The following is a 288,358-nucleotide window of genomic DNA, read 5'->3' on the forward strand; positions in this document are numbered from 1 at the left end:
AGTTCCAAAAATTGAACATAAGGGTAAAAATATTCCAGAGGAGCATAGGATTGATGTGTTCATAGGGTCTTTAAAGGATAATATCCAACATGATGTTCGCCTTTGGGAACCTGATTCATTAGAGAAGGCATTCAGGTTAGCAAGAAAAATGGAAAGCAAAATTATGGCAACCAGGAAGCATACCACTCACAACTATAAAGATGGAAGTGTTTTTGCTGCTAGTCTTCCACAACCTATAAGGTTGACACCACAACAATTGGAAGAAAAAAGAGCAAAAGGGCTTTGTTACAGTTGTGATAGCAAATACACTAAAGGTCATAAGTGTGCTGAGAAGAAATTATTCTACATAGATTGTGAAGAGGAAGAAGAAAAGGAGCAAGAAAGGTCAAAAGAAGAGGATATACTCCAGGAACAAAGCCTAGATGAAGAAAAAATGAATCCGACCATATCTTGTAATGCATTGGTGGGAATTACCACTCCTCAAACCATCAAGATAGAAGGACAAATCAAGAAGAAAAAGGTAATAGTGTTGATTGATTCAGGAAGTACCCACAATTTTATTCATTGTAAGGTAGCAAAAGAATTGAATTGCTTCCTATATCCAGCACCAGAGTGTCAAGTGATGGTTGCAAATGGAGGAACAATAAATTGCTCTGGAAAGTGCCATAATATCAAGCTATCCATGGGAGAATATGTATTGACTAGCCCAATGCTTTCCATTCCAATGGGAGGTGCTGATGTTGTACTAGGAGTCCAATGGCTACAATCCTTGGGTACAATAGCTTTTAATTTTCAAGAACTTTTCATGAAATTTTCTGTGGAAGGAAAGGAAGTTGAATTAAGGGGTATTGCAGGGAAACCAGGAAAGATAATCAGCTCTAATGGTATGACAAAGCTTCTAAAAAAGGAACAAAAGGTGTAATTGCACAATTATGTTCGCTAGATGTTTCCACATTGGAATCATCTATTTCTCCAGATCTCCAAAAAGTCTTGGACAATCATTCCAAGGTATTTGAGACTCCCAAAGGTCTCCCACCTATTTGTGATCATGATCATGCTATTCATCTGATTCCAGGAAGTGTTCCTCCAAACATCAGGCCGTACAGATATCCCTATGCCCAAAAGAGTGAAATTGAACGTATGGTTGCAGAAATGCTAGAGGCTGGTATAATTCAACCGAGTCAAAGTTCTTTCTCTGCTCCAGTAGTATTGGTGCACAAGAAGGATGGATCATGGCGCATGTGTCCGATTATAGGGAGCTCAACAAGCTCACTATTAAAGATAAGTTTCCCATTCCTGTCATTGATGAATTACTGGATGAATTGCATGGATCAATTTACTTCACCAAGTTGGATCTTCGTTCAGGATATCATCAAATCAGAATGAAGATTGAAGACATTCCGAAAACAGCATTTAGAACTCATGAGGGTCATTATGAATTTTTGGTCATGCCTTTTGGCCTTACCAATGCACCTTCAACATTTCAAGGTTTGATGAATTCAATTTTCAAACCATTCCTTAGAAAATTTGTGTTAGTATTTTTTGATGATATACTAATCTACAACAAGTCTTGGAAGGATCATGTTGAACATGTTGACAGGGTGCTACAACTATTGGAGGAGAAACAATTATATGCAAAAAGATCCAAATGTTTCTTTGGAGTACAAGAGGTGGAATATCTGGGTCATATTGTATCTCATGAAGGAGTTAAGGTAGACCCTAGCAAAATTAAAGCCATTAAGGAATGGAAAATCCCCACATCCATAAAGCATCTGCGAGGATTTCTTGGGTTGACAGGGTATTATCGCAAGTTTGTTAAGAATTATGGGAGAATAGCAGCACCTCTAACAACATTATTGAAGAAAGATGCATTTTCATGGACTCCGGAAGCAACAAAGGCCTTCGAACATCTTAAAGAGGCAATGTGCCAAGCACCGGTCTTAGCTACACCGGACTTCACAAAAACCTTTATTGTGGAATGTGATGCTTCAGGAAATGGAATTGGTGCTGTTTTAATGCAAGATGAAAGACCCATTGCTTTTGAAAGTCGTCCAATCAAGGGAAAGTTTTTACACAAAGCTATTTATGAGAAGGAAATGTTGGCAATACTCCATGCACTTAAGAAATGGCGACCCTACCTAATGGGAAGACACTTCAAGGTAAAAACGGATCATGATAGCCTTAAATACTTTTTAGAACAAAGATTATCCTCTGAAGAGCAACAAAAGTGGGTCACAAAGATGTTGGGTTATGACTTTGAAATCATCTACAAAAAAGGGAAGCAAAATGTGGTGGCAGATGCACTCTCAAGAAAGGATGAGGATGTGGAAGCATTGTTGTGCGCCATTTCTATTATCCAACCAGATTGGATAAACGAAGCAAGGGAGGAATGGAAGAATGACGAAGAAGTGTGGGCACTTATTCGAAAGTTACAACAAGATTCCAGTACGTCTGATACATTTAGCTGGAAAAATGATTCGTTATGGTACAAAGATCGCTTATACCTCTGTAAGAATTCCCAGCTAAAACAAAAGATTCTTATGGAATTGCACACTTCTCCCTTAGGAGGGCACTCAGGATTTTTAAAAACTTACCACAGGGTTAAGAAGGAATTTTTTTGGGATGGCCTTAAATCAGATATTCAAAAGTTTGTGGCGGAATGTTTGGTTTGCCAACAAAATAAAGTTGAAACAATTAAGACACCGGGTCTATTACAACCTTTATCCATTCCAAGCCAACGTTGGGAGGAGGTTTCAATGGATTTTATCACAGGTTTACCCAAGTCTGAGGGAAAGAGTGTCATCATGGTGGTAGTTGACAGACTTACCAAGTATGCACACTTTTGTGCATTATCACATCCATTTAAAGCCAGTACAGTTTCTACTGCATTTATGGAAACAATTCAAAAGCTACATGGAAACCCAAAGATTATTGTAAGTGACAGAGATCCCATTTTCACTGGAAATTTTTGGACAGAATTATTTTCTTGTCTTGGTACTCAGTTAGCTCATAGCTCATCTTATCATCCTCAATCTGATGGGCAAACTGAGATAGTAAACAAATGTTTGGAAGGATATCTTCGTTGCTTTGTATCTGATAAACAGACACAATGGGTCAAATGGTTGCCTCTGGCTGAATGGTGGTATAACACTTCCTTCCATACAACAACAAAAATGACCCCATTTATGGCACTTTATGGGTATCAACCACCATCCATCACATCATATTTAAGAGAAAATTCTAAGGTTCAAGCAGTGGAACATCACATCGAACATCAACAACAAGTCCTCCAACTCTTAAAGGATAACCTCGTGTTGGCACAGAATAGAATGAAACAACAGGCAGATCAACATCGCAACGAAAGAAGTTTTGATGTAGGTGATTGGGTATTCCTACGGCTACAACCATATAAGCAAATGTCCCTCAAGCAAGCTAAGAAGGATAATAAATTATCACCAAAGTATTATGGTCCATACAAGGTGTTGCAAAAGATTGGTACTATGGCATACAAATTGGAGCTTCCTGCAGCTTCTCGATTGCACCCAGTTTTCCATGTTTCATGTTTAAAGAAGGTTATAGCCGACAAGCTCCCAGTTCAAACAATATTTCCAGAACTTGACGAGGAAGGAAAAATTATATTGGAACCAGAAGAAGTCATAGAAATAAGAACTTGACAGCTACAAAATCGATCAATTTCAGAGTATCTTATCAAGTGGAAGAACTTATCTGCTGAAGATTCCACATGGGAGGATGAGAATTTTATATAGAAGAATCCAGAACTACTCAAGCGTTGAGGACAACACTTTTTTGAAGGTGTTAGCTACCTATACCAATAGGTTTCATTTTTCATGATTGGCATGGGAAGTGCCAAATATGATCTACTTTGGTGATGCAAAGATCTCATATTTTGATGGAAGACACACATTTACATTTGGCTTGGTGCTGCCCTACTTCTCCATGGGTGATCCAACAGCCCAAGCTGGGTCATGCCATGTTTCAATTTTTGTTGTAGATTAGAGAAAGAAGTCTGTCCAAACAGTTCAATCTTGGCAGATAAAGTAGTTAGGTAGAGAATGAAGGTTCCCAACTATTTAATCTGGGACCTTGGAAGCAATAAGGTTAGCCTTAGATAGAAAATCAAAAGAAAAGCCAAAGGAAAAGAAAAGGCACCCAAGGGTTTGCAAGTCCAAGTGCACCCTCCTTGAAGTAACAAAAAATGCTAGGCAATAGGCAGGGTAGGCAGTTGAAGGTTGCAGAAAGCAAAATCCAAGAACATCACTTGGAGTAAATCAAAGTGGCCATCAGCAGGAAAGGCAAGAGCAGTGGCCTAAGTGGTAAAGTGCTAAATTATCACTAACTTCCCTCATCCCCTTCAAAGTTTCTTACTAACCTCCCATGAGCACTACAAGATCTGCCTGGTCAGTCCTCCTTATACTCTTCATTTGTACAAATTTTATGTCATAGATGACTTCTTTCTTTGAAAAGAAGCCACATTTCTGGTGTAAAAATTCTTTTCATTTTGATCTACTTCCTAACTAAGTTTGATTCCTAAAAAGCTTAGTAACCACCATTTCCCATTCTCATTCCCCCCCCCCCCCTAGTACTAACTACTGACTGTATCTAACTAAATCCCTTATGTTTCCCTTTCCCCTACTATTATAACACCATGGTGTATAAACCCCTAACATGTATAAATATTCCCCCTTTAGCATTATAGCTAAGTAGTATTTCTATGGGAGACTTTAGTCCACCAGGGACTGTAGTCAACCCTTGTGTTGGGGATTACTCTAACCCCTGGTTAGACTAATAGCCCACCCTTAACCCTCATATACCCTATTTTTCTAAAAAAAACCCCTGCAAGCCCTTTCCCCCTCTCAAAACCCAATATCCCTATGTTTTCCGATAGATTAACCAAAGAAACCCAAAAAAACCCCTTATCCAAAGTCCAAAACCCCGAATTATTAAAACGGATATTTTAATATGCCGGCGGGTCCCCCCCAACATGCACGACGGGTCGGGGCGCCCGCCAGCCGTCCATCTCCCGCCCCCCTTCATCCAACGGTGGGCGGGCATTGTGAGATTTGAAGCCGCCGCCCTTTAACGTCCGGGGAACGGCGGTTTTCCTCCCCGTACACGGGACGCGTGGCAAGCGGCGGGGTTGTTCGGAGCCCCTCTCCCCGATACCGCCTTTGCCCAAAAGCGGTGCGGGGAGACCGCTTACCACTCTCCCCGATACCGCCCCTCCACTGTTACGTCGGCCCCCACGACACCATGACGTCATGCCACTCCGCCCGCCCTCGCGCCTCGTGGCCCTCCACGTAGCCCTACCACCCTTCTCCGCCCCCCACCGTGTCCAGCCACGCTGGCCTCCAGCTCAGCGTCCACGTCATCCTCTGTACCCCGGGCCCGCCATGACGTCATGCTGATGTCATCGGTGGAAAAGCGCCAATAACCCATTTTTGACAAATTTGTTGTTAAAACGCGCGTTTTTGGTCGTTTTATGTCATTTTCACGCGAAAAAGACAGAGAGCCGTTGTGAGCTGTTCAGTGCGAAATTCACCTCCAAGCCGCCAAATTCAGAGCTGCAGACACCGCCGATCTCCAATTCACCTGCATTATTCACCCACTATTGGCCCGAAGGCTCTCGGCATCATTTGTCCAGGTATTTGTCCGCAATTCACCTGTTTCATCCATGTTTCTACCATTTCTCGACAAATTCTCCATTGAACGCCTGTTAAATCCCAAATTGAAGACTGTCTCCTAGTTAAATTTGGACTAAAGCAACCTACATTGCCCCCTATTCTAAAAATTTGAGATTGAAACGATAATTCACGGTCCAAATTTACAAATTCGCCCTCATACTGCCCGGCATTGTTCCCTTTTGCCGAGTGCAGGCTTGAATAGCTGCATTTCAGCAATTTTATCCTGCCCACCCTCTGCATTTTATCTCCAGTATTCACAATTCCTGTGAATTTACCAAAAAACAGCAGAGAAAAGTCTGCCAAGCCTACTTATTCCACTTTGAAGAAAATTTCAAGCATTATCCACAGTGACCCTATCACTTGAGCTTTGAGGAACCTTGCAAACCATTGCACTTACCTGGTTCCATTCACAAACTACATAATGGTTGCTCCTGCACCCACAGCCCTCAGTGTTGCTCCCATCAATCCACCAAATAAAGACCTGGAGTCCTTGCCTCTTGCTGACAGGGACTACCTCATCCAACACTTTGTAGGTAACAAGGATCATTTGCAGACCTTCAGGCAATTGAGAGATGACTACCTGAATGGCAAGGATACATATGGGATATGGGAGTCAAATATGCCACACTACTGTCTCCCCTCTGTCAACATTTTTCCAGAGGTTATCTGCCTATGTGCTGAAAATTATGATGTACAGCACAGAGATGTTAAGTCTCCGTCTGGGAGCATCCGCTTTCACATTAATTCTGAATCCATCAATATGATGCTCAACTTTGATCAAACTGAGCTGCTGTACCCTTTCTCCATGAACTCTCTGCTAGACACAGGTGCCAAGATGTCTAGTGAAGACATTCAGAAAATCACCAAGAGATTTATGAGGCCTGACTGCCAGCCCACCGGGCCACCTCCCTACTTGGATGTCTATTTTACTGATGTAGGCAGGCTTCTGTTGGACATGATTGCTTATGTGCTGGGATACAGAACCAGTGAGCATGTGGATGAAACAATGCTGGTATTTTTAGCTGCTTATAGCACAGGCCAACCCCCTGCCCGCAAATATAATTTTGCAAAGTTCATAGCTAACAAGATTCATGATCAGCTATGCAGAGTAGATAGAGAGGGCATATTCAAGTATTCATCTTATATCTACCACCTTTTCATGTACTATCAGTCTGACGCTTTTCCATGATACATCAAAAAGCTGGACTCTAAAGGGGAAAGAATATCTATTATCTTCTGGACATCTGTCTTCCATCAGGTGCAAAGGTCACCATATTCATACTGTGAATTCATTGATCAGTTTTTTTATCCAGTCTCTTGTTTATTAATGAGGTCACCTACTCCCAGAATATCACTGGAAATACACAAAATCCTGCAGCTCTCCAAGAATTACAAAATAGGTGATTGGTACCTTTATGAGGATCATACAGTCATCAGAGTCTATGGCTGTGAGCTCTGTCCATACAGGCTCCCAAAATATGTGCCCATGAGGCTATTTGACTTGGAGTATTATAGGCAGTTAATTCACTCTGACCTCACTCACTTTCACAACTGCAAAAAGAAAGCCCATCTCAAGTTCAGGCACCACTTGGGCCCCTTCATCATGAATAAAAAAGAAGGATGGGAAGAAGCTGACCTAATCCTCAAAGACAAATACAAGCTATCACACAGCTTCCGGTGGGTCCCATATGACCCCGAAGGCTTCATCACTGCTAGAAGAGTCAAGTACAGGCTACTAGGTTATAAGCATTGCCAATATCCACACATTAAAAAATATGCCAACCAGCAAGAATGGTTGCAGTACACCTTAATTGAAAAATTAACTGAAGAAGAGATAATGCAAAAGAATGTCAAGGAGTTGGAAAAAACTCTTGACTTGTATTCTGTGCAGCAGGTGGTCTTCAACCCATCACATCCAGTAGGAGAAGGGACCTCGGCCACAACCACTGCACCAACCACACAGGCACCTTCTACAGCAGCACCAGGTACAGACAAAGGGAAAGGAATAATGGGTGCTGAAGAAGAAACAGTGAAAGAAAAGCTTGCCCCTTCAAGTGAGCAGCAACCAGAGCAGCAACAAGAGCAGACTCCCCCTCCATAAACTGAGCCACCAACAGCTCCAATTTTGCGGACCCCAGCACATGAGGAGAGGGGTATGAAAAGAGACAGAGAAGAGTCCACTCCTGCTAGTGGATCCTCCCAACAACCGGAGACCAAAAGGCAAAGGGTTGACTCCCCAGAGGTAGAAGACATCACTGAAGAAGTGCTTGACAGTTCAAGGAATGACAGGGAGGGCAGCCAACATACAGGTACAAGCTCCTTTCAGCAGGAGCAAGGATTACAACTTGGTTTGGAGGTGTCCTCCTCCTCTAAGCAGAGCAAGAAGCCCAAAAGCACTAAGGCTTCTTTCAAGCAAATAAAAGCACAGAATGACTTGCTGAGAATAGAGGTGTATAAACAGTTCCTAAATGCAACACCATCTCAGCAAGAAAGGCTAATGTCTGTATATGACATTAAGGAGGAAAAAATTATTATTAGTCATTTTAAGTCTACAGTACCGCAGCCTAAGTCAGCTGCAGATTTTGTGAGGACAAGGGTGGAGGTCATGGAAAAAGACATTCACCCCATGGACCAAATTGAACTCCACAAGCAAACTGGAGAAATGGTCTATGCAACCTTGGTGGACAGTGCAACCATGGCCCATGAATTAAAGGAGTCACTGAAAAATACCAATATTCAGTTGGATTTTGAAAGAATGTCCTCCCTAGCCAAAGACAACAGAATAAAATCACTGGAGGACATCATTATCGACCTAGGACATGATCCTAAGGATCCAAAGGGTGTAAGGGCCCTCCTGAAGAAAAACGAAGATGACCTCAATGCACTGAAGAAGAGGTTGAGACTGCTGCCCACAGAGCACCCTCAAACACTAGAACTACAACAAGAAAAGCAGGCTGATGAGCAGCTTGACCTTATAATGAAGCTCAACCAGAAGGTCATCGATTTGGAGAAGGAGCTTGAAGGAGCATTACAAGATAAGTAGGGAGAATCCACATCCCAAGCTCCTCCAAATACTTCAACCACTGCAACAACTACAGAGGCAGCAGTGGCCCCACAACAGAAGCAACAACAGCAACAACAGCTCCAGATTCCAGCACAAGCGTGGAAGAACTGACTAAGGCCATTAAAGAAATGGAGCTCCAGGCAAATGAGATAAAACAAGCCAAGGAAAAGTTGGCAGAACTAGATGCCAAATATGATAAATCAAAAATGATTGTGGCAGAACAAGGCAGAGAAATAAAGGCCCTGAAAGAAAAGATAAAAGCCTTGGAGAAAGAGCTAAATCTAGAAAGTACCATGGCTGAAATAAAAAGAATCCTGTGGGCCAAAATTGGCCAATCCATTACTAAACAATGGAAGTCAATTAAAACTATACATGAGCAAATGGATTTAATTGGCCAAGCACAGACAGAGATTCAGAGGGCCAAAACAGCGCTGGGAAACAGGCCTGAGCAGGCCAATAGAATGATAGATTTTTTGAACAGGAAAGAAAAGGAGGAACTGGCAGCCATCGGCATTGTCAATAGAACAGAGGCTGTCCTCACAGCCAAAAAGGTACTCACTCTCAGGAATTATGTACAGACTGTGGAGAGGAAATGCTATGAAATACAGGCTGAGGTGGATGAGTACAAACTCAAAATGGCAGCACTGCAAGCAAAAGGACTGCCCAACCTACTAAACGGTGCAGGAAGACTGATCTCCCGAGAGCAATATACCAACAGGATGGCAACTTATATTGAAAATCAAATCACTGCATCTGGCAGTACTTCTGAGGAAACATGGCCTTCAACAGGACAGAGCCTATACAATAAACTTGAAGGCCTGTTTTTTATTGAAAATGAGGTAAAACACCTTTTTGAAATTCCTCCAAATTTTTACAGATATACAGAGGCCGATGAAACTTTAGTAAAAATTCGAAGACATCAATTGCCCAAGGAGGATTGGTGGCAGGCAATGCTTCAAATCTTGCCACGATAGCCTCAGCTGCTCGGTCATTGCCAGCTCCACCTCACTAGAAGACAAGCAGCAAAATAAAATCATCATTTAAGGCAGCTGAAAGGTGACTCAGCACATGGACAACGACAAAAAGCACAAAGGATAAGAAAATACACCAATTTATGACAGCGTAGCCTCATCCGACTCCAACAGCCATTAGGTCAACAGTTTCTGACTATTTTGGACAGCTAAAGCACTGAAACGTTACTACAACATTAACTTTCTCAGCTACCATGCTCCAGGAGTTGGCATAACATTAATGAGCCATTAACTCATTTCCTTGATATTTTCTCATGTAAATTTTTTTATATATACCCCCCTTGGCAACGCATTAGGGGTTGGTGATTTTCATTCTGAGGCAGATGTATTGTAAATTTCAAATCATCTAATACAAAGGGCTGGAACAACTCAGTGATTTCCTAAATGTTTGATGTCTTGCTGATGCTATGTGTACTGATGGAGAATTCCCGTCCTGTCTGATGAAATAATAAGTTTTTCTCAATCTTTGTTTTGTCTTCTTATGTTTATTAAATCATACTCATGTTTCATTGATCTAGCAGTAGAGAAAAGGAATAGTGCAGGATATGTTTGGTTACACCTTGTGCTCAATCTTTACTGTTGTAAATGTTTTCTTCAGAATTAACCATGGACATGAATTCTTAATTGCTCATGTTTTCATTAATTCTATCAATATGAATGTTATCTATAAATTCTTCACTGCTTCTAGAATAATATTCTCACTGTTCCTCCATATAAGTTTATTGAAAGATTCTTAATTGCCTTTCATAGCCTGGGTACATCACACTTAATCACAATTTCAAAACATTATTTCTCAGACACTAATCTGGCTCTGCAGCATCACTACTGTATCGACACAGCATATCAGACAACTAAAGGACCACTGACTCCATGCCCAATGAACTAGTACACTCTGATAAGTACATACATATCCTGACTGAAGTTATCATCCAACAAATTCCAAAAAAAAAAACCTTGAACATCATAGCTAGCCTAAAATTCTATTCAAACAAAGTTAAAACATAAAGAGAGAGCCCTCTCTGGTCATAGGTAGGCTAGAACCTGTGCCCCAAAGATTGGTTAGTGGTTAACCCGGCCGTATTCCCTTGGGAGTCAAAGGGAACAACCTGGGTGTTAACATAAATGGCGACTCCGATGGGGAACTCCTCAGGGTTTTCTAATTGTTGTATATTTCCTAAAGCTACAGATGAAGCCTGAATGTCAGCCAGGAAGCCCTCAAAACTGTTTCTGTTTTACATTAACAGGTTCTGATAAAAGCCGCTTCAGTCAATCTTCATGCTAGTTTTAAGATATACACAGCCATTCCAAAATCTTGTCTGGTCCTTGCAGATACAAGAAAATTCCAAAAAATACTCAAAAAACAAGTTTAGAAGCTGGCTCCCAAGAAGAATCCACCGTATACAAGGTCAAATCCTGACCCCAACCCACCAACTATTTTTGAAAACCCTAACACAATCCCTAAAATCATTAGGAACCAGCAAGGGCAGGAAAATCTTGCTGATTTGAGTCCAGAAACAGTTCACCCTAACCCCGTTCCTACTCCAATCAAGGTTCTTTTCCGGTCTACCCCTGATACCCCTAGTTCACCATCTACATCTCAAAGCCCTCCGTTCACACATTCATCCACTGCACATATTCCCTTGACCAACACTCTAGTTTCTACCGTTCCTATTACCCCTGTTGTACCAGTCGTTCATGTTATCCCAGTTATCCCTGTCAACCCTATAAATCCTGCAAATATGGCCAATAGATATGCACCCGTGCAGTTGCCTGCTAATGTTGCAGCTCTACCTCAGGACTACGAATCCAAAATCTCATATTTTGACTCCACTAGCCCTTTCACAGCTATTCAGCATGCTAAAAGGATGCAAGATCATTTTGAGAACTATGAAATAGATGATGATAGTGTGAGAATGAGAATCTTTGTTCAGAGCCTGACAGGTGACGTAAGAACTTGGTTTAGATCACTTGCTGTAAATACCATAACAACTCCTGATGAGCTTTATCAAGCATTTACCAACAGATGGGAGAAAAAGAAAGATCCCTTGCACATACTTGGTGAATATGATACAATCAAACGAGGTCCTCAAGAGACCGTTTTGGAGTATTGTGCAAGATTCAACAATGTATATAACGCAATACCACAAAATTTAAGGCCTCCCCCTGATTTGGCCCTGTACAAATTTCCTGATGGTTTTGACCCTGACATGGCATATCAGCTAAAGGCAAGAGCCCCTGAAACCCTTGAAGATGCCCAAAAGGTTGCTGTCACAGTAGAGGCTAACCTGATTGCCAAAAGAAACAGGGCAAGATTGGAAAAGAGAACCACCTTCAAAGAAGAACCCTTAGCCTTTGATCAGAAACTGGATGCAATACTCACTGGCATGAAGATATTGGGAGATAGAGTAGAATCAGTTGAGAGAAAGTCATCATGGGAAGCACCACAAAATAACCCTATCAGGAATCCCAATTTTAGGAGAAATCAAAACCCAAACGTTGGCAAGGCCAGTTCTGATCCAGAGATAAGACCTCCGTTCCAGGAAAACTATACTGAAGCATCCACTTCAAATGAGAAAGTAGATGACACCCACATTAACCTGATGGACCTAAATGATGACCAGCAAGTTTTTTTGAGTCAAGAAGATCATAAGGACGACAACATTAAGCAATTCCAAACCAGTTCAGTTGAGTCATTTGACTTTAAACAAGGCTATGACACAGCTGTTTATGAATTTCATAAGTAATACAAGCTAAGAAGCAGAACTGTAAATGTAACACAGCCTGAAAAAACAAAGGATAACCAGCAGCCCAAAAGAGCCATAGTCACAGAGCCAAATGACACAACTGATTCAGTTACAAGTGAAGTAACCGTTGAAGAAGTCACTGAACAATTTCCCTCAAAACAACAGCCAATGGCCGCATCATCTTTGCAGCCTAATCCAAGTAACACTCCTCAAGAGATAAGTAAAAAGGACAAGCCTCAAGATCAAGATAAGAATCAAGAAGAAAACTTAATGAACAAGGAAAAGGCTGTCACCCACAACACCAAGATCCAATCTGAAAGACCCTTTGACTTAGAAGCTGAAATTGGCAAATTGAAGGTAGCCATTCCTCTTTCAGAACTAGCCAAGCATGACATTTATAAACAACAAATCAAGAAGTCCCTTCAACTTACTCGTAATAAAGATAATGTCAATGTGTTGGATGACACCCCAGAATTGTTGTTCGGTTCAGAGGTTGATGGAAAGACAGCAGTTATAGGGATCTTACCTTTCTATGTCAGCTTGCATGTTCATGATAAAATACTACATAATGCAATGTTTGATTCAGGTGCCTCTCATAACCTGATGCCTAAATCAGTCATGGAAAGATTGATTTTAGATATTACACGACCATATAAGGACCTATTTTCATTTGACTCCAGCCAAGTTAAATGTTTAGGCTTAATAAAAGATCCATGTGTGTCACTTGTCCAATATCCAAACAAAACAATCTTAATGTATGTTGTAGTTGCTGATATCCCACCCAAATATGGAATGTTGTTATCAAGATCATGGGGGGCTAAACTCTAGGGTTCCCTACAATTAGACATTTCATATGCCACCATCTCAGTCTTTGGTCAACCCAAGAGACTATATAGAGAGTCACTTATGAAATACATGGTCAGCAGTGAAGAAAAACCTCAAAACTTTCCCATATATGATGTCCATTCTGACATAGACTCCTATATTCTCTTCAATGATAAAACAGGTCGCACAAATGATGAAGAAACCCAGACACTCAAACAAGATCAACATATAAATGAAGAAACTGTTGTTCCAGAAACAATGGTTGAGAAATCAACAAACAAAATTGTTCAAGATCTTAAGTTGTTTTTTCCAACTCCCACAATACTTGACAATTCTTCCCTTAATCAAGAAGTCCTCTGGTTTCTTGAATTTGATGGCTCAGTCAAAAAATTAGGGGCAGGAGCAGGGGTTTGGATACATAACAAACAAAACAGTCATGCAGAGGGCCGAGCTTATAGGTTAAATTTTAGGTGCACAAACAATATGGCAGAATATGAAGCTCATTTACTAGGCCTCAAGCTAGTAAAATCCTTACAAGCCACAATAGTCTCAATCCTAGGAGACTCAGACCTAATTATTCAACAAGTAAAGGGAAATTTTGTCACCAATGACAAAATACTGAGATATTATAGGTCTGCTGCTGCTGAAATACTAAATTCCTTCACTGAATTTCAAATTACCAAAATTCCTAGAACCCATAATCTTCATGCTCATAGTTTGGCTACATTTGCAAGCACTTGTAAACTACCTTTTGAACCCAAGCATCGTTTTACAGCTGAGATAAAACACAGACCTTTTGTCCCAAACAATGTCAAGGATTGGCAAGTGTTTGAGGATGATGCAGAAATAAATCAATTTTTGACTTTGCAGCAAGAATTCTCAGGACTAAACATTGATATGGAGGCTGCAAGTGATTCACAAATACAAGGTGAACAGCACCAAACAAATATTTCACCCAAAACAGCCAACCAAATGCTACATCCAACAATTTTTAACAAAGAAAACATATAAGAACTTAAACAAATCAGTTGTAAGGAGATAGCTGAGGATGAAGTTGAAATTATACAGTTGAAAGATAACTTTCTCCCAAGAGGCCTCACTCCTTTGGAAGACATTTTTGACTCAAATGACATTTTTCAGGAAGCCAAAAATGCAGCCCCTCAATGCTGCCATAAAAGAATGTAACATTGGAACTACTAAACAACCCAAGATAATTAAATTGTCTGCATCTTTACCACCTGATCAGAAACCCAAATACATTGACCTCTTTAAAGAATTCCAAGATGTCTTTGCATGGAGTTATGAGGATTTAAAATCCTATGACACCTCTGTCATTCAACATACTATCCCCCTCAAACCGAATCAAAAGCCATTCAAACAAAAATTGAGGAGAATCAATCCTATACTTCTCCCAGCAATGGAAAAAGAGGTACAAAAAATGTTTAAGGCCGACATCATAGCACCAATCAGATTTTCCGATTGGATTTCAAATTTGGTTCCTACAAGAAAGAAAACTGGTGAAATTAGGCTTTGTGTTGATCTAAGGAACTTGAATCAAGTGTCCTTAAAAGATAATTACCCCTTACCCAAGATGGATCACATCTTGCAAAGAGTAGTGGGGGCCTCAAGAATTTCTTTACTTGATGGATTCTCAGGTTTCAACCAGATCCTAGTTCACCCTGATGATCAAGACAAAACAGCATTCACAACCCCATGGGGAACCTTCAAATATGTCAAAATGCCTTTTGGGTTGAAAAATGTAGGAGCTACCTTTCAAAGAGCAATGGATATTGCTTTTGCCAAAGAGATTCATGATTTCCTTGTGGTCTACCTAGATGACCTCACACCATTTTCAAAATCTGATCCTGAACACTTGAAACACCTAAGGCAAATATTCATAACTTGTAGGAAATATGGAATTTCCTTAACTCCCAAGAAATCCCTGTTTGGTTTGGAAGAGGGTAAGCTGTTAGGTCATATCATTTCAAAGGATGGAATTAGAATTGACCCAGCCAGAATATAGGCCATATTACAAATGCCTCATACAAGAAATGTAAAAGAATTACAGGCCTTTTTGGGTAAGATCAACTTCTTAAGGAGATTTATCCCAAATTTGGCAGAATTGAGCAGATTACTAAATAACATGCTAAAAAAGGATTCAAAAGTAAAATGGACTGTAGAAGCAAATCAAGCTTTTGAAGGTATCAAACTAGCCCTTACTCAAACCCCAGTCCTAACCAACCCTCAATTTGATAGAGATTTCATCATATTTTCCTTTGCTTCCCAACACACAATTGTTGTTGTCTTATTACAAAAGGATGATCAAGGGAATGAAAAACCTATTGCTTTCTTTAGTAGAGCTCTCAGAGATGCACCCCTGAAATATCAGATCATGGAAAAGCAATCATATGCCTTGGTCAAAGCCATCAAAGACTTTAGGATTTACATCCTATACTCCCATGTCATAGCTTATGTTCCAAGTCCTATTGTAAAAGACATACTTACTCAAGAGAACTTAGAGGGAAGAAGAGGAAAATGGATTGCCAACATTTTAGAATTTGACATTGAAATAAAACCTACAAAATTGATAAAAGGGCAAGGTTTGGCCAAATTAATGTCTGAAACAAATTTCCAAGCCTTGGATATCAACCAACTGGACAGTGAACCGGAGCTGGCGACTCCAAAGATCAATGTAGCCTTTGAACAATCCCCTTGGTATTCTGATATATGTTATGTGTTACAAAACCTGTGTGCTCCCCCAGGATTGTCCAGAACTAAATGTAGGTTCCTAAAAATGAAAGCTGCAAGATTTTGTGTCATGGAGGGAAATTTGCTTTGGAAAAACCATGAGGGTATATTGTTAAACTGCTTAATTGAGAATGAGACTAACAAAATCATGGAAGAATTTCATGCAGGTGATTGTGGTGGACACTTGTATTGGAAGTCCACTGTGGATAAAATACTGAGGGCTGGTTACTATTGGCCCACCTTGTTCTCTGATGTTAAAAAATTCTCTACCTCATGCCACAAGTGTCAAATATTTGAGGGAAAGAGAAAGTTACTGCCACTCCCTTTGAGGCCTATTGCAACAGAGAGACCTTTTCAGCAATGGGGCTTGGATTTCATTGGGGAAATTCATCCCTCATCTTCAGGCCAACATAGATGGATCCTCACAGCCACGGACTACTTCACCAAATGGATTGAGGCCATCCCATGTAGACAGGAAAATGATTCAACAATCATTCAGTTTTTGGAGAATAACATATTGTCTAGATTTGGTTGCCCCAACAAGATAATAACAGAAAATGCTGCTGCTTTTAGATCCAAGAAGATGGTGAACTTCTGCCACAAATTTCATATTACTTTGGGCCATTCCACTGCATACTACCCTCAAGGGAACGGCCTAGCTGAATCATCAAATAAAAGCCTTGTAAACATCATAAAGAAGGTGTTGGAAGAAAATAAGAAGAATTGGCATAAGAAACTTGTGAATGCCTTATGGGCAGATAGACTAACAACCAAGAGATCCATTGGGGTCAGCCCATACGAGTTAGTCTATGGATTAGAAGCCAAATTTCCTTCATCACTAGGGGTCCCTGTCATGAAGCTACTCCAAGAAAGTCAAGCTGAACCAAATGACATGCAAAGAAGAGTAAACCAAATTATATGTCTGCAGCAAACCAGAGATCAAGTGTATAACAAAGTTCAAATCCTACAAGAGAAGCTGAAGAAAGCCTTTGACAGAAGAACCAAGGCTGAAGATTTCTTCATTGGGGACCAAGTGCTTAAGTGGGATTCAAGAAGAGAAGACAAGGGTAAGCATGGAAAATTTGACTCCCTTTGGAGAGGGCCTTTTGTCATTCAAGCACTACAGGGAAATAACACTTATTTTTTGGAAAATTTGGATGGCACTGACTTAGGTGAAGATCCTATAAATGGCAGGATGCTGAAGGACTATTTCGACTACTTTCCATGTATATAACAGGGTCTCTCCTTCGGTACATAATCAGTTGTCTATATTTTCTTTCAGCATATAAATAGTTCAGTCTAAGAAGTTACTGTAAATAAGCAGAAAAGGGATTTATATTCCAGAAATTCCACAGAGGTAATAGCCTCCAATTTTGAAGTACAAAGAGAGAATTTTCAAATTTTGGTAGAACAGATCAAGGGCCAAGGCATTCTGACCTGCTGTTCTTGGTCTTTCAAGAAGAAAAACCATCCCCAAGTGGAGCCACTGTTAGCTACCTATACCAATAGGTTTCATTTTTCATGATTGGCATGGGAAGTGCCAAATATGATCTACTTTGGTGATGCAAAGATCTCATATTCTGATGGAAGACACACAGTTACATTTGGCTTGGTGCTGCCCTACTTCTCCATGGGTGATCCAACAGCCCAAGCTGGGTCATGCCATGTTTCAATTTTTGTTGTAGATTAGAGAAAGAAGTCTGTCCAAACAGTTCAATCTTGGCAGATAAAGTAGTTATGTAGAGAATGAAGGTTCCCAACTATTTAATCTGGGGCCTTGGAAGCAATAAGGTTAGCCTTAGATAGAAAATCAAAAGAAAAGCCAAAGGAAAAGAAAAGGCACCCAAGGGTTTGCAAGTCCAAGTGCACCCTCCTTGAAGTAACAAAAAATGCTAGGCAATAGGCAGGGTAGGCAGTTGAAGGTTGCAGAAAGCAAAATCCAAGAACATCACTTGGAGTAAATCAAAGTGGCCATCAACAGGAAAGGCAAGAGCAGTGGCCTAAGTGGCAAAGTGCTAAATTATCACTAACTTCCCTCATCCCCTTCAAAGTTTCTTACTAACCTCCCATGAGCACTGCAGGATCTGCCTGGTCAGTCCTCCTTATACTCTTCATTTGTACAAATTTTATGTCATAGATGACTTCTTTCTTTGAAAAGAAGCCACATTTCTGGTGTAAAAATTCTTTTCATTTTGATCTACTTCCTAACTAGGTTTGATTCCTAAAAAGCTTAGTAACCACCATTTCCCATTCTCATTCCCGCCCCCCCAGTACTAACTACTGACTGTATCTAACTAAATCCCTTATGTTTCCCTTTCCCCTACTATTATAACACCATGGTGTATAAACCCCTAACATGTATAAATATTCCCCCTTTAGCATTATAGCTAAGTAGTATTTCTATGGGAGACTTTAGTCCACCAGGGACTGTAGTCGACCCTTGTGTTGGGGATTACTCTAACCCCTGGTTAGACTAATAACCCACCCTTAACCCTCATATACCCTATTTTTCTAAAAAAACCCCTGCAAGCCCTTTCCCCCTCTCAAAACCCAATATCCCTATGTTTTCCAACAGATTAACCAAAAAAACCCGTAAAAACCCCTTATCCAAAGTCCAAAACCCGAATTATTAAAACGGATATTTTAAATACGTCGGCGGGTCCCTCCCCAACATGCACGATGGGTCGGGGCGCCCGCCAACCGTCCATCTCTTGCCCCCCTTCATCCAACGGTGGGCGGGCATTGTGAGATTTGAAGCCGCCACCCTTTAACGTCCGGGGAACGACGGTTTTCCCCCCCGTACACGGGACGCGTGGCAAGCGGCGGAGTTGTTTGGAGCCCCTCTCCCTGATACCGCCTTTGCCCAAAAGCGGTGCGGGGAGACCGCTTACCACTCTCCCCGATACCGCCCCTCCACTGTTACGTCGGCCCCCACGACACCATGACGTCATGCCACTCCACCCGCCCTCGTGCCTCGTGGCCCTCCACGTAGCCCTGCCACCCTTCTCCGCCCGCCACTGTGGCCAGCCACGCTGGCCTCCAGCTCAGCGTCCACGTCACCCTCTGTACCCCGGGCCCGCCATGACGTCATCGGCGGAAAACCGCCAATAACCCATTTTTGCCAAATTTGTTGTTAAAACGCGTGTTTTTGGCCGTTTTATGTCATTTTCACGCGAAAAAGATAGAGAGCCGTTGTGAGCTGTTCAGTGTGAAATTCACCTCCAAGCCGCCAAATTCAGAGCTGCAGACGCCGCCGATCTCCAATTCACCTGCATTATTCACCCACTGTTGGCCCGAAGGCTCTCGGCATCATTTGTCCAGGTATTTGTCCACAATTCACCTGTTTCATCCGTGTTTCTACCATTTCTCTGCAAATTCTCCATTGAACACCTGTTCAATCCCAAATTGAAGACTGTCTCCTTGTTAAATTTGGACTAAAGCAACCTACATTGCCCCCTGTTCTAAAAATTTGAGATTGAAACGATAATTCACGGTCCAAATTTACAAATTCGCCCTCATACTGCCCGACATTGTTCTCTTTTGCCGAGTGCAGGCTTGAATAGCTGCATTTCACCAATTTTATCTTGCCCACCCTCTGCATTTTATCTCCAGTATTCACCATTCCTGTGAATCTACCAAAACATAGCAGAGACAATTCTGCCAAGCCTGCTTGTTCCACTTTGAAGAAAATTTCAAGCATTATCCATAGTGACCCTGTCACTTGAGCTTTGAGGAACCTTGCAAACCATTGCACTTACCTGGTTCCATTCACAAACTACATAATGGCTGCTCCTGCACCCACAGCCCTCAGTTTTGCTCCCATCAATCCGCCAAATAAAGACCTAGAGTCCTTGCCTCTTGCTGACAGGGACTACCTCATCCAACACTTTGTAGGTAACAGGGACCATTTGCAGACCTTCAGGCAACTGAGAGATGACTACCTGAATGGCAAGGATACATATGGGATATGGGAGTCAAATCTGCCACACTACTGTCTCCCCTCTGTCAACATTTTTCCAGAGGTTATCCGCCTATGTGCCGAAAATTATGATGTACAGCACAGAGCTGTTAAGTCTCCGTCTGGGAGCATCCTCTTTCACATTAATGCTGAATCCATCAATAAGATGCTCAACTTTGATCAAACTGAGCTGCTGTACCCTTTCTCCATGAACTCTCTGCTGGACACAGGTGCCAAGATGTCTAGTGAAGACATTCAGAAAATCACCAAGAGATTTATGAGGCCTGACTGCCAGCCCACAGGGCCACCTCCCTACTTGGATATCTATTTTACTGATGTAGGCAGGCTTCTGTTGGACATGATTGCTTATGTGCTGGGATACAGAACCAGTGAGCATGTGGATGAAACAATGCTGGTATTTTTAGCTACTTATAGCCCAGGCCAACCCCCTGTCTGCAAATATAATTTTGCAAAGTTCATAGCTAACAAGATTCCTGATCAGCTATGCAGAGTAGATAGAGAGAGAATCTTCAAGTATTCATCTTATATCTACAACTTTTTCATGTACGATCAGTCCGAGGCTTTTCCATGCTACATCAAAAAGCTGGACTCTAAAGGGGAAAGAAGATTTGTTATCTTCTGGACATCTATCTTCCATCAGGTGCAATGGTCACCATATTCATACTGTGAATTCATTGATCAGTTTGTTTATCCAGTCTCTTGTTTATTAATGAGGTCCCCTCCTCCCAGAATATCACTGGAAATACACAAAATCCTGCAGCTCTCCAAGAATTACAAAATAGGTGATTGGTACCTTTATGAGGATCATACAATCATCAGAGTCTATGGCTGTGAGCTCTGTCCATACAGGCTCCCAAAATATGTGCCGATGAGGCTATTTGCCTTGGAGTGTTATAGGCAGTTAATTCACTCTGACCTCACTCACTTTCACAGCTCCAAAAAGAAAGCCCATCTCAAGTTCAGGCACCACTTGGGCCCCTTCATCATGAATAAAAAAGAAGGATGGGAAGAAGCTGACCTAATCCTCAAAGACAAATACAAGCTATCACACAGCTTCCGGTGGGTCCCATATGACCCTGAAGGCTTCATCACTGCTAGAAGAGTCAAGTACAGGATACTAGGTTATAAGCATTGCAAATATCCACACATTGAAAAATATGCCAACCGGCAAGAATGGCTGCAGGACACCTTAATTGAAAAATTAACTGAAGAAGAGATAATGCAAAAGAATGTCAAGGATTTGGAAAAAACTCTTGACTTGGATTCTGCGCAGCAGGTGGTCTTCAAGCCATCGCATCCCGCAGGAGAAGGGACCTCAGCCACAACCACTGCACCAACCACACAGGAACCTTCTACAGCAGCACCAGGTACAGACAAAGGGAAAGGAATAATGGGTGCTGAAGAAGAAATAGTGAATGAAAACCCTGCCCCTTCAAGTGAGCAGCAACCAGAGCAGCAACAAGAGGAGCAACAAGAGCAGACTCCCCCTCCACAAACTGAGCCACCAACAACTCCAATTTTGCAGACCCCAGCACATGAGGAGAGGGGTATGAAAAGAGACAGAGAAGAGTCCACTCCTGCTAGTGGATCCTCCCAGCAACCGGAGACCAAAAGGCAAAGGGTTGACTCCCCAAAGGTAGAAGACATCACTGAAGAAGTCCTTGACAGTTCAAGGAAAGACAGGGAGGGCAGCCAACATACAGGTACAAGCTCCTTTCAGCAGGAGCAAGGATTACAACTTAGTTTGGAGGTGTCCTCCTCCTCTCAGCAGAGCAAGAAGCCCAAAAGCACTAAGGCTTCTTTCAAGCAAATAAAAGAACAAAATGACTTGCTGAGAATAGAGGTGCATAAATAGTTCCTAAATGCAACGCCAGCTCAGCAAGAAAGGCTAATGTCCGTATATGACATTAAGGAGGAAAAAATGATCCTCAGTCATTTTAAGCCTACAGTACCGCAGCCTAAGTCAGCTGCAGATTTTGTGAAGACAAGGGTGGAGGTCATGGCAAAAGGCATTCACCCCATGGACCAAATTGAACTCCACAAGCAAACTGGAGAAATGGTCTATGCAACCTTGGTGGACAGGGAAACCATGGCCCATGAATTAAAGGAGTCACTGAAAAATACCAATATTCAGTTGGATTTTGAAAGAATGTCCTCCCTAGCCAAAGATAACAGAATAAAATCACTGGAGGACATCATTATCGACCTAGGACATGATCCTAAGGATCCAAAGGGTGTAAGGGCCCTCCTGAAGAAAAAAGAAGATGACCTCAATGCACTGAAGAATAGGTTGAGACTGCTGCCCACAGAGCACCCTCAAACACTAGAACTACAGCAAGAAAAGCAGGCCGATGAGCATCTTGACCTTATAATGCAGCTCAACCAGAAGGTCATCGGTTGGAGAAGGAGCTTGAAGGAGCATTACAAGATAAGCAGGGAGAATCCACATCCCAAGCTCCTCCAACTACTTCAACCACTACAACAACTACAGAGGCAGCAGTGGCCCCCACAACAGAAGCAACAACAACAACAACAGCTCCAGATTCCAGCACAAGCATGGAAGAACTGACTAAGGCCATTAAAGAAATGGAGCTCCAGGCAAATGAGATAAAACAGGCCAAGGAAAAGTTGGCAGAACTAGATGCCAAATATGATAAATCAAAAATGACTGTGGCAGAACAAGGTAGAGAAATAAAGGCCCTGAAAGAAAAGATAAAAGCCTTGTAGAAAGAGCTAAATCTAGAAAGTACCATGGCTGAAATAAAAAGAATCCTATGGGCCAAAATTGACCAATCCATTACTAAACAATGGAAGTCAATTAAAACTATACATGAGCAAATGGATTTAATTGGCCAAGCACAGACAGAGATTCAGAGGGCCAAAACAGCGTTGGGAAATAGGCCTGAGCAGGCCAATAGAATGATAGATTTTTTGAACAGGCAAGAAAAGGAGGAATTGGCAGCCATCGGAATTGTCAATAGAACAGAGGCTGTCCTCACAACCAAAAAGGTACTCACTCTCAGGAATTATGTACAGACTGTGGAGAGGAAATGCTATGAAATACAGGCTGAGGTGGATGAGTACAAACTCAAAATGGCAACACTGCAAGCAAAAGGACTGCCCAGCCTACTAAACGGTGCAGGAAGACTGATCTCCCGAGAGCAATATACCAACAGGATGGCAACTTATATTGAAAATCAAATCACTGCATCTGGCAGTACTTCTGAGGAAACAGGGCCTCCAACAGGACAGAGCCTATACAATAAACTTGAAGGCCTGTTTTTTATTGAAAATGAGGTAAAACACCTTTTTGAAATTCCTCCAAATTTTTACAGATATACAGAGGCCGATGAAAATTTAGTAAAAATTCGAAGACATCAATTGCCCAAGGAGGATTGGTGGCAGGCAATGCTTCAAATCTTGCCACGATAGCCTCAGCTGCTCGGTCATTGCCAGCTCCACCTCACTAGAAGACAAGCAGCAAAATAAAATCATCATTTAAGGCAGCTGAAAGGTGACTTAGCACATGGAAAACGACAGAAAGCACAAAGGATAAGAAAATACGCCAATTTTTGACAGCGTAGCCTCATCCGACTCCAACAGCCATCAGGTCAACAGTTTATGACTATTTCTGACAGCTAAAGCACTGAAGAGTTACTACAGCATTAACTTTCTCAGCTACCATGCTCCAGGAGTTGGCATAACATTAATGAGCCATTAACTCATTTCCTTGATATTTTCTCATGTAAATTTTTGTATATATACCCCCCTTGGAAACGCATTAGGGGTTGGTGATTTTCATTCTGAGGCAGATGTATTGTAAATTTCAAATCATCTAATACAAAGGGCTGGAACAGCTCAGTGATTTCTGTTATAGACATTTTTGTGCCTTGCAACAGTGAGCATGAAATGTCCATAAGATAAGGGATCCAAAGTCCCTAAACATGTTGTTCCTACCCCTTAAGGAACAAAGCTAGAAAACTACAGCAATTCACAAAAGTTCTCCACTGAAAAACACTCAGAACAAGCCAATTCTGGATCATGTCAACTGCTCCACTGAGCATCTGCGCTGAATGTCAAGTGCTCCACTGTGTACCTGCGTTGAATGTCAACTCCAACAAAGGCTACCTGCGCTGAGCGTACTTGGACAAGTGGCAGGATCGTTTTTCAATGAGTCAATGCACAGGAAGCTTCCAAAATGACACTTGCATCAAGGAATTCGACTGGTGATGAGTAAGAGGCTCCAATTCTCCAAGTGGAAGCAAGAACCTCCAAGTGGACTCAAGAACTGAAGTGGGAGAGGACACAAGTCAGCTTCACACCAGCCTGCAGCTGACTCATCCTTTCTCCAAATCTCCTATATATAGAACTCTCTCATGAGGTCTAGGGAGGCTGGAATGTTGTAATTGCAAAGAATTGCTGCTAGTTTGTGATCAGAATCATTGCATGTTTATGCTTTGAAAGGGGGTGAAGATAGGAATTTCATTTGCTGGGAAGAGGCGCTGGATTGGAGCCCTCTGGGTTGTAACTCTTCTCAAACCCTTGTTACTCATCAATAAAGTTATCTTATTTGCTCCTATATGCTGGTGTTTATATGATGTATGTTTACATTGGTGTATTTGATTTATCTAATCCTGAATCATTTGTGAATATGAACATGTATCTTTGAGCTGTGTTCTTGTAGTTTTTCTCTTGTGATCTCGCAGGTATCAAGTAGCTGTTCTCTTGAAGCTGGGCAAGCCAGAAGATAAGGAGCTGCAGACACCCAAAGAGGAAGAGGATTTTTTATCGAGGGACAAACGCAAGACATCGGTAGGCCCCTCAATCTCCCTCTCTTTCATTTCACAAAGGAAGCAAAATCTAGATAACTGTCTTTGTTTTTTGCTAAAGTACTATCACACTTTAGGTGGATAGGATCTTCCTAAATAGGCATTTTTCCCCACAACAAAAAATGGCGACTCTACTGGGGAAGAACTTGTTTTAGTCAGCTTCATTTCTTTCTCCATTATTTGTTTATTTTATAGACTCAATAGCTACTTTCGAACTGCATCTGTTTCACGGATTGCAAAGTAGATAGTGCTGCTTTGATCCAGTATTTGGATGAGTCTATAATCTGAACAATAGACTCACAAATGAGTTGATGATCCTTGTGATAGATCTTAGTACACCCTTTCAAAGTATTCCTTTGATGTTGCCCTGCTTGTGTTTTTGATTTGGCCTGAAACAATGCATTTTTGAGCAAACTGTGACCCAGAACTTGAGGGAAACGAGAGTTTCTCCTCTCAGCGCAGGCACTGTGAAGCCAGTCTGCATTTCAACACATGTCCCGAAGGGAGTACCTGCGCTGAATGTCAAACTGACAGTGCTGCACCTGCGTTGATCCAGTTTGGCCTAGTCCTACTGGGGTTCTCTGCCTTCTGTTGCCTTGTTTTGCTCTCTGTTTTTGCAGCCATTAACCAGCATTGGTACTGATATGAAAACTCCTTTTCTTGCTTGCATTCCACCTCATTTTTGTACAAAAAAGCTTTGAATGTCTTTAAGTGTTTTTACGTCATTCGAAGTTTTCCTTTGCAAAAGTAAAGTAATCATCCTGTAGCCCTTGATTCAGATCTGATTGTGATCTTAGGAGAGAGTCCATTGGCTGTTTGCAGTTTGATTATCCATATTTGCTTTTGTTAATGGTTTGAATTTGTCTCTTTTGAATGTCAAAACATGTATTTGTTTCAAAGAAATCGTTAAGTGATTGTAATCTCTTCTACCCTTGCTGATTTCGGGAAAAAGTAATCTTGTTTGTATTGAGCATTTAAAAGCAAATTCAAAATTGTGCAAAAAGCTTTCTTTGTAGGCATCAATACTAAGAAAGTTGAAAAGAAACACTTGCATTGTGCATTTTGCATTTGATAAAGTTTGCATGACTGATTTAGGAAAAGTGCATTAGAGTGTGCTGATTGCTCATTGTGAAAAGATGATGTCTTTCTTTTCCCTTGTAGTTAGGATTTTCATCTGTTGAAAAGATTACAAAGCTTGCTTATCATCTTTAGACTACATTTAGGAATTTGTATCTATACATCTCGTGGTGATCCATAAAGGAAAACTGCTAAACAAGATCAACCTTAAAATAAACGGAATTTACTTAACAACGCTTTGAAACATAACGCAAACATAGAAGGTCTAGGCTAGAGACGTGTTCCGGCGTCGTAAAACCTGGTATCTTATCGTTGAGTGGTTGGGTGATTCCTCCACGGTGAAGCGGTGAGTATCAATACGGACATGTGCTCCCACGTACCGTCGCGTATATATTGGGAGATCCCTATAGGAATAAAGCCTTTATCCATAGGAAGCCGTGTCGGCCGCCCTACGATTCGCAATGCATTGAACACAGCATTCACGAAGATCGACCACCCGTACCGTAAAAAGTATTCTGTGGTTTTGCGAAGAGTTTGGCACACCCTCTACCTAGAACTCCAGAGCAGTTCCTTTTGGCCTTTTTCAGACTCTATAACAGAAAAAGTCCATCCGAGAATTTGTCACTTCGGGCTCGTTAAAACATCGAAGGAGACTAGAGTCATCTTTAGCTTTTTCTCGACTCTTTAAAACTGAAAAAGCAAGTTGTGTCTAAAGCGTCGCTAATAAAATTTATTTTAAATGGAACATAATCACCTCCTATTCCTGCGTTGATCTTTCGGTTGAAAAATGGAGCACACCAACCAAGGAGTTCCCCTTGGTGGAAATCCTAGTCCCTTCTCCTCTTGGGGAGATGTTGGTGCGCCCCACATGGCCACATTGTCGCTTCCAGGACTGACAATTGGCCTACCTGTATGGCCTTTTTTCAACTAATGTAGTTCAGACCACCACAAATCCTGAACAGTCGAATCGACAGCTAGATGAGCCTAGAGTTAACCTCCAGCCTTCCACCTCTTCTAACTCTTCCTCTCCCCCTTCTTCTTCACTTGAAGGAACTGGTAAAGATGAAAACCAGGTTCCTAAGGAGAAGAAGGAGAAGAAGAAGAAAGAGAAGAAGAAGAAAGAGCCAAAGGTGACTGGAGGCAAACGTGAATCATCTAGAAAAAATCCACACACTGCACAGACCGGGCCTAAATCGCCATGTGTCATATGCAAAGGAGACCACTTCCATCATGATTGTCCCTGTATTCCCCGGATACTAAGGGACTGGTCCCCCAGATTGCACGATCCTGTAGCATCAACCTCTGGTAGCCATGTTGAATGCATTCTGTCAACTAGCGAGAGTGAAGGACAAAGAGGGAGAGAAAGATCTCCCTGCAGACTGTGTGAAGGCGGTCACGCCATCCACCGTTGTCCATTATTAGACAAGGCGAAGAGAGTTTTGGAAGATCATCCGGTGTCACCGTTACGACTTCCTCCTGGATACAAAAAACTCGTGCCAAGTCCCTCGGTAGTTGAAAATCCAGCTGGCCCGCTCAAGTGGTCAGCTGAAGCGCCGGTCATTGAAAATGAACTTACTGAACCCGTACCTGACGAAAGTCAAAAGGTTGAAACGGCAGTTGACCCGGTTTCATCTTCAGAAGATTCATCTTCGAATGACTCCCTCACAGAAGAGAAGAAGGATGACACCATCCAGATTCTTTTCATCAACACAGACTCAGATGAACAAGGGGGCAATGCTCCCATTCCTTTATCGCAGGAAGGAAGCTCATCAGAGTCATATCCGGCCGTGTATTCGGTCCCACCACCAAGCAACCTGGTTGTGTCCTTTGACTGGAACCAACTAGGCAGACCCCGGTTGCCAGCAAGCATTCCATTTCGAATTATAGTTCAAATCTATAGAATGGTAATGGCTGGCACTATTATTGATGAGGGGGCATCTGTGAGTATCCTTTCCTCTATTGCTTGGAAAGCGCTTGGTTCGCCAGCGCTTTTACCTGAGATGAGAAATCTATCAGGTTTTGATAAGGGAACCAGTCGCCCTTTAGGGATTCTCCCCAATGTGCCCATTACATTGAGGAAGAAGACAGTTCAAATGAACGTCATAGTCATTCAAGGACCCTTGGATTATAACCTACTCCTTGGATGAGACTATATATATTGCATGGGAGCAATAGTCTCCTCACTCTTTAGAGTAATGTGTTTTCCACACGAAGGAAGAATGGTCAAGCTCGTAGACCAACTTTCATTTCTGGGATCACGCATTGCAAATAGTCAAATACCAACCCTGAATGGTCTATTCACTCAAGAAATGCCTCCACCCCCAGTTCTTCTTCCAGATGAGTGCGAGTGATTCGGAAAGATGTAACTGGAACCCAGGGGGCATGCACCCTGGCCTGCCTTGGGCAGAGAAAACCTTGGGTATAGAGTAAATTTCCGCGGGAGAATATAACTAGTCCGTATCCCGTCCGAAAAGGAAGAGAGGGTTGTTCTAGAATAAGATTCTTTTGTCAAAGTTATGTGTTTGATGGTTTCAAGTCATTCACCTTTGTCCTATCTGAAAAAGATTAGTTGACATTGCCGAGGAAGTGTTTCATTTGCGGCAGCAAATAAAACAATCTTTGGGTAACCTGAAAGAAGCAAGCCTCACTCTTTAAAACAAATGTTTTAAAGGATAAGTAGGGGCAGCCTTGAAATTTTACTTTATACCTGGGGGCATGCAAACCTTTTGGAGTGTAAGCAAAGAGCGGTCATTTATCTATTTTTTGGATTGGTCATTTCCTAACTTGCATAAAGAAAGGATGTGGGGCAAAGGTCAAAATTTGCCAAATTAGGAGCATAGCTTTGGAGGCGAAGCTCCATAAAAAATAGAATCTCTGAGAGGCGTTTCTTATCTTATGACTGGTATAATCGAGCAGTTTTAGCACATAGTTCATGCTCGTTAAAAAATAAACGCAAGATCCGAGCAGTTTTAGCGCATAGTTCATGCTCGTTAAAAAATAAACATAAGTTTGAGCAGGGTTTGGTCGCATTCAAGCTCGTTAAAAAATGAATCCATCCCGGTAAATAACTATGGTAAATGTAACCTTATCAGCCATAAAAAAGCCTTGGTCGTGTTTGTGCACCGTCACCTCCACTTTTCATTTGGCCGATCGTTCACCTCCATATGATTATTTACCCATTTTGAGGAACAGCTGCGAAGAGTGATTTCACTAAGCCATCCTTGTGACACTGCCGTGATTAGAATATTCCAAACTGTACCTGGAATCTGCTGCTGCCCTGTTCATCACTCGTTCCTCAAAAGACGAGTCTTCTTTAAGCTCTTTTCAACTGACTCGTAAAATATGAAAAGATTGCCGAGTTTTGGCCTACCAGCTCGTTAAACGACCGGAAGAGCTATCCCTCCTCTAGATTTTAATCTTTTTGGACCTGAGGGATTATTGCACAAAAAGATCGAGCGCTTGTTTAGTTCGGCTCGTTAAAACTATCGAAAATTCATCCCTTCTGTATTGTTTAATACTTTTTCGGACTTAAGGGATTAGATGACGAAAAAGGAATTTTGGAGTTAACTTTATGTACCTTTTCAGACTCTCTAAAAATGAAAAGGACCGAGTTATCCTTTTCGTTAGACTCGTTAAATGCATTAAATAGCGAAAAACTTGTCTTTAGACGAGAACGAGTTTCCCTATCGCTAGGCTCGTTAAAACATAGCGATGGGCTTCCCCGAAGGGCAGGTTATAGAACAAGCATATGTTATCCTCCTCAAGCTTGACAAAAATAAAGAGGTACTGGTCAGAAATGACTGGGGAAAAATTGGGAGAAAACAAGAAAACTTTGATGGTAGCAAGTCGCTCTTGAACATGACACTTTTCCTCCGTACATCGGGTTGGGTTGTCTCATTCACCGGTCACATCCATGGTCCTCGCCAAACCATCCACATTTGGGGTAATGCTACCAATCCATCGCATCAGTGTCGTTATATGTTCAAGAGAAGTCGTTTGAAAAGTGTCAACCGGGTCCCATCCACTACCATACATTATCCTTCATCCATTCATGACCGCCACCCTGAATCATATTTCACAGTTTGTTTTCACCTCATCAAAATCATTAGCTTCATTCCGTGTCACTGATGTGGGATTCATTAAGGCCCTCCTGTGACGGATCGCTCCTTGTCTACATCAGCTCATTATCCAAGGAGTTGATCTAGGAACAACCCCTTCAGTACTTTGAAGCTTGCATGCCTCAATGGCAAGTTTCTCACTTCCGGCGACAGGTATACATCAATGACCTTCGACCAGAAGATTTTGCGTGGTGTTCGACGCCAAGTCCTTTATTCACACCATGTGAATTGTACTGTAGTACCTTGAGGGTCATCATCCTTATCGGTGATTCCTCTCGCGCTTGTTAACGGTTTACATCATTGACCGGTAATCAAGCGATGTCTTTCCATGTTCGACTTCAGGAAATTCTCACATGGATCGACTTGTACATCGAGTGAAGATTGGAAGAGATTGAAGACCCCGGATCTAGTTTCATCCATCCAGGCTGCGATATATATTCAGGAAATAAAGACATTGACATGTACAACCTTGCAACAGATAATCATCCTACAGAAAAGGATGATGATTTCAGCAAATCATCGGTCTACCATCAGACGATTGTCTGTTCTATGTACAGAAAAATGAATTTATAAAGCTGAGCATGGGAATGCCCGACTCGGCTAGATCATGAAAACAGAATGAAAAATAATGTATTGTATTGTATTGTATTACAGGTCTCCTACCAGCAATGAATGAACTTCGGATCCCCCTTGATAAAGCATTTCATTCGATAAACAAACTCATACTTTAGGGGGCAACTGTTATAGACATTTTTGTGCCTTGCAACAGTGAGCATGAAATGTCCATAAGATAAGGGATCCAAAGTCCCTAAACATGTTGTTCCTACCCCTAAAGGAACAAAGCTAGAAAACTACATCAATTCACAAAAGTTCTCCACTGAAAAACACTCAGAACAAGCCAATTCTGGATCATGTCAACTACTCCACTGAGCATCTGCGCTGAATGTCAAGTGCTCCACTGTGTACCTACGTTGAATGTCAACTCCAACAAAGGCTACCTGCGCTGAGCGTACTTGGACAAGTGGCAGGCTCGTTTTTCAATGAGTCAATGCACAGGAAGCTTCCAAAATGACACTTGCATCAAGGAATTCGACTGGTGATGAGTAAGAGGCTCCAATTCTCCAAGTGGAAGCAAGAACCTCCAAGTGGACTCAAGAACTGAAGTGGGAGAGGACACAAGTCAGCTTCACACCAGCCTGCAGCTGACTCATCCTTTCTCCAAATCTCCTATATATAGAACTCTCTCATGAGGTCTAGGGAGGCTGGAATGTTGTAATTGCAAAGAATTGCTGCTAGTTTGTGATCAGAATCATTGGATGTTTATGCTTTGAAAGGGGGTGAAGGTAGGAATTTCATTTGCTAGGAAGAGGCGCTGGATTGGAGCCCTCTGGGTTGTAACTCTTCTCAAACCCTTGTTACTTATCAATAAAGTTATCTTATTTGCTCCTATATGCTGGTGTTTATATGATGTATGTTTACATTGGTGTATTTGATTTATCTAATCCTGAATCATTTGTGAATATGAACATGTATCTTTGAGCTGTGTTCTTGTAGCTGTTCTCTTGTGATCTCGCAGGTATCAAGTAGTTGTTCTCTTGAAGCTGGGCAAGCGAGAAGATAAGGAGCTGTAGACACCCAAAGAGGAAGAGGATTTATGATCGAGGGACAAACGCAAGACATCGGTAGGCCCCTCAATCTCCCTCTCTTTCATTTCACAAAGGAAGCAAAATCTAGATAACTGTCTTTGTTTGTTGCTAAAGTACTATCACACTTTAGGTGGATAGGATCGTCCTAAATAGGCATTTTTCCCCACAACAATTTCTTAAATGTTTGATGTCTTCCTGATGCTATGCATCCTGATGCAGAATTCCCGTCCTGTCTGATGAAATAATAAGTTTTTCTCAATCTCTGTTTTGTCTTCTTATGTTTATTAAATCATACTCATGTTTCATTGATCTAGCAGTAGAGAAAAGGAATAGTGCAGGATATGTTTGGTTACACCTTGTGCTCAATCTTTACTGCTGTAAATGTTTTCTTCAGAATTAACCATGGACATGAATTCTTAATTTCTCATGTTTTCATTAATTCTATCAATATGAATGTTATCTAGAAATTCTTCACTGCTTCTAGAATAATATTCTCACTGTTCCTCCATATCAGTTTATTGAAAGATTCTTAATTGCCTTTCATAGCCTGGGTACATCACACTTAATCACAATTTCAAAACAGTATTTCTCAGACACTAATCTGGCTCTGCAGCATCACTTCTGTATCAACACATCATATCAGACAACTAAAGGACCACTGACTCCATGCCCAATGAACTAGTACACTCTGATAAGTACATACATATCCTGACTGAAGTTATCATCCAACAAATTCCAAAAAACTAAACCTTGAACATCATAGCTAGCCTAAAATTCTATTCAAACAAAGTTAAAACATAAAGAGAGAGCCCTCTCTGGCCATAGGTAGGCTAGAACCTGTGCCCCAAAGATTGGTTAGTGGTTACCTCGGCCGTATTCCCTTGGGAGTCAAAGGGAACAACCTGGGTGTTAACAGAAGGAGAGGGGCATGTTGGGTCCCTATAATACTAGTGATTACCCCATTACTATTGTAGTTGTACCCCTTATTAATATTGTTGTGCCCTATTGTCCCCATATTTTTATTACTGTGCCCCATAGAATCCCTCTATTGTTATTTTTGTGGCTTTATATTATTATTGTTACGCCGGCTGGGTTATATTCTGACTCCTTAGACTCCTATATATAGAAAGGAGGTTTTGTCATTTGAATCATCCAAGAATTGTTCATTTATGTAATGTAAAGGAGGTTGCCCCCTCGAAGAGGCTGAATTTTAAGGCGTTGATCTATGTTTTCTATATTTTTCTTGAGCTGGTTTCATAACAAACCCACTATTTAGGAATACTTTCCAAGGAAGGAATATAATTTCTCATTAATATTCTTGCGTCCAAACTTACACCTTTATTGGCGAGATCATCTGTAGCATAATTATTGATTGTCAACACATGAAAGAAGCTAAATACCCCCCATGATTTCAAAGATAAATACCTCCCATGGTTTCCTTAAGACTCATTAGTCAAGTAATGCATCTTCCTATAACATTACTCTTTCATGGCTTTGAAAATACATGCTTGGATTGTAGATGTATTCCTTTATGTATCTTTCTCAATTTGCTATAATGGGTCATTGTTTAGACATGTGATGTTATTGTTTCATCCTCTTCTTGAACCAAACTATCTCCAAACACTTGTTTGTATAATTGTACAAAATCAAATCCATTCCAATCTAGATAGCTTTGCATATTTCTACATCTACATCTCCCATCTAAATACCTCCCATGATTTTCCTAAGACTCATCGATCAAGTAATGTATATTCCCACAACATTTCTCGTCCCTATAAATGGAAGCATGTGTTTGTTGGGCTAAACTTACATCTTTAGTTGGAGATACAAAATAGAGATTTTCATCCAATTTTAGGATTGTGTCTTCAAGTGTTTCTAATGAATCCAAACTATGTTTCAAGTCATCCAAGTTGATATCATTCTACAAAATAATGGCTTGGGAATATGATTATCTTCCTCAAAGAAGTGTTTGTTGGAATTTTACCATTTCCTCTTCTCTAGATTTTGGACTTGTGAAAATTAACCCTATCTCATTTCAAATTTCTATTATAAGGATAAAGACAAATCCAAATTATATGTAGATATTCCATACAATTGAAACTATTTATCTCTTTAAGAGATTCATATAGGGCTCAGGGAACTACAAATGTTGCCCTTGTTACAATTTGTGATTGAAACTTTAGTGTGCAAATCATTTTAGTAGCTAGAAAAGAGTGAAATAGGTCAAGAAAAATATAAGTTTCCCTACCAAAACAATTCATTTTTTTGTTTCATAGTTGGGATTCCTTGAACTATAAAATTTCTCTCTTAATTATCAAAGGCTGTTGAATGGAAAAAAACCTAATTAACTTAGTAAACTTTCCAAGATTGTTAACTCAAGTCATCAATAATTCACTGCCCTAATAGTTCATTTTTCTTATGCATTAACTAAAGAGTGCCAAAAGTATGAATACCGACCTTGGTCAGAGAAATCAATCCATTCAAAAAACTATGTTAACTTAAATTATAGTACAAATTTATTTTATGAATGAGCCAAATGAAGAATTAGATGTGGAGATAGAGTTTTTAAGACCTTCTCTACACATTAAGAGGCAAAAGGCCACATGGGAGGACTGAAAAGAATGTATTAAAGGGTGCATGTTAATTAAAAATCAAGAAGAGGTTTTAGAAAAAACATGATGATAATAAAGGATAAGAATTGGCTTTGTTTTATGTTGAGGTTTGTGCCCCGAGGGATGGAAACATATGTCCTTTGAGGTACAATTGTTTCATGTTCATTTTCTTGGATTGCTTCATGTATTTGGTTGGATAGGATTGAAGCATATGTTATTATAATTTAATATTTTAGATTCGTCTTTTAGGTTGAAGGTTTTCAAGGGATAAATACAGGGAACCTTGAATTTGAGGTGAAATTTTTGAATTTGTTTCAAGTAATGATTTTAAAATTTCCAAGAATCAAAATTGAAATAGAGATTGTCCAATCCATTATATAGAGATTTGGTAGGTATGTTATTACGAGCAATTACCCCAATGAATGTAAAGTAATATTGTAAAAAATGCACTTAAATATTGTGAAATCTTCAAATATGACATAAGCTGCAACAAAAACATTTTCTTTATAAAATAAGGTGTTTTGGAGTGTTTGCGATAGCTTGAAATAAATATTTTAGCATTTGAAATGGAGATGAAGATGACATGGGTAGAAGGTAGTATCTATGACTACACCAAAGTCATTGCATTTAATGTTGCTTATTTGAAGAATGTTATGACATCTTTTAAACCCATGTGTGTTTGAATTTTGTAGTCTATATATTCCTTTTAAAAGGAATTGTGGTTGAATTTCAATTGATGAGAGAGATTTGTAATATACAAAAATGGAAAAAACTACTTAATATAGATATTTGTTTTAGTGGATATTTTTATGACTATGAAAATACAGGAGAAGTAAATGTAAAAATAATTGGCATTGAAGTTCAATGGATGAAAGAGCTTTGTGATAGATGGAAGAAAAAACAACTATTTGTTGGGTAATTTAACTCTGCTTTAAATTACTTTACATTAAATTATTAATCCAAGTAAGTAAACTTGTGAAGTACACGACACAATATGTGCTAGGAGTTTAGATTTCAAACTTAGTTCTAAAGGAAAGAATTTGATGCTATGAATAACAAGGAATGAGAACTTAATCTATGAAAATAGGCAAAATCTATTCTATGGAAGCATGGAATATTAGACTATGAAAAGCAATGGAAGATCTAATTTATGAAAGCAAGAGATTTCAATTTTAGGAAAACATTTGGAATTTATATTAAGGGAAGCACACACAATTTTTACTTATGAAATCAAGAAATTATACTCTCTAGGAAAGTATGTAAATCTAAGCTAAGAAAGTAGGAAACTTATCCTAGAAAAACACTGAAATATTAATCTAGGAAAGCATTGATATATTAATCTAAAAAAATATTGAAAGTATACACTAAGAAAGCAAGAAAATCTATAATATGAAAGCAACAATTTTATTCTATCAAAGCAAAGGAAAAGGAAATTAGTTTAAGAAAGCATTTAAACTTTAATCTAGTGATGGTAAAGATAACTAACCTAATGAAAGCAAAAACAACTATTCTATAAAAGCAATAAAATTTAATCTATGAAAATAGTGAAGCTAGTTCTATAAAAGAAGTTAAAATTCTTAATATAAAGAAGACTCGAAAAGAGTAATCTCTTAAAAAAAATAGATAAAAAACATTGAAAAGGCGTGTGGTCAATACCTAGAAATTCTTTTGTATAAATCCTTTTTGTATGATGCAAGTCTAAATTGTTGTGCAAATCATTGTAGAATGGAATGGTGTGGCAAAAATTCTTAAGCTATGAATTTGTACAAATTAATGCTCAAACAATGAACAAAATAATCATGTGCATATACTTGGAAGTTGGAAATTAACTGAGGGTAATGTTAATGAGCATACTTCTCATAGGTCTAGCTATTGTCTGCCTTTTTATCAGAAGAAATTACAATATTTATATATTTTTTGAAGGCAGTAACTAATTCAGAGTTAAATTGCTATAATTCAAAGCATGAAATCCTTGGAGATGAGATGATATTGGATCAAGGTATAGTCCAACATCTAATTATCCATCCTCTAGTTTTCTAAAGAATGACTTGTGGCAATCTCTTTGCTGACTTGGTGTTGAATGACACATTTGCAAATTGTTTATTCACACAATCTAGAAAAATAGCATTCAAAGAACTAATAAAATCTCTTATATGCTTTGGATTTGGAGGAAAGTGTTTTCTTGGATCCTAAAATGGGTCATTCTACAACAAACAAACAAACAAACAAGAAATCTTATGTTTTCATTTTCAAAATATGTTTTCATTTCCTCATAAAATACATATGAGTTTGATTGCATAAAAATACTACTTTTTTTCTTTTATGAAATGTTGCAGGTTCACACATGTGATATGGGTGAGATTTGACTAAGAAAAATCCATATTGGTGTTTTAGAAACAAAACCCACATGCCCAATTTCCTTCTAGAATGGTACTAATAGCTTAATCAAGGAGATGACTGTTGAAACTAGGTTCAAGAAAACTTGTCAATTGTCATTAATAAAACTGAGCATAATCGTAATTAATTCATTAAAATGAAGGAAATATATGATAATTCACCACTGCATTGGAAATTATCATAATGTTTTTTTGAGAAATCGTGAAAAATATGGTAATCAATAGATGAAGGGAAGACACAAATTATTAAAAGGATGACTATAAATAATGGTGAAATGATGACAAATCAATGACCCAACATCCCTCCCACAAAGATATATTTTCATGTCCTCATGCAAATGAAGTAAAATAACAAAATTGATAACGCATCCACTACAAAATGAGTTATCTTTGGGAATGAGTTATCCTTCTTATGTCATTTCCTAGCAAACTTGAACAATTGTCTAGTATGTTATGTCACTTGGACCTGTTGCGTACTCTACCACTAGCTCACCCCATTAACCAAGGCATTCACCGCGCTATTAGAGTGACACAAGTTCTCTTTTGGTGTACTAAATGGGTGGATATCCTTATCCAATCTTTTTACTAAATTTTACATCTTCTGATTTTTCTAGGCCAGTGTTGGAAGTTCATCAACTTGTGATTTCACTACATAATTTGGGGGCAACTACAAAAAATTTAAAACTATGCAAATTAACAAATTTTAACTTGTTCAATGACTAAACACACAAAAATGATAGAAATATGGACATTTACCTTAGAATTCCAACTCGTGTAACCTTGTTTCTCATGTAACGCTTGTATGCACAAATGATAGTGTTAATGATATGAAAGGATGGATGGTCTAAATTCAAAAAAAAAGGATCAAAACTAAGTTAACAAGGTGACAAAACAATTGAATTCTTCAACCTTATAACATGCTTGCTATTCAAGATACAAAATGGAATATCATGAGATATAATAGGTTTTAATGGGCTATTATAGATTTGGGAGATCATAAAACATGAGTGAGATATATTCTTAATGTCCATATATTCTATGTTCTATATTTTACTTCAAATAAAAAAATAAAATGTTACCTTTATACCTTTGATATAATTTGAAAATCACACTTTACAAACTAGTCTTTGATTTAAGTTTCCTTGATGTGGTTGATCACCATGTTGTAAAAGATTTTTGGTACTCATTATCAAATACACAACTTGATGTTCAAGTGTATAAATGTGTCTCTTGCCAAGAACCTAAAACTATTCCAACACTTCATTCTCAAAGGTAAATGCAAAAATTACCATGTGTAGTGGCCAATCTAGGGTGCTAGATTAGACTAGATTTATTATCAACCAAGGTAGGTAAACGTAGAGGCACGTGTCTAAAGTCTATAGACATAAAAGGATTCCTAACTAAGGGTCTACTATGACAGGCTACAATACTCCTTTATAGGAGGTTGAAATATGTTTCCTCTCACCTTAACACTCAGATCACCTAATTTATCTAACTTTCCTAAAGATACACCGTATTGCTAGACTGAGTTTTCAACCCTCTTACAAGGATGTTATGCAAAAAAGCTCTTTCTAGCTAACACTTAAGCATTCATGAAAAATCAAAAGCACACTGAATTTTAAATGCATGAAAACAGAGTCTATGGAGATGCTTTAAAATCTAACGATTGATCAAATATTTTACAAGATATGGTTCAATGGTCTAATAATCAAATATTCAAGCTATCACCATGAATACCATTTGCAAGAATTTCTAATCAAATCGATAAACTCATAGACATGGAAATAACATTAAACACTATGCACACTATTCAAATTCAAAATGCTATGGAAATGAAATTAAAAATATACCAATCCACGTAGGGCCCGTCCACGTTTCAATGGCACACTGAAGAAACCTCAAGCAACGAGAATGTTAACGCATAAGCACTGTTGGAGTAAAACGGTGACTATAGTTAAGTTCTGAAGATTGAAATCATATGCAAGAGCTCTGTTCTGGAACAATACACAGAGATAATACTAATAATCATTTGGACAATACCATACGCAGTCTTTATCTACTAGTCTCCTATCTAAATCGAATGTTCATAGATTAAGCAGATGTTTATGCTTTTACAAAAGTGTGATTTCCATCTTTTCTAATCTAAACCGATTTCCAAAAGCAAAATGAAATTAGTTTTGGAAACCATGGCTTTTTGTTGCCTTTGTGACCAAAAAGGCTGGGTTTGACCAGCATTGACCGCATATCCAGGAGCGTTAGATTTGTTGTTGAATCGATTTTTCACCATGCATGTACATTCTAGATCACGTTCCTATCCATTGCTTTGACTTGCCTACCATGCCACGTGTCACATCATAAACCATTTACAGGAAGTCATGATATCGTGTAATATTTTTGTTGAAAATTCCTAATTTTTAACATAAAAATTCACAAATTAACTTTAATGTAAACTAACAACTATAATGGTATTGATTAATCAATTTCGATGGATATGAGGGGTCTATGGGAGAAAAAGATAGACAAATGATGGTGTTTCTAGAAGAAAAGGATGGCAATGAAATGGTACCAACATCTCCCCCAAGCTCAATGATTTAGCATGTCCTCATGCTAATCCTGATGTGCTTCCTTTATACTCTGTTCCTGCATGTGCCTCTACTGCTTGTAACAATGCATCTATGTTCTTCTGATCTTGGGCATCCTTCTGAGTGTGGAGCTCATGTTTCAACTTCTTGTATTTCTCCTTGAGAGCTTTCTTTTGAGTATACCATTTGGTTGCCCACTTGTAAATGTGGGTTTGTTCAGCCTTGAGTTCTTTGATTTGCTTCTTTAGCTTCTCATTTTTCTGCTGAGTTTTCTTACTCTGAGCTCTGAACATTTCATTCTCCCTCTTGATGACTTTATCCAGCATGTTTGCCTCCATCTGTTCTTATTTTAACTTTTCAATTTGTTTTTCTAACCTCCTTTATTTCTTGTTTGCGGGTGGTGACTCTTTTCCTTGCTTGTTGTTGCTCTCAACTTCCATTTCGGCTTCTGGTCCAGGCTGTGGATGAGAACTGCTCTCAATGTCCATCGGTGCATGTGCATTTGACTCTGGTTGATCTTCTTGTGTCTGGGTCTTTTGTATTCTCCTGGATCTTCTTGTATACGTAGTGAGAATCTTGTCTTGTTCAATTTTCTGGGTAGCTTCTTGCTTCATCTTTCTCATCCTTACACTACTGCTGTGTGGAGGGACATTGCTTGACTTGCGCACAGGGATTTCTTCATCAATGTCAAGCATAAATCCTGAGTTCTTGTTGTTCTTGTTCATCTTCTCCATCTTTGATTTGATTAGCAACCAGAAATTCATTCCATGTTTTTCCCCTTCTCTGCACATCAAATTCAATTAGAATTTTAATTAACCCAAAATGATACAAGCTTTTGTCCTCATTACCCTTTTGCTTTTGAATAGTTTTTGACATCTTAGTCAAGCTCTGTAAGAGGAAATAGGGTAAACTAATGGTGCATTGCCCTTTTAAGCACAACAGGAGTTTGATGTGATACAAATAGACTATGCTGTAACTACCCCCACACGTAACAAATTTCTGAATAATATACACCATTTCATCCCATGGGTGCATCAGCGAGCTCATAGGGACACCCTTTTTCCAGTTAACAAATGAAACCCTCGACCTAGACATGAATTGGGTCCATGATTTTTCCTTGAATTGTTTTGTTTTGAAATATTTTTCTCCTTCTCGGCTAATCCCCAAGGTTTGTGCTATGGTGTCTTCTGAAATCCTAAAAGAGAAGTTGCCTATCAATGCTTTCTCTCCATTAAATGTAAATGCAAAATGCTTAGTTACTTCTTCATTGTTCCCATTAAACTTCTCCAGGAAGGGTAACCATTTCTTTTCCCTTAAAATTGTAATACAGTCATCATGATACTGGGAACTATCAAATGTATTAGGCTCTGCCCTATTAGTCATTTTGACAAAGAAACTCCTCTTCTAACCCTCTTCGTTTATCCTTAATAATTCAACAAGGGTCTCTTGATTTGTTACCTATGTTTTTTGCTCCACTCAACCGACCTGGTAGTGCCCTGTATTCTCGGGGTCTCCTTCTTCAATGGCTTAGGCAGCGACCGAATGAATGTCCTCGGATTATGGCGGAGGTGGAAACTTGTCAGCCCAATTACTATGCTCTCCCTTCGTAGCACCTACTATTCTCAGCCTTCTTTGAAATCACAGCGTTTGAATTACTAGTATGGAATGCCCTTTTTACAAACTGAGAATGAAATGAAACTTTAACAACCGACTTGACCCAATTCACTATAATGATAATAACAGAGCGTATTCATATTACAAAGATAGAGGAGTAGTTGTACTGGGTTGTATAGATACCATCATGAGAACGCCGTAAGCATATATGGAGTGTTGGAGTGATGATAACGGATAGTTGTTTGCATGAGTTGACTTGGATCAAACGATCATGTTATAACTTGGCCGATTCAAAAAAAAAACAATGAATGAAATCGTTTAACACTTGGCTCTCCAATGATTCACCACATGTCCCTTGCTCATTGGTACTTGGCCGATTAGGAGAATGTTGGATCGATAATAAGGTTGGATGGCCGATTCAAGGATAAGGAGTTAATAACAAGGCTTGAAGGGTGGTGTAGGAGAAGATTTAGAAATCGTAGGAGGAGAATGGGGATAGGCTAGAGTGTGTTGAGAAATGATAGTAATTAGGAATGTTACAAGGGTGATGCGTATAGGGGTGTTTTTGAAATTGATTATAAGCAATCATAGTCATCACATTTAACACTAAAATAATCCAAGAGTTTAAATGTTAAAAATAAAAATTACAACAATACATTACACTTTATTGGTTGATCAAGAGTTGAGTTGGCATGCATAGGTAGGACTGATCTTTATTGTCTAGATATGACTAATCTTCACTATCCATAACAGCTCCCTCCTGAGATGAATTTGGATACAACAGGTCCCTCTGAGATCTGGAGAGTGTTTTTGTAGCTTCTTTGAAATCTGAAAAAGAACTATGTGTATGCAGCTTCCTTTATCTTTGGTGTTGATGGAGCCTTGGTGATAAGAAACCTTTGAAATTCTGTTGAAACCTTGTTGAAGCTTTGCTGAGCTGAAGTAGCTTGAGATAGCAGTCTTTAACAGGTCCCTTTGATGTTTGTTGAATAGGTCCCTCTAATGTTGGTGCTGGTAACATAGTCTTCGGAACAGGTCCCACTGCATATTGCTTGAATAGGTCCCTCTGATTAGAACAAAGACAAAAACAACTTCTTTATTGAAACACTGAAGTGCTGAAACAAACTCTTTGAGAATTTACAATGAGGAGATGAGATAAGGAAAACAAAAATGTTGATTCTTCTGCCCCACTAAAGCTTTGACTTGTCCTCAAGTCATTATTGAATCGATGAATCAAACAGGAAACAAAAAGAACAAGGGATTCTTACCAGCAAAAGAATTGGTTTTCAAGTAAGAATTTTGGGTTAGAGTGTGCCAGAGTTTGGTTTTCACATCTAAACCATTATTATTATTTTGTTTTTTATTTTTTTTTATATGTATATATCTATATATATATATATATATATCTATATATATATATATATATATATATATATATATATATATATATATATATATATATATATATATATATTAAATTGAAATGAAATGAACTAAGGTAGAGATATCATAGTTGAAGGCTGCAATATCTCAACCTTCCTTTGCTGAGATACATTTTGAAGAAAATATTCTTTGGTGATGGGCCAATGATAGAGTTTCAACCTATGGCCATTGACAAGAAAGGGGTGACCTTCTCCATCAATGGTAGTAAGCTTGACTGACCCATTCTCATAAACTTGAACTATTTCATATGGGCCCATCCAATGTGTGGTAAATTTGGCTTTATGATCTCTGAATTTAGAGTCAAAGAGTAAAGCCCAGTCTCCTTCTTTGAACTATTTCTTTTTGATATGTGCATCATGCCACTGCTTCCTTTGTTTCTGCATTAGGAGTGTTGTCTCCTCTGCTTGCTGCCTCATTTCATCCAGCTGGTTCAATTGCTGAATTCTTTCTTGTTGGGCTTCATTAAGATCAATTCCTAAATCTGCAACCATCTTATAAGTATGTATTTGAAATTTAATAGGAAGCATTACCTCTTTGCCATACACCAACTGATATGGTGTAAATCCTGTAGTGTTCTTCCACGTGATTCTATAAGCCCAGAGTGCATCTTTGAGCTTCTCTTCCCAATTCTTTCTGTTCATTGCTACGGTCTTAGTGATAATTCCTTCCAATGTTTTATTTGTGGATTCCACCTGGCCATTGGCCTGTGGATGGTAAGGTGTACTTCTTATGTGCTTAATTTGATATTTTTCTGTGATGTCTTTAACTAGCTTTGAAGTAAACTGAGTACCTTGATCTGTAACTATCTCCCTTGGTACTCCATACCTTACAAAAATTTCTTCAAAAATGAAGTTTACCACTATTTGTTCAGTTGCCCGGACTAGTGCTTTGGCTTCAGCCCATTTGGTCACATAATCAGTACATACTAGGATGTACTTCTTACCTTTGGAAGTCGGGTAATGGGTTCTATGAAATCTAGAGCCCATTTTTCAAATGGCTCTAAGTGTACTTGAGGCTGAAGTGGCATTTCATCTCTAGCTGTTGGCCTACCCATTCTTTGACAGGTATCACAACTGTTCACATACTTCTTGGAATCCTTAAAAATAGATGGCCAGTAGTATCCAAGACTAAGAATCTTCAATGTTGTTCTTTTAGCTGCAAAATGCCCGCCACACAGTTCATCATGGCAAGGTTTTAAAATATCAATTATTTCATCATTTGTTACACATCGTCTAATAATCATATCATAACCAGTGTAAAATAAATCTCCATTAACCCATGAGTATCGAGAACTTTGTTTGATTAGCCTCTTCTTTTCCTTTGGAGTAAAATATGGAGGTGTTCTTCCTGTGGACAAATAATTGGCCAAGTCAGCATACCAAGGATTCACTATTGAAATTGCAAATAAATTTTCATCTAGAAAACAATCTTGAACCGGAACAACCTCACCTTGATTTTTGCAGTCTAGAAAGAAAATCTACCACCTGATTCTCCTTAGTTGGTCTATCTAACACTGTGATGTTAAATTCCTGTAATAATAACAACCATTTGGTAACTCTGCCACTAGTTACTGGTTTATTCATTAAATGATTAATGGCAGAATGGTCACTATGTACAAAAACCTCATAACCAGTTATGTAATGTCAGAATTTATTCACAGCATGTATGATTGCAAGCATTTCTTTTTCAGTGACTGTGTAGTTTAATTCTGTAGGTGTTAGATTTTTACTAATGAAATAGATCGCATAATGATAAGACTCCTCTTTTTGGCCTAATGAGGCACCTACTGCAGTATCAGATGCTTCTGTAAAGATGTGAAATGGTGGGTTCCATTTAGGTCCTTTTAAGACTGGTGTGGCTGACAACTTTTCTTTGAGTGTTTCGAATGCTTGCTGACAATTATCATTCCAGTTGAAAGGTGCATCTCTGGCTAGAAGCTTAAATAACGGCAAAGCTATTTTACTAAGATGTTCAATAAACCTTCTGTAATAGCTTGCATACCCAAGAAAACTTCTTACCTATTTCTGAGTCTTCAGAATTGACAAATTGACAATGATCTGGATTTTTGATGGATCAACTTTAATGCCTTGAGAAGAAATATAGTGCCCTAATACTATCCCTTCATTTAACATCATAAAACACTTTTCTTTGCTCAGGGACAGATTAGCTTCAATACATCTCTTCAAAACTTTTTCAAGATTCTCTAATGCATGCTCAAATGAATTACCATACACTGAAAAATCATCCATGTAAACTTCAACACAATCATGAACTAAATCAGCAAAAATAGCTAATACAGCTCTCTGAAATGTAGCTGGAGCATTGCAAAGTCCAAATGGTAAAACATTATGCATAAGTGCCCCAAGGACAAGTAAAAGTGGTTTTGTCCTGGTCTTCTAAGGTTATCCTGATCTGGTTGTAGCTACTGAAACCATCAAGAAAAGAGAATGATGATTTCCCAGCTAATGCGTCGAGCACTTGGTCAATAAATGGTAGTGGGAAATAATCCTTGAGGGTTGCTTTGTTCAGTTGTCTGTAATCAACACAAATCCTCCACTTACCATTTTTCTTGGGCACTACTACCAATGGGGATACCCACTGACTGTCAGAGATAGGATAGATAAAATTGACTTTCAACAGTTTTTGTAATTCCTCTCTAACAATATCCTGAAGTATGGGATTCATTCGTCTCTGCGGTTGTCTCACTGGTTTGATATTACTATCTGTATAAATATTGTGAGTGCATGTTTCAGGGTGAATTCCGTGCATATCGGTGTAGTCCCAAGCAAATGCTTTCTGGTATTTTCTCAATAATTGAATCAATTTCTCTTCCTGACATAGGTGGGTGCCCATATTCAAAGTTTTTCCTAGACTAATCTCTATGGTCTTGCTCTGTGTGTTTGTGATAGATTGGATAGGAAAAATGTTGTGAAATGTTGTTTGCAAAGAATGAATGGTGCACGTTTCCTGAAAATTTTGTGCCCAAAGTTCATCTGCAGCATGGTATTGGTCATTTCTCAATTCTTCGGAAACATCAGGTTGAGAAAGGAACAATTCTACCAAATCATCATTATTATGTTCTTGAAAATCATAGATTTGGTTGGTGTTGAAAACAGATTGAACTTCTGCCTTATCATTGTATTTATCATCAAGCCATAAATTGTGTGCTACTGCTGGTGATTGTGCTGATGGGTAAAGAGTGAGTTGTTTACTTTCAGTTCCCTGTGAAATGATCATATTACCTGATCTACATCCTATGAATGCATCAACAGTTGCTAACCATGGTCTACCAAGGATGACAGGGTGTCCTCCTAAATTGGATTTGGTCTGAAGAACTAAAAAGTCCACTGGATACTCCCAAGAGTCTAGTGAAACAATTATGTCCTCCAAAATCCCTTCAGGAATCACTTTAGACCTATCAGCGAGTTCTAGAACAATTTTTGTGTGCTGCAAGTTTGTGAGCTAGAGTGTTTTCATGGTTTCAAGAGTCATCACATTTATTGCGGCCCCAAGGTCAATTAAGGTGTTTGGAATATGTATGTTGTTAATGATTGTAGTGACTCTGGGAATACTAGGATCAACATACTTTTCCATTGAAATGGTGTTTGTGATAAGGCCAGCTAAATGTCCAATAACATGAATGGTTTGTGGATCAACTCTTTTCCTAGTAGGCCTTTTAAGGCATAGTTCTTTGATGGCTTTAGTATATATGGGAATGTATTTTATGGCTTGTAATAACAGAATTTTTATATAGACATTCTTTAGCTCATCTAAAACATCAAACTGTAGTATAGACATGGGAAGTTTTTTTGGACCAATCTGTCTGGAAAAGGTGGTGGATGCAGCGGTTGCATTTGTATATTTTTGATGTCATCATTTTGTTTCCTTTGAATTGGAGTTTCATTTTCATTTTCTTTGTTTTCTTCTTGTTTATCAGCTACTGGAGATTCTTTGTGAAGTACCTTACCAGACCTCAAATTGATATTTTGCAAGGGTAATGTGGGATATGAGGGTCCCTCATCTACATTGTAAGCTGGTCTCTCTGCTTAGTTATTTGGCTTTGGTACAGGTTGAGCAGGGATTTGATTAGGTCTAGGAGGTTGTGGGTTAGATGGAAGTTGCAATTGTGGTGGATTTATTGGTGGAGGAGCATGCAATGCTTGTTTAGTGGGTTGGGGTTGATGTGGGTAAACAACTTGCTGCTTAGGATATTGCTGATATGGTTGAGGATATGGCAAATATGGCTGATGATATTGTTGATATGGCTGCAAATATGGTTGGTATGGTTGAGGATATGGTTGATATTGTTGAGAGTATTGCTGAGATGGTCTCCATTGGTGTTGTGGGTAATTTTGGTGCTGCCATGGCATGGGTACATTCCACGAATTTTGAGCATACATCTGATCATGTGCAGGAAATTGTAAATTCCGGTTTGGGAACATACCTTGAGGTGGAGGTCTTGGCTGCCAAGGTCTCTTTGCGCCCATAAAATACACATTCTCCATATCTGTATTAGCTGCCACATTACAATTTTGCAAAACCTTGACTTTAGAGCAATGAAATATATCATGATTTTCAGTGCAAAAGGCACAAACTTGAATGTTTTATAATGGGCAATCTTTTAAGGCATGTTTTTTCTGGCATTTTGGACAGCAAACAACCATCATTTGATCTTCCTCTTCTTGTATTTTCTTAGCTTTAAGAGTGTCAATTTGAGTTCCTAAGGTACTCAATAGATCTATTTTGAATTCCTTTAACAAATTTCCTATTTTAGCTTGTGTGACACTTGCGGAAGCAGATTTTTTGGCTTTGGATGATATGGTTCTCTTTCCAATTTTGGCTTTGCTCCTAGAATACTTTTCACATAAATCAACAATTTCTTCAAAAGGTAAGGTGGAAATATCACCTTTGCCCATCAAATTAAGATCATCTAAGTATTCCTCTTGAATGCCCTTCAAAAATATTGTTCGAATGAGATCAAGAGTCATGGATCGATGTTTTGATTTTTGTAAATTGTAAGCAAATCATTCCAAGTACTCCTCTAGATTTTCATCCAATTGTTGATTCATCCTAAAGATATCATCTTTAGAATCCTCCGATCTACAATAAGGTTGGTATTTCTTTAGGAATATTCTTCTCATGCCATCACAATCAGTTATTGCATGCTCACCAAGTCCCATGAACCATCTTAGTGCTGATTCCTTTAATGTTGTTGGGAAGAGTCTAAGCCTATGGGCATCATCTGTGTAACCATATGTTCGACATACAATGTCAAACTCAAACAAGAATGAATCTGGGTCTTTTGAAGCCATGCCATAAAAGTTTGGTAACACAGAAGGAGGTATGTTTTTCATTTTTATTTCCTCATCATGATTGTCTTCTGGTTCGTGAATAGGAAATTTAAAGGTTGACTCTTCCTCCTCTCTTTGATCTTGTTGTTGTTCAGGAGTGGGTCTTCTTGCTGATCCTCCTCCTTCCTCAGCCATTTTTATAGATTCCTCTGGTGATTTAATTGCTTGTTCAGTGTCACTCGTTCCAAAGAGTTGTTCTAGAGATTGTTGAGTTATTTTTCTACTTTCTCTCTTTGTAGAAGATTCAGGGAGATGTTTCTTCTGTGATTCGTGTGCCAATAGGATTTGTCTCTCAATAAGTGTAAGTCTTTGGCCTGATTTGTGTTTATCCTCTAATTTTTGTATGGTGATTTCCTCAGCTGGTGTTGTGTGTTCAATTTTTCCCAAAGGGTCTGCTCCTGATGGTAGGTTAGTTTTTGGATGGGGGGTTTTTATGAATCTACCTTTATTATCTCTAGATCTAGGCATAAGCAAACATGACTTCTAAAATGACAATTAAAATCAAATCTATGTTGTGTTTTTGTTTGTTTTTGTTTATTTTTTTTTTTTTTTTTTTTTTTTTTTTCGAAATCCTCTAACTGCACCTCCCCGACAAGGGCGCCAAAATGTAGTGGCCAATCTAGGGTGCTAGATTAGACTAGATTTATTATCAACCAAGTTAAGTAAACTTAGAGGCACGTGTATAAATTCTATAATCATAAAAGGGTTCCTAAATAAGGGTCTACTGTGACAGGCTACAACACTCCTTTACAGGAGGTTGAAATATGTTTCCTCTCACCTTAACACAAAGATCACCTAATTTATCTAACTGTCCTAAAGATACGGCGTATTGCTAGACTGAGTTTTCAACCCTCTTACAAGGATGTTATACACAAAAGCTCTTTCTAGATAACACTTAAGCATTCATGAAAAATCAAAAGCACACTGAATTTTAAATGCATGAAAACAGAGTATATGGAGATGCTTTAAAATCTAACGATCAATCAAATCTTTTGCAAGATATGGTTAAATGATCTAACAATCAAATCTTCAAGCTATCACCATGAATACCATTTGCAATAATTTCTAATCAAATCGATAAACTCACAGACATGGAAATAACATTAAACACTATGCACACTATTCAAATTCAAAACGCTATGGAAATGAAATTAAAAGTATACCAATCCATGTAGGGCCCGTCCACATTTCAATGGCACACTGAAGAAACCTCAAGCAATGAGAATGTTAATGCATAAGCACTGTTGGAGTAAAACAATGACTGTAATTAAGTTTTGAAGATTGAAATCACATGCAAGAGCTCTATTTTGGAACAATACACAGAGATAATAATAATAATCGTTTGGACAATACCATACGCAGTCTTTATCTGCTTGTCTCCTATCTAAATCGAATGTTCATACATTAAGCAGATGTTTCTTCTTTTACAAAAGAGTGATTTTCTTCCTTTCTAATATAAACCGATTTCCAAAAGCAAAACGAAATCAGTTTGGGAAACCATGGCTTTTTGCTGCCTTTGTGACCAAAAAGGCTGGGTTTGACTAGCATTGACCACATATCCAGGAGCGTTAGATTTGCTGTTGAATCAATTTTTCACCATGCATGTACATTCCAGATCACGTTCCTATCCATTGCTTTGACTTGCCTGAAATGCCACGTGTCACATCATAAACCATTTACAGGAAGTCATGACATCCTATAATCTTTTTGTTGAAAATTCCTAATTTTTAACATAAAAATTCACAAATTAACTTTAATGTAAACTAGCAACTATAATGTTATTGATTAATCAATTTCGATGGATATGAGGGGTCTATGGGAGAAAAACATAGAAAAATGATGGTGTTTCTAGAAGAAAAGGATGGCAATGAAATGGTACCAACACCATGCTAACATCTTAATGATTGACATGAAAATGTTTCATAATTCTAACAAATAATGAAATATGTAGTACACTTGAATTATATACCCATGAAATGATCTAATGATATCGATCCAATATAAATCATATCCCTCTAATGAAGCACAATATTCAACCACCCCTTTATCTTCTAAATATGCCATACCTTCAGCCTTCAAAGTAATGAGATGATTTAAATAAAAACTTGGTTCTCAAGAGTTGTTGCTTAATTGCATTCATTTTCTTGAGTGAGTATCTTGATGTTGGCATATTTTCTAACTTTTGACTTCCATATTTTCTATTACCAACTTTTCCTTTTACAAAAAAAAATCTTCAACGTAATGAGATGATTTAAATAAAAACTTGGTCCTCAAGAGTTGTTGTGATGGGACCAGCCCAACACTGTTCGGACTTTAGGCAATTAAAATGATTGTTTGGTGATTATATGATTGGGTAAATATTTGGTTGTGATTACATGTGTGAGGTATACACCATCGAATATTTTGGAATTGTGTCAGGTGGCATTCAATTACACAATTAAGTCTGAGTACTTGCCTAGGGTCGTGTTTTCCCGCTCCTTGTTATGCCAAAACTCTTCGTTCGTCATTCATTTGGTCATTTATCGTTGGGCTTGCCAACGGTTTGTTCTGCTGTGCTCTGCGAGTTTGAGTATGCAGCTTTTCTACAAGTTCTGGGCGCACCTCTTGGTGACTTCTGTACTGGTTCCTTTATGCATGCGTGGTTGTTCTCTGTCCTGGTTCTTTGGGCAGGTGCAGTTTTTCCTATCATCGCTTGGGTAAGTGGTTCTCTGTTATTGTTTGTTTTCCTGCTATTGGCTCAACAGACCATCATGTTCTGAGTTACGTGTTGGTATTTAATGTTCTTGTTGGAAACTCAGTGGTTGGCTTGCATCCAGACTTGAATCGATGGCGTCCTTCCGTCCTTGGCTTCAAATGGAGGTAGCCCTCTTTCCTTGATTCAATTTGTGGTTTTCTTTCCTCAACTTCTAACCTTTTTTGCTCCTTCATCTCCACAGTTGGTAAAAACTTGTGGGTGGAAAGTTTGTCCTCGGTTCTCACTGCAATTCCTCAAGTAAGTTGAATACAATTTTTTGTTGCTTGTTTTCTCCAAGAAATGTAATTCCGCTGCTATGGTAATGCGACTCTAACACCTGTATTTCGATTTCTTTGCAAGTATTGAGTGTTTGCGGTTGGTGGTCTCTCAATGAAAGTTTCGGTCTTGTCCGGTAGGCTCTATCTCATGAATTTCTTTCAGTCCTCGTTCTGTTTTTAAATTAGGCCTTCTGGTTGTGAGGGTTTGTCATCCTCGGTGCTTGTCAATTGGCTCTCGCTGTGAGTAATGTCCTGTCGTATTGGTGGTCTGGGATTCCACTATCGGTGATTTTTTTACTGTAATTTCCTATGTATGAACAATTTTTCTTTCAAAACCCTCACATATAGTTTGTCGTTCATGGGCTTATGTGTCTATGGTTATGTATGAAACGGTTTTTCAAAACCCTCACCTAGGGTTTGTCATCCACTGGCTTTACGCTTGTCTGGGATTTGTCTTGCAATGCTACTATGTATTGTTGTATACTTGTTTTTGCAACTGAAAAAGAAAAACTTCAGGAAAGAAAATTGGTTTGGTTACTTGAATTTCATTTATGTAATTATGCTTTCGCTCTTTTGGTTTAGTTCGGATTCTCTGCCTGTACTGTAATTATTATTTTTTGGTTTTCTTGTGATGTTTCATACGATCATGCGAGAACGTTGTAGATGTTCTGGTAACTTGTTGGACAGTCAATTTAAAAATATAATAGGAAATTTTGTCTGGCTTATGGATGTTTGGCCTATACTAGAATTTGTTTCACTCTTTGTCTGTCTTCGCTGTTTGCTTCAAAGGAAATGTAAGCCCTCGTCTAGCATCTACTCTTCTGTCTCGTTATTAGGACTGGTTCTTTTTCTCATGAAAAACAAAAATAATTAAACTCAATTATCTGTGTATAGTAGGTTGTCTGTTCAGATGCTCATTAATTAGAAAGCACAATAAAAATATAGTAGGACATACAGATGGACTGAATTGGTTTCTCTGTTATTGATATTATTCGAGTGCAAGAAATGTTGAACCTTTTACATGACTTTCGCTGTTACATTTATATGTTTCTTTTTCACAGTTAATGAAACTATACAATTTCTTTTCAGTTGTATACTTTACAGTTACATGGTTATTAGTCATTTGGTTCTCTCCTTATGACAAGATTTTCCTTTTAGACACATTTGTCTTTTCCTCTTAAAATTACAGGACAATTATTAGTCCATGGTTAATTAGTAACAGACAAGTAAATAACCCTAACCGATCAAGCTACCTTTGACTAATTTAGAGATTAAGATAAAAATAAAAATCTGACCTCCTATTCTAACAAACTAACATAAAAGACAAATAAAATGTTAACTCAAATTTTCAACCTGGCAGAGACTGACACCCAGTCATGGTTCCTGAGCTGGATGCTCCTACATCAGGTTCCCGGGAAAAAGAAAATCATGACTCTGGTCAATGAGCTCCTCGACTGAAAAACCTGTCTGCTCAATCTGCTGCGCATCAAGCCACAAACTGTTCTCAATAGGACAGTTCTTCCACTTGACTAGGTATTGCAGATACTCCTTTCTCCGAGTTCGTTTGGCCACCTGAGTGTCAAGAATGCGCTCGATCTTGGGAGGCTGAACGTAAGGTATCTGTCTCATCCAAGCTTCTCCTTCATCCTAGGTATTACATGTAGGCTGCATGGTTCCATCTTCTTCCTTTTCTTCTGGGTCAGTCGTGTAAGGGAACAGGTCTACTACATTAAAGATAGGTGAAATGCCTATTCCAGGTGGCAACTATATCTCATAGGCGTTCGCCGAAATTTTCTGAAGGACTTTTGAGGGTCCTATCTTCTTGTACTTTAACTTATTGTATGTACCCCTACGGAAGTGTTCTTTGCACAAATGCGTGAGGACTTCATCTCTCACGTTAAATTGTACTTCCCTTCTCTTCAAATCTACTTGCTTTTTATACTTTAGGCTTCTGTCCTGCAATTTAATTTTTACCTTCTCATGGAAATCTCTCATTGCATTAGCGAAATCTTCTCCATCTGCGCTTCGCCTTTCTTGCAGTCCAAGATCCCACAAATGATGCACTCCGCGAGGATGCATGTCGTACAGGATCTGAAATGGACTGAAGCCTGTGTTGCGGTTAGGCGAGCCATTATAAGCGAACTCTACCTGTGTAAGCACTCGATCCCACATCTACGAATTCTTTCCAACCAAGCTTCATAGAAGGTCTCCCAGACTCCTGTCTACCACCTCTATTTTTCTATCGGTTTGCGAGTGATAAGCAGAACTGTAACTTAGTTGTCTCCATTTCCTTCCACAGGGTATACCAGAAGTGTCTTGTAAACTTCACATCCCTATCCGAAAGAATAGACTTAGGCAACCCATGTAACCTGACAATCTCTGTGAAAAACAAGTGGACCACGTGAGTGGCATCACTGGTTTTTCTGCAAGGGATGAAATGCGCCGTCTTCGAGAATCTATCCACCACTACCACCACTGAATCATAACCTCGTTATGTTTTAGGTAGACCCAAGACAAAGTCTAAGCTAACTGAGTCCCACGGTCTGCCTGGAACAGGTAAAGGTGTGTACAGTCTCGTGTTTTGACTATCACCCTTCGCCAAATGGCACACTTTATATCTGGTCGCAAATCGTTGTACATCCCTCCGCATCTTTGGCCAAAAGTAGAAATGACTGAGCTGCTCGAGTGTCTTTTCCATGCCAAAATGTCTGGCCAGACCTCCACTATGCTTCTCCCGAATAATATTCTCTCTCATCGAGCAGTCAAGAATGCATAGCTGTCCTCCCTTAAACAACAATTTTTCTTGTAAATTGTATTCCAACCATGGACTGTTATCTCTCACCAAGGGATTCTGACATGCCTCAAAGGCCTCCATAAAATCTATATCAGTATGGTATAAATCACTTAAGTCCTCAAAACCGAGCACTTGCACAGTACTCTCTTGCAGAAGTAAAGCTCTTCTACTCAATGTATCTGCCACCTTGTTGGCCTACCCGTTGATATGTTTCAACACGAAGTTGAAACTCTTTAGATAATCCACCCATTTGGCATGTTTGTGGTTCAACTTGTGCTGTTGCATAACATACTGTAGTGCAGAATTATCTGAAAACATCACAAATTCGTTTCCCAATAGATAATGCCTCCAGTGTTTTAATGCCTTTATAATAACATAGAACTCCTTGTCATAAGATGAATATTTCTGTCTGCTTTCATTTACCTTCTCGCTGAAGAACGCCATAGGCTTATCCTCCTGGCTGAGTATAACTCCAATAGCTGTAGCACTAGCATCACAGCGAACCTGAAAAATCTTCTTAAAGTCTGGCAATCTCAGGATCATCCTCTCAGTGATCTTTCTCTTTAATAGCTGGAAACTTCTCTCCACTTCATCTGTCCATCAAAAAAGTTGACTGGCCTTTTTAATGGTGTCCAACATAGGTGCACAAATTTCACTAAAATTCCTTATGAATTTCTGGTAAAAACTCGCTAGTCCATGAAAGCTACGTACCTCAAATAATTTTTTTAGAGATGGCCAATTAACTATTGCCGCAACCTACTCTGGATCCATCTTCAGTTCGTTTTCTGCTATTACAAAGCCCAAATAAATCAATTCCTTCTGCAAAAGAGTACATTTCTTCAAATTTATTAGCAGTTTATTCTGCTGTAATTTTTCCAGCACTTTCCGAATGTGTTGAAGGTGATCCTCCCTTGTCTTGCTGAAAAATAGTATGTCGTCCAGGCACACTATCACAAACTTTCTGATGTACTCCTTCATCATCTCATTCATCAACCTCATAAATGTATTGGGCACATTCCTCATTCCAAATGGCGTGACCAACCATTCATACAGTCCCTCATTCGTCTTAAAGGTTTTCTTCCATTTGTCCCCCTCTTGTATCCAGATCTGATGATACCGGCTCTTCAAGTCTATCTTATAGAAATATGCTGCCCCACTTAAACAATCCATCATGTCATCCATCCATGGCAGTGGACACCTGTACCAGATGGTAATTTTGTTGATGGCCCTCGAGTCTGTGCACATCTGCCACTCTCCTCCCTTTTTAGGAGCGAGAACTATTGGAACTGCACAAGGGCTCAAACTCCCCCTTATCAATCCCTTGTCTAGCAGTTCTTGCACTTGCTTCCTAATCTCCTCATTGTCGTTGGGGCTCATTTGGTATGCCGCTTTGTTCAGAAAACTGGCTCCGGGTATGAAGTCAATGTGATGAATTATGCTTCTTTTGGGGGGTAATTTATCTGGCAAGTCATCCACCACTATATCCGTAAATTCCTGCAACATTTGTTGGATTTCTGTAGGTAAATCTGATACCTCTGTATGCAACAACACTATTTTTTCTTTCTTTACAACTGCATAGCCCATCTCACTATCCTCAACTTGTTTCAGAATTTTTTTTCCACTAACCAACAATGATATTTGTTCATTTTTCCCTACTGTCCCTTCCTCTATGATGGGCACAAGCGTATGCTTGATTCCATCCTTGACAAACTTATAACAGTTCGTCAATCCATCATGTACCACCTTCCTGTCATACTGCCAAGGCCTGCCTAACAGTATGTGTTACAGGGAAAAGTGTCTATATAGAACTGCTCTATCCCACTAAGGTGTGACAGCTGCCTTAGAAACAAACAGAGTAAAGCTACTTTCATTTTTCCTTTATGAATTATAAATAGAGAGGAACAAGAAGACCAACCTCTGTCTTGCGCTAATCTCCTGGTTTGATTCCTCTCTTCTTTGATAGTCTTTCGATACCTGCTCCCTTGCACGCCCAGCTTCACAAAGTACCTGTAAGATCACAGTAGCATAGCACTATACAAAGACATGGACCTATAATCATAAACAATCTAGGATCAGATGTAAATTGACCATACAAATGCAACAAATATCAGTGACACAAGAGTATGGAGGAAAACTAGAATAGATTTTATTGATAAAGAAGAAAGAGCCAAGAGGAGTTACAACCAGTTGTTCTGACCCAACATCAACCTCTCGTCAAAGAAGCCCCTCTTCACCTCATACAAAGCTTAGATCACTCAACAATCTGATGTTTGTCTCAAGAAACCAACAACAATTCCTTACAATATGCAAAATTTCAGCCCCCTGGATCTCTGGGATGAGGGATCCATATATCGATATCTGTAATGGAGGTGAGTCAGCTTATGATTTGATTAGTTTCTTCCCTCTGATAGTTCTTGCTTCCACTTGGAGATTAATGATCTCCTACTCATCCTTGGTCGAATTCAGAGAGGCAAGTGTCACAGGAGAAGTTTCTGGAAGCTTCCATTGCCTCTCCACCTCGCGCAATGACACTGCCATTTGTCATTTCTTGCCCATCGCACCCCATAGAAGGGATTTTTGAAATGCAACGAACCCACACAGTGTATTTAGTTGAGATGCAATGCACCTGGCCAGTGGAGCATCTGAAATGATCCTGTTTTGACCAATTCTGAGCAGTTTTTCATGGAGAACTTCTGGGAAGAGCTGTAATCTATTGACCTTGTTCCTTTAGGGGTTAGAACAACACTTTTAGGGACTTAGGAGCCCTTGGTTTATGGACATTTCATGCTTGGGGTTGTAGTGCCCAAAAATGTCTATAACAGTTGCCCCCTAAAGCATGAGGTCGTTAATCTTTTGATGTCGGGGGAAATGCTTTATTATGAGGATCTGAAGTTCTTTCAATGCTGGGAGGAGACCTGTAATAAGATACAATACAATACATTATCTTCATAATATTTTCATGATCTTGCTGAGGTGGGCATTCCCATGCTCAGCTTTATAAATTCATTTTCATGTACATAGGACAGACAATCGTCTGAGTGAGGATTGATGATTCTGATAGAGCCATCATCCCTTTGATTGAATGATTATTTGTGCAGCCATGATGTACATTTGATGTTTTTATTTTCCTGAATGTATATCGCAGCCCAGATGGATGAAACTAGATCCAGGTTCTTCAATCTCGTTCGATCTTCACTCGACGTACAAGCCTATCCATGTGAGAAATGTTCTGAAGTCGAACATGGAAAGACATCGCTTGATTACCAGCCAATGATGTAAGTTGTTAACAAGCACGAGAGGAATCACCGATAATGATAATGACCCTCAAGGTACTGCAGTACAATTCACGTGGTGTGAATAAAGGACTTGGCGTCGAACACCACGAAAAATCTTTCGGTCGAAGGTCATTGATGTAAACCTGTCGTCGGAGGTGAGAAACTTGCCATTGAGGCATGCAAGCTTCAAAGTACTGAATGGGGTGTTCCTAGACCAACTTCTTGGATAATGAGCTGATGTCGACAAGAAGTGATCTGTCATAGGAGGGCCTTAATGAATCCCACATCAATGACACGGAACAGAGAAAATGATTTTAATGGAGGTGAAAACGATCTGGTGATATAAGGTTCAGGGTGGCGGTCATGAAAGAATGGAGTATAAATGTATGGTAGTGGGTGAGACACAGGTGAATTCACTGAATGACTTCTCTTGAACATATCGGCGACACTGATGTGATGGATTGGTAGCATTAACCCCAAATGTGGATGGTATGATGGTACCATGGTGATGTGACTAGTGAATGAAAAACCCAACCCGACTCGGACGCGGAGTGGAAGTGTCATGTTTAAGAGCGACTTGCTACCAACAAAGTTTCTTCAAGTTTTCTTCCCAATTTTCCCCAGTCATTGCTGACCAGTACCTCTTTATTTTTATCAAGCTTGAGGAGGATAACATATGCTTGTTCTATAATTTTCCCTTCGGGCAAACCCATCGCTATGTTTTAATGAGCCTAGCGATAATGAAACTCATTCTTGTCTATAGACAAGTTTGTCGCTATTAAAATTTTAACGAGTTTAATGACAAAGATAACTCGGTCCTTTTCAATTTTAGAGAGTTTGAAAAGGAACGTAAAGGAAACTCCAAAATTCCTTTTTTGTCATCTAATCCCTTAAGCCCGAAAAAGTATAAAACAAACTAGAAGGGATTAATTTTCGATACTTTTAACGAGCTGAACAAAACAAGCGCTCGATCATTTTGTGTAATAATCTCTCAGGTCCAAAAAGATTAAAATTTACAGGAGAGATAGCACTTCCGGTCACTTTAACGAGCTGGAGAGGACAATGGCTCGGCAATCTTTTCATATTTTACGAGTCAGTTGAAAAGAGCTTAAAGGAGACTCGTCTTTTGAGGAACGAGTGATAAAATGGGTAGCAACTAATTCCAGGTAAGGTTTGAAATTTTCCAATCACGGCAGTGTTACAAGGATGGCTAGTGAGATCACTCTTCGCAGCTATTCCTCAGAAAGGGCAAACAATCAAATGGAGGTGAATGATCGACCAATAAAAAAGTGGAGGTGATGGTGCAAACACGACCAAGGCTTTAAAGGTTGAAGTGCTACATTCACGATGGTTATTTATCGGGGAATAGTTCATTTTTTAATGAGCTTAAATGCAGGGGGAAACATTTTCTCATGTCTTATGTTTATTTTTTAACGAGCTTGAACTATGTGCTAAAACTGCTCGATGCGGGTTTATTTTTTAACGAGCTTGAACCCTGCAGTAACACTTCTCGTGATAAGTTTGCATGCCCCCAACACAAATAATCGAGGTGCATGCCCCCCAAGCTTCATTGCATTCATCTTGGTGGTTGGAATGAAGGTTTACCTTCGAGATCTTCGAAAGACTCGAATTTGATTTTACGAGATCATAATCAAAGACTCGATTTGGAAAGGGAGTCATTTCATTTTTTAATGAGGTTGACACAGTAAAAGAACTATCCTCATGACTTCCTGTTTCATTTTTTAACGAGGTCGACACGAGATAAGAACAATCCTCGAAATCCACCATATTTACAGTATTTGATAGAGAATCAAAAACTGAAGGATGATTAAGGTTGCTGGAATAATCTTCGTGGTAATTTGGAAGATGAGAGCGATGGTGGTAATCTTCCCATGGTGCCTCTCCTATCAATGAATGAATGATTCCTTCGTCTATTGAATGTACATGCGACGAAGGATTTGAAGAGGTGCCATATTCCTTTAGACCTCTCTATCCAAACACTCGATGAGCGTTGATTTGGGTTTTCCCCCCAGGCCAAGAAAATTGATTGCTACAATATTTCTAAACTGGCAATGATCCATGCTGACAAAATGTTTACGAATCTTTTGAATCCATTAGATATAGAAGATTTCATATTCCACTGTGGCCACTTCCACAAGATTACTCGGAGGTGGTAGGGCAAAAGTACCCATTAAGACAGGGTCTTTTAGGAGACCTACTCTGATATTTTGGAGCGGATGATTCCTTCCATGGATCATTGGAATGCTTCCCGTAACTTGTGAACTGTTGGGGAGAAATGTTTGTTGGTCGACGATTGTAATTCCTCCTTGGAAGGGAAATTCAATCTTCTTGAAGTAGGTCAACACAACTGCGGCCATGGCATATATCCAGGGCCTTCCCAGTAGGATGTTGTAATCGAGGTTTGCGTCGATTACTTCAACATCAATTTCTATTGTTCTACCCCCCAGTTCAACTTGCAAGTTACTTAAAATCCCGTATGGAGTGTATGATTGTCCATCAAATGCTTTTAACATTGTTGACGATCGCGACAAGGGTGGTGAGCCTAAATTTTTCCAGCAGCTCATCGACATAATACATGTGGATGCCCCCTCATCAATAATTGTTCGATGAACAGTTTTGTTGAGGGCTTTATCTTGAATAAGGAAAGCTAGTTGAGCTGGTAACTGAGGGTCATATCCTCTATGATCAAAGGCCACAAGATTGGAATCCATTGGGTCAATCCCACCTATTGCTGATAATAAAGCTTGCCCTTGGGAGAGGCAATTTTGCGGTACCTCAAGTGTCGACATAGCGGACGACGATTGGGCCAGGTCCTCTATTATATTAGAATTATGTTCTATTTTGCACGAGGATTAAATGTCTATTTGTGTACTACTCCCTTTGGCGACTTTATCATTTGTTCAGGAATGATGGGTGGCACAACTTTGGTCAAACTCGTTGTCGAACTACTAGGTTGTTCATTAGCCTTGTTATTCGACAGCTGTGGATTCCCATAATCTTTATTCCTTGTGAAAGCATCATTTTGCTGCTTTGAGATAGACAACATAAGCACTTGGGATCGGGAAGAATTTTGATTAGCAACCAGTTTGGTTCCCAGGTTTGGAAACAGATCAGTCAATACTGCTGAGGTTTTTGAACTCTTAAAGAGTTTCTTAACTTCAGCTTTATGTGGACAATCTCTCATCCAATGATCCTCATCGCATATATGACACCCCGCAAGGGGTTTCCTTTGCCCAGAAGGGTTTGGAGAAGGTTTTTCAGGTGATGACTCGTCCTGCTTCTTTTTTCTCCCTTTCTTTTTCTTCTTGCCCCCTGGTTGCTTCAGTTGTTTTCCCTTGTCGGTCGACACAGCATTTACTTCCGAGGCAAGAAGTTCCTCATTTGCATTATGACTAGAAATCTTACAGGCCTTTTTATATGTAGCCTTTGTCGATTTCGTGTCTATTGCGCCAATCACGCCATCGCCGGCATGAGAGTCATTGTTTGATTTAGGAGAAGGAGGGACTGAGAATTCCGGTCTAGGAGCGCCAGGTATTTTATCGTAGAGCGTGTCAGACTGAGTGTAAATGAATTCCAAATATTGCGCACGAGCGATAACTTGATCTTCGGTGACGACTCCCCCTTTTGCCACATCTTCCATGATGGAAGGCAATAATGACTTAATAAACCATTCAGCTAAAAGCTGATTGGGAACATACGTTTTCACCATTCTACAACGACGTCGCCACTCATGTATGTGATCAGATATGTGAGTGGCCATTGTTTGTTTGAAATTGGTAAGAAGTTCCGTTCCCGTTTCGTACCTTATCGGTAATTGAAAATGGGTTAAAAAGGTTGTGGCTAGGGTACTGAAGTTGTCGAATGAAGCTCTAGGAAATTCAATATACCATTTTTCTGCCGGGCCAATTAACGTCCTCTGAAAAAGGCGAACCCTAATCGAATCATCGTTTAGGGTGTTTGATGAACACCACAGATGAAAGGTCATCACATGATTCGACGGATATTCACCCGGATTTCCATTAAATTTAGGAATATCTGATGGAAGTTTATGCGGAATCGCTGGCCACCAAGGGGCATAAGCAATTGGATCATTCGTTAGCCAGTTTAGATTTGGTAATTCTAGAGTTTCTATAAAGGGCAACTGTTGATTCAGGTTAGGCGAAGCATACCCAGGATAAGATGGAATCGCCTGAGCAATGGGTCTTTGCATACCAACATAATGTATTTGATGCTAGCAACTTTGACAAGGTTGATGGGCATAACCATTATAATATGGTTGTTGATAACCGCTTTGGAAATGAGGTTGCCCATTACTTACAAAGACTTGTTGCTCAGGTCCTTGATATGATTGCTGGAAATGCGGTTGTTGAGATTGAACCAGCCCTGGTTGTTGGACCATTTGTTGTTTCCCAATACTGGATGATTGACCAAGATGAGAAGTCATAGTACTTGTTTGAGCCTGAGTCACTCCGGACAAGGAGGCACTAACCTGAGGTTGTGATTGAGTCGTTGAGACAAGAGGTTGTTGTATTGTAACCTGAGAAACTTGGGGTTGACATACAAAAGGTAGCGCTTGTACTTTTGATGCAGTCACCATAGCAGGTATAGTGGGAATATTCGACACAGGGTGGACTGGTTGAATTGAATGTACAACCCTTGGTTGCTGAGGCAGTATTGGTACCCAACCGCTGGATGTAATTCCAGTTTGACCTGAACTTTGTTGTAAACTCCCATGTGGTTGTTCTCCGGGGGGGAGCAATGAAAAGGCATATTGTCCTCCATATGGTGGCAATCCAGTACTTAAAGGGTAGATTGGCCTTTGAAGACACATTGGATCAATTTGTTGAGTTTCAACATAAGAAATACCTGATGATAATCCAGATGAAGAAATAGGAACAGACCATGTCGTCGAAACAGTCCCTGATTGGACTCCGCCTTGTTGTTGATAGCTTGCCGGGACAGATGGTATACCGACGAACATTGTTGGAGTAGTAGCAGGAGGTTCTGCTGCTGCTGTGTCGGATGACACAGTCCTAGATGTCGACGCTTGTTCAGACATATCTAGTCTATCAAAAAGATTACCCAGCGATTCTACACGAGCTTCCGCTAGCAGTAGACTAACTTCTGATGAAGAAGGATACAGAGTGATCCCGACTCCAAATTGCGATGGAGTACTAGTTGGAGGATCTTCCACAATCTCTTCTATGGCAATCAAACCAGGTGTAAGGGGTAGACCGTCAGGTCCGTAGAATATTTCCGGTGCCGAAGAAGGTATGGAATCGGCAGCAACAAATGTTTGAGGAGCAAGACTCTCCGAACCGGTTGTAAATGGAACTGGTTCGGTAACACAAGTGTTTACCCTCAGACTAGGATCAACTACTGTCCTTCTGTGGCTGCTGAACTTCTTCTGTAGAGGCAGGGATTCCAGAAATGTTTGGAGTAACCGGAGTCTCTGATGTTGTTGAAACACTTGTTCTAACTTTAACAGGATATTTGGAACCGGTTAAATGAGTTCGCTTTGTCCGTACTAGCTTCGATTCTAGAGACAAAGACGGTTGACTCATAAGCCTCCGCGAACGACGGGGTTTCAATTGACTTTCTTCCACGATTGCAGATTACTCGATCGACTAAAAATAAAGGGGAAGTATGTTTCCAAATTAAATGAATTTTAGACTCTTTGACACAACTTGTTTTTTTCAATTTTTAAGAGTCGAGAAAAAACAAAAGATGACTCTAGTCTCCTTCGATTTTTAATGAGCCTGAAGTGACAAGTTCTCAGATGGACCTTTTCTATTAAAGAGTCTGAAAAGGAATGAAAGGGACTGCTCTGGAAATCTAGGTAGAGGGATTACCAAACCAATCGCAAAACTGCAGAATATTTTTTACGGTACGGCAGTCAATCTTCCCGAATGCTGTGTTCAGTGCATTGTGATCGATAGGGCAGCAGACACGGCTTCCTATGGATAAAGGATTAAGCCTATTGGGGTCTCCCAAATATACTCGATGGTATGTGGGAGCACAAGTCCGTACTGGCACTTATCGTCTCAAAGTGGAGGAATCACCCAACCATCAGTGAGAACAACAGTTACTAGGCTTTACGATGCCGGAATATGTCTCTAGCCTAGACTTCTAAATGTTGTGTGTTACGTTCCAAAGCGTTGTTAGATTCATTGAATTTATTTTATAGTTGATCTTGTTTATGAAGTTTTCCTTTCAGGTTCACTGCGAGATGTAGATGTAATTCCTAAAATGCAATCTAAGATGATAAACAATCTTTTTATCTTCTTTGTGCAATGAAAATCCTAACTACTAAGGAAAGAAAGAAAGAATCTTTTCACAAAGAGCAAAGAGCACACTCTAAATGCACTTTCCTAAATCAAACCAATCAGATTGTCTATATGCAAATGCACATGCATGTATTTGTTTTCGACTTTCTTAGTATACGAATGATAAGAAGAAAGTTGATGCACAAATCTGAATTTCTTTTCAAGCGACAAATATCAACAAGTTTCTTTTCGAAATCAAAAATGGAGACGATCACAACACCTTACGATTTTGAAATGAATACTTGTTCTTGACACTAGAAAATTATGAATTCAGACCAAAAACAATAGTAACAGGATAATCGACCATCAACAACAATCAAACTCTTTCCTACGATTGAAATCGACACTTGCTACAGTTTCCAATCAAAGGACGACAGTACGATTATGCTACTTTTGTAAAGGAGAACTGAAAATGACTCAACAAACACAAAAAAAACATTTACAGTTCTTTTGTACAAAGGAGGCGGAATAACAGCAAGGAAAATCTTTTTCAAACAGACATATACTGATCACAGGCAGCAAAATTCAGGAATAGAACTGGAAAGAATGAATCACAGAAACCAACACTGCACAAAGCCTAGTCTGATCAGCGCACCTGCAACACAGAGAATTTGAAATGCAGCACACCTTCTCCACTCGGGAAGTGCGCTGAAGTTCAGATTCTCTGAACAGTACCTGCGCTGGGCCAGAAACGAGACTCTGTTTGGGTTTCGGGTTACAGTTTGCAGTTCAGTTCATGGGTTTTGGCCGAGCAAAAGGTAATCAGTAATGCAACAATCAGGGGTAGATCTAAGGAGGATCTAAGAGCTATCACAAGGGCAATCAGAGAGTTTGTGAATCAGTTGTTTAAATCATAAACAGATCTAGTAGATGGGCTGAAGTAGCATTTATCTACTTTTCATTTGTTATGGAAAATGCAGTTCGAATGCTACCTGTAAGTTTATGAAATAGACAACAAGGAATGATAAACAAACAAACTAATTTGTCCCCAGCGGAGTCGCCATTTTGTTACAAGGAAAAGTGTCTATATAGAACTGCTCTATCCCAATAAGGTGTGACAGCTGCCTTAGAAACAAACAGAGTAAAGCTACTTTCATTTTTCCTTTATGAATTATAAATAGAGAGGAACAAGAAGACGAACCTCTGTCTTGCGCTAATTTCCTGATTTGATTCCTCTCTTCTTTGATAGTCTTTCGCTACCTGCTCCCTTGCACGCCCAGCTTCACAAAGTACCTATAAGATCACAGTAGCATAGCACTATACAAAGACATGGATCTATAATCATAAACAATCTAGGATCAGATGTAAATTGACCATACAAATGCAACAAATATCAGTGGCACAAGAGTATGGAGGAAAACTGGAATAGCTTTTATTGATAAACAAGAAAGAGCCAAGAGGAGTTACAACTAGTTGTTCTGACCCAGCATGAACCTCTCAGCAAAGAATCCCCTCTTCACCTCATACAAAGCTTAGATCACCCAACAATTTGATGTTTGTCTCAAGAAACCAACAACAATTCCTTACAATATGCAAAATTCCAGCCCCCTGGATCTCTGGGATGAGGGATCCATATATAGATATCTGTAATGGAGATGAGTCAGCTTGTGATTTGATTAGTGTCTTCCCTCTGATATTTCTTGCTTCCACTTGGAGATTTATGATCTCTTACTCATCCTTGGTCGAATTCAGAGAGGCAAGTGTCACAGGAGAAGTTTCTGGAAGCTTCCATTGCCTCTCCACCTCGCGGAATGACACTGCCATTTGTCATTTCTCGCCCATCGCACCCCATAGAAGGGATTTTTGAAATGCAATGCACCCACACAGTGTATTTAGGTGAGATGCAATGCACCTAGCTAGTGGAGCAGCTGAAATGATCCTGTTTTGACCAATTCTTAGCAGTTTTTCATGGAGAACTTCTGGGAGAAGCTGTAATCTGTTGACCTTGTTCCTTTAGGGGTTAGAACAACACTTTTAGGGACTTAGGAGCCCTTGCTTTATGGAAATTTCATGCTTGGGGTTGTAGTGCCCAAAAAGGTCTATAACAGTATGTGACATACATCCATTGGCATGATGTCACAAACAACTTTATCCTTATATCTACCTATTTGAAACTCCACCTCACACTATTCATCCACTGGACCACTAGCAACTGATGGCCTTTTTGCAGCCATGAGACTTTTTGTTACACAAAAATATCATCACCATGATTATTTGTAGTCAGTATGGGTCTATCATCACTTGTACTGTCTTCCTAAGCAAGACTAAGACCTCAGCTCTTCAAATCAAGCTTTGGAAGTGGGAGAAAGACATTAAAAATCAGTGTAACTCTGGTTCCGCACTTTCTCTAATGGTCACCTGCGGTCCCGCACCTTCTGTGTACAAAAGCTGCGTACCTACCCACTCTGTTCCTAACGGTGTAGGTGCGGACCCCTGTGAAAGTCAAAAGGCGCAAGTTTTATCTTAAAAGACTCACTTTGGGTTAATTCTAGAGTTTTCTAGAAGGAATTTTGACGTGGATTGTTCTCTCTCAGGTGGTTCATGTATCCCAAAAGAGAAGGAGCCAATCCCTTGACTAAAGGAGCTATCCCTTTGAAGGAGGGCTTTATCCCTTTGAAGGAGGACCTAGTAACTTCCCTCCATTGCACTATAAATACAGGCATTGGGGTGAGGACTAGGGGGGTTAGAAGCTGAACATTTTGAGGGTAAATGCTGGTGAAATTAAGACTCTTTGGTTGAGCTTGAGAGGAGAGATCACATACCTCTTGGTTCCATTGGAGAGTGAGTGAAACTTGTCAAAGTAGAGGAGACATCTTGTTGGACCCTGGGAGGAGCTTGTACAACGTCAAGGCAAAGGTTGTAAAGTTCTTCTTCTTTTGAATTAATACAATCAAACTCATTTTTCTCAACAAGTATCTTATGTTATTTGTTTCATGGACTCCTTGAATTTCATGTTAAATATGTTTTATGCAATTGGTTTTTCAGGTGCTATTTAATTTGTTTGCCTTGTTTGTGTTTGTAGATTCGCGAAAAGGAGCTCATTTGGATCAAAGGAGTGAGGGCATCCACAAGCTTGTGTTGGACCAAAGGTAGGCCCTAAAAACACCTGTTTGCTATTGTTAATCAAAGCATATTTATAGAAAGATATTGTCTGGTTGGTTTGCTTATCATTAGGTCTTCTTTAGATTCTAGGAAGGTCTATCTTGTCCGCAAGATCGACTCATTCCGCGTGGCAAAATGGCGACTCCATTGGGGACTTGATTGTTTTCCTTGTTTTTACTTTGACCTGAGAAACTGTATTTTTCGTTTCTGTTTTTGACTTGATGGCTGTGGGATTGGGTGAATTTAGTTAATTTTGAGTTAGTTTTTATTTTTCACAGTTTTGGGAGAGGTACGCACCCTCTGAGTTAAGCACAGTGCGTACCTGTACGCACTTTTTCTTTGTGCACAGAGCATGAACGCACCTGTGTAAACAGGCTGCCTGCGTACCCTGTCAAAAATTTGAGAAATTTTAAATTTTTCTCTTTTTTATCAGTTTAGAATTTGTTTATAGGTTTTTAGCCACTGCCCGGACCTACTTGTTACTTGTCAGAAACTTTCCTTGGTTAATTCCATTGGCATTCCTGCTTTAAGCTTTTATCAATTGGGTGTTTTGAGCCTCTTTTTTGAGAAATTCTTAATTTGATTTCCTTTGGTCATTAGTTGGAGGTTTGTCTCAGTCTTTTCACAATTTTGCATCTTTTTGCTTTTTTTTTGCAAAAAAATTTCCCCCTCATTCGCTGGGGGGGGGCTAAATTGTGTATGAGTGTTAATCGCCTTTGAGTGTTTTTATTTTTGATCTTTGGAACTCTCACCCAATTTTCTTGACTTGCACTTGATTGGTTCTTAGATTACATTAGAATCATCTTGTGTTTGAGAATTCTCTTGCATAGATCACATTTGCATAATTAGAATTCTCATTTTCAGAATATGAATGAAAAATGTGCATAGATTACATTTGCATACTTTCAAGTGAATTGTGCATAGATTACAATTGCATAGTTTACATTCTGAAAAATCATTCGTAGATTTAGATCAGCTTTCTTTGATTTGAATTTACATATTTTTATGCTTGTTTTTAACATACAAAAAAAATAAAATTTCTTGATGAAATTAGTGCATTAGAGAATTTGTTATATTTTCTCTTAGTAATCAATTTTTTGCATTGTTGGAAGTGAATGGAAACTCTCTCCTTACTTTAGTTAGGATTCATTGAATTGAAAAGATTACATTATCATATTCGATTTTCATTCAGTTTTGAGTGGGGTCATAACACCATTGGTTTCGTATCCATTTACCCTTTTTAGTAATAACGGCCTAAATAACACAACGTTTAATTAAAATTCATCTAGTAATATTTTTATTCTAGGGCTCTGATACACCAACATAGCTTAGGCTAGTGTCTTGGAGTAGGAGAGTAATTAACTCTCCAAGACAGTAAAACAAACAAGTAGTTGTATCTGCTGGTAGGGAAGAAATCCAATTGTTGCATTTATGCTCTGGGAAAGCTCCTCTTAAAGGAGAAGCACGAGATCGTGTCCGAACCAGTGTGGGAATCAATCCTTCCTCATTGGGAACAACGCTAGATATTCACGTATTAAAAATAGTAAACCTCGGATTAACCATTGTCGAGGAGCCTGGGGTCACTTGTTCGTAAACCATGGATTATGTCAAGGAGCCTTCAAGGGGATTGAGCTTGTTACTCTGCACTTGCGTGCGTATCGGATCGTAGACTGTTCCCCCAGGTATATTTGTTTCAGTTGGTAACCTTAGTGACCATATTCTTTAGGATTCTTCCTAAGGTGACAGTGGTGGGAAGATCCCACTGTACCTGGAGCAGAGGTCGGCTAGACTCACTTGGATTTTCTGGGGGGTTCTCTTCACTCGAGACGGTTAAGTGGAGGAACTTGTGCCAGTCTATTCTTTAAGCAGGTTTCCGGGGTAACTGTTCCAACCGCCATTTCTATATTGAACTCTGCGACGTTGGATTTCATCACCAACTAGTGTTTTCAGTACGGAAAGTTACTGTTTGTGTGTGGTTTGACTCCTAGATTTGATAGCGCGTGTTAATTTGTTTGTTTTTACTTTTAGAGACCATAGGTGTGAATTGTGAATTGTTAATTTTAGTTTTAAATTCACTGAAGTTGAATATAATGGCAACTGTTCCGGAATTTACCGACCAAGGAACGCCTCTTAACGAGAATCCTAGTACCTTTCCTTATTTTGGAAATGTTGGTCCTCCTTACATGGCTACTTTGTCATTACCTGGATTTACAATAGGTTTACCGATATGGTTATTTTCAACTTCGTTGGCCCAAAATACTCCAATTGTTCCACCTCAACCGAATGCTTCACCTCAACAGAGTTCACCATCTCAACATCACTAACCTTCTGTTGACCCTTTACCTTCTTCACCTAATTTTTCTTCCTCTTCGCTTGGTAAAAGCCTTGACGCTAGTAACCAGGTGTCTAAGAAGAAGAAGAAAGGGAAGAAGAAGAAGAAGAAGCAAGATAAGAAAGAAGTCAACCAACCAATCGTGGCTGTAAGTGTTAGTTGTGTTGAGGAAAACTCCGACATGCATCGTAAACCCAAATACCCTTGCAGGCTTTGTAAGGGTGACCACTTCCTTGTCAATTGTCCTGGTATTCCAAAGGTCTTGGAAGTATGGTCAGAAAAATCTCATCAACTTTCCATTGACCCATCAACCAGTGATAGTCAGGTTCCTGGGAAAAAGGGTAAAGTTAGGTTTCCTTGTAAGTTATGCAAAGGGAGTCATCAAACTCACATTTGCTCTCACATGGATGAAGCCTCAAAATTGTTGGAAAACCTTACTGTTCCATAGCAAGAATTTCCAACTGGTTACCGTAAACTTTCTCCCAACCTACTGTCAACTGACGGAGTGATTGATCTAATTTCAAGTACAGTCGATCACACTCTTCCATTGGAGAGTGAAACTCATGTCACTCAAGTTGATGATCCATTAGTTGATCAGGTGGTCGATTCAATTTCACATTCGGTCGATCCCACTTTCCCTTTAGAGAGTGAATTTCATACCACTCAGGTTCTTTTTGTTACATCAGATTATTCTACGCTGGGGGGAATTCCACCTGTTTCTACAGAACCCCCTCCAAGTACTGAGGTCTTTTCCTTTGATTGGAATAGATTGATAGAGCCTCGTCTTCCTTCCTCCATCCCTTTCCAAATCATTGTCAAGGCTGATGGTAGGGACATGCATCACACACAGGTAGATGAAGGTGCTTTTGTTAGTATTTTATCCTCAACTACTTGGAAAGCTTTGGGTTCCCCTCAGCTTGCGCCTATTACGCAGAATCTGAAAGATTTTAACAGAACCATTAGTGAACCTTTAGGGATCCTTCCTAAGTTTTCTATTACCTTGGAAGGTAAAACTGTCTGTATTGATCTTATGGTAGTTCGAGGTCGCCTGGATTTCAATTTACTCCTTGGGCGAGACTATGTTTATGCAATGAAAGCCGTCGTATCGACACTCTTTCGTGTGATGTCTTTCCCTCACAATGGCAATATTGTGACTGTAGACCACCTTTCGTTCCCTAGTATTGTTTCAACTACCAATAATATGAAAACCCTAAATGTTCCTGATTCTAAAGTGGTATCTACCCCGCCACAGGTTAATTATGAGGCAACTGGTCCCATGTTTTCAGTTACCAATGTAAGTGAGCCTCTCACTATTTGCTCATCTTCCTTTGATTTAGATCTGGTAATTGACATGGAAAACTCTATGGGATTACTTGAACACGATGTTCTTATCCCTTTTGAGTCCCTTTACATGTGTTCCTTCCAGAGAACTATTCTTCCTTCTGATGAAGACCTCTTGGAAGCCATGATCAAGGTGTGTCCATTGACATGTCTTTCTTCCAGTTGGAAGCCATGATCAGTGAGTGTGAGGATAGTTTTTTCCTGTCTCACCCTCGTTAAAAAATGAAACTAGATGTCGTGAGGATAGTTTTTTCCTGTATCAACCTCATTAAAAAATGAAACAGGCTGCCATGAGGACAGTTCTTTTCCTGTGTCAACCTCGTTAAAAAATGAATGAGGTATGAGCATAGTTCCTTGTCTTGTGTCAAGCTCGTTAAAAAATGAATCAAGGATTTTAGAGAATAGTTCCTTGTCTTGTGTCAAGCCCGTTAAAAAATGAATCAAGGTTTTTAGAGTATAGTTCCTTGTTAGGTAGATTGTAGAGAGTAGTCATGAGCATAGTTCCTTATCTTGTGTCAAGCTCGTTTAAAAAAAGAAACAAGGGTTTTGAGGATAGTTCTTTTCCTGTGTCAACCTCACTAAAAAATGAAACAACTCCAACGAGTCTTTCCAAGATTTCGAAAGTAAACCTTCATTTCATCCACCGGGTTGAATGCAATGAAGCTTGGGGGGCATGTACCTTGATTTGCGTCATTATGCTGGGGGCATGTGAAAATATAACAAGCATAGTTTTTCGTTTCAAGCTTGCGTAAACATGAAACCGAATCCGAGCATAGTTCTTTTCCTGTGTCAAGCTCGTTAAAAAATGAAACAAATCCTCCTCTATTTCAGTCGAGAGTTTGACTAGATCTCATAAATGTTAAGTTGTATATTTAGGTTAGTTATTTCAGTTTTTTGCATAATTTTCTTACAATTTTAGGTCGAGTCTTTTCAAATGATCTCATAATTGAACCTTCATTCCATCCAGCTATTAATTAATGTACTTAGTTGAATGAAATGAAGCTGGGGGGCATGCGCTCTAGCAGTTATGCTTAGGGGGCATCAAGCACAATTTTCTCTCTGTTTCAAGCTTGTGTAAAAATGAAACTACTTTGAAGCATAGTTTTTCTCTGTTTCAAGATTTTGTAAAAATGAAACCTAAAATGAGTCAATTTTAGTTATTTTCAAGACTCGTTAAACTCATGAAAATCCCGAGATTATTTTGCTATCTTTCATTCTCATAAAACAAATGAAAATGCCGAGTTCTTTCCGTCTTTTCCTGCTCATAAATTAAATTGAAAGACGGCCATATGAGTACATTTTTATCATTTTTTCGAACTCATTAAAATTTACGAAAAAGTGAAAACCATGAGTACATTTTTATCATCTTTTCGAACTCGTTAAAACTTAAGAAAAAATGAAACCTTAGAGCCACCTTTAAGCTCTTTTCTGACTCATAAAACATGAAAAGATTTCCGAGTTTTTCTTTTTAAACTCGTTAAAACGGAACTAAAAATACGGTACACTTACAGCTCTTTTCCGACCGTAAAAACATGAAAATATTGCCCGATTTTTGTCGTTTCAAATTCGATACTGGTTATAAAACGACGTGTCATTGATCGTTTTTTTACTTTTTCGGGTCAAAGGCACTAATGACGAAAAGTACTCCTTGGTCGTAAAAGATCAAGCGGTTCTCTCAAGTATTATTTTATACTTTTTCCGGCTTGGGAGACACAAATTTACGAAAAAGGTCAACACTGGAGTCTTCTTAAGTTTTTTCAGACTCTCTAAAATTGAAAAACGCCGAGTTTCTCCTATACTGGACTCGTTAAAATTTCATAGTAAAGGACCTGTTCAATTACAAACAGGAACGAACCACTCCTTCTTAGGGTTCGAATTTAAACTAAGTTGGACTCATCCGAAGGATGAGCTTATAATCAAGCAAATTTTGTCCTCCTCAAGCTTGTCAAAAATAAAGAGGTACTTGCCAGAAATGGTGGGGGAAAAGAGAGAAAAATGGGCATGTTTGTCATACTTTGTAACCACTCTTGAACACGACATTTTCATTCACCTGGGTTGGGAAATCCTTTGCCTAATAGTTGATCAAACCACATTGAAAGTCTTCAGCCGGTTTCTGGGTATTAACTTTGGGTCAATTAGCACCAAGCCATCTGTCGTGTCGTTATGTGTTCAAGAAGTCACTGCCAATAAGTCATTCATCTGCAAAATATCTGTCATCCATCTTGACCATCCCTGAGTCAGTTCTTGCAACTAAATTTCTTCAACTTGATTTATGATTTCGTGTTGTGGGCTTGCCTACGAAGAATCGCTTTCTATCGACATTAGCTCATTATCTAGAAAGATGATCTAGGAATCGTCAGTACCTTGAGATCTACATGCATCAATGGCAGGTTTTTCACCTTTGACGACAGTTTACATCATTGACTTTCGATCAAAGGATTCTGTGACATGCTCGACATCAACACATTTATTCGCATCTCATGGATTGTACTGGGTACTTTGAGAGCCATTGGCATTACTGGTGGTTTCTCTCACACTTGTTAACAGTTTACATCATTGACTGGTAATCAAGTGGTTTCTACCATGTTCGACATCAAATGCGCTCTAGCAGTTATGCTTAGGGGGCATCAAGCACAATTCTCTCTGTTTCAAGCTTGTGTAAAAATGAAACTACTTTGAAGCATAGTTTTTCTCTGTTTCAAGCTTTTGTAAAAATGAAACCTATCTCGAGTCAATTTCAGTTATTTTCAAGACTCGTTAAACTCATGAAAATCCCGAGATTATTTTGCTATCTTTCATTCTCGTAAAACAAATGAAAATGACGAGTTCTTTCCGTCTTTTCCTGCTCGTAAATTAAATTGAAAGACGGCCATATGAGTACATTTTTATCATTTTTTCGAACTCATTAAAATTTACGAAAAAGTGAAAACCATGAGTACATTTTTATCATTTTTTCGAACTCACTAAAATTTACGAAAAAGTGAAAACCATGAGTTCATTTTTATCATTTTTTCGAACTCATTAAAACTTACGAAAAAATGAAACCTTAGAGTCACCTTTAAGCTCTTTTCTGACTCCTAAAACATGAAAAGATTGCTGATTTTTTCTTTTTAAACTCGTTAAAACGGAACTAAAAAGACGGTCCACTTACAACTCTTTTCCGACCGTAAAAACATGAAAAGATTGCCGGATTTTTTTCGTTTCAAATTCGATACTGGTTATAAAACGATGTGTCATTGATCGTTTTTTTTACTTTTTCGGGTCAAAGGCACTAATGGCGAAAAGTACTCCTTGGTCGTAAAAGATCAAGCGGTTCTCTTAAGTATTATTTTATACTTTTTCGGGCTTGGGAGACACAAATTTACGAAAAAGGTCAACATTGGAGTCTTCTTAAGTTTTTTCAGACTCTCTAAAATCGAAAAACACCGAGTTTCTCCTATACTGGACTCGTTAAAATTTGACAGTAAAGGACCTTTTCAATTAAAAACGGGAACGAACCACTCCTTCTTAGGGTTCGAATTTAAACTAAGTTGGACTCATCCGAAGGATGAGCTTATAATCAAGAAAATGTTATCCTCCTCAAGCTTGTCAAAAATAAAGAGGTACTTGCCAGAAATGGTGGGGGAAAAGAGAGAAAAATGAGCCTGTTTGTCATACTTTGTAACCACTCTTGAACACGACATTTTCATTCACCTGGGTTGGGAAATCCTTTGCCTAACAGTTGATCAAACCACATTGAAAGTCTTCAGCCGGTTTCTGGGTATTAACTTTGGTTCAATTGTCACCAAGCCATCTGTCGTGTCGTTATGTGTTCAAGAAGTCACTGCCAATAAGCCATTCATCTGCAAAATATTTGTCATCCATCTTGACCATCCCTGAGTCAGTTCTTGCAACTAAATTTCTTCAACTTGATCTATGATTTCGTGTTGTGGGCTTGCCTACGACAAATCGCTTTCTATCGACATCAGCTCATTATCTAGAAAGATGATCTAGGAATCGTCAGTACCTTGAGCTCTGCATGCATCAATGGCAGGTTTTTCACCTTTGACGACAGTTTACATCATTGACTTTCGATCAAAGGATTCTGTGACATGCTCGACATCAACACATTTATTCGCATCTCATGGATTGTACTGGGTACTTTGAGAGCCATTGACATTACTGGTGGTTTCTCTCACACTTGTTAACAGTTTACATCATTGACTGGTAATCAAGTGGTTTCTACCATGTTCGACATCAACACATTCATTCGCATGGATAGAATCGTACTGTTTCGGGAAGTAGAAATGAAGATCGTGGATCTAGTTTCCACAATCCAAACTGCGAGGAATTTTGTATTCATTATATGATGGACTATTCATAAACAGATGGTTGCGTCCATACTGTGTCCACCTGAGTCTATACTTGTGATGTTTTACAAGATCATTCCTGTATCAGAGCAGTAGTTAGTTTTTCTAGTCAACGTTGATCTGAGTATGGGAGTGCCTACCTCAGCAATGATATGATCTCATATATATATTTTTCATTGAATGTTTTTACAGGTTCCAACCGGGATCTCCACAAGATGATCCTCGAAATGATAAAGTACTTCACTCTTCCTATATGATAAATGAAATCCTCATCTACTACAGACTTCGCACTTTAGGGGGCAATCTGTTACACAAAAATATCATCACCATGATTATTTGTAGTGAGTATGGGTCTATCATCACTTGTACTGTCTTCCTAAGCAAGTCTAAGACCTCAGCTCTTCAAATCAAGCTTTGGAAGTGGGAGAAAGACATTAAAAATCACTGTAACTCTGGTTCTGCACTTTCTCTAATGGTCACCTGCAGTCCCGCACCTTCTGTGTACAAAAGCTGCGTACCTGCCCTCTCTGTTGCTAACGGTGTAGGTGCGGACCCCTTTGAAAGTCAAAAGGCGCAAGTTTTATCTTAAAAAACTCACTTTGGGTTAATTCTATAGTTTTCTAGAAGGAATTTTGACGTGGATTGTTCGCTCTGAGGTGGTTCATGCATCCCAAAAGAGAAGGAGCTAATCCCTTGACTAAAGGAGCTATCCCTTTGAAGGAGGGCTTTATCCCTTCGAAGGAGGACCTAGTAACTTCCCTCCACTGCACTATAAATACAGGAATTGGGGTGAGGACTAGGGGGGTTAGAAGCTGAACATTTTGAGGGTAAATGCTGGTGAAATTAAGACTCTTTAGTTGAGCTTGAGAGGAGAGATCACATACCTCTTGGTTCCATTGGAGAGTGAGTGAAACTTGTCAAAGTAGAGGAGACATCTTGTTGGACCCTGGGAGGAGCTTGTACAACGTCAAGGCAAAGGTTGTAAAGTTCTTCTTCTTTTGAATTAATACAATCAAACTCATTTTTCTCAACAATTATCTTATGTTATTTGTTTCATGGACTCCTTGACTTTCATGTTAAATATGTTTTATGCAATTGGTTTTTCAGGTGCTATTTAATTTATTTGCCTTGTTTGTGTTTGCAGATTCGCGAAAAGGAGCTCATTTGGATCAAAGGAGCCAGGGCATCCACAAGCTTGCGTTGGACCAAAGGTAGGCCCTGAAAACACCTGTTTGCTATTGTTAATCAAATCATATTTAGAGAAAGATAGTTTCTGGTTGGTTTGCTTTTCATTAGGTCTTCTTTAGATTCTAGGAAGGTCTATCTTGTCCGCAAGATCGACTCATTCCGCGTGACACTTTGTAAGGGGTGGTATGTTTCAAGTGCTTCAATTCCAACTTTTCCACCATCTCTGTGGACACCAAGTTATCGGTACTATCACTGTCAATAATTAACTTACAACACTTACCATGTGACTTACAAACTGTTCTAAACAAAGCCTTCTGTTGTGTCTGTTCAGCGACCTCCTTGGCTGGTTTTAACAACACCTTGTTCAGCACCAGGGCTTCCCCTGTCTCTGGAGCATTTTTTGCTTCTTGAGGAGGTGTCGCTGCTTCCTCTGTTTGCGCAATATATGCACCCCTCTGTCCAGCTTGATCTACCTCTAGACATTCAAATAATCTGTCCCCCCATTTATGACACCTGTAACATTGATAACCAGCCCCTCTTCCTCGGCCATTTCCCCTGCCTTGCTGGGATGACCTACCGCCTCTCGCATTATCACCTTTTTCCGTTGATCCGGAAGCTATGGAACTGCTGCCTTCCTCATTACTACTAGCGGTCCGCCCTCTGCCATATGACTGGCCTTTTCCCCTGCTGGCTCCTCGTCCTCTCCAGGAATTCTACCTTCTAGTAATTTTCTCTTCAGCTTTCATCTCACTCTGATATGCTTCTTTAGTGTTCTTCAGATATAAAATACTAATTTCATCTAAAATTTATAGTCTTAAACCATTTACATACCTGGTTGTCCTTTATGCAGTATCCTTTGTATATCTGGCTCTTAAGTTCACTCGATAGAACTCCTCTGTGTACTCCCTTACTGTCATTCCTTTCTGTTTCAGATTCTACACTTGCCTGTGTAGTGTAATATGATAGTCTTTTTGCAGAAATCTGCCCTTCAACTTGGCCACCATCCTTGACCAGGTTTTAATTGGAAACTTGTTCAATCTCTTTCTCTCCGTCTAGACATTATCCCACCATAGGGCTGCATGTCCCTTCAATTTCATCGCAGCGAACCTAACTTTGCGGTCTTTGCTGACTTCCTCACACTAGAAATACTTATTCATCTCGCTGATCCAATCCAATAAAACCTCTATGGGCAAACTGTCGTCATAGGTTGGGAGTTGTGGTTTGGGTTTACTGCTTGCCACTAAAACAGACCTCAACAATCTCACTTCTGGGGTTTCACCTTCCGGTCCATATGTTGCTGCTTCAGCTTCCTCTTCACTGTCATCGCCTACCTCCGGGTCTCTTCTTCTCCCTGCCTCTACTGCCTCCAAACGGGCAGTAAGAATTTTGATCTCCTCTCTCAATCCTTCCTCTGTTATTCTTAGAGAACCTTTGCCACAACCTCACCTTCCTCTCTCCATTTTTTCAATCGATTTCACCTGCTCTGATACCACTATGATGGGATCAGCCCAACACTGTTCGGACTTTAGGCAATTAAAATGATTGTTTGGTGATTATATGATTGGGTAAACATTTGGTTGTGATTATGTGTGTGACGTATACACCATCGTATATTTTGGAATTGCGTTAGGTGGCATTCAATTACACAATTAAGTCTGAGTATTTGCCTCGGGTCGCGTTTTCCCGCTTCTTTCTATGCCAAAACTCTTTGTTCGTCATTCACTTAGTCATTTGTCATTGGGCTTGCCGAGGGTTTGTTCTACTGTGCTCTGCGAGTTTGAGTATGCAGCTTTGCTACAAGTTCTGGGCACGCCTCTTGGTGACTTCTGTATTGGTTCCTTTATGCATGCATGGTTTTTCTCTGTCTTGGTTCGTTGGGTAGTTGTGGTTTTTCCTGTCATCGCCTGGGTAAGTGGTTCTCTGTTATCGTTTGTTTTCCTGTTGTTGGCTCAATAGGCCATCGCATTGTGAGTTATGTGTTGGTATTTCATGTTCTTGTTGGCAACTCAGTGTTTGGTTTGCATCTAGGCTCGAATCGATGGTGTCGTTTCATCCTCGGCTTCAAACGCAGGTAGCCCTCTTTCCTTGATTCAATTTGTGGTTTTCTTTCCTTAGCTTTTGACCTTTTTTTCTCCTTCATCTCCAGAGTTGGTCGAAACCTATGGGTGGAAAGTTTGTCCTTGATTCTCACTGCAATTCCTCAGGTAAGTTGAATACAATTTTTTGTTGCTTGTTTTCTCCAAGCACTGTAATTCTGCTACTATGGAAATGCGAATCTAACACCTGTATTTTGATTTCTTTGCAGGTATTGAGGGTTTGTGGTTGGAGGTCTCGCAATGAAATTTTTGGTCTTGTCCGGTAGGCCCTGTCTCATGAATTTCTTTCAGTCCTCGTTCTATATTTAAATTAGGCCTTCTGGTCGTGAGGGTTTTTCATCCTCGGTGCTTGTTAATTGGCTCTCTCTATGAGTAATGTCCTGTCATATTGGTGGTCTGGGCTTCCACTATCGGTGATTTTTCTAACTGTAATTTCCTATGTATGAACGATTTTTTTTTCAAAACCCTCACCTAGGGTTTGTCGTCCACTAGCTTTACGCTTGTCTAGGCTTTATCTTACAGTGCTACTATGTATTGTTGTATACTTGTTTTTGCAACTGAAAGAGAAAAACTTTAGGAAAGAAAATTGGTTCGGTTACCTGAATGTCATTTATGTAATTATGTTGTCGTTCTTTTGGTTTACTCCAGATTCTCTGCCTGGACTGCAATTATTTTTTTTCGGTTTTCTTGTGATGTTTCATACAATCATGTGAGAACATTGTAGATGTTCTGGTAACTTGTTGGATAGTCAATTTAAGAGAATAATAGGAAATTTTGTCTAGCCTGTTGGATGTTTGGCCTGTACTGGAATTTGTTTCACTCTTTTTCTGTCTTCATTGTTTGCTTCAAAGGAAATGTAAGCCCTCGTCTGGCATCTGCTCTTCTATCTCGCTATTAGGACTGGTTCTTTTTCTCAGGAAAAAAAAAGGATTAAACTCAATGATCTGTGTATAGTAGGTTGTCTGTTCAGATGCTCATTAATTAGAAAGCACAATAAAAATACAGTAGGACATACACATGGACTGAATTGGTTTCTCTATTATTGATATTATTCGAGTGCAAGAAATGTTTAACCTTTTACATGACTTTCCCTGTTACATCTATATGTTTCTTGTTCACAGTTAATGAAACTGTACAGTTTCTTTTCAGTTGTAGACTTTACAGTTACATGGTTATTAGTCATTCGGTTCTGTCCTTATGATAAGATTTTCCTTTTAGACACATTTGTCTTTTCCTTTTAAAATAATAGGACAATTATTAATCCATGGTTTATTAGTAACAGACAAGTAAATAACCCTAACCGATCAAACTACCTTTGACTAATTTAGAGATTAAGATAAAAATAAAAATTCGACCTCCTATTCTGACAAACTAACATAAAAGACAAATAAAATGTTAACTCAACATTTCAACCTGGCAGAGACCGACACCCAGTCATGGTGCCTGAGCTGGATGCTCTTGCATCATGTTGCTTAATTGCATTCAATTGCTTGAGTGAGTATCTTGATGTTGGCATATTTTCTAACTTTTGACTTCCATCTTTTCTATTTCCAACTTTTCCTTTGACAAAAAAAAAATGTGACAACTTGTCTTCTTTCAACCTCAATAATTGTTAATGCCTCATGAACAAAAATTCAAATTCACTTGAATAATTTCAAATCCTCTTCCATGAATCCCACAAAACCATAAGTTATAAGCCACTGTATTATGTTCCATAGTCATGATTTCACTAGCCTCATTGATTCCATAATCGATTTCTTGAGAGAAAAACTTGCCAAGCTTCTTCTTAAAATTGTCTTCATTTCCTATCTTTTGAATTCATCTATTGCAGCCTTGTATGTTGAGTTTTTATTATTGCCATAAAGATTCATTTTTTAATAAAGTATAAGTTTATAAGGAAAATACAATAAAAATGAGTAAAAGTGAAAGGGATGGTTGATAGTATGAGGTCATCTATAAAATGAAAGAGATGACGGAAAAATGAAATTATGGAAAAGGGATGTCACTTATAGTGGTTGCTTATCATAATTTCCTAAAATTTTAACAATTTAAAAATTTTCATAAATGGTTTTACCTCATATTTACCATTTTGAGTTGGTGGAGAAGCGAACATGACATGATGGTTGATTTGGTGGTGATTTGGCTTAGGTACTCTACTGCTTCATTATAATTTCCTAAAATTTTAACAAATTAAAAATTTTCATAAGTGGTTTTACCTCATATTTACCATTTTGAGTTGGTGGAGAAGCAAACATGACATGATGGTTGATTTGGTGGTGATTTGGCTTAGGTAATCTACTGCTTCATTACGTGTTGGCCAACACTTTGAACTTCCTCCACAAAATGTGTCCACTTATTGTAGTAGACTTGTTTAGCCAATATCTCTCCAATGATAAATTGGTTTTTCATGAATTTTTTTGAGGTTGTTACCATCACGGTTATGCATTTTCTCATAAAAAAATCTCAACTAATGGATGTAAGAATGTACGAATCTCGAGAAAAATGAGAAATGGGTGTAGATTAAAAGGCCAAATTCTTTGAAAATATAAATTGGAATTTCTTCAATTTTTTTATTTATTTATACCCAAACATAATGCATTTTCCCAAAAAAATTAGAGACTAGTGGATGCATGGTTTGCAAGATATGGTCAAATCAATTTATGCCTTTTTCACCTTTCACGTTATCCAATGTTTCACAAAACTGTATGCCACAAACTCATTTTAAGGCGAAAATGAGTGCTTAAAACGGAGATGGCATATTTTTACCTCTCTTTTTTTCCAGATGTAACAAAAATAAAAATGTAATTGCTCATTAACTCATGAAAAATTACATTTTGTTGATGCATATTAATGCATTTAATATATATATGTTAGAGCTATAGAGACTAGAGAAAAAATAGTCTTGTGAAAAGCCCTTAAGTTACAAAACATTGTTCATGGCATGATTCCTAGAGTCATCAAAATCAAATATTACACATTAGCACATTATGTGGCAATTCTCACCATATAAATACATCTAAAACATCAATCAAAAAATATGTGTCTGAGAAGGCTATTTATGTCAATCATGTGCATTATGGATACCATCTATAAATGGTTGGTGATAGAATTCTTGTGTTATATCTCATTTGTTCAATGATTTTCCAAATTCCATGATCTTGTTGAGAGCTTGATTTAGATAAGGTATCAGCTATTGTGCTCCAGTCCTTGTAAATATGGAAACAAGATATTTGATGAAAATATTGTTTAAATAGAAAAATATCTTCAACAATGGCCTGCAAGGTATAAAAATTACATCTGGTTGAACCAATTAACAACATTCATAGAATATCCAAATATCTATAGAGAGCGAACTTATTTTTTAATAGAGAAGCACAACAAATTTTTTAAAGATAGGTGTAGTTATTAGATCCCATGCCCAAGCCCATTTGTAGCTAGAATGAATGATTCTCTTATAGATAAAGGACAGCCCTTCCCCCACAAAACACCATTTTCAAGGGATGCTCAGTCAAAAAAGCCCATGGATAGGAGTGATCAATAACTTCAACTAATTTTATTCTAACAATGTAAATAGAGTTTGAAGATGGAATGACAGAGTAAATAAAAATAAATTGTGGGAAACTTTGTTGGGTGGAGAATGTCGATCCAAAAATTACCCTTGTTCCTAGCAAGCCATTTCCCCAACAGATAAGAGGGGGAATATTCTTGAGTTTTTTAACATTTTATTGGTCTCACCAAAGTTTTTGTGCCTTGCTAAATGAATCACATTACTAGGAAAAGTGATCATTAAATTGTTCATGCAAATATCCACATTTTCTGAGTGGAGGTATAGTTTAGAAAGAGATGTTTGATGGATTCCTCAACATTATAATCCAGAACACACCAACTAGGCCCCCTCGTCCATCTCTTTTGCAAATTATCCGAGATGGGGATTTTATTTTCTAATAAACATGAGAGAAAAACACGCGTTTTTGCAGGAAATGACAACTTCCAAATCTTCCTCCACCACCATACAGGCTCCTCAGGTTTATGATCGTTTTTCACGAACATGCAACCAGTTTTAGGAGTATATTCTCCAAATGAGGAGTATACCTAGCATAATGTGTCTTCCTTGTCTCTCATTCTGACATGTGACCTATTCAAAGCCTCACTGTATTCCTACCATTAAACAACATAAGCATTCACAATGTTGATTTGTTGAGAACTTGCCCAAACTTGTGCCTAAAAGGATGTGCGAGCATTATAGTGATCTGGTTGAGATTTATCCTCCCATTATCATTAAGAAAGAAACCCAAGTCATAAGGTAGGTGTTGAAAATGCAACAAAATGATGGAACTTAGTGAAAAGAAGTCGCCTTCACTAAGTGGTCCCGTAGGCTATTTTTGGCGCAAAGTCTATTTTTAGACTATGTCTATTTTTAGACATATGGATCATGGTCTATGAGTTGCAGGATGCTATTTGCGGACGATTGGTCATGTTGGTAAAAATAGATGGACTTCTATTTTTAGACATATGCGCAGAGTCTATTTTTAGATTGCCAGGCTAAAAATAGAACAATCGAATATTATTAGCTCTTAATAATATTTGGACTATAAACATTATCTTATTCTCTTGGAGCACTTCAATTCAAGCTATGGATGTGGCACATGCAACTGCCAGAAGGAAATACATTTTTCTTATGGCTTAGCTGAGCTATTGCATGAAGGACTTCAGCTACAACTTCAGTGATTGAGTTCTATGGAGTTGATTGAGGAGTTGATGGAGTTGTGTTCAATTTGACTTAGTTGAACTAGTTGTATTTAGTCTAACTGATCAATAGACTAAGTGATGAGTGGTGTGAATTAGTTATTAATTAATTCACTAATTATTAACTCATAAAGCAACTGAAGAATACATCAGTTAACTCAGTGCATGGACAGTTCAGTGGAGACAAGTGTTAGAGGTGAGTGAAAGGGCAAGACAATTGTCAGTTGTGACTATAGTTGTGCATGTGATTTGCACAATCAATGGGATTGAGTTGCCAATGAGGATTGCATAGTGTTACACAAGGGAAATACGAGTTTGGTTCAGCCATTCTCATCCATTCTCATGCAGGATTGCACAGTGGAGGCAAGCAAGCAGTAGAGGAGATTTGAGCCAGTGATTGATTCAGATGTGAGCTAGTTTGTGTGTAACAGGTGGAGATAGTGCTGAGTACTTGCGAGGAGTATTGTACTATGTATTATTACATGTTCTCAATCAATATAATATACAGATAGTTGGGGGTTTTCAGCTTTATGCTTTCCCCGGGTACATACTGTGTTGTTATGTGTGATTGATGCTTCAATGTGCGCATGCTTGATGTTTCTTAATACTGCTAAATTGATGATCAACGTAGAGGAGGTTATGTATTATGCATGTATTCCACAATTAGTGTATAATCGGGATAATCTCTGTGAATAAGTGTCATATTATTCAGAAATTTCTACATGGTATCAGAGCTGGTTGATTTGTAGAAGAAATTCTACAGGATATCAAAGCGAGGATTGATCATCAGATCTATTATTCAGGAAGTGACTACGTTTTATTTCTTCAGGCAGAGTCTGTAATCGGGCCAGGTAGCCTCTGGATTCATCCTTCTTTTGGAAGGTGAGATATCCGGTGAATGCCCATACAGTCGATCTTTGTACAAGAAATACTTCGTTCTCACGAATTTTAGATTGGAAGCGGTTTGGTTTTTTGAGCTAGTTGAATTCGAATTTGCAGCAGTGTTTTCTTGGTGTCAAAGTTGAAATGTCTTTCAACAGATTGCGATTGGAGTATGCCCTTGAAGGCAGCTCGAACTATATTGCATGGAAGGACAGGATGGAGGCAGTGTTAGATGACAATGGGTTGAAGGAGTTCATAGATGCAGATGTCCCAAAACCTACTGATGCTGCTCAAGTCGGGGATTGGCAAAAGAAGACAAAAAAGTGTCGAAGGATTCTGTTGGAGGGCGTGAGGGATCACATTGTGTCTAGCCTCCATGGAAAGGCTTCTCCATACTTGATGTGGAAAGCGTTGACAGATCTATTCCAAAGCAAGAGCGACCAAAGGAAGTTGGCTCTCAAGGATAAACTCAGAAACAATAAGTGTGAGAATGGAGACAGTATGCCCAAGTATCTCACGAAGTTCACCCAATGCCAGGATGAGATGGGAAGTGTGGGGGTGACTGTCGATGATGAGGAACTGGTGAGCTTGGCTCTACTTCGTCTTCCGAAGAGTTGGCATTCCTATGAGGACTCTGTCAATGTTTGGGAGAAATTGCCAGGATGGGAGAGAATTTGGTTGGATCTTGTGCAAGAGGAGATCAGGCGGAAAACCAGGGACGGATCTTCATCAAAGGAATCTAATGAAGAAAATTTCACTTTGGCTGTCAAAGCAAAGAAGGGGAAGAACAAGAAAGCTTCTCATTCCAGTGCGAAAGGCAAGAAGTAGGAGAAAGCCATGAAGTGTTCGCTTGAGAGGAAGCCACACTTGCATGCAGATGAGGAGCTATTAGTTCCTAAGGATGAGCTTCAGGACATGGATCAGCCACAAGATGAAGTTCATGGAGTGGAAGAGACCACTCATGCAGAGACCTCCATTAGGGGGAAACTTCGAGCTAGGTGGGCTGAGGGATCACATGCAGCCATACCTCCAGGTAGGAGGTGGGGCGATATAGGGTGATCGTCCCAAGGAGGAGGGGAAGGATCCTTGAGGTATCAACCTCTTGGATGAGACCTTGCTACAGGAGCCTCGATGTGGAGTAGCAGGAACTAACTGATTGGGTAGAGACAGATGCGGATGGAGTGGCAGAGAGAGCGACAGTGCAGGGAATCCCAGGACAGCACATAGCTAGCAAGCTGCAACAATGCAAGAAGCACAAGTGTTTTTCATAGTGCTAGGTGGCACAGAGAGGTGTGCAATGGTGTGAGATGCATGGATATGTTGGAGTAGCGCAAATGTCAGAGAGGGAGCACTTGTCAGCAGCAGGTAGAGCTTGAGCATCAGAGTATGTTCCTAGCCCAACAGAGGGTTCAGTTGGGAGTGTTTTTGTTCCAAGTGTTGTTGGAGCAAGTGGTGGGTTCAAGATGGATCTACAAAGTGAGGCAGCGCAGTGATGGACTATTTGTTTCTTAAGGTAAGTATGCCCAGGAGATAGTGGAGAAGTTCAACATGCATGGAGGCAAGCATGTATTGCGTTATTTCAGAGGCACATCAGGATATGGATTGTGGTACAGAAAGGAGGATGAGGTGAAGCTATGTGGCTTCACGGATACAGATTAGGCAGGGAGCTCAATGGATAGTATCGACATCAGGTACCATCATATCAGAGATTGTGTGCAGAGGAGAAACATGTGACTTTCATATATTCCCACGGAGGATCAGGATGCTGATATCTTGATGAAGGCGCTCACCAGGAGCAAATTCAAATACCACAAAGGCAAGATAGGGGTTGCAGATAATCCATATCTTGTTGAGAGGGAGTGTTGAAAATGCAACAAGATGATGGAGCTTAGTGAAAAGAAGTTGCCTTCACTAAGTGGTCCCGCAGGCTATTTTTGGCACAAAGTCTTTTTTTAAACTATGTCTATTTTTAGACATATGGATCATGGTCTATGAGTTGCAGGATGCTATTTGTGGATGATTGGTCATGTTGGTAAAAATAGATGGACTTCTATTTTTAGACATATGGGCAAAGTCTATTTTTAGATTGCCAGGCTAAAAATAGAACAGTCAAATATTATTAGCTCTTAATAATATTTGGACTATAAACATTATCTTATTCTCTTGGAGCACTTCAGTTCGAGCTACGGATGTGGCACATGCAACTACCAGAAGGAAATGCACTTTTCTTATGCTTAGTTGAGCTATCGCAAGAAGGACTTCAGTTAGAACTTCAGTGATTGAGTTCTGTGGAGTTGATTGAGGAGTTGATGGAGTTGTGTTCAGTTTGACTTAGTTGAACTACTTGTATTTATTCTAACTGGTCAATAGACTAAGTGATGAGTGGTGTGAATTAGTTATTAATTAATTCACTAATTATTAACTCATAAAGTAACTGAAGGATACATCAGTTAACTCAGTGCATGGACAGTTCAGTGGAGACAAGTGTTAGAGGTGAGTGAAAGGGCAAGACAATTGTCAGTTGTGACTATAGTTGTGCATGTGATTTGCACAATCAATGGGATTGAGTTGCCAATGAGGATTGCATAGTGTTACACAAGGGAAATATGAGTTTGTTTCAGCCATTTTCATCCATTCTCATGCAAGATTGCGCAGTGGAGGCAGGCAAGCAACGGAGGAGATTTGAGCCAGTGATTGATTCAGATCTAAGCTAGTTTGTGTGTAACAGGTGGAGATAGTGCTAAGTACTTGCGAGGAGTATTGTACTATGTATTGTTACATGTTCTCAATCAATATAATATACAGATAGTTGGGGGTTTTCAGCTTTATGCTTTCCCCGGGTACATTCTATGTTGATATGTGTGGTTGATGCTTCAATGTGCGCATGCTTGATGTCTCTTAATACTGCTAAATTGATGATCAACGTAGAGGAGGTTATGTATTATGCATGTATTCCACAATTAGTGTATAATCGAGATAATCTCTGTGAATAAGTGTCATATTATTCAGAAATTTCTACAATAGGTGATTTTTTATTGGGTAGCCAATCCATGAATCACACCCATCGTGCATTTTTCACCATTACCCAATTTCCATGCAGGGCCACCCTTAATCACATCAAAAGAAGAGAGGAAAAATTTCCATATAACCAATAAATTTGGTTTCTTCTATTCTAGATATCTATAATGCATTCTTCCATCGAGGTCGGGAATATATACTTCTTATAAACCACAAAATTCTAAAGTATTTTTGTAGACAAAACTTCTAGCCAACCTTGGCCACAAGAGCTTTCAGAAATAAAGGGATATTTTTGATGTCCCAAACTCTTAGGATTTGGGAACAACAAGTTTATCACAATTCACCAAAGAAATGAGATGATCCTCTTTAGTCCCAACCCATAGAAATCTATTGCATATTTTGCAAATTTGGTATGAAATAACTTTTTGGATCCATGATCCACATCATTATAACTTCAAGAACTCACTTGATGAGGACTAATATTCCAACTCTGGATAACCATCTAAAACTCCATAAACTTATTATTTTCTCCATTTTGGGAAGAAGCTAGAGCGAATCAATGTTCATGTACTGATTGGGTTTGAAGAAGAAACCCAAGTACTACATAGCTTCTTCAAGTGTATTGTTATTAAAAGGAAACAGGGCTCGAATGCTTCAAACCTAACTAAGGGATAAAGACAAAAGGCTAGGGATGATTTCAAAATGTTCACTTGCATCATAATCAATTTTTGAAATAGCATCAAAGCTTCTTTAATGGAAGAAAAGTTACTTCTAGAACCATCATTAAACAATAGAATTTCATTAACAAAAATAAGATGAGTAATAAACAAGTCATAAACCGCCATGAATCCCTTTAGATCTCCCCTATTTTTAGCTGCAATAAGGAGTCTACCGAGGCCTTATCCTACAAGAAGGAAAAGTAAAGGATATAGAGGGCAGCGTTGGCATAGACCTCGTTAGGCATGAAAGAAAGGAGAGGTTGATTAATTAATGAGAACTGTAAAGGAGACAAAAATGGCATAGCTCATGATCCAATTGATAAAGAAACCTCAAAACCAATATGCATAAGAATCAAGCAGTTGAAAATCCAATTGACTCTTTCATAAACTTTTGAAAAATAAATTTTTATCACCAATCCTTTCAATTTCCTGGTTTTTACGCTATGGAGACCTTCTTGCGTGACCCTAATGGCTTCATGAATTTGATACCATTCTAGAAAAGAAAACTTCTACAAGGATACATTTTTTGATAGAATAGGCTTGTTCTGATTAGCAATAATTTTAGCAATCACCTTATAAAGAGGTGGGATCATCAGACTTGGGTATGAGAGAAATGAAGGTTAAGCTGAAAGTTGTAGGGATCCTACCATTCTGGTAAGAATCCTAAACCACCCTTAGCAAGTCAGTGCCAAACATGTCATAAAAGTGTTGGAAGAATTCCATTGGCCATCCATCAAGCCTAGGGATTTTATATTTTTGAAGATGGTGTAAAACACCCTAAAGTTTTCCATCTGTTATGGGATTCATTAGCTTTAAGTTGTCATCTTCCTCTACAAATCAAGGGAAAATGTTGGAGTAGTTTAAAGTATTCAAACACATCACTTTTATTTCTTATAAATGACTCCATTGGAACAAAATGTAAAATTCAAAATTAATGATGGAATAAAAGAGGTGAATGGTACATTGCATTGACAATTAGAGAGAATCTTGAATTATCCCACTACTACTAAGCCAAACATTTCTTATACACTTAGCCTACTTTATCAGCTCATGGCTAAGCCTCATGAGAGCGAGTTGCAAGTTGCAAAAAGGGGTCTTCAATATTTAAAGAGAACAAATAATTTTGGTAGATTATACTAATGATTGTAATTATGAGTTGATAGGTCATTCTAATTCCTGGAAATCTAAACGACGGGAAATCTAACACTAGATGTGAGTTTAATAAAGATCAAGAGTGATATCATGGAGCAGTAAGAAACAACTAACTATTTGCTTGTCATCAACTAAAGCTCGCTATAAATCATTAAGTAGTGTTACCTGTGAAGCAATATGGCTTAGAATGATACTTGAAGATGTTGGGGAAACACAACAAGAACTGACAGTGATCAAATTTTATAATCAAAGAACCATCAAATTGGTAAACAATCATGTATATCATGCAAGGTCAAAGCATATAGAAACAAAACAATTTGTAAGGTAAAAATTACAATCAAAAGAAATTAACTTAACATATTGTAATACAGATGAGAAGGTGGATGACATATTCACCAAGCCTCTTGGAAAGGTTAAATTTAAATTTTGTAGAAGTAATTTTTGTTGTAGAAAATCCAAATTATGTTGTAAGCCTAGCTAAGACTAAGGAGAGGTGCTAGAATAATCATGACTATTCTAGACAATCGGTGAGACCGTTTCTAGAATATTAGTAGCAGATAGTTGATGTAAGGTAGGAATCTCTAGATAGTCAGTGATTGTGGGTGAATGTTGATGTTCAACTTTTTGTATTTGTATAAATTGGCATCTTTGGTAATGCAATCTCCAAGTTTTTCTTTTGTAATGCAATCTCCAAGTTTTTTTAGTGTATAATCTCTATAGAGCACTGGCTTCCTCAACATTTTTTTATCTTGGTTCCTCAATATTTTCTTATGGGCATAGCAAAATCCTTCCTTGAAGTGGAGGAATCAAAATTCTTGTACCAAAAAGAAAGCAAAGTATAGGAACTGCGAGTACTACAAGAATAGAGAATTTTATCATTAGTTTTCTTTAACTATTACTACCAACTATACCAACTATACCAACTAGGTTTTAAACAATATTAATGCACTATGTTTACTACTATTTTGCCTTGTTAGTTGTACTTAACTTTTTAAATATAATTTTTTTCCTTGATGTCTCTCAATTTTATATTTACAAGAGAAAAGGCAAAGAGGCATTTGTCAATCACATTGAGAGCTATGCAACAATAATGGTGGAACTTAGTTCTATGCCTTTGAATGGCTTAAGCTATTTAGAAATCTTGAAAAGGAATTATAATAAGACTATAGTTTTGTTAGCTCCTATATTAATTAGAAGAGATTTTTTTCAAGTATGTTTAATATTTCTCTTGTTTGTGAAATAAATGAATTTACACCCAAAGGTGAAAGAGGTAATGGTAAAGAGAAATTTTATTTACAAAGCTAAATGAGATCAAGTGCATGTAAAAACTCAACATTGATGGTTGTCGAGTTAGTTCAAAAGTTATGAATCTATGGAAGGATCCCTCATTATTTGTTGAAGACATGGGACTCGTCTACTAGTGAGGTTATGTGATAACTTGGGATGTTATTCAATAAATGAATTTGAAAGATTTATGATGCAAAGTGGAACTCAGAAATTCAGCTTGGAAACTTGATGGAGATCAACTTGGATTAGGAATTGTAAACCATTTAAAGAATGTTTGATTTTTTATTTTGTTGTTTATAGGTAATTTGAGCTTGTAATGTAAACATTAAAAAATGGGTGATAGAATTAAAAATTAGTATGTGAGTTGTAAGAAATTATTGACATCAACCTCATTAACCACAATTTGGAAACTATATATAATAAAATTATAACATAACTTAATACAAAATTTTATTTTATTATTATTCTTTATAATACTTAATTATGAAATATTAATTAACATATAATATCATATATCATACATAAATAATAAATAAAATTGAAGAGAAACTTATCTAAATTATATTAATATTATTATTAATAATATGATATTGCAAAAATATTCATAAAATAAGATACAGAGAATAGAAAATAAGATATATAAAATACAATACGGTAGAACCCACAACATATTGCAAGCACATGAAAAATATAAATTGGAATTTCCTGAAATTTTATTTATTTATTTACACCCAATCATAATTCATTTTCCATAAATATTTAAATACCAATGGATGAAATGAATTTATGCCCCCACAAAATTGCATCCACAAACTCATTTTAAGGGCCAAAATTTAGCGCTTCAAGAGGGAAATAGTGTATTTTTATCTCTTTATTATTTTTCCACATGAAAAGAAAAGGGAAATAGTGTTTCAGAGTTATAGAGACTAGAGAAAAAATACTTGAGAGAAGCCCTTAATTTACAAAAATTTGTTCATGGCATGATTCTTAGAGTCATCAAAATCAAATATATACACATTAGCACATTATGTTGCAATGTTCACCATATAAAATATAAAACATCAGTCAAAAAATATATGTGCGAGGAGCCTATGTATTTGAATCATGTGCATTATGGATACCATCTACAAATGATTGTTAAGAGCTTGCTTTAGATAAGCTATCATTTGTTGTGTTCCATTCCCCTGTAAATATGGAAACAAGAGATGTGATGAAAATATTTCTTCAATAGAAAAATTTCCTCATGTTGAACCAATTGGCAACATTCTTAGAATCTACAAAGATTTATATATAGAGTGGACTTTTTTTTCAATAGTGAAGCACAATAAATATATATATATATATATATATATATATATATATATATATATGCTATGGGTAGTGCAATTGGCAATGGCTGGAAAATGAAGTCTCACCGAACCAGAAGTATTGGGTTCAAATCCTATGTAATACCCTAGGATAGAACTTGATGCCTATGGGAAGTTGGACAAATCATAGGCCCCCGAGAGGTTTGCTAGCAGATTTGTTGGTCCTCTCGGCTAAAAGAGATATATATATATGAAAATTAATTTTTAATTATTTTTTCTTGATTAAAATTGGTCATCTTAAAAAAAGTAATATAACTAAAAAATAATTATTGGAAAAAGTGTTTTTAATTATTTTTTCCTCTTTAAAATTTTTCATCTTAAATTAAAACTATAGAGAAAAATCAAATCGAAATAATAGAAAAAAGAAAAAGAAAAAAAATCAAAAGCTTAAATAAAAAGGAAATAAAACTTAAAACTAAAATTTAGTAACTAATATAAATGGAAGTTACAAAACAGTCCATAATAAGACCTCAACCAATCACTTTACAAATAAATCAATTTAAATAATAATAAAAAATAACAAAAAATGAATTTCCAAGGTTGAATTATGGATAACCGACATAATTTTTTTGTCAAAACAAACTAATAGGGAGTCCAAGGTAGATGAGAATTGCTCAAAGCATCCCCGCCCCCTCAACAGGGCCTGTGTATTTTTTTATATAATTTTAATTTGTTTTAAATGTTTTTTTATTATTTTTAGTTTAACTTTAAATTTTCTAATGTTTTTTTAATTATTGATTTTTTATTTTAATTTTCTTCATTATTTTGATTTAGTTCTAGGTTTTTTTTAGTGATTATCTTTTAATTATCGCTATTTCTTTAAATTTAATTTTAATGTTTTAAAGATAATAATGTTTTTTTTTATTGTTTCGTTTTTTTTTATTAATTTTTATTTTATTTTTCTAAAAATGCGTTTTATTTAAATATTTTCTTGGTTTTTCATTTTTTTTTTAATATTTTCTATTTTATTTTTGTTGTTAAACTTTTTATCTTTTTATGACTTAATTTTGTTATTTTTTACATCTTATGTTTGATTTGTTTTTGTGATTTTTATATATATATATATTTTTTTTCATGTTTTTTTGTTTTGGGATAACCCTTTTTTGTTATTTTTTATATTTTGAAATATTTTTTTTATTTACTTGTTAACTTTTCATTTTTTGCCTTTCGGTGAGAGAAGTGAGGGAGGTCAGGTGCATCTGGAGCGACTAGGGTTTTGAACAGGTGGCGAAAAAAGCGAGCTCGTAACGATGGAGGGGCATGGAGGAGGGAATTCCACTCCTTCCTACAATAATGTGGTTTCAAAAAAAGCAAAGAGACGAGTCTGAACAATTTCAGAAAACCAACGGAGGCAGAGACAAAGACAATTGGCACTCAAAAGCCGGAAAGCAGCAAATCCCTAGAAAAGGAAGGGACCCACAAGGAGGCAAGGAAGGAAACAAAATCTGGAGACAATAGTCAGAGAATGGAGAATATATCTACGACAGGACCGTGCAAGTCCAAGTCTAACATCAAACCCCGGGTGGTCTTAAATGATCTTGCATTATTGGTGCAAAGTGATCACATGGGAACTTATGCGGTCATATGCAAGTTTATGGGTATATGGCCCACGGAGAAAGCATTGTACACATGGATAAGAAACAACTGGAAACCGAAGGGAGAAATAAACCTACATCTTGGTTCTTAGGGTTTTTTCACAGTGGTTTCCACTAACCTAGAGGACAAAGATAGAGTTTTCGAGGGAGGACCCTATTTCTATGTTGCTGCTAGCCTCTACATGCGGCCTTGGATGATGAACTTTGTTCCAGAGTGAGAAACGTTCATATCAGTCCCGGTATGGATTATATTATACTTCTTACCTTTATATTATTAGCTGTCGGTATCCTTAAATGTTATAGGTAATAAATTAGAAATTTTATAAAGATATCAGAGGCCACTCTGCATGGTAAATATACCTCCTTCACCCGCATATGTGTAGAAATGGACTTATTGGGAGCACTCCCAGATGAAGTCATCTTAGAAGTTTATGATGAGGAATGGGTACAGGCGGTTGACTATGAACACATCCCATTCAGATGTCGTAAATGTCATGAACATGGGCACCTCTTCAAAGACTTTCCACTCAACAAAAGGGAGGGCAACCTAAAAATCAACACAGGAAAAGACCCTGAAGGTTTCACCAAAGTGGGAGGTAGAGGGAAAGGAGGGGGAAAAAGTACCAAAAGAAACTTAGCGAGAACAAGCTACCAAGTCATAATAGTTTCAAGATTTTAGAAGAAGAGGGGGGGAGAAATGGAACGAATAAGGAACCGGAGGACATTCATACAGAGAAAGAAAAAGAGGATAGCATGGAAATCATACAAGAATACAATGAATAAAATGAGAACCCACCAACACAGAGAATTTTAGGGGCGAATGTTCGCCCTTTGGCGAAATTAATGGGTTTTAAATTTTTAGTGGGTGAATATTTTGTATCATAGTAAATTTTTACAAATCACCTCAAATAGCTCACCTTATTTTAAGGGAGAGGGTAAAAAAGGTAAATTTAGCCCTTGAAATTAGGAGTTACAACCTTCCATTCACCCATTTTCAAGAATAGGTTTTATTTAAGTGAATCCTATGGGCCAAAGGCCCAAATACAATATTTATAAAAGAGGTATGGTAAATTAATAAAAATATAAATAAATGAGAGGTATGGTAAATAAATAAAACATTTTTTTTATTTACTCCATAAGTCACCTTATATACATGAAAGGGTGTAAACAAATAAAAATATAACTAAAGTGGAGGTATGATAAATAAATAAAACGTCTTTTTATACTTACTCAAAAGGTATGGTAAATAAATAAAAATATAAATAAACCAGACGCATGGTAAATAAATAAAACCTCTTTTTATATTTAGTCCATAACGCTCGTTCTATTTATGAAGGCTCAAGAAAGAGGTTTTATTTAAGTGAATCCTATGGGCCAAATACCATATTTGTAAAAGAGGTATGGTAAATTAATAAAAATATAAATAAACGAGAGGTATGGTAAACAAATAAAACATTTTTTTATATTTACTCCATAAGTCACCTTATATTTACGAACACTCAAAAAATGCATTATATTTAGTGAAACATATGGGAAAAATACTATGGGATGGGAAAAATACCATGGGACAAATACCATGGACTATATTGTTATTAATACCATGCAAACAAAAATTATTAACCCTAATATTAGTATTAATAAAAATAAAAATGGCATATGGTATTGACCCATGGTATTCACCAAAATGGCACATGGTATTGACCCATGGTATTCACCTGGAATGTAGCCTAGTTAAATGGTGGAATTAAACAAGCATAGATCCATCTTTACTCTGGATCTACTAACTCCCGAGAGGTATCAAATATCGTGATATGAAAACTCGCATAGAGTGAAAAAATATTTGATCCGATCAAGAGAAAAAATGGATGTTGTAATTTAATGTATGTTAAACATTTTAGCTTGGTTAAAATAAAAAATAAAATAAAAGTCAACTATTAATTTTATTAATTTTTATAAATTACTAATAGTAATTTTAAGCTCCAGGTTTATGATAACCCATGGTATTGATGCATGGTAATGCCATGGTAATCATGTGAGCATAGACTATTTAAATGGGAAATTCTATCATCTTAGATCCATCTTAATTTTGGGTCTACCAAGTGCTCAGAGTGATAAATAGATTTCATCCCCCTAGGAGTGGTAGATGTGGAGTTAAGATGGATATAGGTTGGTTTTTATCATAATGAAGATATTAAATAGACTTAGGAAATTATATTGTAAAAACATCTAAAGGTGAATGGTTAAAGCATAGACATTGGACAAGTATATTTGTATACTTCTATTTTAAACCGAAACAAGTCCAGGGCTAAAAGAAATGGATTGATTGCACTATTCATCCTTCTATAACTTTCCAACATATTCTAGAGTAAACAGATTGTAATTTGGGTAATTTTTCTAATTGCAAACAGGAACATACTTGTGTATTGGCAGGGTGGTTATGAGGTCCCTAGAAGTGATGAATTTGAATTTTTCTTGGTTTTATATATAGTATTAGGTTTTTTCTCATGCTTTCTATGAATGGCATGGGTGAATTTTATCCTACACCCACTAGGTTATCAATATGTAATTTCGGTAATTTTGATTTCAAAAGATATTTTAAAGAAATGTAATGATTTCATTTGTGTATTCAATAAACACAAGATTTTACAATTGAGTAAAATATTCGCCATGCCTGGTGAGAGATTCGCCACAAAATTATATATACATATCATATTATTGATAAAATCGCCCTCCATTTTTCCTATATACCATGGAGATTCACCCATTTATTATACATGTAAATTTAGGGGGGGTTCTTAAAATTTTCCCTGCCCACCAAGCACTATGGAACTTGGTAGGGACCATGGGATGACCCCAAGTGAAGGATGTATGGAGGACCAAGACTTACAGGAGATTGTTAAGAGGGATAACCTTGAACTAGAAAAGTTTATAGAGCAGGGAACCAACAAAGGGATTGACTCTCTGCCACAAAAGGAGTTTGACAGAGTACAACAGCTATTCCTCCGAAGGTCTGAAACAAAGGTTGCAAGAGTGAAAAGGAACTACGACAGCCAGGAGAACATAGGGGTTAAATCAATGGAGACAACTTCAGGACACTCCTCCAAAAACAGAGGCAAGAAAAGAGAAAGAAAGAGATAGAATGAACTTCTATCAGAGTGTGGGAAACTCATGATTAATTTAGGTAAGATGAAATATCTCACCAATTACTCTTTCACAAACCCATCATTATGAAGCTTACAACCTGGAACATTAGAGGACTAGGAAGTAAAAGAAAACAAAGAAATCTCAACAACAAAATAAAAGAAGAAAAACCAGACATGGTGTTTATACAAGAAATAAAATGCTCAGTAGACAAGATCAGAGAAATACATAGCAAATGGCTTATCAAATATAAGTACCTAGAATTCAAAGCAAATAACATGGCGGGGGGAATTCTTACTCTGTGGAGTCCTCAGAAATTTGAGATCCTAGATGTTGAGGAATCCAGAAATCACCTTTCAATGGTTATCCAACCTTTGGGGGACAAGGATTGTTACATGATCACAAATTCCTATGGTCGACAACTTCTTGAAGACAAACTCAGGCTCCTCACCTCTCTGGAGGAGCTGAGAGAGAGACACCCAATAATCCCCTGGATTCTGGGAGGGGATTTTAACATGATCAGATCAATCCCAGAGAAAAAAGGAGGGACCAAAATGCTTGGACGAGACTCAATTTCCTTCCAAAACTTCTTAAACAACATGATACTGGTGGATATGGACACAATAAATGATACCTTCACATGGAATAACAAGAGAGGATGAACCTCCCAAGTTGTCTCAAAATTATATAGATTCATAATCTTAGAGGATCTCCTTCTCTTCGATCGTATCATGATTGCTTTTATCCTTCCTTTCGGTGGCTTAGACCACTAGCCCATCCATTTGGAAGCCTCATTTATTGGCACCCCGAGGAATAGACCTTTCAAGTTTGAAAATGTCTGGCTCACTTACCCTGACTTCATCACTAATATTGGAAAATGGTGGAAGAAAGACATGCCCACCCAAGGCATAAAAATGTTCCTCCTGCAACAGAGATTCAAACACATAAAGCTAAGGCTCAAATATTAGAACAAAAATGAGTTTGGAAATATTTTTGAAGCCAAAAGAGAAGTGGAGAAAAAATTACAGGAAACTAATCAAATCCTCATCACAGAAGGCTTCACAGAGGATAGGAAAATGCAAGCTAACTCTCTACAACAAGAATGGGACAATAGATGCCAGCAGGAGGAAATCTTCTGGAGACAAAAATCAAGAGTACAATGGATTAAAGAAGGGGAGAGAAATACGAGGTTCTTTCACAAGTATACCATGAAACACAGGGCAAATAATCAGATCACAAAACTCATAGATCCTTAAGGGAAAGAGCCAAATACTCACAAGGAAATGGAATCTGTTCTAGTACAACATTTTCAAAACATAGCAACGGAGAGCATGGCAAACAGATCTCAATTCAACAAGAGCTTCACTCAGCATATTCCAAAACTAGTTACCAAGGAAGATAATTATAACCTCAACATGCCAGTAACGGAAGAAGAGGTCAAGGAAGTAATAAAAGAGATGCACAAACGAAAAGCGCCAGGCCCAGATGGTTTCATTGTAGAATTCTTCAAAACATGTTGGGAAACTATCAAACAAGACATTCTTGTTATGGTGGAGGACTCTTGAAAATCAAGAACTATTTTGAGAGCGCTTAACGAATCCTTCATAGCATTAATCCCTAAACAGGAAAAAGCCATGACACCAGATGGATTCAAACCCATAGCTTTATGTAATGCGGTGTACAAAATCATTTCCAAAGTTGTTGCTAACAAACTCAAACCTCTTCTTCCAACACTAGTGTTAGAGCAGCAGACTAGATATGTGTAAGGTAGACAAATTCTCAATAATATCATTTAATCTTATGAAGTGGTTCATTCCCTCAAGTCCAACAAGAAAGAAGCTATGATAATGTAGATGGACATAGTGAAATCTTATGATAAGCTAAGCTGATCTTACATCAGGGAAGTTCTTAAAGCTTATGGCTTTGATCACAATTGGATAAAGTGGGTCATGGCTCTAGTTACCACAGCTAGTTGTTCAATCCTTCTTAATGGCTCTCCATCCAGAACCTTCAAGCCATCGAGAGGCCTCAGGTAAGGACATCCTCTCTCCCCATTCCTCTTCATTCTCATGATGGAGGGATTGGGAAAAGCGATCAATACAGTCAAGGAGGAAGGAAGAATCCAGGGACTCAAACTTACTCAGAATGGAGACACATTGATTCATCAGCAATTTGTGGATGATACTATGCTGCAGGGCATACTCACAATTAAGGAAGTAAAAGCTTTCAAACAAATCCTACATGATTTTGCAATGGTTGTTGGCACTGAGGTAAGCCTCACAAAATCAAAAGTTTTCTTTTTCAATACTGATATTTCTATTCAAAGAAATATCTACAGTATTCTTGGCTTTCAAAGAGATCATCTCCCCTCCAAATATCTCGGAATGCCTCTCACTGATAAACCTCTAAGTAAGGAAGTTTGGGATTCAATTACAAATATACTGAAGGACAAAGTCAACAACTGGACTAGCTGTTATAGACATTTTTGTGCCTTACAGCATAGAGCATGAAATGTCAATAATCTAAGGGATCCAAAGTCCCTAAACATGTTGTTCCTACCCCTAGAGGAACAAGGTCAGCAAACCACAACACTTCAGATCAGTTCTCCACTGAAAAACACTCAAAAACAGGTCAATTTTGGATCAAAGCAGCTGCTCCACTAAGCATCTGCACTGAATGTCAAAAGATCTATGGTCTACCTGCGCTGCATAGCAAGTGCAACAAAGGCTACCTGCGCTGGGCGTACTTTGACATGTGGAGGAATCTTTTCTCAATGTGCCAGTCCCCAGGAAGCTTCCAAAATGACACTTGGATCAGAAGATTCGCCTAATGATGAGTTAAGAGCTTCTAAAACTCCAAGTGGAAGGTAGAAACTCCGAGTGGACTCAAGGACTGAAGAACAACTGGAGTTGAAGAGGACAACAAGTCACACATCAAGCTGACTTATCTTCACTCCAAAACTCTATATAAGGATCTCATCCCATGGGATCTGGGAGGCCGGAATTTTTGTGCAAAGAATTGCTGCTGGTTTACAGTTGAGAGTATTGGGTGATTGCTTGAGGGAGGTGAAGAGGAGATTTCTTTCCGTCGGGAAGGTGATGCTGGATTGGACCTCTAATGGTTGTATCACCGCCTGAACCTTACTTTCTTCCATTAATAAAGCATTTGAGGTTCTTCTATTCGCATGTGTTTCAATGGTGTATTGTCTTACTTGCGTATTTGATTTATGCTAATCCTTGAATCAATTATGAATGCATGCTTCTTGTAGTTTCCTTTTCTCGTCTTGTTTGCAGGATCTTGTGTAGCTGGGCCCGTGAGAAGACTTGGAGCTGGGAGCAAGCGGCAAAGAGAGAAGATTGGATCGACCATTTGCGCAAGACATCGGTAAGTGGATCTCTTCCTTTCCTCTTTTGCATGTCATAAAGAAGTAATCTTAGATAGCTTTGCTTCAGCTGTTGCTAAGGAACTATCACCCTTAGAGTGGGATAGGGTCATTCCGTGTTGGATACTTTTCCCCACAACAGACTGGCGACTCCGCTGGGGATCGTGTCTTGTTGGTAGCTTGTGTTTCTTGCTATTCATTTCATAAACAAAGGGAGTACTGAATCGAACTGCATTCGAATCCTTCGAATGCAAAGTAGAGGGCAGCTACTCTAGCTCAGTGCTGGGCATGTTTATGATTTAAAGAGCTGATCCACAAGGACTCTTTTTAGCTCTTTGTGATAGTGTTCATCTTCCTTAATCATCCTCTAGTGTATACTTGACAGATAGCCTCTGATTTGGCCAAAAACCATTGATTTTTGAGCAAACTGTGACCCGGAATCTGAGAGAGACGAGAGTTGTCTCTTCAGTGCAGCTGCAGCAAAGGCTACCTGCGCTGCAACGCAGGTCCCGAAGGGGCTACCTGCGCTGATCTAGTTTTGCCTTGTGCAACTGGGGTTCCCTGCTGTCTGTTGCCCAGTTTTCAATATTGTTTTTGCAGCCTGTTGTCAACCTGTATACCCAGCTGAAACTACCTTTCTTTGGCTTCTTTCCGCCTCAGTTGTATGAAGAAACCATGATTGTTCTTATTGTATTTCTTGCTTTCATTCACAGTTTCCCATAGCGAAAGTGAACTAGTCTTGCTGTGACCTCTTGGATCTAGGCCTGTAAGAAAGTGTCGTTGTGATTCTAAGAGCTAGTTTATTGTTGTTCATAGCTGCTTGAACATTTGCTTTCGTTATATGGTTCGAATTTCAGTATTTCTTGTGTTGAAACAAGTGGTGTTCTTTTGATTATTGGACAGAAACTTGTTTGCTTTCGCTTGAAATTGAATTCGAAATTATACAACAGCTTTCTTTTTGTAATACATCAACATTAAGGAAGAAGAAAAGAAATACTTGCATTGTGCATGTGCATTTTGACAGTTTGCATGTCGATTTAGGAAAGTGCATCAGTGTGTGCTCTATGATCTGTTTGAAAAGATGATGTCTTTCTTTTCCCTCAGTAGTTAAGATTTTCATAAGTTGAAAGAATTGAAAAAGCTTGCTTATCATTCTTAGACTGCATTTAGGAGTTGTATCATACATCACGTGGTGATCCATAAAGGCAAACTGCTAAGCAAGATCAACCTAAAAAGAACTGAATTTATCTAACAACGCTTTGAAACATAACGAAACACAGTAGAGGTCTAGGTAGAGACGTGAACCGGCGTCGTTAAACATAGTGACTGTCGATCTCTACGAAGGTGGGTGATTCCTCCTGAGGGACGATAGCACTAATACGGATTTGTGCTCCCGCGTATCGTCGCGTATATTGGGAGACCCCTATAGGAACAAAGCCTTTATCCATAGGAAGCCGTGTCGGCCGCCCTACTAATCGCGATGCAGTGAACACATCATTCACGAAGATCGACCACTCGTACCGTAAAACGTATTTTGTGGTTTCACGAAAGGTTTGGCACACCCTCTGCCTAGAACTCCAGAGTAGTTTCTTTTGGCCTTTTTCAAACTCTATAACTGAAAAAGTCCATCTGAGCATTTGTCACTTCGGGCTCGTTAATACATCGAAGGAGACTAGAGTCATCTTTAGGTTTTTCTCGACTCTTAAAAAGTGAAAAAGCAAGTTGTGTCTGAAGCGTCGTCATATAAAATTCATTCTAAACGGAACATAATCACCCCTTATTCCTACGTTGATCTTTAGGTTGAGAACATGGAACACACCAACCAAGGGATTCCACATGATGGGACCCCTAGCCCTTTCTCCTCTTGGGGAGAAGTTGGTGCACCCCACATGGCCACGTTGTCGCTTCCAGGACTGACAATTGGCCTGCCAGTTTGGCTATTCTCAACCACTGTAGTTCAGACCACCACGGTTCCTGAACAGTCGAGTCAACAGTTAGACCAGTCTAGAGCTACCCTCCAGCCTTCCACTTCTTATAAGCCTTCCTCCGATCCTTCTTCTTCGAAAGGTCAAGCCGCCGAAAGTGGAGCTCCCATAGAAAAGAAGAAGGAAAAGAAGAAGAAAGAAAAGAAGCAGAAGGAGCCAAAGGCACCTGGGGGCAAGCAAAAGGCATCTAACAAAAATCCACACACAACACGGACCGGGCCCAAATCGCCATGTGTCATATGTAGAGGAGACCACCTCCACTGTGATTGTCCCAGTATTCCCCGGATACTAAGGGACTGGTCCCCTCGTTTGCACAGTTCGGAAGTGTCAACCTCTGACAACCAGGTTGAATGCTTACCGTCGACCAACGATAGTGAAGGTTCTAGACAACGAAGGGGAATGAGATTCCCCTGCGAACTGTGTGAAGGCAATCACACCCTCCGCCGTTGTCCCTTTTTAGACGAAGCAAAGAGAGTTTTGGAAGATCGATCGGTTGCACCGTTGCTACTTCCTCGTGGATACCAAAAACTCGCGCCAAGTCCTTCGTTGGTCGAAAATACAGCTGCCCCGCTCATAGGGCCAGCTGAAGTGTCAGTCGTTGAAAGTGAACCTACTGAATCCGGACCGGACGAAAGTCCAAAGGTCGAAACGGCAGTTGACCCGGTTCTCCCTTCAGAAGTTTCATCTTCAAATACCACAGTCACTAAGGATTCATCTTCAGCTAGCACCCCTACCGGAGAGAGTAAGGACGACACCGTCCAGATTCTTTTCATCAACACCAATTCTGATGAACATCAGGGCAATGTGCCCACTCCTTTATCGCAAGAAGGAGCATCGTCAGGATCATACCCGGTCGTATATTCGGTCCCACCACCAAGCAACCTGGTTGTGTCCTTTGATTGGAACCAACTAGGCAGACCCCGGTTACCAGCCAGTATACCATTTAGAATTATAGTCCAAATATACAAAATGGTGATGGTTGGGACTGTCATTGATGAAGGGGCATCTATGAGTATCCTGTCCTCTATTGCTTGGAAAGCACTGGGTTGCCCGGCACTTTTGCCTGAGATAAGGAATCTCTCGGGTTTTGACAAAGGAACCAGTCGACCATTAGGGATTCTACCTAATGTGCCTATTACCTTGAAAGGGAAGGTTGTCAAGATGAATTTGATGGTCGTCCAAGGACCCTTGGATTATAACCTACTCCTTGGACGAGACTACATATATTGCATGGAAGCAATAGTCTCCTCACTCTTTCGAATAATGTGTTTTCCATACGAAGGAAGAATGGTCAAGCTCGTAGACCAACTTTCATTTCCGGGATCACGCATCGCAAATAGTCACATACCTATCCTGAATGGTCTTTTCGATCAAGAAAGGTCTCTACCTCCGGTTCTTCTTCCTGATAAGTGCGAATGATTCGGGAAAGTAGGGCCGGAACCCAGGGGGCATGCATCCTGGTCTGCTGGGGTCAGAAAAAACCTTGGGTGTAAAGTAGAATTTCTGCGGGAGAATATGACTAGTCCGTACCCCGTTCCCCCCCTTCATCTTCGTAAAACAGAAGAGCCGGCAAGAGCTCTCATGCAGAAGAAGGGGCAGTTAGGAAAGGGGTTGTTCTAGAACAGGATTCTTTTGTCAAGGTTACTTGTTTGACAAAGGTCATTCAACTTTGTCTAAACAAGTAGGCTCTGCCAAAGAAGGGGATCCGTTTGCGGCAGTAAGTAGTAACCATCTTTGGGTAAAAGGCAAGCCTCACCCATTAAAACAAATGTTTTGAAGGATAAGTAGGGGCAGCCTCCAAAGAAAGAGATTCTATTGCTGCAACAAATTGTAACCATCTTTGTGTAACCTAATGATAGACATCGCCGAAGAAAGAGTTTCATTTGCGGCAGCAAATAAAACCATTCTTTGGGTAACCAGAAAGAGGCAAGCCTCACCCATCAAAACAAATGTTTTGACGGACAAGTAGGGGCGACCTTGAAATTAGACTTTATACCTGGGGGCATGCAAACCTCTTGGAATGCAAGCACGGGCGGCTTTTTAGTTTTTAGATAGATCTAACCCCTCTAACCCGTAGGATAAGTCGATACCCAGCTTGCATAAAGAGAGTATATGGAGCAAAGCATAGCGAGATGAAGCTCCTTAAAAAATAGCGAGCAACCTACCAGGAGACCTTCCTACTTTATGACTGGTAAAAACGAGCAGTTTTGGCAAAGTTCATGCTCGTTAAAAAATAAACGCAAAACCGAGCAGTTTTAACGTGGACTTCATGCTCGTTAAAAAATAAACATAATCATGTGAGCAAGCTTCCCCCCAGAGTTCAAGCTCATCCAGAAAAAATGAACCGGTAAATAACCATTTGAGACCGTAAATTCATCAGCCATAAAAGCCTTGGTCGTGTTTGTGCACCATCACCTCCACTTTTCATTTGGCCGATCATTCACATCCACTTGATTGTTTACCTATTTTGAGGAACAGCTGCGAAGAGTGATCCCACCTAGCCATCCTTGTAATACTGCCGTGATTGGAAAATTCCAACCTGTACCTGGAATCTGCTGCTATCCCTGTTTATCACTCGTTCCTCAAAATACGAGTCTTCTTTGAGCTCTTTTCACTGACTCGTAAAATATGAAAAGTTTGTCGAGTTTTGGCCTTCCAGCTCGTTAAAAAGACTGGAAGAGCTATCCCTCCTCTAGATTTTAATCTTTTTGGACCTGAGGGATTATTGCACAAAAAGATCGAGCGCTTGTCTGGTTCGGCTCGATAAAACTATCGAACATTCATCCCTTCTGTATTGTTTTATACTTTTTCGGACTTAAGGGATTAGATGACGAAAAAGGACCTTTGGAGTTAACTTTATGTACCTTTTTAGACTCTCTAAAAACGAAAAGGACCGAGTTGTCTTTGTCGCTAGACTCGTTAAATACATTAAATAGCGACAAACTTGTCTTTAGACGAGAACGAGTTTCCCTATCGCTAGGCTCGTTAAAACATAGCGATGGGCTTGCCCGAAGGGCAGGTTATAGAACAAGCATATGTTATCCTCCTCAAGCTTGACAAAAATAAAGAGGTACTAGTCAGAAATGACTGGGGAAAAATTGGGAGAACCTCAAAGCTTAATGGTAGCAAGTCGCTCTTGAACATGACACTTTTGCCTCCGTAAATATCGGGTTGGGTTATTATCATTCACCGGTCCCTTCACCATGGTCTCGCCATACCATCCATACATGGGGTAATGCTACCGATCCATCACATCAGTGTCGTTATATGTTCAAGAGATGTCATTCAGAAAGTGTCAACCGGGTCCCATCCACTACCATACATCATCTTTCATCCTTCCATGACCGCCACCCTGAATCATATTTCACAGATCGTTTTCACCATCATCACTAGCTCCGTTCCGTGTCACTGATGTGGGATTCATTAAGGCCCTCCTTTGACGGATCGCTTCTTGTCGACATCAGCTCATTATCCAAGAAGTTGATCTAGGAACACCCCCTCAGTACTTTGAAGCTTGCATGCCTCAATGGCAAGTGTCTCACTTCCAGCGATAGGTATACATTAATGACCTTCGACTAGAAGACTTTGCGTGGTGTTCGACGTCAGATCCTATATTCACACCACGTGAATTGTGCTGCAGTACCTTGAGGGTCATCATCATTATCGGTGATTCCTATCGCGCTTGTTAACAGTTTACATTATTGACTGGTAATCAAGTGATGTCTTTCCATGTTCGACTTCAAGAAATTCTCACATGGATCGACTTGTACTAGAGTGAAGATTGGACAAGTTTGAAGACCCCGGATCTAGTTTCATCCATCCGGGCTGCGATATATATTCAGGAGATAAAAACATAGACATGTGCAGCAGATGATCATCCTACTAAAAGGATGATAATTAAAAGCAGAAAATTATCAGTCTATTATCAGACGATCGTCTGTTTATGTACAGCAAATGTATTTATAAAGCTGAGCATGGGAAATGCCCGCATCAGCTAGATCATGAAAAGAAAGTATGAAAAGATAATGTATTGTATTGTATTTTGTTACAGGTCACCTCCCGACGATTGAATGAACTTCGGATCCTCCTAATAAAGCATTTCACCCGATAAACGACCTCATACTTTAGGGGGCAACTGTTATAGACATTTTTGTGCCTTACAGCATAGAGCATGAAATGTCAATAATCTAAGGGATCCAAAGTCCCTAAACATGTTGTTCCTACCCCTAGAGGAACAAGGTCAGCAAACCACAACACTTCAGATCAGTTCTCCACTGAAAAACACTCAAAAACAGGTCAATTTTGGATCAAAGCAGCTGCTCCACTAAGCATCTGCGCTGAATGTCAAAAGCTCTATGGTGTACCTGCGCTGCATAGCAAGTGCAACAAAGGCTACCTGCGCTGGGCGTACTTTGACATGTGGAGAAATCTTTTCTCAATGTGCCAGTGCCCAGGAAGCTTCCAAAATGACACTTGGATCAGAAGATTTGCCTAATGATGAGTTAAGAGCTTCTAAAACTCCAATTGGAAGGTAGAAACTCCGAGTGGACTCAAGGACTGAAGAACAACTGGAGTTGAAGAGGACAACAAGTCACACATCAAGCTGACTTATCTTCACTCCAAAACTCTATATAAGGATCTCATCCCATGGGATCTGGGAGGCCGGAATTTTTGTGCAAAGAATTGCTGCTGGTTTACAGTTGAGAGTATTGGGTGATTGCTTGAGGGAGGTGAAGAGGAGATTTCTTTCCGTCGGGAAGGTGATGCTGGATTGGACCTCTAATGGTTGTATCACCACCTGAACCTTACTTTCTTCCATTAATAAAGCATTTTAGGTTCTTCTATTCGCATGTGTTTCAATGGTGTATTGTCTTACTTGCGTATTTGATTTATGCTAATCCTTGAATCAATTATGAATGCATGCTTCTTGTAGTTTCCTTTTCTCGTCTTGTTTGCAGGATCTTGTGTAGCTGGGCCCGTGAGAAGACTTGGAGCTGGGAGCAAGCGGCAAAGAGAGAAGATTGGATCGACCATTTGCGCAAGACATCGGTAAGTGGATCTCTTCCTTTCCTCTTTTGCATGTCATAAAGAAGTAATCTTAGATAGCTTTGCTTCAGCTGTTGCTAAGTAACTATCACCCTTAGAGTGGGATAGGGTCATTCCGTGTTGGATACTTTTCCCCACAACACTAGCAGATCCTTGAATTTAGTAGGAAGGCTAATTCTTACAAAGGTTGTTCTACAAACCATTCCAATGTTCATGTTTTCAACCCTTCCTATCCCAATAGGAGTTTTACAGCAAATCAGGAATATCCAAAGAAACTTTCTTTGGGATAAAGGAGAAGAGAAAAAGAAATCGGCTCTAGTTACATGGGACAAGCTTTGCAAACCTAAAACACATTGTGATTTGGGTCTCCATGACCCAGACACTCTAAGCAAAGTTTTGGTGGAAAAACTTTAGTGGAGATGGCTAAAGGAAATGAGAAACCCCTGGGCTAAGCTTTGGAAACAAAAATATGCAATGGACTAGTAGGAAAAGGACCACATTCAAATGACAGGACACATCAGGGGTTCCCATATTTGGAACAATGCTTGGGAGAATAGAGCCTTAGTTCAGAAACATAGTTTCTGGGAGATCGGAAATGGGAATCTAGCCTAGTTCTGGGAGGAAAACTGGGAGCGGGAACACAACCTCTGTAGAGAAGGACTAGACATCATAAAAAATGATACCATTAGTAAAGGACTGAAAAGGGTAACTGACTTTTGGGATCAGTCAAGAGACACAGGTAAATGTAGAATTTGGAAGGTACCATATTACGGTGAAGAGACCCCTTTGAAGGCCCAAGCTTAAGTTCTTGAAGTGATTCTGGAAAAGAGGAAAATTTTGACTTCTACCTCAAATGATCTACAACAACAATGGGGGCATCTCCAACCTCAAAGAAGCAAAGAGAATAGTCACCAGACTTAACTATCCAAGCCCTAACAAGACTTGGAAAGACCTTTGGACCAACCCACACTGGATGAAGATCAAACTGTTCATGTGGCTGGTACAGCATAAAAAGATTATGACTTGGGAAAATATCAGAAAGAGAGGTTTTGCTGGTCCATCAAGATGCCAGTTATGTGGTCTGTAGGAGGAAACTATGGATCACCTTCTCAACCTTTGCTCCTTCACCTCCACCTTATGGAATTGGGTGGCCTCTATATTCAACCAAACAGTCAGGAATGAAAATGACATTACTGAAACTTTAAAGAATTGGAGGAAAGACTTCTCGGATAGTGAAACAGTCAATTTAGCCTGGACTCTAATGCCAGAATTTTTGATCTTGGATGTTTGGAAAGAACGCAACAATAGGATCTTAAAAGCTAAATCTGGTTCAACACAAAGCATCATGGCTTAGATCCTTAAACAACTCAAAGAAACAGTTAATGCCCTTCTAAAGCAACCTCCTGAGAAACCCCTTGGACAATGGGATTCCCACATTCTCGAACTATTGGGGCTTTAGTCACATGTCCCTCAGGGCATAAAAAAAAAAAGCAAGACACATAGTAGAAGGAAAGACTTTTTGGCAACCCCCTCCCCATGGCATTTTGAAATTCAACATACATGGAGCCTCAAAAGGAAACCCTGGGGATGCTGGTTACGGAGGAGTCATAAGAGATGAAGAGGGCAATATACAAGTCATCTTTCATAGTCATTTGGGGAGGGATACTAACAACATGGTGGAACTCATGGCCATTGAGCAAGGATTAGAAATTCTGATTGATCACAATTTACATAACACAATCATAAACGGAGACTTTGAATTAACAATTAATTCGGTCAAAAGGATAGGAACTCGTACAACACCAGACAAAGTTTCGAACCACCGGAGACTTTCACAGGTCTATCACCAGATTCAATCTCACCTAAGAATACTCAGAACTCTTGGCTTTTTTCATGTGCACAGAGATGCCAACAGAGTGGTGGACCAGCTTGCTAATGAAGGGATGCTTTATACAAGAGACAAAAAGTGCTGCTCGTGGGAGTTGGTTCCTGCAGGACAACTGCGTGAGAACTGCTACACTCTGCGCGTGCAAATAGGGAGCAGCACCAATACATGAAGGGGAAGTAGCGAGTTGAAAATAAAAAAGATGGTTGTTAAGGGTTTAACAATCAGGCTACATGAGAATTGGTATTTTTGGGCCTCACAAATGGATGGAAGGTAGAGGAGAAAGAGCGTGAAATGAAAAGGAGGGACCAATAGCTTTGCTAAAGTACATGGTGGTTTTGCTACAGTTACAGTGGTTATCAGGCCTCCGCATTACCATAAGTGGTTTTACAGAAATGCTTCCGATGCCACTAACCATTATACACATGGCCCAAGGAGGAGAGAGAATACCACCTTCATTGGGCGGGTGTTCCTCACTCTTCTTTCCTGCCTGATATCCTTCACAGCTGTTGGATCTAGTGGTTGCAGATCTACGGCTGAGGTTTGTTGTGCTTGTTGGTTGATGGGACCGGGATATCTTCCTTGCACATTCAAGCACAGGAGTAGGTTAAGAGATTTTAGGCAAAACAACTACCCAATGGTTATCCACCTTGCGGGTTCGAAATATTTTCACTGTGGTCTCTATTTCCGCATCGGGTCTGCTTATTGGTATTTTTTGGCCCCACAAATGGGTGGAAGGCAGAGGAGAAAGAGCGCGAAACCCAAAGTTGGCACCAACATCTTTGCTAAAGTACATGGTGGTTTTACCATAGTTACAGTGGTTATCGGGTGTCTGCATTACCATAAATGGTTTTACAGAAATGCTTTTGATGCCATTAACCATTCTACGCGTGGCCCAAGGAGGAGAGAGAATACCTCCTTCATCGAGCGGGTATTCCTCTCTCTTCTTTCCAACCCAATATCCTTCACATCCATTGGATCTAGTGGTTGTAGAACTACAACTGAGGTTTGTTGTGCTTGTTGGTTGGTGGGACCGGGACATCTTCCTTGCACGTTCCTGCTCAGGAGTGGGTTAAGGGATTTTGGGTAGAACAACTGCTTGACGGTTATCCACCTTGCGAAATCGAAATATTTTCACTGTGGTCTCTATTTCCGCATCGGGTCCTCTTATTGACTTTTTGAAGGTTTGGTTTAGAAGGTTGCTCAGTTTTGTGGGCCCTTAGCCTGCTTCTCAAGCAGTTGGCTCAAATCCCTAAGCAAAGGGCGCTAGTTGTATTTTATGTAACTATTGTTTTTTTTAGCTTCATATGAATAGAAGGTCTGTTTCTTGCTTCAGCAAAAAAAAAAAAACTTTCATTTTTTGCCGTTTTTTAGTTTTAAATTTTTTAGATGTTTTAATCTTTGTTTTGTTTTGTATTTTTCATTTTTATTTATTTATACATTTATTTATTATTTTGCTTTATTTTATTTTTTCTACACGGTCCATGTCAATCCTCGACTAGCAACCCGACCCCATTATGTGTCAATTTGATAGTTGATTTTAAAATTTTCATTATAATGGATCAAGTCTTGCCCCCACAATGTGTCAATTTTATGGTTGATTTTTAAGTTTTCATTGTAATGGGTCGAGTTTGCCTACACTGCGTGTCAATTTGATGGTTTATTTTTAAATTTTTGTTACAATGTGTCAAGTTGTCTTAGACTAAGATTTTAAAATAGCTATATTTTAGCATTTAAAAAGGAAATTACCTTTGTATAATGACTCTTTCATTCATGTGTTCATTTTTAAAGTTTTTTGTCGTATACTTTTTTCATAATGTCATGGTTGAAACTTGGTGAAACCTTAAGGTTTTTTGTAGTAACGATCTTCGATATTAATTCCATGGTTGAAAATTTGTGAAAGTTTTGAGGTTTTTCTGTGTCATGATATTTTATCTTTAATGTTATAGTTGGAAACAGTTATAAATTTTTTAGCTTTAACACCATCGCTGAAAATTGTTGGAATTTTAAGGCTTTCCAAAGACATGATACATTATCTTTTGTGTCATGTCAGAAAATCATTGGAATTTCAAGGTTTTTTGAAGTTATGATATTTTATCCTTGACACCAATGTTGAAAATTTACCCCCAAAAAATAATCCAGCATCAACACTTTTTGTTTTCAAAGTCTTTTTTGCAACAAAAATAAAATTTTAGACTTTAAGCTTCTGTGGTTGTTATTTGGTGCAGTATTTTCTGGATTATCCACAGCATCATATTCATCATGTCGATGTTTCGAACCCCAAAGGGGATCCATCATCAGGACCACAAAAAATGGTTTTGAGAGAAGAATCCTCGGACTAGTGTATATATAAACCTAATTAATTCTAAATAGTGAAAGCCAACTTTAGCCTACATATATTAGTTTAAACTTTATTTTAATTAAATTATTTATTAATTAGTTTATTTAATTAATTAATTAATTTGATTGATTAATTGATTAATTAATTAATTAATTTATAATTTAATTTAATTAATTAATTAATTTAATCAACTTATAATTAATTTTATTTTAATTATTGTAATTATTTTATGTTAATTAATTATAATTGGTTTAAATTTTTTATATTGATTTGATTGATTAATTAATTTATTAAATTAATTTATAATTTGTTACTTTTATATGCTACTTTTATTTTTTTAATAATTAGGTCCTAAGTATCTAATTTATAAACAAGAAACCTATCTAATTATTTAATTAATAAATAAATTAATTTAATTGATTTATGATTTTTAATTTAATGCTCACTCATACCCTCATCCATCACATAAATTTGGCATCTTAACCACTCTCGCTGTTAGAGCCCTCAGAATTTCTGACCCTGATCACCTAGATGAAGAAATTAAACACTTAACCTCTATTTTCAAAAACATAGGATACAAGGAATTTAGTATTAAGAAAGCTATAAGAAGAACTCAAGATAAGGTCCTCTCTAGGGATCCTCAGGGAAAAAAAAATTGTGTGAAGGTTTACCTCCCATTCATATAGGGGATTACAGATAAAATTGCAAAAATTTTAAAAAAGAAGGACATCAACAACCTCTGTTTTCATAAACATACGATACAAGGAATTTAGTATTAAGAAAGCTATAAGAAGAGCTCATGATAAGGTCCTCTCTAGGGATCCTCAGGAAAAAAAAAAAAAAATTTGGGAAGGTTTACCTCCCATTCATTTTGGGGATTACAGATAAAATTGCAAAAATTTTAAAAAAGAAGGACATAAAGACTCAGTTTACAACATGTAGAACAATTAGGAAAATGATGAGATTAGTCAAGGATAGCATAGATCATAAACAACTCAAGGGTGTGTACAAGATTGATTGCTCATGTGGCAAGAGTTATATCAAAGAAACAGGACGATCTCTGAAAACAAGACTTAAGGAGCATGGGGATAATATTAAGAATGGGAGATCCTGTACATCAGCCATCCAAAACCAGACATCATAAACCAGACATCATGTATGTTTAGAAGACACCAAAATCATTGCAAGAGAGGATCATTATCAAAAGAGAAAAATCAGAGAGGCGATTGAAATCATGAAATTTCCTCAAAACCTCAACAGGGACAATGGGAGCGAAATTAGTGGAAATTGGCTTCCCTTTATTAGACAAATAAACCCCTCCAAATCCTTTGTAGCTTAGTATCACTAGTCTCTCCCCAAATAAAATAAAAAAATAAAATAAAATAAAATAAAATAAAATAATTAATTAATAAATAATTAAAACTAATTAATAATAACCAAAAAAATAACAAAATAAATTTATATGAGCATAAATTATAGTAACATTACGTTAAAAATTATAAATCAATTAAATTAATTAATTAATTTATTTATTTATCTATTAATTAAATAATTAGATAGGTTTCTTGTTTATAAATTAGATACTTAGGACCTAATTAATTAAAAAATAAAATTAGAATATAAAAGGAAAAATAGATATAGAATCATCATAACAAATTATAAATTAATTTAAGTAATTAATTAAATTAATTAATCAATCAAATCAATATTAAAAAAAAATAAACCAATTATAATAATTAAAATAAAATAGTTATAATAATTAAAATAAAATTAATTATAAGTTGATTAAATTAATTAATTAATTAATCAATCAAATTAATTTATTAATTAACTAAACCAATTAATAAATAATTTAATTATAATTAATTATAATAATTAAAATAAATAATTAAAACAAATAAATTAAAATAAAGTTTAAACTAATATATGTAAGCTAAAGCCAACTTTCAGTAGTTAGGATTAATTAGGTTTATATATAAATTAGTCGGATGATTCTTCTCTCAAAACCATTTTTTGTGGTCGTGATGATGGATCCCCTTTGGGTTCGAGACGTCGACATGATGAATATAATACTATGGATAATCTGGAAAACACTGCACCAAACAATAAAATTCCTTTTATTGGCTTTTATTGTAATTTTTTAAACATGTTGAAAAATTACCCCAAAAAAATGGTATTCTAGCATCAACATTTTTCGTTTTTAGGGCATCTTTTGCACAAAACAAATTGGGCTTTATTGGCTTTTACTATCATTTTAAAAAAATGTTGAAAATTTACCCAGAAAAAATATTCAAACATCAAGACTTTTCGTTTTTGAACTGTTTGTTCATGTTTTTTTTGGGTATTTTGGCTAGAGTTCTTGTTTTGAGTTTACAATTCTCGTTTGATAGGTTACTTTGTTTCAAGCTCTTAAAATGTGTGCATTTTTAAATTTGTATAAATTTTATTTGAAAAATTGGTTTGAAGTGATTCAAAGGGGTTAATGAAGCATATATATCATTAATTGGTTCCAAAATTCGTCCCAAAGAAAAAAAATTAAATCAATTAAGCCCTGAGAAAACTCTATTATAACACATGAAGAAGAGAAAGAAATGCAACATGATATATCAAAATTACAGGACCAAGCGCAACAAATTTCCCTCTCACAAAGAGAAACCAAAAATAAACTGGAAGCGATGATGAATGCCGTCGAATCAAACATAAAGTAAACATAAAAGGGGCATGGAAGGTTTAAAAGGAAACATAAAGGTAGACATGGAAGGTTGGAAGGAAGGTTTGACAATGTTGTTATAATAAAGGCTTCCTAGTGGTGACAAAGTATTCCATGAAACTCATGATGAGAATAAAAGAAATGTGAATCATGATTTTAGAGACCCTAACTTTGGGTTGAATACCAGCAATATTCCAAAAATCAATATGAGGAATTTTGATGGAAAGGATCTCGTAACATGGATACTATGGATGGAACAATTCTTTGATCAACACGATGTGCAACCATGGGAGCTTCACTCAATGAACCTCTGAGATAGAACATGCATTCATGGCATATTAAACCATTCCATTAATTTGACTACATATTAGAAAACACCTCTAAAAATCATTTTATTTAACCCCCTCCCAATACGAATCCAATACACCTTCCCAATTTAAGAAAATCCTACTTTCACTAGATATTGTAGGTATCCATATTTTCATTAATATTTTTTATACCCTTTTATATTCAGATCCCTAGTATAGTGACATGTGAGTGACCTGATGCCTCTATTGTGCCTCTATTATGACCACACATGAATTCTACAATTATCTACAATACATCTTTTTTCTTTTGATATACATTATAGATGCATATTAGTTCTCCCACAATGCAATTACTCAACCCACACTCAAGCACATCTCACAATGACTTGTGGCATTTAATGGTCTAAGGCACACAAAGATAAACCATGTTTTAGGAAGATTTATTATGTGCATGTATATTAAATGACATATAATTGATCTTTATTGATGTAGCTAGTTTTCATTCTCTTTCAAATATTAAAAATCGTATATGCCAAAAAAAAGGAAAAATGCAAAGAAATGCCAAAATGTCATTGGTAATGTTTTATGTAATTTTGTTAAAAAAAGAGAAACTAATTTTGGTCTAAGGTGGCGTAGATCCACTATGTGAAGACATTTTAAAATATTTTATATGGTGGTGGGCCGTTTTCCTGCTTGTTACAGGGAAAAGTGTCTACTTAGAACTGCTCATCCCACTAAGGTGTGATAGCTGCCTTAGAAACAAACAGAGTAAAGCTACTTTCGTTTTTCCTTTATGAAGTATAGATAGAGAGGAAAAAAGAAGACCAACCTCTATCTTGCGCTAATATCCTGGTTCGATTCCTGTCTTCCTTGATAGTCTTTCGCTACTTGTTCCCTTGCACGCCCAGCTTTACAGAGTACTTGTAAGATCACAGTAGCATAGCACTATACAAGAACATGGATCTATAATCATAAACAATTTAGGATCAGATGTAAATTGACCATACAAATGCACCAAACATAAATGACACAAGAGTATGGAGGAAAACTTGAATAGCTTTTATTGATAAATAAGAAAGAGCCAAGAGGAGTTACAACTAGTTGTTCTGACCCAGCATCAACCTCTTAGCAAGGAAGCCCCTCTTCACCTCATACAAAGCTTAGATCACCCAACAATCTGATGTTTGTCTCAAGAAACCAACAACAATTCCTTACAATATGCAAAATTCCAGCCTTTGGATCTCTGGGATGAGGGATCCATATATAGATATTTGTAAGGGAGATGAGTTAGCTTGTGATTTGATTAGTGTCTTCCCTCTGATAGTTCTTGCTTCCACTTGGAGATTGATGATCTCTTACTCATGCTTGGTCGAATTCAGAGAGGCAAGTGTCACAGGAGAAGTTTCTGGAAGCTTCCATTGCCTCTGCACCTCGCAGAATGACACTGCCATTTGTCATTTCTCGCCCATCGCACCCCATAGAAGGGATTTTTGAAATGAAACGTACCCACACAGTGTACTTAGGTGAGGTGCAACGCACTTGGCCTGTGGAGCAGCTGAAATGATCCTGTTTTGACCAATTCTGAGCAACTTTTCATGGAGAACTTCTGGGAGAAGCTGTAATCTGTTGACCTTGTTCCTTTAGGGGTTAGAACAACACTTTTAGGGACTTAGGAGCCCTTGGTTTATGGACATTTCATGCTTGGGGTCGCAGTGCCCAAAAATGTCTATAACAGTTGCCCCCTAAAGCACGAGGTCGTTAATCTTTTGATGTCGGGTGAAATGCTTTATTATGAGGATCCGAAGTTCTTTCAAGCTGGGAGGAGACCTGTAATAAGATACAATACAATACATTATCTTCATAATATTTTCATGATCTAGCTGAGGCGGGCATTCCCATGCTCAACTTTATAAATTCATTTTCATGTACATAGGACAGACAATCGTCTAAGTGTAGACTGATGATTCTGATAGAGGCATCATCCCTTTGATTGGATGATTATCTATGCAGCAATGATGTACATTTGATGCCTTTATTTCCCTGAATATATATCGCAACCCGGATGGATGAAACTAGATCTGGGGTCTTCAATCTCGTTCAATCTTCACTCGAAGTACAAGTCTATCCATGTGAGAGATGTTTTGGAGTCGAACATGGAAAGACATCGCCTGATTACCAGCCAATGATGTAAGTTGTTAACAGGCGCGAGAGGAATCACCGATAATGATAATGACCCTCAAGGTACTGCAGTACAATTCACGTGGTATGAATAAAGGACTTGGCGTCGAACACCACACAAAATATTTCGGTCGAAGGTCATTGATACAAACCTGTCACCGGAAGTGAGAAACTTACCATTGAGGCATGCAAGCTTCGAAGTACTGAATGGGGTGTTCCTAGATCAACTTCTTGGATAATGAGCTAATATCGATAAGAAGCGATCCATCACAGGAGGGCCTTAATGAATCCCACATCAATGACACGGAACGGAGCAAATGATTTTAATGGAGGTGAAAACGATCTGGTGATATAAGGTTCAGGGTGGTGGTCATGAAAGAATGGAGTATAAATGTATTGTAGTGGGTGAGACACAGGTGAATTCTCTGAATGACTTCTCTTGAACATACCGGCGACACTGACGTGATGGATTGGTAGCATTAACCCCAAATGTGGATGGTATGATGGGACCATGGTGGTGTGACCAGTGAATGAAACAACCCAACCCGACTTGGATGTGGAGTGAAAGTGTCATGTTCAAGAGCGACTTGCTACCAACAAAGTTTCTTCAAGTTTTCTTCCAAATTTTTCCCCAATCATTGCTGACTAGTACCTCTTTATTTTTATCAAGCTTGAGGAGGATAACATATGCTTTTTCTATAATTTGCCCTTCGGGCAAACCCATCGCTATGTTTTAACGAGCCTAGCGATAGTGAAACTCGTTCTCGTCTTTAGACAAGTTTGTCGCTATTAAAATTTTAACGAGTTTAACGACAAAGATAACTCGGTCCTTTTCAATTTTAGAGAGTCTGAAAAGGAACGTAAAGGAAACTCCAAGATTCCTTTTTCGTCATCTAATCCCTTGAGTTCGAAAAAGTATAAAACAATACAGAAGGGATGAATTTTCGATACTTTTAACGAGCCGAACAAAACAAGCGCTCGCTCTTTTTGTGTAATAATCCCTCAAGTCGAAAAAGTTTAAAATTTAGAGGAGGGATAGCACTTCCTGTCCCTTTAGTGAGCTGGAGAGGCCAATGGCTCAGCAATCTTTTCATATTTTATGAGTCAATTGAAAAGAGCTTAAAGGAGACTCATCTTTTGAGGAACGAGTGATAAAATGGGTAGCTATTGATTCCAGGTAAGGTTTGGAATTTTCCAATCATGGCAGTGTTACAAGGATGGCTAGTGAGATCACTCTTCGCAGCTATTCCTCAAAATGGGTAAACAATCAAATGGAGGTGAATGATCGGCCAATGCAAAAATGGAGGTGACGGTGCAAACACGACCAAGGCTTTAAAGGCTGAAGTATTACATTCACGATGGTTATTTACCGGAAATTGGTTTATTTTTTAATGAGCTTAAACTCTGGGGGAACATGTGCTCATTGCTTATGTTTATTTTTTAACGAACATGAAGTCCGCGCTAAAACTGCTCGATTAATCCAGTCGTGTGATAATAATGTCTCATATATAAAAACAACAACTTTTAGAGTTTTGCCCCATATCCTTTCTTTATGCAAGTTAGGAAACGACCAATCCTATGAGTTTAAAGGGTTAGAGGACCTACAAATGTAAAAAATAAATAGTCGCTCTTCGCTTGCATGCCAAAAGGTTTACATGCCCCCAGGTATAAAACAGAGTTTCAAGGTTACCCCTTCTTCCTTCCTTTAAAACATTTGTTTTACCGGAAGAGGTCTACCTCTTACAGGTTACCAAAGATTGTTTTATTTACTATGTAAACAAAACACTTCTTCGGCGATGTTTATTGAAATAAACAAAGGTTAGTGGCAATGCTTGCCAACCCACATAACTTTGACAAGAGAATCTTATTCCAGAATAACCCCCTCTTCCAATCACGGATGGGAGTACAGACTAGTCATATTTTCTCGCAGAAACCTACCTTATACCTGAAGTTTTCCTGCCAAAGCAGACCAGGGTGCATGCCCCATGGGTTTCAGTCATGTCCCTCGAATCACTTGCGCTCATCAGGCGGACAGACTAGAGGTTGAGACATTTCTTGCATGAAAAGACCATTCAGGGATGGTATATGACTATTTGCTCTGTGTGATCTGGGAAATGAAAGTTGGTCTATGAGCTTGACCACTCTTCCTTCGTGCGGAAAACACATTACTCTAAAGAGTGAGGAGACAATCGCTCCCATGCAATAAATATAGTCTCATCCAAGGAGTAGATTATAATCCAGGGGTCCTTGGACTACCATTACATTCATTTGAATGGTTTCCCCTCTCAATGTTATTGGCACATTGGGAAGGATCCCTAATGGTTGACTGGTTCCTTTATCAAAGCCTGTTAGATTTCTCATCTCAGGCAAAAGCGATGGAAAACTAAGCGCTTTCCAAGCAGTCGAGGAAAGGATACTCACAGAAGCCCCTTCATCTATGATGGTACCAGCCATGACCATTCTATATATTTGAACAATGATTCGGAATGTTATGCTAGCTGGTAAACAGGGTCTGCCTAGTTGATTCCAATCAAAGGAGACAACTAGGTTGCTTGGAGGTGGGACCAAATAGACGGCCGGGTATGACTCTGACAAACTTCCTTCCTGCGGTAAAGGAACGGGTAAATTTCCCCCATGTTCATTGGAGTCTGTGCTTACGAAAATAATTTGGATGGTGTCATCCGTGTTCTCTTCAGTGACTGTATCATCTGAAGATGGAACCTCTGAAGGCAAGACCGGGTCAACTTCCGCCTCGACCTTTTGACTTTCATCTGGTATGGGTTCAGATGGTTTGTCTTCAATGATAGATGCTTCAGCCGACCACTTGAGCGGGTCAGCCGGATTTTCAACTAGTGACGGACTCGGCAAGAGTTTTTTATATCCAAGAGGAAGTTGTAACGGTGAAACCGGACGATCGTCCAAAACTCTTTTAGCCTCGTCTAAGAAGGGACAACGGTGGACGACATGATTGCCTTCGCACAGTTTACAAGGAAATCTATATTTTCCTTTTTGTCCTGGGGCTTCACTTTAACTAGTCGACGGTGTGTTTTCAACATGATCACCAGAGGTTGACAACACCGGGTTTTGCAAACGAGGAGACCAGTCCCTTAAGATCCGAGGGATGCAAGGACAATGTCTATGATAGTGGTCTCCTTTGTAAATGACACATGGCGATTTAGGCCTGGTCGGTGCAGTGTGTGGATTTTCGCCAGACGACGCTCATTTGCCCCCATTCGCATTTGGCTCCTTCTTCTTCTTCTCTTTCTTCTTCTTTTCCTTCTTCTTCTCAGGTACTTGAATTTTGGCTTTACCAGCCCCATCAAGCGAAGAGGAAGGAGGAGAGGAAGAATTGGAGGAAGTAGAAGGTTGGTGGGTAACTCTGGAATCGTCTAGTTGTTGACTCGATTGTTCAGGAATTGCGGTGTTCTGAACGACAGAGGTTGAGAAGAGCCATACAAGCAAGCCGATTGTCAGTCCTGGAAGCGAAAATGTGGCCATATGGGGTGCACCAACATCTCCCCAAGAGGAGAAGGGACTAGGATTTCCTCCAAGGGGAATTCCTTGGTTGGTGGATTCCATTTCCTCAACCCAAGATCAATTGTAGGAAAGGGTAATGAATATTTCGTTTAAAATAAATTTTAGACGCTTTGACACAACTTGTTTTTTCAATTTTTAAGAGTTGAGAAAAAACAAAAGATGACTCTAGTCGCCTTCGATTTTTAATGAGCCTGAAGTGACAAGTGCTCAGATGGACCTTTTCTATTAAAGAGTCTGAAAAGGGACAAAAGGGACTGCTCTGGAAATCTAGGTAGAGGGATTACCAAACCAATCGCAAAACTGCAGAATACTTTTTACGTTACGGTAGTCAATCTTCTCGAATGCTGTGTTCAGTGCATTGTGATCGATAGGGCGGCAGACACGGCTTCCTATGGATAAATGATTAAGCCTATTGCGGTCTCCCAAAATATACTCGATGGTACGTGGGAGCACAAGTCCGTACTGGAACTTATCGTCTCAAAGTGGAGGAATCACCCAACCATCAGTGAGAACAACAGTTACTAGGCTTTACGACGCCGGAATATGTCTCTAGCCTAGACTTCTAAATGTTGTGCGTTAGGTTCCAAAGCGTTGTTAGAATCATTGAATTTATTTTATAGTTGATCTTGTTTATGAAGTTTTCCTTTCAGGTTCACTGCGAGATGTAGATGTAATTCCTAAAATGCAATCTAAGATGAATAAACAATCTTTTTATCTTCTTTGTGCAATGAAAATCCTAGCTACTAAGGAAAGAAAGACAGAATCCTTTCACAAAGAGCAAAGGGCACACTCTAAATGAACTTTCCTAAATCAAACCAATCAGACTGTCTAAATGCAAATGCACATGCATGTATTTGTTTTCGACTTTCTTAGTATATGAATGATAAAAATAAAGTTGATGCACAAATCTGAATTACTTTTCAAGCGACAGATATCAACAAGTTTCTTTTCGAAATAAAAAATGGAGACAATCACAACACCTTACGATTTTGAAATGAATACTTGTTTTCGACACTAGAAAAATTACAAATTCAGACCAAAAATAATAGTAACAGGATAACCGACTATCAACAGCAATCAAACTCTTTCCTATGATTTAAATCGACACTTGCGACACTTTCAAATCAAAGGACGACAGTGCGATTATGTTACTTTTGCAAAGGAGAACTGAAAATGACTCAACAAACACACAAAAAAATCTACAGTTCTTTTGTACAAAGGAGGCGGAATAACAGTAGGGAAAATGGGTCTCAAACAGAGATATACTGATCACTGGCAGCAAAATTCATGAATAGAACTGGAAAGAATGAATCACAGAAACCAAAACTGCACAAAGCCTAGCCTAATCAGCGCACCTGTAACACAGGGAATTTGAAATGCAGTGCACCTTCTACACTCGGGAAGTGCGCTGAATTTCAGATTCTCAGAAAAGTACCTGCGCTGGTCCAGAAACGAGACTTTTCTTGGGTTCCAGGTCACAGTTTGCAGTTCATTTCATTGGTTTTGGCCGAGCAAATGGTAATCGGTAATGCAACAATCAGGGGTAGATCTAAGGAGGATCTAAGAGCTACCACAAGGGGCAATCAGAGAGTTTGTGAATCAGTTGTTTGAATCATAAACAGAACTCGGAGATCGACTGAAGCAGCATTTATCTACTTTGCATTTTCATAGAAAATGCAGTTCGAAAGCTACCTGGCACGACTTCAGACTCCGTTTGTGAGTTTATGAAATAGACAATAAGGAAGACAAACAAACAAACTAATTCGTCCCCAGCGGAGTTGCCATTTTGTTACAGGGAAAAGTGTCTACTCAGAACTGCTTTTCCCACTAAGGTGTGATAGCTGCCTTAGAAACAAACAAAGTAAAGCTACTTTCGTTTTTCCTTTATGAAGTATAGATAGAGAGGAACAAAGAGGACCAACCTCTATCTTGCACTAATCTCCTGGTTCAATTCCTCTCTTCCTTGATAGTCTTTCGCTACTTGTTCCCTTGCACGCCCAGCTTCACAGACTACCTGTAAGATCACAGTAGCATAGCGCTATAAAAGAACATGGATCTATAATCATAAACAATTTAGGATCAGATGTAAATTGACCATACAAATGCAGCAAACATAAATGACACAAGAGTATGGAGGAAAACTTGAATAGCTTTTGTTGATAAACAAGAAAGAGCCAAGAGGAGTTACAACCAGTTGTTTTGACCCAGCATCAACCTCTCAGCAAGGAAGCCCCTCTTCACCTCATACAAAGCTTAGATCACCCAACAATCTGATGTTTGTCTCAAGAAACCAACAACAATTCCTTATAATATGCAAAATTCCAACCTTTGGATCTCTGGGATGAGGGATCCATATATAGATATCTGTAAGGGAGATGAGTCAGCTTATGATTTTATTAGTGTCTTCCCTCTGATAGTTCTTGCTTCCACTTGGAGATTGATGATCTCTTAGTCATCCTTGGTCGAATTCAGAGAGGCAAGTGTCATAGGAGAAGTTTATGGAAGCTTCCATTGCCTCTCCACCTCGCGGAATGACACTGCCATTTGTCATTTCTCGCCCATCGCACCCCATAGAAGGGCTTTTTGAAATGCAATGCACCCACACAGTGTACTTAGGTGAGATGCAACGCACTTAGCCTGTGGAGCAGCTGAAATGATCCTGTTTTGACCAATTCTGAGCAATTTTTCATGGAGAACTTCTGGGAGAAGCTGTAATCAATTGACCTTGTTCCTTTAGGGGTTAGAACAACACTTTTAGGTACTTAGGAGCCCTTGGTTTATGGACATTTCATGCTTGGGGTCGCAGTGCCCAAAAATGTCTATAACACTGCTACAGATAAGTTAAAAAGAGAACAAATCTCAAGATTGATGGCGTCAGTAGCATCGAGACCCATGCTGAGAAAGAACCCAACACCAAACCATAATCGACCATTATGCTAGGGGGTGTCCGTGTAAATCGTCTGGCAGGAAACCATTGTCAGGAGATCGATGGTTGAGTTCATCTCCGACATCACTGCAGGGTGATACCACTTACCACCACAGGTGCTCCCATGAGCAGTAAGTGGTTTTCACTCTGGTCTCTCGCAAGTGATTGTGACATCCAGCGAGTGTGGAAGTCAACATATCCATGTCATGTTTACATCACCCCTCCATCCTTCAACATCATCCCTCCATGTCATCTTTCCACATCATTCACCACGTCGTGTGTCGACTCTTTTATCCACATTCAATCAATTCCTTTTTTGCCAACATCTTGCCAATAAAACCCCATTTTCCCCCAATTTACGCATTTTCACTACGTTCGCTTGGCGAGAATAACCCCTTCTATTAGCACAAATCATCTAGCTCAACAGTCCAAGTATACCAGGTATTTAAACACATTTTCCATTATGTCAATTTTCAAAGAGACGTTTAAAATGTCGAAGAAAGTTACCCTTTCAGGCTCTGCCACTCATATTCCCCTCTTGGATACTGAACACAACATTTTTTTATTCAACTTTCCCTGTCAAATTAATGAAATTTTGCCTAAATGTCCTATCTAACCAAAATAAGTCAAAATTTTATGATAGAATGGTCAAGTTTGGTCTATTCTCTGCAATTGTCCCTCAAACTTATCAATTTCCAAAATTTATCACTTGGTTAACCTCCTCTCTGTACCCTCAGCGATGTTTTGTCATGAATTCCCTAGGGGAAAATGTTTTCCAAGTTTCTTCATTAGTAATCCATCAGGCCCTATCATTTCCACAATCTGATCTGTATCTTTCATTTTTCGATGAAACCCTTTTGTCGACTTTCCAGAACCTGTCAATCGAGGACTCTAGGAAAGTGTATGCTTCCATTTTACTTCCAAACACTGTTCTACCTTCATATTCTACCCAGTTCCATGTTTCTTTCTTTTCTGAAGGTGTTGGACCCATTTTGCAAGTAATCATGAGAATCCTTGTAAGGGATGATGCGTCAATGATACATGATCATGCCATAGGATTATTTCATTTGATGATGTAGTCAAATGTGGTGCTAGATATTCCTGCATTTTGGGAGAAAACCATCAATTCTTAGCTCCTTAACTTCAACATAACTAGATGTTTCATATTTCCCTCTCTCCTAGTATATCTTTTTCTATATGTACATGTTGAGCAATTTATGGACCTAGAATTGAATGTTTCAAATCCCAATAAGAATAAACAAAAAATTGTGAGTTGGATTGATTTCTTCAAAGATCAACCAAATAATCAAGGTTTCTCCTATTTCCTTTCTTCCTTCATGTCAATTGTTAACAATATTGCCCCTCCTAGAATTTTTCCAAAATCTCAGTATTTGTTGCAAATGAGTAGATATTTAAAGGTTGGAGACTGGTTTCCATTTTAGGATTACATAGAGATTAGGTTCTATGTTACATGTATTCCTCCATATAGATTGTCGATTTATATGCCTATGAGAATATTTGCATTGGAATTCATTAGGAAGATCCAAAATGTTGATCAAGTGTATTTTGTACTACCCAAGAAAGCATATTTGTTCAAATTACCCACGACTATTGGGCCTTTCATTATCAATAACAGGCAGGCATCTGAGGAGGTATAAAAATTGTTACAAAGTATGAATTTCTAGCTGGGAGAGAAGTGGTCATATGATCCTCATCAGATCATTTCTAAGAGGAGTGTCATGCAGAAAGAGTCAATTTTGTGGACAAAACCAACCTCCCTAGAAGCTAAGGCTTTCTAGTGACAAACAAGACAATTTAATCCTATCTTTCCCTAAATATGCATTAAAAGACAAGTAATCAGGTGTTTACTACATACCTTTAGTCTAACGCTTGTTTGTTGTAGTCCAGCCCCGTCGATCCAGATGAGCTCCTCCTTCTTCTTCGAAGCCTGTGTTCACCAACAAGCAAACAATTAAATAATACCTAAATAACTCATAAAACAATACATATTCATCATACAGACCAAGGAGTATATGAAACAAACTATATAAAATAACTTGTTGAGAAAAATGGACTGAATTGTATTAAAGTGGAAACAAAGAAACCATTACAACCAGGCCTTGGTGTTGTGCAGGTCCCTCCTAGGGTCCAGCAAGAGTTCTCCTTTACCTTGATAAGCTCACCCACTTCCAAATGAAGCTAAGAAAGGATGGGTATCTCTCCTCTCAAGCTCTATAAGGGAGTCCTAATTCCAGCAGCATCTACCCTTAGGAATGTTCAGCTTTCAACCTCTCCTCCCTCTGGCCCAATGCCTGTATTTATAGTGCTTTAGAGGAAGTTAATTAGGTCCACCATGAATGGCATAAGCCCCTCTTTCAATGGGATAGCTCCCCTCTTCATGGGATAAGTTCCTCTTTTATTGGGGTGCATGAACCATCTGGAGGCGCTCCATCCTCGTCAAACAAACTTCTAGAATGCTCTAGAATCAACCACAAGTAACGTTTTTGGAGTAAAACTTGCGCATTTTGATCTTTACAGGAGTACGCACCCATGACTTTACATATAGAGCGTACAAGTACGCAGGTCTTATGAACTTGGGGTGCGTACACACAGGTAAAGATAAGAGAAACTGCGTAACCAGAGTTTTATTGATTTTGAGGACTTTTCTCTCTTTCTTGGAGTTTGACATGAGGAGAAGAGGTATAAGACTTGCCAAGGAGGATAGTATGATAGGTGATGGAGCCATACTAACTGCAAATAGTCATGGTGACAAATTTTAGTGTAACAGATTGCCCCCTAAAGTGCGAAGCCTGTAGTAGATTAGGGTTTCATATCATCTAGGAAGGGTGAAGTGCTTTATCATTTCAAGGATCATCTTGTGGAGAGCCCAGTCAGAACCTGCATGTATTCAACACAAAATACATGTACGAGATCATATCATCGCTGAGGTAGGCATTCCCATACTTAGATCAAAAACTTTAACTAACAGACTAACTACTGCTCTGATACATCAATGATTTTGCAGTACATCATAATCATAGACTCATGTAGACACAGTATGGACGTAGCCATCTGTTTATAATTGGTCTACTATATAATGAATACAAAACTCCTCGCAGCCTGGATGGTGGAAACTAGATCCAGGGTCTTCATTTCTACTTCCCGAAATAGTACGATTCTATCCATGCGAATAAATGAGTTGATGTCGAGCATGGTAGAAACCACTTGATTACCAGTCGATGATGTAAACTGTTAACAAGTGTGAGAGAGACCACCAGTGATGTCAATGGTTCTCAAAGTACCCAGTACAATCCATGAGATGTGAATGAATGAGTTGATGTCAAACATGTCACGGAATCCTTCGATCGAAAGTCAATGATGTAAACTGTCGTCAAAGGCGAGAAACCTGCCATTGATGCATGCAGATTTCAAGGTACTGACGATTCCTAGGTCATCTTTCTAGATAATGTGCTGATGTCGATAGAAAGCGACCCGTTGCAGGCAAGCCCACAACACGAAATCACAGATCAAGTTGAAGAAATGTTGTTGTAAGGATTGACTCAGGGATGGTCAAGATGGATGACAGGTATTTTGCAGATGAATGTTTTGTTTGCAGACCTCTTGAACACATAACGACACAACAGATGGCTTGGTGACGAATGACCCAAACTTAATACCCGGAACCCGGCTGAAAACTTTCAATGTGGCTTGATTAACTGTGAGGCAAAAGATTTCCCAACCCAGGTGAATGAAAAGTGTCGTGTTCAAGAGTGGTGATAAGGTTTCTCTGAGACAAAGGATAACAATTAGGCTCTTTTTTCTCTCTTTTCCCCCACCATTTCTGGCAAGTACCTCTTTATTTTCGACAAGCTTGAGGAGGATAACATTTTCTTGATTATAAGCTCATCCTTTGGATGAGTCCAACTTAGTTTAGATTCGAACCCTAAGAAGGAGTGGTTCGTTCCTGTTTGTAATCGAACAGGTCCTTTACTGTGAAATTTTAACGAGTCCAGTATAGGAGAAACTCGGTGTTTTTCAATTTTAGAGAGTCTGAAAAACTTAAGAAGACTCCAGGGTTGAATTTTTTCGTAAATTTGTGTCTCCCAAGCCCGAAAAAGTATAAAATAATACTTGAGAGAACCGCTTGATCTTTCGACCAAGGAGTACTTTCATAATTAGTGTCTTTGACCTGAAAAGTAAAAAGCGATCAAGGACACGTCGTTTTATTTCCAGCATCGAATTTGAAACGACAAAAATCCGGCAATCTTTTCTTGTTTTTACGGTCAGAAAAGGGCTATAAGAGGACCATCATTTAATTCCGTTTTAACGAGTGTAAAAGAAACGCTCGGCAATCTTTTCATGTTTTAGGAGTCAGAAAAGGGCTTAAAAGATGACTCTGATGTTTTTGTTTGTGAAAAATGACAATTTTCCCTGTAAATCCTTTTTATCCTGCACAAAAACCAACACATTACTCATACCTGTTTAAAGATAGATAAAAATACTTTGAAAATACCTTTTCATGGTGGAAAATAAACAAATTTACCATTCATTTACTCAAAAAACCTATAAAAAGGGGTTTTACCAATTCATTTTTACCGTTTTACTGTTGAGGAGAGAAAAAGGGCTTTTGGCAAGAAATTTCCCGTGGACATTGCGGAGAATCCAACCGTCGAAACCGAACGCCGTCTCTTTCAGGTATTTCACAACATCCTTCTCTTCATTTTCATCCGTTTAGAATTCATTTTTAGGTCTTAATTTCATTTTTTGGAGGCTTTGGGGTTTCAAGGGCCGCTTTTTGGGGTACGCGGGTGCTGCACTGCTGACCTGCGTACCCCGATATTTTCTCAGTTGGGAAAATACCGGGCGTATGCACCTGGCCTTAAGGGAACCTGCGTACCCACGCTTTGTTCCTAAATGCGGGGTGCGTACTCCGCAAAACGCGTTTTTTCCAATTTCTCCAAAATGGACCAAAATTTTTAAATTTTATGGACTCTAACAGATGTTTTATGGTGTGTAGATTGCCCACCATGCTTGATTGGCGCGAGAGAGAGCACGAGGATGTCGATCTAGCCGCCATTAATCATCAACCTTCCATTGATGCTTTGAAGGCATGCGGCCTCTACAAATACTGGGCCATACCTGGCATGAGGGCCCAGGTGAGATTCTTAGAGTGGCTGGTCGAAAGGTGGAATGTTCAGGATCAGTGATTTTAATTCGGAGGGCACCAGCTCGAGATAGAGCCCTCAGATATTTACTTTCTCACTGGTTTTCCCAAGAGGGGCGAACATTTGACTCTGTTTCGGGACTAGGCCGTGTGGCCAGTCCATCGCTAGTCTCCGACTAGAGTGGTGCAACACACAGAACCAGGAGAAGGGGATAGATATCAAAGTCATATCCCGACCTGAAATTATGGTAATTACCTTTACAGTTACCAGGCTTTGCGGGTCCCAAATGCGGATGGCGATAGATTGCTATCAGGGCACCATTTTCAACTGGTGCGATGCTGTGTTGGACAATTTGAAGGGCCAACTGACTAGGGTTAAAAACGGACAGCTGAAGACTTTAGGGTATGGGCCTTTAGTTGTGAGTTTTACCCTAGAGAGGGTTCCGATGTTGATCCCGCAACATCTCACTGTTGGTGTTGGGGCTCCCCGAGAGCCTAAGTTGATACGATGGGTTGCGGTGATGGCCTGTCATCCTGACGAGGGAGCGACGGTTGTTCGATTTACGCCAGAGTATTTTCACTGGTTGGAGGAGCAGGTCTTCTCTCTTCAGGATTTTCCTTATGCCGGAGTGGATTTTCGTGGAGATCCGGACATGATTCTTCCACAGGGAGAACAATGGGACGACACAGGTACTTCATTTTTCACAAGTCTTTTAATTATCTACTTTTTTTTTTTTTTTTTTTTATATCGTCTCAAAACTGACAGTAAAAATTCTCAAAATGCAGATGTAGGCCCACGGCGTCCAGCCAATCTCCGGCCTTTCGAGAGGAGACAACCAGTTGCACCAGCACCGGTCCAACAGAACGAGGCTACAGAGACCTTAGCTGAGTTGGAACAAGACCTAGAGTGTCTGACGGCGGATATACCAGAGACCACTATAGATGATATTCCTATCAGGCTTCAGCGCTTTGTAGTCGGAGTCTCAGGACCTTTTAGGAGGTTCTTGTGTAGGGTAGCCCGTGCAGTGGTGTCATATAGAGATCATCACCAGTGATTGGGTGGTCATTTTGTAGACACATGTGACATTTTGGTTTTTTGTACTTATCATTTTTGCCGATCATAAGGTGTTTTTCAACCTATGATCGAAGACGATGTATTTTTTGACACACTCCTATCTATATATATCATTATTACCGGCTTATCTTGTTAAACATGTGTGATGAGATGTTTTTAAATTTACATGTATGATTATCGCAAATGTCTATTTAACATTCGAGAAGCAATTGCATCTGCCAATGTATTTAAAGACCTTGGAATATGTTGATATTCAATGTAATCAAACTCACGTTCCAAGAGACGCACTCTCAAAAATAACCTTAATAACATTGGATTTGTAATGGCATACACTCTATTAAGCTGTAATACAACGAGTTCAGAATCTAACCTCACTATCAAACGTCGAATCCCAAATGAAATAGATTCAGACAATAACTCAATCACTGCACTGTATTCTGCAATGTTGTTTGTTGTTTGACCGAGGCTAACCCCATGCATAGAAACTAACTCGTCAGAGGGCGAATAGATAACCCAAGCTGCGGAAGAGATATTCCGTGTACTACGACAAGCACCATCAGCAAATCCAATGTACGTTTGGAGAAGCATCGACATCTGCAATATCAAGAGTAAAACCAAGATAAGCCAGAATAACGACGAAGAACACACTTTCAAAGCTAAGCACACTATTTAAACTAACAAACACACCAGCTAGAAAGAAAAACCTAACCTAACTAAAATCTCCATACCCATCATTTAAGCATAATACCTCTTTAGGTAAAGTCCATTCCTAGGTTTACCCAAAGAGTCCCCGTCAAAGTCAACCAGCTCATAGGCCCCTTTTGCTAGCTTCCGCTTGACAATGTAGGGCCCATGCCACATAGGAACGAATTTCCCAGCACCTAGTTTATCGTTAGCTTGATCATATAATAGCACTAGGTCTCCTTCTGAAAAATTTCGAGGGGTCACATTTCGATCATACTGAGCTTTCATCCGTTCTGCGTGAGTCTCGATCACCAATGCAGCATTACGTCGAGTCTCATATAATTGAGCTAAGTATAATAAACGCTTCTCCTCTTCGGAAGTAGCTGGAAGTAATTCGATAGCCATTTGAAGTGACGGGATTTCGCATTCAATGGGCAGCACAGCTTCCAAACCATAAACTAGTTGGAAAGGAGTGAACCCTGTTGATGTTTTCACTGAGGTTCGGTATGCCCAAAGCGTGAAAAATAACATGTTGTGCCAATTCGACCGATGAATACCAATGATTCGTCGGATCATGATAACTAGAAATTTGTTGATGGACTCAACCAGACCGTTGGCTTGTGGATAATAAAGAGTGGAGCTATCGTGGCGCAAACCAAGCTGGCCTGTAAGTTCTGTCATCATAACGTTTCGAAAATGGCGCCCATGGTCAGTGATTATCGCTTGTGGGACACCAAACCTAGCAATAATGTGATTGAATACGAAAATTGCTGTTGTCTTGCCGTCTTCCTCGAATGTAGGCATCGCCTCGGCCCACTTAGTAAAATAATTAACCGCAAGGATGATATACGCATGCCCCCCGGCCGAGTGAGGGTTACAAGTAATAAAATCGATACCCCATTTAGCAAAAGGACCAACGGCAATTATAGGGTGGAGAGGAGCAGGTGGTGCGCGCATCTTGTGATCAAACACTTGACAGTTGTGGCATTTCCGGACCGCAGTAATACAGTCTTTAAATAAGGACGGCCAGAAGTAGCCAACGTGCAATATATTTTGGGTTGTGGCATACCCAGACATATGAGCGCCACACGCTCCAGAGTGACAGTCATTCAAAACCCTCTCAGCCTCTTCGTGAGTTGAGCAACGTTGAAAAACCAAGTCTTCCCCACGGCGATAAAGAGTATCTCCAATAATTTTGAACTGTTGGGACTGGAATCGAATTTTTCGATGCTCCGACTTTGAAACTTCGGGCCGAAAGGTTTGGGTCTAGAGATAGACGATTATATCCCCATACCACGGATCTAAAGTGCTGATGAGAAACAAAGATTCGTCCGCAATGGACTCCTCTGCCACAGTCTCCGTGTCAGCACGCGGGAAATCACACATTAACTCCGCAAAAACTAAGGATTTCTTAGACTTGGATTTCTCGAACTCCAAGTCGAACTCTTGCAGGATAACGATCCATTTAGAGTACTTGCCCCCTAGCAGTTGTTTAGTCAAAATATAAATCATAGGGTTGCAATCCAAAATGACTGTAGTTTTACGAAGTAAAATGTAGTGACGGAAACGCTGGACATCTTGAACAGCTGCCAAGGCCAATTTCTCCACATGTGAATATTTTAGCTCAGTGGGATTTAGGGTCTGACTAAGGTAATATATCACATGTTTCGTTCCGAATTCGTCTTCCTGGACTAACACCATTCCAATAGTGGAATGCGAAGCTGCGAGGTATAAGAAGTAGTCCTGGTTGTAGTTGGGAGGAGGCAGCAACGGTGCATGGGTCAATGGGTGCTTGAGTGTATCAAAAGATTTCTGAGCTATCTCATCCAAAGAGAATTGAGCGTTCTGTTGCAACAACCGGGTAATACCCTTAGTGACCTTGGCGTAGTTCGAAATGAATCGGCGTAAAAAGTTTTCTTTCCCCTGCAAACTTTGGAGTTGGCGAAGACTCGAAGGAGGAGGCAATTTGATGATAGCTTCGACCTTCGAGGGATCGACGCGAATGCCGGCTTTTGAAACAACAAATCCCAGCAATCGACCCGCTTCTATACAGAAGACACACTTGTGTGGATTCAACCGAATACGATAATGCCTACACCTCATGAAGATTGCTCGTAAATGGACAAGGTGATCAGCTCGATGTAAGGAATGAGCAGGCAAATCATCGAGGTACGGTTGCACAATGTGTTTGATGTCATGAAATGCATAAGACATCGCCCTTTGAAAGGTGGCTCCGGAATTCTTGAGCCCAAAAGGTAATTTGCAATAATCAAATGTCCCCCATGAACAAATGAATGTCGTTTTTGGTTGATCGGCAGGTAGAATATTGATTTGATTATAACCGGAAAAACCGTCCATAAAGGAAAACATTTCACTTCCGGCACAATCATCAATGATTTGATCGATATAGGGCGTTGGGTAGTTGTCTTTTGGACACGCTCGGTTAATATCCCTATAGTCGATGCATATCCTTATTGTTCCCTGTTTCTTGTTAACTGGAATAATATTCGATACCCAATTCGTTAACGGGATCGGATAAATGAAACCTGCTTTCAACAGCTTCTCGACTTCTGCTTTAATCGCAGCCGCTTTTCGAGGGTGAATCTGACGCAAACATTGCCGGACGGGTTTAGCGTCCGGGTAAGTCTTGATCTCATGAACAACAATGGCGGGATCAATTCCTGGCATTTCCTCATAGGACCAGGAAAACACGTCGCGAAATTCTTGGAATAAGGCCTTGTAAGTTTGAATTTCATCATCTGTACACGAGGCACCTATATGAATGTTCTCAACAATTCCAGGCTTCACTAAAATGTCAATGGGAATAGTTCGAGAAATATTCCCCAAATTCAGCTCTGAATCAAGATGTTTCATGGGACTCTGAGCTTCTTTGACATGTTCAGCGGTAAATATTGATGAGAAATCGTTTTCAAAATGATCATCCTCAGGTAAAAATGAAGATCTGTGATGAAGATCTTCCCATGGTAAATCGTCTACACACATGACTTCACGAAGTTGCTCGTCAGATGAAACAACTTCGGGAAACGCTATTAACTCCGAGGTTGACGTGAAAAGTGATTCCTCACGGACCACATTCATTTGGTCGATTTTGGTTGAACGCGGGTCGGTAAAAGACTATACGGCCTCATAAGCAATTTCATATGGACTCAAAGGCATAGCATCACCGAATGAGTCTATCTCAGATTCAGAAGGAACAATCCAAGGATCGTCGTAAATAATGGTGTCTAATGTAATCATATGAATGGATGCAAATGAAGATGATGTGTTGATTGGAGGAAAAGGAAAAGTTCCCAGTAAACCGGAATCTTTAACTAATCCTACGCCAACATCCCTGTAAGGGATAGAAGTTTTACCGACATGCTGGATACTCTCTGAAGAGGATGGGTCGGACGAAAAATAAGCCAGCTGGTCTATTGTCATGATCTTGCCATTATATGGAAACTTTATTACTCTGAAGACCGATGAAACAACCGCTGTCATAGCATAAGACCAACTTCAACCCGAAAGAAGGTTGTAGTCTAGAGGGGCATCAACCACCTCCACATCTAGACTAACGTTTTTTCCTTCAACCCCTATAGGAAAATCCTATAGAATGCCAAACGGATGGAACCCACAACCATCAAAGGCCTTAAGGATGGTCGAGGATTGGTTCAGCGAAGGAGAACCAAGCGATCTCCAACATTGAATCGACATAATACACGTGGAAGCTCCCTCATCAATTGTAGTCCGATGAATAGGCCTGTTTTTTACTATCACTGGGATCTGGAAAGCCATTTGATGAGGTAAACGTGGTGTACTATTTTCTAGATCAAAGATTATTAGGTTCGGTTCCTGAACATCAAAAGCTCCGATAGCCGAAAAAAGTAATTTCCGCTGTGCTGGGCATGATTGCAGCACTTCCAAAGCCGACATCGTTGAGGGTGAAACAGCTAAGTCCTCAACGATGTTATAATTCTGAGCCGCTCTCGCATGTGGATTGAAAGCAGACTTTCAAAGTATACCCTTGGCGGGCGGTTTGATTACTAAGTCCGGGTTAGGTTTCTCGATCTGTAGTGGATCGGAACCGAGAGCTGAGGTTGATGGATTAGAATGAGAAGATTCTGCTTCTTTGCCATCAATAGGACTTTTACTACCATAATCTTGCGATCAAGTCGCAATCCTCACATGAGACATCATCAATATGGGTTCTTCACTAGCACTCGAGGAAGAACCTATCATCTTACTCTCCTGCTTTGGAAATGGATCTTTCAAAACAGCAGGAGTTGGGGAACCTTTGACTATTTTCAAAACCTCGGCCCGATGAGGGCAATCTCTTGTAAAATGATCCTCTTCACAAATAAGACAAGGATATCGAGGTTTGTGCTTTTCGTCATTGGTTTCCGACTTTTCTGTTTTCTCCTTTGGAGCCTTGTCTACTTTATTCTTCTTCTTGCCTTTCTTCTTTCCACCAGATTTTGATTTGGCCGTAAATGACTCTACAGCGTGAATATCAACGGAAATTTCAGGAGAAGACTCTCCTGTCGGGGAATCGGGCAAGGTGATTATAGGAGAAGAATTCTTGGAGGATTTCTTCTTTCTTTTAGTGTTCACCGTACCAATCATACCATCAACGGCATGAGATCCCGAAGGAGCAGTAGCGATTTGATTTGACTTAGGAAGATCTGGGATCTTCTCGTGTAACGTACCCAACTGAGTATAAACTAAGTCAAGGTACTGCACTTGAGCAATGACTTGCTCCTCAGTAACTACTTCGGCCTTAGCTACATCTTCAGTAATCTTCGGTAACAATAATTTAACAAACCATTCAGCTAAGATTTGGTCCGGGATAAAAAATTTCACTAACCACCTTCGACGTCTCCATTCATGAATATGATCGGAAATATATGTGGACGTCGATTGTTTTAATGAAGTTAGTAACTCCGTGCCATTATCATATCTGACCGGCAACTGAAAATGAGTTAAAAACGAGGTAGCTAACTAGCTAAAATTGTAAAAAGAGGCCCGTGGTAACTCAATGTACCACTTGGCCGCGAGACTAATGAGTGTACGCTAGAAAAGACGTAAGCGGATCGAATCATCCGAGATGGAATTAGAGGCACACCAGAGGTGGTAAGTCATCACATGATTCGACGGGTCCTCTCTAGACTTACCTTCGAACTTGGGTATGTCACTGGGCAACTTATTCGGCATTGGCGGCCAAAACGGAAGATAATTGATTGGATCGTTCGTTAGGCGTGACAAGTCTGGTAAATCCAAAGTTGCGATAAATGGTAACTGCCGGTTAGGATACCTAAAACTCTGGGTCATTATACCAGCCCCAGGAGGAGGATATCCAGGATAACTTGGAATATGAATCACGTTCGGGATATTGTATCCTCCCGGAAAACTAGGATTAACCGGACCGTACTGGGGTTGTTGAGGTTGTTGATAAGTGTACCCAAGATACGGTTGATACGGGTAAACTGGCTGTTGGATAGCAGGCCCGTATTGGTACTGTCCCTGGTACGGTTGATAAGTGAATTGTGGTTGACTAGTGACAACCGTACTTAAACCATGCTGGCCTACAGGCATCTGAACCGTAGTTTGAATTCTAGATCCAGACAATGGTAAATATGTCTGAGGAGTAGTGGCAGAGACAGTAGAAACCGGAGCTGTCGATACTCCAGAAGTAAGCGTGGTAGACGGAACAGATTTTGTGGTAGTTGCAGCAGTCGTTTGAGATGGAGTACTAGGCGCGATAGGCCCGGACTGAGAAACTACCAAAGGTACAGAAGTGTGAACATTTGACTGGACTGGTTGCTAGGGTGAACCAGAAACTAAGGGTTGTCCAACTTGAGATGACAACTGTACACTTTGCTGCAAAACCTGTTGAACTTGCGAAGGATCCCACACTATGTTCATTCCAGGGTATTGACCCATAACAGGTTGAGGATATTGAGATCCATAACCGGATTGAGGGTAGGATTGATAATTGAAAGGCACATTTCCTGTACCTTGAACATAATATTGACCTTGGGGTGGTTGATAACCTTGACTCGAGTACTGACCTTGGGGTAGATACCCTTGAGGTAAATACTGATACTGGGGTTGACCTTGAGGTATAAATTGATACTGAGGTTGACCTTGGGGTACATATTGAGGTTGGGGTTGACCTTGAGGAATGTATTGCACCATGGGTACATACTGTCCTTGAGGTTGCCCCCCAGCTGCAACTTGTGTACCTTGAGGTTGCCCCCCAGGCTTTAATTGAGGCTGCCCCCTAGGCGGTAGCTGGCCACCTTGAGGTTGAGAACCGGGAATTGAACCTGACATCATGTAAATGTCTCCTACACCCAACGGTTTATTACCATTGTTTCCAGTTAATAACCCATGTTCAATGGGTTGAGGAGATGCTCCCACAAAAGTACCAGAGAATGACTGATACCCAGAGGGAAGAGAAGGACCGCCATACAAAAATGATTCAGGTGATTGAGTAAACATTGACGACTAACCAGACATATTTACAGGAGTATAAATATCTCCGGGTGGAAAAGGAGTACGAGGTGGAGAAAAACTTGACCCTGAGTTGTCCAAATAATTAGTTAACGAAAGATACCAAGTAGTACTTCTAGGTGGACTGTAAAAAATGGATTCATGCTCCCTTAGATCAATAGTAGGTTGATCTTCAAGGATAGAGACGCCTATTTCTTCTTCTGGAGCAAGTTCTTCAATAGCGATCAAACCAGAAGGAAGATTTTCGGTGATGACTCGTTCTACCCTAGGTGAATCAGGAGCACCAGAAGTTGGAGTAACAGGTTCAGATATTTCAGGTTCCTCACCTATATCACTAGTAGATGAAAAACTACCAGCAAGCTCGGAAACTGCAACAGCTTCAGGATTATAACCTGTTTCTAGACTTTGGTAATCTGGATGGACTACCAACGAAGACTCTCCTTCTTCAGGTGAACCTACTTTACTGCCACTAGGAGTTACAAGGACTTTCAAACCTTCGTAATGACCCGGGATGTCTTCAGGAGGTTCACCCCGAAGTCTACGGGATTTCCTCAAAAAATCGGCCACGGTAACAATCTCAGGTGACTGGCCCCGAAGTCTATGGGACTGTCTCGGTAATTCAGCCACAGCTAAAAACTTTTAACTACTGCACACGAAAACAAAGTAAAATCTCAAAGCAAACCACCTAAAGTCTCTAAAGAACCAAACAAATTTGAAACACACGCCTAAAGAATCTAGGGCGTCAAACCACACACAAACAGTAAGCTCTCCAGACCGAAAACACTAGTTGGTGATGAAGCCCAACCTCGCAGAATTCAGTACATAAATGGCGAGTGCAACAATTACCCCGGAAACCTGCTTAATGAATAGACTGGACCAAGTTCCTCCACTTTAACCGTCTCGAGTGAAGTGAACCCCCCAGAAAATCCAAGTGAGTCTAGCCGACGTCTACTCCAGGTACAGTGGGATCTTCCCTCCACCGTCACCTTGGGTAGAATCCTAAAGATAATAGTCACTAAGGTCACCAACAGCAACAAATACACCTGGGGGGACAGTTTACGCTCCGACAGCACGCAAGGGCAGAGTATCAAGCTCAATCCCCTTACCGACTCCTTGATAATAATCCAAGGTTTACCGATAAGTGACCCCAGGCTCATCGACAATGGTTAATCCGAGGTTTACCGTTTGTAGTACGTGCGTATCTGGCGTCGTTCCCAACGAAGGAGGATTGATCCCCTCACTGGTTCGGACATGAGCTCGTGCTTCTCCTTTAAGAGGAGCTTTCCCAGAGTATAAATGCAACAGTTGGATTTATCCTACCACAAGATAAGCTACTTGTTTGGTTTTGCTATCTTGGAGAGTTAATTACTCTCCTACTCCAAGACACTAGCCTGATCTATATTGGTGCTTCAGAGCCCTAGTAAAATAAAAAGTTACTAAGTTGATTTTACTTTAAGCGTTAATTTTTATGGCTTTTCTTTAGGACAAAAGGTAGTGGAGTTGAAACTGATGGTGTGTAGACCCGACTCAAATCCACTAAAAAGATGCACCTAAGATGATTTAAGCTACTTTTATTTTTCAATGAGTTCCCTAGCTAAGAGAATTGGAAAATGCAAAACTGATAAAGACAACTTTCTTAACAGACAATCAAAGAAACAATCTCTTTATCTTTTCCAAGCATACAACACATGACCACTAATTACTTCACGAAAATTCCTTTTTCTTTCAAAAGACTTCAAATGCTACTTAAAACAAACTTTTCAAAGGAGATTTTTGTATTTTTTTTCTAATTTAAACAAAGCATATAAAACTATTTTAACAAAAATCAATCTTAAAATCTATAAAATTCTATGAAAAACTCACTCAAAAGCAAATCAAAAGGAAATTTACCTAAAAGCAAATCTAACGAGGAAAAAGCCTACAAAGATGATTCCAGGTTGTTTTACTCGGTAACAATCAAACCAAGGACCAGCTCATGCAGAATCATAAACCAGCCAAAAACAAAAATCAAACTCTTTTGTTCTTTTTCTCAAGAATGAAATTCACAACTTAATCAGCAAGCCTTGTCGAAATTCCGCAAAGAGACAACACAAAGGTAGGTTTCTCACAAGGATGGATTTTAGGAAAGGTCCGACTCCTAAGAAGACTGAAAACACCAGAGAGATCCAAGGTTTTACAACTTCTAAAGCCAAAGTCACTACAGGACCAATGCAAAAATCAAACCCTAGGGCTAGAACTTCTATGAATTTCACTAAAACCCTTGATGCTAACGAAACAAGTTTAGATGAAGATCTCTGACAGGTAACCAGTGGATCTGGGCATTAAAAACAAATTAAAAACAAAATCTAAGAGTCAAAATGGAACAATTTGAAATTTTCTCAACTTTTGACAGGGTACGCAGGCGACCTGTTCAGACAGGTGCGGGCTCGCTCTGTGCACAAAGCTGCAGTGCGTACAGGTACGCACTGTGCTTAACGCAGAGGGTGCGTACTGCTGGAAAAACCAAGAAAAATAAAAACTAATTTAACCCTAAGCTATGCCACCCAAATTCACAGTCAAACAGCCAAAAACCAGAAAGAAATCGACTTTTCTCAAATCAAAGTATCAATCAAAAGAGAAATCAATCACATCCATGGATTCCCCACTGGAGTCGCCATTTTGTCATGCAGAAAGAGTCAATTTTTCGGACAAAACAGACCTCCCTAGAAGCTAAGGCTTTCTAGTGACAAACAAGACAATTTAATCCTATCTTTCCCTAAATATGCATTAAAAGACAAGTAATCAGGTGTTTACTACATACCTTTAGTCTAACGCTTGTTTGTTGTAGTCCAGCCCCGTCGATCCAGATGAGCTCCTCCTTCTTCTTCAAAGCCTGCGTTCACCAACAAGCAAACAATTAAATAATACCTGAATAACTCATAAAACAATACATATTCATCATACAGACCAAGGAGTATATGAAACAAACTATATAAAATAACTTGTTGAGAAAAATGGACTGAATTGTATTAAAGTGGAAACAAAGAAACCATTACAGCCAGACCTTGGTGTTGTGCAGGTCCCTCCTAGGGTCCAGCAAGAGTTCTCCTTTACTTTGATAAGCTCACCCACTTCCAAATGAAGCTAAGAAAGGATGGGTATCTCTCCTCTCAAGCTCTATAGAGGAGTCTTAATTCCAGCAGCATCTACCCTTAGGAATGTTCAGCTTTCAACCTCTCCTCCCTCTGGCCCAATGCCTGTATTTATAGTTCTTTAGAGGAAGTTAATCAGGTCCACCATGAATGGGATAAGCCCCTCTTTCAATGGGATATCTCCCCTCTTCATGGGATAAGTTCCTCTTTTATTGGGGTGCATGAACCATCTGGAGGCGCTCCATCCTCGTCAAACAAACTTCTAGAATGCTCTAGAATCAACCACAAGTAACTTTTTTGGAGTAAAACTTGCACATTTTGATCTTTACAGGAGTACGCACCCATGGCTTTACATACAGAGCGTACAAGTACGCAGGTCTTATGAACTTGGGGTGCGTACACGCAGGTAAAGATAAGAGAAACTGCGTAACCAGAGGTTTATTGATTTTGAGGACTTTTCTCTCTTTCTTGGAGTTTGACATGAGGAGCAGAGGTATAATACTTGCCAAGGAGGATAGTATGACAGGTGATGGAGCCATACTAACTGCAAATAGTCATGGTGACAAATTTTAGTGTAACAAGGAGAATAGAAAATTCCTATGTTCCTTATGTCCATGACCCAAAACATGAATGGGATAAATTGGAAAATGGAGGCACAGTTCAAATTTCAAGTAGTATGGAAGTTGAAACTCCCCTTCCTTTTGAAAAGGGGTTAAAAAGAGGAGTATACACTGTGGATTTAGAAGGAAAAATTTCTCAAGGCAGCAAGAGAAAAAGGGTGTAGAAAGGAGGAACAGAAGCTGAAGATTTTAGGGAAAATCCTTCCACTAAAATTGGGTTTAAATCGCAAATAGGAGGAGCTAAATGTGCACCCTCATCCCCCATTCCTAAAGGAGAAGAACATTTATCTTTAGAAGCTTTGAAAGATTCATATGAACAATTGAGGAAAGGAACCAAAAAATTAAGACTAATGTTGCTACCCAGTTGGAGGCACAATATGTTCCTGGTTATCAAACCAGACTACTTTCAGCTATGGATTTGGAGAGGAGTTAGTTGAAACTCTAATTTACACATCCTATAACACATTCAATTACTTTTGGAGTTGATTTCATGACAGTTAGTTTATTAGTGAATACAAAATATATACCTTTCTTTGACAAGATAAATCTGCATAAGAAAACTAGATAGTTCATTTATAACAATCTCAGTAAAACTTCATTAGCAGCAAGTAATATAGAGGCCTTGTTGGAGAAAGTAATTGGTGAGTTGAAATTAGAAAACGATAACTCACGAGATCTACACACTCAAAATGAAGAATTTAAGAAGTTAAATATCAATCTGGGGTTAATCCAGAGGACAAAACAACTGTCAAATGTCTTTTACAAGGAGCAGAAACTAAGATCCAATTGTTAAGAAAAAAGCTGAAATTGTCTTCTATTGAGCATGTCTTGGCTCCATAAGTAGCTCAAATTGAAAAGGAAAAATAACTTATAACTCATGAATTGTTATAAAGAAATAAGGAGGTGGAAAATCTTAAGGAATTCAATTCATGACTACAACAAAAGATAGATGCACATGTTTATAAAACTATAGTGCAACTAGACTTAGAGGACCATATTGATAAGCTCACTAGGGTGATGACTAAATTAAAGATTTCATAGGATGAGTTAAGGAAAATGGAGAAGAATTTGGATGGAACTAAAGAGAAATTGAAGAATAAGTAGAGACAGTTGAACGTGGCTAAAGAAAATGCATCACAACACCACAAAAATTATCTAACAGTCTTTGATGAAATGAAGGAATTAAAAGAAAAACCAAAAGGTATCATGTCTCTTATTCAAGCAAGAGAAATTATTTGAAATGATATCATCCAACAGATAAAGGTAATCTAGGATCATATGTTGGTCATGGAAGACGAGAAAATAATGGTAATGGATTTAGAAATGGTTATTTGTTCCAATAAAAATAAGTCACAACAAAGAGCACAATTGGCACAAAGGATGATTGATTTTTTGAATGTCAAGTCTTCTCTGGAGTTGATAGTAATGGATATTCGAGACAGAACATCCATTGTTTTTGAAATAAATAATATGGAGCAAAAGAATATCTACAGGAAAAATGCAGAAACGAGATTGAGAGAGATCAAGGAATCGGCGTTGGCCTTTAATTCAAACTTGGACAAGAGAGCACTATGAGCAAGAACTAATTTACCTAGACTTAACTCAGTAAATTGAGTTAACTAATTACAAATCAAATATAACTCAATCTTATCTCCTTAATTTAAGGGACATCTCTTGCATGACTTCAAAAAGACTTCTAACTTGAATTTCTCCAACTAATTAATTTAAAACAAATTAATTAATTATTTCCAAGTAGTTGTTAAGACAAAATTTGATTTTAATTCACAATTTAATTCAAGGACAAATTAAATTGGAATATTCTTGTTTCCATATTTCAACAAAATCTATATGTTTTACATTGTTAACTGTACGCAAGTAATAATATTTGTTTTACGGATGTAAGAGTAATTACAAAAGCATGTAAGTGGTTAATTCACTTGGTTAGGGTCCGCGAACGATGGTCGTAGACCTTCACAGGGGTCTAGAGGCCGATTAAGAGAAGTATATCGATAATCCCTATAAGGCTTATTGACCAGTGCGAAGGTAGAGTTAGGGTATAAAACGACATCACTACCATCTCTAGGTGTGGAAACTTGGTTCCAGCATCCCCCCATACTGCTTCGGGTGAGACCTCAATCCATGCTCCGTGGATTGATGCCAAAAGGGCCTATAGTGTAACGATTGGTTTGGCTAAATTAACGCTAAACTTGGGTTAGGGCCCACTAAGCCAACACTAATGTAATTTGCTAAAGCAAGAGACAGGAATCTATTTCTACTATTTACAACAGAAGCCCATAAACATCGAGCAAACAATAATCAATAGGGAAAGATAATCACAGGCACATAACACAATAAATATATGGGAAAAGCCATAGCTCAAAACCCCACTATCTGTTTTGTATTAATCCATAAAATCAATAAGAAATCACAATGTTTTTTCTCTCTAGAACAATCCTAGCACTCAGCAAATTCAATCTCCAACTCATAAGCAAGCTCAAGGCCAAAGCTTAGCCAATTCACAAGCTCTCCAAGTCTCTATTCCAATGTATAATTCCTATGAAGGATAACTTGTATTTAAAGGGAAATAAAACCTCTAGAAATAGCACAATCCCTCAAGGATCAATTCCTGAATGCATGCACTATCAGTGCACTTCAAAAAAATCTAAAACAAATAGTACATTGTCCCTACACTCTAGTCTCAATTGGTTCTTTCTCAGAATCAACATGCATGAGTTTCTAATGGTGGAATCTTCAGTTAACTAGAGTAACACTAACGAGGTCACTAGTGTCCCAACTGACTGTTTACTCACTATTAGTTCTTAAAACTAATTAGAACTAATTTAATTAGACTTAACTCAATAAACCGAGTTAACTAATTACAACTCATCCATAACCCGTCATTAACTCCTATAAGTTAGGGAGAACATATACATGTCTTCTAAAAGACTTCCAATTCGATTTTTCTAAATTAATTAAGTTAATTAAAATTAATTAATTATTCTCAAATTGCTATGGGAAAAGGATTCTATTTTAATTCCTAGTTTAATTCAAGGACAAATTAAACTGGAATTTCTTGTTTCCATTTCTCAACACTCCCTCTCAACATGAAAGGGATTATCCACTACCCTGATCCTGCCTCTGTGAAACTCGAATTTACATCTTGGCAATGCTTTTGTCAAGATGTCAGAATCTTTCTCCTCCATGGGAATGTAATCTAACAACATGCTCCTCCTCAATACACAATCTCTAAGATGATGATACCAGATATCTATATGCTTGGACCGATCATGAAAAACTAGATTTTCAGAGTGTTTGATAGAACTCTGATTATCACAATAAATCATTATTAGATCCATCTACTGACCAAACAAGCCAACTAGGATCTTCCTCATCTAGATAGCCTCACATGTTGCTTGACTTGCATCCATGTACTCTACCTCTACCGAACTGAGTGCAATCGATCTCTGTTTCCTGTTGTACCAAGAAACTGCAGCTAACCCAATACTAAAGATCCCTCCTAATGTGCTCTTCCTATTAGATGGATTCCCTGCCCAATCTGCATCGGTGAAGCCTTGAAGCTTCACTCCCTTTATCTGTCTATACCACAACCCAAACTGAGTAGTGCCTCTGAGGTATATCAATACATGCTTTTTTCCCTTCCAATATAGCTTGGTAGGCCTAATCATTGATTGACTAAGCTGGTTAAATGCATAATACATATTTTGTTTTGTGTTCACCAAATACATGGGTGAACCCACAAGCTACCTGTAAATAGTAGCTTCCACTACCTCTCCGGAAGTAGCATCCTCGTTCCTCCAGTTACCAGCTAGAGGAGTCTCCATGGGTTTACTGCTCTCCATGTGGAATCTCCTGAGTATCTCATTGGCATACTTTCCTTGAGAAACAAACAACTCTCGATCTCCTTGCCATACCTCCATGCTAAGAAAGTAATGCACGAGCCCCATGTCCTTCTCAAACTCTCTTGCAAGACTTGATGAGCTTCTCATCACCTGTCAGTATGAGATCATCTACATAAAGTACATTGATCAAAAGCTTACCTTCCACCACTATGTGATATAGGTTCGCATCCACTTCACTCTTAGTGAAGCCCAACCTAGTGAAGTAGGTACCTATTCTGGTGTACCAAGCACAGAATTCTTGCTTCAGCCCATACAGTGCTGTCTTGAGTTGGCAAACATGCGACTCAAGGTCCAAGATTTCAAAACCTTCGCGTTGCTCTATGTACACCTCTTCCTCAATGATGCCATTGAGGAAGGTAGTCTTCACATCCATCTGATGGATACTCCAAGCCATCTGTGCAAATAGTTCCAAAATAGATTTGATAGATGAGTACCTTGCAACAGGAGCAAAGGTCTCATCATAGTCAATCCCCTCTACCTGTGAAAAGCCACGGGCCACAAATCTTGCCTTATCCTTCTCAACACCACCATCTGCTACTTGTTTTACCTTGTAAAGCCAACGAGAGCTCACAACTAACTTGTCCTCCAGTCTCTGGACCACATCCCAAACATTGTTTTGAACTATGGATTCATACTCCTCCACCATCAAATCAAACCAAACTGGTTGTTGCACTCCTTCCTAAAAGGAGGATGGCTATGTCACAACACGTGCACCCATAAGTTCCATGTATCTAGTGTTCCTCTCTAGTGACCTCCTCTATCTACACTAAGAAGAGGGTGCTCCCACATTCTCCCATGCATCATCCAAAAATATGTCAGCCTCTCTAGTGTGCTTTCCTCCCTCTCTGGAAGACTCTTCCTGAGTGGATGTCTCCACTCTCGGAACCTCTACCTGTAGCTACTCTACATTAATCTGAGGCTCCTCACCCTTAGGAACTAAAAGTTTCTCCTCCACATGTAGCTCAAGCTCCCCCTTAAGGGATAATCCCTTGGCCTTCTCCTCATCAAACTTGATATCCTTGCGAACCACTGTTATCTGATTGGTCGGCATGTACACCCGATAGTTGTGGGGTGTACCAATGTACCCCACAAGGTCACCAACTCTATTGTTGTATTAAGCTTCTTTCATGCATATTTGGTCAAATGGAAATAAAATGATGACCCAAAAATCCTGAAGTGACCAACATCTAGCCTCTTACCAGAATAAACCTCCTCTGGTTTCTTCATATCAAGTGTCAAATGTGGGCTACGGTTTTGAACATAAACCATTGTGTTGCATGACTCATCCCACAAGTGTAGTGGTAGGCCCTGATCATGCAACATCGCCCTTGCTACCCCTACTGCGCTCATGTTCTTCCTCTCGGCAACCCCATTTTGTTGAGGGTTATGAGGTGTCGTCAACTCTCATTTAATCCCTTCTACTGTATAGAATTTCTTAAACTCATTGGAGACATATTCTCCATTGTTATCACTCCATAGAGCTCTAACATTCTTGCCTGACTCTTTCTCGACCAATGCTTTGAATTCACAAAACTTTGTGAATGACTGATCCTTTCTCTGCATAAAAAATATCCAACATTAACGAGAATAGTCATCTATAAATATAACACAATACCTTTGTTTGGTGGATACTGTCGAGAATGGTCCACACACATCTGAATGGACTCTCTTCAGAATAGACTCTGCTTGACTATCTCTATCTCCAAGGGAAGACTTGGACTATTTACTCACTATTAGTTCCTGAAATTGATTGGAACTAATTTAAATAGACTTAACTCAATATACTAAGTTAACTAATTACAACTCATTCATAACGTATCCTTAACTCCTATAAGTTAGGGAGAACATATACATGTCTTCTAAAAGACTTCCAATTCGAATTTCCTAAATTAATTAAGTTAATTAAACTTAATTAATTATTTTCAAATTTCTAGAGAAAAGAATTCTAATTTAATTCATAATTTAATTCAAGGACAAATTAAACTAGAATTTATTATTTCCATTTCTCAACACCATATGGCCTTGAGTCTGCCCCCCTCTCCATTGTTTTGTGCCTAGTGCTATGGGGATCCATGTGAACTCGAGGTTTGCCCCTTTTCGCTATTCCGCCCACGATATTCGATTGGCTCCATCGATGTTATGGATTGGGTGTGGTCACCATGGGTCAGGCTAAGGCCTAGCTCCTTGGCCCCTCTTCCTGCAGTCCCATGGGCGCCAAGGTGGCCAGGGCTAGGGCTTAGCCTTACTCCATCCCCCAATGGCACTTCATATAAAATTTAAGTAATGATTCAGCACTATGGTTTACAATAACCACCAGTGGCACAGTGGTGAACCACTATGCTACCACCACATAGGTCTCAATTTTGAACCTTGTAGAGGCTTGCTCTAGCCATATGCAAACGTTTTCCAAGTAAGAGGAGGCCACATGGTTGCCACTGATTAGCCCACGTGGCTCTTCCTCATTGGTCAACCATTCAACCAATGAAATCACACCATACATGAACCAATCACAATGAGACAAGTGTTAATACATCATTGGCCCATAAAAACACATTCAAATGTCCAGTTAGATGCCCAGTCAACTTATGGACTACTGACTGGGTGTACCTGCAACACAAATTCCAAAAAATTTAGTTGTTTTCCAATTCAATTACAACACGATATCGGGAGCATATGATATCAGTTTTGATTGAAAAGAATAGAGTTGGATTAATATCATCGAGATATATCCATTTGTTCAGGTTTCGAGATTTGTTGCACACTTTGAATTTTGATCACTAATTTGATCCCCGAGATCACTCCTCCCCATTGGAAGCTTTTGGACCTCCAAACTCTCATTTTTAGTCAAAAATTAGATGAGGTTCCAGTTCCCTCACCCTTCCAATCTCAATCCACTAAACATTTCTTGAATTTGTCGCTTTGAGATTTTCATGAAAGTACATCACTTTCCCTAATTTTGGAGTCCTACACTTTCTATCAATGATGACATCGTTCTGCAATTGTTTAAGATATGAAAAATAGAAAACTTCCTTTGAAGGAATATGCACATTACCTCCACGGTCTTCAATAAATGGAAACTTAAACAATTTTAAGTTTCTTTAACCTTGAACATTGTTGTCATGATTATGCATAGTGTGTCTAGCCTTGCACTTGGCTCAAATCTTCACCAAATGTGATCATCATCGCCATGCACCATTATTCCTCAAAGCCAAAACATTATGAAAACCACAAGAAGATGTTTTGGGACCAATGTACCTTTTTTCAAATTGCCTTTGCATTTCCTTTTTGACCTCTACATGCTTTAACACTGACATCTTGTTCACACTAATGTTCAACAATGAAGAATCTTGCTAAAATTGCATTTTACTTTGTTTACCTCTTTTAGGAGGAAACTTGCTAGACTCCTAAAACATATTATCACATGGATTAGAAACCTCAATGAAATCAGATTTAAAACTTTATTTGTATCCTTTAAAGGCTTTAGGTTTCTCAACATCTTTGTGCTTGAACATTAACAATGCAAAATTCTGACTAGCATTAGCAATTCTCTTCATTTGTCCAGCATTCATAACTTATAAGAGATGAAATCAATTTCTTGTTATATGTTGTAACAATGTACTCAATCCCATTCTTGAACAAATGATATTTTCTCTCATGCCGATGAAAAATATCTCTCCTATCATAAAGATATGGACTTCCCAAAACAATACCACATATATCAAGTGTAACTACATCAAGTTCAACGTCATCAAGAAAGTTTGTAGTGATTGCAAATCTAAGTATGCATTTCTTTGTCACTTGAAATTTTTCATTCTCACAAACCCAACCTAAATGATAAGTTTTAGGATGTGAATGGTTTCTAAATTCAACTTCTTGACAATATCTTCTAAGATAAGATTTTCTTGTGAACCACTATCAACCAGTGTATCTATCTTGGTATGTTTTTAAATGACTCTAATGTGGAAAAGTTCTATTCTTGTTTTTTCATATTGGGTATCATTGGGACAATTTGAAGAACTAGTTCTTTCAATGTCCTTACCTTTCAAATCCATGGTTGTGATCTTTGTTTCACCCCCGGAATTAGAACCTAAATCATGTTGTGTAGTTGCAATTGTCTTTTCTTTCTCCTTTCTTTTAAACATTTTGGGTCTCATCTCTAGATGAAGTTTCCAGCAATGATCTTCATCGTGGCCCTCTTTGGAACAATGTTTACATGTGATCATTTCTCCTTCTTTCTTATCTGCAGAATTATTTTTTCCTTTTCCTTTGAACTTACCCTTTCTTTTTTCTCCAGACTCAAAGGAACTCTCACTAGTTTCTTTAGAAACATTTTTTCCTCTTGCCTCTAAATGAGTTGCCTATACACAAAATTCATCTATTTTTATAGGGCTAAACATGATAATGGTATGCCTTAAGTAATTATGAAATCCTCCAATATATTTCAGCAAATTATCTTGAGAATACAAATCTATGCCCAAAATCAAACCCCTTTTTCTAAATTCTTGATTATAGGTTTGAACATTTTGCCCTTTAGCTTGTCTAATTTTTGTTAATCCATAATAGTTTTTTGCATGTAACCTAATGGATAAAATTTCCTTCTCATTGAAACAACAAAATAATTCCAAGAGGATAAAACCTTACCATGTTTCTTCATGTCCTCTTGAGTTTTGGCTTCCCACCAAATACGTGTTGCCCCTTCCAATCTAAGAGAATCAATTTGAATCTTGGTTTCATCATCTTTGATTCTTTATATCCTACAATACACTTCAACCTCATGAATCCAATTATCTAATTTATCGGGATCTACCTCTCCATTGTACATAGGAAATTCAAACTTAATATCAAGCTTTAGCAAAGGATTTTTACCATGTACTTTAGAGAATTTGGAGTTGTTTGTTTTTGTGAAAAGGTATAAGTAGAAGATGATGATGAAGATGAGGATGACAATGATGGAGATGAAGGTAGTGGATTGTAACCATTCCCTTCATTCCCTTTTGGAGGTTTTGATCTCCCTCCATAAAACCTTGCATTTCTCTCTTCATAAAGAACCTTTAATATTTCATACATCACAAAGAATGATTTTTTGAAAGTTCTTTCATCTTCAAACATCCCTTCAGGACCTTCTTCATTTGCCATGACTATTGAAGCTTGAGGTGTTTTTGTTCTCCTTGAAAAAATTTAAGATCTTGGCTCCACAAGTTCTCCTTCTCCTCTTTTGAGATTTAACCTTGTAAGCATCAGAAAAACACTTGCAAACAAATCAAACCTTCATAATAACTTGTTTCTTTGATACAAAAATGAACTGAATGTGTAAACCTGAAGATTCTTAACAATTTGCAAGTGAAAATTATATGTATTTTGGGTAGAGGATAAATTTACTAAACACATAAAACAAGACAATTTAACCTCAATTTACATCCAAACAGAGACAAAATAATAATATCTAAAACACATAACAAAAACATGATAAAGGATTTCACCCCTCTCCCGAGCTACATCTTTTGGTCCAACGTCCAATGCAGGGCCTTTTTTATTAATTTCTTAAAAGTGCATTTATGTGCTTTTACATAGCTCAAATAGAAAAAATTATGTCTCCAATGGATCCAACACTGTCAAAATCCCCCATTTTAGTTTTTTTAGCACCTCATTTGGAAAAATATTGAGTAATTTATGCCTATTACAAGTATTTTCCAAATTTTATAGTTAATCATCCTCCAATTCGACTTAAACCTGGCTTGAGAAGCCCAAACCCGAAACCAGCGTGCAATTTTGGCCTACAATACTTCTCGATGGGCGAAATTGTGGGATGGTTAATTCTCCCATTAATACCCTAGCTCCAAAAATCTTAGTCACGAGGCGCTCATACCGCATTGGGGGCCGAGATTCAAGGGCCTAACTTTGAGGCCCTTTTCCGTTGCAGTATGGTCACACAAGCACACATGTGGCCAGGTTTGGTCCCATAGGGGCTGCCCCCTCCATGCTCGAGCTCCTAGTTTATGGCTACCATATGGCCTTGGCGCTGGCACCCTCTCTATTATCGCGCGCCTTGTGTTATGGGGGTCGATGTGACCCCGGGGATGTCCCCTTTCTGCTATTCCACTTGTGGTCTTGGATTGACTCCATCGGTGTTATGACTTGGGTTTGGTGTCAATGGGTCCGGTTAAGGCCTAGCCCCTTGGCCCCTCCTCCTGTGGTCCTGTGGGCACTAGAGTGGCCAGGGGCTAGGCCTTATCCTATGCCCCTCCCCCAATGGTGCTTTGTATAAACTTTAAATAATGATTCAACACTATGGTTTACAAGAACCATTGGTTGTGTAGTGGTGGAGTACTACGCTACCACCACGGAGGTCTCAAGTTTGAACCATGTAAAGGCCCACTCTATCCATATGCAAAATTTTTCCAAGTAAGAGGAGGTCACATGGCTACCATCGATTGACCCACATAGCTCTCGCTCATTGGTAAACCATTCAACCAATGAGATCACACCATACATGAGCTAATCACAACGAGACAAGTGTCAATCCACCATTGACACATAAAAAAACAGTCAAATTCCCAGTCAGTGTACGGATTATTGACTGGGTGTACCTACAATCCAAATTCCAAAAATTTTAGTTTTTTTCCAGTTCTATTAGAACGTGATAGCGAGAGAATATGATATTGGTTTTGATTTAAATGAATTACGTTGGATGTAGATTGTCGAGATTTATCCAGTCATTCAAGTTTTGATCTCTATCACACACTTTTAATTTTGAGCACTAATTTGACCCGTTGGATCATTCTCAAAGACTTAATGCATCATACTTCGTTTTGTAGTCCATTAGGGACATGATTCAAAAAGTGAGAGAGGGAAAACACCAACACCTAGGCCACCATGGCCTCCTTAAACTGATAGTGGTGGATGCCTTGAGTAATTTTAGAATCCCTATCCTTTGATCCAAATTCATAGATATGGATAGAGTAACCTTTAGTGAGACACATACCCTCACACCAGGTGAGACCCCAACTTCTATTATTGGGGGAAGAGAGAAAAATAGAGGAAGAAGAAGAAGGAGTAAGGACAGAAGAGGAAGAAGCAATAGGGTCAGAAGAAAAGGAAAGAGAAACAGAAGCAGAAGGGACAATAGAAGAAACAAAGATGAAAATAGAGGAGGAAGAAGAACTAGAGGTAGGGGTAGGAGGAGAACAAGTTGAAAAAGAATAGGGGGAGAAATAGGAAAAATAAAGTCATGAGAAGACTACTGAGCCCAAAGAAACATAGATACCCCCAAAACAAACGTTTGTCTCCAGGATTCGCTAAACAGGAGGCAGTTGCAACTTAAGCTACCTTAAGCACCCTATTGAAACCTAAAAGGAAGAGACAAAGGCAACCTCCCCATATTTTAAGAACATGCAAAGCACCAGGATCAAGCAAGGGAGGCCACAAACTCCCACAAAGGTCCCCATCACAATTGAGGAGTCCCCAAGCAAGAAAGAGGAGGTAGGGCCAACTAAAGGAAAAATTGAAGATTTCACCTCTCTAAAACCGACAATAAATACTCCTATAGCATATGTAAAGAGGCCCACCATTAGATCAACCTCATTCAAATAACCTAAGACACCAACAACCCTCCAAGAAGAAGAAAAATTTAATCTACAGGAGGGGCGAAGCATGCTACATGAATAAAAGAGTATGCTACAATAGGGTAGAGGATGATACATGAGGGGTATAATGTGACACAACAACTACAGGAAGTAGCGGCCTCCCCAAAAATATTTGAGAAGGAATTTTTAGAGCTCTAGGAGCCTAGTCCCCAACCTAAACTAAGCTCCTACTAAAAATACATTGAAGGAGGGAGGATTATTCCCTAGAAATTTGCAGTCCCACTTTTCTATGAGCTAGAAACAGAAAGAGGAAGAACCTAAAGATGAATGCAAATTCCTAATTCTAAGAAGGTAGAGGATGTGGGCCAAAGAATTAAGTGATCTGAGAATGAGGGAGTCTATGATGAAGGAGCAGCTATAGGCAAAAAATATGCGGTTGAGAGAGAAGTTGCAGGAGAAAGAAACCCAACTTGCCACCATGGGAATAATCTCCATGGAGGTATTAAAGTGTAGAAAACCATCCAAGTCTTATGCACTCTTTACCAAAGAACAGTGGTGGCAATTCAAAATCAAAACCTTAGCACAACGTGGATCTATGCCCTTTCAGGGTTACAAACAGTTCATTGAATTTTACAACTAAGCTAGCATGGAGGACAAAGAAAAATTGGTTGAGTTTTACATACATAACCTCACTCTGAATGATATGAATTTTTGGGATCCCAATGCAAGATTGGGGGATACATAGTTGATGTCCTTAGCATCTTGGAAACTAATGAGGAGGAAAGTGTTTAGGAGTGAAGAGATTCATTAAAAAGGAGGAAAAGGAACCATTATATATCAGGGAAAAGCTAGTGGGCCTAATGGATGTCATTGGTAATTATAGCATCATCTCTAATGATGTTGACTTAGCACCTAAATACCTTTCCAAATAGGAACAAGCCATATTACATTTTCAAGACACATTCAGGTTGTTGGGAACAAAAATCCTGCAAGCCTACCAGAGGAGGTTGAATGCCTTACCACATAGCCTCTAGATCAGAGAATATCACTCTCCTAGAAGGCTAAGGAATGCCTTGGAGAGGACACCCCTGTAAAAGAGGATCATGCAAAGGTTAAAAGTTAAGTGGATAGGAATCAATCTTATTCAACCCATGTTGTTAGGCCTATAGGAAGGAATATATGAAGCAGAAGAGAAGAAGTGGGTGGAAATATAAAAGAATGAAGTTTTCTATCCACAAGAAGGCAAACCATCTGAGGAACATTGGGATGTTAGGGAGGCCGCCACAACCATGAAAGAGATGCACATAGATGATTGAGTTTCTTAGAGGATGAGCAACAATTTTAGTAGGGGAGTGATGATGAGGCTCACAAATAAGTACATTATAAGGGTCATGCTACCATCCTCCATCTTTAGAACTATCTCTTTCTCACATTTATTTACAGTTTTTGTTATATTATGCTTAGTGAGAATGGTAAAATATGTTTTCTATGTCATGTGGCCTAGTATGGTTTAATTACAGGAAATGGAGCATTTTTTAGATAATTTATATGTGGGGCTCGGAGTAGACAACCGGGAGAGATTCTTGGGGGTTTTCCACCTCTTTAACTCTTTAAACCAGCCGAAGATCACAATGCTCTCTCTCATCAGCTCGAGATCATAGGCAGCCAAGCAAGACGAGGTCATTGGCAACCAAACAAGTGTAGTTAATGAGGAACAAAATCCACCATTCACGAATTCGGGGATATAAATATTAATATTTTCTAGGGAAATACTAATAGCTACCCTCTCGTATAAATAAACATGTAAAATATCTCATTAGGATTCAACTTTTGTTTCCATCTATGTAGTTATTGAGCTCAAGTACTTGGCATTGTTAATTTTTATTGTTATGTGATGTATTAGACATTTATGCAATGATAATGAGAAGTTTCTTAATGGTTCATCACTGAGTTAGTTCCAGAGGGTTTAGGTTCTTGGGTTTGGGCCCAATCCTATTGTCTTAGGTCCCTCTTTTGTGTTGGTATCTCCATTAGATAATAATCCATCAAAAATATGTGATTGCAACCTCTACCTCATCTCTCCCATGGGAGCATGAATAGAAGATTTACAGCCACAGTCCAAAAATATTATGTTTATGATTTCTTGGAATAAAATTGATGTTGGTTGCCTTGTTTTCATGTGCTTTTTGTAGCTTAGGAGTTGATTTATTGATTAGTTCATAATTTTGGCATAGATTAGATAACATTTAAATTCAACTCATCCTTTCCACTATTAGTTGTTTCATTTTGTCATTAATACATGGGTATATGCATGTTATGATTGTAGGGTTGTTTGGATATGAAAGCAAGGGTAACTTCACCACCTCCATCTTGGACTTCCTCACCTTCTCTTATGAATCCCAAATTTTGTCCTAAAAGTTATGTTCATGAGATCATTTTCCTAGACCATCGTGAGCATCTCTCCTAGTTAAAAAAAAACCCTTCAAAACTCTCTAAACTTGGCTAGGGTCTTTGGCCACACATCATTCATTTACCTCAACCTCCATCCACCTTTCCATAACATAAGCCCATCATTTCCACCTCCTATATTTTCTCGGTAGCCTTCCTGTAGCATTACAGGCTTTCCTGAAGCAATATAGGGCACTTGTAATAGCCTCGTGTAGCAGACCTATAGCAGCTTTTTTCTTCACTATTTTTGACCTTTGCTGCAATTTAGACTTATTTTAGAAGGATTTTGACCCCCTTATATGACTCCATGATCAACGAAAGCTCCTAGGCCACTCCAAACCCTTATTTTCCTTCACTGTAAAACATAATAGTGTTAGTTCCCTTATCATAGATTTGGCACAAATAGAACATTTATTGATATGAAAGTGTGAGCTAGATATATGATACATATAATATTGAGTTATGATTTGGTAGGTTAGCTTCATGTATGAAAGTAGATTTGATACCTAGGTGATTGATTTCAAGATAATGTAGTTTCCCTTCTTCAAGTAGTGTAGCTCTTGTCTTCTCATGAATTGATTCAATAGCATTTGCAAGTTGAAGTCAATAGAATTTCCATTTTCATAGTTGGAGGTAGCTTCTAAATTTCACCTTACTTAGCTAGTTTTCATTCTAATTCAGTAGGAGGAATGGTCTTAGAGCACTATTGATCAAATGTCCTAGTTGAGGGTGGCATGAGTGGAATCCCATCTACTGTGCATATAGCACTGCCACCTCGAATTTTGTACGATCCTTGGGTCAATAAATAGATTTGAGGATCCCTTGGGAGTTGCATAACTCTTGGTGCAATACTAGGGCTCACCATGGAGGAAATATTGCATCCTAAATTCATCTAGACCATTGAGTTGTAGCACCCTCTCTTATTGTGCTATAGTGAGATCCAATTCTAACTGAGCTGCCATCCTTGAGATTTTATGTTCAAATTCAATATATAGCAGGGCCTTTTTCCCATAGATTAGTTCGAATGGGGTAAATCTAGTGGTGTTGTAGGCCCAAGTGGCTTCCACAAGTCTTTCTACCCAATACTTTATGTTGTTGTTAACAACCTTGGTAAGAATGTTCTCCAGTGATGTATGCATGAATTCCACCTACCCACTTGATTGATGGTGAAAGGAATTGGATGTTGTTGGCTTGATGGGGCCTAACCTAGTTTCAACATTATCTGCACCAAGCAACAAAACCCTAACTATTGGCCCTTTTGGAAACAACCCGCATAGCGCAAACTCCAGTCTCACCCGAAGCAGTATTGGTGGATACTAGAACCAGGTTTCTGCATCCAAAGGCCTGTGTGATGTGTTCTTCTAGTCCTTATGGCTTAGATCTACCTTCGCACACCTTTAAGCCTTCCAAATAGACAACTACTGAAAATCTATCTAAACAGCTTCAATATCTTCGCAAAAGTTCCTAATTATACTTAGCATGCATAAAGATTATAGATCTACTACTTTCTCGTAGTAAAAAAGCATTAATTCATGTAAATAATAACATAGAAAGAAGATACATAAACTTTGCAAAAGTAAATAATAAGACACAGATGCACTAGATTTAGCTCAAAACATTCCTTATTAAGTATAATCATTCAATTATAGACTTCTTTTCCCTGCGCACTCAGTTGCGAGGGTTCACACACTTAGCCTGTAGACTTACCAAGGTCTCTATGCACTCATCTGTAAGAGCCTTCCCCTATCACCTAAGTATAGGAAATAGACCTTTCCTAACTTAGCACCTTCCCCTTACAATGATTTTTCACTATTAGATACTTTTTAAGACTCGCTATGACTCATCTATATATAGCATTTTCTATCACCTACCCACCCAAGGGACTAAAGCCATTTTTAATTCTACTGGATTCACACTCTACTTCCACATTTCGTGAAGACTTTACTTTTGCTACAAAAATATATTACAAAATTTACCAACACTTTGACCCCAAAATGACCCTAGGGAACCATTCCCAACAGGGCCCCAACACAAATTGGGTGACTCACCCCCAAGTCACTCAGGTGGCATACTAATCTTACGTTTGAGTTTGTTGAACTCCATATTCAACACTTGCAAGTCAGCAGTACCCTGCACTATGGCTTGTTGCACATCCTCAACCAACTCCTTTGTTGTAGGGCCTTCCACCACGAGGCCCATTGTCCATTGTGTTTTTTGGATTATATTCAAATTCTCTTGTACTGATAGAGTAAGCTAGCTTGCTTCCTCTATCCATGGATGTGTCATGGCCTTAAAGATGGCCTCTTTTCTTTGTAGCTCCTCAATCTATGTTTGCATTTGTTTCCCTTCTGTCAAGCGATCGAAGTGCTAGACTAGCACCAAAGTGCACATATTCACCCTGAGTTCATCAAATTGTTGTTGCTTCTCCTGGATATCTGTTCCAATTTTCTTTAGAGTGGGGTCCTCCTATAGAGTTTTCCTTAACTCCATTTCTTGCTCGAAGAGCTCTGTGTATCCATTGACCATCGCATATAACGTGGTCATTCCCTCTTTCATGGATGCTCTGCACTGCTCTCGAACATTTGGTAGAGTGGTTGGCTATAACTTCAATTGTATTTCAGATATCTGCATTTGTAACTCAAATCAAACTCGGCTAAGCTCCTCTTTTGATTATCTAACTGTGACAGCCAACTTCTGAATCTTCACTGTTGATGATGCATCTTCGAGAATGTTGAGTTCTGGAAACCCATTACATGCTTGTGTAATGGTTTCCTCCAAGATTTGGTTGTGCGTGGCCAGATATTCCTTTTTTGTCGATGCGTGTGCCTTTTCTACGAATATTTTCTCATTGTTCATCTTTACTTCGTTGATGACTAACAGTGTGTGCTGCTCCCAGACCCTCAGCTCATCTGATTCCCTCTGATGTAGTTCATGGAGGGTCTGAATAGGTAGCACGGCTATGTTGACACCCACATCCTTGACTTGGTCAAGTTGTGTGTTTGCCTCTTCTAACTGTGTACACAATGACCCCTCTGGTAATGGTATAACTCTGAGATCTAGATTCCTATATGTATCTAGCATAGTTGCACTCACTTTTTGTAGGCTCGCTTGAATCATGCTCGCCTGCCCCATGCTCACTTGTAACCGTCTTGTTTGAATCTACAACTCCTCCAGATCCTTCTGAACTTTCCCAGTGTCTGCAAGTACTGGTGTTCGAACTGTTGCCACAATTTATTCATGGTGTCACAAACCTTATCTCCGATTTCATCCAAGTCCCCCTCGGTGAGAACCATTGGATCAATGTGTGAGTGCTTGTTGGATGTCTACTTCTTTCGAGGTCTGAAAGTCATCTCCTTGGTCTGCTTCTACTATTTGAAGAGAATGCTATGCTACTCACCACCGCCTCCTTCAACATTGAAACACTCCTTGTCCACAGTATGCTCAGAAGCTAAATCCTTAACCTCCACTGTGGTCTCCTTCATGGTGCACTCCTCTTTAGAAGCTTCCTTCTTTTTCTGTGTTTCTTTCTATTGGGCTACAGCCTTCTCAACTTCCTTCTATTTTTTTATTGTTGTTGGCTACGCGGAGGAACTTTCCTTGGCCTTGTTTGTACCTATGCATCTGATAGCTACAACCACTCTCCTAGCCATTTCCCTATAATCTCCTGTGCATTCACCTCATTCACCAGGTACGACAACTGGTAGCATGTTTTCCTCGGATCCTTCCTTGCGTAGATAGACACATTGTGAAAATTTGCCTTGAACTCTGCTTAGGCCTCTAGCTGCTCAAATAGGGTCGATGACAATTGCGGCCTCTGGTTGATCATGGTGCAGAGCTCCATCTCTACCAGCACCGAGAACATCTTCATCTCCATGACCCCCTCCGGATATTTTTTCACCCATAGCAAAGTGAAATTCACGGCCTCTTGTATGTTGTCATCCTGTGGAGGGAACTGATTGTCTTCTCACAGTCTCCATGCCACTAGGGAAATTAACAATAGCAACAGAGCATAGTGGAATTCCTTTTCATCGTCTTGTGCTTCCTGATAATTCAACAAAATCTCCTTACACAGACATTGTGCCCAGTTATATTGTACCCCCTTGGCACATTGGGTAGTAAGCAAAATAAATGACGTCAAAACCTCATCCGCATGGCACTTTCTCGTGATCTTGCAGCCCAAAATATGAACAGAAAACTATACCACCGTATCTGTGATTGATTTAATGGATCATCTGCACAAATTATTTACCAAGCCAAACTATTTTGTCTGCGAGTTGCTTTTCCTTGGTCTTACCTCCAAAATCCTCGATTGAATCCACCCCTTGGTACAGAAACCTTGTGATGCAGTGGATTAGCATATCCATAAAGGGGATGGGTTCTCCCAACCGGAGACACCCGTCATGTATGAAGGTAAGAAATATCTGAATGCATAACATATTGATATTTGTCTTACTGAAATTCGACACCCAGAGCACGTTCAGCGACCTAGCCTTCTCAACCCCCGCGACCCACTTCATATGCTCCAGTCACGTGACTCTGGTCTCCTCATAGTATATCTTGTAAAAATACTTGTTAGGCACCAACTGCAGGAATTTTTCATGGTCATCTAGATCCAAGTCTTCCATTTTGAGTGCAGGAATGTGCCCTAAGAGCACACCTTCAAATGCCACCTTCTCCAGTAATAGAGGTGTAGAGACCATGAACTTAGCGGAATCTGGGTCTTTTGATATCTTCACTTTTCCTTTCCATGGAGGGATATACTTCAGGATCCTAGTGATAAGCTCCCCCTCCTCAGATTCCAACTCTTCAACACCTTCGCTAAGCTCTTCTTCATCAAGATCCAGGGCTCATTTGGTTGTTTTGACTTGTCCATCTTCCCTTTCTACCGAATCTCAGTAGGGTTATTCATTGGTGACTGAATCACCAGAACATACTTTGGTTTCTTCTATTTCTCCTTAGTGATAGATATTTTAGGCCTAGGCGACCTTGGCGTCATAGGTACAAATGGTGTAACTTCTGTCGCCAACGCAATTTTAAGGGCTGTAACTTCAGGGACAACAACTTTAGAACTTGCAGCTTCTGTGAGGTTAGTGGCCATCATTCTCTCCAAGAAAGTCTCATTGAATGCTTCGGGAACATTAGCTAACCCTGAATGTAAGAAAATATCCTCCTAATCCTCTCGGTCCATAAACTTAAGACAAGAGTGCTCATAAGAAATGTTTAGAAGGAAAAGTGTTATATTACAAGCCAACATATCAGATTTATAGGCGATTTCAAATTCAAATCTAACCGTTCTCTCTCAAACTCTATCATAAATGCATCTTTGGCAGCAAATTTCCAAATATTTTCACCATAAATGCAGTCTACCTGCTCCTTCTAACAGGATTTTCGCCATCCACTCAGCTACAATGCACCCAACGGCTATTTTTCGAGCCTGCTGCATGGCACCATCCTCGATGGTGCAGCCCTTCTTGCTTCCATCATGCAGCCCCCTCACTTTGATTTTCCACTTTTTGGGAAGCGTAGTTTATAGTCTTGCACTTCCTTGCATCTTCGTGGAGTATTAAGACTATCCTGCCATCATATATTCCTTACGTAGGGGTAGGATCCCCTTTGTATGACTTCAATTGACTTCCTTTGACTTTACTCGGAAATATTTTCCCATTCAGCTTCGAAGGCTAAACTATGCCACCATCTATAATTCCTTTGACAACATAGGGACCTAGCCAATGAAAATGGAACTTTCCAGGAAACTTCGTGAATTTCTATCATAAAGTTGGACTAAATCATTTACCTTGAAGGTGCACAACTTAATATGTCGATTGTGCCAGGCCTTCTCGTGCTCCTTTTTCACCTGTTGGTGAAATCCCACTAAAAATCGTTCTTCTTCTAATTCCAACAACTACACGAAGAATTCCTCCATAGTCTCACGATCTGCCATAGTAGTCAATGTTGCAATCCATAGATCAATCTGAATAGGGTTTGGTCTGTCAACTTTTTACACATCATCTTATCTACCCATAGGACCACGGGTATGCCTACATCCTAATCGTTCCTCTACGCATTGCATACCTTGGTCAATGCATTCTCTGGGATTTTATTGAATGCTTCAACCACACCATTTTCCTGAGGATGATAGGGAATACTCTTCTGATGATAGACCTTAAATTCTTCGAGCATTGCGACAATAGTTTCATTTAGAGAATGTGTACCCCTATCACTCATCGTTATCTTAGGACAACCAAACCTTGTTAAGACATATTCAAACAAGAACTTCATAGTTGTAGCAACGCTACAGTCTTTCACCAGTTTTTCTGCTGCCCATCTTGTAAATTATTCAGTCATCATTATAATATATTGCGAGCATGTCTTTTTCCTAGGTGGTTGTATCGAACCCACAAAGTTTATCGCCCATTTATCAAAGAATTGTAATTAAATCTAAGGATTTAAGGGCAATTCCTCCCTCCATGGTGGCTTTTCAATCTGTTGACATGCATCACATGCCCTACAAAACGCCTTAGACTCCTTGTGAACCGTTGGCCACCATAACCATGCACGCAAAATCTTCGGTGTGGTTGCTCTGCCATCATAGTGTCCTCCCGCTATTCCTCCATGTGCTTCGGCAAGGATGCTATCTCCTTCAAACTCCAGAACATATCAGCGTGGTATTTCAACAGTGCCCATTTTATACAAGTTTCCTGTGATCACCGAAAAATCAGCAGCCAGACCACCAATTCCTTTTTCTTGATGAGCAGAATATCCCTCTAGGGCCATGTTAGTAGTCAATAACTAGATTTTATCAGTGAAATGATCATCTATGACACACATAGCAAAGAGTTGTGCATTTGGAAACCCTTCTTCTAGACTAGTAGGTTATTCATATATATCGATCCTAAATAGATTATCTGGTCTCGCATTTAATCATCCAGGCTTCGTAATTACCTCAAAATCATATTCCTGAAAAATCAATAACCAGCTACAAATCTTCCCCCCTAACACAAGCTTGTTGACCAAGTACTTAAGAGCGGAGTGATATGTATACATCTTAATGTGTCCACCTAATGGGTAATGTCAAAATTTATGCAGCGCATAGACCATTGCCAGTCCTTCGTGCTTTGTATTTGAATAGTTCTTCTCGACCTTTGACGATTTCCTTCTTGTGAAGGCTATAGGATTATCAATTTTTCCTTCTCCTGGTTGGGTCATTACAACACCCAACGCAATACAGGAGGCATCTACATGTACATGAAACTCTTTTTTCCAGTTTGGAAAGACCAAAATCGGCGCAGTCATCATCATTTCCTTTAACACATCTAGATTGCGCTGACACTTCTCATCCCAGTAGAAAGTCACATCTTTATTTAGTAATTTCTCCATTGGTGCAGTTATCTATGCATAAGCTTTGATAAACTTTCTATAGTAGCCAGTGTGGCCCAGAATTGCACGCAGCTACTTTACATTCTTCATATCTTCTAAATTGAAAAACACAACTATCTTCACAGGGTCTACCATTAATCCCTTCTTACAGACTACATGGCCTAGCAATATCCCATGAGGCACACAAAAGATACATTTCTTTAGATCCAGGGCAATATGGTATCTGTGACAAGAATCCAACATAAGTCATAGAATTGAAACGTGGTGCTTGACCAATCCAAACACAGTCCAGTCATCAAAATACACTTCTAAGAACTTATGGATGAACTCCTTAAACATTGAAATTACAACCATTGAGAAGATCGTGAGCACATTCTTTAGGCTGAATGGCATCAATATGTACTGAAAGCATTGCCACTCCATCGTGAAGGTCATCTTACTGAAATCCTCCGATGCAATCTTAATCTGATGGTACCCTAAGAACCCATCACTGAATTAATAAGCTTCCTTCCCTCCAACATTCTCCAAAAATTCATCTGTAAACGGGGTTTGAAATGGGTCGTAAAAACACGCATCGTTAAGATTTCTCATATTTATGTTGTTGGGTTGTAATATTCTTTCCACAACTAGCCTACGTAGTGAACTAGGGGTTAGAGGGGGGCGGGTATCCCCCCTCTACAGGGTCCAGGGTAGCGCCCTGGAAAAACATTTGGACCCTATATTAGGTTGGGCGGACCTACCTATGGTTTTGTTCATGATTTTCACACATGGTTTTGGATGCGATTGTTTTCACTCCATGGTTTTGGACGTGATGGTTTCCAGTCCATGTTATTGGATGCTTCGACATGTGTAAATATGTATTGTAACATTGAAAGGAATATAATGAAAAATCAAGCTAGTAGTCCCGATTTTGGGATCCAGGGGAAAATCTCTGTGTATATGTGTTTTATGTGTTATGCTCTCACATTGTTTAGTTTATGTGTTTTATAATTCGTATGTAGGTAATTTCTGTATGGGGTTAAAACCTAGATATGCATATCCTGATTTCACCTTGTTGCTTCTTTTCTTGGAGAACCATAGATCTTACCCAATAAGACTCTTCTACTGGCTCAATTATTCAAGCTTCTGGCATTTTGTCCAGCTCTTTGAATACCCTCTCCTTATACTTCGGATTTAGACGGTAGGGTCTCCTTTTCATAGGCTTTGCATTGAGATTTAAGGTGATTTTCATCACTCCTAGATCCCCTACTATTCCTTTTAGGTTCGGGAACATGGTAGGAAACAAGTCCTTGTATTTGCGCAGTAGTTCTGCCACGTTATCAACTGTATCTCCATCCCAGTAATCACCTATCTTTGCAAACATAGGCTATGTGTCAGACCCAATGTTTACTTACCTAGTCTTTAGGGGTTCTGTTATATCAGGGTTCACTACTTTGGGTCCTTCAGCCTCGTCCTTCCCCTCAATCTCTATAATGTTGATCTTTCATAGATCCTCTTCTTCTTCTTCTGCAACCACATTGTAGCATTCCAGTGCATGGCACAGCTATGTGTTCTAGTCCTATTGAACCCATTCTAATGGATCCTTAGGCATCTTGAAGATTGTGGTCTCAATTTCGTAGAGCACTTCATTAATACACGCAAACCTATCCTCAAAGTGAAAGTTAACAAGAAACTTTCCCTCAGGATATCCCAGTTGGTCGTCCCATGGGGTAGCTCCATTTCGAAGTACCAGCTCATTTGAATAGTATCTAGGGTGTGACAAAAGCTATGTACCCATTCTAGTTGAGGTTCCTCCCCCCAAGCTTTAGTCCATCACGCCAAATGCTCGTGTCGATAATCCTTTCCTGAATATTTCTCTGTCAAGTGGCTATTCGCGTACCCTAACCTTAGCTTCATCATTCATTTGTACACTTTCCATTCAGTGAAGCTATCCTTGTGCGTACCCCACCAACTAGCAAGTGTAGTGCACAGTGCCAGATCAAATGCTTGGAATCGATGTTCTTTGGGCACCTCCCTTTCAAACTCATCCAAGAATAAATTGACATCATTTAAACCATCATAATTCGGGAGATTTCTTACCTTCGTGGATACGCACCGCAATGATTTTATCATCATATTGAAACATAGCATAGAAACTTCATGCAACCTATTCTATCAGTTCTTAAGTTATTCATCTGAATCGGAGGTATAGGAACTATCTCTATCCCACATGATTCACCCATATGTAGTGGGATTGATCCAATCTTCATTGTGCAAGGTTATCTTGTATATCTGATATAGATCATCATCCTCCACACAGTCGCAGACTGATTCAGTGTAGCGTGCTCCTTCGGCGGGATCCAGTGGCATGATAAGCCTAAGTGCCTTCTTCTCAAATGTCATCCTTCACTTCTTCAAATTAATGATAGCCTCCATGTCAAAGGCCCAATCAATACCTAGTAGTGCGGGGTAAGGATTGTTGCCATCCACTAATTCAATTACTTCAAAATCGACCAGAGTGTTTTCTCCCTCAATATCAGCTGTTACCCCATACAAGCATCCCATTGGAATGATTTTCTACTAGTTAGTCATGCACAACTATATAGGATACCATTGTATCATAGGTCTCATCATTATCTTCCATGTCTTCTTAGGTAGTACATTTGCATCAGATCCTAGATCTAAGATTACTTGATCCATTTCATATTCTCTAATCTACGTGGTCAGCCTCATCTTATGCCCTGTCCGCTTCTTATGTTTACCCAGTTTCCTTATAGCGTGTATTTCTGAAGGAGTCTTACTTTTTCCCGTACAATTATCAATTAGCCCCAAGAGTCCTTCTGCTACCTTCTTGTCCTGCAACAACTTCATACAAGTTTTCAGAAAAGTAGCCAATAGTGAGGGATCCAATTCCTATACTTCACTATTTTCAATCGATTTCTCTTCACTCCCTGACATAGAAGCTTCAGCAAATATATTCTTGGCCTCCATAAAATTCTCTATAGCCCTGTTGAGTTCAAAGTCAACCTCCTTCCCAGTAGCCTTTCGCACCCATCCTTTGGTTTCTGACTGCTTTCCTTTATCTTCTCCTATGGCTATACCACTTCGCGTTACGATATTGATGCCATGGTCCTCTTCGAGAGGCCCTGACCTCATCATCTATATGTTTTATGTAGGTTGTTGCGTATTTTTCTCCTGTAATTTGGCTATCAGCAGCAGGCAGTCTTCTATCACATGATCAAATTGTCTGCAATACTGAAAGTATGGATGTGTTGGGTTTTGATAGTCGTGTGCAAAATGTCCTGCTTCACCACAATTATAACAAATGATTTGTCCACAACTATCCCCTCCTCCTCTTCCTCTTCCATGGCCCTAGAATCCTCCACGCACTGCACCTACACCATGATCCTGAGGCTGATTTTTTTCTTGCATTCGATATGTAGGGGTCCACTCCATCATTAATTCATAGCTTCAGTAGTTTCACTCATCATGCCCAATTGATTTACAAAAAGTACAAAACAATTGTTGCAGAGTCTGTAAAAACTTTTGTAAGAGGTGACAATTGTTAGTTGTGTGCTTCTTGGCTATTTGGCAGATAGTGCACCATAATGGTACTCTCATGCTTGGTCCCACAATGTTTTTAAGCTTCAAAGGCACATTACCTCCTCCAATCAAATAATTCTGATAAACAGGGAAATGATCCTTATCGTGTCCCTTATCCTTACATTTTATGCAACACAATTTAGTGCGCACCTCGGTCTAAGAATCCTTTCTTGTCTTCAAACTCTACAACTCCATGTGCAAACTTGCCAATTGCGACTGAATCTGTTGTACTCCAACATTCCTATCCTTTACTCGTGAATCTCCAACCTCATTGCGACCTCCACAGCTTCTTTTTGTGTTCTTATCTTCTTCTTTGATAATGGTAATCTCAAATGAGGCAACAAAAAAGCAATGTACTAGTCTTTGTGTTGATCAAGCGTGATCTTCGTATTAGCCTGCGAGATTAGGAATTTTATCCTCTGATCAAAATTTCACGAAGAATCATTTACCCTCTGTTGTATTTCCTTAAACTCGGTTACAAACTGTGCCTGAGACATAGGCTTCTTAAACTCACTGCTAAACGCTTGTTGAGTCTATGCCATCATTGTGCCGGGTCTATCTTGACAGAACTTGATATACCAAGTTAGCGTCCTATCCTGCAATGTCGTGACCATCTACACTTTCTTTATATTATCATCAGTAATTTGTTGTGTTCTCCACCCATCATCTGCAACGGACTAGAATTGTTCAGGGTCTTTGCTCCCTACCCCTTTAAATATCGACATCTTCATTGTGCTCGCCATGTTGAATGGTTGATGTGGAGGTGGAAGTGGAGGTGAGGGTGTAGATGTATGTGGCAGAGTTGGAGGTGGAGATGGAGTGGATGGGTGATGTATCCTCAGGATACCCTAACTTACTATCTGTAGTGCACTTTGTGGTGTACTCAGAATAGTTCCTTCGTTGTCACTAGAAGAGGATCCTAACATCAGCCTATATTCAGAGCCTGATTCTCCATTCCTTCTAAAAAAAAATTCTGCTTCGCGTAGTCCCAAACATCAAGGTAATGGCAAACCCTTTTTCACACAACAACATCTTAATTCAAGTTTTTAAGGATTTTAAATACTTACCTCGCGGTCCCTTGAAGAACCTATGCTCTGCTTCGTTATAGTTGATGGTCGTGTCAATCAGAAGCTCAGTGATGAATCCTCTTAAGATACGATCAATAAAGTGATCAACATCCCACACGATGTTATTTTATTAAGCTTCCAGGTGCTTCACTAGCTCTAGAGTCCACACAATAGGGCTGTCAAGCCTCCACCTACCCTGACTGTTTGCTAATCTAGACAGGCACTCATGCAATTCACAAGGAAAGAAAGAGAAAAAGACTTTTGTCTTGTTTGTTTACAGGTATCTATTCATCCAATGTTCCTTGGATAATTGTGGGTTTCTATTCTCCTGATCTGCAAACAATCGCAACTTTTTATCGCACTTATTGATTTCCTTCTTAGTAGGAAAACACTTATTCGACATCACACATTCCTCATATAGACCTCGGTCCTAGAAATGGAACCATTTGTTGGCTTGATGGGGCCTGACCCAGGTTCAGTGTTATCTGCACCAACCAACAAAACCCTAATTGTTGGCCTTTTCAGAAACAACTCGCGTAGCACAGGCGACAGTCTCACCCGAAGCAGTATTTGGGGATGCTAGGACTAGGTTTCTACATCCAGAGAACTGTGTGATGTGTTCTTCTAGTCCTTATGGCTTAGATCTACCTTCGCACACCTTTAACCCTTCCCAACAGATAACTGCTAAAAATCTATCTAAACAGCTTCCAGATCTTCGTGAAGGTTCCTAATTATACCTATCATGCATAAATATTACAAATCTACTACTTTCGCGCAGTAAACAAGAATTAATTCATGTAAATCATAACACAGAGCAAAGATACATAAACTTTGCAGAAGTAAATAATAAGATACAGAGGCACCAGATTCAGCTCAAAAAAATCTTTATTAAGTATATTCGTTCAATTATAGTCTTCTTTTCCCTGCGCACTCAGTTGCAGGGGCCCACACACTCAGCGTGTGGACTTACCAAGGTCTCTGCGCACTCAACTGTAGGAGCCTTCCCCTTTCACCTAAGTACAGGAAACTAAACTTTCTTGAATTAGCACCTTACCCTTACAATGATTCTTCACTATTAGATACTTTTTGAGACTCGCTATGACTCATCTATATATAGCATTTTCTTTACACTACCATGGTCCGCAGACCATAGACTGGTCTCAAAACAACTCTATCACCTACCCACCCAAGGGACTAAAGCCCCTTTGACTTCTAATGGATTCGCGCTCTGCTTCCACATCTCGTGGAGAGTTTACATTCGCTGCAAAAATATATTACAAAATTTACCAAAACTTTGACACCAAAATTACCCTAAGGACCCCTTCCCAACACATGTTCGGTGCTTTGATGTGGTGTTTCTTCATGAGATATTCAAACATATTTGATGTGAATTGTTCCCCTTGATCAGTGACTAACTCCCTTGGAAAAATAAACTTGTAGAAGATGTTCTCCCTCGGAAATTTCGCCACCTTTTTCTCATTTGTTGCCTTTACTACCTTTATTTCAGCACATTTAGTCAAGTAATTAGTGCACACAATGATATATCTATTTTGACTTGGTGGGGGATAAATAGGTCCAATAAAATCCATGCCCCACTTCTTAAATGGCTCTAAAGTCACTTGAAGTTGTAAGGCCATTTCATCCTTGGGTGTGGGTTTACCCATTCTTTGGCACTGATCATGCCTGGTGGTGTACCTTTTTCCATCTTAACGTAAAGTGGGCCAATAATAACCTGATTGTAGAAATTTGAAGGTTTTCCTCTTAGCAACAAAGTGGTCCCCATAAGGTCCATCATGGCATGCTGAGAGGATGTCAAATACCTCCTCTTCCCTCACACATCTCCCTAGGATCTGATCTGGTCCCAATCTGAAAATATTACTGCCAATCCAAGTGAATGGGGCACTTTCCATGACAATTTTTCTCTTCTCCTTGAGGGATGGATTAAGATGGAACCTCCAACAACCAAGTATTTGGATATATTAGGAAACCAAGGATAAATTACTGAGATGGAAAAGATATGTGCATCTGGATGTTGATTATCCACCATTTAATCCTTTCCTATAGGCAGGGTTAGTCTTGACAAGAAATATGCAACCACATTCTCTTTCCCTGTTTTATCATTAATAGTCAAATCAAATTATTGTAATAATAAAAACCACGTAATTATCCTAGCATTGAGATTAGTTGTATTCCTTAAGCATTTAATGGTTGCATGATCAGTGTGAACAAAATTTGAATAACCAATGATATAATGCCTAAAATTCTTCAAAGATTGTACCATTGTCAATAGTTCCTTTTGAGTGATAGGATAATTTAACTCATATTTGGAAAGGTTTCTACTGATGAAATAGATATCATAAGGAAATTTTTTTTCCATGTCTTAAGGCTTCCCATACATCTTTGTCTAAGGCATCTATTTGTATATGGAAAGGTAATGCCTAGTTGGGACCCCTAAGGATGGGTGCAGTGGTTAGATTTTCTTTCAAAACTTGGGTGGCTTTTTGATATTTGTTTTTCCAAAAAAAAATGAATCTTTATCCATCAATCCAAACAAGGGGGAAGACAGTTTACTAAATTCTTTGATAAACCTTCTATAATACCTAGCTAATCGAAGGAAACTCCTAACATCTCTTTGTTTTCTAGGCATAGGGACCTTTATAATGATCGAAATTTTCTTTCGGTCAACTCATGTCCCTTCCCTGGATATAGAATGGCCAAGGATAGTCCATGCATTCATCAAGAATTCACATTTCTCGAGACTCAATGAAAGATTCATTTCAATGCATTTCTTTAAGACTTTTCTCAGATTAGAAAGAGATTCCTAGAAGTCACATCCATAAGGAGTGAAATCACCCATCTGTATCTCAATATATTCATGAACAATTTCAACAAAGATACTTAGAACTGCCCTCTAAAAGTAGAAGGGGCATTGCACAAACCGAATGGAAGACTCTATAGGCAAAGGTACCCTAAGGACATGTAAATGTGGTCTTATCTTGGCCTTCAGGGCTGATCTAGATTTGGATGTATCCACTAAATACATCCAAGAAGGAGAAGAATTTGTTTCTTGCAAGACCATCTAGGACTTGGTCAATGAATGGAAAAGGACAATGGTCGTTCTTTGTAGCCTTTTTAAGTTCTCAGTAATCGACACAAATACTCAAGTTCCCATTTTTCTTGGGGACTAAACCAAGAGGTGACACCTAGTCACTATCTAAAATGAGATATATGAACCGTGCATCTAGTAACTTCTGCAACTATTCTTTTACAATGTCCTTAAGATTTGGTTTCTTCCTTCTCTGGGGATTCTGCATAAGCTTGCATCCCTCTTTGATGTACATATCATGAGTACGAATTGAGGGATGCACACCTTTCATTTCCTTATAATCCGAAGCAAAATCATTCAGGTGTTGCCTCAACACAATATATAATTGTTCTTCCTGCTCAGCAAGAAGAGAGGGGTTTATCTTTAGAGTTCTGGATGGGCCAATGTCAAAAATCTTGGTAGGTTCCAGGTTAGAGTCAACATAGCACAATTTAGTGCAAGGACTACTCTCGGGCTCTTTTATTAGTTCCTCAACTAGTATGGCAGTGGGAGGATGATTATGTAATATGTGGTCAATAAGGTCATCTTCATCAAGCTTCCTCCCAAGTATAATAATGTCTAGAGTGTAGACTGGGTAAAGGGATGTCTGTTGAAATTATTCCTCTTCCTCCTCTAACCATAAGGGTAAATCATGCTCAACAGAAGGCTAAGTAGGAGGATACAATGAAAGTTTTTTTTTGATAAATTTCCATTTTTAATAGTCATGTTTCCAAACCTACAACTAATGTAGGCATCAATAGTGGCCAACCAAGGTCTTCCTAGAATGAGAGGATAGCCATTAAACTTGGTTTTGGGCTGGAGGACTAGGAAATTAGTGGGATACTCCTAGGAGTCAATGGATACCATGAAATCCTCAATAACTCCTTCAGGAGCTACTATGGATATGTCTACAAGTTGCAACATTGTAGTGGTCTTCCTCAAAGCCCCTTGGAGGTTGAGTTTCAGCATGGTTTCCCTGGTCATTACATTGATTGCAACCCCAAGATAAATCAAATTATTAGGGACCATAATGCCATCAATGTGCACATTCACTGATTGGCTACCAGGATCCATGTATTTTTGAGTGATCACCCTCCCAAGCATCAGATCAGATAGTTGTCCAACAACATTGATTATGGGAGTATCTCTTATTCTTCTCCCAAGACTTTTGAAAATTTCCTCCTTGATAATCTTGTTGTAAATAGGAACATCTTTGATGGCCTCGAGAAGATGTATCTTGACACATAATTTTTTCAATTCTCCTATAATTTCAACCTCTTCTAGGGTGTGTTGTTTAGGGTGGACCAACATTTTAGGATAAGGAGGTGTGTTGACTTGAGGGACACTCTCCTCCTTCTTTTCCTCAATCTCTTCAGGTGGAGAAGGTGGGTGATTGTCTAGGAGCACCTTCCCATACCTAAGGTTGATCTCTTAGATTTCCACAACATCAGTAGGTTAGGATATCTCCCTACTATAAAATTATTGTGCATGCTTGTTGTTCATGTTCAAATTGGCTTGATTAGGAATTTGGGGTTTCCTAGGTGGATTTTGGTGAGGGTGTTGTGGTTGAGGTTGAGGTTGAGGTTGAGGAATTAAAGTAGGAGGATGGGTGGTTTGAGGCTTCCACCCTAGTGAGGGATTGCCCCTTTGGGAAGGTTGGGTTGGATATGGTTGAAAAGGAGGGTTGATAGGCTTAGGAGGATATTGGGAAGCATAAGACCAAGGAGGAGGTATGGACCATGATGGATGAGTGGAAGGGTACCAAGGCTGGTAAGGTGAATTTTTTATATGTATTGTAGTGAGGGTAATGTGAACCTTTCATGCATTTTTGATATGGTTGAGGACCTAGGGGTATCCTTTGTTTAATGAAGCACAACTACTCGGACCCACCTTCTACCCCTCCTTAGTATATAGCCTTAAGACTTAGCAGAGAGGGAAATTTATCTATCACATGATTCTCTTCATAGAATGAGCATACTTCTATGACATTCAAGGGGCATTCATTCTTATGTTGTACTTTATTACACCTGGGGGAAAATATAGTTAGTGCCCTCTCTGCATCCTCTTGCTTTCGTTTGATTTCCATAGTATGCATCTGCAAGGAAAAGGTATGCAGCATTTCGCTCTTAGAATATTCCAACATACTTCTTATCTCACGCTTGATGGTTTTTGTGGAGGGAGAGGAATTGACCAAGCTTTGGCTAGACCTACCCTTCTTCCTAACAACCCTAGAGTGATTCTTGAATGCAATTTTGATGTCATCATAAGGAAATTGGTAGATATCTCCTCCATATAGCATGTTGAGGGTTTCCATTACCTCCTCCCTAATCCCTCGGAGAAGAACTAGCTTGAGTGACTCAGGATCAAGGGTACAATTGGCCCTCTTATAATTGATTTGAAACCTTTCGTCATACTCCTCCAAATATTCATCAGTTCCAAGGGTCATCCTAAAGATTTCCCCCCCTTTTTTTTGGACCTATAGTAATCTCGGTATGTGTCTTTGAAGGCTTGTTGTGTTTGGGCCCAAGTAGTGATGTTGCCTCCAAGTCACACTCATAAACCAACACAGGGCTACACCTTTGAGGGTAGAAGGAAACAACTTCATCTTCTTCTGATTAGAGGCATAGTCATAGGTCCTACAGACTACAGAAAACTAAAACATAAAGGTGTCAAGATCCTTAGAGGTTAGGCCATGGAAATGTGGAAGGGAATAAGGGTTTATATTTTTCATTCTAGCCTCTCCATTGGTTTCTCTGATAGGGAAAATCTCATTATTTTGGTTTTCAGCCATAGTTTGGGTAGGTGAGATAGGTTCTTCTTCTTCCATAGGTTCTTCAAAAATTTCAAGTGCCTCTCCTAAATGGTTTTCCAACTCCCTTCTAGTCAAAGAGGGAATTTCACAGTCACTGAAAAAGAATGAAGGTTAACTGTTTGAGGAGGTGGGGGTTTCTGGCAAGAATTTCCCTTGTTTATCCCTACTCCTACGAGGCATGAAAGAAAAAAATAATTTTTTTAATTTTTCACTTTTTTTCCAAATCAATAAGACTGATGCAAAAAAAAAAAAACAAAAAAAAAACAAAAAACAAAAAAAAACAATTATTAAGTGGAAAGAACACCTGCTTAGACACCTCCCCAACAACAACGCCAAAAATTGATGATCCCTGGTATTGCATTAAGTATGTTGCAACTCTCAAGGGCTTCTCAACTTTAATTATTAACCTGGGGTTCGTACAAACTTAGAGGTGACAGTGTTATATGAAAAGTAGGTTAGGTTCTACTCATGTCACTCCTATTAATGAAATTAGATCAGGGTATTCAAAGACCATTCCTCCAACTAACTACAGTGAAAAATTATGATGAAGTTATAGATGAACATGATTCTAACTACAAAAGTGAAAATTCCATTCATTTAAATGTAAACACTAATTGACATCGCATGAAATGGAAAGGGTAGTCTACTTGTGAAAGTAGATCATGCTACCCTACTAGCACATTTAATTAGATCAATAACTTATTTTTATGTGTCATTTGTCTACTCAGAACTGCTTGAAAACAAGGAAGCCAAATTTTAACATTCTTATGAATAAAAAATACTAATTCTAACTTTGTTTTTTTATCTGGTGTTTGTAGTGAGGAAAGGAGGAGTTTAAAGTGGTCCTACAGTCTTCCGTAATAATCAAATCATACTGTGGGGGCTACTTTTAAACTTAATCATGCCAGATTCCATGTTTGGATCAAAACTGGTTGAAGAAATCAAAGTTTCAGGGTTGCTACAAGAGGGCATGTATTGCTACAAGAGGCCTCGTTTTTCTATAGGAGCGGGTATGGGAGTGTTTTAAGGATGGAAGTGATGTATTATAGGTGGAGAAAGGTGCATGAAGGTATAAAGTGATGAATGAATGGTGTGGGATCCCCTTAGCTAAGCTTAATACCCCTCAAAGGTCTATCTTGCACCAAAGTTGATGCCCACAGTGTCCTTCATTTGCCTTAATAGAGTGAATTCAAAGAAAGTATTTGGAAGAAAGGTGAGGTACATGGGAGGAAGATGGAAAGGTCCAAGTGGATGTGAAAAAGTGTTCCCACCCATTCATATCAGTACAGTCACTGCAGCTAGCCAGATACATGCATCAACTTACCAATAATGCAATGAGACAAATTATCATCGAAAAGATGATTTGAATTTGATTAAGATATATTATAACCCACAACACTACTCTAACCACTCAAGCTAATGATGCTAACTCCTAAATTGCATAGAATAAGCAAGAAAACTAACATCTATCCATTGCCAATAAATCATAAACAAATATTTTTAAGGTGTTATTGTAGATCTTTCCAATCATTCTTCCCACAAGAGAGGTGATAGGCAAGCTTGCAATTACAATTTTTTATTATATAATATATATTGAAATAATATAAGGATTGCAATGATTTGAAACAAGAAAAAGAATTAAAGACAAGGGAGGGACTAAAGCCTCTGGGTTGGGCCCAAACCCAAGGGTTTCATCCCTCTAAACCTAACTCAGATGTAGATCAATGGTAAACTTCTCATTAACAGAAAATAATAGTCTCATTCATCATATGAAAGATAAGAATAAAATTTCAATCACTAGGCTCTAAATAGCAACTCGTGGCTGCAACAAAAATTTGAATCCTAATTAGCCTTTCAGCAAGTTTACTTATACAAAAATTATTGAGGGGCAGCTTCCTTGAAAGGAGGAATGCCCCCCTCCAAAATCTCGAGATTTGTGGATCTGGTTCCCTGTGTCCTTGTCATTCACTTGGAGTTCCTCAGATGCCATTGAATTTGAGTTTTGGAGAGGATTATGTGATATCAAGTCGAGTTAGGGAGTTAATGAGGTGGACAAGCTCCCTATATTCTCTCTAGTTGTCTCCATCAAGCCCCTGCATGGTAAATATCTCCAAAACTACTTCTTTGACTTGCATATTAATCACATTAGGCCATACAATATAAAAAACACCTTTTAGTCTTCCTACTAAGCATATTATGGCAAAAAAGGTGAATTAATGTGATAGGAGGAGAGTTTTAAGGTTGTAGGATAGCACAATGAACTCAAAAATATACCTAATGATAGGACCCATCATCAGGTTCAGAGAATAAGGTTGAGACCTGAATGAGGATATAATACTTCTAGGGTTAAGAAAAAACCATAAAACTTTATAAATTTTAAATATAATAACAAAACAAAGAGGAAAGTTGTGATATCACTATGAACAATAATTTCTGGCCCAAAAATTAGAAAGGAATGTATAAATGAAATGGGTACCAACCCTAAAATAAAATATTGTGAAAACAACTAGTTAGTAGAGAAAATATGTGACATAGGACTAGAGGACTCAATATAAATGTGTGGGTGAGATAATTATACATGTTTCACCTGTAATTTGAAGAAGTAGGTGAGTTGAAGAGTAAAGGTAATAAAACCTAGAACCTCAACAATTGCTCCAATGAGAAGCACCTATGAGAGAAATACTACAATTGAAATCAAGCCATAAATATTAAAACCAATTTACATTATTGAAGAATCCAACAAGAAACAATAATTAATTTAAATCCTATCACAAGAAGATTACTTGAAAGGATTTTTTGTTAGAAGGAAAAAATAAAGAGCTTATTATTACAAAAATAAGATTTGTAACACTTTCAAGTCATTGACCAATTTTTTGTAGCAAACCCTTGACCAATAAACATTGTAAATGTAATAGGAGGACCTAATAAAAACAACAATGAAAGGATTAGTCTACGAAAATTTAAAACCCTAACAATTTTAGTTATATAACAAATCGAATGTTATAGAAATGGTGTCACAGTATAAAATATTAGCTCTGAATTTAATCTCTTGAGTGAGTCAATGTACAATTTCATGTTCAATGGAATTAGCAATACAACGAATGACAAAGATGAAATGGAATTTAATCTCTTCGTTGTCATTTTTAAAGATATTTACCCTTGAGAAACTTAGTTGCAGAGAAGTAAGCTACAAATGAAATGAGGGAATGAACAAATTGATGAGTAGGGGGTAGTGATTACACACAAGTAAAACCCTAAAACTCTCATCACCATTGACCCTACAAATAAAATCGCCACTGTTGGTTTGGTAGGTCAAAAGGATCATGTTTGAAAGCATAAAAAATGACATGCATGCATGTTAAAGGGACTCATAGAGACTTTATAAACTATATCGAAATTGTTGTGTAAACCCTGAAATAAATACCACACGGAAACTGTGATTGAGAAATTAGGGTATTAATATAAGTGGATGCAATGCATTCTTAAAAAAAGCAGCGTATATATACCATATTAAATGCAATTGATATATGACATATATTTATGAGATTAAAATATAAATGACCTTACTAAGGTTAAAACGATGTCTATGATGGTGTTAATATAGATTTAGTCCAAGTATAGAAAGCTAGCAATGTATATAATTCAAACGTGTCAGGAATTAAGAAACATATTTTTATTGGATAGATCCCATGGATTATAAATACATTGGGAAAAGGAAAATTTTGATAAGCAGAAAATGTGTTTAGTGTCTGTAGGAATTTACAGGGTAAGTTCCTCAGACAGAACACCAAAGGACACCGCTCACAAACAAATCACAGATCAATACACCAGTATTTTGACGTGGTTAAAACCATCAAACAGGGAAACAGTCCATGGCCTGAGCCAACGCGGCCACTTCAGGCAATTTATCAATAAAAGAATGAAAATTTACATATGCTTATCTCATAGACGGATTACCCTATAAATGACCCTCCATGCACTTTAAATAGAAATCATGGACCAATCGGGTGTTAAGCCACGGATCAAGTGTCGGTAATACCGAGGAGAGAATGAACCATCTGATCACCACATATCGTGATCGTCAAATTGTAAGTTACAAAATGTACATAGTAAAGAAACACACTTTACCTAACTCTATACCTAACTCTATACTAGACCAAGTTGTACTTAACTATTTCCTATGTGTCAGAATATCCTAACATCCCCCCTTAAGAACAAATTGGGATAGGATTGAAGGATTTACAAATATGACACAATAGGAGAAGGAAGGAGGCACTAGAGCCTATCCCCCCTTAGTGACAACTTCCTGAACTCCAACCATAAATCGAAGTTTAGTGAACTTCGCCTCTGTGAGAGCCTTTGTAAAGATGTCTGCAACTTGATCATTTTTTGAACAATATTGCACTTCAAGAACATGGCCGTGAATGAGCTTTATGATGAAGTGCATGTGCAATTCAATGTGTTTTTGGTGCTGACGTTGGACTGGATCTTTGCATAGCTGAATGGCACTTTTATTATCACACCAAAGTGTAGTCGGATGCTGTTGTTGAAAGCCAAACTCTGACAGGATCTGATGAAGCCACAAGGCTTCCTTACTAGCTTCTATGACACCATGATACTCTTCTTCTCCTGAAGAAAGAGAAATGGCACCTTGTTTCTTGCAAGCCCATGTAATAGGTCCTGAACCAAGAGTGAACACATAACCTCAAGTAGACTTCCGATCATCAGGGTCACCAGCCCAATCAGAATCAGTGAAACCAACCAATAGAGGAGCTACTTCGGCACTGTAATGAATCCCAAACTGAATTGTACCTCGAACATAACCAAGTATTCTTTTAGCTTCTTTCCAATGAATTTCATGTGGGTTTTGCATAAACCGAGCAACAAGGCCAACGGCAAAGGAAAGGTCAGGATGAGTATGGGTTAGATACAAAAGTTTTCCTACAAGTTGACGATATAATGTAGCATCAACTTCAGGAGAAGTACAAGTGACTGAAAGTTTGACTCTAGACTGAAAGGAAGAAGGGGCTGGCTTACAGCCTTCCATGTGAAAATGGAGTAGAATATCACAGGCATACTTGGACTGAGAAAGGGAAATACCTTCCTTGGATTGCAAGACTTGAAGACCGAGAAAATAATGTAAGTGTCCTAAGTCTGTCATTTCAAACTTCCTTTTAAGGCTAGACTTCACATGGTTTATAAGGTTGGGATCACTACCAGTCAGGATAAGGTCATCAACATAAAGAACAAGAATGATAAGAGACTTGCCCACTTTCTTGGTGTAGACAGTATTGTCAGAATGACACCTAGAGAAGCCAGATTCTAAAAGAAAGTTATCCATTTTGGCATACCAAGCTTGAGGAGCTTTCTTGAGACCATAAAGGGATTTCTTAAGCCGACATACAAGGCTTGAGTCTGTTTGTATAAAGCAAATAGGTTGTTCCATATAGATTTCTTCATGCAAGTCCCCATGCAAGAAGGTGGATTTAACATCCATCTGATGGACTTCCCATTTGAAAGAGGCAGCAAGGGAAAGAACAAGGCGGATAGAGTTCATTTTGGCAACAGGGGAGAAGGTTTCAGTATAGTCAATGCCTTGAACTTGTGAAAAACCCTTAGCAACAAGACGAGCTTTATGTTTATCAACTTTTCCATCTGGTCCATACTTGGTTCTGTAAACCCATTTGCATCTAACAAGTTTTCGTCCCTGTGGTAGAGGAACAAGATCCCATGTATCATTTTCCAATAATGAATGATATTTTTCATTCATAGCTACTTCCCAATCTAGATGGCCTGAAGCTTCTGCAAAGGTGTCTGGATCATAATTCACTGAAGCTTGAGCCAGTAAAGAAGAGGCTCTCTCGAACTGATAATGTGTACGTCGCTGATCTGTAGAATCACCAGCAAGATCACCTGCTGCATCCCGAGTAGCACAGACCCATTTTGGAAGCTGAGGAGCTAAAGGAGGATCCTGAGAAGGTGGGGGAGGATTTTCATCCTCGCTTTCATCATCTGAAGGAGAAATATTTTCAAAAGTAGAAGAGATAGGGAGAGGTGGCACATCCGCCGAACTAGGCTCGCAGGTCGATATATTTTCATCAAACTTTACATCTCTTATAATGATAACATTTTTGGACTTAAGTGGAATAAGTCTATATCCTTTGACATCTTCAGAATATCCAACAAAAATACATTTTTCACTCTTTGGTTCTAAAGCTTTATGTTTCTCATCTGGAATATGGGCCCATGCTTCACTTCCAAAAACAAGAAAGTGACTTACATCTGGTTTGTTTGAGCTCCATGCTTCTTCTGGAGTGATATTCTTTAAAACCTTAGTAGGAGTGCGATTTATTATGTAATTTTCACAGTTAATTGCTTCTGCCCAATAATTAAGACTGAGTCCTTTAGATTGAAGCATACAATTAGCCATTTCCTTTAAGGTGCAATTCTTCCTTTCAGCTACACCATTTTGTTGTGGAGTATATGGAACAGTATATTGCATTTGAATTCCATTCTCAGTGAAAAAGTTGATGAATGTTTTTTTAACATATTCTTCACTATTATCAGATCTTAGCTTAAGAATTTGATGTCCACATTGTTTTTCAACAAATTCCTTAAAGGCTAAGAACATGTTAAATACTTCACTCTTGAGTTTTAAGAAGTATACCCAAGTGCGTCTGGAGAAATCATCAATAAAAGTTAAGAAATACTTGTAGTCAGAGAATGAAGCAACTGGAAGTGGACCACATAAATCACTATGCACGAGCTGTAAAGGGGCTGAGGCGTGCCAAGAGGCACGTTTTTCAAAACTGTCCCGATGATGTTTTCCGAGTACACATCCGGAACGAACACCATCTCTGCAAGATACCATTGGAAGACCTGTCACTATATTTTCTTTACATAGATTCTGAAGAGAGCGATAGTTTAAGTGACCAAATCGCTCATGCCAAAGTTTTCTCACTTCATCATTATGAGCAACAAATATTGAGGGAAGATTTGATGACCCAAAGTTGTGAAACTTATACAACCTTGTAGAATCATCAGCAATGCCAGTAGCTAAAGTCTGTCTAGGATCTCTTAGGTCCTTAATTACAACAACGTGAGGTAAAAATTCAACGATTTTACCTTCACCTGAATGGTTATCTAATATACAGATAGAAGGTTGCAGGATAAGGTTGGAACACATAATACATCATTAAACTGACCATTGTCTAGATGAACATTTCCAGTCCCTACAACACTAAGAGATCTATCATCACCAACATATATATTTTTGGTGTTACAATCATTTAAAGAAGAAAACATGGCTTTGTTTTTGGCCATGTGATAAGAAGCTCCAGAATCAATGAGCCACTCATGAGAATGAGAAGAAGAAGATACATTTAGTGCATAGCCAAACCGAGATGCTTGACAACCACATGCAAAAAGTGCCATTCCTGAAGATGAAGTTGAAGTTGAAGATTTCTCCAAATGGATGTTATGCTTCTTCATTGCTACTTCCAAGCCTTCCATCTTCTTAAAGCATTTGGATTCTAAGTGGCCATCTCGATTACAAAAGTTGCAATGTCTATCAGTCTTCTTCCCTTTGTTTTTATTTGTCTTATCATTTTGTTGAAATGATTTTTCATTTTGAGGCCGAAATTGCTTAGGACCCTTGTTTGGTTTAGGACAATTCTTTTTAGGATACAACTTCTTAGGATTATTTGGATTTGGTTGCTGCTGGGTGGCTAACGCTTTCTTAGAAGAGTTTCCAAGATGAAGAAGACCAAGGTGTAAGAGTTTTTCTTGTTCTCTTATTAAAGAATCACAAAAGGAATCAAAGGAAGGGGACTTGTAGGTTTTTCCTTGAGAAATGAAGGCTTCTCTTGTAGAATGGAAGGTGGAAACAAACACAGAATAGGCTGGTCCCAACTTAGTAAGAATGGAGTAGATAAGGCTACTATCTTCTTTCTTAACCTTAACACCTTCCAAGAGAAGTCTAAGGGTCTTGAACTTGGACAAAAAATCTTCAATGCAAGAAAAATTATGGGGTTCCAATGTAAGTAATTCATTTTCAAGTTGATGGGCTTTAAGTTCATTTTTAATTCCAAAGACTTTAGTAATTTGTTGCAGTGCTTCATCAGGAGTATCAAGTTCTGCAATATGGAATCTAAGATTTGGAGAAATAGACATCCCTATCAACCCACATGCTTGGTCTTGCCTATTTTCCCATTTAGCTGCCTTATCTTCATCTTTTGGTTTGGTCTCTTGGCCTGTGGCTATTCTGTAAAGACCTTTACTTCTAAGTAAATCCACAATGTAGGACCACTGGAAGTAGTTAGTGCTATCAAGAATGACTTGGCATGGACTTTCCATTTTTAACAGAAACTAAAGCTGTAGATGCTGAAACTAAGTGTACCAATGGAAAGATCTCGAAAAATTAGGCCGTTTAAAAAGAAACGGCTTCCGGATGAAGAAGTTATGGCTTTTTGAAAAAAAATTGACGAAGCCGCCGACGAAGTGCGGGAATGTGCGGAAATAAAAAAATCGCCCCCACAAAATGGAGACTTGAACCCAAGACCTCTACTCTCATAAATTAGCTTTGCACCAAGTGAGCTATACAAAAAGTTTGAGAGAGAGAGAGAGAGGGGGGGTTGATGCTTTGGGTTGCATGCTTGCTTTGAGAAAGCTCTTTTTCCCTACAAAACAAAAAACACAAAACCCAACACGGACATACAAAAAGAATGAACCTTGCGGCTCGAAGTTAGCTTTAGCCGGAAACTAAATATTTTCAAAAACGAACCTTGCGGCTCGAAGTTAGCTTTAGCCGGAAACTAAATATTTTCCTCAATGTTTCTGATTTTCCGAGATCACACTAAGGCGCAGCGGAAAAGAGCATACGCATGAGAAAAATCCTTACTTTTTGTTTTTGATTTTCCCATATCGCACAAAGTCGCAGGGCAAAGAGCATACACAGAAATGAAAGGTATAGATCTGGTAATAAAAAAAATCTAAATAAACCGAAAACTGAAATAAACAGAGAGAAAATAACTGTAAACTGCAAATAAACACTGTATACCTCCAAATCTTAAAAATGACATAGCTAGGGCTACCGGAAACCTTTTCGCGTGAAATGAAAGGGGTTCCTCACTGGAACAGATGCTCCCAACACAACACAGTAGTCCTCTTGGCCCGAAAGAAGTCAGAAATAGTAGATCTAGGAAACAGTAGTCGGATGCAGTTCTACCGGCTTCAGATTTGGATAACCAACGGACGCGGCCCTCAAATAGCTCTGATACCATGTAGGAATTTACAGGGTAAGTTCCTCAGACAGAATGCTAAAGGACACCGCTCACAAATAGATCACAGATCAATACACCAGTATTTTGACGTGGTTAAAACCCTCAAAGACGGAAACAGTCCACGGCCTGAGCCAACACGGCCACTTCAGGCAATTTATTAATAAAAGAATGAAAATTTACATATGCTTCTCTCATAGACATATTACACTACAAATGACCCTCCATGCGCTTTAAATAGAAATCATGGACCAATCGGGTGTTAAGCCACGGATCAAGTGTCGGTAATACCAAGGAGAGAATGAACCGTCGGATCACTACATATCGTGACCGTCGGATTGTAAGTTACAAAATGTACATAGTAAAGAAACACACTTTACCAAACTCTATACCTAACTCTATTCTAGAGCAAGTTGTACTTAACTATTTCCTATGTGTCGAAATATCCTAACAGTGTCGATAGACTAAAATAATTACATTGATATTATAGGAACTTAATATATGAATCCATGAATTGTTAGGATCTCATATGAATTCTTCTGAAGAAGGAAATGGTTTGGTATAACTTAAATGAGTATATTAATTAGTGCTATGGGATTTAAATAAGATTATTTTCGTAGTATAGAAAATAAATTATTAAAATAGAAGTTTCAAATAGAAGATATTATCAATAGGGGAGAATTAAATATTAGAAATATTTTTACTATCTAAAATATAAAAACAAATATGTAAATATCTATATTTATTGAAGTAAATATGTTTAGAAGGAAGGGTTAAACACTTTTATATAGTTCATTGATTTCCTATAGTTCTTAGTTGTTTAAAAAAAAGAAATGTGTTAGAATAGGTTCATTACAAGTGGTAGGAGAGTTGTAGGTTATAGTTTTGGGTCATTTTATGGGTCCTGAAAACCGAAACAAATATTTTATTTATGTTGTGATCTGATTAGCAAAGGACCGTTAGAAAATTTTAAAGTATGGTTGAAGAACACAATGGGTAGACTTCCATGGGATCACCTAGAAGTGGTGAGGAACCTAATATTGAGATTGGAATGATGGGCGGAGGAACTAGTAATATAGAAAACTAAGAATCGGAGTTGTTGCAAGTAGTGTAGAGCTTGACGGTAACTTAGATAACATGAAGGAAAATCAAGAAATGTTTTCTAAAGCTAAAAGAGAACAAGAGGATGATAATGGTTCTTTGTTGAGAAAATTAGAAGAAGCATTACAGTCAATAAGAAAACAACAGAAACTCATAAGAAGAGAACTAGGAGTGAATCAACAGATGCATCAGATTCCATAATGTTTAGTGGAAGTAAGTCTCATGAGTTTGATAAGGAAGAAGAACAAAAATGTGAAAGTAGTACTATTTCATCTAGAAAGAAGAGGACTACTTATAAACTACAAGGGGAATTTAAAATATTAGGCCTCCAAATTTTGATGGTGAATCCAAGGAAGGAGCATAAGCATGGCTTATTAATATGTCCAAACATTTCAAAGTCTACAATTACCCAAGTAATTTGATGACCAGATTAGTAACTTACTAGTTGACTGGTAAGGAAGCCTTATGGCAGGAAGAGAACAAAGCTATAAAAAGAATCAAAAGTAAAAAATCTAACATGGAAACTCTTTAGAAAAGAATTCAAAAATAAATATCTAACTAAAATTTATTTTCATAAAATAAACTAAATATTTTCATGAGTTAAGATTGGGACATTCTATCATGGATGAGTTTGTTAGTAATTTTATGAGCTTGTTGAGATATGTACCATACCTAAAGGAGGAAAATGACAAAATACAAAGTTTATTAGTTGTTTGCCTTTTTCATATAGGTAAAGGAATTAGTTTGATAATCCGAAGACCATGGATGAGAATATAAGGAAGGTGAAACTGTCTTTTAATCAAAACTAGGAGAAAGGTGACAACTCAAAAGTTGGATAGCTAAGAAGCATGAGAAATTCAACAATAAGAAAAAAGGATTTAAGAAACAATATTTTTCAATTACTTTCAAAATAGCAAGAGTGTGAACTTGCCAAGAAATTTTGGACTAAAAAGTGGACAAGGGGTTGAAATAGGAAATAAAAACTTTTCAAAAGTAACCAAACCACCAATTAAATGTTTGGGTTGCAGTGAAAAACACTTGTGGAGATATTGTGCACGAAACCTAGTAAATAAAAGAGTAGTAAATAATCTACAAGAAGCTTAAAGAGTTAATGATATTTCATATAACGTCTTAAGGATCAGTGTAGCATTATATGGATTACAGGAAGACCAATAGTCCACAATGGTGGAAGTCCAAGGAAAAAATTCTAAACAAAAAGTTTTAGTATTAATAGACCCTAAATCTACCTTAATTTGCATTTCCCCTGCTACAAATTAAAGGTATGAACTTAGAAATGAAAAAAAGAAGAAAACCATGGTTAGCACAACTAGCCACATGGAATAAAAAGGAAAGTGATAGAAATAAGGAAAAAATATTTATTAAACATGAATTGTATGAATACTCAACTGAGTCTGAATGTTTTACCTTTGGGATCTATTGGCGGTGCTAGATACCACCAACATACAGGGGGTCTCCCCGATGTGAAGTCCCAATTATACCTCACACTTCTTGGAGTAGAAGCCCCATTTGGAGTATCGGACCGACCACCATAAGTATAAGGTTTTCCTTGGTTTCAATGGATAACATAAGAGATTAACACATAACCTTTGAAATAATAAATCAAGTTGACGCTGTGAAATACCAATTGTAATGTGTAAACAGACACTTTCACGAGTGGAGACAAGAGTGAGTCTCTCAAAGGAAAGTATTAGTATTATCCTAATAGAGAGACAACTTCAAGGAATGATTCATTAGTAATCTAGTGAAGTAGTTCATATAGACACCATGATCATTAAAACAAATGAAACACACCTTCAACAAGATAAATACCAAAGCCAATGAAGTAGTTCAATTTCCTTAGTACATATTAACAAATCATATGTCGCAAATGTCCAAAGAATAGTCTCAAAACATCCATGATACATGCATGAAAATGTGTTGGCTCAATGAGATTCAACTATAGCTGAAAGATCCAAGTACACATTTACAATGGTCAGCCACTCGCTGTAGTAGTGGAAAATTGAGTCACGTTTTGCTTCTCCAAAGAGCATTCTTATCTCCTATTCTAAGTTAGAGAATCCAAGACTAGCTCTCCAAAGACTAAGCCTCCAAAAACCCTTTTCTTGAGTTATGAGGTTGGTTTTATAACAAGAGGAATGATTTTTCATATTCCAATGACTCTTGAACTACCCTCATGACTCTTGGACTTATAAACAAGTCTTGAACTTCTAAATGACTTTTAGACTTGTCATAAAAACTCTTTTTTCCATATATGACTATGTGACTTCTCATATTCCACATATAACTCTTGGACTTCCACACATTACATTTATTACTCTTCTTGAGAATACATTATTACATTCCACATGATGCTGTGTCATGACACATGGACACATTTGACATAGCGATGACACTTGTACAAGTTGCAACTTGACAATGATTACATGGAGTTCATGATGAGGTGGCAATAACAAGTTGCTCTCTTTGTTGCTTTGTCTTCAATCTTAATCAATGATATGATTAGCACTTCATCTTCATGAAATATCCACTTTGTTTCTTATCTTCACCCTCCAGAAGGCCTTGGATCATTATTGGAATCTTTTGAGTAATCAGTTAATGTCTTCTTTTTGTTACGGTCTAGGATCAACTTCATGTCTTCATGATAGTTATCTTTTGCACTTCTCCCTAAAAGTGATTTTTTGTATCTTCTCCTTTAAATATTCCTTGAGCTCATCCTTTCCATGTTAATATTATACATCTACCAATGAAGATCACTCATGAAAAGGGAAAATGAGTATTAGAACCATCTATCCTACCTCTACCTAGCTCATGGAATGAATTGCTTATGTTCATTTTGTGGAAGGATTAAAAGGTGAAGGCTTGATAAGGAAGGAACGGTTCAAATCAAAATTGGCATGGGAAGGCTTCATTATTCATTATTAATATGTTATTCATTGAGATAAATAGGCTTGAGAAAGGATTTAGCATAGAGGGGAAGAACAAGGAACAAGGTTGAGGGATTGAGGCTTGAGATTGTGTTTTGCATTGAGAGGAAGAGAAAGCCTTAAGGATAGCATAATTTTTATCAAGAAGGGGTCATTTTTCATCTATAATATATTTTTCCTCTTATGATGGCGTATTCTGGCCCAACAGTGGTCTACTGTTCACCTAGAATGTGCTTTTCACTGAGGGAAGCCATAGACGGAAAGTCACTTTGCCTAGGAGGGTTTTCACTACACTGTGAGGATAAGAGGGCCTTTTCATTGCATAGTTTTCTTCTGAAAGGCAATGGAAATGGGTCATTTTGTTCATCTAGGAGTGCTCTATGTTCCATGCAAGATAGATGTGATGAGAACTCAATGCAGTGAGTCAGTATGAACAACAAGGGTTAGGTTATTGTCCTTGGTATGTTCTTGATGTGCATTGATTTGAGGTGGACTTGAAGAGAACTTAATGAAAAATTATTGCTGAGAAATATTGAATAATTGAGTCTCATGGATAGGCTAACCTCATCACCTAGTAATAGGTTTAATTCCTTTACAACCTGCACTGGGAAAGAGGACTAAGAAGAGCTCCAAAATGGCTAAGTGTGGGACCAGTAAAGTAAGAGAGAAAAATACATTCTATTGAGACTAAAACATGGATCACACACATAAATTCCATTAATACCATCCATATAAATACACAAGGCTCATGGACATTAGTCACACCTTGAAACGGCAGCAGAGTGACACTTATTGTCAAGTGTGATAGTTGAAGCGACACTTACAACACAAGTTGCAGCAAAAGTGACGACTATGACTAAAATGTGTGCTAAGTTGTAGGAATGTGTCTAGTGCATATTATAATGATATGTATGACCCTTTAATGTGGATGGGTGTGCTATAACTAACTATAGTGATTTGAGAAGGTGTGACTCATATAGGACTAAAAAAAATAAAATAAAAAACACATGCGACAAGAAGAAAACATGAAGAAGACACTTGCAAGTGCGAATGACTTTGAAAGCGACACATGAGAGAGAAAATAATAACATGAAAATGACACTTACTAAATTGAAACGAGAAAAAGAAACAAAATCAACACTTGTGAAAGCGATGGTGTGCAAAAAGCAATAGTTGGTACAGTTCTCCAAAATAGTAGTACAAATGCAACTAAAGTGAGGGAGACTATCAAATAAAGTGTGCACTAACTCTTGACATATGTTGGAAATTGAATAGGAAATTTATTGAGGGATTTTGTAATGCTTTTTCAATCTTGCATAAAGGAAGCGTGCTTGCAAATTCTCCGAGGAATGGGCATGTGTGAGCAAGTGACTTTGAGACTTAGAGTTTCAGAAAAAGACTCAAGCATTTAGCACAATCATTAATTGACAATGAAATGACCATAGAGGGACAAATTGTAAGAACCTTAGCAAGCTCCAAAATTCAAGTGTAGGAAAAATTTTGGAGGGTCTTTATCGCAACGTCAAAACTTGGTGATGCACTAGTAGAAATCCAACTTCTCTTTCCAGGTTTTACCCTTAATTGAAAGGTCTCAGCCTTTTTGGAAGTATTGATTTGCTATGTGGATTACCCAAACTTTTCTACTTATCCTAGTTATGGTCTCTTCCTTACATTTCACAGCTTGAAAGACATCATCATAAGACAAGTCATATCTCAAATTTTTGATAGAGGATAAGGATGTTGGAAACAATGTTAAAACTGAGAGGGAGGTGAATCAATATTAAGGCTAATTTCAAATTTTATGCCAAATTATTCTTCCTCATTCAAACTTGGCATCCATTATATGAGAGAAACCATTAACAACCAAAAAAACATCCATATAAACCAACACAAGCATACACATTGTACATATACATTTTATGTGTAAAACCTTTCAGGAAAAAAACCACCAAAATGTATTGTTGTTATTGATGTAAAATAAGAGCACGTCCTCTATTACATCAATCTGTTTCTAATCCAACACTCATAGGAATCACCAACTACCTTTGATTATTTGATAGCACCCACTAGTAGGAATCACCAACTCCCTCCTTTTGTAGACACCTAGTCAACTTACCAAAAGCACCATCTGAAGCACATTCCAAACACCAAATTGTAGCTCCTTAGATTTATTCAAGCACCAACTTGCAAGAGGCATCAACCCCCAAGCCTTCTTCAGACACCCACTAGATATGGAAGCATCAACTTCGTCTATGCAGGAACCAACCTAGACTCAATAAGGAACTAATTTTCATTGTATATGGCAACCACTCTGCCTAATATCATCTTGTTCTTCAGCCCTTGGCCCACACAACATTCTTTGTTCTCTACTCGCTCTGCAGCGACTCATTATTTCACTCAACATATTTCACTAACACGTAACACTCTTTGCACTTTTCTCTTCAACATCATACTCTCAACTCTCAGCCCCTTCAATTCCATTGGCTCTCTGTTCTTCCCATAGCGCAACACAGGCTCACTCAGCCTTCTTCCTCTACACAGGCACTTTCGGCCTCTTCTCATACAACAATACAACCTCTCTTGGGGTGTCTTTCCTCTACACAGACACTCTCATCCTATCTCTGTAGAACAGACTCACTTGGCCTCACACTGCAATGCACACACATACGCATAGATATCTCCACACAACTCTCTTTGGAAAAAAAATTTCTTACCCCCACATTTCTCAACTGCAATCCTAGGTTTTTTTCCTCTATTGCACACTCACCAATGTTGCCTTTACTTCCATTCACACTACTCGAGAGAGTACTCGTACACTGGATTCTCCATCCTACTTTTGTGACTCATAACTTGAATTTTTTCAGTGCATTAAAAATGAGGATCGGCACATGAGTGGTCTCCATACTGAGGAATAATTCTCAGTCAAACTACACACTATGACAAGGCATTCTTCCATACACGAATAAATTTCATGTTCCTGAGGCTGTGATATTCGTTCAAATCCTTGTAGCATGCAAGAAATATCCTGATGCCTTGTCTCAGCTTATGACAGACTTCAGTCCTCTCTTCCTTGACCTAGTGATCTTTGAGAATTTCACTCTTGATTCTAGTGACCAACTCCTCCGTGCTCATTTAATTCTAGTTACTGACTCATCCATCATGCATAATCCTCTGTGTTGATCTTTTGGAGCCCAAATACCACGTAACTTTATTAAGAAAGTGTTACGATATTACAATACTTTGATTTGTCTTCATCCCCTTCTTATTTTTCCTCCATGGGACGGGGTGTTGTGACCACCAGTATAGCACTTAGGTGCTAATACTTTTAGGATCTATCCAGGGGCCTATATCCTTATGTATTTTCTCTCCCTCATGGTTATTTGAGCTCTATTACCAAGTGCCAACACCTCGAAAGCTCCCTAGTATCGTAAGCTTTTTAAATGGAAATTATAGCAGAGTTACGAAATCCTCATCCTTTGATATTCTCCATAGCACTTAATTCATAGCCCTACTCTGCGCCCTTGGTTATTTAGGTCTCCACGACCAAAATCCAATCCACATCAGAGGCCCCCTATATCGTAACTTTTTAAATTGCAATTAGAATGAAGTTACCAAATCTCATTCCTCTGATATTTCGACCTCCGAGATGTTCTCATGTTGTTGTCATCATCTCCACATAGTGTCTCCTTGGTGGTGACACGTGTCACATGGATTTTTCCCTATTAGGCCACCCAACAGTGTTGATTATGACTACCACATTTCCTCCATACTGCCACATCATGTTGACATCATCTATTGGTGTCCTTTAAGGCCAATTAATTGCTGCCATGTGTCCTATCTTAAGGAGAGAGAAAGGGTCCCTTGGTCCATGGTTTTGCAAAAAAAAAAAATTGTAATTCTCTACTCCATAAAATCTTGGTGCTTTTAAATGAATTAAATTATTAATAACTTACGATATTCTAATCTCTGAAGTTTCAGAATTTTTAGGCTCTGATATCCCTAGGTTCTTGCCTACTCCAATGTTCTGATATGCCAACCTTTCGATATTAAGTGGTTCCAATGTTCTTCCTACTCAACCCTTCTAATATCCAATGTTTTGAGATACATCCCCCTTCCATAAAAAATTTCACAAAAAGGAATTACAGCAAAGTTACAAAAACCCCAACCTCTGATATTCATTTGGGTTACAAGGTCCCGAAATTTGGGGTCTGAAATTAAGCCTCCTCCTAAGGACTTCAAGGTCCATACTTTGGCTGACAATAATTTTTTTATCCCAAGACCCATTCATGAACTTCCACATACCATTGGAAATCTCTTTCCGAGAATTAGCCAACTATGTTAACTCCAAGAGCATTTGAGTTGATCTCTTAAGGCAGAATTGCCTCCAAATTCTAGGACTCTCGACCATCATAGCCATCATTTTATGGATTCTCCAATAAGCCTGCTACAGTGATGATTCTCTACAGATAACTACACAACCATAGGACTCCTGATCTTGACACAGTAAGCACATCAATGTTATCATCTTCTGCTATCACAGCTAGCCTAGTGGACATCAATGTTTTTATTTCTTAACATTGTGCTAGCACATACATCCATGCTAATCTAGTTGACATCAATGCCAACACACTTGCTAACTGCCAGACAATTCCAACTTCCCAACTTGAAATCCCAGCATGACTGTTGACATTAATGCCAACACACTTACTTCCACTAGGAGGACAGACAATGCCAATTTTCCAACAATCTCCCCCTTTGGCATTGATGGTAACACTTCTTCACATCTCCACTTTGATGGTCAATCCTCATGCTGCTTCCACACATCTCCCTATATGAGCCACCAATGGCTTTCTTTCCTCTGCTTGGGCCATCACATATTTCTCTCCAATAAGCTTCTCTCCCCCTTTGAAATCAATGGAAAATGGCTACAAGTTGCTTCTCGTCCCCAATGAAATCATTGGATTGTCAATGACCAACGAGGCTAACCGTTGATGTGCATTTTTCTCTACAAACTTCTCTTTAAGGACTGATTATTCTTGCTACTCTATAAACTAGGCATATGTTATATTCTCCCCATGAACATGTACTACCTATTCTTTGATTTTTCTAGTTCTGAATGCCTTAGGTTGTTTGTTAAGTACTCTCTCCACTAATGCATCTTTTGTATCAATTAAAATGAATTGATACCAATTAAAATTTCTCATGGTATTGTTGGTGCATGAAAATACCAGCTAATGGTGATACATTTCAACTTTCTCTTCACTATTGTTGTTGTTGCCGAGACTGTGTTTACTTGTCTTGAGCATCTTCAACACTTCTCTCCTTGATATCATACTTCTACAATAGGGACTTCTTTTTAAATAATACCAATTATGCCAAGAAATTGATATAGATTTGATGTTATACCACGTAAACTCACATAGCTTTTTCTCAAAAATAAATGCCTATTTGCACAAAAATGTTTCTCCACTTGAACCTAAGACTACCAATTGACATAGCCATACCAATTGACAGTTAAGGGACATGCAAATCTTGTACCAATTGTGTTTCATGAACAAAATAGTACTAGGCATAATCAAACTCACAACATAAATGAAATAAGGGTATTTCACCCAAGAAAAAAACCTTTCATTTCCTGAGCAAACTTTTTTATTGAGGCTAATGATCATTGCCTGATTCTACTTACTAAAGCAGCTCCCCCTGATTCAATGCTCTTTGATCCCCTGCAACTTCTTCCTTTATTCTGTATGGGGACTAATCCTATGGACCTAACTTGATTCCACACTTCTACTGCAGCACCTCTTCTTCTTCCCACAACATAATATATTGTTGTGTACTCACCCTGAAATCATGTTTGTTGCTATCCTCCTCTCTCTTTCAATGTTGATAAATTTGAAATAAACAAATACATTATTGTAATCAACAAGGGGACTTGACCATACCTTCAATAATTATATGCACCTATTTATCTTTGCCTTATAGATTCCATCATCTAACTTATTCAGTCTCCCATGAGTCCACTCTCTTCCTTTATTAAAGAGAAACAAAGGATCTACTCCCCCTGAGAAGATCATTCTCCTTCTTCTTCCAAACTTTCAAAGGTTGAGACCTGACAGAAGAATTACTTTTTAGCTTCTTCTTTGCCCATGTTTTGGCTTTCTCTTGGCTACACATGGTTAGAGGAAACTTCTCTTTCAAATCCTCTTGCTTAACCCATGTCCTCCTTCTCCATTTTGTTTTGTTTTTAAGATAATGGTAATTGGTTTATTGTTTCTCCTTTTCCTTACCTGAAGCTTGAACTTATCAAAGCTTGTGATTATAGAGGGCTTTCTTCCTCCTTTATTTTTCAAGTCCTTTTGATACTGAGCAGTAAATATAAACTCATAATCCGTTGATCTTTTGTTTATTCTTGTATTCAAAGCCTGAGATTCTACATTTGCATGCATATGCTAAGGATCATTCCATTTCTTCTCATATCTACAGCTTTCTCTCTTGTGCCCAAGATTTTCACTATTGTATAATTTGACATGGAATCAGAATGGAGCATAGGAGTTACGATTCTCAGCAACATTCTTGTCAAAACTCATATCGCTCCAAACATGCTTACTCCTGGACACATTGTGCATTCCTGGGTTGTTGTTACCCAAAATATCTTCTTTTCTTGCATGTCAACTACGTTCTATGGCTTTATGTCCAAAATTATAGCAAGAAAAATAATAACCATGAAAAGGATTTTGATGACATAATTTACCTTTTCTTTGAAGGTTTTTTCCTTAGGGGGGGAGGACTTATGTTGGTTCTTTATGTGCCTTCCATGGAAGTTTGCATTACTGCCTTACATTCCTTCTTGTAGTTGTTCGGCTTTCTTTTGTTTCTCTCCTTGTAGTTTTTTCTTACCAACAACTTCTTTTCCTTTATTGTTATTGGAATTTCCAACTGTCCTTCCATGGGTGGTTGACCTTCCATCCCTTTCTTTCTTGGAGCTTGTTTCTTCATCGACACCCAAACGAGCCCTAATGAGTGGGGATCTCTACTTAACAAGCATCTCATCCAAGGCCATTTTTCTCTCCTCAAGCTTCTGATATTGTGGCATCTCATCACTTTCCCTTTCTAGGTCATGTCTCAATGATACAACTTCATTTTGTAGTCTCTCACAGTAAGCTTCCTTCTAATTAGCTGAATAACTAATTGTTGGGAAAATTACTGAAAGGGGGGGTGAATCAATGTTTTAAAACACACTTAAACCTTTTAATTTCTTATTCATATTTTTGTATACTATTGTCCTTTAGTAAAACAACATATGTACGTGACTTTAGTAAAGGAAAATAGTGTATATCTAGTTAACTAACTTTTCATATATTTCATTATATTTTCTACTTTAACCGATGTATCATTACTTCATTATCCTTTAACTAAATAGTAACCATGAGCAGTAAGAACAGAATAAACCATCACACATAAGAAACACATCAACACATGATGACACCATGATTTTTAGGTGGAAACCCAATGTGGGACAAAACCACCATTGTCGTCATCTTTGTCTTCATCTTTTATTATAAGGGAAAAAAATATTACAATATTGTATTGGTTCAAACTCATACCAATACACATGCAATCACCTGTAGAAGGCTACAAAATTCTCTCGTTCTCCAGCATCTACGGGGAGGGAGCTCCAACCCCCTTATCTCGTTTACCAATGCCCACCGAAAGGGAGTTCCTACCCCCCAATCTCGTTTACTGGCACCTAATGGAAGGGACATCCAACCCCCTGCACATATTTACTAGCTATCACTGGAAGGAATCTTCGACTCCCTCACTGAAGGCTCCAACCCTCAGCACCTTTGTAGACCAAGTTTCATAATATTTCATATTGGATCCACCTAACTTAACATCAAACTGAAATAAATTTGTTTTTGTCTTTTTGCCTTTTTATGCAAAATCAAGTATGCAAACTAATTTCTTTTGGTGATGTGGAAGGTGAATTAAGGATGTTGGAGGATGGATGGAAGGGTTAGGAGATGGTTGGATGGTGTGGGAGACCCTTGGGAAGATCTTGGTGACTTCCTAGAGGTTTTCCCTCAATTCGATCTCAAAACAGGCCATTTCAGGAAAACCTACAGGATGTACTAGAAACCTATAGGATTCCCTGTAAACCTACAGGATACATCCGAGAGAAAAATGGAAGGTGTTGGAGGTGATGGAAGGCTTAGGGAAGGTGGTATATGGGTGGAATGAAGTGAGGAAAGGTCTAGGATCACTTAGAAGTCAACAACAAAGATAGAGGATGGTTGGATTTGCTCAATGTGCTTGGAAGAATGTCTATGAAAAATGATGAAAACTAGTGAAGGAAATGGTGAAAACAAGGAATGACTATGGTAGATGGAGTGGAAGGTGGCTGCTAGCTATGAAGTCTATGTCTCCTCCTAAAGAACTTTCTCTACATAAAACATGTATAATTCCCAAAAATCTATGTAAACAAGAAGCATTCTCATAAGCTAGAAAAACAGAATTAATGAACTAATTGCCTACATGATGCATGAGGAAAGTTGCTAAAGGGAATGAAAGCACGAATAATATCTACTGCAAGAGTGAAGATAGAAGAGATGGAAATGAAATCCTACTTTGCAAAACTAATCAAATGCTAACTTAAATACATTAAACTCTAAATCTTATGCAAGAAATAGAAATCTGTGTTTTTGGGGCTGCACAAGGGTCCCTTCCTCAAATCATGATCCCAAAGGGAGGAAATGAGGCCAAGATGCCCACTAAAAACCTTGTGGTACTCCTTTTATCCCTCCTAACCTAATACTGAAGTAAGGCACAAATGGAAGCAGACTAATAAACAACCAATCCAATCTACACTACCTACAATTAAAACACATCTAAAAGAAAATTAACAATGAAGCTATGAGACTAATCTAATGTTCACACATATATAAGAAAGAGGAGCCTTGGCTTCTAGGGTTTGGCCCTAACCCAAGAGCTTCATCCCTTCGAGTTAACTCAGTGCTGGCTCAAAACAAAACTCATTCTTATTACCAAAATAGAAAATTACATCAATAAAACTTACACAAGTTTGGAGCTTTAAAATAGCTTAGAGGTTTACAACAAAAATTCAAATACTAATGAGGCTCTAGGCCTCTCTACTTACAGAACTGAAGTCCCCAATGATTTCCTTAAAATTAGGGAGGCTTGGCTTCCAAACTCGAGATAAACTAGCTCTTTGTCTCTCACTTGCTCGGTTGCCTTCTAATCCTCATGGCTTGGCTACTTTCACTCTGAGCTGGTGTGATGGATGGAGGAATATTCGAATGGGGGAGAAGTAAATGAGGAGGATTTACCTCCTACAATCCATCTCCCTTGTCCCATTCGAGTTTTAACCTTATTATTTGCCAAAATTCCTTGATTTTCTCCTTCAATCATGCATTCAATGCATATTAGTCCACTAGGCATCATATCCAACTCTAACTCATCTCATAAAGAAAATATAATCAAAAACATGTAATAAGTTGTGAGAAAAGTTGGTTTGACTAAGATAGGAGGTGAATTAAGGCACATATAATTACACAATGATGAGGCTCATCAGGTTCTACTCTGCAGCGCACTGTCTCAAGGCGTGGGCTGCACTGGGCGCAGTTGAGAAATTTGTTTCTCCTGTTTTGCCCAAAAACGCTTCAATTTTTTGCATGAAATGGATCCTAACTAAGCTTATGTTTTGATTTCAGGCTTTGATCGGATTATAATGACTATAACTTAGTGTGAAATAGAGCATGAAGAACAGGATATGGTTGCCCGAAATGATCCGAGTACTACTGAGGCCCTCAAAGACTATGGGTTACTCAAATACTTCAGGCTATCTAGGATGAGGCAACAATTAGAACTATTGCAGTTCCTAGTTCATTCATGGGATCCACCAGATCGAGCTTTTCACATAGGGGGAAAATTGATCCCTATATTGATCAATGATGTTTACTTCCTTACAGGATTGTCGAGACGTGGTGCCCCAATATCTCTTTCAGGATCTTCCCATGGGGGTGAATCAGTGAGGGACTACATTCGACAGTTCTGTTGGCTAGGTACACAGCCTAGCAAGGATGGGAAGATCAACATCAGGGATGTTCGTGATTTTCCCTTGTGAACAAACCTTTTCACTATCACAAAGTAGGAAGGTAGTGCAACACTTCATCCGGTGAACATATCATACATGCAGTTTGCGCTTGAGTGCCTTGACCTAACTACATTCAACTGGTGTGAGGTAGTTGTCTCTTCGATGAAAGAGCAACTGGCCAAAATAAAGAGAGGTAAGATGAAGAAATTTAGGTATGGTTCAATATTGATCGCCTTTACCTTAGAGAGAATTCCATTGATACAACCTCAGCATGTGTCACTAAGTTTGACTAGTCCTAGAGATCCACGGATGCAGAGATGGGTTGAGTTGATGGCTTGACATGATGGTCAATCATCAATCTCATTTCCTCTTGCATTCTTCAGTTGGCTCAGTCGACAACACATTGTCATCAAGGAGCATCCATATGCGGGGATGGACTTTCATGGAGATCCATATTTGAGGTTACGAGTGGGTTCTCAATGGGGTGCTATAGGTAAATTGTTTTGACCAAGTGTATTTTAATTTTTTAAGTTTTTACATGTTTTTGTGTTTTTGATGTTTCCAAGACTAAACTAAAAATGTTCTCATGCATACATATGTTGGTATTGTTTGACATATGGGTCATCAACAAGAGGCAGATGAACCAACACGGAGAAATGTTGGAAGAGCAGTTCTCCAGGATTTGGATTTGACTGAGACAATAGAAGAGTTACATGATCATATAGAGGGGTTAACCCTCGGTATTTTAGATGTCCAGATCAAGGAGTTACCGATGAGGTTACTGTTGGGTCAAAGAAATGTATATTTTCTCCTCAGTAATTGATTTATTTCATATTTATCCTTACACGACTATCTCTATTTATGAACTGAAATAAAGGACATTACAGTTAAAGTTGGATGAAAGAACTTGGTAACAATTTAGATAAATCTTGCACTTGAAACTGACTTTTTGCTATCATTGTGTGCTGAATATGCGGATTGGTCAATTTCTGTTCATTTGAAAGAGAAGAACCAGACCGTAAAAGGGAAAGACAACATCTGACGCAGGCAAGGAAGTGAGAGACTAGGCAGACTAATACTATTTCATGACAGAATCAGATTATGTATTTCGAAATCCTTTGGATCCCCTGATCTTGAGGATTCTCTTTTATCTCGTTTTATCTCTTACTATTATATATAAGGCCGAAAGGCAAACGAAGTTTAGTTTAGACTTGTGTAATGTATAATCATTATTTTTGAGACATATCCTACTGTTATCTCAGTGATGTTGTAATCTGGTTACTTGTATTAATGACAGACCGCGTTTAACCTTCACTTATATTCTGAGTATTCCTTAGCAGAGACTTCTAGCGACTCTGGGCCCAATTACGAGAAGTTCTAATGATTTCTTGTGTTATAATCTTTCCATTTGAATATTTATTGCTTGTTAGTATTCAGTTAATATTATTTTGCTTATCATGAGTATTGACGATTTCAATTCATATTGTTGTCCATTTCGATTCATACTTAGTCGTGTGATGTATCTGAATAATGATTTTCTTTGATTGGTTATAATAGTTTCAGAGTAGATTGTTGTTCCTTATGAGTTATGATACCATAGATCTTAGAGATAGTGTCAATTAATTTCCATATTCTGCTGACAGAAAACAGTTGTTGTTTAGAAGTCATTTATCGTGTTTCCTTGATTATCATTCAATTAAGAATTGTTGTTTGATCGAGATTGTTGTTTAATTGAAAACTGTCGTTCAATCAAGACTTTCGTTCAATTAGGATTTTCCATTCAATTATGATTTACGATAGATTAATATTGCTGTTCAGTTGTTATAGTTCTCTTTCTTGATCGAGTGAGTTAGCTTTAATTCTATTTGAATATTTCCAAGCATGATTCTTTGCATTCACATTCTTATTCATTTAATTTTGGAATAAGTAGAAGAAATTGTAGAGTGCATTAAGAGTTCTTTCAGAGTTATTTTTCCCTTGGTTATTTCTTTAAGGGTTGTGTGACTTAAGTTGAAAAGATAGTTATTAGTTATTGCAACGATGTACCTTTAGCTAAGCTCTAAATTCACTGCATAAATTGTGTTGACACCCTTGACATAAAAAGACTTAACTTGGGTTGACAATTAGTGTAGGGATTAAGATTGCCTATAAAAAAGACATCTTAGTGCACCAACATTTTGGCACCGTTTCTGGGGAGAGTGTTTCAAGTGATTTCCTTTTATCTTGTTGTGAAAGAATTGGGTTTTAAAAATGGAAGGTAAGAACCTACGTACCTAGCAAGTAAAGTGCTTGCTTACCAGCCCGCTTTTTAGCAAAGGCTTAGAGGTTAAATAGGAATTGGTTTTTATGAATGAATAGGAATAGAAAGATAGAAAAAGAGTAGAAACCTCCACCTAAATACGCGAAACACAAAGGATCAGTGAACCTTGGGAGAACAACCTTTATAGATGAAATCATAAGAAAATCAGAGTCTCAAGCGTTCATATGATTCCAGGCAATACCTAGACAAAGTTCTACTGTTATCCCCCAGGCAATAGGCTTCGCATCTACAACTTGCGCTAAGACTCAAAGCCAAGTTGGAGGATCAGAAAATAGTCTTCAAGCTACAATAAGTTTACATTCTGATCCTCTACAAGAGGGAAAATCTTGTAACTTAAGAGAAGGAGAAGGAGAAACCAGTGGGACTGCTAAGGCAAAATCACAGTTGTCTGAACAAGGATCTCCTGTGATCCTAGATCTAGGTAGTACTGCAAAGCCAACTCAGTTTGATAATCCTCCACTTACTTAAAAAACACACCTTGAAATCCCCGTAGGCTATTGGCACATCTTTGACCAAATCGCAGATCAGCCACCTCAAGGTCAAACCTTGACATTAAAGTACCCCATAATTGACCAAGTGGCCAATGCCCCCTGTCAGGCGGAAAGAGTCGATAGTGCGGATACAACCAACCTCCCTAGGAGCCTAAGACTCTCTAGTGACAAACAAGACAAACAAGAGCAATCCTTCTCTAAACATGCATTTACCATACAAGAAATCAAGTGTTTAGATCCTACCTGTAGTCCAACGCTGTTGTAGTAGTCTAGCCTCGCCGATCCGGATGAGCTCCTCCTTCACTTCGAAACCTGCATCCACTAACAATCAAACGATTAAATAGCACTTGATAATCTCATAAAATAAAACATGTTTAACATATAGACCAAGGAGTACATGAAACAACTCATAAATAACAAGTTATTGAGAAGAATGGACTCATTTGCATTAATAGGAAACAAAAGGAACCATTACAACCTGAGCCTTGGTGTTGTGCAAGTCCCTCCCAGGGTCCATCAAGAGTTCTCCTTTACTTTGACAAATCTCACCCACTTCCAAATGAAACAAGAAAGGATGGGAATCTCTCCTCACAAGCTTCTAAATGGGAGTCCTAATTCCAGCAGCATCTACCCTTAGAAATGTTTAGCTTTCAACCTCCCCTCCTTCTGGCCCAAGGCCTGTATTTATAGTGCTCAAGAGGAAGTTAATCAGGTCCACCATCAATGGGATAAGCCCCTCTTTGGATGGGATATCTCCCCTCTTGATGGGATAAGTTCCTCTTTCATAGGGGTACATGAACCATCTGGAGGCGCTCAATACACGTCGAACAACCTTCTAGAATGCTCTAGAAATGACCACAAGTAACTTTTTAGAAACTCGTGCCTTTTGACCTTTACAGGGGTATGCACCTGCCCCTTTACATACAGAGCGTACAAGTACGCAGTTATTGTGAACATTAGGTGCGTGCACGCAGGTAAGGCCGAGAGAATCTGCATACCCAGAGATAAATACATTTATAAAGACTTTCTCTCTTTTTGGAGTTTGACATGGAGAGCAAAGGCATAAGACTTGCCCAGGAGGATAGCATGACTGTTGATAGAGCCATACTAACTGTACATAGCCATGGTGACATTTTTTAGTGTAACAGGTTGCCCCCTAAAGTGCGAAGCCTATAGTAGATTAGGGTTTTGTATTATCTAGGAAGGGTGAAGCGCTTTATCATTTGAAGGATTATCTCGTGGAGAGCCCGGTCAGAACCTGCAATTTTCAACACAAAATACATGTATAATATTATATCATCGCTGGGGTAGGCATTCCCATACTCAGATCAAAAACTTTAACTAACAGACTAACTACTGCTCTGATACAGGAATGACTTTGCAGTACATCATAATCATAGACTTGTGTAGACACAGTATGGATGCAGCCATCTGTTTATAATTAGTCTACTATATAATGAATACAAAACTCCTTGCAGCCTGGATGGTGGAAACTAGATCCAGGGTCTTCATTTCTACTTCCCGAATTGGTACGATTCTAGCCATGCGAATAAATGAGTTGATGTCGAACATGGTAGAAACCACCTGATTACCAGTCGATGATGTAAACTGTTAACAAGTGTGAGAGAGACCACCAGTGATGTCAATGGTTCTCAAAGTACCCAGTACAATCCATGAGATGCGAATGAATGAGTTGATGTCGAACATTTCACGGAGTCCTTCGATCGAAAGTCAATGATGTAAACTGACGTCAAAGGCGAGAAACCTGCCATTGATGCATGCAGACTTCAAGGTACCGACGATTTCTAAGTCATCTCTCTAGATAATGTGCTGATGTCGATAGAAAGCGACTCGTTGCAGGCAAGCCCACAACACGAAATCATAGTTCAAGTTGAAGAAATGTTGCAGCTGTAAGGACTAACTTAGGGATGGTCAAAATGGATGACAAAGTATTTTGCAGATGAAAGTTTTATTTGCAGACCTCTTGAACACATAACGACACAACAGAGGGCTTGGTGACGAATGACTCAAAGTTAATCCCCAGAACCCGGTTAAAGACTTTCAAATGTGGTTTGATCAACTGTGAGGCAAAGGATTTCCCAACCCAGGTGAATGAAAAGTGTCGTGTTCAAGAGTGGTAATAAGGCTTCTTCTGTGACAAAGGATAACAAATAGGCTCATTCTTCTCTCTTTTCCCCCACCATTTCTGGCAAGTACCTCTTTATTTTTTACAAGCTTGAGGAGGATAACATATGCTTGATTATAAGCTCATCCTTCGGATGAGTCCAACCTAGTTTTGATTCGAACCCTAGGAAGGAGTGGTTCGTTCCTGTTTGTAATTGAACAGGTCCTTTACTGTGAAATTTTAACGAGTCTAGTATAGGAGAAACTCGGCGTTTTTCAATTTTAGAGAGTCTGAAAAAACTTAAGAAGACTCCAGGGTTGACTTTTTTTCTAAATTTGTGTCTCCCAAGCCCGAAAAAGTATAAAATAATACTTGAGAGAACCGCTTGATCTTGCGACCAAGGAGTACTTTCGTGATTAGTGCCTCTGACCTGAAAAGTAAAAAGCGATCAAGGACACGTGGTTTTATTTCAAATATTGAGTTTGAAACGACAAAAACCCGGCAATCGTTTCCTCTTTTTACGGTCAGAAAAGGGCTATAAGGGGACCGTCTTTTAATTCCGTTTTAACGAGTCTAAAAGAAAAACTCGGCAATCTTTTCATATTTTGAGAGTCTGAAAAGGGCTTAAAAGAGAACTCCAAGGTTTCACTTTTTCGTAAGTTTTAACGAGTTTGAAAAAATTATAAAAATGTACTCATGGCTTTCACTTTTTCGTAAGTTTTAACGAGTTCGAAAAAATGATAAAAATGTACTCATATGGCCGACTTTCAATTTAATTTACGAGCAGGAAAAGATGGAAAGAACTCAGCATTTTCATTTGTTTTACGAGAATGAAATATAGCAAAATAATCTCGGGATTTTCATGAGTTTAACGAGTCTTGAAAATAACTGAAATTGACTCGAGATAGGTTTCATTTTTACAAAAGCTTGAAACAAAGAAAAACCATGCTTCAAAGTAGTTTCATTTTTACACAAGCTTGAAACAGAGAGAAAACTGTGCTTGATGCCCCCTAAGCGTAACTGCTAGAGCGCATGCCCCCCAGTTTCATTTCATTCAACCAGTTGGCTGAAATGAAGGTTGAGTTACGAGATCATTTGAAAGACTCGACCTAAAACTGTAAGAAAATTATGCAAAACACTGAAATAACTAACCTAAATATACAACTTAACATTTACGAGATCTAGTCAAACTCTCGATGCAAGTAGAGGAGGATTTGTTTCATTTTTTAACGAGCTTGACACAAGAAAAGAACTATGCTCGGATTCAGTTTCATGTTTACGCAAGCTTGAAACGAAAAACTAAGCTTGTTATAAGTTCACATGCCCCCAGCATAATGACGCAAAACGAGGTACATGCCCCCCAAGCTTCATTGCATTCAATGAGGTGGATGGAATGAAGCTTTACTTTCAAGATCTTGGAAAGACTTGTGGGAGATGTTTCATTTTTTAAATGAGCTTGACACAATATAAGGAACTATGCTCATGTCTACTCTCTACAATCTACCTAACAAAAAACTCTACTCTAAAAACCTTGATTCATTTTTTAACGAGCGTGACACAAGACAAGGAACTATGCTCAAAAAGTTCGCATGCCCCCAGTATAATCACGCAAAACGAGGTACATGCCCCCCAGGCTTCATTGCATTCAACTAGATGGATGGAATGAAGGTTTACTTTCAATATTTAACTTGAAAAGGGAGTTGTTTCATTTTTAAGGAGGTTAACACAAGAAAAGAACTATCCTCATACTTGATTCATTTTTTAACGAGGTTGACTCAGTAACAGGAACTATCCTCATACCTGATTCATTTTTTAACAAGGTTGACTCAGTAACAGGAACTATCCTCAAAATCCTACTTTCTACAATCTACCTATATATCCTAAAATCTACCTGATTCATTTTTTAATGAGGTTGACTCAGTAAAAGAACTATCCTCATACTAGCCTGTTTCATTTTTTGACGAGGTTGATACAGGAAAAAATTATCCTCGTACACACTGATTCATTTTTTAACGAGGTTGACACAATAAAAGGAACTTTCCTCACACTAACTGATTCATTTTTTAACGAGGTTGACACAGTAAAAGGAACTTTCCTCGAAACATCCAATTTCATTTTTTAACGAGGTTGAGAGAAGAAAAAACTATCCTCGTGACAACCTGTTTCATTTTTTAACGAGGTTGATACAGGAAAAAACTATCCTCGTAACATTGATCATGGCTTCCAACTGGAAGAAAGACATGTCAATGGACACACCTTGATCATGGCTTCCAAGAGGTCTTCATCAGAAGGAAGAATAGTTCTCTAGAAGGAACACATGTCAAGGGACTCCAAAAGGATAAGAACATCGCGTTCGAATAATCCCATAGAGTTTTCCATGTCAATTACCGGATCTAAATCAAAGGAAGATGAGCAAACAGTGAGAGGCTCACTTACATCGGTAACTGAAAACATGGGACCAGTTGCCACATAATTAACCCGTGGCAGGGTAGATACCACTTGAGAATCAGGAACATTTAGGGCTGTCATATTATTGGTAGTTGAAACAAGACTAGGGAATGAAAGTTGGTCTACAGTCACAATACTGCCATTGTGAGGGAAGGACATCACGCGAAAGAGTGTCGATACGACAGCTTTCATTGCATAAACATAGTCTCGCCCAAGGAGTAAATTAAAATCCAAGGGACCTTGAACTACCATAAGATCAATACAGACAGTTTTACCTTCCAAGGTAATAGAAAACTTAGGAAGGATCCCTAAAGGTTCACTAATGGTTCTGTTAAAAGCTTTCAGATTCTGCGTAATAGGCGCAAGCTGAGGGGAACCCAAAGCTTTCCAAACAGTTGAAGATAAAATACTAACAGAAGCACCTTCATCTACCTGTGTACGATGTATGTCCCTACCACCAGCCTTGACAATGATTTGGAAAGGGATGGAGGAAGGAAGACGAGGTTCTGTCAATCTATTCCAATCAAAGGAAAATACCTCAGTACTTGGAGGGGGTTATGTAGAAACAGGTGAAATGTCCCCCGGCATAGAAGAATCCGATGTAACAAGAAGAACATCAGTGGTATGAAATTTACTCTCGAAAGGGAGAGTGTGATCGACTGAATGTGAAGTTGAATCGACCACTTGATCAACTAATGGATCATCAACCTGAGTGACATGAGTTTCACTCTCCAATGGAAGAGTATGATTGACCGTACTTGAAATTTGATCAATCACTCAGTCAGTTGACGGTAGGTTGGGAGAAAGTTTACGGTAACCAGTTGGAAATTCTTGCTGTGGAACAGTAAGGTTTTCCAACAATGTTGAGGCTTCATCCATGTGAGGGCAAATGTGAGTTTGATGACTCCCTTTGCATAACTTACAAGGAAACCTACCTTTACCCTTTTTCCGAGGAACCTGACTATCACTGGTTGATGGATCAATAAAAAGTTGATGAGATTTTTCTGACCATACTTCCAAGACCTTTGGAATACCAGGACAATTGACAAGGAAGTGCTCACCCTTACAAAGCCTGCAAGGGCATTTGGGTTTACGATGCATGTCAGAGGTTTCCTCAACACAACTAACACTTACAGTCATGGTTGGTTGGTTGACTTCTTTCTTATCTTGCTTCTTCTTCTTCTTCTTCTTCTTCTTCTTCTTCCCTTTCTTCTTCTCCTTAGCCTCCTGGTTACTAGCATCAAGGCTTTTACCAGGCGAAGAGGAAGAAATGGAGGAAGAAAAATTAGGCGAAGAAGGTAAAGGGTCAACAGAAGGTTGGTGATGTTGAGATGGTGAACTCTGTTGAGGTGAAGCATCCGGTTGAGGTGGAACAATTGGAGTACTTTGGGCCAACGAAGTTGAAAATAACCATATCGGTAATCCTATTGTAAATCCAGGTAATGACAAAGTAGCCATATAAGGAGGAACAACATTTCCAAAGTAAGGAAAAGTACTAGGATTCTCGTTAGGAGGGGTTCCTAGGTTGGTAAATTCCGGAACGTTTGCCATTATATTCAACTTCAGTGAATTTTATTAACAATTTATAACTAAAATTAACAATTCACAATTCACACCTAACAATTAAAATTCACAATTCACACCTGTGGTCTCTAAAAGTAAAAACAAACAAATTAACACGCGCTATCAAATCTAGGAGTCAAACCATACACAAACAGTAACCTTCCGGACCGAAAACACTAGTTGGGGATGAAATCCAACATCGCAGAATTCAGTACAGAAGTGGTGGGTGGAACAGTTACCCCGACAACCTGCTTAATGAATAGACTAGACCAAGTTCCTCCACTTTAACCGTCTCGAGTGAAGTGAACCCCCCAGAAAATCCAAGTGAGTCTAGCCGACGTCTGCTCCAGGTACAACGAGATCTTCCCTCCACCATCACCTTGGGTAGAATCCTAAAGATAATGGTCACTAAGGTCACCAACAGCAACAAATACACCTGGGGGAACAGTCTACGCTCCGACAGCATGCAAGGGCAGAGTATCAAGCTCAATCCCCTTACCGGCTCCTTGACAATAATCCAAGGTTTACCGACAAGTGACCCCAGGCTCCTCGACAATGGTTAATCTGTGGTTTACCGTTTGTAGTACGTGCGCATCTGACGTCGTTCCCAACGAGGGAGGATTGATCCCCTCACTGGTTCGGACACGAGCTCGTGCTTCTCCTTTAAGAGGAGCTTTCCCAGAGTATAAATGCAACAGTTGGATTTATCCTACCACAAGATGAGCTACTTGTTTGGTTTTACTGTCTTGGAGAGTTAATTACTCTCCTACTCCAAGACACTAGCCTAAGCTATGTTGGTGTATCAGAGCCCTAGAAATGAAAAAATTACTAGATGAATTTTAGTTAAGTGTTGTTTTATTAAGGCTATTATTACTCAAATGGGTAAATGGATATGAAACCAATGGTGTTATGACCCGACTCAACTGAATGCAATCGAATATGATAATGTAATCTTTTCAATTTGATGAATCCTAACTAAAGTAAGGAGAGAGTTTCCATTCACTTCCAACAATGCAAAAAATTGATCACTAAGAGAAAATATAACAAATTATCTAATGCACTAATTTTATCAAGAAAAACTAATGCAAATCAATTCTAAAATAATTTTTTTATTCTTATTTTTGTGTAAATTCAAATCAAAGAAAAATGATCTAAATATACGATTGATTTTTCAGAATGTAAACTATGCAATTGTAATCTATGCACAATTCACTTGAAAAGTATGCAAATGTAATCTATGCACATTTTTCATTAATATTCTGAAAATGAGAATTCTAATTATGCAAATGTGATCTATGCAAGAGAATTCTCAAGCACAAGATGATTCTAATGTAATCTAAGAACCAATCAAGTGCAAGTTGAGAAAACTGGGGTGAGAGTTCCAAATATCAAAAATAAAAACACTCAAAGGCGATTAACACTCATACACAATTTAGCAAAAAGATGCAAAATTGTGAAAAGACTGAGACAAACCTCCAAGTAATGACCAAAGGAAAACAAATCAAGAATTTCTCAAGAAAGAGACTCAAAACACCGAATTGATGAAAGCTTAAAGCAGGAATGCCAATGAAATTAGCCAAAATGAAAGCTTCTGACAGGTGAACAGTGGATCTGGGTAGCAAAAATAAGCTAAAAACAAAATCTAGAAGGAAAAAAAGCAAAAAATAGAAATTTTCTCAACTTTTGACAGGGGTACGCAGGCAGCTTGTTTGCACAGGTGCGAGTACGCTCTGTGCACAAAGCTGCAGTGCGTACAGGTACCCACTGTGCTCAACTCAGAGGCTGCGTACTTCTAGCAAAATCAAGAAAAACTAAAATCTAATTTAACCCTAAGCTAGCCCACCCAAATACACAGTCAAACAGCCAAAAACCAGAAAACAGACGAATTTCTCAGATCAAAGTTTCACACAAAGGAAAAATCATTCACATCAATGGATTCCCCGGCGGAGTCGCCATTTTGTCAGGCGGAAAGAGTCGATAGTGCGGACACAACCAACCTCCCTAGGACCCTAAGACTCTCTAGTGACAAACAAGACAAACAAGAGCAATCCTTCTCTAAACATGCATTTACCATACAAGAAATCAAGTGTTTAGATCCTACCTGTAGTCCAACGCTGTTGTAGTAGTCTAGCCTCGCCGATCCGGATGAGCTCCTCCTTCACTTCGAAACTTGCATCCACTAACAATCAAACAATTAAATAGCACTTGATAATCTCATAAAATAAAACATGTTTAACATATATACCAAGGAGTACATGAAACAACTCATAAATAACAAGTTATTGAGAAGAATGGACTCATTTGCATTAATAGGAAACAAAAGGAACCATTACAACCTGAGCCTTGGTGTTGTGCAAGTCCCTCCTAGGGTCCATCAAGAGTTCCCCTTTACTTTGACAAAGCTCACCCACTTCCAAATGAAACAAGAAAGGATGGGAATCTCTCCTCACAAGCTTCTAAATGGGAGTCCTAATTCCAGCAGCATCTACCCTTAGAAATGTTTAGCTTTCAAACTCCCCTCCTTCTGGCCCAAGGCCTGTATTTATAGTGCTCAAGAGGAAGTTAAGCAGGTCCACCATCAATGGGATAAGCCCCTCTTTGGATGGGATAGCTCCCCTCTTGATGGGATAAGTTCCTCTTTCATAAGGGTACATGAACCATCTGGGGGCACTCAATACATGTCGAACAACCTTCTAGAATGCTCTAGAAATGACCACAAGTAACTTTTTAAAGATGAAACTCGCGCCTTTTGACCTTTACAGGGGTACGCACCTGCCCCTTTACATACAGAGTGTACAAGTACGCAGTTATTGTGAACATTAGGTGCGTGCACGCAGGTAAGGCCGAGAGAATCTGCGTACCCAGAGATAAATACATTTATAAATACTTTCTCTCTTTTTGGAGTTTGACATGGAGAGCAGAGGCATAAGACTTGCCGAGGAGGATAGCATGACTGTTGATAGAGCCATACTAACTGTACATAGCCATGGTGACATTTTTTAGTGTAACACCCCCATGAAGGCTATTCCTCTGCAGAGCATCCCAACTTTCCATAGGATGATCACAGAGGATCCCGATGCTTTCCTATCTAAGTTTGATGTCCTATGTAGAGGGTATGACTACACCACTGACCCCCAAAAGCTAAAATTGTTCCATTCCACTTCAAAAAGAGCAGCGTTAAGATGGTTTATGGGTCTAGGTGGGTGAACCATTAATTATTGGGACGAGATGAAAACCTCCTTCGTAAAAAGATACTAGGACATTTGTAAGACTAGGGAATTGAAAGATGAAATTTTAAGATGACTGCAAAAGATAAAGAAACACTAGAAGAATATGTAAAATGATTTAATCATAATTTGCAAAGGTCTCCACACACTGCCTTACCAAAAGAAGTCCTAAGAGTTATCCTAATTAAAGGAATGAAAGAGATATGGGTAGAGACCCTAAACTTAATGGGAAAAAGAGATATTTCCGAGGAAGATTATGATGAGATCATTCGCTTTTGTATCAGGTGTTCATGAGGAAGAACACGTACAAGAGTAGGAAGTCAAGATCTCATGAGCAGGGGAAGCAAACCACATAGTGGAGGCGTAACATGGATGGAAATTGATAACCTTATGGAATGTTTTAAGATGAAAATCTTGGGCACTCTCGCAATGCAGTTAAATGTCTTGCAGGCTAAACAAAAACAAGCCTTAGCAGAACAAAACTTGGCCATATTCTGTCCACGTTTTCAAAAGAAGCATAGCCAATGGGAATGCCCATTATACATGGTGTAGACATGCGCTATCTATACTAACGACCACGCCACTGAACAATGTCAATCATTGTCAGGGTTTAAAGAAGTATTCAAGGAAGCAAAAGATGAAATAGAGCCAGTATATCAGATGAACCAGTGTCGACAGTGGCAGGCTAAACCTACAGGTATGACACAAGACACATCCTAATTCTTTCCTTCTTCGTAGTTTAATCAGCAACAGAACCTTGGGACAGCATGGAAGGGCCAATCACCCTACCCAAGTTGGCAAACCCAGCCATTCCCTATGACATCTTGGCCAATGCAATCTTTTCTGGGTAATGGCTAGCCAAATTCTCCTTTTACTCATGTTTAGCAGGACAATCCCTATCAATCCCAGTGGCATGCCTCTACCTCTCAAAATCCAAATTGGTCTACAAATTGGTAGCGATCTCTAGGGATATCTAACGCACCTATGCGGGCAGGTCCTCAGCCTCAACCTACAATATCAACACCTTATACATTACAAAAAAATCCCCAACCTCTTTTGCGGCCTCAATTTCTAGCTCAACCGAATCCAAATCCTAATAACAGACCGGTCTAGTTGGTGCAGATTATTGAAAGCTCAGATTATGAGGTTGAGTAGAAAGAATGTAATGAACTCATATTGAGGTCAGGCCGTATCATCACCCCTCAGGAAAATAGGGATCAACCCTCAATCGAAATTGAAACCCCACCTGTACATATACCACCACTTGTAATTAATACCAAACTAAAACAAGGAGAAGAGACATATCAGCATGAAGATCCTAAAAGACTTACAATCACTTCTCCCTCATTCCCCAAAAGGTTAACGATACCCAAATCTATTGTTTATCCAGATTTCGATCTTGTAGGGGAACTGAAAAATCTTTGTATTAAAATCTCTCTCCTCTAGTCCATTCAAGGCATGCCCATCTATGCTAAAACAATTAAAGAGCTATGTGTAAAGAAGACTACGAGGAAAGAAAAAACCTCACCCACCATTCACATTGTAGGGGCCTTATTTGATTTACTCTTGGGAGGGGAAACTCCAAAGTATGAAGATCTTGGAAACCCCATAGTGAAAGTTCAGATATATGCTCTCTCTTTCCCCAATACTTTAGTTGATGTAGGTGTAGGCATTAATATTTTAACAACAGAAACCTATCAAGCACTTGGTATTATAGCCCTGGAACCAACCACCACTCTATTAGAACTTGCTAATCGTTTGGTGGGAAGGCCAGAAGGAACCTTACAGGATTTCACTGTTTCTGTTGATTCGTGGGAATATCCAATAGATTTTCTTCTCATAAACCTAAAGAGTAGATTAGACGGGCACCCTCTAATTCCAGGCTGACCTTGGCTTGTGACAGTTGATACTTATATTGGTTGTCGAGAAGGCAACATGACTATTGCAAAGGGGGATGTTGTATAAAATCTTGTGTTATATCCTCCTACCAAGCCAAGTTTGCCCATTGTAAATATATGTAAACAACCACCAGTGTACCTGGAGGAAAGCATATGTTCACCACTCACAGTAGCAGAGGCACTAGAATTTAAAGATCAGTCTGAAGACAACATTATTAATAACTTTACGAATTAGCCTGGTAATGTGACCAATGTAAAGTGTCAAATTCTGAAAGTAATCTTGGATAATGAAGCCATGGAGGATCGTCCTAAGGATACTGATGATCAACATATTCAGATGATCTTTGTTCATAACAACAAAGTAGTAGAGATAAAACCTAGAAAAATTCTAAATATTAATGACGGTCTGGATAGTGATTAGCAGCAAAATCTCATACATGTCCCACAGAAATATAAAGGGGATTTTACATGGGATTATCTTGATATGAAAGGAATAAACCCACAGCTATGTACACACCACATCTATACTGAGAAGGATGCTCGACCCATCCAGCAGCCCTAATGGATTTTGAATCCACATCTCAAGGACGTTGTGAAAGAAGAGTTACAGAATATGTTGGATGTAAACTTTATTTATCCTATCTCAGACAGTAAATGGGTCTCTCCATTGATGGTCATCCCTAAGAAAAATGGGAAGTGGTGTAACTATGTAGACTATATTGATTTGAACAAGGCAACACAGAAAGATCATTTCCCTGTAGCATTCATCGATCAGGTCCTTGATACTTTGGCATGGAAGTAGTTCTTTTCATTTTTAGATGGTTTCAGCGGCTACAATCAGATTCCGATCTCCCCTGAAGACCTAGATAAAACAACCTTCACCTGTCCATGGGGTACATTCACATATAGAGTATTACCATTTGGCTTGTCTAATTCCCCAACTACATTCCAGAGAGCTATACTCAGCATCTTTGCTAATTTAATAAATGAAGGACTTGAGGTGTATATGGATGGTTTTCATCCATATGGGGATGGCTTCGACCAAGCATTGAAAAAATTAGAAAAAGTCTTGGAACGATGCATTGCTACCAAGTTATGTTTAAGCAATGTCAAGTGCCACATGATGATGACCGAGGGAATAATCTTGGGACACTACATCTCTGCAGCAAAAATACAGGTAGACGCAAAAAAAGATTAGGTAATTATTTTATTGCCTATCCCTTGCACTCAGACAGAAGTATGTAGCTTCCTAGGATATGCAGGCTATTATCGTAGGTTTATTAAAAACGTTTCACAATTTGTTGTGCCACTATATGCTTTGACTGGAAATGTTGATTTCAGTTGTTCTGACAAATGTGACACATCTTTTACATGTTTAAAGAAACTAGTCTCAACAACACCAGCATTGCATTGACCAAACTGGGAGTTTCCTTTTCACATATCCGCGGATGTATCAGATGTAGCTATAGGCATTGTCCTTGGCTAGGAGGAGGACAAGAAACCTTATGCTATATATTATATTAGCAAAAATCTCACTTCTGCAAAACTTAATTATATAGTGATAGAAAAAGAATTTTTAGCTGTTATCTATGTAATAAACAAATTTAGACACTATATAACTGGCTACCTAGTCTTTCTGTACGCTGATCACTCCTCCATTCGGTATCTAGCTAATAAACCTATCACAAATGGTCGAGTAACATGATGGCTATTGCTTTTTTCAGAGTTCGATATTACTATTAAGGATTGTCCAGGGAAGCAAAACCCAGTTGCTGACTTTCTATCATGAATTACGAAGGTGAATGATCCACTGGTGGTAGATGACCAATTTACGGATGAACATATATTTTTCGTGGTAGTCAATACGTCATGGTACACAGATGTGGAAAATTATCTGGCAGTTGGGAAGCTACCCAGGCGTTTCACAACAAGAGAAAGGAAGTTGATCGTTTAGCGCAATGCCCGATTCTCTTCGATTAGCAGATATCTTTATCATATAGGGTCTGACATGTGTATATGCAATGCATTTTCAAGGATGAGATTCATGACATACTGAAAGCTTTCCATGATGAGCCCTCCGGGGGAAATTTTGCAGATCAAAGGATAGGGCATAAGGTATTACAGATGAGCTATTATTGGCCCACTATTTTTAAGGATGCTAAGAAATATGCCCAGGCTTGCGATAGCTATCAAAGGATGGGCAGGCCTGGCCAATTTGATCAAATGCCTCTACAACCTCAGTTAGTCATAGAACCCTTCGAAAGGTGGGCTTTAGACTTCGTTGGTCCATTCCATCCACCATCCAATCAGAAGGCCTACATACTGGTTGCCATGGATTATGTGACAAAATGGGTGGAAACAATAGATTTACAAAGAGCCACAGAGGAAGCTGTGATTAACTTCCTTTTTGGATTGTTTGTGTGATATGGGTTACCACGCGAAGTGATCACAGACGGGGGAGGGAAATTCACAGGAGATAAAATTACTGCCACTCTCAGGAATCATCATATTATGCACATGATCACTTCCCCATATCACCCGTAGGCGAACAGGCAGGTTGAAAGCACCAATAAGGCCATTGAAGCAATTCTGACCAAGACCGTCTCAACACACCAATGAGACTGGGCATCTAGACTACCAGAGGCCTTGTGGGCCTATCGCACAACTTGGAGGAATACTACTAGATACTCTCCATACCAGCTCATGTTCGACAAAGAACCTATTTTTCTGATTGAATTTGAAATAAAGACTTTAAGGACGACTCACGAAGTAGGGCTGGATCTAACAGAAGCCCAGACCAAGCGACTCCAGTATATTAACGAACTAGACGAGGTTCAACTTCTTGCTTTGTGACATACTGCAATTATTCAACAACAAAGGGCAAAATGGCATGATAGCCTTATCAAGAATAAAATGTTTCAAAAAGGGGATTGGGCACTACTTTATGATTCTAGATTCCATGTTTTCCTGGGCAAGTTGCAAACAAGGTGACTCGACCCTTATGAGATTCAAGAAGTGCATAAAAATGGTACTCTTACATTGGTTACCATTGAAGGATCTAGCCATTCTTTTAAGGTAAATGGACACCGAGTACGCCTCTATCACAAACCACTCACCAAGGAATCTTTCAACGAGTAGGTGCGCGAGGACCTCCATGAAAATTTTAGCTGCGGGAAGTGATGACCCTACAGCTTTTCCTTCAAAATATTGAGATCTCATTAGAAACTATAAATAATGTATATACTCTTTTTAATTGGTTGCAATTATTATTAGACATTACCATGTAAATATGAGAATTTTTATTGCTTGATAAGTGTTGTTCAAATGATTGAATGATTTCCGTTCAATTAATTGAAGAACACATTTTTTGTTTCTTTGACTTTTCCATTCAAACGATTGAATGATTGTCGTTCAATCGATTGAACCACACTTTTTTTTCTTTTCTTTTCTGTTCAAACAATTGAACGATTGTCATTAAATCGATTGAACAACACATTTTTGTTTCTTTGATTTTTCCGTTCAAATGATTGAACAATTTCCATTCAATCGATTGAACAACACATTTTTGTTTTTGATTTTTCCATTCAAATGATTGAACGATCCCCGTTCAAACATTTGAACAACACATTTTTGTTTTTTTTTGTTTTTGTTTGTGTTATTTTTTTTTTTTCCATTCAAATGATTGAGCGATTGCCATTCAATCGATTGAACAACACATTTTTGTTTTTGATTTTGTCGTTCAAACAATTGAATGATTTCCATTCAATCGAATGAACAACAGTTTTGTTTGTGATTTTTTTGTTGTTCAATCGATTGAACAACACTTCTGTTTGTGATTTTTGTTGTTCAAACGATTGAACAATTGTTGTTCAATCAATTGAACAACCATTTTTGTATGTTTTATAGAATAAATTGTGATTTTTTCTTCATGGTCATGATGCCATCTTTTCTTTTTTTCTCCTTTGTATTGTGAATAAACACCATTTGAATGGATTTGTGCTTGATGTAAGAAAAAAAACAGTAATAACAATATCATTATGACTCATGCAACCGTTTTATGGGTATTTTCATTCCAAAGCTGATATGGTGTATCTTTATAATGATTGACTAAACTTCTCTTCGTTGGACACATCATAAAATGATTCATTATTTTCAATCTCATTAACATGATGATATGGGGGTAAGAGTATAAAATTTCATTGGAATCTTCTTACTTCTCACACCATCCCTGACTCTTAAGGAGCAAATGGGCCTCTGTCTCTTTAATAAATAAAACATCCACCAGAAAAATGGACATAATGAGATGTGAAAAAGAATCAAACATTGTCTTAAAAAGGATAGGGGGTCTCATCACGAGCCAACCTACCATGACCATCAGGATCTAACATGTGACATTCCAATTTGACTACCAAATCAAGGTAATGACCTTCTTGATGCTTACAATTGTCAGAATAGCAGGGGTCTCATCACGAGCCAGCCTGATCACTTTGTTATATCTTGGTGTATGGCACTATGGTTATTTGGTCACCATGCCAGCATAATCGCCTCTTTATGGCAAGAAAAACAAGAACCATCTACATTCTAAAAGGAGGACTCTAGCTCATTTGCGGGGTTAAAAAGCAACCCTGTGGAGGCTATGAATGCCTGCTGGCAAAAGCTACTCTACTTATGGTATTGATGTATCATCTTACACAGTTAAATGTTATCTAAGCTCTTTTCACCTACGGATTTGTTTCTAAAGGGAATTTTCCATTTGAGCAGCACCCTTACAAGCTGATCTGCATGGTAAACTTATATCATATATTCATTATATTCCAAATTGTCCAATCATTTTACGTTTGTCATTAAGATATACCGTCGATTATGCCTTTGTTATTAATACATTTTCCAATGAAATTTTTTGACATAATGTATTAAAATCTCTGTTTTAATTTCTTTTCGGCCATTTCACATCCAATGACGTGTATTGCTTTAATTTCTTTATTGATTAGCATGTTGGTTTTAGAATTGGTTTCCAACATTTATGTCTTATTAATGCTTTCACTTGCTTTTCACATGTTGAAAGGACATGGACACCCTTTTCTATTCAGAAGGAGGATGGCCTGCGTACGCATGGCATGTGTGACATTTAAGAACAATTGTGTGATAATAATTTGAATTAACTTCCGGGGAAGGATTGAATGATAATTATGAATGAGTAATAATTAGCAAGTATTTTTGATTGGGGTAAGGACGTAAACCATTATGACTGGCATGTAGACTCATGATCCTGCGTTAAGTATGGTTGATGGGACCAATTCCTTAACTAAATATGATATTAAATCCCAAAATATCATCATTTCTCTGTTAATTTTTGTAACATTTTCCTGTTGTTGTTCTCAATTGTGGAAGTGTAAAACAATTGCATACAAGAGAACTAGTTATAGGTATAGCAGCCTTGGGAGGAAGAGCTATGAGGAATGAACCTCTAGTACTTATGGTATCGGATCAATCTCATGCAATTATCGAGTGCACAGGATGGCTGTAATATCTGAATAGGTTGCAGGATTTTCATGAGGGCTGACGTTGGAATTTCTACAGAATTTGCAGAATGGTAGCTCCATAGTTAGAGGTAGAAGTATAACAGTTTCTGAAGCATTCATAGCCGAAGCCACTAGACTTCCGGCTAAAGGAACCAAATGGACAGAAAAACATGTCCTTCGGCACAATGCGATTGAAGTATTCCAGGATCTAGGAGAGAAACTGGTGCAAGCAGGAAAACGGATCCATCCTTCGGCATTAAGGTAGTTGTGGCAAGAATTGGCCCTCATCGTGCAAAGATACATTACCTGCGATGGTCGACACGATGTGGTAAAGCCCGCCAATTGAAAATTCTAGCCATTATAAAAGAGAAATTTTCAATGAACTTTTTGTTTTACTTGAATTCCCTATTACATGATGTCGCCTGTCGAGTTAGGACAGCCAAGGACCCACACAAAGTAATAAGCCATCACCGATTGATTAAATTAATTATTATGAACGGACCGGCCCAAAATCAGTTAACTTGGGATAATGTTATAAATCCTACCTTGGCTCCAACCCCATAAAACACAGTAACAGAGTAGAAAGGGCCAAGAACCGTAGGTCAGAGAAAGACTCTGAAAAGAAAGAATTCCTCCATGCCCTTGAACCCAGAAAAATGTAGGTGCTCTGTGCGAGTGAGATCCCAGCGAATTATCCCAATTCATGTAGATAAGGTTGGACCATCCTGCACACCACCTGCAAGTCTGCAAAATTCCCCTTTGCAAGACTATGAGGGGGAAGTGGCCAGGGTATTGGAAAACATGGGGATATTTGGAGAAGGTAAAGAACAATCCGGTAATGCTGAGTGTTTAGGCACAAAGTCCCCTAGGGTCTTGGGTCGATACCTTAGTATATTGGGGGTTATCTATAAATAAAAAAAAGCATTCCACAAAGCCATGATGCTAATATAAACAAACTACACGAAGAGAGGTGCACTTGGGGGTCCTTCGTTTGGGAAGATCCAGCCAGGGTCCAAACCATCTTGGAGTTCCTCTTGATCCTTCATCCTACAAAACAATCAATTCAAGAAAGCATAGTAGTATATGGACCAAGCATCATAAGGAAATCAACTTCATAGCATATTGAATAGTAGTTAGTTATACAATTAAAACAACCATTCATATGTAAATCATAACATTGATATCTTAAGCATGAAGAAGATTAATATCAGGAACAAGACAAGTGTTTCTTTTATTATAGATAACTAAAGCTTAGAAAGGAATGATTTCACCCGAGTCTTCCTTTCATAGGCTCTAAGCAGAACTGTCCTCCAGATTCGTCCAATCTCAAGCCTTCAAGAAACTCCTTCCATGACTCACTCCAAAATATCTCAACTAATGGAAAGACATCATAACTCAAGGAAACAAGGGTTTCCTGAAATGGGGGAAGTGCTGGAAGCACAGGGATCTTCAGACCTGGTTAGGGATAATCTCAGCAAAGTGATTTTTCTCTCTCTTCTCCACTCCTTAGGCCTTCCCATTGAAGCCTTTTTATACTTCTCCCAAAGTAGTTTTTGAGTTCGGAATTCGTTGGGAACGATTGGGCCATAGGCACTAATAGGTAATCAACAGGTAAAACCCGTGATCTCTGCCCAAAATTAAGGAGATTTAATTTTTTTAAGTGTTTAAGGATATATACACAGGTTGGGTATACACAGACCCGCATACACGCGCGTTTAGCTCAGGGTAATGTCACGTATAGGTAGTAAAACACTGTTTTTTAAGTATTTAGACTAGGTCTCGAAGGAGGGGTTGCCTTAGGCCATGAGTGTAGCATCACAAACATCAAGAGTGAGATTTGGAGCTATAACAGATGCCCCCTAATATATGAGGTCAGAAGGGGTACATGATGGCCGAAATGTATTAAGTGCATGCATGGAAAGGAAACCTGTCAAAACCTAAGAAGGACTTCACCAAAATTCAACCTGCCAAGCCACAAAAGGAGATCAGAAAGAAACACTATCTGAGGTAGGCATACCCATGCTCAGAGAATGTAAAGCATGTCTGAATATCAAGTACAAGAGGATCCACTAGGTATACAATTATAAAAGACTGGAAAATACATAATGGATCATCTGATCACGATCGAACAAGTACATGTCTGAATATCACATATAGGAATGTCAATGATGTTGAAGGATGAAGCGAATCACTGATATCAAAGACTGATCCCGAAAGTGCCAAATGAACATGATGTAGTAAGCTGGTATTACACTGCAAACTCAGGTTCCAGCATATAGAATGTTTCCATGAATAACTGCAACATATAGGGTGGAGTGGTGTCAACTAGCAGCAACAGGAGAAACTGTCAAGTGAACCAATGAATGTTGATGCAACTTGAGGTCTTCACCGACTGTCGTGGTACATTTCTACACCATGGGAATAAATGATCTAAAGTCGACCATGTGATAAATCCTTTGATTACCAGTCATTGATGTATACTATTAACAAACGCGAGACCACTCACTAATAATGATAATGAGTGTCAAGGTACCCAATACAATCTAACAAGTGTGAATAGATGAGCTGGAGTCAAACACCTGTAAGAATCTATCAATCAGGAGACAATGATGGTTTCCCACTGTTGATAGCAAAGGATCTGCCACTAATGACTGCAAACCCCAAGGTACTGCCAAATGGACTCTAGATCTTTGCCCCAACACAATGAGTTGTAGTCGATAGGGAAAGATCTGCTAGAAGGAAGGCATTAAGGTATCCTTCATCAATCTAGTGCGAGTGTAACCAGTAGGCAAATAATGTGGAAGGAATCAGATGAAAAAAGATGTAGTAACTTGACCGAAGCACATTTCCGGCGTACATAAAATGTGGCTAGCTCATGACAAAAACCCTCTGAACCAACCAATAATCAAAGCTGACACAGAGGCGAGGTAACCACTAACAGGGTCAAATGGAAACCAAGGTACTGTACGAATCCCAATGTGTGATAATGTAAGCTGATGTCGAACACAAGGGAAACCACTCAATCAAAGACCCATGATACTGATCGATGCTGAGCACAAGGTGACCTATCAATAATGAAAATAGGGCTAGGGTGTAGCTCTAGGCCTGTCCTCAGAGCAAGATGTCGTCATCGATAAGGACAAGACCTTCCAGCAAGAAGTCAATGGAGACCTTCTCAAACTAGCACGAGTAAAGGACCAATATAACTGATGTGATGATAGACAAGACACTGACAACCAGGAATGGTCGATTGAAAAATGAGTCAAGGGACACCGCAGAGAGGCCGACTCAGGCTAACTTCCATTAAACAAAATCATGACTCAATATGACTATGTGGCAGCATATGATGACTCTGTATAATTTCGTCATGCAGGAGGCACGAACAAACCCTCCATATGATTGGAAGAGATAACCAATCGGGGGAGAACCGACTCAATAACAATGTTAAGGCATACCTAAGTCAAATTAAATCCCGCCCAAATGGGAGAGACTTTGTTTTGAGTGCTTTCTTCAAGGGTGACACGACTGACTCTAGCTGCCATCAACAAGTGGAAATATTGTTTGTCCCGTTCCCGCTCTTTTTGGAATATATGATTTTTTTTGTCTTTTTCTTTAAGCTGGAAAAAGAAGAAAAGAATTCTATAGTATAGTGGAAAGAACGAGTGTTAGTGAAAGATATGATCTAGTTCCTGGGATTGGAACAATCCTATGCTCAATGCAGGGAGGTGAAAACTGGTCAAAGACACTCAAAGGTGTGTTCCTTCCACGGGTCAAGGTGTGTTAAGTTGCAGAAGTCAAGGGAATGCAAGTTTGATTTTGCAGTGGTCATGGTCAAAATTTGGCTTAAACACGAGTCCAAGTGAAGCGGGATCAAGGCCAAAAGGTGTGAATAGTCAAAATGCAGTGTAGTAGTACAACTCGACACAAAGGAGCCTCTAGGGTATAAGGCCAAAACGAAGCGAAGAAGAAAAGAGGAATGAGTCTTCATCGCATAAGTCATGGCGGGACTACAGAGGACTACCGAGCCTACTCAAATCGAAGCAGCACGGGAAAAAAATGTCAGTGAGGCGCTAACTACGATGCCCATGAAAAGGATGGCTATACCATTGTGTCATGATTTAAAAATCGGCGAGTGAAGATGGTTTATGAACCATAACATGATGGGATCGACCCTATGGCAAGTGTATCGACAAATGGATGCTAGTATGCATAATGCAACGGAAAAATGGCTTTCCTAACCTATATGCCAGTGAGAAAACGATACCTGCCATGACGAGTCAGCAGTCATGGAACCATCTCGAAACTGTCGAAAAAGAATCCAAAATGTCCTGAAAATCAAACCATTCTCGACATTCCAAGCTCCCAAGTTAAAAGTTACATGAGGCAAAACAAAATCAAGTTTTGAAAAAATTTGACATTTTCAAAGCCTATAAAATAGTTTTTTAACACACCATTATCACCGTTTGATTTAAGAGCAAAGGAGTGAAGCAAAAGGAGCAAGCATTGCCATTCGCCAAATTCGACCGTTCAAATCTTCCCAAAATCACCAGGTAACCCTTAAACTTATCTTGCATTCAATTGTGATTGGTTTTAGAATTTTTAATTTGAGTTTCACCGTTGAATTATTTTCAAAAATTTTGTCGCGGTGTATATGCGGGTTGGCTATGTGCAACCCGTGTATACGCAGGCCCTAGATGTGACTGTGTATGAAACAGACCCACGTATATGCCGCAAAAACTTCAAAACAAAAATCTAACGGTCCAAATTTGTTTTTTTCTTCAGGATGCCAGTCACTTGGAGAGAAAGAGAGCATTCCTTAGTGGATGATGAGGTTATGAACAATCCTAATGCCCTAGATGCCTTAAGAGGGTGTGGTTTGCTAAAGCTCTTTAAAATGCCAAACATGAAAGAAAACACTCACCTGCTCAAAATGCTCATTCACTACTGGAGCATCGAGGATGACTCATTTCTTTCCTAGAGGGGAGAGGTAGTACATTCCACGGGTAGATCACGAGGTAGTCTCTCTATCGAGGACTACATGCATATATATTACCCGGGTCATCCAGGAAAGGTTGGAGGTCAAATTCCAATCAGGCATGTGGAGAGTTTATCACTGAGGATCATCCTATTCACTATAGCCAAAGTGAACGGATCAGCTTCCTTACACCAGGCTTAATGGCTAGCCATGAGCTAGGCGGTATACTATCTCACCGCCGTATTTGATTGGTGTACTCCTCTTCTCACCAACCTGAAGAGCAAGCTTACTTCTATCAAGAAAGGGAAGACCAAAAACTTCAGGTATGGAACTATTTTGTGCTCTTTCTTCTTTGAGACGGTTCCAGCACTCCATCCTAGAGTATTAGTTTCGATCAGCACCCCATGAGATCCATGAATGAACAGGTGGGTTGACTTGATGAAACGACTACGAGGTGGGGACGTTCCACGGACTGCTTTCGATGATGACTTCTTCTCTTGGTGGGAGCAGCAGATCATTGCCATAGATGACTACCCCTATGCTGGGTTGGACTTCGAAGAGGATCCTAATCTAGTTTTTCCACCAATCGCAGCATGGGGCATATAGGTAACAAATGTTTTTGATTTTTATGATTCTTTAAATAATAATGAGCTTTGAAAAATATTATTGATAGGATTCAAATGACTAATATGATGATCATGTTTAAGATATTGGGCCAGTATGAACAGATGGGTTCCCACGGCATGGATGTCACAGCCGAGGATCTGAAGAGGCAGCTGCGGACACATAGCGACGTCTACACACAATTCAATGGCACTTGGTGAGACTAACTCACTGAGTACCAATGGAGGCTGTAGAGGATCTCCTATAGACATGCAACATCATGTGGTTGGCATGCCACGAGACTGGGTTCGCACTCTTAGGCATGTGGCCAACGCAGTAGTCACATACTTAGCCACTCACCCTGAGCGTGGGCATTAAATGTACTGGACATGATTATGGGCATTTGAGTCCGAATTTTTGTATATTATTTTGGACATACTTATGTACACTCGAGATATTTTATGATATATATATATATATATATATATATATATATATATATATATATATATATAAAGTTTCGACTTTTTGATGCTTGATTTTATTGTGATGAATGAATGATGTACCGGTCTAATGCTTGATTAGTGATAGAATAAACTAACCAATTATGAGATCTTGGAATGTGCAAATAATTAATGTAAGTAAATTATCTTTGCAACAACCTCACCCTTAAATACTGGTGATATAAACATGGATCCCTTACCCAATAAATGTTATGCAATTGTGACACTATCAATTGTGAATCAAGATAGACTACCAATGAATCGATTTCATAAGAAATTGCTTCAGATAGTAAATTAATGAAGGCAGTATACTCAACCATATTATTTGAAACAGGACCTATGCATAGTCCCCTTGACACCATCAACTGACCAGTTGGATGGTAGATTACCCAAGTTGTGGAAGCAACGTTCTGAGTGTACTGACTAGCACCATCAGCGAATTCAAAATAGACTAAGTCATCCATCAACACCTGCCACAACAGACCAAAAAGTGTTGATATCAAAAAACTCCCGATGAGATATGTACAAACATACAAAATGTACAAAGAAGCCATTGCCTAGCTACTACTTAAGCAAAGTGCTTCTTGAGGTAGAGCCCGTTTCGGGGCTCTGCCAACTTGTTTCCTTCAAAATTGATTAACTCATATGCCCCTTTTTCTAAAACTTGTTTAATTATAAAGGGACCATACCACATAGGCTTAAACTTGCTTGCCCCCAAGGTGTCCTTATCTTGTTCATAGACCAAGACAAGGTTACCTTCAGAAAAGACTCGAGGATGGACAACTTTATTGTACTGAGTTTTGACCCTTTTCTTATGAGCCTCATTGATTGTGGCGGCATCTTGACACTACTCATCGAGATGTTCCAAATGAAGGAGGTGCTCTTCGAGACTAGGGGTCTCTGGAAGGAGCTCAATAACTAACTTAAGAGATGGAATTTCACATTCAATAGGAAAGATAGATTCCATCCCATAAACTAACTGAAAAGGTGTAAAACCTAAAAGTAGTCTTTACGAAAGTTTGGTATTCCCAAAGAGTCGGATACGACATAAGATGCCAATCGGACCAAGTTTTGTCGATATTCCTTTGCAGGATCGTCTGAAGGGTTTTGTTCACTGCCTAGACCTATCCATTGGCCTAAGGATAATATGGAGATGAGTGCTCCTATCGGGAACCCAATTTAAGAGCCAATTCAGACATTAGTTGGTTCTGGAAATGACTGCCATGGTCAGTGACAATCTCTCTCGGAATATCGAACCTTGAGATAATTTGATTAAAAAGGAACAATGTCGCTGTTTCACTATCGTTTTTATAAGTGGGCATGGCCTCAGCCCACTTCGTGAAGCAGTCTATGGCCATGATAATGTACTTGTGATTCGCTGTTGAAGGTGGATTACAAGTTGTAAAATCAATACCCCACTTAGTAAAAGGTTTGATAGTGACAATGGGAAAAAGAGGCGCTGGATGTCTGCACATCTTCTAAGTAAAAACTTGGTAGGGGTGACAGCGTTTGATTGCTTCAACACAATCATTGAAGAGTGAAGGCCAAAAATAGCCAGCACGCAAGATACGTTGGGCTGTAGCAAGCCCTGAAAGGTGACCACCACAAGCTTCACTGTGGCAATCATTGAGCACTGAATCTACTTCCTCTATGGTTAAACAATGCTAAAGGATTGAATCAACCCCTCGACAATATAATGTATCACCAATGATAACATAGTTCTTAGCCAGGTGATGTAATTTTCAGCATTCATCCTTAGAGAAAGTAGAGGGAAACTTCGAAGTCTAGAGATAGACAATGATATCTCCATACCAAGGGTCAAGTGAAGATATGAGGAATAAATGTTCGTCGGGAAAACTTTCCTCATAAATGGTATCCTCTCCACAAGGCAACTCGGAAATTAACTCCGCAAAAACCATAGATTTCTTAGACTTGGTGGACAAGAACTCGAGATTGAATTCTTGTAAAATGACTATCCATCAATTATATTTGCCCCCAATCACCCCCAATCACTCGCCTACTGAGGAAAAATTGGAATGGATTGACCTCCACTAAGACAAAAGTTTTGCGTAGCAAGATATAATGGCGGAGCTGCTGGACAGTATGGACCGCTGCCAAAGCCAACTTCTCAACAAGAGAATAGCGAAGTTCAAGACCTATCATCAAATAATAAATCACGTGCTCCATGAGAGCATCGTCTTCCAGAACGAGAACCATACCTATGGTTGATTTTGTTGCAGCAAGATATAAAAGGAAATCCCTACCATAATCTGGTGGAATCAAAAGTGGGGTAGAGACTAGTTCCTTTTTCAAGGAATCAAACAACTGTTGCGCAAAGTCATCCCATACATATGGGAATCCTTTCCATAGCAAATGCATAAACCCTTTAGTGATCTCGACATAATTTTCTATAAACCTTCTTAAGAAATTAGCCTTCCCTTGAAGACTTTGAAGTTGCTGAATTGAGGATGGGGGAGGCAACTGAATTATTGCCTCTACCTTGAAGTGATCAACTCAAATCCCTTCATTTGCCACAATGAACCCTAATAACCGACCAGATGTAACCTTGAAAATGCACTTATTGGGATTCAACCAGATTTTGTAAAATTGACATTGCTCAAAAACCAATCGAAGGTGACTAGGATGATCAGTTCTCTTTCGAGAATGAGCAGCTAGATCGTCCAAGTATTCTTGGATGATATGTTTAATGTCATGGAAAGCATATGACATGGTGCACTGGAAGGTAGCTCCAGTATTTTTGAGACCAAAAGGCATCTTTCTGTATGCAAAGGCACCCCAGGGACATATAAAAGTTGTCTTATCCTGATCTTCAGGATGGATAGAGATCTGATTATAATCGGAAAAACCGTCCATGAAGGAGAAAATCTCATTACCCGCACACTCATCACTAGTCTGATCAATAAATGGCGTGGGGTAATTATCTTTGGGACAAGCTTTATTTATGTCCCTAAAGTCAATGCATACTTAGATTGTTCCTTTCTTTTTATCCACAAGGACTGGATTAGAAACCCAATCTACAAGAGGAACAGGGTATATGAAACCCGCCTTGAGCAACTTCTCTACTTAAGCTTTAATGGTTGCTTCTTTCCTAGGATTAACTGGCCGAATTTTCTGACGAATTAGCTTGGCCTTTTCATACACCTTGATCTCATGTTGAACTATGGATGGATCAATGTCAGGCATTTCTTCATAAGACCAAGTGAATACATCTCGAAACTCCTTAAAAAGGTCGGTGTAAATCTGAATTTCTTCAGGGGAACATTCGGCTCTGATGAAGAGATTCTCGATCACGTTAGGGTTCCTATAGATGTTTTTAGATATCGTCTTCGAAATCACCGACATATTACCTTCGGCACGAAAGTGTGCTGGAGCCAAAGGATTTGATACCGTACAAACATCACTAGTAAACAGCTCGGAGAACTTAGATTCTACTTCTTGCAACGAAGGAAGAAAGTATGAACTATGGTGTAAGTCATCCCAGGGTCGATCTACACCCATCATTACTTCTAGGATTGCTTCTTCGGATGGTAAAATTGTATCTAAGCAGTCCATAGCAGAGGTAGAATCAAGGGTCCAAGCTGGGGCCACATCACCATCTAACTCCTCTTCAGAGAAAGGAGTAGAATGGTTGTCTGCAAAGTTGACGATAGACTAATATCTAAGCTCTGGCACAGACATAGGAAATGCCATTCCACGAACTTGTCCTTCGGCTAATGTAGTCATAGGTGAAGGAAAGGTCTAAGGGTTTGAAAAATAATGAGTTCGGAAGAACTCTTCCCATGAAGACTCCTTGGATGATGAGACGACATTGATTCTAGCGATAGGAGAGGGAAAATAAAGTGTACCCATCAATCAAGAATACATCCCAACTCCTAGATTCTCAGTAGGTGGGCGAGGGTTATCCATTAAAGGAATAGTAGAATTCGAATTTGCTCGAGGATCAACTGGAGAATAATCCAATTGATCAACCTTGATGATTTCCCCTCATCAGGAAAGCAAATGACATGAAATAGAGTCGAAACAACGACATCCATTTCGTATACCCAGTTCCTTCCTAAGAGGAGATTGTAATCTAGGTTAGCGTTAATGACTTCTACTTCGATATTGACAACCTTCCCCCCAACCCATATGGGAAAGGCTGGGATAATCCCATGCAGCCTATGAGAATTCCCATCAAATTTAGTCAGGAGGGTAGGTGAAGGAACAACTGAAGGCGATCCAATGGCCTTCCAGCATGACATCGACATGACGCACGTGGAAGCTCCTTCATCAATAATGGTACGAAAAATATTAATTTTCCAGTACGTAGAATTTATTTGAAAAGCCATGTGATGAGGGAGTCACTTTTTGACATTAAGCATGTCGAAAATGAGAACTAAATAGCTATTTGGATCAACTGCCCCTATCGCCGAAAGCAAAGCACTTCATTGAGCTGGAAACGACTAGAGAACCTCTAAAGCAGACATAGCACATGGACTCTAAGCTAGATCCTCAACAATGGAGTAATTATGGGCAGCCCTAGCATTAGGATTGATAGTTGCATGTTTAGTAGAACCTTTCGGTATCCGTGGTATAGTCTCGATAGGGGGTCGCTCAATATGAAGGTCGATATTTCCGAGAGCAGTTTTGTCCTTGGATGTTTCAGTTTCACCGTAATCACGCGACCAAGTGGCCACATGGACATTAGAACCCATCATGAAAACATTTGATGATTTCTCCCCTTCCTGGTTGCCCCCTGCTGAGGTACCAGGATTCGAACTTGCGCCAGCAAGCAATTGCTACCCTTGGGGAAAAGGGTTAGTTAACACAGCTTGAGAGCTAGAAGTCCCTTGCTACCCTAACAAGCGCTGAGCATCTTGAATCTTTGGGTAGAGATGAGTTAAATGGTCTCCACTGCATAGCTTGCATGGAAACTTGACTTTCTTTCTAGACTCATTTCCACCACCACCAACATTATTGCCAGGTTTATTTGTGTCAGTCTTCCCATCTTGACTCTTTTTCTTACCTCGTCCTTTCTTTTTCCCATTGGAATTTTAATTTCCTTTGGGGTTGGAACATTGGATGACTTTAACAGAAGAGGGTTGAGAAGACAAAGGGCTAGAGGATGTGACTTGATTGTTAGAAGCAATTTGTAAAGACAAGTGCTGCAATTGGCTCAACAGGTTCACCGCATTTGTGTCTACAAATCCAATGATACCATTCGTATGGGAACCTGGCTTCGACTTGGCTATATCAACCTTAGTCTTAGGAACATCTGGCAAGATTTTTTGTAGAATCCCAGACTGAAAATAAATCAATTCTAACTACTGGGCCCTGAAAATAGCTTGCTCCTCAGAATAGACTCTGGACAGAGAGACATCCTTAGAGATTTTAGGTTGTAAAGATTTCAAAAACCATTCGATATGGTATTCCAAAGGAATTTTGGCTTTAATGAGCCTCTTTCTCTGTCTCCATTCCTGAATATGATCAGAAATGTGAGTTGCCGTGTCCTAACAAAAATTGGCCAGAAGTTCAGTTCTGGCATCATAATGGACGAGAAATTCGAAATGATTTAGGAAAATATTAGCCAAATCGGTGAAAGATGTAAAGCTACCCCTTGGCAACTCTATCTAACACTTGGCCGCATTTCCAGTCAAGGTGCGTTGAAAAGGTCTCGACCTAACCGAGTCATTGATAAGGGAGTTTGATGAGCACCACAAATGGAATGTGGTTACATGGTTGCCCGGGTCTTCACCATCCTTCCCCTCAAACTTTGGAATGTCTGAAGGGAGTTTGGTTGGGACTCAAGGCTAGGCTGGATTGTATTTGATTGGATCGTTTGTTAATTTCGTGAGATCTGGAAAATTCAACGTTACCAGAAAAGGAAGTCTAGGAGGACCTTGGGGATTCCACCCAGACTCGGCGAAGCCCCCAAAGTTCTGAAAAGATTGGCCTAGATTTTGGAAGGCACCAGGCTGCCCGAAGTAACTAGTAGAACCAGCTGAACCAAAAGGCGAACCATCTGATCCAGCAAAACTCGGAGTTTGACCAACTCCTGCCGAAAAACTTCCATAACTAGCGAAGCTCCCTCCTAAAGGATTATAAGGAGTTGATAACCCTTGACATGGATTCCAAGTAGAAGCTAAGGGAGGAATACTTCAAAATGAACTAACTGTGGAGTACGACATATTCCCTTGTTGGCTGAAAAACAGATTCCCAATTCCTATGCTACTAACTGCAGGGTTAGTCCAACCTTGAAAGGGATTGCTGCCTTGTCCTATAGAAGAAAAATGCATAGATCTTATCGTTGTGTTGGAATGTGGTATATGACCACCTCCAAAAGGAAAACCCTAAAATGAAGCCGACCCACCCATCATGGATGTGGAGGCACTAAATGGAACTGACGGAATACCCTGTGAATGGGTGCCAAACGGTAAGAATCCAGAACTAAATGCATTGGCTTGGGAATTTCCACTTGTAGAAGGAATGGAGGTAGACCCAACTAAGGATGTGCTAGCAAAATACCCAAATAAAGATGCAGAGGGGATGGAAATAGTTCCTCCCCCTTGTACTGATGTTGGAGTCTGCATGGTTGTAGCACTTGTAGTAGAAGCCATGCTTCCAGTGGTGGTCATTGAAGGTAAGTGCGTAATATGACCTGGATGTGATGGTCTATGCATCAGAGTCCCAACGTATTGTAATACGTCTGGATAGTTAGAAGGTAGAGGAGAATTCAGAGCCACTAATGAATCTGGGAGTTCTTCTACCTCTATGTTATCTTCCGATTGAAAGAGAACTCGAGAAAGAATTGGAGTGTTCCTCTCTAGTTCTGTGGAAGTACTAGGCCTATCTTGAACACTAATGCCCACGAGGGGAGGATCAATCTCCAATGTGTCAGCTGCCATGGGATGAAACCCACTAGTATTATTACCTCTGCGCCTTCGAAGAGAATGCTCTAAACTTGGTGGTGGAAGACCACGAAGTCTTCGAGACCGTCTAGGCGATTGGTTAGCCCCTTTGATTTTTTTATTAAGATTTAATTAAAGACTCAAGAAAAATGAAAGCTATGCCAACTAAGAGCACAGAGCACACACTAAAAAGTCCTCATAAGATGTCAACCAGTTAAACAACTTTCGAGTATTTCTGCTCCGGGTGATGAGGACCAGACACCAAAATACAAGAAAGTGAAGTAAGGGGCCTTCCAAAGATAGTCTGTGAAAATGATGGCCTAGTCCTACCAACGAAGGTAACAGAGGAAGTTACGCTAACCTCCTAACAATAGCCTACGCCGATGCAAGCCCCCAAGCTTCGCAAGGGTGCCCTCTAGTACTACCGTTGAGAGTGATAAAATGTTGACCTCAGGTGCCACAGGATTCCCCTCCGCAGCCACCTATGTAGATCCCTAGGAGAAGCAACTAAGGTTACCAACTCATGTCAGAATCCAGGCGGAACAATCGTGAGTTAAGATCCGACAAGTAGGAGAGGGGGTATCTCTCTTCCTTATCTTCAAAAACCCTCATGCTTAACTCCTAGATCCAAAGCTTTCCTAGTCTTCATAACACTATTGGATTTGCACTCACTATTCATACTCCTATGTTTGACAGTTTAAATGGCCTTGGAGAGTTTTCTCTCGACACGCCTAATCGAAGGCCCTAAAATATCCTAAAACTTGTTGGTGTGTCTAAACTAACAATTATGGAAAAGTTCTAGTGTATTTTAATTAGTGCTTGTTTTTAAATGGGTTGTTGTTAAGTCAAGGGATAAGTGGAAATTAAACTTATGGTGTTTTGAAGCAAACAAAATTAATAAAACCAAACTATATGCAAATGCACTTGTTTTGTTCTTCGATGAAATAAATTTCTACTAGGTTCTGAGGAACTTCTAAGAAAGAAACAAAATTTTCTTTTCTTTTCTTTTACTCAAGCTTCACACTCACAAAAATTAACAAAACTATGGATGCCCTAAAATATGCACAAATTTATCCTGATGTAATGAGTACATGCTGATGCAAACTTAAGACTAGTACTCTAAATCAAAGAATGAAAGTAGATTGATTATCAATTCTAATTAGCCAATTAAGATGTTTAGATAGAATATAAGTTGTTGATGCTCATTTTCATCCAAACACTAAAAGAAAATTTCAAGACAAACAAAAAATGAACTTTCACTCGCAGAAAGGAAACTAAATCAAAACAAGGCCAAAGAAAGAAAAAACCAAGTTTTCAGGAAGTTTTCTTCAAAAGCAAAAACAAAATTACTTTTCAAAAGTGCTCCAACTAAAACTGAAACTTTATGATCGAAGAATAGGCAACAAAACACTTTGCAAGTTAACAACACGAAATGGGTGAAAACTCAACAAAAGGTGTGTTTCAAGACGCTCTTAACAATCAAGAAGTAGTGAAAAGAGCTTGGTGATAATGATCGTGAGATCAAGAAAGACAATTCTCAAAATTGTGACACAACAACTTTTAAAAAGCAAGAAAAGTAAATGGCCATAAAGATGCAGTTTTGAAATGCAAACAAACAGATCACCAAAACAAGATTTGCCACAAAGATTGAGAACAATCTTTTTGCCCTGGAAGACCAGAACAACCAAGTTTCCAAGAAAGAAATCTTGTGTGCTTAACCAAAAATTATGACGCTTGCAACAAAAAAAAACAAGACCAATACTTTCGAAAACCGGAGAGAGTTCGAAATCATGAACTTGCTATAAAAATAAAGACTGACACAGAAAAGTAATTGTTCAGGATAGATTCAGACCAGTAGACATATCTTCAGAAACATAAATATTTGAAAAATCTTGAAAATTTAAGGGTATACGTGACTGTTTCAATGCATAACTGTGTGTATACACTATTCAACCCAAGGAAACCTATGTATACGCAGGTTCACTTGAGGAAACTTGTGTACATATGCCTCTGTAAACTGGAAAAACAGCATATACAATAGATCTCAAGAAAAAACAAGAAAAAGTCTGAAGAAACTGATAAAACTTACAGTTCAAGTTCCTACAGTAACAGACTACTCAGTCACAACAAGCAACTAAACAGTTGAACCTTGATTGGCTTGAATAAAACCAAACTAGGAACAACAATATTGTTGTCCCTAGTGAAGTCGCCAATTCTGTTTAGGGAAAAAGTCCCCTAGGGTCTTGGGTCGATACCCTAGCAGATCGGGGGTTATCTACAAAGAAAAACAAGCATTCCACACAGCCATGATGCTAATATAAACAAACTACATGAAGAGAGGTGCACCTGGGGGTCCTTTGTTTGGGAAGATCCAGCCAAGATCCAAACCCTCTTGGAGTTCCTCTCAATCCTTCAACCTACAAAACAATCAATTCAAGAAATCATAATAGTATATGGACCAAGCATCATAAGGAAATCAACTTCATAGCATATTGAAAAGTAGTTAGTTATACAATTAAAACAACCATTCATATGTAAATCATAACATTGATATCATAAGCATGAAGAAGATTAATATCAGGAACAAGACAAGTGTTTCTTTTATTATAGATAACTAAAGTACAGAAAGGAATGATTTCACCTGAGTCTTCCTTTCGTAGGCTCCAAGCGGAACCATCCTCCGGATTCGTCCAATCTCAAGCCTTCAACAAACTCCTTCCATGACTCACTCCAAGATATCTCAACTAATGGAAAGACATCATAACTCAAGGAAACAAGGGTTTTCTGAAATGGGGGAAGTGTTGGAAGCACAAGGATCTTCAGACCTGGTCAGGGATAATCTCAACAGAGTGATTTTTCTCTCTCTTCTCTCCTCCTTAGGCCTTACCATTGAAGCCTTTTTATACTTCTCCCAAAGTAGTTCTTTAGTTGGGAATTCGTTGGGAACAGTTGGGCCACGGGCACTAATAGGTAATCAATAGGTAAAACCTGTGATCTCCGCTTGAAATTAAGGAGATTTAATTATTTTTTAAGTGTTTTAAGACATATATGCGGGTTGGGTATACACAGACCCATGTACACATGTGTTTAGCTCAAGGAAACGTTGCGTATAGGGAGTAAAACACTGTTTTTTAAGTATTTGGACGAAGTCTAGAAGGAGGGGTTGCCCTAGGCCATGAGTGCAGCGTCACAAACATCAAGAGTGAGATTTGGAGCTATAACACTGAGGAACAAAATTTCACCCCCAACCAGTCTACCCTTGCTGACAGCCCTGGTCATGAGAAAAACCTTCCATGCACTGATTTAATGGAAGAATACCGGGAAACAATTCCTTCTGTGGAAAATCCCTTGAAGTGGAGATACATGAAGAAGATGTCACTAAAGGAGGAAATCGAGAAGGAGACACCGGTGTAGTGGACCCCCCAGCTAAAGAAAACCCTGTAAATGAAACCCTGCTAGATGAAAATCAACCAAGTAACATTATTTTTTCTAAGTCCCCTGAGGATGAGGCCTACCCAGAAGAAAATCTGGAGAATGACAATTGTTCAGGAGACAATGTTGTATTGAGGTCTCCTGAAAGAGAAATCCATGATAAGGTAGAGTTAGAAGATGAAGCTCCCTCGAGAGATATAGTTCCAAATGGAACCCTCCCTGATGTTGACACATTACCACCTGTACAGGAGCTGGAGGATAATACAGTCAACCCATCACCGGTTGGAAGTCCTGGGATAAATAAGTCTTACAAGGACATGCTCAGAAAAGTACTTAAGAACTATAGGAAACAAAAGCGATTAATTGGGAAACTAAGGCAGTGGTTAAAGGAGGCCATTAGAGACAATAATTTGAAAGTAGAAAAAGAGACCACAGGTACACAGATAGAACATTTTTCTAGAAGGAATGCTGAGACCTAAACTGAGGATGTTTTTGGCTTGTCCAAAGGAAACTCAAATAGAGTCGTGCCTTGTAGAAGACATTGAAATGCAAACCAAGGACCCCTGTGTTTTCTCACAGGAGACCCAAATGGACCACCCTACCATGGATACTACTATTCAAATAGATGCTGAAGAGGACATTCCAATGTATCATTGCATGATTCAAGAGGTAGTTGAAGCTTCTATTCAGACCGATCCCATGGAGACCCAGGAAGAAGAAACCCAAACGGAAGAAACACCTTCCTATACTCCCTTAATCAGGGAAGCATTTATTAGTAGACTACAAAATGAATTACTAAAGGCGTAGCAGGAATTAGCCCAATACAAGGAGGAGGTAGTGCCCCTAAAGATACATCAAGAATTAAAGAAAATTTTGCAGCACTAACCATAACTAAGGATGAAACCTTTGCTCAGTTCAGAGATGAACAGAAAAAGGTTGAGAAAGAATGGGAGAAGTTACATAAGGCTAAAGAGAAGTTGGAATTGGTCTTCTCTCTCTGTTCAAACACCTTCTCAGGCAGAGCCCCTACTAAAAATTATGCCCTATACCTCCTGAAAAGGTTCCTACTGCTAAAAACCAAAGCTGCTAAGGCTGGTAAGCCTGTGGAAATCAAAACCACTCCGGATTTTGTCAAATGATTTAGAGAATAGAACGAGCAAGTACAACACCTCCTTTGTGAGCTGTATATGCATAATTTCTTTCTGGAAGATGACAGGAACAATAACCCTGGCCCTTTTATAGGGGATGTGCAACTCCAGGCATTTCTATCTTTTGCTACTAATCAAGTCAAGTGGGCCAAGGCCCATAATACTTTTAGGAGGCGTGAATAAGGAATTGACCTATGGGTGAGAGGGGAACCAACCAAACCCCTGCAACTCTTGAGTAAACACAAGCAATTCATGAAACAAGTTGGTATTATAGGCCAACTGGGGCCATTCCATAAAGATGTTATACAAGCTAGAAATGAGTATTTAGAAGATAATAAGGAGGAAGCCTTATTTGCAGCTAGACAAAGGTGGGAAGCCTCCAACATTATTGTTAGAAATTGAGAACCATTTGGATATCAAAACTTTAAAGTTGCCTCCTCTCATTTCTATAAATACAGTGATATGATTTTGACTATGGGACCTGAATGGATAGGATGTCGGTATAGGACTCCAATCATATGGTATCCTCTAGATAAGTATCGTTGTGATTACACCTTGAAGGATCAAGATGTTACCCAGGATTTTATTATATTAAAGAAGAAAAATGGCTTCAAACATTATAAGGAGGAGGTATATTCTGCCTATTCCCTAACTCAACTACAGATCATGTTAGGCCCCTATACTACTAGTGTAACCCCTTATTGTTATTAGTACAACCCCCTTATTATATGGATGTACCCATGTAGTTCCCATATTGTTACTATTGTGCCCCATAGAAGCCCACTATTGTTATTATTGTGCCCTTACATTATTATTGTTATGTCGGCTCTGATTATATTATGACCCCATAGACTCCTATATATAGAAGGGAGGTCTTTTCATTTGTATCATCCAAGAATTGTTCATTTATGTAATGTAAAGGAGGTTTCCCCCTCAAAGAGGCTGAATTCTAAGGCGTTGATCTATCTTTTCTATCCTTTTCTTGAGCTCGTTTCATAACATTTGGTATCAGAGCTTTGGATTCTAGGGTTTCGCTGCTCCAAATAGGTCATTGTGGCATTTTCGCTCTAAGTTTTTTCTATGATGTTTCAGAAGTGAAAAGAAAAACCCATTTGAGACGAAGTAATACTAAACCTTGGGTTCAAATTTAAGAGCTTTTCGTGCTATATTTACGGAGATATGATCTGAGGAAGTTAGTCTTTTTGCAGACTCCTGAATTACATTGCAAACAGGTGACCTGGGGAAAATCTTCATAACTTTCTCTCTGAGCATCAGATTGAAATTTCATAAGAAGGTATAGAAAGAGGACAGACTGTAGTTTCTTGTATATATTTTTTAGAGAAAGAGATCAAAACAGTGACTCGTGGCACGTCATACAAGTTCTCTCTACTGAACTAGTCTATAATCAGGTCACTGTGGGAGATTTGGCATAACTCTTTCTTGGAGAATCCAATTTGGATTAGACTGGTGGCATTGAAAAGAGGACACAGAGGGCTACTATAGGTCCCAATCTCAGAACTAGAAGAATCGAAATTATAGAGGTATATTCATTTCAAGATTGAGCTCCTAAAATCAAGAAAAGGCAATATGAGGAAGTTTGATGGCAAGGATCTGGTAAATTGGATACTTCAGATGGAGCAATATTTTGATCTACATGGTGTACCACTATTAAAAAATTTATTTATTGCATCTTCATATTTAGAACTTGATCAATTTTCTCATAAACAACTTGTTACGTGGTCAATTCTCACGGAGGAAATGATAGCACATTATGAGGATACAAACAGCAACACCTTCTTTAGAGCAACACCACAACAATTGGAAAGAGTAAAAGGGCTTTGTGACATAGTGGAAAGTAAAATTATGGCAACAAGGAAGTCTACCCCTCACAACTATAAAGATGGAAGTGTTGTTTCTCCTAGCCTTCCACAACCTAGAAGGGTTACACCACAACAATTGGAAGAAAAAAGAGAAAAAGGGCTTTGTTACAATTGTGATAGAAAATGCACTAAAGGTCATAACTGTGCTGAGAAGAAATTATTTTACATAGAGTATGAAGAGGAGGAAGAAAAGGATCAAGAAACATCAAAAGAAGAGGATATACACCAGGACCTAACCCCAGAGAAAGAAGAAGTGAATCAAATCATATCTTGTAAAGCATTGGCCAGAATTACCACTCCTCAAACTCTCAAGATAGAAGGACATATCAAGAAGAAAAAGGTGCAAGAAGTGAAAGATGAAATCGAGAAAGAAGAAATGAATCCAACCATATCTTGTAAATCATTGGTCAAAATTAACACTCCTCAAACTATCAAGATAGAAGGACATATCAAGAAGAAAAAAGTTCAAGAAGTGAAATATCACATCGAGCATCAAGAAATGAATCCAACCATATATTGTAAAGGATTGAAAGAAATTACCACTCCTCAAACTTTAAAGATACAAGGACATATCAAGAAGAAAAAGGCTCAAGCAGTGAAAGATCACATCGAGCATCAACAACAAGTTCTCCAACTTTTAAAGGATAATGCCACTTTGGCGCAAAATCAAATGAAACAACATGTAGATCAACATCGTAGTGAAAAATGTTTTGATGTAGGTGATTGGGTATTTTTAATGCTACATCTCGAGCAAGCTATTTATGAGAAGGAAATGTTGGTAGTACTACACGCACTTAAAAAATGGCAACCTTACCAAATGGGAAGACACTTCAAGGTAAAAATGGATCATAATAGTCTTAAATACTTTTTAGAACAACTATTATCTTTAGAAGAACATAAAAAATGTGTCACAAATATGTTGGGTTATGACTTTGACATCATCTATAGAAAATGGAAGCAAAATTTTGTTACAGATGCACTCTCAAGAAAGGATGAGGATGTGGAAGCAATGTTTTGTGCTATTTCTATTATCCAACCAGATTGGATAAATGAAGCAAGCGATGAATGGAAGAAGGACGAAGAAGTATGTCCACTTATTCAAAATTTGCAAAAGATCCCAATTCAAACAATATTGCCAGAAATTGAAGAGGAAGGAAAAATCATATTGGAACTTGGAGCAATCATAGAAACAAAAACTTGATAGCTACTAAATCGATCAATTTCAGAGTATCTCATCAAGTGGAAGAACTTACCTGCTAAAGATTCCACATGGGAGGACAAGAATTTTATACATAAGCATCAAGAACTACTCAAGCGTTGAGGACAACACTTTTTGAAGGAGAGGGGCATGTTAGGCCCCTATACTACTAGTGTAACCCATTATTGTTATTAGTACAACCCCCTTATTATATTGATGTACCCATGTAGTGCCCATATTGTTATTATTGTGCCCCATAGAAGCCCACTATTGTTATTATTGTGCCCTTACATTATTATTGTTATGTTGGCTCTGATTATATTATGACCCCTTAGACTCCTATATATAGGAAGGAGGTATTTTCATTTGTATCATCCAAGAATTGTTCATTTATGTAATGTAAAAGATGTTTCCCCCTCGAAGAGGTTGAATTCTAAGGTGTTGATCTATCTTTTCTATCTTTTTCTTGAGGTGGTTTCATAATAGATCAACTATTTAATTGCATGAGGACATGTAACAAGGTAAGCTAGAGAGTATGTCGGGTTAAGAAAAAGGTATATTTTCTCCTCAGTAATTACTTTATTTCATATTTATCCTTACATGATTATCTCTATTTATGAACTAAAATAAATGAAATTACAACTAAAGTTGGATGAAAGCACATGGTAACAATTTAGATAAATATGGCATCTGGAAACTGACTTTCTACTATGCTCGTGTGCAGAAGATGTGAATTGGTCAATTGTTGTTCATTTGACAGAGAAGCACTAGGCCGTAAAATGGAAAGACAATTTCCAATGTAGGTAAGGCAACGAGAGACCAGGTAGACCAATACTATTTCATGACAAAATCAGATTATGTATTGTGAAATCCTCAGGATTCCCTGATCATGAGGATTCATTTTTATCTATTTTTCTCTCTTACTATTATATATAAGGGTGAAAGGAAAACAATGTTTAGTTCATACTTGTGTAATGTATAATCATTATTTTTTAGACATCTCCTACTGTTATCTCAGTGATCCTGTAATCTCGTTACTCATATTAATGAAAGACCGCGTTTGATCTTCACTTATATTCTGAGTATTCCTTAGCGGAGACTTCTAGCGACTCTGGGCCCGGTCAAGAGAAGTTATATTGCTTTCTTGTGTTATAATCTTTCCATTTGAATATTTATTGATTGTTAATATTAAGTTAATATTATTTCTCTTATCATGAGGATTGGCGATTTCAATTCATATTGCTGTTCATTTCGATTCATACTTAGTCGTGTGATGTATCTAAATAATGCTTTGATTTGATTGGTTATATTAGTTTCAGAGTAGATTGTTGTTCCTTCTGAGTTATGATACCATAGATCTTAGAGATAGTGTCAATTAATTTCCATAATCTGCTGACAGAAAACAATTGTTGTTTAGAAGTCATTTATCGTATTTGCTTGATTGTCATTCAATTAAGAATTGTCATTCAATTGAGATTGTTGTTCAATTGAGAATTGTCGTTCAATCGAGATTGTCGTTCAATTAGGATTTGTCATTCAATTCTGATTTGCGATAGATTAACATTGTTGTTCAGTTGTTACAGTTCTCTTTCTTGATCGAGTGAGTTAGCTTTAATTCTATTTGAAGATTTCCAAGCGTGATTCTTTGCATTCACATTCAAATTCATTTAATTTTGGAATAAGTAGACGAAATTGCAGAGTGTGTTAAGAGTTATTTCAGAGTTATTTTTCCCTTAGTCATTTCTTTAAGATTTGTGTGACTTAAGTTGAAAATATAGTTATTAGTGATTGCAACGATTTACCTTTAGTTAACCTCTCAAATCACTGCATAGATTGTGCTGACACTCTTGTGATAAAAAGACTTATCTTGGGTTGACAGCTAATGTAGGAATTAATATTGCCTATGAAAAGACATCTTAGTGCATCAATAGCTACAATTCCATACTATTGGTGTACCTAGCCTTTGGATGAGGCTATTGCGCATGATAGCTCAGGCTGTGACCTGTTATCATGAGCATCATTGTGTCTACTTAGGATGTTCTCCTATATGAATTTTGAGTTTTGAGGTCAGATGACCAACATGTCTTGGACACAAATTTTGTAAAAACTTTTAAACATCTATCTATTTTACTTTCAGTGTTTTTATATGGTTATGTGTTATCCTATTCAACTATTGATGTGAATTAAAAATTTACTTTTACATGTGTCGTAAATGTATGCTTAACACATAGTTTGCTAATGAATCAGTCAATGTGTTAAAGTTCCCGGAAAGTTGATATTCCATGTAATCAAAATGTCTTTCCAAGAGACAAACTCTAAGGAACATACGATAAATAGTTGGATTTCAGATGGTATAAACATTTGTAAGTTGCAGTATGACAAGTTGTGAGTCCAACCTAATGATGATTCGGCAAATGCCAAGAGAAATGGCATCAGAGAGGAGTTAGATCAATGCACTATAATCAGCGATATTGTTCGTAGAATGACCGATACAAATCCCTTGAAAACTCATTAACTTGCCACTTGGAGCGAATATGGCCCATGTTGCAGAAGATAGGTTATGCATACTACGACTAGAACCATCGACATAACCAACAAATGGTTCCAAAGATTTTGACATCTGCAACAAATGCAAAGCGGATTACTTAACCACATAAAAACTATAAAAGTCACACTATAACACACACATGCAATCAAAGCATATATACAGTGTTTATTACTATGCAAAATGAGGCATAGTAATGTTTCAAATACAACCCGTTTCATGGCTGCGACAATGGAATATTATCTTAATCAACTAACTCATGAGCACCTTTCGCCAAAACATGCTTGACAACATAGGGGCCCATACATAATGGTCCAAATTTCCCCGTTCCTAGTTTATTAGCTTCCTAATCATAAAGCAAGACCAGGTCTCCTTCTAAGAAAATGCGAGGTTTGACATTTTAGTCATATTACGCCTTTATTAGTTTCTTATGTGTTTCGTTAGCCAATGCAGCTTCATGACGTGTTTCATCGAGATGGATGAGTTCTAAGAAACGTGCTTCTTCATCAGAATTGTCAAGTAACAGGTCAATCATGATTTTTAATGATTAAATTTCACATTGTACAGGCAAGATTGCCTCCAAACCATACACCAATTGAAAAGGTGTGAATCCAGTTGCATTTCTCACCAAGGTTCGGTAAGCCCACAAAGATGAGTACAAGATTAAATTCCAGTTTCGTTTATGAACTCCTATCATTCGTTGAAGCATTCGCTTAAGGATTTTGTTGATAGCTTCAACTTTTCCATTAGCTTGTAGATAATAAGGAGTAGAACTATCATGGGAAATTCCTAACTTGGCAGTCAATTCAGTGATCATATGGTTGCAAAAATGTGAACCATGATCTATAACTATAGCTTCTAGTACACCAAACTATGCAACCACATGGTTAAAGAAAAAAAGAGCAGTCGTCTCACCACTATTGTTTAATGTAGGCATGGCCTCGGCCCATTTCATAAAATAGTCCATGACGACAATAATATACCCATGCCCCCCGCCTGAGGTAGGGTTACATGTCATTAAATCGATGCCCCATTTTGCAAATGGTCCAACAACGACGATAGGATGTAGTGGTGCAGGTGGTAATCGAGTCTTACGGTCAAAGATCTGGCATGCATGACAGCTTCTGACAGCAATAATGCAATCATTGAATATGGTTGGCCAGAAGTAACCAACACGGAGAATATTCTGTGCGGTAGCATAACCGGATAAATGTCCACCATAGGCACCAAAATGGGAATCATTCAAAACTTGCTTGGCTTCCTCATGGGTGAGCCACCTCCGTAAAATCGTATCGATACCATGACATTAAAGGGTGTCGCCAATGATCAGATAATCTTTGGCTTGGTATCATATAAGTTGTTGTTGTGAGCGAGAGGTATCGAGCCGAAAAATTTGGTTCTGGAGATAGATTAGTATATCTCCATACCATGGGTCAGATGACGAAATCAAAAACAGAGACTCATCCAGAATTAATGGTTCCATTGTTAAATTGATATCGGTAGAGGGAAGGTTGCAAAGAAGCTCGACAAAAACTAGATATTTCTTTGATTTGGATTTAATGAATTCCAACTCAAACTCCTGCAAAATGACAATCCATTTCGAATATTTCCCCCTCGGCAATTGACATGACAAAATGTATGTCATAGGGCTGCAATCCAAAACATTCCAGTTTGGGTCTAGAGATAGATCAGTATATCTCCATACCACAGATCGGATGATGAAATCAGAAACAGAGACTCATCTGAAATTTATGGTTATGTTATTGAATCGATATTAGTAGAGGGAAGGTCGCAAGGAAGCTTGGAAAAAACTAGAGATTTATTTGATTTGCATTTGATGAATTCCAAATCAAACTCCTGCAAAATGACAATCCATTTCTAATATTTGCCCCCCAACAATTGACGTGACAAAATGTATTTCATAGGATTGCATTAACTAACTAATTTACACTTGCAGATTAAGTAAAGTTCTAATTCCTAAATTCAGAATGAAAGAACTAATGTTATTTGACCTTGCAGGAAAGGAAAAGGAATGAAGGGAATGGCCTAGGTGGTACTTCTGGTCATGGAGTCCAAGCTGAAGGGCCAACCTACTCCTAAACTAAGCTATGCAATCATTGCAGGTCAAAATAGGGTCAAAACATGTTGTTACAGGTGTGCTACAAGATGTTTCTACATGATTCCTGTAACTCCTACAGGAAGTCCTGAAATGCTACAGGAAGTTGGCCAAGAGGGTTTAGAGGGTAAGAATTATAGGGTGAAGTGATGGAAACTTGTATGAAAGATGTGGGGAATGTAGGGAAGGTGCTCAACACCCCTAACCAAGCCCAACACTTCAAGAAGGCTGGATTTTGGCTAATATGGTTGATCACGGTGACCGAAAAATAGAGATCAATACCATGGGTTGGCATGCATAAAAAAAGGATGGAGATGTCCTAGATAGACTTGGTGAAAGCATTCCTTGCTTGCAGATCCAACAAACCTACAATAACACATGCACATGTTCCTCTTTTCATTTGCAAAATATTACAAGTAAATGCGGAAAAGACGATTTGAATTTGGAAAACTATCTAACTAATGCTAAGAACTTGATATAGGTAATGAACATGAAATCACACTCTATTTTTGGGTTGCGATGGTGGGGTCCTCTAATCATGCTCCCATGAGGGAGATGAGATAGGGGTCATAGTCAGAATTTTTTTTATGAATTTTACTCTACTGAATTGCAACAACTAATTAACCTTCTAAGCTAATAGAAATATGAATAAGCAACAACTAATCATCATTCTAAAGCTAACAAAAATATGAATAAGCTTCTACTTAACTGTAACAACTAATCAAAATTCTAGGCTAGAAGAAATATAGATACATGAGAGGGCCCTCTACTACTAGGCTTGGGCCCTAACACAAGAGCTTCAACCCTCTGAATTAACTTAGTGCTAGATCAAATGATAACTTCTCATTATCATTCCAAAAATTTCAAATACATCATCAAAATAACAATCACAAGTTCTTCAACTCAATGGTCTCTTAGCTATAATAAAAATTTGAATCCTAATGAGCTCCTTAGCTTGTTTATTTATAAAATGGGAGCTACCAACAACTCCCTAGATGGGGATTTTTTAGAATTATGGACACAATGGTAGTGTTTTTTTTTGCAAATTGAAGCTTGTATGTTTATGTTTTGAGAATTTGAGCATACAATAAAGCAGTCAACACTAGAAGCTAGACCTGGAGATGTAGCCCAAGATACGTGAACTCTGTTATCAATTTTCTTGTGTTTGATGTTGCACTTTTGCTCTCTTTTAACTGTTAAAAACTCTAGAAATTAACTTAAATTTGTGTACTTTTTCAACCAAAATACATTTCCTAAAGGACATAAACTAGCTTGAAAATTATTAAATGAAACCTTCACTTTCATTTTTAGATCAGTTTGGTATTAGAGCATGGCCTTTTCTTGTGAAGGTTTGACAAATTTTGCAAGGTTTTTGAATGTTTACATGGTATATATTGAGAAGAGGAGAAGGATCACTTGAAGAACCTAACCCTCAAGTTTTCTTACGAAGACCACATTCTCCACAAATCATGGAACATGAAGAAGGACAAGGACAACAACTAATGTTTTAGGATGATAAATATTTTAGAAAAGATTTCTTTCATTTGATTGAGATGGTGAAAGTATTGTATAATGAAACAACAACAGGGTTGCAAGGAGAAAGTTCTAATAACCAAAAGGTGATGATGTGGGGAAAAGCCTCCACCTACTCCTCCTCCTTCACCTCCATATTCACCTCCTTCTTAACTTAGGCCAATTCCTCCAACATATCCAAGAGGACATGCTAAGTCTCCTTTTTCTTAAGCTTGATATCAAGTTTGAATTGCCAATATATAATGGAGAAGTAAATGTTGAAATGTTGGATAATTGGGTTCGCCAAATTGAAGTTTATTATGGGATCCAACGTATTAATGATGACGTCACAAGCATCCAACTTGCTTCCCTTCGTTTGGAAGGTGCAACTCTTATTTCATGGGAGGCCAAAACTCAAGAAGATTTGAAGAAAAGTGGTAAAATGATCTCTTCTTGGAATCATTTTATAGCTGCATTAAGAAGGAAACTTTATCCATTAGCTTATATGAAGAAACAAATAATCGATTAAAAACATTTTATACAAGCTAGAGTGCCCAAAGTTACAAGAATTTAGAAAAAGAGCATTAATCTTGGGTGTTAATTAGACCTCACAAGACACTCTCCTTAAATATATATGTGGATTGCATAGTTATTTGAGACATACCATACTTATTTTTAATCCCACCAATCTAGATTAATTATGTTTTCACGCTACTAATTTTGAATCAAGAGGCAACAATGCTCGTTGAGACTCCAACAAGAAACCCTCTAAATATAGAGACAAAGGAAAGGGGAAAACTAAAGGAAAAGGCAAGAAGAATATTATAGTTAAGAAAGGGGGAGATAATTTACCTACAAACATTGTTCAAAATATGGGCATGATTAAGATCAGTGTTGGAAATTACATTTGATACCAAAGAAATTCAATAACAAGGGTAAACAAAAGACTTTTGCTACAACTCAACAAGATCTAGGATCTGATTCAGGTGATGAAACTAAAATCACAACCATGGGAATGAAAGGTATAACTTCTAATGCAAGTACTAGTTATTCTAACAAGCTTCTTGAATCTCAAAATGATAAATAAATAAGTGAGCGTTTTTATATCAAGGTCATTACAAAACATACAAAGGTCAATACATTATTTGACAGTGGATCTCAAGTCAATGTTATCTCAAGAAACTTTATTTAGTTAGAAGAGATATTGAAAAAACATAATATGGTGTAAGGATAGATCATCATTTTATTTCAAATGCTAAAGTTGAGTACCAAATTAGAAATTGGGTCTTGAATACAAGTAGCATCACGAAGAGGCAAACCTAGTATATGCAAACTATGAACATATACTAGAAGTTGAAGACCATCATGGGTAGACTCTTGGTTGAGAGATTAGAAGAGAAAAAGGAGATCTTATTTAGTGTTGATGAAGTGCAGTGTCAACTCTGGGAGTTAGACAAGAAGGTATTTGCACTAGGAAATAAGTTAGCAAATACATACATTATCAATTCTGAGGATGAATAGGTCCACTTCATACTATTTAGAATTTGATTCTCCAAGTACTTAGCTTCTACCATCATGTTTTTCATCTCAGTCATTAGTTCTAGTTTTCCTATATATTTTGTTATAGGAGGTTTCCTAGCCTCAAACACATGACATAGTTGTCATAGTAGCAAATATCTATTTGGTTTTGTAATTTTATTCAAATTCTTTACATGGTCTAAAAAATTTATGTTTTGCTACTAGTCTAGTTTTCTCAGTGGTAAACCAATAGCTACAACCCAAATATTATATATAAATTTCTACTGAAATTTTATTATGTGATTGTTTCCTGCCTTAGAAAAACAAACAAACAAACAAAAAAATGAAACAAAACAATTTTTTTTTTCTTTTAGTTCTATTTAGTTATAAATACAAAAGACATAATACCATATAATTTTTTGTTGTTTCTTAAATATATTTAAATTTCTTTAATACAATTTAATTTCATTATTTCTAATTCAACAACAAGATTAATTTTGTTTGATCTTACTTCACAGTAAAAATTTTACATATAGTTTTTGGGCCTAGAGGCACTCTACAAACTTACACCAGGGACATGTTGTCATGTAAAGTTACATTATATATATATGTGTGTGTGTGTGTGTGTGTGTGTGTGTGAGAGAGAGAGAGAGAGAGAGAGAGAGAGAGAGAGATGAGAGATGTTGTGCATAATAAAATAATAACGTTACTTTAAAAATCAATGTTGGTCATAAATAAAATACTTCAATTTTCACTTTTATCTTACATGAGACTTTATATAGTGAGATAGAGTAATTGAAATTAAAAATTAAAAATACTTTTTAGTATGAGGGATATATGCAATTCCATAATTGAGTTGAGATCTAATGTCTATAGTATGCTAGAAATGTGTAACATAATGTAATGTCAATATTTTGGGTCAATGAATATAAAATAAAAATAACCCTATAAAAAATAAATAATAATAAAAAATAAAAACAATCCATGGTATTGACCCATGGTTTTACTAATCAATTGTATTGGCCCATGATATTCATGTGGAATATAACCTATTTAAGGGGGAAATTAAACTAGCCTAGATCCATCTTAGTTTGATATAATATTTATGGATATGTTTGCATTGGTCATGGTGGGGGAAATATTAAGAAAAATGTAATTATTACATTTTATATAATATTTCTGCCTACCGAGATGGGGAGCAGAGGCTCTGCTCTCTAGGGTTTCGACAATCTCTGCAATGGCAGGTCTCTCCAGAGTGTTGTAGACCTAATAACACTAATGGCAACACGACTTTTCGATCCCAGCAAGATAGTTTCGAACCTCATGAATCCCCCCCAGGGGGAGGGCGCAGCGCCTCCCCCAATGGACGATGAAGAGCGGCAAAAGAATAAGGAAGGCGACAAATCAAAGGATCAGAGTGAGAACAACACGGATCTGAACTCACAAAAGGAAAAACAGGATAACAAAGAACAACCCAAGGTCAGCTCGACAACATGCAAGCCCGTGGCTACTGAATGTCTGAAAGTAGTACTTCCAAGCCACCGAATCAATGCTCAGATATAGTATATGAGGGACCATTGTTATAGAAATTTTTGTGCCTTACATCATTGAGCATGAAATGTCCATAATATAAGGGATCCAAAGTCCCTAAACATGTTGTTCCTACCCCTAGAAGAACAAGGCTAACAAACTACATCAATTCACAGAAGTTCTCCACCAAAAAACACTCAAAACAAGTCAAATCAGGATCATGTCAAGTGCTCCACTGACCATCTGCGCTGAATGTCAACTGCTACAATGGCTACCTGCGTTGAATGTCAAATGGAACACTAGCTACCTGCGCTGAGCGAGATTGGACATGTGGCAAGCTCATTCCTCAAGGTGTCAAAACCCAGGAAGCTTCCAAAATGACACTTGCCTCAGGGAATTCGACTGGTGATGAGTAAGAGGTTCCAAATCTCCAAGTGGAAGCAAGAACCTCCAAGTGGAATCAAAAACTGACAGAGGGAGAGGACACTAGTCAGATCTCAAGCTAACTCATCCTCTCTCCAAATATCTATATATGGATCTCTCCTCCATGAGATCTAGAGGCTGGAATGTTGTGATTGCAAAGAATTGCTGCTAGTTTGAGATCTGAATCATTGGGTGCTTAATGCTTTGAAAGGGGGTGAAGATAGGAATTTCATTTGTTGGGAAGAGGCGCTGGATTGGAGCCCTTTGGGTTGTATCTCTTCTCAAACCCTTGTTATTCATCAATAAAGCTATCTTGTTTTCTCCTATATGCTGATGTTTTCTTGATGTATGATTGCATTAGTGTATTTGATTTATCTAATCCTGAATCATTTGTGAATATGAATATCTATCTTTGTGTTGTGTTCTTCTCTTGTCGCAAGTAGCTGTTCTCTTGTGATCTCGCAGGTATCAAGTAGTTGTTCTCTTGAAGCTGGGCAAGCGAGGAGGCAAGTAGCTGTGAACACCCAAAGAGAAGAGGATCTAGATCGAGGGACAAATGGAAGACATCGGTAAGTCCATTGATCTCTCCTCTCTTTCAATTCATAAAGGAAGAAATACTTAGATAGCTGTCTATGTTTGTTGCTAAGGCACTGTCACACCTTAGGTGGATAGGATCGTCCTGCATAGGAATTTTTCCCCACAACAAATTGGCGACTCCGCTGGGGAGATTTGTTTTAGTCATTTTATTTGTGTCTCTATCATTTGTTTATTTCATAGACTCAACAGCAACTATCGAACTGCATCTGTTTCTCTCAGATTGCAAAGTAGACAGTGTTGCCTTGATCCAGTCTCTGGATGTGTCTATGATATGAACAATAGACTCACAAATGATTTGACGATCCTTGTGATAGATCTTAGTACCCCCCTCAAAGCATCCCTTTGTTTATACCTTGCTTGTGTTTCTGATTTGGCCTGAAACTGTTGATTTTTGAGCAATCTGTGACCCAGAACTAGTGAGAAACGAGAGTTTCTCCTTCAGCGCAACTGCTGTGAAGGCAGTCTGCATTTCAACGTAGTTCCCGAAGGGAGTACCTGCGCTGAATGTCAAAACCTCAGTGTTGAGGTTGCGCTGAACCAGTTTGGCCTTGTGCAGCTGGGGTTCTCTGCTGTCTGTTGCCCTGTTTTGATCTCTGTTTTTGCAGCCTTTAACCATCATAGGTACTGATCTGAAAACTCCTTTTCTCTGCTTGCATTCCGCCTCATTTTGTGCAAAAAGATTATGAATGTTTTTATGTGTTTGTGACTTCGTTCATAGTTTTCCTTTACAAAAGTGAGATAATCATCCTGTAGCCTTGATTCAGATCTGTTTGTGATCTTAGGAGAGAGTTCATTGGTTGTTTGCAGATTGATTATACATTTGCTTTTGTTTATGGTTTGAGTTTGTCTCTTTTAAATTGTCAAAACAAGTATTCATTTCAGAAATCGTTAAGTGTTGTAATCTCTTCTACCCTCTCTGATTTCGAAAAAGTGAACTTGTTTGTATTTGTCATTTAAAAGCAAATTCAAAGTTGTACAAAAAGCTTTCTTTGTAGGCATCAATACTAAGAAAGCGGAAAACAAACACCTGCATTGTGCATATTGCATTTTGATAGTTTGCATGTTCGATTTAGGAAAAGTGCATTAGAGTGTGCTGATTGCTCATTGTGAAAAGATGATGTCTTTCTTTTCCCTTTGTAGTTAGGATTTTCATCTGTTGAAAAGATTATAAAGCTTGCTTATCATCTTTAAATTGCATTTAGGAAGTTGTACCATACATCTCGTGGTGATCCATAAAGGCAAACTGCTAAACAAGATCAACCTAAAATAAACTGAATGAACTTAACAACACTTTGTAACATAACGCACAACATAGAGGTCTAGGCTAGAGACGTGTTCCGGTGTCGTAAAACCTGGTATCTTACCGTTGAGTGGTTGGGTGATTCCTCCACGGTGAAGCGATAAGTATCAGTACGGATTGTGCTCCCACGTACCGTCGCGTATATATTGGGAGACCCCTATAGGAATAAAGCCTTTATCCATAGGAAGCCGTGTCGACCGCCCTACAATTCGCAATGCAGTGAACACAGCATTCACGAAGATCGACCGCCCGTACCATAAAAAGTATTTTGCGGTTTTGCGAAAAGTTTGGCACACCCTCTACCTAGAACTCCAGAGCAGTTCCTTTTGGCTTTTTGAGACTCTATAACGAAAAAATTCCATCCGAGCATTTGTCACTTCGGGCTCGTTAAAACATCGAAGGAGACTAGAGTCATCTTTAGCTTTTTCTCGACTCTTTAAAACTGAAAAAGCAAGTTGTGTCTAAAGCGTCGTTAATAAATTTATTTTAAACGGAACAAAATCACCTCCTATTCCTGCGTTGATCTTTCGGTTGAAAAATGGAGCACACCAACCAAGGAGTTCGCCTTGGTGGAAATCCTAGTCCCTTCTCCTCTTGGGGAGATGTTGGTGCGCCCCACATGGCCACATTGTCGCTTCCAGGACTGACAATTGGACTACCCGTCTGGATTTTTTCAACAAATGTAGTTCAAAACACCACAATTCCTGAACAATCGAATCGACAGCTAGATGAGTCTAAAGTTAACCACCACCCTTCAACCTCTTTTAACTCTTCCTATCCCCCTTCCTCTTCGCTTGAGGGAACTGGTAAAGCTAAAAAACAAGTTCCTAAGGAGAAGAAGGAGAAGAAGAAGAAAGAGAAGAAGAAGAAGGAGCCAAAGGCGACTGGGGGCAAACATGAGTCATCTAGAAAAAATCCACACACAGCACTGATCGGGCCTAAATCGCCATGTGTCATATGCAAAGGAGACCACTTCCATCGAGATTGTCCCTGTATTCCCCAGATACTAAGGGACTGGTCCCCTCGATTGCACAATCTGGTAGCATCAACCTCTGATAGCCATGTTGAATGTCTACCATCAACTAGCGAGAGTGAAGGACAAAGAGGGAGAGCTAGATCTCCCTGCAGACTATGTGAAGGCGATCACGCCATCCACTGTTGTCCCTTCTTAGACGAGGCGAAGAGAGTTTTGGAAGATCGTTCGGTTTCACCGTTGCGACTTCCTCCTGGATACAAAAAACTCGTGCCGAGTCCCTCGTTAGTTGAAAATCCAGCTGGCCCGCTCAAGTGGTCAGCTGAAGCGCCGGTCATTGAAAATGAACCTACTGAATCTGTACCTAACGAAAGTCAAAAGGTTGAAACGGCAGTTGACCCGGTATTGCCTTCAGAAGATTCATCTTTGAATCACTCCATCACTGAAGAGAAGAAGGATGACACCATCCAGATTCTTTTCATCAACACAGACTCCGACGAGCAAGGGGGCACCCCTCCCATTCCTTTATCGCAGGAAGGAAGTTCGTTAGAGCGATATCCGGCCGTCTATTCGGTCCCACCACCAAGCAACCTGGTTGTGTCCTTTGAATGGAACCAACTAGGCAGACCTCGGTTGCCAGCAAGCATACCATTTCGAATTATAGTCCAAATATACAGAATGGTAATGGCTGGCACTATCATTGATGAGGGGGCATCTGTGAGTATCCTTTCCTCTATTGCTTGGAAAGCGCTTGGTTCGCCAGTGCTTTTGCCTGAGATGAGAAATCTATCAGGCTTTGATAAAGGAACCAGTCGACCATTAGGGATCCTCCCCAATGTACCTATTACATTGAGAGGGAAGACCGTTCAAATGAACGTGATGGTTGTTCAAGGACCCTTGGATTATAACCTACTCCTTGGATGAGACTATATATATTGCATGGGAGCCATCGTCTCCTCACTCTTTAGAGTAATGTGTTTTCCACACGAAGGAAGAGTGGTCAAGCTCGTAGACCAACTTTCATTTCCGGGATCACGCATCACAAATAGTCAAATACCAACCTTAAATGGTCTGTTCACGCAAGAGATGCCTCCACCCCCAGTTCTTCTTCCCGATGAGCGCAAGTGATTCGGAAAGGTGTAACTGGAACACAGGGGGCATGCATCCTGGTCTGCTTCGGGTAGAGAAAACCTTGGGTATAAAGTAGATTTCTGCGGGAGAATATGACTAGTCCGTACCCCGTCCGTCTAGGAAGAGGGGTTGTTCTAGAAAAAGATTCTTTTGTCAAAGTTATGTGTTTGACGGAACAAGGTCACTCACCTTTGTCTATTTCGGTAGGCATCGCCGAAGATGTGTTCAGTTTGAAAGATTAACAGAACAATCTTTGGGTAACCTGAAAGAGGTAAGCCTCTCTCGTTGGAACAAAAGTTTTGGCGAAAAGGAAGTAGGGGTAACCTTGAAATCGTACTTTATACCTGGGGGCATGCAAACCTTTTGGATTGCAAGAAAAGAGCGGTTATTTATCTGTTTTTTGGATTAGTCGTTTCCTAACTTGCATAAAGGAAGGATGCGGAGCATAGCTTTGTGAGGTGAAGCTCCATAAAAAATAGAATCTCAAGGAGGCATTTCTTATCTTATGACTGGTATAATCGAGCAGTTTTAGCACACATTTCATGCTCGTTAAAAAATAAACGCAAGATCCGAGAAGTTTTAGCACATAGTTCATGCTCGTTAAAAAATAAACATAAGTTCGAGCAGTGTTTTGGCGCATTCAAACTCGTTAAAAAATGAACCTATTCCGGTAAATAACCATTTTGAATGTAACCTTATCAGCCATAAAAGCCTTGGTCGTGTTTGCACCGTCACCTCCACTTTTCATTTGGCCGATCATTCGCCTCCATTTGATTGTTTACCCATTTTGAGGAACAACTGCGAAGAGTGATTTCACTAAGCCATCCTTGTGACACTGCCGTGATTGGAATATTCCAAGCCGTACCTGGAATCTTCTGCTGCCCTGTTCATCACTCGTTCCTCAAAATACGAGTCTTCTTTAAGCTCTTTTCAACTAACTCGTAAAATATGAAAAGATTGCCGAGTTTTGGCCTACCAGCTCGTTAAACGACCGGAAGAGCTATCCCTCCTCTAGATTTTAATCTTTTTGGACATGGGGGATTATTGCACAAAAAGATCGAGAGCTTGTTTAGTTCGGCTCGTTAAAACTATCGAAAATTCATCCCTTCTGTATTGTTTTATACTTTTTCGGACTTAAGGGATTAGATGATGAAAAAGGACTTTTGGAGTTAACTTTATGTACCTTTTCAGACTCTCTAAAAATGAAAAGGACCGAGTTATCCTTGTCGTTAGACTCATTAAATGCATTAAATAGCGACAAACTTGTCTTTAGACGAGAACGAGTTTCCCTATCGCTAGGCTCGTTAAAACATAGCGATGGGCTTGCCCGAAGGGCAGGTTATAGAACAAGCATATGTTATCCTCCTCAAGCCTGACAAAAATAAAGAGGTATTGGTCAGCAATGACTGGGGAAAAATTGGGAGAAGCAAGAAAACTTTGATGGTAGCAAGTCGCTCTTGAACATGACACTTTTCCTCCGTGCCACAATCGGATTGGGTTGTTTCATTCACCGGTCCCATCACCATGGTCTCGCCATACCATCCACATATTGGGGTAATGCTACCAATCCATCGCATCAGTGTCGCCATATGTTCAATAGAAGTCATTCAGAAGAGTCAACCATGTCCCATCCACTGCCATACATTATCCTTCATCCTTTCATGACCGCCACCTTGAATCATATGTCATAGATCGTTTTCACCTCATCAAAATCATTAGCTCCGTTCCATGTCATTGATGTGGGATTCATTAAGGCCCTCCCTTGACGGATCGCTTCTTGTCGACATCAGCTCATTATCCAAGAAGTTGATCTAGGAACAACCCCTTCAGTACTTTGAAGCTTGCATGCCTCAATGGCAAGTTTCTCACTTCCGGCGACAGGTATACATCAATGACCTTCGACCGAAAGATTTTGCGTGGTGTTCGACGCCAAGTCCTTTATTCACACCACGTGAATTGTACTGCAGTACCTTGAGGGTCATCATCCTTATCGGTGATTCCTCTCGCGCTTGTTAACAGTTTACATCATTGACTGGTAATCAAGCGATGCCTTTCCATGTTCGACTTCAGAAAATTATCACATGGATCGACTTGTACATCGAGTGAAGATCGGACGAGATTGAAGACCCCGGATCTAGTTTCATCCATCCGGGCTGCGATATATATTCAGGAAATAAAGACATGGACATGTACAGCATTGCAGCAGATAATCATCCTACAGAAAAGGATGATGATTTCATCAAAATCATCAGTCTACCATCAGACGATTGTCTGTTCTATGTACAGAAAAATGTATTTATAAAGCTGAGCATGGGAATGCCCGACTCAGCTAGATCATGAAAGCAGTATGAAAAATAATGTATTGTATTGTATTGTATTACAGGTCTCCTCCCGGCAATGAATGAACTTCGGATCCCCCTGATAAAGTATTTCGCCCGATAAACAACCTCATACTTTAGGGGGCAACTGTTATAGACATTTTTCTGCCTTACAGCATTGAGCATGAAATGTCCATAATATAAGGGATCCAAAGTCCCTAAACATGTTGTTCCTACCCCTAGAGGAACAAGGCTAACAAACTACAGCAATTCACAGAAGTTCTCCACCAGAAGACACTCAAAACAAGTCAAATCAGGATCATGTCAAGTGCTCCACTGACCATCTGCGCTGAATGTCAACTGCTACACTGGCTACCTGCGTTGAATGTCAAATGGAACACTAGCTACCTGCGCTAAGCGAGATTGGACATGTGTCAGGCTCATTCCTCAAGGTGTCAAAACCCAGGAAGCTTCCAAAATGACAATTGCCTTAGGGAATTCGATTGGTGACGAGTAAGAGGTTCCAAATCTCCAAGTGGAAGCAAGAACCTCCAAGTGGAATCAAGAACTGACAGAGGGAGAGGACACTAGTAAGATCTCAAGCTGACTCATCCTCTCTCCAAATATCTATATATGGATCTCTCCTCCATGAGATCTAGAGGCTGGAATGTTGTGATTGAAAAGAATTGCTACTAGTTTGAGATCTAAATCATTGGGTGCTTAATGCTCTGAAGGGGGGTGAAGATAGGAATTTCATTTGCTGGGAAGAGGCGCTGGATTGGAGCCCTTAGGGTTGTATCTCTTCTCAAACCCTTGTTATTCATCAATAAAGCTATCTTGTTTTCTCCTATATGCTGATGTTTTCTTGATGTGTGATTGCATTAGTGTATTTGATTTATCTAATCCTGAATCATTTGTGAATATGAATATCTATCTTTGTGTTGTGTTCTTCTCTTGTCGCAAGTAGCTGTTCTCTTGTGATCTTGTAGGTATCAAGTAGTTGTTCTCTTGAAGCTGGGCAAGCGAGGAGGCAAGTAGCTATGAACACCCAAAGAGAAGAGGATCTAGATCGAGGGACAAACGGAAGACATCGGTAAGTCCATTGATCTCTCCTCTCTTTCAATCCATAAAGGAAGAAATACTTAGATAGTTGTCTCTGTTTGTTGCTAAGGCACTGTCACACCTTAGGTGGATAGGATCGTCCTGCATAGGCATTTTTCCCCACAAAAACCATGCTCTGATAGGCAAGTTCATAGGACTTTGGCCAACTGAGAAGGCACTGCGTGGATGGATAACAGCGAAATGGAACCCAAAAGGACATATCACCCTGCAGCTGGGGCCTAAAGGGTTCTTCACAGCCATTTTTAACTGCCTGGAAGACCGGAACAGGGTTCTGGATGGAGGGCCCTATTTCTTCAATGTTGTCGGCCTGTTTCTCAGAGGCTGGGTAGAGCGCTTCAACCCTGATAAGGAGGATCTTAGTTGGGCTCCAGTCTGGATTCGATTGTACTCGCTTCCCGTGGAGTATTGGGATGAAACTTCTCTACAAGAAATTGGTAGTGTTCTGGGTGAATTTATAAAAGTTGCAGAGGAAACAAAAATCCGAAGATATACCTCCTACGCACGAATCTGCATCTACATGCACCTCAACAAGGCCCTTCCGGATGCGGTAAGTTTATTCCATGACGATGTTGAATGGGTTCAGTTGATTGATTATGAACATGTGTCGTTTAGGTGTAGAAGATGTCATGCCCTGGGTCACTTATTCAGGGACTGTCCTTTATCTCAAAAACCCTCATTCCCAGCTGGACCAGATATGCCTGAGGCTGATGGCTTTACCAAAGTGGCCAGTCGAAGGAGAAGCCACAAGAAATCGGCTTCAAATTCCAAAATGCCTCAACCCAGCTCATCCAAGCCTTCAACGAGCAATAGCTTTGAAGCATTAGCTCGTCAAAATGATCCTAGCTCTGAAATTCCTGCTCCCCCAGAGAAGGAGGCAACGAAGAACAAACAATCGAAGCATGTAGATTCCAAGTCGCTCCAAGAAGATCCTCTACCCAACGATACCTCCTCCTCAGATAAGCACAAGATCCCAGCATGGAATACTCAAGGAATGGAGGTAGACAACTTACAATCTGATTCCAGAATAGCAGAAGAACTAACTGAAGAATTAAATGAATCTCAGCACATGGAGGAGGAACCCAAAAGTATAGATATTGGGGAACTAGACATTCTGGGCCTAGAGCAGGCATGTAGAACAAAAATTTTTGACAAAATTCCAGACCGACAACTAGAGAATCTGGAGGAGGTTCTTTCATGGGCACAAAGGCAAAATTCTTTAGGTATTCAGACTGGCAGCCCATGGGATGGGAGATTCATTACCAAAGATATCAAAAAGCGTGGAAGGAAAACAGACCTCCAACGAACAATCAGAATAGGAGAAATGTTAGTGGAGTCAGGCAGGTACTCCAAGCTAACAAAGTACTACAACTCCCTTCATAATCCTTCCCAATGAAGTTAATATCATGGAATATCAGAGGGCTCAATGGCCCAGGGAAAGGTAGACTACTTAAAAACATGATTATGCAAGAAAAACCACAAATCCTTTTCTTGCAAGAAACCAAATGCAATTCAAGTGCTCTGGAAAGAATTGCAGCAAAAGTCTGGCCAGGAGGTCTCACCACTGCCGTGGATGCCAATGGGGCATCTGGAGGCCTTGCAATCTTATGGGACGCCCAAGCTATTAGGCTCAACAACATCCATGCAAATAAGAATTTCATCCAAGCAATTTTTCACATCATAGGGACAAATATACACGGGCTTTTAACCAATGTGTATTTCCCCCAGGAGGCTATGCATAAAGCAGAAATCCTGAACACCCTCTCAGCTATCAACACTGATAGGCCGCACCCATTATGGATTTCAGGGGGCAATTTCAACATGATCACTAGGCTGGAAGAAAAAAGGGGAGGCAGGAACAGAGGAAATCAGGAAGGGAAACCCCTAAAAGACTTTATTCAGAACAACTGGCTTATTGACCTGCCTTTCAATAATGGACTCTTTACTTGGAGCAACAAAAGAGCAGGGCTGCATCAGATCGCCTCCCGTTTGGATAGATTCTTGCTTTCAGACAACGCTATTCATATTGGAGGAGACTTTGCTGCTTCCATCTTGCCTTACTCGGGATCTGATCACTGGCCAATCTCCCTTCAATGGACTCATCCTGGCAACACGATCCAAAGACCATTTCGCTTCGAGGCTTTCTGGATGTCCCATCCGGATTTCAACAACTTAATTAACTCAAAATGGAACAATTTCTCCCCTCCAAGTGGTTCAAAGATGTTTCAATTTCAGCAGAAGCTCAAGCATCTCAAAGGCAAGATCAAACATTGGAATCACACTTCTTTTGGTAATATTTTCCAGGCTTAGAACACCCTCGATCAAGATATGAAACTTCTATAGAAGAGGATTATCATTGAAGGCCGTTCCGATGACCTGTCAAAATAGGAAAAAGTTCTTGAGGTGCAAATCACAGATAGGGCCAAACAGGAAGAAACGTTATGGAGGCAAAAATCAAGAAAAAGATGGCTTAAGGATGGCCAAAAAAAATAAAAAAATTTCATAGTACCACCATCCAACGCATAATGCATAACAATGTAACTCACATTCAAAATGAGCAGGGGGCTAAGGTAGAAACACATGAAGAAATTGAAAGCGAAATACTAAACTATTTCAAGCAAGTGCATCAAGAGCCACATGGAGACAGATCACGAGCCATAGAAAAAATTACTCAAAATATTCCCAAAATTATTTCAGAGGAGCATAACCAACTTCTTCTCAAGCCTGTAGACTTACAGGAGGTTCAAACAGAAGCTCGTTCGCTGAAAGCGGGGAAGGCACCAGGCCCGGATGGATTCACCTCCAACTTTTTCCACAATTTCTGGGAATTGATAAAAACAGAAGTTTGGCAGGTGGTTGAGGAATCAAGAACCTTAAGATGGATGTTTCCTGGATTGAATGCCACATTCATTGCCCTGGTTCCCAAGGATGATCAGCCCAGTACTCCCGACAAATACAGGCCTATTGCCCTATGCAACATAATCTACAAGATAGTCTCCAAAGTCATCGCTTCCAGGCTCAAATTGCTGCTTCCTCTCATTATTTCGCCTGAGAAATCTAGATACGTCGAAGGTCGGCAGATTACGGATGGTATCATCCTAACTCATGAAATAATCCATTCCCTGAAGCAATCCAAGAAGCCAGGTATGCTCCTTAAGATAGATCTTTCAAAGGCTTTTGACAGCTTAAGTTGGTTGTACATTAAAAAAACTCTAACTGCTTTTGGTTTTGCTCCTCCTTGGGTAAGATGGGTTATGAGTCTCTTATCCTCCTCCTTCTTTTCTGTTCTGATCAATGGTATTCCCTCCTCTCCTTTTCATCCTTCTCAGGGAATTAGGCAGGGAGACCCTCTCTCCCCATTCCTTTTCGTTATTATGGCAGAAGGATTGGGCCGAAGCATTAAATTAGCTCAGCAATCTCAGCTCCTTAGAGGCTTGTCTCTTCACAACTCTTCCGCCTTCACTCACCAGCAATTTGTTGATGACAACATGCTCTTTGGTCATCCTTCCGTCCAGGAAGCTCGTCAGCTCAAATCTTTACTGACGGACTTCTCGGATGCCTCAGGAGCTACGATCAATAAATCCAAATCCCAGATATTCTTTTTCCATACCCCTGCTATTACCCAAGCAGCTATAGCCCGCATTCTTGGATTTTCTATTGCCGTCCTTCCCTCCAAATATTTAGGAGCTCCTTTAACTACCTCGGCCTTGAAGCATTCCTCATGGAAGATCCTCCTAGAAAAATTGGAGGCTCGCCTTTCCTCTTGGACACACAGAGCCCTAAATATGGTGAGTCGTCTAGTCCTTATAAAAGCCATTCTTCATTCCATGCCGCTATATCTTTTCTCCATTCTCGCGGCTCCCAAATGGGTTCTCAAAGAAATCAAGCATCTCCAAAGATCCTTTTTCTGGGGCAGCACAGGTCACAAACGCAAATGGGCTCTTGTCAAATGGGATACAGTTTGTCTTCCAAAGAGCGGCGGTGGTACTGGATTAAGGGATCCTTCTTATAGCAATGAGGTCATGGGGGCCCGTATTTGGTGGAAATGGCTTACTACGCCTCTCAACCCCTAGGCTACTCTCTGGACAGCAAAGTATGCAAGCAATCGCCCAACGGAGGAATTAATACGAATGTCAGAAGTTAGCATGGGCTCCCTAATCTGGAATTCGGCCAAGCAACATAGAAGCCTCATTCAGCAGCATAGTTTCTGGGAAGTTAAGAACGACAACACTGCAAGATTTTGGGAAGATTCCTGGCAGCAGATGCCCAAGTTAAAGGACCTAATTTCTCATTTGCAACTTCCGGAGCAGGACATGCAGACATATGACAAGGTTAAAAACTTTTGGAGTCCCTCTTCTACTCAAGGATACAGGCAATGGACCAAAGCGGATCAAATTCTAAGACAAGGAACACCACAAGTTCAACAAACTCTTGACTCAGAATTAATGAAAAGAAGAATACAACTATCTAACGAAAGGGATATCCTTAGATGGGGATATGAAGAAAAAGGTACCTTTACTACAAGAGAATCTTATAATATCATTATCAAGGAACATATGGTGGAAGACCCTCTCTGGAGCAAAGTCTGGGACCGTACCAACTGGCGGAAAATTTCCACCTTTCTCTGGATCCTATGTCATAACAAGATCCTCACATGGGACAATATTAGGAAGAGGAACTATCATGGGCCCTCTATGTGCCCTAACTGCAGACAAGAGGAGGAATCTGTAAAGCATCTCATGCACTCCTGTCATATTGCTCGCAAGCTGTGGGAAAAGGTCAGTTTCCGATGCCAAAAGGAAGGAAGAATACATGGAGACATCATTGCCATAGTTCGCAACTAGGATCGAAATCCTTATCAAAGCAAGATTTTAAATTTCTTATGGAAGCTCATTCCGGGCTTCCTCATGTGGACCATCTGGAAGGAAAGAAATCGTAGAATCTTCAAGGATCACTCTGCGCCTTTGGAGAATCTTTGGAAAATTATCTGCCAAAATATCAAGGAAACCATCTCTCTCCATACCTGGTATCAGGAGGACCTTCCTACTATCCCCCAAGAACAAAACATCTGGGCTAATTGGAACCTTCAGTGGAATCAAGAACATGTTGTCAAAGGAACAACGCCTCTGTTGGGTCGTTCACCTGAAAAGTGGCTCCCCCCTCCCAAGCATACGTTCCAGCTAAACTTTGATGGAGCCTCGAAAGGTAATCCAGGTAATTCGGGCTTTGGAGGGATTTTCAGAGACTATAAGGGTGATCCTCTTCTATCCTTCCTAGGATCAAAAGGATGGGATACCAATAATTTAGCTGAATTGGAAGGTCTTTGGCAGGGTCTCATTCTAGCTCATAATCAGGGATTCTTTCTGCTTATCATAGAAGGCGATTCTCAGATCATCATAAATATGGTCTCCAAAATTATGCAAGGAACTCCCTCAAGTAAAGTGAGCAACAACTGGAGAATGGCGAGAAGGCTTGAGCACATTGAATTCTGGCTCTCCTCTCACAGGTCGATCACTTTTAAGCACATCCGCCGGGAAGGAAATAAAGTAGTTGACTTACTTGCTAACCTTGGAGTTGAATGTGGATTGGATCTTCATAGAGGATAAATTTCCAGATTAGCCTCTGAAACCCAACTCAAGGAATACCAAAACCTGGTGAAGAATGAAAAGAAATAGGAAGGAGAAGAGCACCCGAATGCGGGTGAATTAAATGTGAATTTATGGAATTAATTAAGGGCACAGGAGCTTGGTCCTGCCAGCTGCAGAATAGCGTTGTTCTCCATGCTCAAATCTGGCTCAAGCTGGCTCACCTAAGGCGAGAGCGATTCTACCTGAAGACTGACTTAAGTGCTCACTCTATCCGAGGCAAGGCTATTGCTGATATAATCATGGCGAATATGGCTCTCCATCCCATTATTTACTCCCCATCTTCTTGCCTTTGCCCGTCCCTTGTTGCATTTCTCTGTAGGTCGCTCTCGGTGGTTCCAGTGGTTGGAATTCCACTTCCCTCTTTCCATTCTCAGGGCTGTTCTTTGGACCTAGCTCGAATTCTCTTGGTGTTGTCTCGTCTCCCCTCCAAAGATTCCTGTTTTTCTGAGCTTTCCCTCCGTGGCCTCACCATGGTCTGTGAATGCATGAGAAGCCACCATGGAGGGAGCCGTGGTGGTCGTGGGCATTCTCAGACGGCTCACTCTGTTGATCAACCCCCGCCCCCTGCTACTCAGCCCTTATCTCAGGCGAATTCGCCTCCTCTCAGCCCATCCTGTAGGCCTTTCCCGCATAATGCTTTTCAGTCTACTCATTTTAAGTTTCAGAGCAGCCTAAACAGGCCCATTATCACAGCCAATATCACTGTTATCTTTTCTGAAGAAGAGGCTCCGCCTCAAGCCACAACGCGCACTTCGGCTGATCTTTCTCAGGGTGGTCATAGAAGGGTAGGAAGCCATGGCATTGAGCAGAATTTGGCAGATAAAGGCAAGGTGGATAGGCGTGGTGAGCAGCATGACAAGGATGGTGCTCCTCGCGACACTCAGCCACTAGGTGGCAACTCTCATGGAGCCTATGTCTCGATGGCCATTGCAGGTAGCTCGAGCGACACCCGTCCCTCGTCAGTTCCTCCAGGCGACAGTGGTGCTGGTGATGTGGCTAGGGATGAAGAAACGTGGTATGGAAATGCATGCCTGGTTGTGGAGGAGCTTCCGGACTAGGACGTGGAAATGTGATGCCACCTGGACAATGTCGTGTCCTCCCAGTTTCTTTCTAGTGGTTCTTTTGGTTAAAGTTCAGGCGGTTTTAGGATGGTGGTTTTGGTTTACCCTTGACAGATGGGTAGCTTGGTTCTTTTTTCCTGGTGGGGCAGCAACCTGTAGCTCTTCTGCAGATTTGGTTTGCATCTCTGTTTCTTGTTTCTGGTCTTGATAGTTTCAGGTTCCTATGATCTTATCGTTGTATTCTGGTTCCAATGTTTGGCTCCTTGCTTTCTGTAACTGGTTCTCCCATTCTTGGGACAGTTTTGCTGCGTTGAATGCTCTCAGATGCTCTTGCCTGAGGCTTCAACTTCTTTGTAACATTATTTTGATTTTCCTTTAATAGAATTAGTCTTTACCGAGAAAAAATAAAATTCTGCCTACCTCCATCCACTTTTGACTAGGCTATATTGAGTAAAATATAATAATATAAGATTTCATTTTACCCAATATTTATGTTCAACGGAACCACTTCTTATTGTAATTTTTCTTTATATTTGAACTTTAAAATTAACCAAACTCAACTATAAAATTAGCAAGGGTGAGGTGGGATATTGAGTAAAATGTAATATTTAGTTGGTGGAGGTGGTAATAAATATCTGATTCACCTTTTATTAAAAAAAAATCTTTATATTTGAGGTTCTTAAGTAAACTTAACTCTTCTGTAAAAATTTGATTCCAGTATGGTAGAGATGTTGTAATCTATTAACCAACCTAGATCCATCTTAACCTTGGATCTACCAAGGGTGGAGAGGGATCAAATTTCTTGAGATGAAAAGCTCTTTTAAAGTGAAAATAGGTTTGATCCCTCTCAACCCATGGTAGATCCTGAGATAAGATGAATCTAGGCCGGTATAACAATAATTGCATACAACATATTATTTATAGAAATATACATTTTAAAATTTACTTATTATTTATATATTATTTCAATATTTATATTTTCTTTTAATCATTTAAATTAAAATTATATTAAAATTTATTTAATTATTTTTAATAACTAAAATATGTTTGGATTAAAACAATTAAAAATTATAATAAAATTTCAATTATATATATATATATATATATATATATATAGTGTTGAAGGTTAGCTTAATTGGTTGATTTCATCTTGCTAAGAACACCTCCTTAATGAGGTTAGATTATTTTTGTCCTTTTATATTGATATTCAATAAAATGAAACATATTTGCTTAGAAATCTAATATTTTGGATTGAAGACTAAAATGATTCACTCAAATACAACAAATTAACATATTTTCAAAAGAATTTTTAAACACCTCCTTAATGAGAGGTTAGTTGACTTTTGTCCTTTTATATTGAGATTCAATAAAATGAAACATATTTGTCTAAAAAACTAGAATTTTGGATTGAAGAGTAAATTGATTCACTCAAATACAACAAATTAACATATTTTCAAAAGACTTTTTAAACACCTCATTAATGAGAGGTTAGTTGGTTCTGGTCCTTCTATAGTGAGATTCAATAAAATGAAACATATTTGTTTAAAAAGCTAGAATTTTGGATTGAAGAATAAATTGATTCACTCAAATACAACAAATTAACATATTTTCAAAAGACATTTTAAACACCTCCTTAATGAGAGGTTAGTTGATTTTTGTCCTTTGATATTGAGATTCAATAAAATGAAACATATTTGTTTAAAAAACTAGAATTTTGAATTGAAGACTAAAATGATTCACTCAAATACAACAAATTAACATATTTTCAAAAGACTTTTTAAACACCTCCATAATGAGAGGTTGGTTGATTTTTCTCCTTTTATATTGAGATTCAATAAAATGAAACATATTTGTTTAAAAAACTAGATTTTTGGATTGAAGACTAAATTGATTCACTCAAATACAACAAATTAACATATTTTCAAAAGACTTTTTAAACACCTCCTTAATGAGGTCAGTTGGTTTTTGTCCTTTTATATTGAGATTCAATAAAATGAAACATATTTGTTTAAAAAACTAGAATTTTGGATTGAAGGCTAAATTAATTCACAACTATAAAATTAGCAAGGGTGAGGGGGAATATTCAGTAAAATGTAATATTCAGTTCCATGGAGGTGGTAATAAATATCCGATTCACCTTTTATTAAAAAAAATCTTTATATTTGAGGTTCATAAGTAAACTTAACTCTTGTGTAAACATTTGATGTGAGTATGGTAGATATGTTGTAATTTATTAACCAACCTAGATCCATTTTAACTTCTCATCTGCCAAGGGTCTAGAGGGATCAAATTTATTGAGATGCAAAGCTCTTTTAAAGTGAAAATAGGTTTGATCCCTCTCAACCCATGGTAGATCCGGAGTTGAGATGAAACTAGGGGAGTATAATAATAATTGCATTCAACATATTATTTATAAAAATATACATTTTAAAATTTACTTATTATTTATATATTATTTCAATATTTATATTTTCTTTTAATCATTTAAATTAAAATTATCTTTAAATTTAATTAATTAGTTTTAATAACTAAAATATGTTTATATTAAAAAAATTAAGAATTACGGTATGTATATATATATATATATATATATATATATATATATATATATATATATATATATATAATATTTTCTTTTAATAATTTAAATTAAAATTATCTTTAAATTTATTTAATTAGTTTTAATAACTAAAAGATGTTTATATTTTAAAAATTAAGAATTATGGTACTTATATATATAGTTGTGTGTTGAAGGTTAGCTTAATTGGTTGGTTTCATCTTGCTAAGAACACCTCCTTAATGAGAAGTTAGTTGATTTTGGTCCTTTTATATTGACATTCAATAAAATGAAACATATTTGTTTAAACAACTAGAATTTTGAATTGAAGGCTAAATTGATTCACTCAAATACAACAAATTAACATATTTTCAAAAGACTTTCTAAACACCTCTTTAATGAGAGGTTAGTTGATTTTTGTCCTCTTATATTGAGATTCAATCAAATGAAACATATTTGTTTAAAACCTAGAATTTTGGATTGAAGACTAAATGGATTCACTCAAATACAACAAATTAACATATTTTCACAAGACCTTTTAAACACCTCTTTAATGCGCGGTTAGTTGATTTTTTTCCTTTTATATTGAGTTTCAATAAAATGAAACATATTTGTTTAAAAAACTAGGATTTTGGATTGAAGACTAAAATGATTCACTCAAATACAACAAATTAACATATTTTGAGAAGACTTTTAAACACCTTCTTAATGAGAGGTTAGTTGATTTTTGTCCTTTCATATTGAGATTCAATAAAATGAAACATATTTGTTTAAAAAACTAGAATTTTGGATTGAAGACTAAATTGATTCACTCAAATACAACAAATTAACATATTTTCAAAAGACTTTTTAAACACCTCCTTAATGAGAGGTTAGTTGGTTTTTGTCCTTTTATATTGAGATTCAATAAAATGAAACATATTTGTTTAAAAAACTAGAATTTTGGATTGAAGACTAAATTGATTCACTCAAATACAACAAATTAACATATTTTCAAAAGATTTTTTAAAATTCATTGTATTATATTTTTTGAAAAATACATATTATATCTGACCTGTATTGTTATTGATTTATTTTCATTTAAGAATAATGTTGTATTTTCATTTCTTACCAGAAATCTGGTTTATATCTATACATAATTTACCATTTTTTAAATTAACTAGACAGATAGAAGAATGCAGTAACAATAATAATAATAAATGTGACGGCCTTATTTTCTTCAAATTGTGAATCGGTGATTCAATACTCGACTTGTTGGAGGTGCCACACTTTTCAAAGGTGGCCCATCGTGAGTGGAGTGGAGTAGAGTAAACGAGAGTACAATATTGAATCTCCAGGAATTACGCAATGAACCAATCGTTTCACAAAAATAAGTGGCGGAGAAGAAAAGGTGAGTCGTCCACAACGCTTGTGATGGGAACTTGCACTAAACAAGAACGCACCATTATGGCGAGCGCAGACGAGAGAAAAGAGAGGGATGGATTTAAATGTTGTGGCCAGCGCAGACGAGAGAAACGAGAGTGATGGACATAAATGTTGTGGCGAGCGCAAACGAGAGAAAAGAGAGTGATGGATTTAAATGTTGTGGCCAGCGCAGACGAGAGAAAAGAGAGTGATGGATTTAAATGTTGTGCCTGGGTGACATCTAAATCCAATTCTGCTGGCATCCTCAAATTAAGAGCAGAGCCTCCTTTCCATAGACCAAATCATAAGAGGTAAAACTAGTATTTGTCTTCCAAGTTGTATTATAGGTTTAACTGGTGGCCAATAGTCTGTTTTTACACAGTTCCTTCTGTTGTTGCTCACAACTTTAATTTATTTTTTTATAATGTTATTTTTTTATTTGACCTTAATTTTTGTGTTTTAGTTAAATTTAGTATATGTTATATTTTTAGTCTTATAAATGAAAAGCATTTTTCATGTGACAATATAATTTTAAGATTTTTTGTTGTTTAAAATATATTTTTGAATGCATAAATAAATTCAGCTCTATGAAAAATTATTGAACCACTAAAATTATGAAAATTAAACAATTTAAACTCAAATTTTTAAAAATCTTTATAAGAATTTGATTAAAATTAATTTAAAAAATATATTAAAAAACAATTCATTTATAAATTAAAATACACTTATATTATATAATTTTATTTTCTTAATTAACTAAAATTGCAAAAATAATAATAATAATAATAATAATATATTATATTCCTCACTGTAATTCGATTAGCTCAGCTCATGATCGTGGTCCCCATTAATCATTTTTGCTGTGTGATTTCCCCATCGTCTTACTTTTCAAACGTGGTCCCGATTAATCACAAACTCGCAGTAAACAAGACCCCACCATGATCGTGATTTCCCCATCGGCACGCCAAGGAATGAAGTGCTCATCTTTCACAGCCACGATGCAATGAACATTCAATCGTTCCACAAAATTAAGTGGCGGACTAGTCCAGAAGAAAAGTAAGAGTCGTGAACAAAAGAATCCAAGTTTTTCCACAAGGTAGGTATTTGATGGAAGCATGGGGAAAATTTCATTTTATCCTCCATAATCCTTATATGCATTCTCACTTGTATATATCAATTTTTGGTGGTTATAGTGTAAGTTAGTTGATATTCATTAATAAGTTAGTTAGAAAGTGGTTTAGTGATTATAATTATTATAATAGTTAACCTAAAATATTATATAAAGAAATATTAAAATTATATAAAAGAATATTAAAATGACTGTGAGTATAATGTGATGCATATTAATAAATTGAATAAGGGTGGAGGTTTTACTGCAAGAAAGTTTCTTTATAAGAATTCTAGGCTCTTATTATTTGTAGTCGTTAATTTTCGAATACCATTGTTCATGATGTTTATTCACATTTTATTCAAATTCTAGCAATTAACCTCAACATGGTGTGATTATGAAGAAGGGTAAATGCTTGTGAATGAAAAAATAATAATAGTAGTTGATGATCCCCTTTCCAAGGTGAATTAAACATTTAGTTTTCATATGGTGTGATGAGTTGTCACAAATGTAATTTTGTAATAAGTGGAGATAAATGTTTAAGAATGGAGATAGACTCAATTGATAAACTTAAAGATTGGAAATCCCATCATCTCATTACTTAGCATAACCCAAACAGACTACTTCTACCAAAAACAAAAATAATACATGAGGTGGAGATTAGATATGTTCTTTGTAGTTCATTTACTACAACCCACTCTAGTTTGAAACTACCTAGATAGCTTGAGTAAACATAATTAACCACTTAACCTAAAAGTCATATTTCAATTAACTTGTTTCAATAAAATTGAAGTTGAAAGGATTGTTTGTGGAAGATGACTTAAATTAAGATGTATAGCTAATGTTCAAGTCCTCTTATTATGTATCTTTAAAAATGATTTATAAATTGTTGTGGATCTTCCATTCAAATATTTTGTCTCAATAAATCTTGCAATATTCTAAAACCTTTTAAATTACCTTTGATTTATTTTCTTAGATTCAATATTTAGGATTACTAGATTAATACTCACATTTATGAAAATAACTGAAATATGAAAATGAAACAATAAGAAAATGAACAAACCATCCACAAAATGAACACAAGATGTTTCCTAAGAAATCTAATGCAAAATAAAACCTTGGTAGAAGGTGAGGCCTATGCTCTACTCTCCTTTTTTTTTAGTCATCAAATTACAAATACAAAGAAGGGCACTCATTATGGATTTTCCAATGACACTATGGCTTGAATGGATACTACACATTCTTCTACCTCCTTTATGCTCTCAAATCCCACTATCTAGGTGCTCTACTCAACTATGGAACAAGGACAATGATAAAAAAATTGTAAGGCCTTCCTTTCCTCTTAGCCACCCATTACTTAACTTAGTGTGATAGTCTTTAAGGTTAAGATTTTCACATACCTACCCTCTAAATTAATATTATGGTTTTGGACCTTCTAGAATCTTCTTGGAATTCCTCATGTGGGGAGCCTCACATGTGAGTAATGCGGGTTGGCATGACATCCACTTGGTCAATAAGGTACCTCAACTTGTGGGAGACATAAATTTTGCATACAAACTTTGAATCTTGATGGAGGTGATTTTCACATTGTTGGAAGGGTCTTAATATCTTGAGGCGTTTTGAGATATGCTAAAAATTATTCGACCCAAAATAGTGCCAATTGATGGACCAAAATGACTATGGCAAGTTCTAAACCCTAAATCTCCAAACAAGGAGTTGCCACTAAAATAGGACATGCAAGCTAATTGCTCCAATTTTTCAACTGGAAAGTACCAAGATAAATGATAGAGAATATAATGATCCATTCTAGATCATACATCCCCATTTAGGGAGGCTTTTAGTCTCTAATTTTTTTTACTGAATGAGGTGAGGAAAATTTTCCCCTATCTATTAGAAAGTGTAGCAAGAAAGCTCACTTTGACTTTTTCCTTAGTTAAATTAAGTAAAACCGAATTTCCACATCATCAGATGACTTGGGTTGTAATTGCCTTGAGTGACATGGCCTTGTCACTTATTTAGCTCAGAGAATTCGAGTTAGAGGCTAGAAGTACAGTTGCTCATGTAGTGATTGCCAAAATTTATCAATCTAATTCAGTTATCTTTAGTTGATCTCAGTTATTTGAGATCAAGTATTTAGATGAGTTAGTTAAAGGTCAATTGAGTAGTAGAACTATTTTTAACTCAATGATCTATGAGTTAACTAATCAATAAGTGAAATATAGCCTCTGCATGCATGGAATTTTAATTTCCCGACTCGAGTGGAGGTCAAAGGCACATTACAATTATGAGTTGTATACTATTTGAGTGAACAGGATGGATAATTAAGTAGATGATGAATTCCTTGGGAATTGCACAAGGAAATAGGGAATTTTGTATTATTTGTGAGCTCAATTTCTCTTTAATTGCACAAGGAAATAAGATCTTCTGGACTCTGAGAATTAGCTAAGTGTTGGCCAATGTAGGACATGAAGCAGGAGAACAAGTTTTTAAGTGCAGGGGGTGCTTCATGCTTGAAGCAAGCAATTGTAGTGGGTTGTCAATCTCATCTAATCTTCTTGAAAGTCGCCATGTGCGCAGCCCCAAATGTGAGTGATGGGGGTTGACATGACATCCACTTGTTCAATAAGGTAGGTCAACCTGTGGGAGACATAACTTTTGCATACAAACTTTGTTGGGGGTGATTTTCACACTGTTGGAAGGGTCTTGATGTCTTGAGGGGTTTTGAGATATGCTGAAAATTATTTGACCCAAAATAGTGCCAATTGATGAACCAAAATGACAATGGGAAGTTCTAAATCCTAAATCTCCAAACAAGGAGTTACAACTAAAATAGGACATGCAAGCTAATTTCTCCAATTTTTCAACTAGAAAGTACCAAGATAAATGATAGAGCATATAATGTTCCATTCTAGATCATACATCCTCATTTAGGGAGGCTTTTAGTCTCTAAGTTTTTTAACTGAATGAGGTGAGGAAAATTTTCCTCTATCTATTAGAAAGTGTAGCAAGAAAGCTCAATTTGACTTTTTCCTTAGTTAAATTAAGTAAAATTGAATTTCCACATCATCAGATGACTTGGGCTGTAGTTTTCCTGAGTGACATGGCCTTGTCACTTAGTTAGCTTAGAGAATTTGAGTTAGAGGCTAGAAGTAGATTTGTGCATGTAGTGATTGCCAAAATTTATCAATCTAATTCAGTTATGTTTAGTTGATCTCAGTTAATTGAGATCAAGTATTTAGATGAGTCAGTTATGTCGGAGAATCTAGGGTAGTTAGAATTATATAGATTCTTCTATACTTGATAACAATTTGTGAAATGATTTAACTATTTATCTTATCTTGATCTTCTTCTTATTATGAGTGTGTGTGTTTACTTCATCAAACAGCTACCAAAACAAAGAGACAAGAACATAAGAAGTTGGCATTCTTCCAGGGCCAAAACCTCTCCCTCTTAGAGAGGAAAACGCACACATAATTCTTCTTATAGAGATTCTAATTGACAAACACCAAGATCATTAAACTTGACCCTCTATGCCACTCCAAGACCAAGACACCAATACTCTTCCTTTGTCATTGTTGAGATCATCATCACTACTAAAACAGTGATATCATCACTCCTACACCACCGAGATCATTACTGTTGCATCCTCACTGAGATAACAACGAGATCTGAGATATATGAGAGCTTCACTTAGATTCACCGAGATAATGATCTTCTCCATCAAGGTCATCATTGTATTTATTATACTGAGACAATAATTACATCTATGACTGCTTCTGGACTATATGCTGAGACAGAGTGTGTCATTATGAGATCTCTAAGATCCTCCTTATCATAAGTATGGCGGGACTGTAAGGAGACAGATCTGAGCCCTTTTCTATGGCATCTGAGGCTGCTTCTGTAGGCCAAGACTGTGATCACCGAGACTGTGATCACCAAGATAGACTTTCGAAACATTCTTCACCGTGACCTCCGAAATACCTCCTGTGACTACCCTACAAAAATTTGAACTTCTTGTACCATCCAAAAATTACAGGTGATCTGAGTTCTATACCTCCGAAGTTGCAGAGATATCTGAAATTTTCTGACTGTAATTTTGAACTTTACACGCTTATTTATAGTGGTTTGGCCCTGTATTTGAGCCGATATGACCAAGTGAACTGTTGTGTCATTTATATGAGCCAACATGTCATATTTTAGTTGTTTAATTCATTTTGTAGGCTAACATGATGTTCTCTTCATCATTTTTCTTGTAGTCTTCTTTGTTGAAGAATGGTGCTTGTCTTGAAGGGATTCTTGACACTAGGTTGACCCATGTGCATTACATAAATGCTCATAAAGAGCTCTTTAACATAATCTTGACTCTTTGAATTCCTTAGACCTATGGAATGAGAAAGAAACTCATTCATATAATTTTATAAAAATAATATTTTCTTTTCTTGACAAGTACAAAGATCAAATTTAGATTGACAAATACTGAACCCAGTTACACTTTTCTTCAACACTCCCTCTTAACTAGGGAGGTATTTGCAATGGTACTTGGTTATTCTCAATCTAAATAATTTCTCATAAGAAGAATCAGATTGGTAGTCCCATCCATATAGCATCATATCAATCAACATTATCATAGTGCAAGTCCTTGACTAACAACTCCATCTCTCCATGAGACAATGAGCTACAATGTTGGTGAGACCAATAATTTATATACACCTTTATCATTGTCTCTCAAGGTACATACCCACCCGGGTGTTCACTCAGTATGACCTTCTAGGAATATTCTTATCTTGTTTTCCCAACCCTCAAAGAATATCGATCCTCTTGCCTACTCTTATCTTGGATGCCCTACACATCCTCAAAGAGTATCAGATGCCATATGATTACCCAATCCTCCCATTCTTTCTTCCCAAGTGAAGAAAAGAATTTTGTGTCTATCATGTGTCTACATTTCCATTCATGGCCTTCATCTAGACGTACGGTTGTAAGTCCTGGTCTAGTGCATGACATATGACATGGAAAAACACAATTGTCACTCCTTTGTAATTAGGGGTGATCTTAATTCAAACTCCCTCTTGATTAGGGACCTATTAGATCTCCCTCTTAGCTAGGGACTCTTATATATATTAGCAAATTTTTCTTTGTGGGTCCTTCAGCTGCTTGATCAACTTCCCTCCTTGATGTCATGAAATTTAGTTGAGCTTCTTCCTTGTAAGGCAACAACCATTGATCACTTTCCTTCTTATTCCGTCATGTCATTCCTTTATTCATGGAAAGTGGCCTTCTTGGTACATATCTGGAATCTTCTTCATATGGCTACTTCTTCCTCATCATGTTTCTTTTAGGAGTTTCCATCCACCACATGAATTCTAGTTGTACTTGTACTTCCAACTCTTGTGCCAGTAGCCCTGCATGAAGTCATCCAAATATTATTCAAGAAATCAAAACATAATATTCGAGATGACATCTTCCTATAGGTATCAGCATCCTGCATACATGTTGACACATCTTCCAAAGATATCCATTGTCAAGGGTCTTCATCTTTTTCAGACTTTCATCAGAGTTTTCATATCTTTCCAGGAGATTTCCTAGTCAAATATTCTTGGTCTTTTGGATGTTGATCACCTTCATCATGGTTGCATATCTCACGATCTCTTCCTTCCTCACACATTCCATTTCTAGGAGCTTTTAATCAGAGTTTCTTATTCAACTACCTCATACTTCATATGACGACATATTATGTTGTTTTCATCTAGTGTGACTTATGCCTTCCTGCATTCGTTCAGAGGACAAGATCATTTTTCTCTTGATCATGCTTCTCAAGATAGAAGTAATGATCCATGTTACATGCAACCATATGACATGACATTATAATATTAAATACAAGAATACATACCTCTTTTTACCTTTAGGTCATCTGGGCTTCTTCCAGCAGCTTCCTTGTTTGAAAATATCTTGAATCCCTTGATCTGCTTCATGTCATCACACCATCATCCCATGAATTCCATAAGTTGGAGTTCCTCATGAAACATGTGCTTCCTCTCTAGATTAGTGAACCCTTTGATGAGGATTCCAGGAGAGAACCTTGAGGATCTTGCATATCCCCATCTGGCAGATGTTTCCTTTTTGCCTTGATGTATGATGAGCCTTGTCCTGGATGACATTTGTCTTTACTTCAATTTTGTGGGTGTGTTGCAGTTTTCACAAACTCACAGTAAACAAGACCCCACCTTGATCGTGGTCATGATTTTCCCGGTGTGATTTCCCTATCGTCACGCCAAAGAATGAAGTGCTCATGTTTCACAACCACAATGCAATGAACCAATCATTTCACAAAATTAAGTAGCGGACTAGTCCAGAAGAAAACTAAGAGTCGTGAACAAAAGAATCCAAGATTTTCCTCAATGCATGTGATGGAAACACATGGGAGAAATTCACATTTTTTCTCACTTTTCTATGTCAATTTTTTGGTGGTGGTTATAATGTAAGTTATTTAATTTTTATTAATAAGCTAGTAGAAAATTATTTGTGATATACAATTATTATAATAGTTAGTTTAAAACTATTCATTATATAATTAAACATGATTATGAGTATAATGTGATGCATACTAATAAAGTCAGTAACAACAATGTTTTTAACGTTTTTTTTCTATAATCTTGGGGTCTTATCATTTATGGATTGATTTTTTAAAGTGATATTGTCCAATATTATTTATATATTTTGTTTAAATTTTAATTTTAATTTAGTGTGTGATTATGAAGAGCTGATAAATGTTTGTTAATGAAAAATAAATAATGATAATGGATGATCCTTTTTATAGGGTGAATTAAATATCTCAAGTTTTCTATAATATATGGTGTCATTACTTGCCACAAATGTTATTTGGTAACAAATGGAGATAAATGTTAAAGAATGAAGGTACCCTTAATTAATAAACTTACTGATTGGAAATCCATCATCCAACTACTTAACATAAGCCAAACCACTACTTCTACAAAAATGAATAAGATACATAAAATGGAGATCACATATGTTCTTTGTAGTTCATTGCCTAAAAGCCGCCTTAAGTTTGAAACTACCTACATAGGTTGAGTTAACCTAATTAGCCACTTAATCTAAAAAATTATATTTCAATTTACTTGTTTCAATAAAATTGCAATTGAAGTGATGGTTTGTGGAAGATGAATTAAAAATTTAAGATGTGTAGCTAATGCTCAAATCCTCTTATTATGGTTTTTTTAAAATGCACTATCAATATTCTAAATTCAAAATAACTGAAATATGAAAATGAGAGGATAAGCAAATGAACGCACCATCGAAAAAATGAACACAAGATGTTTCCATAGAAATATAATGTAAGAGAAAACCCATGGGGGCTTCACTCAATGAACCTCTGGCATATCACGTGCATTTGTGGCATACTAAATAATACCCCTTATTTGACTATGAAACGAAAATACCACTAAAATCGCATTATTTAACCCCCTACCAATACAAACCTAATACACCTTCCCAGTTTAAAGAACCCCGACTTTCACTAGATATTGTAGGTGTCCATTTTTTCATTAACATTTTTTATACCCCTTTGTAAGCTTTCATTAACTTTGAGCTCCATTTTTTATACCTACCAATATAAGAACCCTTCACCCCCTAATATATGCTCAATATATTCAGTCATCTTTTCCTTAATATATACCTGATATGAACACATGTGGTATGGTATTGCTCCCCCAGTGAAGCCTTAGTGAGAAAACCCAACTAGAGGGTGAGGCCTATGCTCTACTCTCTTTTCTTTATTTATCAGAATGCAAATACAAGGAAAGAGAACTCACTATGGAGTTTCTAGTGATACTATGGATTTAGTGACTACTACAAAGTCTTATACTTCCTTCTTTATGCTCTCAAATCCCACTCTCTAGATGCTCTGCTCAACTATAGCACATTGATAAAAGAATGTAATGTATTCCTCTCTTCCTAGCAAACCCAATATTTAACTTAGTCTGGTAATCATCGAGACTTAAAATTTTTGTATACCTCAACCCTCAATTATTATTAGTATTTTGGACCTTCTAGAATCTTCTTAAAATTCCTCCTGTGGTTAGCCTCACATGTGAGTAATGGGGGATGGCATGACATCCACTTGGTTTGCATACAAACTTTAATGGAGGTGATTTTTGCATTGTTGTTAGGGTCTTTATGTATAAAAAAATATCGAGGGATTGTGAGAAATGCTAAAAAATATTTGAACCCAACTAGTGCCAATTGGTGAACCAAATTTGTGATGGAAAGTTCCAAACCATAAATATTGAGGCAAGGACTTTCCACTAAAATGGTCCATGCAAGCCAATTCCTCCAAATTTTCACCTAGAAATTACCAAGATAGATGAAAAATTATATAATGATCCATTCTAGATCATACATACCCATTTACGGAGGCTTTTAGTCCCCAAAAGTTTTTTGCTGAATGAGGTGAGGAAAATGTTCCTCTATCTTCTCCCTAGTGTAATATTTTTGCCTACTTCAAATTTTTCCTTTCAACTTGATCTACTAAAGGGCATGTCATGAAAAGATATATATTCTACTAAATTTCGTTAGGTTTCTAGTGCTAAGTTATCTATGGTAGGTATGATTTTCTCCTTAGTTTCTTGATCCAACATGGAAGGCTCATAAAGATTCATATTTTCCACCTTTAATAATAAGTAAATGTGCATAAATGGATTTTGAAAATGAAAAGAACCATCTTGGGCAGGGCACGGACGAAAACGTTTCCTAATTTGGTTTGCATTTATTTTTGAAAGAAAATGATTAGCTTAGATTACTCCATTTAATGTGGACTATATGATAAATTCCTTAAGAATTCAATTTAAATAGATTCCTTTTCATGTGGCATGAGGGAACATAATTTGTCATCCACCTTTTGTAAAGGGAGAGGGAACATTAGTCTTTTTTTATTTTTTATTGTAAAATCTCTTTGTCCAATAAGATACTTTTTTAGTTTTTGAGAGTAATAATTATTGAATCATATACTTTCTTAGTGGTTGACAATGATGTGTCAAGTGTAATTTACACTTTTGAGAAAACAATAGTGTTGGCATTATGGATAATGTGTTTTCCTTGATGGAAACCTCTTGACAAACATATCCTTGATGTCAACTTGGTTATAATATGATGATTATAGAGCCTATTACACATGACATGATTGATGGTACATGTGTTATATATAATTGGAAATTTAGTTATATAATGTGTGGAAAGTGTGAAGTTTGAAAGGTACGAGCGATCCCTATGAAGAAGAGTTGCATACATACGTAGGTTCAATGAAAAAAGGTCATGTACATAATCCAAATGATGGAAAACAGGAAACGAAAAGCTACTACCATGGTAATGTCCCATAGTATTGTGGTGGAAATTCCCATTTGATCCAATCAAACAAATACCATCAACATTACCAAAGGATTTTCTTATGGTATTGGCAAAGGAAAAAGATATGTAAGGAGATGAAGATCAAGGAGTTAAGTGTGAAATGAAATGGTTTATTTTTGTATGATCTGATTTGTAATAGCTGTGTACCAAGCAGAAAGGAGAAGGCTCAGATCTAAAAGATCTAAAGTTTTATTGAATATATGCTTGATTCATTTGCTTGTTGAATAATGTTTAAATGACTAACAATGCAAGATATGTAATTATGGTAGAACTATGATTATGAATATATATATTTTCTAAGATATGTATGTGCGTAGAGATCTGGTTTGACATGTGATTTGTAGTGAAGTTTTGATTTAGTAATTTAAATATTTGTACATGGTTTTTCTTCTGGATATTCATTGACATATACAAATATGCCCCGCAATAGTCATGTATGTATTATGAAATAATTTGTTTTAAATTACTTGTTGACTTGGGCTTTGGTATTCAGTATTTTGAAATATATACGTGAGTTTTATGCATGATAGGTGTGTATATATGAAATTTGGTTAATTGAAGTCACATATATATCCCAGGGTTTGAGTTTCTACTTGATGAGAACAATTGATGAATTATATCTTACTTCTTGTTATGTGTCAATGATGTCTTGATAAGAATGATCTGTATTTGACAGTATGGATGTGATTGACTTGGTTGTGGCTTACTAATCAGTGATGATGCTACAAACTTTTCATTGGGTATTCAGTGATTCAATGTTGGTATATCAGTGATTGAATGATGCAGTGATTTAGATTTTTTACTTAGTGATTCAATGGTTTAGTGATTTAGTTTGTTTTTATTCACTATTCAGTAACATGAGATATGCAAGTAGGATTTATGCATAGCAAGTGCATATATATGTAGGTTTGGTTCAAAGAAGCCATGTATATATATTGAATTCAATTTGATGAGGGTTTTCAATGACCGCACATTGCTTCTATGATGATTGTTTGGTATCTAACAATGTGATTAATTAATGAATGGTTGATTATTAACTTGAATGTTTGATTGGCATTGATCAATTATTGGTTGATTGATAACTTGGGATTGGTTCAATATTAAGTGATTCATTTTATTTGTGATTGGTATTCAATTGTGATTGAATGATTGTATTAAGTTTGAGCTTATTGTTTGTGTGGGTCCAGTGTGAAAATTTTATGAAAGGTGGCCTACAATTTTTGATGTGTATTTGAGACAAACGGATCTGGAATGAAAATTATGAAACCTAGTCAACAAAGGGTGTTAAGGGTTGAAACCTTCAGTAAGGTAGTTGGAACTTCCTTCCAGTAGTAGCTGGAAAACTTGTTGAGGGGGTAGGTGCTCCCTTCGAGCAGTAGCTAGTAAATGAGATTAGAGGGTTGTAGCTCCCTTCTAGTGGGAGTTGGAGAACAAGCGGAGTTCATAGACTATTGCAAGTGGGTTCTTGCATGCTGGTAAAAGTCTTCACTAGTACAAAATTGTAATAATATTTTATTTATAAAAAAAGAGAGAAGACAAAGACGACAATAGTGGTGGTTTTCTCCCACATGGGTTTCCACCTAAAATCTCATAATCCTTATGTGTTGATTATGTGTGATGGTTTATTTTATCTTAATACTCATGGTTCTACTTAATTAATGGACAAGGAAATAATTATGCAATGGTTAAGTTAAAAAATGAGTAATTTGTATATACACAGTTTGCATTCACTGAAGTTGTGTACACATGCAAGTTGTCTAAATAACAGTAGCATACAAAGTTTTGAATTTGAAATTAAAGGTTAAAGTGAAATTAAAAATATTGATTTACTCCCCCCGCCCACCCAAGTATTTTTCCTAACAATTGGTATCAGAGCAGGGCCCTCGCAAGAAGCTTGATCACTTAAAGGGATATATAAAGGGAGAAGCAAGATGGAAGGAGTATTTTATACAAATCCACCTTTGTTTAATGGAACTAAGAGTTGATGTATGGGGAGTTGTTGAAGATGGATATCAATATCCAAACTTTACTCCCACAGAAAATGTGGGAAAGCAACAGTATGAGAAAATTTCAAAGGAAGTAAATGTGAAATTCATGACACTAAACACCGCTAAAGTAATATGGGAAAAGCTTGACCAAAGATATGAAGGTGACACTAAGGTAAAAAAATGTTAAACGTCAATCATACAGAATTTAGTATGAAGAATGCTTGATGATGAAATAATCGTAGTGTTTTTTCATTAGAGTATACGAGATTATTAACAGAATGAGAGGATTCAGTGATGATATTGAAAATGTTTCTAATTTTGAAAATATTTCGAGATCACTAACCCAAAAATTTGATGCTAAATTATATGTCATTAAAGAAATGTATTATTTGAAAAGTCTCACTCTAGAACAATTTCATGGGATCTTAACAGCTTGTGAGATGAGAAAGTGGAAACCATAAGATATTACAGAAGCAACCTTCAAAGCCAAATACAAAGGGAAAGAAAAGGAAGAACCTAAAGATACAATCTACATTTCAGATGAGGAGGAAGTTAACTTTGTGAGAAAGATGCAAGTGGGAGTTGGTAAATTTAAAGGTAAACTTCCCTTTAAATGTTTTACTAGTGGAAGATTCGGTCACTATGCATCCAAGTGTCCATATAAAGAAAAATGTGATAAGAAAGAAAAGGGCAATGATGTTTATAAGAAAAATGCTAAAAAGAAGTATTCTGCCAAGAAAAGTTTTTATTCTAATGAAGAGATTCAAAGCACATATGATGATCAAGAAGATACAAATTCATATTCTAACACTAGAATGAACTAGTGAATCAGATAGTTGTGAAGAACATGATTAATGAAAGCATTGAAATAAATTGATAGACTCAAGAATGAAAATAAATATCTAGAAATTAAATAAAGAAGTATGGAAAATGAAATAAACATGATAAATATTCAATTAGAAGCATCCAATAGAATAATATAAGTCTTAGAAAAACAACTTCAATAAAAGGAAAGGCATTGTGAAAAATTAGAATCGAAAGTCGTGACTCTAAGGGAGGATTATGAGAAAACAAAAAAGTGGGTAAAGGCATCTAAATTACAAGAGAATATTATCGATGAACAATTCTCTCCTCTAATCAATACATCCATTGGATACAACCACATGGTTTCATATCAACAAGATAATAACAAGGAATAACACAAATCTCCTTAAAATAAAATTGAATCAAGTTCATCAAGATCGATCCCCAAGTATAAGAGATGGTTTTATGGATATTTTTTTTCTTGTAACTCATTTGGGCATAAGGGAACTGATTCCAGGTCAAGCATTTGGAATGGAAGTGTTATGAAACTAGCTCACAAAAAGATAGAAAAGATAGATCAACACCTTAGAAATAAGCCTCTTCGATGGGGAAACCTCCTTTACTTTACACAAATGAACAATTCTTGGATGGTACAAATGACAAGACCTCCTTTCTATATATAGGAGTCTAAAGGGTCATAAAATAATCAGAGCCGACATAACAATAATAATGTAAGGGCACAATAATCACAATAGTGGGCTTCTATTGGGCACAATAATAACAATATGGGGACTACATGGGCACAACAATATAATAAGGGGGTTGTACTAATAACCATAAGGGGTTACACTAGTAGTATAGGGACGTAACATGCCCCTCTCCTTCAAAAAGTGTTGTCCTCAATGCTTGAGTAGTTCTTGATCCTTCTGTATAAAATTCTTGTCCTCCCATGTGGAATCTTCAGGGGGTAAGTTCTTCCACTTGATGAGATACTCTGAAATTGATTGATTTCGTAGCTATCGGGTTCTTGTTTCTATGACTACTCCAGGCTCCAATATGATTTTTCCTTCCTCGTCAAGTTTTGGCAATATTGTTTGAACTGGGATCTTCTGCAACTTTTGAATGAGTGGCCACACTTCTTTGTCCTTCTTCCATTCATCCCTTTCTTCGTTTATTTAATTTGGTTGGATAATAGATATAGCACAAAACAATGCTTCCACATCCTCATCCTTTCTTGAGAGTGCATCTGCAACAACATTTTTCTTCGCTTTTTTGTAGATGATTTCAAAGTCATAAACCCAACATATTTGTGATCCATTTTTTATGTTCGTCTAAAGATAATCTTTGTTCAAAAACGTATTTAAGACTATCATGATCCATATTTACCTTGAGGTGTCTTCCCATTAGGTAAGGTTACCATTTCTTAAGTGCATGTAGTATTGCCAACATTTCCTTCTCATAAATAGCTTGCTTGAGATGTAGCCATTAAAATACCCAATCACCTACATCAAAACTTCTTTCACTGCGTTGTTGATCTGCCTGTTGTTTCATTCGATTCTACACCAAAGTGGCGTTATCCTTTAAAAGTTGGAGAACTTGTTTTTGATGCTTGATGTGATCTTTCACTGCTTGAATCTTTTTCTTCTTGATATTTCCTTCTACCTTGAGATTCTGAGGAGTGTTAATTTCTTCCAATGCATTACAAGATATGGTTAGATTCATTTTTTGATGCTCAATGTGATCTTTCACTTATTGAACATTTTTCTTCTTGATATGTCCTTCTATCTTGATAGTTTGAGGAGTGGCAATTCCGGCCAATGCATTACAAGATATGGTTGTATTCATTTCTTCTTTCCCAATGTGATCTTTCACTTCTTGAACCTTTTTCTTCTTGATATGTCCTTCTATCTTGAGAGTTTGAGGAGTGGTAATTCTTGCCAATTCTTTACAAGATATGGTTGGATTCATTTCTTATTTCTCTGGGGTTGGTTCCTGGTGTATATCCTCTTCTTTTGATGTTTCTTGATCCTTTTCTTCCTCCTCTTCACAATTAATGTAAAATAATTTCTTCTCCGCACACTTATGACCTTTAATGTATTTGTTATCACAATTGTAACAAAGCCCTTCTGCTCTTTTTTCTTCCAATTATTGTGGTGTCAACCTTGTAGGTTGTGGAAGGCTAGGAGAAACAATACTTCCATATTTATAGTTGTGAGGGGTAGAATTCCTGGTTTCCATAATTTTGCTTTCCACTTTTCTTGTCAACCTGAATGCCCTCTCCAATGAATCAGGTTCCCAAAGACGAACCTCATATTGAATGTTATACTTTAAAGTCCCTATGGAGACATCAATCCTCTGCTTCTCTGGAATATCATTTTCCCTTATATTCAATTTTTGAAAGTCCTCAATGTGCTCTACCATTGAACACTTTTGTTTGAGATTTATCAATTGGCTAAAGAAGGTGTTTCTCTTTGTATCCTCATAATGTGCTATCATTTCCTCCGTGAAAATTGACCACGTAAAAAGTGGTTTACGAGAACAAAGCCCTTTATACCATAAAAATTGATCCGGTTCTAAATATGAAGATGAAATATGTACCTTTTTTAATAGTTGCACTTCATGTAGATCAAAATATTGCTCCATCTGTAGTATCCAATTTACTGGATCCTTTCCATCAAACTTCCTCATATCGCCTTTTCTTTATTTTAGGAGCTCGATCTTGAAACGATTGTAACTATGTACTTTTATATCTCCAAGTTCTGAAATTATCTCCTGCAGTAGCCCTCCAAGTCCTTTTTATAACCTCGCAAGTCTAATCGGAATTTAATTCTCCAAGAAAGTGTTATGCCCAATCTCTTAAGATGGCCTGATTATATAATGTTTCGGTAGAGCGAACTTGTACGGCATGCCATGTGTCACTGTTTTGACCTTCAGATCTAAAACATATACATAGAAAACTACAATCTGTCCAATTTTTGTAACTTCTTACAAAAATTCAATCTAATGCTCAAAGAGAAATTTATGATGATTTTCCCAAGGTCACCTGTTTGAAATGTAATACAAGAGTCTACAAAAACCCTAATTTCCTCATATCATATCTCCAAAAATATAGTGAGACAAGATCTGAAATTTAGACGCGAGGTTCAAAACAATTTCTTCTCAAATGGGTTTTGTTTTTAGATTCTGAAACTTCGTAGCAAAAAATTTATAGCAAAAATTCCACAATGACCTCTTTGAGATGGAATTCTGGATCTTGCCCAAACCCTAACTTCCTCAGATCATATCTTCGAAAATATAGTGAGACAAGATTTGAAATTCGGACTTGAGGTTCAGAATGATTTCTTCTCAAATGGGTTTTTTTTAGCTTATGAAACATCATGGTGAAAAAATTATAGCGAACCTTCCACGATGACCTATTTGGAGCAGTGAAACCCTAGAATCCAAAGCTCTAATATCAAATGTTATGAAACTAGCTCACAAAAAGATAAAAAAGATAGATCAATGCCCTAGAAAAAGGTCTCTTTGATGGGGAAACCTCCTTTACATTACACAAATGAACAATTCTTGGATGATACAAATGACAAGACCTCCTTTCCATATATAGGAGTCTAAGGGGTCATAATATAATTAGAGCCAACATAATAATAATAATAATGTAAGGGAACAATAATCACAATAGTGGGCTTCTATGGGGCACAATAATAACAATATGGTGACTACGTGGGCACAACAATATAATAAGGGGTTTTTACTAACAACAATAAGGGGTTACACTAGTAGTATAGGGATCTAACAGGAAGCAAGTTGTCCTCTAGTTCCACGACATGGGATAAGTTTGAAAGCATGATTAGAAATTGTAGGTAGATATGGAGGAAGAAGGTGCAACAGTTAGAGATGTAGGGAAGATAGACCCTACGACAGTCTAGTGTACTTAATGCATACTTCTAATAGAGAATGCAGAAGTGAATGAGATGTATGTAGCCTCATGGAAAATAGATGATGATTATTAGGTCCACATGATCAATGGAATATGATCTCAAGGGGAGCTATGCATGTGTGCCTTGATGATGATGATTCCATATGTTATTATGTTTGTCTGATAAAGTGACTGTGACTAGGAACAAACATATTCAGGGGGAGATGTTGGCAGGAAAAATAAACATTTCATATTCTATACATGTTTCTTATGAATGAAAGTCACGTGCATATGTGGTTATTGGCTTATAAAGTCACATCTGCTTCTCTGTGGTGATAAAGAAGTGGCTCAAATTTAGGGGGAGCTTTTCATATGCCTCCATTAGTTCATTATTGGAATTTTGATCTAACAATGGTTTATTGCAGTTTGTTGATGATGTCCTTATAGAAATGTGTTAAATAATATTGTTTCATGATGAGTGATGAATTGTTGCAATTTTTTATCACTACTGTCAATCTAGCTCTTTGTTGTTGGTGAGAAGGATATAATGCAATCAAATTTGGTGATGAAAAGTTGGCATAGGTTTAGGGGGAGCATCCTCTATGCATCTAATAGTTCATTGTTGGAATTATGGTCTCTTGAGCACTCCTTATTGCATGATTTTTCCTATGATGAGTTCATGGTTGTTACTGTTGTCATCAGTCCTATTATTATTCACTACTGGAAAATATATGTGCTACTGTCACTATGACATGGGTTATCAATGATGTTTCGATTGCATGTGATGAAGTTATGGATGGTGCCTTATTGTATAAATAAGTCTTTGTGATGCACTTGATGAGGAATATATGTATAATATCCTTACTATTGATGTTGGTTGATAATCAATATGTTGTTAATCTATTCTATTCTACTTAATGTCTTGTGATGTTGGAGGTTCCCTTAGTTGTTGGTGCATGGAGAAAATTTGTATATGCTTCCTATGGTGTTGTGGTCCAAGATATTGATATGATCTTGCTACTTGAATATTGTGGGTCTTCCCATATATGTAGAAAGTATGTTGACCTTGATGACAAGAATTCAAGGAGATTAGTTGCTAACAGAGCCTTATTGTAAAAATCTTATGTTGTTGCTATAATTGCTTAGTATGCTTAGATATATAGCATCTTTGGCCACATGATGATGCTACATAGTCTTATTTGCTTGATTTCTTCTTGATGATGAGGATGTTCTTGATGCTTATGATTGTGTTGCATATGCCCATTTGGAGCATGGTGTTTGCTGATTAGTATCATGGTTTCTCTACAAAGGATACTTCATTGTTGAGATTCTTGTTTATGGTTATAGATATCATGTATGTCTCTTGATGTAAAGGTCATGAAAACACCCATGTCATAATCGTTTTAAAACTTAGTCATTTATGGGTTATTGGGATTAGGTCATGCTATGTACGTAATCCCATTATTTTGGGTGATTGATGTAAAATTTCGGGTCAAATGTGTAACCCCATTATGTTGGATGACTAATCATAGTCATTGAGTATAGGAAATTTCATGAATAATCAGGTATTTGATTCATGAAGTCTTGTACTTTTATTGCATATCTTTAGAAGCTCTAGCATGTGATGAGGGGGAGCATGGTCAGTATGCATATTTCATGATTCATATTAATTGATCCTTACAAAGGGAAGTACTTCATTTAACCTAGTTTAGCCCTTTTCCCTTGATGTCAAAGGGAGAGAGAAGACTCTGTGTTTACAAGTGGCTTGTTTATAGGTGGTTCCAAACACCAAAGAGGTTTCCATCAAGTCTAAAGGGGGATATTATTGGAATTATGGCTAGTGTGTTTCCCTTGATGGAAACCTACTTGAAAAACATATCTTGTTTGCAGGTGGTTTCGAAACACCAAAGAGGTTGTTAGCAAGTCCAAAGGGGGAGATTGTTGGCATTATGGCTAATGTGTTGTCCTTGATGGAAGCCTACTTGAAAAACATATCCTTGTTGTCAACTTGGTTATAATATGTTGGTTATAAAGTTGTTACAGATGACATGATTAATGGTACAAATGTTACAGAGAATTGGAAGTTTAGTTACATAATGCATGGAAGGTGTGAAGTTTGAAAGGTACATGCGACCCCTATGAAGAAAAGTTGCGTACATACACAGTTTCGATGAAAAAAAGTCGCGTACATACTCCAAACCATGAAAAACAAGAAATCATGAGGTACTACCAAGGTAATTGCCCATTAGTAGCAGCAACGTCTACTTGATCTAGTCAAATGAATACCATCAACATTACCAAAGGTTTTTCCTGTGGTATTCGTAAACGAAAATATATATATAAGGAGATGAAGATAAAGGAGTTAAGTGTTAAATAAAATGGCTTATTCTTGTGTGATATGATTTGGAATAGGTGTGAACCAAGGAGAAAAGATAAGGCTCAAATATGAAAGATTTGAAGTTGTATTGAATATATTCTTGATTGATTTTCCTGTTGTAAAATGTTTAAATTAATAACAATGAAAGATATGTGATTATGGTAGAACTATATATATATTTGCTGAGATATGTATGTGCGCAAATATCTAGGTTTGACATGTGATTTGCAGCGAAATTTTGATTTAGTAATTTAAAGATTTGTATGCAGCTTTTCTTCTGTAGAGTCGCGTACATACGTGGATATGCCTCGTAGTAATCGTGTATATATTCTAAAATAATTTTCTTTATATTGTTGCTGGAATTGGGTTTTGGTATATAATATTTTGAAATATATATGTAGGTTTTATGCATGATAAGCACATATATAAATAGATCTGGTTAATTGAATTCCCATATATATTCTAGGGTTTGAATTGATTCTTGAAGATAAGAATTAATGAATTGTATCTTATTTTTGTTGTTCATCAATGATGCCATGATCAAAATGATCTGTATTTGACGCTATGAATTTGATTGAATTGGTTTTGTCTTATTGATCAGTGATGATGTTATAGACTTGTGATTGGGTATTCAGTGATTCAATGTTGGTCTATATGTGATTGAATCTTGTAGTGATTGAGAATTTCTACTCAGTTATTCGATGGTTTAGTAATTCATTTGGTATGTATTACATATTCAATAACTTGATATCTGTATGCAAGTTTCATGTAGAGGAAGTGTTTATATATGTGGGTTTTCTTCAAATAATTCATATATATATATATATATATATATATATATATATATATATATATATATATATATATATATATATATATATATATATATATATATATATATATATATATATATATATATATATATATATATATATATATATATATATATATATATATATATATACTAAAGTCAATTTGATTAGGTTTTGTAGTGACTGCACATTGCTTTAGTGATGACTATATAGCATCTAACATTGTAGTCAATCAGTAAATGCTTCAGTATTAACTTGAATGGTTGATTGGTAACTTGGGATTGGTCCAGTATTTAGTGATTCATTTTATTGGTGATTAGTATTCAATTGTGATTCAGTGATTGTATTCAGTTTGAGCTTATTACTGGTGGTGGTCCAATGTGAAAATTTGATGAAAGTTGGCATACAATTTTTGATGTGTATTTGAAATAGGTGGATCTAGTATGAAAATTATGAAACATGGTCCACCAAGGATTCTTAGGTTTGGAACCTTTAGTGAGGGAGTTGGAGCTTCCTTCTAGCAGTAGCTGGTCGACTTGTTGAGGGGGGTAGGTGCTCGCTTCAGGTAGTAGTCGGTAAATGATATTAGTGGGGTTGTATCTCCCTTCCAGTGGGTGTTGGAGAATGAGTGGGGGTTATAGCCTCTTGCAGGTGGGTTCCTGAGTGCTAGTAAGAGTCTGCACCAATACAAAAGTGTAAGAAGATTTTCTTTATAATAAAAGAAAGAGGACAAAGATGACAACATCAGTGGCTTTCTCCCACATTGGGTTTCCACCTAAAATCCCCATGTCCTTGTGTATTGATAATGTGTGATGGTTTATTTTCTCTTATTTCTCATGGTTGTTGTTTAATTAATGGAAAATGAAATAATGATGTAATGGTTAAGTTAAATCATTGATGGATATTATGAAAAAATCTTAATCTCGATATACGCTGGTTGCATTCACTGAAGTCGCGTACACACATGAATTTTCTGAATAACATTAAATTATAGATTTCTAAATTTGAAAATAAAGGTTAAAGTGAAATTAAAAATACTGATTCAACCCCCCCCCCCCCCCCCCCCAGTATTTTTCCTAACAAATAGTAAGTCGGAAGATCTTTAGATATTGGATTAAAAAGAAAAAAACTCATGTTTGAGACTCCCATTACTCTTGTTATTCTATATGGATGTGAGGTTTGGAGTTGTAGTATCTATAGAGAGTCATGGAGTAAGATTGAGTAGATACATGTCAAGCAGTTTATAACTTAAAACCTCAAGATTATAGAAAATACTACCTACCCTATCCCCCTAATTGAAGCAAGTCTTTCCCCCATTGAAAGCATGGATATTACTAGGTATCACGTGTACAAGAAGTTATACAACATGGATTCCAAGTGGTTTGCTAAAATTACTTCTAAATCTAGTCAAAACCTCCACTTTTGGCTCAAGCGAGGATGGCATAAGGATTCATAGCCTTAGCTAGACCATTAGGGGATAAGAAACAGTATCATATTGCAAAAAAATAAAGCATATTAAAAATATTATTACTTCCAAATTTAAGCAGAAATTGTGGGGGGATAAAGAGTTAGGGGAAAAAGAAACTAAAATATTATGAGGTGATCAACCCCAATCTCGAAAACCAAAAATATGTATTTGTCTTAACTAATGTTAAGAAGAAAATGAACATTGATAAGTTAATAATTAATTCTCTTGACCATCATAGTGAAATTGAGCATTTGTCAATTCCCAATACATCATGGAATGAAATAGTATGTCACTTGTATGATATTATGAGGGTTGAAGATGAAAATAAATTTCTCTTTGATTGTCCATCTTATACTCACATTCAATTTAATTTTCAAAATATTTGTCACACTACTCACCTTCCCTTTTTTCACTTATTTTCAATATACAAATATAATGTTAAATAATTTTGATTAATCTCTTACCTTATTAAGTCGAATAAACCATATAAAAAATATTAGTAAAAATTAATTATCATCCACTATTTTATTCTTGAGGCTAATGAGAACCATGAACCACCATGTGGGTAGTCCATAGTCAAGATAGACAACTTGGAAAATGAAAATTTTGTGCCCCATGTCTACAATCTAGAAATTTCGTAAATTTTCCACCCCACTTGTACAACCTGTAATCAGAAAAAATCTTAAATCTATTCGATATGCACAATTCCACAAAAATCCAAACATTGAGAAATTTACCTAATTTCTTAAGTATTTATCACTCAATTGTGGAGGCTACAGTCAATCAGAAGAGGAGATGGTGACTTCTAGGGATTTCATCCTCATCAACACCATAATAATTCTCATCTTTATTTATGTAGACAACTATCTGATTGATAATTAAAAAAAAAAAAAAAAATTGAGTGAATACAGGTCGATATATAAGCCCTATGCCATGTCTTACTGAATTAAAAGATTTCCCTTCTCCATTATTTATGTTCATTTTACCATTTAATTAAAAAATATTTAGAAACTAATAAATGTAAATGTTATATATTTTTTTAAAATTAATTCAAAATGAAAATATATTTTTAAAAGTGATAATGAGCATGTTTTCCTAAAAGTCATATATGATGTCTCATTGGACGACATCTATTATTGTGGCATGTCATGTGGCAGGCAACTTTCAAACTTACCACGACCATATTTTCCTTAAAAGCATATGACTATTGTTGGGTGATGTCTATTATCGCGACATGACACATGGTGGAAAACATTCAAACTTACCATGAATACTATTCGTAAATACATATATGACCTCTCGTTAGTGACATTTATTGTCGTGACATGCCACACAATGGAAAACTTTCAAATTTACCATCTTTTCTCCTTTTGAAAAACTAGCATCGTTATTTTGTTTTGTTTTGTTTTGTTTCGTTTTGTTTTTGTTTTTGTTTTTGTTTTTGTTTTTGTTTTTTGTTTTTTTTTTTTTAAACATTTGAATTCCAATTAGTTTTGAACTTTTTAAATAAATTCTATTAGTTTTATTAAAGTTTTGAGAAAATATATATTAAACTGAATATTTTGAAAATACTTTTTTTTTTTTTTTTTTTTTTACTTTTTAAAAATGTAAATTGTTTTTTTCTAATTGGTTGATGACTATTCTTATGTGGTTTTAAATTGAATTGTCAAATATAAAAATTATAGTACAAAATTAAAAATATAAAAAGAAAAATATATTCGCCAAGTGTCATAATAATTTAGGCTTTGTTACAATACCATGAATTATCAATACCACATGGCCAAAAACCATAACTCATTTCAAAATCAAAATATTTTATAAATATTTTAATAATATATAATTTTATTACTTGTAAATAGGTTTTGTTACATTACCATGAGTGAGTACAATGGCTTATCAATATCACTTTCCCAGAAACCATAACTCATGCCAAAATCAAAATATTTAATTTTAATTTTATCCTATGACATTTGTATACATGTCTTTTAGTTTTATTTTATAACATTTTTATACTTGCCAAAGACAAGTTAAATTGTTCTCTATTTTGGTAAAAAAAAACTTTGATTTTAAAATAGTTTTGAATTTTTTAAACATATTTTTAGAAGTTTATTAAGTTCATTATCAACCAAGCTCGCCCCTAGAACATAGAACAAAACTCAGGGAATTGGATGTATGACAATCTAATCGTATGCTATAACTACATGCCCAATGGAGAACATAGTAAAAATGAGGGTCATTATAACACAATACCCTCTTTAAAAGAGGCCATGTAACAAAGGGAATCCATAAGACACGAAAAGAAGCAACATTGGAAGTCCAATCTTAAAATTTGATGATAATAAAATTGAAGTTTACTCAATCTGTCTTTACTTTCCAAAATAAAAGTACTACATATCAAAGAAAAACGAAATAAAATTTTAACTTTACTTAAATTTTTAATTGTTTAGCTTGTTATGTCATTATGTGACATTTAGTGTCGATGGAGAGCTATTATTTTTTTTTCCATACACAATTTTTTTTGGATTTTGATAATGTTAACCTTTGCTTTCGGTATAAAAAAATTTCCAATGTCATTGTGTTGAGGCATGCCCAAGACATGTTTCAAGGGATGTCATCAGTGCTTAAGGAATATGTGTACAAAATATTTGTATGAGAGATATTTTGAATGCAACTACTCCATTGAGTTCGCCAGAAAATGATGCAAGTCAATCAATCATCTGTGAGCTCCATCTTTCTAATCCAATGTTGTCCCCATAATATTTCAAATATCGCATGCATTTATATGATTTAAAATTTTGAATTAAATGTGCATTTGAACATTTATTTGGATTGAAGAAGCTTGTTTCCCTTCCCAAAATGTTCAAGAGAAAGAACAATATGCATGATTTTTTCTTCATTCAAAAAATTTGAGCCAAAGACAGTTGAAAAACTCGTAGACAATAGGTTGGGGGATAATTCAGTGGGATATTTGCTATGGGAAATCATCAATGCTTTTCTCGATTTACTCATGGTAATAGAGAGATCCATGACATATCAAAGGCTGGGTGTCAATGTGATGACATTTTCACCGAAAGTTTTCCTAGCTTTAACTACGGCCTCTTGAAATTCATGTGGCTATTGCACTTTTCCTCTGCCACCAAAAATGGGCCAACAAATGTACCTAAGCTCAACAAAAGTGCTGGAAATTACGCAAAATGGAAAAAAATTCAGTTTCAGTGACATGCATTTTACGTTGGGAGACAAGACAAAGATTCTTTATCTATTAGCCATGGAGGAGGTAAGATTTAAGTAGCAGTTGTTCCATGAAATGGAGGACTACTTGATAAACTAGTTTAATTAACTAATACAAATTTGAAGTATTAGTGGTTGAATCGATGTATTAGTGGTTGAATCAAATCAAACTGTCAAATTTTCAAACTTTTTTACTTAACGAAATTTGGTAATTATGATTCAAATATAACTCATCATAATGGAAGACAACACAGGTTTTCCATCTACCATGCCATGGTTATTATGTTTCTCCTCTACCCTGTTATGGTTATTATATTTTTCCTCTGCCTTGCCATGGATATTGGACTTATTAGGTTTGTCCTCATCCCTACCATGGATATGGTAGATTTCTCTGTGTCTAATGATATTTAGTTGGATTTCTGTAAAATGGAAATGAGTTGGAGATATTATCATTAGAAGATCAACTTTTCTCGTTGTCAAAGATCCAAATGTAGTCTATTTTACATTATATGTGTGATTATTTTAAATGTGGGCTCATTAAATAACTTTGTGATTTTCATTTTGTAAGCAGTCTCACATGGTGAGATGTGTTGTGGAAAGTATAGTCGAAGGTGATCCACATTGAACAGTGGGTGCGGGCCAAGGAATGGGGGAATGTTGAGCTAAAAATAAATTTCTACCACAACCTTCATAATGGTGTACGGCCCATATTGAAGTGGTATGAGCTTCCGATGTGCTCTCATAAGACATTCTTTCTTCAAATGCAACCAAACTTTGTCGCCCACCTGAAACTTGTGTGGCACCCAATGTTGATCATGTCACTGCTTTTGCTTGGCATTGGACTTCTCCAAGATGTCATGAACATGTTGGAGGATGTTCTGGACATGTTTAATAAATTTTGTTACTTTATCAGCCTCAGATAGTACATGTTTGGATTATGTTT

General features: G+C 38.3%; 1 protein-coding gene across 1 annotated transcript; it reads left to right on the forward strand.

Moving 5' to 3' along the window:
* Positions 1-253,079: 253,079 nt before the first annotated feature.
* Positions 253,080-253,931, forward strand: LOC149162289 (uncharacterized). The gene has a single exon (XM_089435142.1). It carries the CDS (start codon positions 253,080-253,082, stop codon positions 253,929-253,931), a length of 852 nt encoding a protein of 283 aa, XP_089291268.1.
* Positions 253,932-288,358: the final 34,427 nt, after the last annotated feature.

This window comes from Pinus tabuliformis, chromosome 5_2 (genome assembly GCF_031772625.1).
Source record: "Pinus tabuliformis cultivar Carrire ecotype Pingquan chromosome 5_2, CPIR1, whole genome shotgun sequence".
Lineage (NCBI taxonomy): Eukaryota > Viridiplantae > Streptophyta > Pinopsida > Pinales > Pinaceae > Pinus > Pinus tabuliformis.

Bases quoted from the DNA above. Each gene is read 5' to 3' on its own strand.
- LOC149162289 (XM_089435142.1), top strand. From the start codon at position 253,080: ATGATTATGCAAGAAAAACCACAAATCCTTTTCTTGCAAGAAACCAAA.